This window comes from Muscardinus avellanarius (assembly GCF_963383645.1).
Source record: "Muscardinus avellanarius genome assembly, chromosome: 4".
NCBI classification, from domain to species: domain Eukaryota; kingdom Metazoa; phylum Chordata; class Mammalia; order Rodentia; family Gliridae; genus Muscardinus; species Muscardinus avellanarius.
Genome location: NC_137789.1, coordinates 24,651,170 through 24,939,527, shown reverse-complemented (window position 1 = coordinate 24,939,527; position 288,358 = coordinate 24,651,170). Strand labels below are relative to the sequence as shown.

Genomic DNA, 288,358 nt, shown 5'->3' with positions numbered 1-288,358 from the left:
ATGGAGAACAAGAGACAGAGGCCAGGATAAGTTAACAGAGTTCTTTATTCGCCGGTGAAGGCCCAGGGAGCAAAGCTCTGGATCTGAGTCCCGAAGACAGATTAGATATCGACATGAGACAGGTTTTGATTGGATCTAAATCAGGTAGGAGTAGCAATCCAAGGGCTCAGGTCAGGCTTCATCGCTGCTTCCTGAGCTAGATTTCTAGTATTCGCCTCCACGTGGCAGGGACTGGGCAGACCATCTTGGACTCCACACGATTGGGACTGGGTGGCACCATCTTGCTAGATTTAGCTGTCTTATTCTGTGGTCATAGCTGCAGGGAGAGGCCCTCCATTGTTGACCTTACAAGGCACCTTTGAAGAAAGCTTTATTCTCCTATCTTATTCCTAGGCTTTTAGCCAAGTGTGGCCTTCAAGGATATAGCTGGGTTCCTGCCTCAAAATGAGATACCAACATAATCACAATTTGTAAATTGTCCTATAATTTGATAGTATTTTCTCACTTATTACCATAATTAATTCTTAGAAAAATGCTCTTATCAATCCCCTTTTATCAGGGATAGCAGTCAAATGACTTTCCTGAGGACACCCCTCAGCCAGGGAGCAGAAAACTGCTTTGAGTCCAAGAAACCCCGTTCTGAACCCTTTGCTCTTTTCCAAGTGCAGTGATGTCAGAAAAGCAGAAAGAAGGTGCTATTGGAATTCAGAGGAGGAAACAGCATCAAAAACCAGAATGTTCTAAAAACCACATCACAGATAAGTTCTTCTCCGGGGCATCTGGCAGCAGCATCTCTAGTAACTGGTTTATCAAATAGTTCTGCAAGTTCAGCCAGCAGAGTCCTTCCCTAGAGTTGCTTCTTTGACACAGAAGAGGCCATTCATTGTGGTCTCACTATTGTCCTCAACAACTCAGGGCATCAAATTTATCTTTCTAATTGCAAAGATGCTAGGGTTGCCAGATCCCTGTACTGAAAATCAAAGAGATGTTCCAGGGAAGTATCCAATTTTTACCAGGAGACAAGAGAGAGAAGGAAAGAAGAGGCTCAAAGGCCATAGGGTAACTTTACCCCTCTCTAAACCAGAAAGTTGCAACATCAACACTTAACTTTTTCATTCAACAAATATTTATAAAGTCCCTAGTTTATGCAAGGCCCTGGGGTTTACAAAACTGAATGGGCTGTGTAAGGCACATGCATGCAACACAGCTGCCTACTTCGAGATTGTGTATTACACATCAGAGACATTTAGCTTTTCTAGACAATAGGAGAAGCCATTGACAAGCCATTGCAATTCAACATAACACTGTCTGTAACAGACTCTTGGCAATCTGAGCTCTAATAGTGTCATACAATCCAATCCCCAAACAAAACTTTGTTCTCAGGAATGTCCTGACCATGCACTTTGGGAATTCCTGCTTTGATGGAATTCCAAGCCCTTCGGGACCTCCTTGGGAGGCAGTGACAGCTATGTCAAATCTGTCCCTTCTTCCCTCCCCACTCCCCCCAAGCAGCTTTCTCTCAACCTTCTTAGAGAGATGTTAATAAATCCTTTTTTCTAAAAAACAAACCAAAACTAGCTATAGCCTCCCCCACTGCTGATAACAAAACCAAAGGCCATTTTTCTGGCACTTAGTCTTTCTGCCAGGAATGAATCCTATGCCAAGAGGACCTCCCACAGAGAGGAATGGAATAGAACTCCTTCATCCTCGTAATTTCCATCCTGTGGGTGAAATCTTTCTTGGTCTACAAGTCCCAGCAATTGGGCTGTGGAAAAAGTATTTTCATCGTTCAGAAGAGCCTGACATTTTGGTGATCTCCCTGCCTCTTTGGCATTTCCAGTTCTTCATTGTTCAATATGCAAAAGCAAAGAAGGTAAAAAAAAAAAATAGACAAACAAAAGTCACCTCTTATTATTGTCTTCATTTCCACCCGATCTATATAGTGTTCCTAAGGTGCCAGCATTCAGTGTAAGACCAATGGTAAGAGTAGTTCTTTTTTTTTTTTTTTTTTTTGTGGTACTAGGGGTGGAACCCAGAGGCTTTCTACCTCCAGGCTATACTCTGAGACCTTTTATTATTATTATTTTATTTGGAAACAGGGTCTCACTAAGTTGCTGAAAGCCTCACTAAGTAGCTGAGGCTGGCTTCGAACCCATGCGATCCTCTTGTCTCAGCCTCCCAAGTGTGGGGATTACAAGCGTGCACCACCACGCCCGGCGATAGTAAGAGTAGTTCTGAAAGGGAAGTTGATACCGCATTCCTAGTGTAGCACAAGCTTGCATTCAGAGACAGAACAAGATTTGATTGTGAGTGAAGAATCTGAATACTTTGGATGTTCAATTTTTCAACTTCCAAATGGTATTTGGATATATTTAAAACTATTATGCTAACTGATAACTACTATGAAACAGCTCATTCTGATAAGGGGAAAATAAAAGACAAACATGGTAGAAAAGTTTCCGTGAGAATTCCAAGTCTTGAGGCAGGATAAGTTTACCCAAGAGAGCCACAGAGACGCTCAAATCGCAAATGGCTGAACCCTGGGAGAACATCAAAAGATTGTTTCCAAAGATACGCTCCTCAGAACAAGAATCTTCCTAAACTCTCTGCCAAAAAGTGCTCCATGGTCACAGAAGCTTGGAATACATGACAGAAAATAGCTACGCTTGGAAATTCCCAAAGAAGATCATCGTAGCCGACTTTGAAAAATTCCATCTTAACCTGTTTAATTTTGTTGAACTCTTACCTTTTCAAAACTCACTCAACCATCGATGTTGAGTTATTTTTAAGGCATATATTAACATTTCATAAATGAGAAATGCCAGAGAAGAGGAAATAAATCCACCTGGAAAGAAGGATGGAGTTCCCAAATTGAACTAACGTCCTCAGCATGTAACTGGCTTAAGGGTACAGCGGTGTCGTTATTGCATGTACGTCAAGAGCCTGCCAGACCCAAGTAACAGTTATGCATTTTTCCTTTCCTAATTGGCATCCTAAGCCTTGGCACCTGGTCCTTAATCTGAATCATAAGACCCCACCTCCCTCCAATAAAGTGGCCTTATTGAAGCCACTTCTCTATTTTGCACACATACAATCCCAAGACATTTTTTAATATTCTTCCATGCCTGTAGCTCTTACCCCAGAGACTGGTGACCACTCCTCCAACCGTATTTCATAGAAACCAAATATTCAAGTAGCATGTAATAGCCCCTCCTCAGGTAGGGCACAGCCAATAAAAATATAACTTCCTGGGCAATCAGCAGCAATGTGAAGGTATCGGCCTTTGACACACAGCAGATGGAATACGGAGCTAGACAATGAAGACTTAAATGTAAACTGGGCTGAAAGAAGGGATGGAGATGCCTCTCCCCTGCTCTGGAACTGAGCCCCTTAAAATTTTTCTGCAGCTGGTCTCAGCAACCTGGCAGACTCTGTGAAAACTGTCACAGGGCCCGAGACACTGCTCTAGGGACACAACCTGGTCCAGGTTGTCACAGTCTGTTCTGCCAGCATGCTGAGGCCATGAGCTGAAATTTTCATGGGAACTTTTCTACCATGTTCGTCTTTTTTTAAGTCCATTCAAATACTATTTGGAAGTTGAATAGTTAGCCATCCAAATTATCCGAATGGATTTACTCATGACCAAATCATGTTCTGTCTTTGAATGTGAGTTGGTCACACCCTCGGCATCCAGAAGCCAAATGCACATCTTCTATTTCCGTGGCAATGTATAATTTTTAAGCAGTTCTTTCCTCGTTTCCTATGGGAATCTTTATTCTATAACTCATAATAGTGTGTGTGTGTGTGTGTGTGTGTGTGTGTGTGTGTGTGTGTGTGTTATGGAGGATTCAATACAAACACATTCTACCTCCAAGTGACAGGTCCATTTCTATTTTATTCTTTATTTATTATTATTATTATTATTATTATTATTATTATTATTATTAGTGGTACTGGGGTTCCTGGAAACCCTTCTCTGGGCTACACTCCCAGACCTATTTTATATTTTTATTTGGAAACAAGGTCTCTTAAGCCAGCAAGGTTGGCTTTGAACCTGCGTGATCCTCCTGTCTCCGCCTCCCATGCGCGGGGATTACAAGGATGCGCCACCACGCCCGGCTATTCTTTATTTTGAAACAGTCTCACTAAGTTGATGAGGGCCTGGCTAACAAGTAGCTGAGGCTGGCCATGAATTTATGATCCTCCTAACTGAACCTCCCAAGTACTGGGATTATAAATTTGTTCTACTATGTCCAGATTTCTACAACTTTGAAGAAACCATTTTTCTCTACTTTCTCTTCCAGAGAATGAGAGCCTATGGGCTACATCATAGCTAGGATTCCTTGTAGCTTTTTATTCATTCATTCATTCATTCATTCATTCCTCAGTAAAGGTTTCCTGAGTACTCCCTAGGTGCCAGGCACAGTGCTGGGCACCAAGTGGACACTGGTAGTCCTGATGATCAGGATCATTGACAAGATAAATTAAACAAAAAAAAACTGTCAAATAAAAATTGCTTTCAATAAAACAGTTGGAGCCGGTTATGATGGCACACGCTTATAATCCCAGTACTTGGGAAGCTGAGCTAGGAGGATCACGGTTCGCAGCCAGCCTCAGCTACTTAGTGAGGACCTCTGCAACTTTGTGAGACCCTGTTTCAAAATAAAAGAATAAAAAATAGGGCTGGGGGTGTAACTTAGAGGTAGAATGCCCTTGAGTTCCATCCCCAGTACCAAAATAAAATAAAATAGTTGGGAACTTTTTTTTATTGTGGTACTATGGATTGAACGAGGGGTGTTCTGCCTCTAAGTTACACCCCAGCTTTACTTTATTTTTTTTATTTTGAATCAGGGTCTCACCACTAAGTTGCTGAGAGTCTTGTTAAATTCTTGAAATTGGCCTTGAACCCTCAATCCTCCTGTCTCAGCCTCCCAAGGACTGGGATTAGAGCTCTGTGCCACCAAACCCAGCTACAACTTTTAAGAAGGAATAAAAGATATCTATAACTCCATAATGCTCCCAATGCCCACAGACAGTATGTAGAATGGGAACGAAAACTTGCCGAGATATTCAGAAGGCGCCTTCAGCCACCCAGCCAGCCGGGATTCCTGTGTCCGAAACTATCACTGTTCCCAGAGAGATAATTCACTGCTTTCAGCTCAACAGGCAGGAGACACAGCTTTTGAAGTTGTGCAGCTGTGAGCACTGTGATTTAAAACAGATAGAAAAGAAACAGAGAAAGAAAAAGGAAGCGAGAGAGAGCGCGAGAGAGAGATAGAGAGAGAATTGCCAGCTAACAACAACAACAACAAAACCTTCTCCAAAACCTTCTCCATCTACAATCTGGCTGGGCTTGACAGCCAGCTTGCAGATCTAGGGCCGAACGCAGGGGACCTCCCACCGAGAAAGAAGGCTGATTATTCCATTCTACATTTTTAAAACAGAGAAGTGGGGGAGGAGAGAACTTCTCGGAAGTGCAAATGAGGATTGAGTTGCAGGAAGGCACCACAGGCCCTCATCTCTGAGCAACAGGGAGTTTTGTTCTCTGCATGGAGAGGCCTTCTAACAAGTCAAGTTCACCACAGTTCACATTGCTGTGAACGCAAAGTCCCACGAGGACCCCATCTGGGACTTCCAGCACACCAGCTTTATCATCATTACAGCTGCTGGTAATTATTAGTAATAATAATAGATCAAATTTACATAGCCTGCCTCAACTCAAGATCCCAAGGCATAGGATGATACCTACAAATTCAGGTATGCATAGCAGCCCAGACACCCTACTTAGGGATGGCTTTCCCACCAATGCGATGCAGATGACATATGACAAGTTATCACCAGGCACTCCTACTTGGCAGCAGATCAGGATGGAAAACTAACGGGGTGAAATTCAGATATTAATCCCTGCCCAAACAGAGAAGAAGGAAGCCGGGTGTGGTGGTGTATGATTGTAATCCCAGCATTGGGAGGCTGAGACAGGAGGATTGCTGTTTATGGCCAGCCTCAGCTACTTAATGAGGCTCTTTGCAACTCAGTGAGACCCTGTTTCAAAATAAAGAATAAAAAAATAGGGCCAGGGTGTAGCTTGGAGGTAAAATGCCCCTGGGATCCATCCCCAGTACCTCAGAAAAGGAGGAGGAGGAGGAGGAGGAGGAGGAGGAGGAGGAGGAGGAGGAGGAGGAGGAGGAGGAGAACGACGACGATGACGACAACCCTGGAACTGATCCTTGAGAAAAAGTAAAGAGGATGATAGATACATGTCATCTGACATTTGTCAAAATCCACAGAACAAATGTGAGTATAAACTATGGATTTGGGGTGATAACGATGTATCAGTGTACGTTCATCTGCTATAACAAACACACCACTCTGATGCCAGATGCTGACACTGGGGGAGACTGTGCCTGTATGGAGGTGATGATATGTGGGAATTCGTTGTACTGTAAACTCCCGTTTCACTAAGAATCAAAAACCTCTCTAAAAAATAAAGTTTATTAAAAAAGAAAAAAAAATGCCGGGCATGGTGGCACATGCTTGTAATCTCCATGCTTGGGAGGCTGAGACAGGAGGATCGTGCAGGCTTGAAGCCAGCCTTGCTGGCTTAGGAGACCCTGTTTCCAAATAAATAAATTATATATATATATATATATATATATATATATATATATATATATATATATATAAAATAGGTCTGGGAGTGTAGCCCGGAGGTAGAAGTGTTTCCAGGAACCCTAGTTCAATGTAACTCAAGAGCATTCTGCTTTGTTCATAAAACCTTTCCTGAGAGTTTCTGGATTTCAGAAGTACATCCTGAGATTCAATTATGAGTTGGAGTAGTGGCAAAGTAGACCCTAGGAACAGATCAGGAGTTGGGAACTGGAGCTTGAAAGGGAAAGAAATATCAGGGTGTTTGGGGTAGTCAGTTAGTACCTGGGGCTCCATCAGGCCGGGAAGTAAGCGTCCTCCCTCAGGATTATTTCAATCAAGGGATGAGGAAGCTGCAGTCTTTGCATGCTACTAGTTCCTTCTTCTGAATCTCTCAAGAGACATCGACTCCCTACAACTTCTAACTTGTCCTACACACCAAGAGTATTTCTGCAGCCAGCAAAGAAGCAAAAAACCTTCCTGCCCAAACAGCCCCAGGTGTTCCCAGCAAGCAGCCTTCAGCACCCAGGTGGATCTCAGAGGGGTGTGACCCAGGCTCTGATGGAATCTACTCTCCTAATCAAGCACCAAACCAGATCATCTATCCTACAAAAGCCCTGCAAAAGAAAAACAGGCAGAAAGAATGAGATGTCATTAAAAAGCCATAAAGTATAAGTCCTCACTTACAGAAAGAAAAAATAAAAAGAAATGCCTAAAACTGTAGATACCCAAATAAAGCCTTAAATATCCTCGATTACGTAGTCATATCTATTGGTGAAGGTAAGCGTATTATTTATTTTAGTAATTAACAGAGACCTTTGGTAAATCATTAATCTCACACTGTGACTGCAGCCATGCTTGGCAGCGCAGCGCAGAGAAATCCTCACCGTGGAAATATGTGGATGAGTTGAAAGCTTTTCAGATTTCTAGGCGATATGAGAACGGTCATGGTGGTGCCTAATGAGACTGGTCTCACGATGTCATCTCGAAACGGCCATTTCCTCCAAGGGGGTACACAGTAATGTAAAACATGTTGTTTAAAGAACTACAGCAACCACAATAATACTAAGACTTTTCCCTTCCTTAATATTCTACTTAAATACATGCCAGTTACAAGCCATCCTGCCTTGTGATGTTCTGGGTTGACTTTTTTTTTTCTCCAGAGTTTTACATTGTCTGCTCTCTTGACTGTGCGTTGTGCATGGAAAAAATAAAGAAAAGGTTTTTGCTACTAAATGACACAAATATAAGGGATTTTTAAAAAGAGATTCATCCATGTAAAATATATATTGATTTTAAAGTATTAAGATGCTATCCATTAAACTTAAAGTATTAAGATTAAAGACAAGATCCAAGGTTGAATGTGTAAGGCAAAAAGGCATCCTGAAACAGCCCCGTTGGCTCTTTCAGAATCAAACTTTTCTATCCATTCTTCCCTCCCGAATCCACCTGATACATCTGTAAGACATGTTGATCAGAAAAGGAGACATGAAAAACAGATGCCATGTAAGAGATGGTGGCCCATGTTCAGTACCCTAAAGGAAAAGGGAGACTTGGTAATTAATGTGGAATTTGACTTTTCTTCATGCCATGAGACATACCTGGATTTCTTGTTCTTTTTTTTTTTTTTCTTTTCTTTTCTTTTAATTTGAAACAGAATCTTGCTAAATTGCTAAGAGTCTTATTGAGTTGCTGAGGCTAGCTTCAAACCTGCGATGCTCCTGTCTCAGTTTCCCAAGTACTGGGATTACAGGCATGGACCACCACGCCTGGCTTCATTTCTGAGTTTCTAAACTGTAGTTTGTACAAGTGCAGAAGCCTTCAGTGAAGAAATGCCTTCCAATAGGTTCCATCGTTTTGTACTCTCTTTTCCCCAATTTGATGAAATCATTTCCAATTTTGGTAGAGAACATTCTGCACTTAAATATGTGCACTGAGCCAAGTGTGGCAGTGTACTCCTATACTCCCCATATTTGGGAAATGGAGACAAGAGGAACACAGATTTGAGGCCAATCTCAGCACCTTAGCAAGGACCTCACCAACTTAATGAGACCCTGTTTCAAAATTTAAAGAATAAATAAAAGAGGCTAGGACATCGAATAAAAGGGCTCAGAGGTCGGATGGCCCCTGGGTTCAATCCCTAGTATCCCTAATACTTTAAATTTAATGGTTATAAAAAAACAAGAATAATAAGTGTCCACTACATTATGGGTTTGCCTTTTGATTTGGGTTTTCCTACTGTGGAGGCCAAGCATCCAATAGGAAATGAATAACCTTCTAAGAGCCTGTTTACAACCCTGTTTAAAAGGACACAGACAACCTCATGCCTATGCCATGTTTCTTTGAGAAGCATGAAAGTAGCCACTTCCTCTTTCTGGGTGATCTTCCTCACCGGCACGGAGCAGGGTACCAGCTCGTTAGGCAATCAGCAATGGAGAACTTTCTCCTGAGTCCACAACTTTCTGCAAGTCAGAGGTAAGGCCTTAGAGTAAATATATTAAACCTTTCATTTATTGACAGAACTTATTAGGTGCCTACTACAGGCCAGGCACAGTTCTTGGCATGAACAAGACAGGTCATGACTTCATGGTGTCTGCATGCTGCAAGCTCAGGCCCCGCAGGAACAGCCCCTCCTCTGTACTCCAGGACTGATGGGTGTCCCATCATGGAGTAGAAAGGCATCTTGGATCCTGGCATGATGGCTCAAGCCTGTAAGCCCAGTGCTTAGAAGGCTAAGATAGAAGGATCCCAGGTTTCAGACCAGCCTTAGCAACTTAGTGAGAACTTCAGAAACTTAGGGAGATCTTATTTCAAAATAAAAAAATAAAGTTTGGCTGGGCGTGGTGGCGCACGCTTGTAATCCCCGCACTTGGGAGGCGGAGACAGGAGGATCACACAGGTTTGAAGCCAGACTCCCTGTCTTAAGAGACCCTGTTTCCAAATTTTTTTTTAAAGTATAAAATAGGTCTGGGAGTGTAGCCCGGAGGTAGAAGGGTTTCCAGCAACCCCAGTACCACCCAAAAATAAATAAATAAATAAAGTTGGACATGATGACACACACCTGTAAACTCAGTCTATGGGAAGTGGAGGCAGGAGAATTATAAATTTGAGACCAGACTCAACAATATAGCAAAACTCTGCCTCAAAATAAAAATAAAGAAAAGCTGGGCCTGGTGGCTCATGCTTATAATCCCACTACTTGGGAAACTAAAACTGGAGGAGTGAAGGTTCAAGGACAAACTCAGCCAATAGTGAGAGTCTCATTAGCCTAGTGAGAACCTGTTTCAAAATTAAGGCCGGGTGTGGTGTGCATGCTTGTAATCCCCGTGCTTGGGAGGCAGAGACAGGAGGATCGCGCGGGTTCGAAGCCAGCCGCGCATGCTGGCTTAGGAGACCCTGTTTCCAAATAAAAATGTAAAAATAGGTCTGGGAGTGTAGCCCAGAGGTAGAAGGGCTTCCAGGAACCCCAGTACCACCAAAAAAAAAAAAAATTAAAATTAAATAAAGCTAGGGATTTGTAACTCAGAGATAGAATACCCCTGGTTCAGTTCCCTGTACCACTAAATAAATAAATAAATAAATAAATAAAGCTTCAAAATGATAAAAAAAACATTTCCATAGAAGGAAAAAAGAATTATTAAGCAAGCAGAAATCAAACAAGAATAAAAGGTTATGAAAAATGACCAATTATCTTTGAAAAATGAAAAATTATGGTCACTGAAGTAAAATCATATATCTAGATGAACAGATGAACTCTGGTCTGTTCCTGGCTGAAGAAAGAATTCATTCACTTGAAAGTCCTCTTAAGAAAGTCACACAGAACATGACAGAAAGTGACACTATTTTTTAAAAAAATAGACAGTGAAGAGACATTAAAAAAAGAGTAAGAACCTCCAATATCTAATTAATAAAAATCCACAAAGTAGAGAAGAACTGGCAAAGAAGCACTATTCAAAATATTTGCTGAGCATTTCAAAGTGAAAGAGAGATAAAAATTCTCACTGCAGCAATGAATCAGGAATACCTAGATATAAAGGATGAGGAAACAAAAGAACCAGAAAGAAGACAAACGCGGCACACGAAGGAGCAAGACAGAGACCTTCTGAGTTGTGGCCACAGATGGCAGGGACCGCATGGCGATGCCACACAGCACTGAGGGAAAATATGCATCACCTGGAATTTTATACCCAGTTAAACAACTCTCATTCAAAGGTTAATTTTTTCACAAGATTAATTTTTTCACAGAAATAAAAGCCCAAGAATGGTTATCACCACCCAAAGATATCTTCTAAAAGAAAAATTAAAGAGTGCACCTTAACAACAACAAAAAGATAAGCCCATAGGGAACACATGAAATGTAAGGAAAAAAAGAGTAAACAGGCGGGGTGCCGTGGTCCACATCTGTAATCCCAATACTTGAGAGGTTGAGACAGGAGGAGTGCAGGTTTGAGGCCAGCCTCAACAACTCAGCAAGACCCTGTTTCAAAATAAAAGGGGCTCCGTGGTAGAATGTGCCTGGGTTCAATTCCCAATGTAACAAGAACAAAAATCAGTGAATTGACACAAAAAGATCTGATAATATCAATGAATGAAACTAACAACCAGCCAGCAGTGAACAATAATTACTATCACTTGTTAATGAAAAAGCATAAAACTATAACTCAAAGCAAGCGTAGCAGCAAGGGTGATGTTCAGTGGTAATTACAATGGGCCAGGATTCTTAGAAGAGACTAAAATAAAGAACCATAGAATCATAAAGTATGCATGGAAAGGACTGGAAAGAAATACAATAAAATGTTAACATTGTTATCTCAGAGAAAAAAATAGGCTGAGTATTTTTCCCTTCTAATTCTCCTCTGCGTTAAATTTTATAAACCAAAATACATATTCCTTTTGTGGAGAGAATGTGAACCACCTGTGTAAGATCACCTCACATCTCCTCTTTCTTACCTTCCCCGAGCCCTACAGGGATGTCCATTCACTTAAAACAGAAGTGGCGACGTTGGCGATACCAGCACTGATGGCAGATGGCACGTAGACCTCCTTCAGGATATTCCGAGCCTCTGCATGGTTGTGCTTTACTGGTGTTTTTGTTCATGTTGCCGTAACACCAGACCACAGACTGAAAGCCCTGACAGAGAGTCACTTCTCACAGGTCTAGAACTGAGAAGTCCAAGATCAAGGGGGCTTGGATTCCATTCCCGGACAGGTCTCTTCTTACCTTGAGGAAGGCTACCTTCTCCTTCTGTCAGGTTCTCATTTGTCCTTTATCCAGTGTTCAGATGCAGAGAGAGACACAGAGACTGAAGACTCTCTTCTTTAAAACCCCTAGTCCCATTGGATTAGGACCCCAATTTATGATCTCATGTAATCTTAATTAAGTGCAAAACATCCTGTCACCAAATAACATTTCACTGTAGGTTAGACCTTGTAATGGCTTGGATTAAAATAGCCCCCTGCCCCTCATAAAAACGCAGTAGTAATATTGGAAGCAGGGCTTTGTTGCAAAGGAGGGTCCTGGGGGGGGGGGGGTTGGGGATTATATATGGTTCCTCCTCCCCTTGCTTGTTTCCGTCTCTCTCTTGCTTCCAGCCTCCAGCTTCCATGGTGGGAAAGCAAAGCCTGTTGCTGTCCCCTCTCCAGCTTCCTGCAGCCGCCATGCTCTGAGATCCGCATCCCCTGCCTCACATGGACTGAACCCCAAATTCTCAAGGAAACCATGAGTGAATAAATCTTCCTTCCTCTAAGTCACATGGCCAAGCCTACAATGTGGAACTTCTGAGGGGATAAATCCAGTTCACAGCACCAGTTACCCTGGAGCTATTTGCTAAGTTCCAGGCAGAAAGTACCAATCAAAGAATCTACACAGCAAGCCCTCAATGAGTCAATATAACTGGCCAAAATGTTTTTTAACGTTTATTTTATAGCCGAGCGTGGTGGCGCACGCTTGTAATCCCCTGAGGCTGAGACAGGAGGATCGCGCAGGTTCGAAGCCAGCCTCAGCTACATAGTGAGGCTCTCAGCAACTTAGCGAGACCCTGTTTCCAAATAAAATATAAAATAGGTGTGGGAGTGTAACCCGGAGGTAGAAGGCCTCTGGGTTCCATCCCCAGTACCACACAAAAAAAAATTGATTTTATGATTTTCAAGTGCTTATCTAAGATAAACTAACAAAGAACAAACTGCCGTGCAAAAGTAACACCGCACGACCCCACAGGAGTGAACACCAAGGACAATGGTTTCCCTGGTACATGCTACAAAAAGAAAGACTTGGACATGTCAGGCCATGATAAGTCCTTAAAAAGAAAGGAAAGCAGAGCGTTGGATGTCTTATCTGGTGACGTGGTCAGCGGAGGCCTGAAGCACAGACATTCAGACTGATTTTTTTTTTTTTTTTTGGTACAAAGGATTGAACTCAGGGGCATTCTGCCTCTGAGTCACACCCACAGCACTATTTTATTTTTTATTTTAAAACAGAATCCCACTAAGCTGCAGAGGGCCTTGCTAAGTTGCAGAGGCTAGCCACAAACCTGCAGTCCTCCTTCCTCAACCTCCGGAGTAATGAAATTACAAGCATGTGTCACCATCCCTGGGTGGTTCATATGGATTTTTTTTTTTTTTTTTTTTTTGGTACCAGGGATGGAACTCAGGGACATTCTCTCTCTGAACTACACCCCAGCCCTATTTTTATTCTTTATTTTGAAACAGGGTCTCACCGAGTTGTGAAGGGCCTCACTAAGTAGCTGAGTCTGTCTGCAAACCTTGATCCTCCTGTCTCAGCCTACCAAAAGCTGGGATTACAAGCGTGCACCACCATGCTAAGATCTCATATGGATTTTTGATGAAACACTTTTCCAGACAGGGGAAACAGCAGTCATGAAGGCTTGCTTAAGAAGGAGCAAGGATGCCGGGCGTGGTGGCGCACGCTTGTAATCCCGGCGCTTGGGAGGCGGAGACAGGAGGATCGCGCAGGTTCGAAGCCAGCCGCGCGCACTGGCTTAGGAGACCCTGTTTCCAAATAAAAATGTAAAAATAGGTCTGGGAGTGTAGCCCGGAAGTAGAAGGGCTTCCAGGAACCCCAGTACCACCACCAAAAAAAAAAAAAAAAAAAAAAAAACGGAGCAAAGATGAGCACATAGGACCAGGCCTTTCCAAGGACCTCAGCTTTGACGCTGAGTGATGTGGGAATCAGCGAGGAGGAATACCATCAACCTAAATGTCACATGCTCACTGTGACTCGGTGCTGAGAACAGACTCCCGTGGGGCTGGGTGGGAGCAGAGAGAGCAGAGAGACCAGCTAAGGGACCCTGAAATAGTCCAGGAGTGAGCGACGATGGCTTAGGCATGGGAGAAATAGCAGGAGTCTGTAGAGTGGCTGGATTTCAGATACATAGCCCTCTGCATCCATGGGTCTGACATCGATGGATTCAACCAGTCACAAAAAAACAATCAAAAGAATCACAACTGGACCTAGTATGCACATCTTTTCTTGTTATTATTTTTAAATATTAAATATCACAGCTATTTGCATAGTATTTACGTGGTATGAGCTATTATAATGAATCTAGAGATAATTTTAACTCTATCTGAGAATATGCATAGGTTCTCTGAAATCCTTGTGTCATTTTATAGATGGGATCTGAGTATTTGTGAATCTTGTATCTCCACATGGGGTCGAGTGGGAAGAGCCTGAGCCCATTTCCTGAAGATACCAAGGGAGAATGCATTCTGAAGGTAGAGGCATTTCTACCGACCACGTCACCTCTCCTGGGACATGATGCGTGTTCAGACACACCTCCCCAAGCCTCTTAGCAAGGCAGCCTCTTCTATGGACCTCTGAGATTCAGAAACTGGCTGCCCATAAAGTCATCCTTGGAGAAACAGCCAGAGGTAGGCTTGGGAAGAAAAGCTTTGGAGAGGTATAAACTTGGACTTGAAAAATATCATTGCTGAATGAAGAGACAGGCATTAAAAGCTGCCCCTAGCCTGGCGTGGTGGCGCACGCTTGTAATCCCAGCATTTGGGAGGCTGAGAACAGAGGATCGCAGTTTGTGGACAGCCTCAGCTACTTAGTGAGGCCCTCTGCAACTCAGACCCTGTTTCAAAATAAAGAATTAAAAAATTGGGCAGGGGGTGTAGCTCGGAAGTCAAATGACTCTGGGTTCCATCCCCAGACCCACACACACAAAAAAAAGCTGCCCCTAAGTCAGGCATAGTGACACGTGCCCGTAATCCCAGTACTTGGGAGGCTAAAACGGGAGGATCAAACCTTTGAGGCCAGCCTCAGTAATTTAGTGAGGTTCCTCAGCAACTTAGCGAGACTTTGTTTAGAAAGTAAAAAATTAAATAAGGCCGGGGAACACCCCTGGGTTCAACCTCGAGTATCAAAAAAAAAAAAAAAAGCTGCTGCCGGGCATGGTGGCACATGCTTGTAATCCTAGCATTCGGGGAGGCTGAGACAGGAGGACCGTGGTTCATGGCCAGCCTCGGCTACTTAGTGAAGCTCTTTGCCACACAGTGAGACCCTGTTTCAAAATAAAGAATAAAAAAAAAAAAATAGGGCTGGGGACCTAGCTTAGAGGTAGAATACCCCTGGGTCCATCCTCCAGTACCACAAAAATATAAAATAAATAAATAAATAAATAAATAAATAAATAAATAAATAAATAAATAAATAAATACATACCCCATCCCTTGAATTGCTTGTGTTGAAACCCATAAGGGTTCTGAAGGTGATCTCTGCTGCCTGGCGGGCCCCACCTAATCTTTTTCTATCCCTCAGCCCCACACCTGTATAATAAGCAGGTTCTTGCCAGAAGGAAGGCAAGAATTATGCAACTAAACACAATGCACTCTTTGAGAACTCCGCTCCTCACGGGGCTGTTCCGCAGGCCGCCCCGCACACATCTGCCTTACCGCGCCGACTCACGGCAGTAATTATTCTGGCAGTCGAGAAAAAACGTGTCGTAAATGGGTCCTATCTGGTTTGAGCCTCCGTGTTTCTTCTTCCTTAGTAAACACTGGGTAACTAAGGAAGGAAATCTTTTACTCCAGACCCTGAGCCAGACCTGGAGAGTCTGAGCCAAAGTTACAGTCTAAAGAAAAAAATAATAAACACACCATTATGTTGTATCTCTTGCATTTAAAAGCAAGTGCTGAAACGAATCAACTAGCCAACCAGTTTAGTATTCTGGGCTGGGGGCGGGAGAACTAAATACAAAGAGCCCTTCTAGATAACGGGGAGGGCACTTACTCTAGGTTGTTGGCAGGCTGCCATCCTGTGCACATTTCTACATTTTTAAACAGTTCTTGCCCAATGCTCTCCTTAATCCCATTAAATGAAAACTTTTCTTCTAGTTTTAAAATGAAATTTCCTGTATTTCCTGATAGGCTTCCAAGTCATTCTCCTTCCCTCGTGCTCCCTAGGTCCCCTGGTATTTCTATAAGAAGAGTGGCATTAGCCTCTTGGACAGATTCCAGTTGGCACAATATGCCCCCTGGGTTTTCCACTGGGCAGATTGTGCAGTAGTGTAGCTCCTGGCTGTGACCTTCCTCCCCCACCACGCGGGGGCACACTTCAGTCCTTTACCTTAACGAATAGAAGCGTGTCCTCCAAATTTCTTTACCCACCCCACACATTAGCACATTTGGGGCACACACCTTCAACGTGCATGTATTTACTTAGAAACTACACTCTTTGTGCATAACTTTATAAGACAGAACCGACAAGAGAAACTAAATAAGAATTATCATTGTCCCATGTTATACTTAATAATGGAACAAAACTAGCCGGGCGTGGTGGCGCACGCTTGTAATCCCAGCATCAGCATTCAGGAGGCTGAGACTAGAGGATCGCGGTTCGTGGTCAACCTCAGCTACTTAGGCCCTCTGCAACTCAGTGAGACCCGGTTTCAAAATAAAGAATAAAAATTGGGCAGGGGATGTAGCTCAGAGGTAGAATGCCCCTGGGTTCCATCCCCAGACCCACACACACAATAAAATAAAATAAAATAAATAAAATAAAATAAAAAACAAAGGAACAAAACTCATTTATTAAAAATATTTTAGTCGAGGCCCAAAGTGATGGCACATGCTTGTAATCACAGCATTTGGGAGGTTGAGACTGGAGGATCACGGTTCGCGGACGGACTCAGCTACTTAGTGAGGCCCTTTGCAACTCAGTGAGACCCGGTTTCAAAATAAAGAATAAAAATTGGGCAGGGGATGTAGCTCAGAGGTCGAATGCCCCTGGGTTCCATCCCCAGACCCACACACACAAAATAAAATAAAATAAAATAAAATAAAATAAAATAAAATAAAATAAAATACAAAGGAACAAAACTAATTTATTAAAAAATATTTTAGTCGAGGCCCAAAGTGATGGCACACGCTTGTAATCACAGCATTTGGGAGGTTGAGACTGGAGGATCACGGTTCGCGGACAGACTCAGCTACTTAGTGAGGCCCTTTGCAACTCAATGAGACCCTGTTTCAAAACTAGAGAATAAAAAAATAGGGCTGAGGGTGTAGAATTGGAGGTAGAATGCCTCTGGGTCCCACCCTGGTACTGCAAAAAAAATAGAAAAGTTAAAAAAATATTTTAATTCAAAGTGACTGAATATCTGGCATTACTTTTGAAAACCTTAATGGTACCCCAATTGGATGCCATTTTTAGTTCTGTTTATTGGGACACTCAGTCTTATTGGCATTCGGAATCGAAAAGGATGTCTTCCACAGATGCCGACTTCCCAGTAGAGGAGATGCTTCACCGGCTGCGCTTACAGTACCATGCTTATTTGTTAAGTATAAATTATGCAAAGGTTCTGGTTGAAATTTAACTGGTAAATTTCCATCTTCCCCCAACCTCTCATTTTTGCCTGAAAACTAATGGGAACACACTGTGCTTTAAATTTTTTTACAGATGGGCTAAAATTCACTGAAACTCTACCCTTTTGAGCAGGTTAGAAAATTCTGACTCCATGTTTTTTAGTGTGCAGACATAAAAGTTTTGGTAAACAAGACAGGTAATGATTTCTGGAGACAAAAACACATAAAAGTACAAGCTGGTTTCTTTTTTTTTTTTTTTTGTGGTACTGGGGATGGAACCCAGGGGCCCTCTACCTCTGGGCTACACTCCCAGACCTATTTTATATTTTATTTGGAGACAGGGTCTCTTAAGCCAGCTGAGGCTTCGAACCTGCACGATCCTCCTGTCTCAGCCTCCCAAGCGCAGGGATTACAAGCGTGCGCCACCACGCCCAGCTAGGTACAAGCTGGTTTCTAAATTCACATCTTTATGCTTCTTTTTCCATAGCAAAAGTTTTTTTTTTTTTTTGCTTAAAATAACCTTTCTGTTTAACTTTATTTTTTTTCAAAATATTGCATTTAAAAGGAGTAAAGAAGGAAGCAATTCAAATAAGGTTATGTCTGTATATGAATATATCACTACCGAGCTGGGCATGGTGGCCCACACACACCTGTATTCTCAGCACTTAGGAGGCTGAGACAGGAGGATCAGAGATTCAAAGCCAGCCTCAGCAACTTAGCAAGACCCTGTTTCAAAATAAAAGTTAAAAAAACTAAAAAGGGCTGGAAGTATAGCTCAGAGGTAGAATATCCCTGGGTTCAGTCTCCAGTACCATGCATACACATGCAATACACACACAAAGATATCACTACTGATCTCACTAAAATATGTATTAAGAGGAAGGAGGAGAACCGGGTGTGGTGGCACATGCTTGTAAGCCCAGCACTTTGAAGGCTGAGACAGGAGGATCACATGGGTTTGAAGCCAGCCTCAGCTACTTAGTGAGGCTCTCAGCGACTTAGTGAGACCCTGTTTCCAAATAAAGTATAAAATAGGTCTGGGAGGATAGCCATAAGGTAGAAAGCCTCTGGGTTCCACCCTCAGTACCAAAAAAAAAAAAAAAAAAAAAAAAAGGAAGGAGGAGGGAGTTGGGTAGGATGCGGAGAAAAATACACCAAGTCCTGGGTACATGTGTGTTATATCACTTAGAGTCTCATTCTGATATATAATTATAATGAGCCAATAGATGTATTTTTAAAACATTGCAATGTCCAATCTACACTAAAAGTAATGTGGAGAGATAAATAGATCACATTTATCTGATGGGGCAGTGCTTTGGTTTGCAAATGTGTCTTCTTCCAGACTCACAGTACAACATAATCCCCACTGTAGTGGTATTAAGAAGCAGAGCCTTAATGGAGTAATTAAAACATGAAGGTTCTGAACTAACATATGGATTAACACCCTTACAAACGCAGCTTCGGAGGGAGTTCACTCTCTTGTGCCCTTCTGTTTCACCACACACTGAACGTGCTGCCCCTTTGATGTGGGGTTTCCAACTTCCATAATGTGAGAAGTCAGTTTCTGTTCTTTATAAACTACCCAGTCAGGTATTTTGCTATAGCAGTGCAAATGGTCTAAGACAGATAAATACCTCTTCAAAAATATCTCTCAGAGCTGAGTGTGATGGTACACACTTGTAATTTCAACACTTGAGAAGTTGAGACAGGAGGATCACAGGTTCACAGTCAGCCTCAGGAACTTAGCAAGGTCCTATTCAGAGAGAGAGAGAGAGAGAGAGAGAGAGAGAGAGAAAGGACAGGAGAGGGGGAGGGAGGGAGGGAGAGAAAGAGAGAGAGAGAGAGAGAGAGAGAGAGAGAGAGAGAGAGAGAGAGAGAGAGAGAGAGGAGAGAGAATGAGAATAAATAGGACTGGGGATGTAGCTTGGTGGTAGAATGCCCATGAGTTACATCCCACTACAAAACAAAAATATCTCTCAGGAGCCGGGTATGGTGGCGCGCACTTGTAATCCCCACGCTTGGGAGGCTGAGACAGGAGGATCACACAGATTCGAAGCCAGCCGCACTGGCTTAAGAGACCCTGTTTCCAAATAAAAAAAAAGTATAAAAATAGGTCTGAGAGTGTAGCCTGGAAGTAGAAGGGATTTCAGGAACCCCAGTACCACCAAAATAAGATTCTCTCAGGTAATATCCTAGTGAGGAACATTTGAAACCACTTTGAGATACTTGTAAATATGTAAAAAAAAAAAAATTAGAGCAACTTGCCTTCAAGTTTAACAACTCAAGAAATTTATACTAAGATTGCTGTTGAAATTCTGTGTAGTACAAAATACAGACAATTGCTTTCTCAATACAAAAATGTTGAATCCCCTATGATGTTGTAATTTTCAGAGAAACAAAACCAAAACAGTGAAAGAGAGTAAAAGAAAGAGAGGAGTGTATTTGTTCCAAGGATTTCCCGCAACTAGGAGGCTGGCAAGTGTGAAGTTCACAGAGTAGGACGGCAGCCTGGAAACTCAGCAAGGGCTGATGCTGCTGATGTGAGTCTGAATTCCATAGGACAGCAGGTTAAAAACGCAATCTGGCTTTTTACTACAGAGTTTGGAGGCAGAGTTACTTCCGTCTTCCCTTAAGATTGTCAACTGACTGAATGAAACCCACCACATTAAGGAGCGTGTGATAGTTAGCACAGAATGTTCCCCGAAGAGCTCATGCCTTAATGCTAGGAGTTGATGCGATTAAGTCAGAATGGTTGTAATCACATCCGAAAGTAAATCCACTGTAATGGATTTGCTGGGTGGTAAGCCTGGTGCGTGAAGTGGGACTGGAGACGTGGGTCCCTGGAGTGTGGCCGCAGGAGTTAGGTTTGAGTCTTTCTTTGAATCCTCTTGCTGGCTCCAGCTCTCTCCTTTTCTCTGCTTCCTGCTACCCCACTCTGAGCTCTGTAGATCTGGCCTGACAGACTGAATTCTGAATTGTGGAATCCCTAAAAACCCTATAAAACTGTGATCAAGTAAATCTTCCTTTCTCTAAATTCTGTGGTCAGGTTTACTAGGATACAACAGCGAGAATGTTGACTGAGGTAGAGGCTAATACGCTTTACACAAAATCTAATAATTCAAATGGAAATCACATCTAAAACACCTTCACAGTAGCATCTAGAAATATCACATCTAAAACACCCACATACAAGACTGATGTATGACCAAGCAACTGGGCACCACAATCTAATCAAATTAATAGATAAGACACCACAATCTAATCAAATTAATAGATAAGATCAATCATGCATGTGTGCGGGTCCCTTCTAAAAGGAAATTTGTGTGTGCCTGTGTGTGTAACTATAAAATTTATATAATTTAAGTTGGCATATTAAAACTGATTGCATTCAATGCTCTGGAAACTAGTTAGGGCAGTGCTGTCAGTATCCACCGCTGTCAATATCCACACTAAGGAGTTCTCGGTCCCTCTGGAGAAGTCATGACAACTGTGTGTGACCCAGGAACCAAGACCGTGTGGCCTAAGCGCGCAGTGACAATCCAAGCACTAAATATAAGCAATGTCACTTTCTTAATTTTCTGATTAAAACTGTAAACAGAAATTGAAATATTTCTTTATGTATGTCCATTTGGAGTCCATTGGCCTGAAGCACTAGGAAACTATTAAAAAGAACTTTAGAATGCAAAACAATCTAAAATGTATTAATAATGCATATTTGTGGGGTAGAGTACTGCAACAAACTCAGTGGTGCTGGGGTATAGCTCGGGGACCTGTGTATTTGGTGGTGGTGGTGGTGGTGGTACTGCGGATTGAGCCCAGGGGCATTGCGTTTTACCTTCGAGCTACATTCCCATCCCTTCTTTTAAATTATTTTTTATTTCCAAACAAGGTCTCACTGAGTTACTGAGGCTGGGCTTAAACCTGTGATCCTCCTATCTCCGCTTCTCAAGTACTGGAATCACAGACACGCGCCACCACACCCAGCTGGGAACTGCTTTCTAACCATCGCCCCTGCTTTCCGTCGTAATGTACTGTAGGCATAGCCATCAGAGCTGCATCGCCACATGCTGAGAAGTCAACAAGAAGCAGGGACTGAATGTCCACTGAAGGCCAGGCACGGTGCCAAGAGTGCCTCCCCTCCACTCCAAAGGCCCGGACGTGAGCAGTTCCAAAGAACGTATAGGATTCTTGTCTCTTTAAAAGTACAAACCATTGCCATGAAAACAAGTAAATAATCTCCAACACAGAAGTCCATAAGATGGCAATCGTTTAATAAAAATATTTCTCGTGAAGAACACGGTGGCACATCATGTGATATTCGTCTCTGGATGACTGAGAAGAAAGATCATGGGCATGGGCAGTATAGCCATACACTGTCTCCAAATAAAAACGCTCATTTTTCCTACCTTCAGGGCAACAGAGAATGTATCCTGGACAACCATAGAAAACTTGGCTTCCAGTTTTAGTAAGTTACTAAATAATTTTTATATCTCAGCTCCTCTGAATATAAAGTGAGAGGTTTGAACTAGATGTTTTGTGGGGTCTCTTCCAGCTCCAGTGTTCTAGGATTCTGCCTGCACTTGGAACATTTTTCTTTCTAACCAAAGCTGGGGCATCTTCACATAGTCAAAAAGATGGGTGCCTTCAGTTCAAATTTGTGCTCTTCACTCACTCAATTAAGTTCATCAGCTTGATATGAAAAGAGCCAGGCCATAGCCAGACACGTATCCTAGTACTTGGGAGGCTGAGACAGGAAGATCAGAGGATTGAGGCTAGCACCAGCAAGATTCTCAGCAACCTAGTCAGCCCCTATTTCAAAATAAAAAAGAACTGAAGGCATAGCTCAGAGGTAAAATTCCCCTAGGTTCAATCTCCAGTATCATTAAAAAAAAAAAAAATAGATCCAGGCCAGCAATGCAAGCAGAACATATTTCTTTTTTTTTAATTTTTATTGGTGCATTATATACATACATCATATTGGGGTAAAAAAAAAAACTTGTGTGTACAGACATGCACACATCACTGATTTAACCCCTACCCAATTCCCACCCTATTCCCTCCTTGCCCCTCCCTCGCTTGCTCGGCTTAGTGGTTGACTTCGATATGTTTAAGTACGTTGTGTGTTTTAGTGATTTTCCTCTTCCCCCCTCCTTTCTCCTCCTTTAGGTTGTCTTGTAGAACATATTTCAAATTACTCCTGACCCCCAGGATCAATCCTATCTCAACCAACCTGAAGAAGGACAACAGCCAGATGGATGCACACTGTTTAGACTGCCAACAGATATGAGTGTGTCCATTCCATAAGAGGAAACAAAAAAACCTCAAAAGTTTCTTTAGTATCTTAAAGATGAAGTTACATCCCTGATTCAATTTGTTTTTAATAAAAATGTTCTCTAATGAGCAAGCTCATTTATCCCATGATGCACATGCCTTTTAACCTCTTTGCCATTATTTACAGAATAATGTAAAACTCTGTATACACAAGGATTCGTCCGGTCTCTGGGTTTAAGAATGGCAGCCCAGAGAAAACTCATAAAGTGAATAATCTGATAACATAGGAACTAAGATAAGATCCTTTCTCTTAGTCTACCTTGAGACAGTAGGACCACAGATTCAAGGACAGTCTTAGTATGTAGCAAGACTCTCAATAACCTAACCAGACCCTGTTTCAAAATAAAAAGTGGGCTGGTGTCGTAGCTTGGAGGTAGAATGCCCCAAACTCAATTCCCAGACACACACACACACACACACACACACACACACACACACACACACACTGCCAGTACAAAGAGCGAGCCTGATATACATATAAAATATGCAGAAGAGTGTCTGTAAAATTTGGACCCAGAAGAAAAGAAATCTAAACTTGAAACAGGTTGGCTGAAATTTTTAGAGGAATGGCCATGGTCTTTCACCAGATTCATAATGAGGAGGGATTAGAAATTTATATCAACCCTTCAGTTTTTCTTCTAATTGTATGTATGTGTGTTTACATATATGCATATCTATACATATATGCATGGTGGCAGGAAGTGAATGTTTCACAGACTTAAGCTTCATCAAATCAATTTTGTTGATAGATGCTCCCCTCCTCAAGGATGTTGATTTGTGTTTTTTATGCCACCACTGTTTTTTTTCTCTGCAGTGGCCCCTCTCCTGTGGCCTGGGCTTATGATCACTCCTCTTTCTGGGCTTTCTTCCTGCTGCTACCATTTTCTTCCTTGCTTCTCATATCCTGCCCAAAGTAGTGCTGAGGGAAGAATGAAAAAGATACAGCCATATACACACACACATGGTAAACTATATTTTCTATTACATGGCACAAAGTCCTGTATTAAAGAAGCCTTCCAAGTAATGTTATTGTAGATTCTCAGACTAGGTAGACATACCTAGCCAATATAATTCAAAATCTAAGACCCCCAAAAATTTAAACACACACTTCATGAAATAGCCAAAGCCAATAAACATATGAGAAGATATTCAACTTAACCCATGTTCAGGGAAAAAAGCTAATTAAGACCACAGAGATCATAAAGAGATAGGACAACACACTCTCCAGAATGGCTAAAATGAGAAACCCAACCACAGCCAGGGCTGCAAGAACAGGAAGCAGCTAGAATTGCAATATAAACTGACACAAACATGGAAAATGTTCTGTCACCCCTAATGAAGCCAAACATACATAGGTCTCCTGATCTAGTAACTCTCTCCTGGATATCATCCCTCCAAAGTCAAGTACACATGTTCACAAACACACACATGTAAAATGATGCTATTACAGTCAGATATAAAAGGTCCCCTGAAGAGGGCATTTGAGGTGATTAGGTCACAAGGGCTGTAATCTCGTTGTAATGGATTCACTGGGTGGTGACCTAGGCCAATGAGGCGCTGATGGAGAAGGTGGGTTCCTGGGGGATGTGGCCTTGCATATTGTGCTTGTGTCTTTGAATCCTCTCCCTCTCTCTCTCTCTCGCTCTCGCTCTTGCTCTCGCTCTTGCTCTCGCTCTCCCTCTCGCTCTCTCCCTCTCTCTCACTTACCACTAACATGCCCTGAGCTTCAGACCCTGTCCTCACGTGGACTGAACCCAGAATCTCCATAAAACTCTAAGCAAATAAATCTTCCTTCCTTTAAGTGATATAATCAGTTGCTTTTGGATTACAGCAGTGAAATGTTGACTGAGATAGGACTTTATAACCAATTCATTTGTAAGAAACATGGAAAGATTCCAAATATCCATAAAAAGTGGAAAAGGCAAACAAAATTGTGATGTAGTCATGTAGTGGGATACTACTCAGCAATAAAAAAATAAATAAAGCCCACTGATAAATAGAGTAACATGGATAAATCGCACAGACAAAATGCTGAGTAAAAATGTAGAAAAGATGCATGTATCACCCATGATTAATGTTTTCCTGTTTGGGTTACCTTGGTCTAGGTGGGCCACGTACCCCTGTCATTAAGAATCCCACCAGATGTTCACAGGTGGTGGCAAAAGGAGGGGTTCCCTGTTGGATTGTGACATGTAAAGGAAGGACTCCAAAAGAGAGTAATTAATCCTAACTTTGGACACAGAAAAGGCTTCAGAAGAGATGGTGGTGTGGCTAGACCTGAATGGGTAGAATTGAAAGTGGGGAAAGAAAATGAGATGTTCCAGGCAGTGAGCATAGGGAGAGAACAGGCGTGGAGTGAAACAGCACCGGCTGTCTTTCTTTAAGGAAAAAAGAGTAGCAGCATAGAATGATAAGGATTGTCGGTGGTAAGGTCAATCCAAGTAGTGGGGAGGACATTTGGATTGGGGACATAATTGTGGGCCTCAAATGCCACGAGTAGGTATTTTGGACTTGAGCATGCAGCTAGGCGTGACTGACAGAACACGGAATGAGACAGGGAAGCCAATAGACGAGTCTGAGAAAGGAGACGTCTACTTTAGCTCTACCAACCAGCTCCAAATAAAAAGCCATCCATCCTTAAACCAAATAGGACTCCTGAGTTTGCTGTGAAATAGGCACACTCATCCTACCCCGTGGAAGAGGACTAAGCCCATCCCAAGGCCAGTCTTCTGAGGTCATGCATCAAATCTGGCTCTGAAAGTGATATCTTCCATGCTAGCATTTGCCCACCATTCCAGACCCAAAGAAATGACCCATCCGTGCAAAATTATCCTCACAGAGTTAACATCGAACCAAGCTAAAGCCCCAGCTTCTAACACGCTCATTAATGATGGCTCTGTCGAGAAAATAAACAAAGATGCTTTTAGCAGTTCAGCCCAAAGGCTGCTCTGAAGCCAGGAGTTGTTTACATTGAGAAGAAAAGACTTTGCTACGGCAGTGCATTTGAGCAATTTCTCCCATTCAAAGTACGCCTTGTTCAGAGCTTCAGCCTGGGCTAATTAGCATGCTCCTTAATACGTGCCTTATAAAAAAATATTCAAAAGGTAGCAATTTTCTAGTATTGACCAAACTCTTTCTTCATGGGGAGGAAAAAAAAAAAACCCTGTAGAGTTCCAGCTTTAATAAAGCTCTAAAAATTATTTCTTTATGCTTCCAATAGCAAAGTTATAATAGAGTTATAATAGTAATTTGTTATCATACAGCTTTCTTCATATCAACAGAGTTAAAACCTACAATATTATTTCGGCTTAAGTTATGCTTTATAAGACCTACATTTTCGTATGTGAAGTGTGTCTTAGAAACTGTTCACTGAGCCCTGGGAGTTTAAGCAACAGACCCAGGATCACACAGCTAGTGAGAAAAGAGCCAAGATTTGGGGCCCCTGATTTCCCAGTGCTGGCCTGGCTCCCCTGCCACCATGGTTGCCCCACCCCATAGGCTGCACGTAGAGGTCAGCAGTGGTCGCCCAGTCACAGAGCCTGGGATAAAGATTGGTTAGCAGTGCCTGAGGCGGTGCTGGAAGCCACAAAGGTCATCTTTCATTTTTGCTTCTTTGGGCTTCTGCAGTCCTTGCTTCCAGATACCTGATACTTAGGTTCAGCCTTGGGATTCTCCATCATCACAGGTGCCTCCCATTAAAGCCTTTTCCTCGCTTGGTACATGGTTTGTTCTACATTCTCACCACTGTAATAAAAAACAACCCACCACACAACTTAGAGGAAAGAAAATTTATTTGCTCACAGTTTTGGAGATTTTAGGATTCAGTCCATGTGAGGCCAGGTCAACAGAACTCAGGGCACAGCAGTAAGAAGCAGAGAGGAAGAGAGTGTGGGCTCTACTCGCACATCAGGGAAGCCAGATGCCATGAGGGTCAAGAGCTAAGGTCACACCCCAGGAACCCACCTTTTACAGCAATGCCCTATTAGCCTTAGCTACCACCCAGTAAATCCATTACAGTAATTTACCTACTGATGAGATTACAATCCCCAGGACTTGGTCACATCAACTCTGATCATTAATACAGGAGCTCTTCAGGGGACGTTTTAACCATGACAGCGCCCAAGGAGGTTCCTCCTCCACAGTGACTGCAAAGTGGAACCAGGAACACTTAGTGGAGCCACATAAAGGTTCAGTCTCTCGTCCTCTCTCTTGCTTGAAGTCCTTACCTTCTTCAAGGACACAGTATTCTGTTCTCTTGTGCTTCCATTTCATCTAGGACTGAGTCTATTTTGGTTCACATTAGCCCATCACTGTTGATTTGACCATCTTCCTTAATAGAGAATTACCTTCCAGAGAGCAGTTTAAAAGACAAACACTTGCAGTTTCTCTTTTCTTCTTAGTTATCACCTTCCGGCTAGGCAAATAAGACACAAAACGACTACAGATAAATGAGGAGACCTCATAGCGAAAAGGGTGTAGGATCGGGAGCTGGGAAGGAGAATGAAAGAGAAATAGTTCAAATAATGCCATGTCCATATATGAAGGTATCCCTGACAATCTTACTAATATATATGGGCAGGGAGGGGAGCTGGGTAGACTCTGAAGGGAAACACACGAAGTGCTGTGTGCGCTTATTTTTATATCACTTTGAATCTCATGATGATATATAATTTCAATGCACCAATAAAAGCAATAAACAACAAAAGTAACTATAAATACAATTGCGCTTATTCACCATACTTGAGTTTACATATCATGGGTCCTATTTTATATTCTCTTTAGAAATCCTCTAGCATAGCTGGACATGGTGGCTCACGCTTGTAATTCCAGCATTCAAGAGGCTGAGATGCAAGGATCACAGTTTGCGGACAGCCTCAGCTTCTTAGTGAGGGCCTCTGCAACTTAGTGAGACCCTGTTTCAAAATAAAGAATAAAAAATAGGGCTGGGGGTGTAGCTTGGAGGTCAAATGCCCCTGGGTTCCATCCCCAGAGCAGAAAGAAAGAAAGAAAGAGAGAGAGAGAGAGAGAGAGAGAGAGAGAAAGAAAGAAAGAAAGAGAAAGAAAGAAATCCTGTAGCATAAAGCACACACCATTTAATGACCCAGAACCTCCACATCAGCAAAGAGAAAGGGAGAGGGTGAAAGAAAGCTGGCCAGAGAGAGGGAGTGGGATGAGAGATCAGGGACCGATGGCCAAGGCAGCAGAGACGGATGGCCAAGGAGGCTGGAGGTAGCCGGGAGCAGAAAACCAGGCCTGCCCAGACCAGCCCCACGGTCATCCTGCATACACAAACACAGCTGTGACTGCACATCTGTCCAGACAGTCCATTCACTCCAAGGATGTTGGTGAAGAATGGCAATTTTGCTATAGAAAAACTGATGGTGGGGGTGGGGGGGACAGAGATGGTGGGATTCAGGTCCCACATTCCAAACCCTTGGGGAAGCGTGCCTCCTCTCCCAAGTCCCACTACAGATGACTGTTCTGACTGTGACAGCTCTGGTCCTAGATATCTTTCCTCCCCTCTACAGCATTACGGGTAGACCCAAATCTTTCCAATCGTGTGTGCCAAGCCACACAAACACTTTACAGAGAGCCCTCAGGACCTGATCTGTCCCCCCTTGGAGGTCATAGGAGATTATAAACATCATTTACCCCTCCAGCTGACAGACAATAACTTAAGCAATTAGGGAAGAGGAACTAACCCCAGCATTTCTTTTTCTGTGGTGCTGGGGATGGAACCCAGGAGATTCTACCTCCGAGCTGCACCCCAGCCCTATTTTTTATTCTTTATTTTGAAACAAGGTCACACTGAGTTGCAAAGGGCCTCACCAAGTAGCTGAGGCTGTCCTCTATGAACTGAGATCCTCCTGTCTTAGCCTCCCAAATGCTGAGATTACAACTGTGCGTCACTACATCCAACATAACCCCAGCATTTTTAGGCATTTATTATGCATCAGCAACACCCTGGAATTTTGCACACGTCTTTTCTCCACAGCACAACAGATTCCTACCCTCAATGGAACAGTCACGGCCGAGGAAAGCTATTAGCCACATTCTCATTGCCCGGGCAGAATTTCCATCTCCACCCTTCTGCGAGACGGGGGCCATGACTAAAACCAGAAAGTAAGTAGCGTTCGTTTAAGGAATGGTGTTGACGTGATAAATATTAGAGCTTCATTGTGAGGGCTAGCCAGTTTAGGGTATCTTATGAGATTTTTGAGATGCTTTGGGACAGGCTTCCAATTAGATGTGAAATGTTGAACAAGAGAAAATAAAAGTGGGTGGGGAGCTGGACAGGAGGGAGCTGCTTTATCAAAACCTACCCCGTCACAAGGCCAGGAGAAGTTTTTGTGCCAGCTCCGAAGGGCAACTAATTCGCTCCACTTAAATGCTGTAGTTTGCCTGTGACTATCTCCACGTCAACATTTGGCGTAGCCCGGGAAACCGGGAGAAGGAGACACTGCAAGTTGGCTGAGCTGGCCGGGTGGATGGGGAGCTGGGAGGGTCCAGGGCCACAGACTGAGTGACCTAATTCACAGGAGACTCTGGAGGACAGGAATAAAGAGTGGGCTCTCTGGAAGCCTGGAAGAGCGCAAAGGGTATTTTATCAGGAAATAAATCAGAGGCCTGCACCATGACCATTTTTTTCCAGGCACATCTTGGTGACGAGGCGGGTGTGTATTCAGACCACAGGAATCTCCTGACCACAGCCGCCCTCTCGGCTCTTGGGGACTCCAGGCCCTTGGCTTTAGGAGACCCAGACAGCAGCCTGCTTGAGAGCCCGTGCGGGGCCCTTCGAGTGTGTGTGGTTTCTTTCATTTGTGTTCGTCTGTGGCGTTTTGTGTTTGTTTGTTTGTGTGGCCGGCCTCGTTCCGAGGCTGGTGGTTACGGGCCTTTCCTCCGTGTGAAGTGGCTGCCAAGCGGCCTGGTGTCTGTGCTCTGCATCAGTCCCTCTGGCCAGCGGCCAGGCCCGAGGTGGCGGCTGGAGCTGCTGCCGGCCTGGCTCGCAAAACACGTTCCAGTGGGCACCGGGAAGGCCAGAGAGACAGCAGCACTTAGGGCCAGGGACGCGACCAACCTGCTGAACAGTCCTGGGGGAGAGGCAAGTGTCTGTAGTAGAGCTGTCCAGGGAGGAAGCAAAAAGTACGAAGGCTAAAAGAAAATAGCAGAGACAGGGGAGGCCACTCTCTGGCTGGCAGTCGACGTGTCATTTTGTGCAGAAGTAATACACATTCTCATGTCAGGGATGGAAGCAGAGCCTGGTGTCCTGGTGCACATCTGTGAAAAGACAAAAGGAAGGCACAGAATCGCAAAGTCAGTTGGACATCTTCCCTTGTTGCGGCCCAAAGGTGTGTCCTCCCTCAAAAACCAGAAATAAACTCAAACACCCCACCTTCAGAGAAGTTGGAGTTATTTTTAAAAAGGCAGTCTTGAGCTTTGAAGCTATTTCAAAAGCCTAAGATATAATTTAGTTTCAGGGAGGGGGAGGGAGTTTTGAGAAAGGAAAAGATGTGAAAACACAGTTATAAAAAAAAATCACAAAAACAAAAATAAAGTCCTAGAATTAAATTTTGTGACCGAAATATAGGCCTTTGGGTCCTTCATCAATCACGGCTCTGTGTTGCTGTCTTGGTGAAGAGATTTCTGAATTTTATTTTGAATGGTATAATTTTCAGATTAAGGTCTTAAAAGAAGTCCAGACCCAGAGGAGGATAAAAAATGAAAACTACTCCACACAACTATTTTATCCTACAACCGAGAGTGTTGTACGCACACTAGATATGCCTAAATGAATATTTCTTAAAATTCTTCACCATTCCCATGCTCTGTGCTTTCTCTGTGCTCCAATAGCTGGGCCTGTCTGCATATCATTAGAGATAACATCAGGTCAACGCTTCAATTACCAAATCCCTGTTTTCAGAGACTTAACTCAGGTATAAACTGTGTTTGAGACTCAAAGTTGGAAGATAACATCTCAAACCAGCAGTTAATTCTTCAACATGTTTCCAAGGGCAAACATCTTTTAACTGCTTATTTTCTGATCCCAAAGTGCAAATAAACAGAAGGTCATACAGTGAAGTTATCTGCAGCATGTCCCCAACCAGGTGGGTCCTGACTAACTGGATCCTGAGAAGGCTGATCACAAAAGAGTGCTGCTTGTTAAATTGAACATTCTTCCTAGGGAAGAGCAGGAGGTTCAGGGGAACAGGGGAGCTACTATTATGATAACTCCTTAGAGTTTGTTTTTGGAGTGTTTTTGGTGGTGCAGTACTCGGGAGGCTGAGATAGGAAGATCTCAGGTTCAAGGACAGCCTCGGCAATATATAGCAAGACAATTTTAGCAACGTACAAAGATGCTGTTTCAAAACAACTACAAAAAATTTAAATAGGACTGGAGGTTTAGCTTAGAAGTAGAATGTCCCTGAGTTCAATCCCCAGTATCCACAAGAAGAAGAAAGAGAAAGAGTAAGAGGAGGAGGAGGAGGAGGAGGAGGAGGAGGAGGACGAGGACGAGGACGAGGACGAGAACGAGGACGACGAGGAGGAGAAGGGCAGGCAGCCTGAAAGAGAAAAGCAATCTCTTCTTTATTTCTCCTTCCCTAAAAGCTAGGTAAGATGTAATCACACTCATGTCTGAGGCTGTCAGATTTTTAGAAGCACAGAATTTAATATCACAAGCATGTACTGCCTTTGTGCTAGGTGTACGTGCTGGGGGTCACTAAAAGAGAAAAGACAAGGCCACTGGCTTCATGGTGTCAGGTTGAGGACACAGAACAAATAAAAAGATAACTAACTGCACAAGGTGGTATCAGCTAGATACTATTTTGGCAGGAGAAAGAACAGAAACATCCTTGAAGGCCAGGCTTGCTAAGTGGGATTGTCAACATGGACTTCAGAGCCTTACTATCTTGGACAATTGCCTTTTATCTCTCTGTGGCTCGGTTTCCCTATCTGTAAAATGGGGTTAAATATAACACTGGCTTTGTTGGATACCTAAAGAACTTGGGGCGGTGCTTGGCACATGGGAGGTGCTAAGTATGCAAATTGGGCAATTATTATTACAAGGAGGAGAGACATGGGGGTTTCCATGGGAAGAGATGAGAGGCCCAGCAACAACATCGCTCCAGTCCTTTAGTCTTCTTGGTCTCAATTTTCTCAGACCTGTTCCCCTAGAGTCCTCCTCCACCGCAGAGAGGGTGCTCCTATCACTACCACAGGTTTTCCCAGGATGCCTAAGGCAGGGTCCTTGAAGGTCCTCCTTTTGGCTGCTGCATTTGGAGAGATTCAGACCTGCTTGTGGAGGGCCACGTGGCTTGCAAACCACTCTAGCTCGACACAAATGTTTGCTGATTGCCTTCTTCATGACACACTCTAACCAAGGCACTTTCTCTCTGTGTTACCTCAGTTAATCTCCTCCATGACACTACAAGATGGGTTTACTACTCAGATTTAGATTTAAAAAGAAAAAGGCTCAGAAAGCTGTAGAAGTGATTTGCCCACAATTCCAAAGCCTCATTAGAACATCTTCAAAAAGCCCTTCCTCCTACACTACACAGCCTTGGCCCCTTGCTGCTTAAAGGGCTCTTTAGCTATTTCTCTTTCCAAAGGCCTTCTTGTTCTTAGTCTTTCAATATCTAATCAAACGAAAAGAAGACTCTTATAAAGAGAAGAAAAAGGTTGTGCATGCTGTGTGCACATGCATTGCATAGGTGGAAAGATGGATGGATACATGGATGGATGAACAAACCAATAAACTTTGTGCTGCTAGACTGCTCCCTAGCATTGAGGTTATTTTTTAATTTTTCTCTCTAGGACACTGAATTACAAAACAAACATGTAGAATTGCCTACTTGACTTAAAATGACTTACACAAATGGAGAGAATTATGACAGCTCATAAATTCTTAGTATTCAAGTACTTTTGTTTCGAGTTATTGGGGACTGACCCAGGGTCATTCTACCTCTGAACTACACCACCAGCTCTATTTTACTTTTTATTCTTAAACAGGGTCTCACTGAGTTGCAGAGGGCCACATTTGCTGAGACTGGCCTTGAACTTGTGATCCTCCTGTCTCAGCCTCCCAAGTACTAGTATTACAAACATGTACCACCACGCCCGGCTTGGTTTTTCTCCACATCCTTCACACACGGTCAGCTCACTAGTGGCATTTAATACATAACATTACATTGATTCAAACTGAATCAATCAGAAAAGGAAGCTGTGCACTTGAGGTTTCAAGGTTCCAGCCTGCTCTGGAACCTCCTTCTCGATGTTTTTTGCTGGCGGTTGTCCCTGTGCACATCTATATCTGGGGAGCCGGCTACTGGGTAAGTTATCCTTGCAAAGTGGTCCTTGCTCCTCAGTCGAATTCCATCACTGAATGAGTGCTAAGTGGCCACTGTGTGTCAGGCATTGCATTAGGAGCTTGGGATAGAAAGATGGACCAGCCAAGACTCCTGCCTAAAGCGCTGATGATCTGGTCCAGCTCCTAAGATGGGTTAAAGGGGTAAAAGTATACACAAAACAAAGAGAGGAAGGACCACCACCATAAAAGGAATGCCACGGAGAGCATTCGGGGTCAAAGAGGAGAGAGGCTGCACAATGAAGGGTGGGAGAGTCCCCGCTAGGGGAAAAGATGCCCTAGGAGAGCCTTGAAGGGAAGTTTTGAAAGAATGCACCCATTCTCTAAATTCTCCCTTTTTGGAAACACATCCACTGAAGTTATGTGCATATGTAAGATGACCAATGGCAAACTCAGTATCATGTATGGGGAAGGAGAGGGAGTCAGGAAGGTGGGGAGCTAATCAGCAAGTGCTGTGTGCACAGGTCTCAATCACTCCGAACCTCATTAGGATGTGAGACTGCAAAGCACCAATAAAATATTAAAATAAATAACTTCTCTCTTTAAAAAAAAAAAGAGTATTTTCTAGCCATTTTTCATTGGTAAAATTGCCCTTACTATCTTACTTCATCTTAAGTGACTATAACAGAATACTACAGACTAGGTGATTTATAAACACTAGAAGTCTGTTCAGCTCACAGTTCTCAGGGCCGAGAAGTCCTAGGTCAAGATGCCAGCCATGTCGTAAGATGGCAGAAGACAATCGGATCATCAGATGGCCAGGGGGCACGAGAGCTGCAGACTCTGACCTCTCGTCCTCTTCTTATAAAGAATCCTCCCTGCTAATCAGGGAGCCTCACCTTCACAGCCTCACCTAATCCTAACTCCCTCCTGAGGGGTCCACCACCAAATACCATCAACAAATGGAGATTAAGTTTCCATCTCATGAACTTTTGGAGGGCACATTTGAACCTCAGCACATACTTTGGAAAAAAAAATTAACCAGTATTTCCACATTTCTTTTCCAGGTCTTGTAGGCTCCAACTGAAATCCCAGAAGACGTTTTCTGCCAATTTTGACAGGTCTTTCATGGAACTGGTCTTCTTTGTGTTAAACTATAAAGATGCCGTAGACACTGAAATTGATACTTTCATATCATTGTTGAGTGTATTATATTAACACTGTCAGAGGACATAACTAGGAAGAACTCAGCATAGAAAGGAACATTTAGGAAAACAAAAGGGGACTTTTCATCATGTTCAAGGAAAAAAGAGAAACAGTGACAGCACAGGCTGCCAAGGGGAGAGATGCCATCCTCAGGTGATAGGAAGCATGAAACCCACAGTTACTGTTGTATATCTTCACCCTAAGAAGTGCATTGTAAATAGTGTGACCAAAATAGAGAGTTGGTTTTTGTTGTTGTTGTTGGTTTGGTTTGGTTTGGTCTTTATGGTGCTGGGGATTAAACCCAGAGGCATTCTACCCTCAAGCTATACCCCTAGACCTATTTTTATTTTTTATTTGGAAACAGGATCTCACTAAACTGCCAAGAACTTCACTAAATTGCTGAGGCTGACTTCAAACTTTTGATATCCCTGTCTCAGCCTCCCAAGTACTAGTATTACAGATAGGTACCACCGCGGCTGGCTAGAGAGTTTCTTAATAAAACAGAGACTGCTCTAATTCAAGCCTCCAAGCCCCTGACTTTTATGAGGAAACTAAAAGAACCTGTAGGTGAATGCTCTTGGGATTTTTGGAAAAAATAGTAATGGGGCCAGAAGTGGTGGTGCATGACTATAATCCTAATACTTGGGAGGCTGAAACAGAAGGATTGCAGGTTCCAGACCAGCCTCAGCAACTGAGTGAGGCCCTCCACAACTTAGCAAGACCCTGTTTCAAAATAAAAAATAAACCAGGCAGGGTGGCGCATGCCTGTAATCCTAGTATGAGGCTCATAGCTTCCAGACCAGCCTCAGAAACTTAGTGAAACTTTCAGGAACCTAACAAGACCTTAAAATAAAAATAAAAGGGCCTGGGAGTGTAGCTTGGAAATAGAATGTCCCTAGGTTCAAATCCCCAGTACCAATAAATATGTAAATCAGGCTAGGGGTGTTGCTCAGAAACAGAGGCCCCCTGAGTTCAATCCCAAGAGGAGGAAAAGGAGAAGGAGGAGAAAAGAAAATAGAAGTGGAGCCAAACCATAGGGAATTTGGTAAATGTTGTGCTTTTCAAAGAGTATGTACTAGAGTGCTCATGTTGAGACAAAGCTCTGTCCACCTGCCACAGTTCAGATCTACGCTGGTATGTCTAGTGAGGTGTTCCCATCAGGAAAACATATGGAATTAGAATCTTGTAGAAAATAGCTCACTGTAAGGGAAGAATAAGTCAGGCTGAGACCCCTGACCTGGTGAGAGTGCTGTGGTTGTTGGAGGGAATGGGTCCCCAGGTGTTTCGCCATCACTTGGACTTGGGAGGGAAATTGGCATTCCCGTACATTAACAGGAATGTGGACAGGAAGGTGGACAGGTACAAGATCAGTTTGGCATCTACCACCATTGGGAAAGCAGTGAGATCCAGGAAAAGTAGGCCTGAAGGATAGTTGTACGCTTCACTTGTTTCCATGAAGCCGCTCTCTGAGCTTAGGCTGCATGCCCTCAAAAGACAAGGATTCAAATTCTAAGCACCGAGGGGAATTCAGAAGTTCTTATTTTTTCCTAGCTTCCAAAATTTGTAAAGAATATCATGAAAATTCTAGTGGAATTAATCTGCTTCTTCTGTGTGTTCCAGATGTTTTCAATGGATCCTTCGCCATCTTTCCTTTGGATAGAATGCCCCAGCTCCACATTTATAGTTTCCTTCAAAAGTCCAGCACTGAGCAGAGATCCTGCTAATTATTTCTGCATGGTGTGTTGAGAGACATGAGCAACTGATCTGTAGAAGGAGGTATTTTGCTCCCTTTTGGAAAGCACGGCCATTTGGAAGTCTGCTTTCCCTCCTTCCCTTGTCCTAGAAAGAGCAGAAACTCAGTGGCACACAAGCTTTAAGTGGGACTGATATTTGTCAGATACGCCTTAATGCTGTGTCTGCTGCGTTTCTTTAAACTTAATACTTTTAAGTGGATGCAGCAAGAAGGTGCTAGCATTCAAGCTTTACCTACGGGGCTACATTTAATGGTCTTCAAGATACTTTCCAGTTCTGCAGTGTGTTTATTTTGAGAGCTTTATAACCTCCGATGAGATACGGAATCACCACCGAGGGATTCAGAGCCATTTATAAATTTGTGTTGGACATGACAGACCAAGGAATGTGGGGATTCTTATAGAAAAATAATGTGCAAGCAAATGGTGGGATTTTTTTTTCTTGAGGTTTATTAGGATGGGTCACGTCTTTAAAATATGCCTACCCTTTAACATAGCAGCACCACTTCAAGAAATAAATCCTAAGGAAATATTTAAGAGTGAGGTCAAGAAGTTTAGCACTAAAATGTTCACATAATGTTTTTTAAAATGATTTTTAGAAGCCAAAAAAGATTGAAATGCCGAATCAGTTGGGGGGGGGTGCATTCGATAAGCTCTGGTCATGTGTACTCTAGAATACTGTGCTGTCATCAAAGAGTAGGCAATAAATGTGTATTTACTGAGGTGAAAGAGCAGATTATAAAAGCAGTATTATGATATGATCCCATGTTTGTAGCAGACCCACCCATACACTGAAAAAAGACTCTTAACAGATTTATACCAAAACATTTACCATTCCAGATTATTGCTTCTAGGGATGGAGTAAGAGATTATTTCTATTTTCACCTCTTCATATTCCTTTTATAAACGTCTACAATGAATTAAAAGCTGTATTGCAAAATTAGTTTAAAATCCCCAAGTATGTATTAACGTGTATATTCGTTTCTGTGTTCCATAATTACTAAATGCCCATTACTCGTCAGGCCTTGTGACAGATGAAAAACTCTAAAACTGTGATTAACTACTTGATCTTCATAGTATCATATAAGCAAAATAAAGCCAGTTCAATGATGAAAGTCAACAAAAAATATCGAAAAGCTTATTTAGAGTGACATAATGACAGCCGGGCGTGGTGGCGCACGCTTATCATCCCAGCATTTGGGAGGCTGAGACTGGAGGATCGCAGTTCGTGGACAGCCTCAGCTCCTCAGTGAGGCCCTCTGCAACTCAGTGAGACCTGTTTCAAAATAAAGAATAAAAAAATAGGGAAGGGGGTATGGTTCGGAGGTAGAATGCCCCTGGGTTCCATCCCCAGACCCAAAAAGAAAGAAAAAAAGTAGAGTGAAATAATAAGCTCAGAACAGTAGCCAAGTTTTGTAACCTTAGATTCTCAAAGTTAAATCCCCCAAATAGAAGCTGCTTTTCTCTCAGTCCTCATTTATGTGCACCACCTGTGGGGACTGAAAGTTCTCTTGATATGAAAATACAAAGAAAACATTGGTCACAATATTCCACAGTTTCTTCCATTAAGAAGCATGGTCTATCTCCCCAGAGCTACCACTGGGGCTGGTATAGGACTTGATGGGGCCAATTTGAAGTCTAGCCTCAAGACACTGCAGCTTGCCTCTTTGGGAACTTTGAATCAGGAATCAACCCGAGCCAGCCTGCTAGAGAGTAAGTCTGCTTGAGAAGAAAGACTCAGTCATCCTATCATCAGCCGATGCCATTTGTTTTATTTATTTACTTTTATTGGTTCATTGTAGTCATACATCTTAATGGGGTACAAGATGGTAGAGGCATACATGCACACGTCACTCATTAGCCCTTCCCGAATTCCCACCCTATTCCCTCCCCCTCCTTCCTTCTCATGATTGGCTTACTGAATGACCTTGATGTGTTTATAAATGTACATTAGGGAATGTCCCTCTTCCTCCCTCCCACCCCCCTCAGTTAGGTCACCTTATTTGCTCACCTATTGTTTCTCCTTCTTCAACTAAATTTACTCCTCTGGCCCTTTTTCTCCTTAGCTTCTGCATGTTAGGGAGAGCATCCAATTTCTTATTTTTTGTGACTGACTAATCTCAGCATAATGTTCTCCAGTTCCATCCATTTCCCCACAAATAATGTCATTTTCTTCTTCCTTTTGGTGAGTAAAATTCCATTGTGTACAAATTCCCATAGTTTTGTAACCCATTCATCTATTAAGGGACATCTTGGCTCAGACACCACCATTTAAAAAAACAAACACAAATATAGCCCCCACTGTGCCCTACTACCTGACCAAAAATGAATGAGAAAGCCCAAGTGAGGTCAGCCAAGCCCAGGATAGATCAGAAAAACCACTGGGGCAGGCTTGGGGGAGGAATACAGTCCCAAATATGTCAACCCACAGAACTGGGGGCAAAATTAATATTGCTGATTGAAGCCACAACATTTGGAACAGCTTGTCACACAGCAAAAGCTAACTGATACATATTTCTGGGCTCAGCAAATCCTTTTCTTTGTCCAAAAGAGGAAAACAATGGGATAGATGAAGTACCCCACCTAAACTCACTCCATAGGTCAACCAGACTGGAAGAAGACCCAGGTTCTCCTGACCACTGTGCCAGTGTCCTACTTACAGACTACGTTTGTTTGTTTGTTTGTTTGTTTGTAGAACGAAAAAAGCTTAGCCCAGCACACATACACAAGTAGAATTGAAACTTTGCCGAGACACAGATAGTGAATGGCTTCAGGTCACCCTGAACTCCGGGTCTCCCTAACAGCTCAAGAGTTTGGCTGCACAAACCAAAAACAAAAAGGCAAAAATGCCACACTCTGTTCTACCTTGGTCCCAGTCAATGCCAGGATTGTTACAGACCACCTGGAATCTCAGAAGTGCCCACTGTTTTGCTCTCTCTCGCTCTGTTCTTTCTCCATTTCTCTTCCTTCCTACCCTCCCTTTCCTCCCTCCTCCCTTCCTCCTCTTCCTTCTCCAATCTCAAACTCTCTCTCCCAAAAGCCAGAGACGCCCCCAACCCACCCCTGCCTCTTTCTCTGTCTTTCCCCACCTCCTCTGTGCCTGGAAGAGTCAGACTGACAAGCTAATCAAAAACTGCGACCTAAGCCAAGCCTCGGGATGGCCCCAACAACTGCTCCTCACAGGCTGCGCTTCAAAGCGCTTAGTCCCAAACATTAGCCAACTAATCCTTGCATTCACCCCCTTTCCCCGCGTTAATTAGACCTCATTATTCACGAGTTACAGACCAGGAAAGGAAGCCAGGAGTGGGTGCAGGGCCCAGGCTCAGAGGCAGGAGCCTGGCCTCCTGGCACCGGGCAGCTGAGGCCAGCCCAGCCCGATGCCACAGGCTCCCCCTGCCGTGGGCCTGGGGCCAAGGGGCAGCTCCCGCACTCCCTCTTCCATTCGCCACAGGTGTGTTTTACCACAGCCTAACTAGCAGCTACTATTTATTCTCTGGGATTTTCTAAAAATGTGCCTTTGCAGCCCTTGAAGCCCGACACGTTCCCGGCATCGCTCTTTATTAAACCGAGCCGCAGAAATGTATTGGAAATCACGAGCATTCTGAAACATACTGAGTCCTTTATGGCTGAAATAATCTAATAGACAAGCTGTTGTTAATTTACAACCTTAATTTTCAGACACACTTCTTGAGTCAAAAGTACTTCCTGCTCTGTAATTCCTGTAGGGATACAGGTGGCCCGGGACTAAGTACACATCTACTGTACATTAAAATGTATTTCTTACTTAAACATTTCTGAAATCTCAAGTTTATGTCTAGACTATTTTAATCAGCTAAATGTCATAATAAGCCATATGTTGGTCTTGATCGGTTACATACACCAGCCTGACTCATAAAGTATCAAAAGGTGTTTCTAAAACGAAGTCTGTGTTTGTTTTACCAAGAAAATGGTACTTGCAGCCTATCATATCAGACAAGCTGGCAAGCAGAAAGGGACCTTACGTAACCGGTGGAAAAATGGGGTTTTCTCCCTCTTCCCCTTCATGAACTCCTTCAGTACCAAACTCACGCTTCAGTGTTTTGAAGCAATAAACTCAAGTTGATCTAAAATGTCACAACTATTCAAAAAGTAACCACACTTGAGCGAGCCAGGCGCTTGAGCAAGTCTTTCTGTCTCTGCTGCTCTTGTTTGTATAGAGGTTTCTGTTCTCAGTTCATCCCTACCTGGGGATGCACCTCGTGACCCCACAGAGAGCCACCACCACGTCGCATGAGCATAGGGACGGGGAAGGGAAGGAGCACGGCAGAATAAACAGTACCCAAACACTGGCCAAGCACTTGTCACAACTCAGGTGCCCTGTTCACACTCACGGCCTCACTCATAATCTAATCATCAAGAGAATCCAGGCACCTGCTTTCACAGAGCTGGCATTTTTAGTACAGGGAAAGATAGGGCACCAGTAGTCTTGGGAGTACATGATACTAACGGACATGAAAGGTCCGTAAAGGTTTTCACAAGGCTTTGACCTAATAAATAAGCCCACAAAGCTGGTCGGATAGAGCGTGAGTGTAGAGCTAGAAAATGGACATTAAGACAGAGAAGGGATGGGGAAGAGAGAGAGGAGAGGAGAGGGGAGGGGAGAGGAGGGAAGGGGAGAGGAGGGGAGGGGAGGGGAGGGGAGGGGAGGAAAAGTGAGAAAAAGAAGGAGGAGGCAGGCGTGGTGGGACACACATGTAATCCCAGTACTTGGGAGGCTGAGACAGGAGGATTACAGGTCTTAAGCCAGCCTCAGCAACTTAGTGAGGCCTTTAACAACTTAGCAAAACCCTCTATAAAATAGAGTTGGAAGTGTAGCTCAGAGGTAGAATATATCTGAATTCAATCCCTAGTACCCAAAAATGAAATAAAATAAAATATAGGGTGTTGCTCAGAGTAGAATGCACCTAGGTTCAATCTCCAGCACTACAAGAAGGATAAGTAGAAGGAGAGGGAGGAGGAGGAGGAAGAGGTGTAGGAGGAGGAGGAGGAGGAAGGAAGGTAGGAGAGGCAAGGCACAGAAAAGAACAGAAAGAAAGGAGATGGGGAGAGAAGATGACAAAGGAGACAGAAAAGGGAAGGAGGAGAGGGAGGAGAAATGGGGAGGGAAGAAAAGATGCCAGGGAAGAAAGAGACAAGAGAAGGAAAAGAATTCAAATCTGTTAACTTCACACTTTCAGGACAAGCTCGGAAGCATCAGAAAATGGCTACAGTACCTTTGCTCCCAATTCTAAGAAAGCATAATTGAAAGAGCACTTATTAATCAAATTGTAAAATACAAGCTTTTTTTTTTATCAATCTAAAGGGCCCTTAATCCAAACTCTGAAGAAAAAAAATACACAAAATGATACTTCAAGGGAAATTAAGTAAATGGGGTTTAATGGTGGCACCTGATAAAACTTTATGAACTGAGGATTATGAAAAAGAATTCTTCCACGTTGACTTTGCTTGGAGATATAAATGACCATAAAGCTTGTTGGTGCCAGGCAGAGACAAAAACAAGAAAACTCTATTTCCTGTGACACTACACAACCACACAGCTGCTGTTGGTTGGTTGGTATAATTCAATGAGAAGAAAACACACTGTGATAATAATTTTTGTTCTTAGTAGGCACTTTACTTTCCTTGTTTTAAATATACCTTGATTGAGGCTTGGCCATGGGACTTAATTTATCCAAAGGAATGTCAACAGAAGTGCTAAGAATCACTCCTGAGTAGACACTTGTACTTACCAAGATGGAGTTCTGTCCTTCTGAAAGCCTGAATGACCCCACAGCACTCTGCTGGCCTGCAGGCAGGAGAAGCAGAAGAAATGAAAGTTATTCCATTAAGTGTCTGAAATGGAGGGGGTGTTTGTAACTGTACTAAAACCAAACCCAGCCTAGATCTGTAAGAACCGGTGCTGGGGTTTCTTTTCATTTTCACCATCCTACTTTCTCTTGTCTCACCTCTGTGCTCAAAACTATCAATCTATCTCCTCTACAAATGTGTCCAGCAATCAAGGTACTATCAAATGTATATTTGTTGTATCTCAAAAATCGCTGCTTCCAAAATAGCCATCCCTAGAAAACAGTGAACCCACAGTAACTGTCAAGGTTTCTGCCACTCCTATTCAGGTAGCATGGGGAGATGGGGAGATGGGGAGAGGGGGTCTGTATGGTGTTACCTCCACAGAAAGCTGTAGAGAACATTGACTAAAAGCACATGTTACAACCAGTCGGTGTGGACTCAGTTCCTGGCTCTCCTGTTTATTATCTATAACCTTGGGTGCATAATGTGTTTGTGTTTCTTTCTCTCTCTCTCTCTCTCTCTCTCTCTCTCTCTCTCTCTCTCTCTCTCTCTCTCTCTCTCCCCCTCCCTTCCTATATTTCTTCATCTGTAAAATAGGAGGTCTTCATAAAGCTTTGCAGGACTCAAATGAGATGGAACAGGTAGACCAGATACAGTCCCTAGCAAGTTCTCAACAGCTTCATCTGTCTTTATAGGGACATTGGAATTCCCACAGGACTCTGTAGTGACTTCCCAGTGGCCCCATGGCGTACCCTGTACATTACTTCATGGCTGACATGCTAGCCTTTTCCCTTCTTTTTTCTTTTTTTTTTTTCTTTTTTTTTTTTTTTTTGTGTGTGTGTGTGGGTCTGGGGATAGAACCAAGGGGCATTTGACCTCCAAGCTACATCCCCTGCCCTATTTTTTTATTCTTTATTTTGAAATGGGATCTCACTAAGTTGCAGAGGGCCTCACTAAGTAGCTGAGGCTGTCCGCAAACTACGATTCTCTGGTCTCAGCCTCCCAAATGCTGGGATTACAAGTGTGCACCACCTCGCCCGGCTGCTAGCCTTTTTCAAAACCAGTCTAGGATGCTCACGCAACTTCCAACTCATTAGATAGTGCCCTAAAGAAAATCAAGTTGCCTCCCAAATCTTCTACCATTGCTTTTAGTGGAATTTCCAGAATCATTTCATTCTGCTACAACTGTGAGTACTGCCGATGCACTCCCACCTTCTGAGAACATGCACACACAAGACAAGCCGTGCTCAGGTATCTACCTGAGGACAGATTGCCCTGGAACCAGGACTGGGAGCAAGAAGGAACAGCCGGAGCGTGGGCACGCTGGACAGGACGTGCGGGACTGTCAGGTTCTGATCTGCAGGACTTGAAAAGACCACAGAGGTGAAAAGAATGTGCATGCATGATGCCTTTTCTGACTGATAAGCTGAAATAAAGATGTTAATGGCGTGCAGTGTCAGAAACCAAATCTGCATTTGCTCTGGGCGCACCAGGCTCAGCCTGCACTCAAGGCAAAACCACTTTCTAGGAGCTGTGCACACAGTGAAGGCTTGCACAAACCCTTCTCTCTCTGGGCGCCCCTTTTGGTGTTTTCCTTTTATCCTAACACTCCATAAATTTTCTAAGGACCTCTCATTTCTAATATATAACCATGTGTCGCTTAGTGAAAGGGATACATTTTGAAAAATGTGCTGCTAGGTGACTCTGTCATTGTGCAAACATCATAGAGCATACCCACACAAACTAAGCTATGAAATTACTAGGCGATATAATGTCACTTCTTCTGGAGCCCCCACCATATGTGTGATCTGTCATGGACCAAAAGGCTGTCGGATGGAGGATGGCTCTACCTCTGTATCTCACTCTGCTCAGGCTGTTGTAACAAAATGCCACAGACAGGGTGGCTTAAGTAACACACATTTATTTTTTTCATAGTTCTGTAGGCTGGACGTTAAGGCCAAGGCACAGACCAATACAGTTCCTGGTAAGAGACTATTCCTGGTCTGAAAGCAGCCATCTTCTCTCTGTGTTCTCAGGTATAGAGGGAGAGATGTTTCTCCTAGGAGGCGTGCACCTTCAAGACCTAATCCAATGCTAATTACCTCTAGAAGGCCCCATCTCCAAATACCATCATGTTGGGAGTTAGGGCTTCAACGTGTGGGTCCTGGGGAGACACAAACATTGATTCCATAATACTTTGTAAGGAGAGAAAACTTAAGTGGTAGGCTCATTCTGACCTTCGGGATGTGGGAAATCAGTTCTAAACAATCTATTTTAATGCTCTTTAAGAGGTACGTACCAAGCACCAACTCTATAAAAGGCGCTGTGCTATCAACCAAAGGAGAAAGAATAAGGAGATGGTGATTTCTGCACTCAAAGCAATTCACTGTTCAACCAAAATGGAGAGAAAAGTACAGAACAAAAATGAAGAATATGGTATGAAGGTATTTTTTAATTTAAACTTTAGAGATTCGACAAGGGAGTTGGAAGCTAGTGGACCGTGAAAGGTTGGGGAACAGCATCTGAGTTTGGTGAACTATAAACAGGTGTCTGGGTAGAATGGAGCTGTGCATAAAAAGACAGGATAGAAAAGCAGGCTGGGCTTGGGCCCTGGGTATCCTTAAAAGCCAGCCCAACTTTGGGGTTATCCCACATTCTACCTTACTCAGTAGAACGTAGCGCCTTGTCTTCAGAGCTTATGAAAAATGTTTTAACTCAAAGTACATTTTCCTACTAAATCCAGATACAGTCAAAGAACAAAACATCTGTTTCCCCTTCACATTGTTCAGAAGCAAATTTCAGTTTAATTTTATATTCAGAAGCTAGTTCTCTCCTAATGTAATATATATATGGACTCAAATGGTACATAAACCTATTTCTAAATAATTTTAACTTAAAAAATGTCTAACAAAGCCTCTTCTTAACCCCTAAGGCATTAAAAGTAAGTGAATTATTGGATATTTCTTCCATTTTCCTAGCTCTATGATAAAAGCTTGTCTGAAAGAATAAATATTAATGTAATGCTAATTTAACCTAACTGGTGAGGTCATTCTGAGTTAGTAAAATTTTGAATTACTCAATGTTTCATATTATCTTAATATTTTCCAGAACAATACAAATCATAGGTTAACAAAGAGTTTGTCAGGTAGGTATCTTAATGAACAGAAACAGATCATCATTGGTAATTGTGCCTTAATGAGTTCAATGTAAATTTATTCTGCTAAAATGGTTTAAAGAATGAATGGGAAAGTTGTTTATCCTTTAAATACAATCATTCATCCAATTTGCATGACGCACAAAGTGGAATGAGATGGTGTCGACACGCTGCCCTTTGGTAGCTCACAGTCGAATTTGAGCAAATACTGACACAGATTTAAAATGGTATAGGAAGAGTAAAATAAGAGTCTTATCAGGGCACCTACCAGACAGTCCCCCCTCACCTCCTTGTATTATTACTTTGTTTAGTAAACACTATTTGTAAGAACTAGAAGACAACACTATTTAATCTAAGATTTCATTCCACTCCCACTGGCTAGAACTAACAGCTTCCAAACACATAAGATCTCAACGTGTGTAATCATGTATGTAACTTTCTTCTAAAATCTTACTAAGGGAGCCGGGTGTGGTGGCGCACGCTTGTAATCCCTGCACTTGGGAGGCGGAGACAGGAGGATCGCGCAGGTTCGAAGCCAGCCATGCTGGCTTAAGAGACCCTGTTTCCAAATAAAAGTACAAAATAGGTCTGGGAGTGTAGACCGGACGTAGAAGGGCTTCCAGGAACCCCAGTACCACCAAAAAAAAAAAAAAATCTTACTAAGAGAAACATTTTCTTTTGCTTCAGGTTTCTTTCTTTGTTCTTTTCTTACTTGGAACATGAACTTTTGGAAAGTGTTGAAGTCATTATCTTTTTATACATTGCTGGGTCATGAGCTTCTTGATGACAAAGATTGCAGTCTTGATCTATTTTGATTTTCTAGAATCTCAAAGAAATTAATAGAAGTCAACAGAGAAAGGAAATGAGTGAGTGGTTACTTTAGGAAAGGTATATAGTGTGGTTTGGCACGGTTTTCTGACTTGACAATGAAAAGAAAACGATTTATATTCTGTAGAAAACAGGCTTTGAATTTTTAGCTCTTCCCAGGCCAGGGGGGGGAAAGCTTTGTCTAGAGAATGATCATTAGTTGAGGAAGTTTCATCTAGTAACTTGACAATCATAACCTTAACAGGTCCCCAGTACGGGGGTGCTGACCACACCATGTGTCTTATTCTCTGAGCTGCATTGCACAAAGGGCCTTGTTCACTTTACTAGTGAGGACAAAAGACACAGAGCAGCCACTGTGGAGCTTGGACTGTATTTGAGAGGTCTTTGCCTGGGTACATGGCCCCATAGGGACATTAAGAAGCCTAAACCTAAGCGCATATGCTACTTTTGTGCTTGTTTTTTGGGAAGGAGTCATCCTATGTTTGGATACCCAAAGTGGCCTGTGATATCTCCTCTCCCTGAAAAGTTAAGATATTTTATGTATTTCAGTCTCAACTTAGATTTAACGTTCAGTGAATGAATAAAGTCACAGCACTAAATCGACTATAAATCTGGTAATACTGTTGTAAAATTGAGTTTTCCACACTCCAACTCAATTTCCTCCAGATTTTCTCTTTAGAAAAGGAAATGAAAAGCAAAAAGACACAGAAACCAATTCCACCAAACTTTCAAGCATGTCCTATCAGACATTTCCATAGGTCAGAAAAAGTAGGAATTACAAACCCACTGTAACCATCTCTCTGCCCGGCCCAGCAGCGCTAGCCCAGGTCTCCATCTTTCGGTAGCACCATGGAGTTTACTCTCCAGCCCAGAAATCCCACTCCCAGCCCCACTCTGATTGCCCTTCTGTCTCTTTTATACCCTCTCCTCAAATGCAGTGTGATCCGTACTCAGCCCTTTACCTTCTGCTTCTCTCTTTTCTCACATCCCACCCTAGCTCCCATCCAGTCTCATCGCTTCAGTGCAAACCACCAACCAAGCAACTCCCCAGTCCGCAAAGTCGGCTCATGGCCTTTCTCTTAGGAGTGAGCAACACATTTTCAACTCACGCTGGGCATTTCCAATGGACATCCCACTTCTATTCCACATGCAGCACATCGCGACTCGACATCTTTCCTATTAAACTACCTCCCTTTATTACCTTTTTGCTCATCAGAATTACCATCAGTATTGAGATCATGCTTCAAAGCAAGAACAATTTGGTGTGACTCCTGTTTCACAATATTTGCCTTATTTACCCTTTCTTCCAATCCCTCGTGCATTCCTTTGAACTTAGAACTGCCTCATGACTTCCTCCTCCCAATCGCATCCAGTCTCTTGCATTTGAATACTCTTTTATCTTTGCTAATGTTTCCCCATACAACTGTTAAGATTTAGTTCAAGCCCCATTTCTTCTATGAGGGCTAAGATTGCTACAGTCCTATCTTTTTCTACCTAGTGAGCAAACTATTTGACATTTCCCATGAAAACTCAAAAAGGGTGGGACAAACTTTTATTGATGCATTGTAATTATACACCACAGTGAGGTTCAGAACGACACAAACACACATGCACATAGTGCCTGGTATGTTTCCCTCTGGATCCCAACCTGCTCCCCCCTCCCCAGTACATGTTAGTGAGATTGGTAGTGATACCTTCATACATGGACATAGCATTTTTTTGTGTGTATGTGGTACTGGGGTTCCTGGAAGCCCTTCTACCTCTGGGCTACACTCCCAGACCTATTTTTATATATTTTTTTATTTAGAAACAGAATCTATCTCTCTCTCTCTCTCTCTCTCTCTCTCTCTCTCTCTCTCTCTCTCTTTTTGGTGGTACTGAGGTTCCTGGAAGCCCTTCTACCTCCGGGCTACACTCCCAGACCTATTTTTATATATTTTTTTATTTAGAAACAGAATCTCTCTCTCTCTCTCTCTCTCTCTCTCTCTCTCTCTCTCTCTCTCTCTCTCTCTTTTTGGTGGTACTGAGGTTCCTGGAAGCCCTTCTACCTCCGGGCTACACTCCCAGACCTATTTTATTTATTTGGAAACAGGGTCTCTTAAGCCAGCAAGGCTGGCTCCAAACCAGCGCAATCCTCCAGTCTCCGCGTCCCAAGCGCAGGGATTACAAGTGTGCGCCTCCACGCCCGGCTGGACATAGCATCTTTTGAACGGTTTTCTTCGTCAGTTCTCCTTTGCCCTCCACAACCCTCTCCCCCAGCCACCTTCCACTATGCTGCTGGCCTCTCTCCTTTGTCTCCTATTTTTTCTCTGCCTTCCACATAGGAAAGAGAACATATGACCCTTGATTTGCTGAGACCGGCCCATCTCACCTAGCACATTATTCTCTAATTCCATCCATTTTCCCACAAATGAAATAATTTTGTTCTTTATGGCTAAGTAAAATTCCCTTGTGTGTATAAACCGTATTTTTGTTATCCATTCATCTATTGAGAGACACCTAGGATGGTCCCATGATTTGTGAATTGTGCTACCATCAACACGGATATGTATATGTCACTATAGTATTCCGGCTTTAATTCTGTTAGAACACACCAAGATTATATAGATGAGGAAAGTGAACTCAAAAAATGTTGTGCCCAAGATCATACCCACTGACGGTGACAGGGAGGTTCTGGAACCCAGGACTTTTTACCCTCAGTCCAGGTTACAATGGACAACACTGGGCTCTTGGTTCCTAGGAGGTAAAAATCATGCCTTTCAGCTTCCTTGCTCTATCCCAGCACATATTGGTGTGTAATAAATGTTCAATAATGAAAATAAGATAGAAGGAGAAAGATATTAGAAATAGAAAAGAAGGGAGAAAACAGGGATGCCCAGCTAACCTGAGAGAGCTCAGAGATCCATGCAGACCCTGGGCTGGCCAGCAGCCAGGCCCCTCCACCCCTGCCTGCACCTTCCCAAAAAGAGAAGAGAGAGAGCCTGGGTCACACCTGGAGACCACGGAACAACATCCTGTCCCGGCCTCCAAGTTGCCGCCTGCCTCCACCCAGCACTGAGGGCTTTCCCAAACCTCAGCCTCCGCTCACTCCCTGTGTGGTTAGTGACTCAGAATGGCTCCCGTTGTCCCAGGTATTATTTGTAAAGGGCTTTCTTGGAAGAGAAAATGTTTGGGACAGCTGGAAGAGGAGCTCCCAGATTCGAGCCACAAGGAGCCTTGTTGTGTGCTGAGAACACGACTTCTTACTCCCTCTCTCCCCTCGGCTGTGTTTATTTAAAGCTCACAGGGCCACCATGGAGGTGGGGACAGAGTCCTGGAACCACCATGAGGCAGGGCCAGCACTTACTGCCGGGACCGCAGCTGTCCTGGGCACAAGCCTTGGGCCGGGAACCAGGGAGTCCAGCCAGGACAGTGGGAACCAGTTGTTATTGTGTCTTTGGCCATCTTATAATTATTGTGTTTGCTGTTATGATTTCTGTCTTCTTTGCCATTTCTCTTAGTAAATCTGTTCCCACTTGTGTTTTCTACAGGGAGACTCTTAAAAACACACACACACATACAAACACATATCAAATATGCAAGGTATATATGTATAATGATATATATACATATACACATGCTAAGTATCAGTGATGATAGATATTACATTACATATGTATTACATATTATGTATTATATTATCATATATATTATTATGGTTGTGATATATACATATACACATTGTATTTATAGATATGATGTGTGTGTGTGTGTGTGTGTGTGTGTGTGTGTGTGTGTGTGTGTACAAAACACAGACTGCTGGTCTGAGTTCTCACAGACACTTCTGGAGTGCTGATGATGGTGATGTTTCCAGAGGCTGAAGCTCAGTAGGAAAGACTGCATTCATCAGCAAGACAGAGCCTCAAATAGACTACTTCCTCCCCCACCTGCCCTACTTACACAATAAGCTCCCCCTATTAAGTTTACTACTTCTGAGATCCTACAGGCAATGGGTGTCCAAATGCACTCAGAATCTTCCCCTCTAGAACAGAGCCAGGATTCTCTTCACACCGCCAGCCAAGGCTTGCACTACCACCCCACACGTCTCTGGACAGAGAGCAGATCAACAGAGGTCCCTGACTTACAAGATGCAGTCAGGTTAGTCCTTCCCTGTCAGACTCACTAACAGCGCGGTGTGTGTTTATAAAATCATCACCTGGTCTCCTTCCGGGGCATCTCTGTTTGCCAGTGGCAAACACTAGCGAGGCTTGGTTTTATTTTAATCTTTTTTTTTTTCTTTTTCTCCTCTTGTCCCCTCAAGAGAACCTCTGAAGGCAAGCAGGATTGAAGCTTTTAGAGTTAGGAAAATTGTCTTAATAATCACCATGGTGCACTTTCCAAATGAAGGGGAGAAAAAAGAAACATGTTTAGATCTCCAAAATGATACGATTCCACAGTGGTGAGCAGATATTCAATTAGAGCCAGGCTCTGCCTCAGCTTTTCCTAGTCAATTTAAAGCAAAATTCTGCTTTTTGGTTTTTACTCTACCAGTAGTTGGTGGGTATTTATAAAAAGAAAGACCTCAGTAATGATAGCTATTCAGTATTTGTAAACTTAGCTCCATTTTTTCTTTCTTGTAAAGATGAATAATGCAATGAACACATCTTTTTTTTTTAGTTCTTCCCTTGAAATAAAGTCCTAAGATCAAAATTTCTGAGTCAAAGGTTAGAAATATACATGTATACACACATCCATATATATATGTGTGTGTATGCGTGTATATGCTATGTGTGTGCGCCTATATACATATATTCTCACACAGTTTACTGAAAGAGTTGAACCCAATGGCAGCACCACCTTAGAGTATGTATTCATTAGTTTTTCCAGAAGGATGCCAGTTGGTATTAAATGGTATCTCAAGTGCAATGTATCGTTTTATTTTATCTTGTCTTGTCTTATTTTATTTGTACTGTGGATTGAATCCAGAAGCATTCTACCTCCAAGCTACACCCTCAGTCTTTTTTATTTTTGATTTTTAAAACAGGGTCTTGGTAGGTTGGTAAAAGTCTCGTATTGCTGAGGTGGTCCTCAAACTTGCAGTCCTCCTGTCTCAGCCTCCTAAGTACTGGAATTAGAGAACTTGGTGTACCACCACACCCAGCCAATTTATTGTGTTATAATCCTGTTTTATACCTATCTGATGGGAACAAATTTCCCACTGAGTGCCCTTCTTGTTCAAAGTTGTCTTTGGTCATAGGCTCCACTACTTTTCCAAATGAAACTTCAAAACAATTTTCAAGAGCCAGGCGTGGTGGTGCATGCTTGTAATCCCTATGCTTGGGGGGGCGGAGACAGGAGGATCGCGCAGGTTCAAAGCCAGCCTCTCTGGCTTAAGAGACCCTGTTTCCAAAAATTAAAATAAAAGTATAAAATAGGTCTAGGAGTGTAGCCTGGAGGTAGAAGGGCTTCCAGGAACCCCAGTACCACACATACACACAAAAAAAAAACCAATTTTCAATGATTTCTAGGACAAGAATTCTATAGTTAGTTAGAATTTTATATCTATGATCAAAATCATAAATCCACTGATTTGCCTTTAAAACTACCAGAACTAGCTGGGCGTGGTGGCGCATGCTTGTAATCCCAGCATTCGGGAGGCTGAGACAGAAGGATCGCAGTTCGCGGACAGACTCTGCTACTTAGTGAGGCCCTCCGCAACTTAGTGAGACCCTGGGTTCCATCCCCAGACCAGGAAAAAAAAAAAAAAACTAGCAGGACTATTGAATGGCCATGTTCCCACTCCAAAGCAGCTTCCAACTATTGGACCTTTTCTCTCCTTCTTTGCAATGCCTGCAGGGCCCTGGGGCTGGGCTCTGCCACCCACTGAGCCTGGACAGTAGAGTAGGGGAGATTGTTGCATGGCCCTATAGGCTTGATTTCTGAGCCCTCCTAGGGGCTCTCTACAATCTTACTGCCCCCTTCACTTCCCGTACAGAGACAGAGGGTCCGGGGTACACTTCAAGGGTCCTTGGAAGATGGTAACATCACTGGGTTTCCTGGTTCCTCAATCACCAGGGAGCAATTCAACCTGCCCCTATGCTATTGGACCATGATTGGGAAATAAAATCCTACTGTGTGAACCCACCTCAATGAGACCTGGGGATTGTTTGTTACAGCAGCTAACCTATTCTAATGCCATAGTCAGACTCCTTGCCTTCCAAGTTAAGGACATACACTCAATCAATGACTGTATCAGGGTGTTCCAGAGAAACAGAATAAGAAATAAAGAGACAGAGAGATTTATTTTAGTGACCTGAGTCACACAGTTGTGGGGCATGGTAAGTCTGAAATTTGTAGGGAAGGCCAGCAAGCTGTGATTCAAGCAAGTCTTGGATCTAAAATCCACAGAGCGCGCCCCAGGTGGGAAGCTCAGGCAGGTTTCTTTGTTGCAGCCTTGAGACAGAATTTCATCTGAGGGAAACCTCAGTCTTTGCTTCTAGGCCTTCAACTGATTAGATGAAACTCACCTATATTATAGAGAATTATCTGTTTAACTCAAGGCCTACTGATCACATCAAGAAATACAACTATAGCAACTTCTACACTGGTTTTTGACTACACGCCTGCACCACAGAGCCTAGCTAAGTTGAGACATAAAATTAATCATCCTGGAGAACAAAGTAGTAGCATTTAAAAATGAAATTAGAAATACCATAGTGTAATAAAAAGAATATTGGGCTTAAATACAGGGAGCTCTATTTAAATCACAAGTTCTTAGAGCTATGTGCCCTCAGTTTCTCTGAGGGGTAATATAACACATCGTGCAAGTTTGGGGTGGACGGTAACAGAGACCATGTTTGTAAAGCTCATAGCACAGTGCGTGGTGTGTGAACACAGCAGTTCCATTCTCCTGGATACAAAATGGAGCTGGCCCTTTCTTTCAGCAGGAGATTTGGAATGATAGCTTGGCTCCTGGTCCTCTACAATCCATTACTCAGTATACAGATGGTTTCCAGTTTAATACAGTTTGATGTGATTTTTTCACCTTTATGATGGAGAGAAAATGAAATGCATTCAGTAGAAACCATGCTTTAAATTTTAGTTCCCCCTCCCCAGCTAGTGATACACAGTGCCATCCTCCTCAAGATGCTAGAGAGCTACAGCTCACAGTCCTGCAGCCACGGGGGAGACACCTGGCACTTCACAGTGTGCAGTGTCGTTGAGCTATGACACCTGAGAACTCAGTGTATGGAATGCATCTTTAGCTTAGGATCTTTTCAACATGTGATGGACTTATCAGCATGTAACCCCATCAAAGGTCAAGGATTATCCTGCTGTGCTTAGTTTATTTAGGCTAGAAGGGCTACTTAATTATTACATATGGAATCATACCACTTGAGGAACAAAATATCTTCTTTCATGGGTAAATTACAGGGATGGTAGAATTAATGAGATCTTTAACTTGACCACTTTAGCAAAAAGATATATCATCCACATCTTACCCACTTTCCAGCTGTATTCATTTACTAGAACTGCCATGACAAAGCGGCTTAAACAATAGGAATTGACTTTCCTGCCCTTGTGTAAGCTGGACATGAGATCAAAGTGTCAGTAGGGTTGATGTCTTCCAAGACCTCACTCCATGGCTTGTAGAAGGCATCTTTTCCCTGTGTCTTCACATGGTCCTCTCCCTATGTGCATCTGTGTCTTTATTTCCTCTTCTTATAAAACAGCAGTCAGATTGAATGAAAGGCTCACTGCAATGACTTAATGTAACTTAATCACCCCTGCAAAACCCTTTCCTTGCTCTTGTGGCTTGGAGATGAAATATTTCCCCAAAGCCTCATGTGTGGAAGGCTTGGTTCCCAATGTACCAGTTCAGAAGTGGGGCTTTAGGGAAGTGATTGGATCACATAGCTCTGACATCATCAGTGAGTTAATAATCTGAAGGCATTGTTGGGAGCTGTGGGGCCTGAGACATAATTGAAAGACGCAGTCTTTGGGAGGCATGGTTTTAGGAACTATATCTTGCCCATAGCTTCTTTCATCACTCCTATCCTCCTCCTCCTCCTCCTCCTCCTCCTCCTCCTCCTCCTCCTCCTCCTCCTCCTTCTCCTCCTCCTCCTCCTCCTACTTCTCCTCCTCCTCCTCCTCCTCTTCCTCCTCCTCCTCCTCCTCCTTCTTCTTTTATCTATCTATCATCTATCTATCTATCTTTGTGGTGCTGGGGATTGAACCCAGGGGCATTCCACCTCTGAGCTACAACCCCAGCCCTATTTTTTATTCTTTATTTTGACACAATGTCTCAGTAAGTCACAGAAGGCCTAATTAAGTAGCTGAGGAAAATCTGTGATCCTCCTGCCTCAATCTCCCGAGTACTGGGATTACAAATGTGTGTTCTCTCTCTCTCTCTCTCTCTCTCTCTCTCTCTCTCTCTCTCTCTCTCTCTCTCTCTCTCTCTCTCAGCTTTCATTGTCATGAGCTGAGCAGCTTTCCACAGCCATGCCCTTTCATCATGATGTTCTCACCTCAGGCCCAAAGCACTGGAGCCAGCCAACCCTGGACTGAGCCCTCTGAAACCTTGAGCCTTTAACAACTCTTTCCTCCTTGAAGTCGTTTCTATCCTGTGTCTGTCACAGTATGAAAAGCTGACTCATACAATCACATTCTGAGGTCCTAGGTGGTTAGAACTTGAGACTCTGGATTTGGAGGTGGACACGATCTATCCCTTCATATTACCTAACTTATCAACCACCACTCTCACACAGTGACACACACAAACCAGACAAATAGAGTTCTCACCCCAGGGGTGCATTCAGGAATCTGACTGTGCCCATGCTATTTCTCACTCACACTACCAGAAATAAGGAAAGATTTGGACTGACAAATGGATGTGCACGCCAACTACCCTTTGTGATCAGTGGTCCACACTGCAGACTTAGCTTCACAGGGTGTAGACTTTGACCATGAACTGAGCCACACTGAAGTTGAATCTGCGACCTTGTTAGTAGGACTTGCTAGCAACTCACAAGTGGAAAGGGAGCATATTGCATAATAATCAAAGCAGATCACAGTATTTCTCTTAACCTGCTTATCTAGAAATAACAACCACATTTCAGTTTACTAGAAATAACCGATACCTCAATTAAGTGATCCAAGGACCTTGAACTATATCAATAATGAGTGTGCATCGCAAATGAAAGAACCATACGCATTTAATTATCACAAAAAGAAAAAGAAAAGGCATCCAAAGACTGTGCTAACAAAGAGGTAGACACTGCTCTGAATTTTGAACAGGTTTCTAAATCAAAAAAGGGCAGTAAATCATGTAACTTATCACTTAAAAATAACTGGGATTTAAGAAATGAAATTAGACAAGTGATTAATGCATCGGCTTCAGCCAGAGTTCCTCTGATAGTTGGAAGAAAATAAAAGCCAGCCAAGAAATAAACATTTCAAATTCAGGTGCTTTGCAATCTGTGCTCCAAATGTTTCCCCTGAGCTCGCGAAGAGGTGGCCTGCTTCGCATACACAGCAGCCAGATTGCTGGCGCCAGTCAGTTACCTTCAAAATAAGAGCATTGGCACTAAGAGGAGACGCCACCACAGCGATGGTCAAAAGTCCATTTGAGAGTAACAGTGGGTGTAGGGCAAATGGGATTAGGAGAACTCACTGGCTGAAGGAGAGAGGCCTTCAAGGTGCTAAGAGACACTGGGTTTGTTATTTTCACTTATGTTAGGAATCTAAGGATAGGGAGGGGTCTTCTGTATTGAAACTGAAAAACGCCAATGATTGAGCAAAAAATAGACATATATATATATGTGGGTGACAGAACAGTTCTGTATAAAGACAGAAAGAGAAGCACATGGTGGCGTAGGACACCGCCCTAGGAGCCGGGCTGCTGGGCTTTGAATCTTGGTTCTTAATAGCTGTGTAGCCTTGGGTACTTTATCCCTCTCTGTCTCAGTTTCTCTAGGAATGGAAATGATATGCACAGAATCCACCTCCCAGGACTGTTATATGGATTACACTAACCTATGTAAAGCAAGAACAGCAATTCTATAGAAATATACTGTAAATGACGTTGAAGTGTAAATTGCTCTAATTGTAGTATCAGTTTTTATTTTGTAATAAAGGTCCTTCGCTCCAAAAGGTTCTTTTTTGTTTGTTTGTTTGTTTGTTTGTTGGGTTTTTGTACTAGAGATTAAGCCCAGTGGCATTCTACCTCCAAGAAATAGCCCTTTTTATTTTTTAGTTTGAAACAGAATCTCACAAAATTGCCTAAGATCTCACTACACTACTGAGGCCGGCTTGGAAGCAGCTATCTTCCTGTCTCAACCTCCCAAGCACTGGGATTACATGTAGAATTTACAACACCTGGCCCCAAAAGAATCTTTAGTAACAATGTGTACACTACAGAGCCAAGGTGAGGAGATGGGGGAACAATAGAATTCACCTCCTGCAAAATTAAAGGGTTGCCAAAAAATTCAGTCATCAAGAAAATAATATTTCAAAGTAATGCTTAAAAACCAAGTAATATAGCCAGCCAGGCATGGTGGTGCACGCTTGTAATCTCGGTACTTGGGAGGCGGAGACAGGAGGATCATGGGTTCGCAACCACCCTAAGCTACTTAATGAGGGCCTCTGCAATGTAGTGAGACCCTGCTTCAAAATAAAGAATAAGCCAGGCGTGGTGGCGCACACTTGTAATCCTTGCACTTGGGAGGCTGAGACAGGAGGATCGCGCAGGTTCCAAGCCAGCCTCAGCTGGTTTAAGAGACCCTGTTTCCAAATAAAATATAAAATAGGTCTGGGAGTGTAGCCCGGAGGTAGAAGACCCCTGGGTTCCATCCCCAGTACCACAAAGCCTGGCATCCCCAGAGCCTCAAAGCCTGGCAGCTGGAAGAGACTTCAGAGCCAAATCTATGGACTCTGCGGAAACTGAATGAACATGGGCTTCCAAATGCCAGGGCCACAGGTCAGGTCCTGCTTCCACCCAGACCCCGACTCGGGAGTAGTCCCTTAATCTCTTATTGTTTCCCCATCTGTAAAGGGGACAATAATTCTCACTTCATAGGCAAACTCTGAAGATCAAGTGGGAGGATATGCACAGTGCGTTCAGGATGTGGGAGGTCCTCGATGAATATAATTCCCTTCCTGTCTTCTTGGGTCAATGTCTTAAAACATTTCTACTCAAGGAACTTCTTGCTGTTAGAAGAAAGCAGTGGCATTTCAGTACCAAGCAGCAAGTGTTGAAAAGAATCAAGATTTCTCTTTGGAGAAAGGCATGTTGCACCCATTAGTAGTAGATTCTCCCTCCTAATCACATTTCCTTTGAACAAATGTTAAAAGTCTTTGACATTCAACGAACATTAACCATTGACATAGGTGGTGGCCTGGGAGACCCCAGGAACAGAAGGTGGGCTGTGATTACTACTTGGCTATGTTTAATCTCTTTAGTAGGTCAATGAAATATACAGAGAATGGACAGTTAGTATTTTTTTTTCTTTTTGGACTTTTCCAATAAAGAGAAGGCACAACAGTTTCCTAACATAGGTTAACTGTCAAGAAAACTTTATAAAATAAGCCAGGCATGGTAGTATACACCTGTGATTCTAAGACTTGGAAGGCTGAGACAGGAGGATAGCAGGTTCAAGCAGCCTACTGAGGACCCGTTTCCAAGTAAAAAATAAAAAAATAACAGGAGGTCAGAGTATAGCTCAGAGGTAGAATGTCCCTAATCTACTCCTTGGTGCCAAAAAAAACCTTTATAAATCAAAATAATATCAGTAAAAATGGGATCAAGGGTTATGAAACCTTATAGCATTTTCCCCCAAAGATCATTAATACAATACACACTGAAAACAATCAGAAAGAACTAAACATATAAATCTCATATACATGCTACTCATTTCTCCTCAGTTTTCTTGTTGTTCCTTTTTAGTGCTTTTTTAATTTGATAATATTTAGAAGTTTCCCATCAAAAAATAAGAATGAAAATTAATTCCCCACTATTTACATAGCCTTGGCTGACATGTGAACAACAAAATAAAAATCAATGCTTCTTTCTTGAATACAGAAAGGTCTAAAAGTCCAACAGGAGTTTACCCTCAAGAATATTACAAGCCAGGCATGGTGGTGGCGCATGTTTGTAATCCCAGCATTTGGGAGGCTGAAACAAGAGGATCACGGTTCGTGGACAGCCTCAGCTACTAAATGAGGCCCTTTGCAAATCAGTGAAACCATGTTTCAAAATAAAGAATAAAAAATAGGGCAGGGGGTGTAGCTCAGAGGCAGAATGCCCCTGGGTTCCATCCCCAGTACTGCAAAAAATTTTAAAAAATTAAAAAAAAAAACAGTATTACAGATTCATCCATGTTTTTTACTCCAAAAGCTAGTCTTTAGGAGTTTCTTGCAGAACTTTGTAGACACCATTTCAACAGAAACTTCCTTTATTGACCGGAAATCCAAGATCGAGGAGGTGTTGGCAAGGCTTGCAGACTCTGCCCTACTGCCACCTCCTCAGGATTTCTCTCTGTGCCCACCCCTCAGCGGGCTCTGCCAGTGTTCTCATTTCTAATAAGACATCTATCAGGTTGAATCACATACTGGAGTTTCCAATACCACCAGAAGGACATAAAATAATACTTCCCCACACGCTTCCCAGCACTAGATAGATCAATCTTCTGCTGCTGTTAGTAGTAGTACTGGGGATTTAACCCAGGCTACACTCCCTGCCTTTTTTATTATTTTATTTTGAAACAGAGTCTCAGTAAAGTTGCAGAGTGTCTGGCTAAGTTGCTGAAGCTGACAAGCTGACCTTGAAAGTGTGATCGTCCTGTCTCAGCCTCCCAGACACAGGGATGGATTACAGGAGTGTGCCACCATGCCTGGCTAAGCTTTTAAATTTTTATTAGCCTCACCTTAACTGTGCCTAGTCACCTCTGTACGGGCCCTATTTCCAAATATGGCCACCTTCTGATGTGCTAGGGTGAGGCTTCCACAGAGGAATCTAGTGCCACCCATAACATAGGAGGAAAGGAAAGATGGCCAACTTCGTAATTGATTCCTGTCATCCTGTATGGGGCATATGAGGTGAAATATAAAGGGTGGTGGATGCACACACACACACACACACACACACACACACACACACACATCAAGCTTTTTAATTTTACAAACCAAAAATTAAAAATCAGTGTATCGTTCCAGTGAGTACCTAAGAATAAGTCTGAGCATATTAGAGAGTTGCTCAGAGCACAGCCTCCAAGACCAAGCTCTCGAATTCTGGCACTGACATGACTTAGTCAGGTGACCCTGGCCAAGTTGTCTGACTTCTCAGAACATCAGGGTCCCCCTCGGTTAAATGAGGTAGCCTTCAAAATTACCCACAGACGGGATTCTTAGAAGTGCATGAGTGAGCGATGTCCAGGCTAGAACAATGCTTGGAATGTAATAAGCTCCCAACTCATGTTGGCTTTTGTCACAGCTGTAAATATATATATAATACAGCTTTGCTGACCATTTGTGTAACTCCTTTTGTGAATGCCTTGTCTCCTTGGCCATCATTTACACCTCAAAGCCCTAACCCTCAGTGTGGCAGAATTTGGAGATGGGAAGTAGTTAAAGTTAAACGAGATCATAAGTATCCATCTGCCCTGATCCAACATGGTTAGTGTCCGCCGGGCGCAGTGGCACACACCTGTCATCCAGGCACTTGAGAGGCTGAGACAGGAGGATTGTAGGTTTGAGAATAACCTCATCAGCTAAGCAAGACTCTCAGTAACCTAGTGAGATGCTTTTTCAAAATAAAAAAATAAAATAGGACTGAGAGTGTAGCTCAGAGGTGGAATGTCCCTGGGTGTAATCCCCAGTACCACACACACACACACACACACACACACACAAGATCAGTGTCCTTATAACAACCAAAAAACTCCAACTGGAAAACGAGGGCATGTGGTACTGGCTTCTACTCAGGTCTCCTAAGTGGGAACTGGACTGAATGCAGCAAGAAAAACTGCAGTGACCACTAGACACAGAAGTATGAATCAGGCTTTACTTGAGATAGAAGTGTGAAGCTTATGTAGTCTAGATTTTTAAAAGCTTTGTATTGGTACATTGTTGTCATACATCTTAGTGGGGTACAAGATGGTGGAGGCATACATGCACACATCACCCATTTGGAATCTAGATTGAAGAAGGTATGTTATCTCAATCCTCAATATCAGCACTATTAAAGAATTTTATAATCTTCTCCAAAACTTGGGAAAGTGTCAGGGTGCCTTGCCTTTACTAGGAATTATTTTGTACATCTGCTCTATTAAATAAAAATATGGAGAGTATCAGATACCTCCTACCCTTATTCATTTTCACATCAAAACATTTGGTACCAAAATGCACTTTTTCAAATTTAAATCTAAAATTGCAAATGTAAAGCTGAGCAATTATAAGTAACAGATGCTGGAAGGTTTGCACTTTTTGCTTTCACCAGAAATATACGCACACATTGGATTGGAGTTTTTGGATATGATATGCAAACTAAGTTAGAGGCTAGAAATGAGCAATTGCTAATTTTAAGCCTATGCACACAAACTTTACAACTTGCATATATGGGGGAAACTGGGAAAACAGACACATAACAATTGCATTGTATTTTAACAGCCCCACTGAATAGGTGCAATGGTCCAAAGAGAAGACAACAGAGTGTCATGGCAGAGCTTGAACTTTAGGGCCGTGGTGCCATAGCTTCTAGCCCAGACCTGCAACTTCACCAGCTGTGTGACCTTGGTCAGGGTAATTGACTCTCTGGTACTCAATTTTCCCAGCTATAAAATAAAAATGATGTAACCTACCTTACTGAGTTGTGAGCATTCTGTAAGGGTCTAGAAAAGGCTCAGCCCATACCTGACACATTCTAAGAGTTCTGCCAATGACTATCTATGAGACTTTCTCTCAATATCTGAACCTTTTTATTTCTATTACCAGTCCAATTTTATATTCAACAACCAACTGCTAATTGGTCATCAAGGTCTAAGTGCCCAATAGAACCAATACAAGGTAAAAGAGAGGAATGAGACCCTAGAGAAACACACAGCCCACTTAAGGAGGCCACAGGATGCATATGAAACAGTATTAGGCAGTGACAATCAGAAGCCTATAAATGCTGTTGCAGCATCAGCCTGAAGGTGTTTGGACTAGAAAGAGAAGGACAGTGGCTTAAAATGGTCACCCATTGCCAGCTCTGCAGGATGTCCAGTGTTTACTGGTTGATATCATATCCCATGTTCACCAGCCACACAGCAGGACTGGCTCCTCATATTACAGTTAGATGTAGAATGTCTCTTAAAGAGCTCAAGTTTTAATGATCAGAGTTGATATAATTAAGTCATGAGAGTTGTAATGCCATCAGTGGATAGACTCCTTGTAATGGATTTACTGGGTGGTAATCTAGGCCGACGGCATGTGGCTAGAGAAGGTGGGTCACTGAGAATGTGGCCTCAGGGACTATAATGGTATCTCTGAATAGCCTTGCTTGTTTGCTCTCTTGCTTCCAGTCTCTACTATGTAAGAGCAGAAACTGTCTCTCTTCCTCTCTCTCCTTCCTGCCATCATCCCCTGAGCTCCACAAACCTGGCTTCACATGAGCTGAACCTCCAAAATTCCAAATTCTGTGAACAAATAAATCTCCTTTCCTCTATCTTGTGTGACCAGTCATTTGGGATTACAGCAGTGAGAATGTTGACCAAGAGACAGTGTAGTGTGCCAGGTGGTGTGGCGGAGGGGACTCGACCAGGTATGTCTTTATCTCTGAAGTTATTTTATGTGTGCATCCTGAAAGACAGGGGTTGGGAGTGTCTCTTCCCACCAACTACTTCAAAGATACTTTTGCCCCAACATTACCTCACAGCAACATCCCACACTCTACGCATGAGTCCCCCAGAGCCATGGTGAATTTCATGGGACAGGCCTGTGCTTGTCTTTGGTTCCTCATGGCTAGTAGTTCTCTCAGTCCCTGACCACCATGACTAAACAATTGTGTCAACACATGACTGAGTGGACTTTGTATATCCTCATTCGTATTAGAGTAGGACTGGTAGAAACAGAGGAAATAGAAGCGGGGCACAGTGGCGCACACCTGTAATCCCAGCACATGGGAGGCTGAAAACAGGAGGATCGCAAGCTTGGTAACAGCCTCAGTAATGTAGTGAGACTCCCATAAACCTGGTGAGATCCTGTTTCTAAACCAAGCCAAAAAAAAAAAAAAAAAAAAAAAAGGCTGGAGATAGAATGCCTATAGATTCAATCCTCAGTAAAACACTGGGAGAGGAAGGAGAAATAGAGTCCCAAAACTTTCTTTTGAGAAAATGTGGACACTACTAAATGTGCCTGTAGTCTATTATAATAAAATTTAGATTGGATCCCATATTATTTATTTTCTCCATGGTTCTAGTTTCTGGCCACAAATTGCAGAAAGCAAAAAAGCATTCAGCTGGAAACATGCTGTTCTGTTTTCAGAGAGAATCACAGGAGGGGAGAGGGTATTTCAGTTATCATTGCTACCAAACAGGCCACCTCAAAACTTAGTGCTTCAATATAAAACTTAATCTACTCTCACGTGGTTCTGTGGTTTCACTGGCCACAGTTGGGCAGCCCAGGCTTGGGGGTGCTCCTTCAGATACTGTGGTAGGATGCCTGGGACTAGAACCATCTAGAAGCTTGACATGGGGCCGCCTCTCCAAATGGCAGTTTCGCGAGTGCCTGGACCTCCCGTGTCCTTGGCATCTCCCCTGGTATCTCTATCCTATGGCTTCTCATCTCCCAGAGCTACACACCTGGTGGGGCCTCTCACAGCCTGGAAGTGAAGCTTGGTAGAGTGCCCCTGGATTCAATTCCAGCACAAGGCTTCAAGGAAAACTGGAGACCGACTGCATGGTGAGCAAGAGTAACCCCGCTTCCCTTTCCACATGGCTGCCCACTGAGCTGACAAGGCAGAGGAAGAGGAGGTGGACCAGAGGAGAGAATGCCTAAGCCACTCTGTTCCCAAGTGGAGCTGCTTGTGTGTTCCCAAGCGCGCGCACACACACACACACACACACACACACACACACACACACACACACACACACCACAGCGCCCCCTAGAGGTGACAGTGAGCAGAACATGGTTCTATTGTAACTGGGAAACCGGAGCTGGTGACCACCAGCTCCTCTACAAAGTCAAAGTAAGCCGGGCATGGTGGCACATGCTTGTAATCCCTGTGCTTGGGAGGCAGAGACAGGAGGATCTCGCAGGTTCGAAGCCAGCCGCACGCACTGGCTTAGAAGACCCTGTTTCCAAATAAAAATGTAAAAATAAATCTGGGAGTGTAGCCTGGAGGTAGAAGGGCTTCCAGGAACCCCAGTACCACCAAAAAAAAAAAAAAAAGTCAAAGTAAAAAGGACTAGGCTATTTATAACTTTAGTGGGGTGTCCTGGCCAAAAAAATATTGTATAAAGTACTACCAAAGGACATATTTTTTAGATACATAATTATTTTGGAGAAAAACAGAATTCACTAGGATGATTTTAAAACACAGTCCCTTGCCACTGTAAATTACAATTTGAGGGTGTTCATCTGTTGGCTTATTAAGTCAGACCCTTTCTTCTCTTCTTTGAACTACAGCTCTCAGTCTGTGATTAAACTTTGATGAGGTATTTGCTCTGTCTTCATAGTGGCTCAGAAAACCGGCCAACTGCAAGCAGAAATTTTTAGAAGTGACATATCTTTCAAAATCCCTTTTCAAAATTAAAAATAAAATAAAATTTTAAAATCTCTGTTTACATCAACAGAAAAGAATATATGTAAATTTCTCCCATTGCACTTATCAGGAACCTGAGTGACTGTTCACTCTGCGGGCTGCACAGCTTCTGATCAGCTTCTCTCAGAGTTCTTTTGGTCTCCTGCTCCTTGGCCAAGAGTAACTCAGGCAGAAAAATGTGCTTTCCCTGGGGTGCAGAGTATCAGCTTTCATCAAGTGACCAAAACCAGAATCCCCCAAGCCTGGTGGATCTGGAAATCAACCAAATGGCTACACTCTATCCACCCAGCACTTCTGGGTATGTAAAAATGTAAATATTTTATTTTATAGTTTATATGGGGTGTTTTATAGAGCAGAGCAATCAGAAAACCCTTTCCATGGCACCGCAACTCCACCATGCTCCAATGGCACTCAGCCCGGTCCTCTCTCCATCCCCCTTATCAGGATGAATGGCAGCTCCTGCACACAGGAGAGCATTTGACATTTCTCAGAGATAACCATGGCCAGAACTGGGTCACAAAAGCACATCTGTGGACGTGAAAGGCAGGTTTGAGAGCCTCCCTCACCTAAATTTATAAACTCCAGCTTAACAAATCCACATAGGGCCAGGTGTAGTGGTGCACATAAGCCATCCTAGTACTTAGGAGACTAAAATAGGAAGATCACAGGTTCAAGGACAGCCTTGGCAACTTAATACGACTCTCAGCAACCTAGCAAGACTCTGTTTCAAAATAAAAAATTAAAAGGGATGAGGGTGTAGCTCAAAGGTAGAATGTCCCTGGGTTCAACCTCCAACATCACTAAAAAGAAGGAAAAGGAAGAGGAAGAGGATGGAGAGGGGAGGGGGAAATGGAGATGAAGAAGAAGAAGAAGAAGAAGAAGAAGAAGAAGAAGAAGAAGAAGAAGAAGAAGAAGAAGGAGAAGGAGAAGGAGAAGGAGAAGGAGAAGGAGAAGGAGAAGGAGAAGGAGAAGGAGAAGGAGAAGGAGAAGGAGAAGGAGAAGGAGAGGGAGAGGGAGAGGGAGAAGGAGAAGGAGAAGGAGAAGGAGAAGAAGAAGAAGAACAACAACAACAACAACAACAACAACACAGAACAGAATTCATAGAAGGAGCCTCATACACTACAGGCTCAGTGCTGTTGGACTAAGTAAAATCTACCCCATGCCAGAAGAGCTCCTTACATACTTTATGTGTCATTTATCCTCACAGTGACTCACATGAGGTGGGCACTAAGAGTATTAATACAACAATATCAGTGAACCACCATGTAGTGTTTGCCACGTGCTGGCTGCCATCCAGAGGTTTCCTGTTATCCCATGACAGAAATATGCTATTCCATATCACTATGTGATGATGAATCTGAGGCCCAGAGAAGAATGAAGCAATATGCTCAAAATTTTAGTGCTAGTAAGTAGAGTTCAACTCTGGAACCTGTACTCAACTAGTATTCTACCCATTTCACAGTTGGAGAAACCAAGCAGAGAGAGGCTGTGGCCTATGTTCATGAACTGAGCATGTGAGCACACAAAATTTTACACCAAGAACACCAGAGCCCAGATTGTTGGGGGTTTTTTGTTTTTTGTTTTTGGGGATTTTATTTTTTGGTGTGTGTGTGTGTGTGTGTGTGTGTGTGTGTGTGTGTGTTACTAGGGATTGAGCACAGGGGCATTCTATCTCCAAGCTACCTACATCCCTAGCCTGATGTTTTTTATTCTTTATTTTAAAACAGGGTATCACTAACTTGCGGAGAGCCTCACTAAGTAGCTAAGGCTGGCAGCAAACCTGGATCCTTCTGTCTCTGTCTCCCAAGTACTAGATTACAAGCATCCACCACTACACTCAGTTCAGATTGTGTTGTTACTGATCCATGGAGAGACAGAAGAACCCAGCTCCCTGCAGCTCGGGAGTGATTCCTTGGGTTTTGCTTCTTGTATCATTACTGCCCCAGTTCTGTTGACCCCAGTGGTACCAAGCACAGTACTGTGAAAGAGAACTCCTCATTTCCATGAGGACAAATGAGGCATCGTCTCTGTTCTGTGATGTTCAAAGTATCCAAAAATAGATCCCTTCCAACATTCGAGGAATCATCCCCTCGATTTACAGCTTTGTCTCTTATAGATGTAGAAAGCTATGTTATACCAATAATCCATATCTCAAATGCCTTTCCCAGACTTTTCTTTAGAAAGGGAAGAGAAAATAAAGGTGTGTGAAGGAAGGAGAAAAGGTAGAAATAGAAAGGCATTCCAGACCTACCCAAGAATCCCAGCTTGAGCCTAAGCTCCGTCACCTCTGGGATTCAAGTACTTATAAACAGATATAATGAGCTGCAGCGGCTGGGCTGCCAGCAGGACATTTGCATAGGGGATGAGAAGCCTCCTGGGTAAACACTCACCCTAAGGGTAAAGAGGGTCTGCAGACAAACTTGGCCCAGTGACAAAGCCTTAGTCACAGGAAGACAGATGCAGGTCTGAGTAAAGCCCTGTGTCCTATCACTCACATTTGTTGTGTCCACCTGGGAGCTGAGAGGTGAGCTGTGAAGTAAGGGGCTACCCTGCCTCATTTAAGTGTTGACTTGCTACCTGTGTAATTCGGTATGATATAAGGTGAGAAAAGGTGGGGTGTCCCGTGTGGTGGTCTAGATCCCTGGGGCCCCATTCCTGCTATTGAGCAAGTGTCAAGTGAAAAGAACAAAGAGAGAAGGTTGCCCAGTGTGTGAGTCAGCTTTTCATCTTTAAAACCAAAAATACCTAACAAGAACAACTTAGGGCAGGAAAGATTTATATTGGCTCTCAGTTTCAGAAGTTCAGTCCACAGTTGATCAGCTCCAAGGCAGACACATTACGGCAGCAGAGACAATCTGCTCAGTTAACGGCAGCCTGAAAGCGGGGAAGATGGAAAGGGACCAGAGACAGATTTAATCCTCAAGGTCATCCACCTAGTGACCCACTTCCTTGAGCCTAGTTACCACCTAGTAATCCATCCAAATTACTAACTCATCAAGCAGATTCACCCAATGATGAGATCAGAGCTCCATCCTCCAATCTTTCCACTTTGCTGCACTATCTGAAACATAAGCTTTTAGGGTAACATTCGATATCCAAATCAGAGCACCCCACAAGGCTCGTGGACAAAGTATTGAAAAGACAGAGGCCACATCCCAAAGAGCCACCCTGAGGAGAATCAGGGTGCCCAGTTTACACGCTGCCAACAGTCAACATTGTAGGTGAGGCCTTCCTAGACCAGCCGGCCACCTGCCAGGCCATCTCCTGTGCATGTGCTCTTGATACAGCCTGGCAAGGATCGCCTTCCCCTGCCCAGGCCAGAGGAACCACCCTGATAACCACAGAACCGTGAACTAGGTGGACCGTTTGTTACTTTAAGCCACTAAATTTGCAGGAGAGTTTGTAGTTAAGCAAAAGCTAAATGATTAATATACAGCGGTATAGCACTAGACATTGTTGGGGTGGCACAGAAGGGATAAAAAATACTCTGACTTCCTTTATAAGTTTATTATTAAAAGAGTTCTTTTTTTTTTTTTTTTTGGTGCTACTTGAGAGTGAATCTCTGGGCTCTATCCCAACCCTTTTAAAAAAAAAAAAAAATAGGGTCTTACTAAGTTACTGAGACTGCCCTCGAACCTGTGATCCTATCTCAGCCTCCCAAGTAGTGGTAGCTTATTGGCACCACCACACCCAGTGGGAATGGAATCTTACATAAGTGGATGCGAGACATGAAGGACCAAAATGAGTTCTTCAGAGAGACACCAGTTTTACTATTGGGAGGATGGAGGATGATGGGGTTGAGCAGGTGACCTGAGGTAGGGCCCACTCAAGGTGGCAGCAGGCAGCCTCCAGGTGGTGGGAACACCCTGCCTAGAAGCTCAGAACGCTAGAATGGAAGGGTAGGAGAGGAAGAAGGCTGAGGCTGATTAATGGAGGAGCTATATTCGAATATGTGTAAAAGCATGAATGTAGCATGGTCAACCTGGACACTCAGTGTTGGGAGGAAGAAGGGGAAGCAGAGGGGGAGAGGGCACCAAGAACAGTCTGAATGTGTGTCATTTTCAATATGATCCACATTAAAAAAAAATAAAACCTTTTTGTGAACTGTTAAAAAAAGAAAGAAAAATTCCTCCCCACAACAACCTACCCTCCCCCCTCCCAGTAAACCCCTTGAGCTTAGACCTATTCTTATGTCCTTCAGCAGATGTCTGCTAGCTGGGAGTGGTGCACACGCTTGTGATCCCAGTACTTAGGCTGAGCCAGGAGGATTGGAGGTTCAAGACCAGCCTCAGCAACTTGTGAGTCCCTTTACAACTTAGACCCTGTTTCAAAATTAAGTGATAAAATAAGCTGGGAGAATTTTCTGGAGGCAAAATGCCCCTGGGTTCAATTTTCAGCACCACAAAGAGAGAGAGAGAGAGAGAGAGAGAGAGAGAGAGAGAGAGAGAGAGGGAGAAGAGGAGAGGAGAGGAGAGGAGAGGAGAGGAGAGGAGAGGAGAGGAGAGGAGAGGAGAGGAGAGGAGAGGAGAGAAGAGAAGAAAAAGACTTCTGCTGAAGCTTTAACCCTCAGTGCCTTGACATGTGGAGGTGAGGCCTTTGCATGGTGGTTGGTGACAGGTGATACTAATATGAGGGTGGTGTCCCCATGATGGGATTAGTGTCCTTGGCAGAACTGACATCAGAGCTGCCTGCTGCCTGCCAAAGGAGAAGGCACTGTCTACAAGCCAGGAATGGGGCCCTGGCTGTCAGCTTGATTGGGGATCTCTGGGCTCTGGGACTGTGTAAAAATAAATGTCTGTTGCTTAAGCCACGTGGTCTATGCTCGCTCTCCATCAGTATTAGGTGCTCTCCTCTCATTTCCTCTCTGCAAGCCCTTCCCATATTTTACAGTGACCCTCCCTTTCCTTGTCTATAGCTCACACCAGACTCTGATCTCTGTGAGAGCAGGGACCTAGTCTAATTTGCCTGCTTTCTTATCTCTGGTACCCAGCACAGTGGCACCTCGTTAAGTGCTCAATAAACAGTTGTTGAACAAGTGCTCCAAATCTGTCATTCCATGTGGCATCCCAAAGACTTCATGAAAATAAAACAGCCAACTCTGGACTTGGCTACAGAAATAACACACCCCTTTGCAATGTTTCCTGCTTCTCTGTTATTTCAATTAAAATAATTGATTTGGAAGCACCTCTTAATTTGATGTTTATAAAGAAAATAAATAGCTTGTAATCTAAACCAACTCACTAGTAGAGCACATTTTGTCTGATGACCCAGAACAACCAGACCTCAGATATTCCCAGGATTTTCCACACTCTCTGGAATACTTCCTATGTATTTGTTTGTTTATGCAACTTTTACAGAACCCCCACAGCATTTTAGAATATTCACTAACCTTTATATCAACCTCATCAGTCCCCCGCCTTTTTTTTTTAACATGATATAGTAGCTGAGGCTCATCAAGGCTATTGACTTGCTCAAAGTCATCACCTAAGCAGGACTGTCATCCCAGTACTTGGGAGGCTGAGAAAGGAAAATGGCAGGTTCAAAGCCAGCCTTAGCAGCTTAGCAGGACGCTGTTTCAAAATAAAAAATATAAAGGGTTAGAGGAGTAGCTCAAAGGTAGAACACCCCTGGGTTGAATCCCTAGTACCAGTACCCCCTCCAAAAAAAGTGTGAAAACTCAGTCTTGAGAGAACTTTGTGCAACTCAGACAACAGAATTGCTCGAGAAGTGCAGGCTGCGTGGCCCAAGTCTGGTCATATTTGAGAAACAAAGCACAGAGATGACTGATAATGATGATGGGATGAAATGAGAATAAAGCCATGTGTGCCATGCAACACGCCTGCCTCGGTTCTTGATGCACCGGGCTCTGTGCCAACCGCCCTCGTGGTCTACCCTGCCATCTCATTGTGATCTCATCTGAACAAGGAAGGGACTCTCAGTGGCCTCAACATCTTCAGGATGCCTCAATTTACTCTCCAGCTCTGACCCCCCTTTTGAGCTAGAGTCATTCATCCATCTGCCTCCCTGACATCCCGCATGTAGCTCATACAGACAACTCCAAATTCAGCACTTCCAAATGAAAGATCATGATTTCCTGCTCTGCTTCCAAAAAATCTTCCCCTCATTCATCTCAATAAAAGGGACTTTCATGCCTCCAAAGCCTACGAGTCATCTCGGATCACTCTTTCTCTCTCGTCGCCCCCCCCCCAACCTTTCTAGATGTACATCCAATTTGTCACCTCACCCCATCGGCACAGCCTCCAAAGACTGTCACGAGCTGGGCAATTTATATCCATTTCTCCAGTTGCTCTCCTAATCCCCACCACCGTTATCTTTCCCTGGACCACTATAAACAAGCCGAATGGGTCTCTCTGCTCCCATTCCTGCCTTCCCACGATCCGTTCTCCACTGAGCAGCCAGGGTAATATTTTAAAACAAAACTCAGATCATCTCTCTCTTCCTTGTGAAAAAAAAAATCCCAGTGGCTTCCCATGGCACTTAAAATCGAAACCCCTTGTTCTGCCTTTACATCATCTAAGGCTCCACATGGACCAACCACCTGCTTCTCTCTCAGGAACATTCCTCCCTCCTCACTAGCCCCAGCCACATCGGTCTCCTTTTTGAACCTCAGACACCTCAAGCTCTTTCCTGCTTCTGTTTTGTTTTGTTTTTTTTTAACTTGATGTTCCCTCTGCCTGGCATATGGACACCATCTCTCCCCAGCTCCTCAAGAAGCTAGCTCTTTTCTAGCCTTCCGGTTTTAATGTAAATGTTACCTGCTCTGACATGCCTTTCCCAGCCACTTTCATCGTGATGACATCCAAATTCACCTTCCACCACATCACTGCACTCAGTTCCTTCATGAAATTTCCATGCCATTGGCTGCAGCGAGGTTTGTGTGGCAACTCGGTGGCTTGTTGCCTCTCTTTCCCAGGAGGACAGAGGATGCAACTGTCTTCCCCATGGCTCTATCCTCAGTGCCCAGGACTGCCTGGAGTATGGTAGATACTCAATAAATAACTGTTAGATGAATGCATAGGCTAATCCATAGATTAATCAGTGATGGGCTCTGTGTTATTAAAACGAAATAAGAGCAAACAAAAAAATGCAAGTAACTGAAGATGGTAGAGTGACGTTTGAGGGTACACAGAGCTCTTAACTGCCTCTCTTTGGCTCTCACATGCAATATACACATGTACTGTGAATGCTCTCGTTTTCCAGATTTCTCTAAAAGGAAACTTGTATGAAAAGTATAGTATAATCTGAGGCTAGCTACTAAACATACTTGGAAGGCATTCAGCTCGATCTCTAGTCAGATATTAGTGAACTGTTAGAAATTCAGTGTTGACTGAGTCAAGAGTCGAGTGTATTCATTTCCTATGGCTTCTGTAACAAATATTTTCAACCTTGTAGCTTAAAACAAGGCACATTATTATCTAGTACTTCTGGAGGCCAGAAGTTTGGAAATGAATGTATAGGCTAAAACTTAGGTGTAACAGGGTCACATTCTTTTGGAGGTTACAGGGGAGAATCATTTTCTTGGCTTTTTAAGCTTCTAGAAGCCACTTGCACGTCTTGACTCCAAGGCTAGTCCCACATTGTCAAAGGACATCACTCAGACTACATTTCCCATCATCCCATGTCTTCTCTGACATTGACCCTCTTACCTCTCTCCTGTAAGAACCCTTGGGATTACCTGGGCTCACCCATATAATCAAGGATCATCTTCCCCTCTCAAGATCCTTAGTCTCACACACATAAAGTCCCTTTTGCTATATAGCGAAAATGCTTTGCATTCTCAAAAATTCATTGCAGATTCCAAAGAGCTATTGTTGATTGAATTATATCTGTCAATTTATCTCTATATTAGTGATTTCAACTGAGAAAATTTTTAAGTTTTTAAATATTTTAAGCTACCAACAGTAAACTCATCACATGATATATTAATAACATGGTTTATGAAAAGTAGCTGTATTTTCCAAACCAAAAATAAATGAACAGTGAAAAGATACATTCCTTTATATTTTTGCAAATCTCTTAAATGCCTGGCTAAACAACAAACAGCTAGATTCTCATCTACATTTTGTCTGTTGTGATATCACACACACACACACACACACACACACACACACACACACACGGAAAACTCCACTGTAAATCCATGAGAGAATAAGACTGAGACCTGGCTGGGTGGAACCTATAATCCCAGGACTTCAGGAAGCTAAGTCAGGAGGATTGCAAGTTCAAGGCCAGCCTAAGCAATTTAGTAAAATCTCATCTTAAAATAAAAAAACAAAAAGAGGTAGGGATGTAGCTTAGTGGTAGAGAGACCCTGGGTTCAATCACTTGATACTGCTAAATAAATAAATTAATTATTTTAAAAAAGATAAGGCCTCATGATCTCTAAAGAGACATCAGAGACCCTATTTAAAATTCACTGTTAGAGTCAGGTGGCGCACGCTTGTAATCCCCCAGCGCTTGGGAGGCTGAGACAGGAGGATCACACAGGTTTGGAGCCAGCCTCAGCTACTTAGTGAGGCTCTCAGCAATTTAGTGAGACCCTGTTTCCAAAAAGAATTGAAAATAGGTCTGGGAGTATAACCCGGAGGTAGAAAGCCTCTGGGTTCCACCCCCAGTACCACCAAAAAAATAAAATAAAATAAAATAAAATAAATAAAATCCACCAGGCATGGTGGCGCATGCTTGTAATCCCCGCACTTGGGAGGCGGAGACAGGAAGACTGCACAGTCGAAGCCAGCCTTGGAGGCTTAAGAGACACTCTTTCCAAATTAAAAAAATATATATAAAATAGGTCTGGGAGTGTAACCCGGAGAGATCTTGTTTCAAAATAAGGAACAAAAAATAGGGCTGGGGTTGTAGCTTGGAGGAAGAACACCCCTGAGTTCCATCCCCAGTACTGAAAAAAAAAAAAGCTATATAAAATCCACTGTTTTATTAACACAAACTGCCTATAACTTACTGTATGCACAACATGATTTTCCTCAAAACTTTCCCACTTTTACTGCTGAGCTTCTGCTTTTCCTTTAAGAATTAAATATTGCTTCTTCCAGGATGTCTTTCCTGAGCCCTGCAGGTAAGCTAGACGCCCTTCCTCCATCTCCCCATCACTCATTCTTTCTTGCTAGTTCAGTCTCACTCCACACACACTGCTGTCCTGTTACCCAGGATGGAATTCTCGGTCCAGGAGCCCATTCATCCATCTCACCATGAGCTACCCAATGATGAAAACCATGTCCTAGTCATCTCTGCAACCCCATAGAAATACTGTGCTGGAAATGTTAATTGAATGTAAAGTAATGAATCACCCTTCTGGCAATGAGAGCACCTGAGCATGCTCAGGAGCCCGGGATGAGGTGGGAGGCACCTGCTGTCATAGACTCTGCTTGTTTCTACCCTCACAGGCCCAACCTGCTCAGCCGACGGGATGTCTGGTTCCAGAGAATGTGATTGTCACTAAGCAGAAGAAATACCTGCGACCCACCAAGAAGCTTGGGTCTGCCAACCTTGCCAAGTGCTTGGTACTCCTCTGTGCATCACATGTGGAGGTCAGGGCTTTGTTCCCCATCTGCCTCGCAGCCTGGCTTAAAGAGGCAAGCAGAGAAACATAAACATCCAGTAATAAAGCAGTGTTACGGGAAGAATTACTCAATGGCACTGGTAAAAGCACGCTAGGACAGTGTGCTCAGGCCCATTGAGATAGATATAGGGACTGCCGAAATGGGAATTTGCAATGAGGCTGAGAAATTGGGCTCACTTCCAAAGACAGTGGGAAAGCAAGAATTTGTAGCCAAGGAGCAGGCAGGGGGCAGAGCATGGAAAATTACTAAGAGGAGACACCCAGGGTAAGGGGGATTCTGGCTAGACTGCCCTAACAGGATTGTACAGAAGGCAGTGCTGGGTGATCATACATCAACCAGGGTATGGGGAATCAGGAGGAATCTGAACACATATAGAGGGTGGGGATGCTTGCTAAACCAACCCAGCAGGATTCTTGCTAAAATTGGATTTTCCAAGGAAATGCACTGATGGGCCTGGGAAAAGGTTCAGGAGCCTGATTAACATTTAATTAAGGAAAGGAGATTTGTCAAGATTTAGTCACATGCTTGCAGTTGGAATGCACATGAAATCTCAATATAATTTTGTAGAAAATATCAATGAGCTTAATATCAACCCTAATAACTTGCCCTATATTTCCCCCAAAAGTGAAAGAGACAGGTAATGCTCTAGCTTTGATTTCCTGGTTCTCAGTGGCTCATGACTGGATCTCTCCCCATCAGAGAGCACCTCAATTGTGTCAGCCGCATGACTCAGATTCTACTAAGTCTGGTGTGATGGTGCACACCTGGAATCCCAGTACTTAGAAGACTGAGACACAGGGGTCATAGTTTTGTGGCCAGGCTCAGCAACTAATAAAACCATCAGCAACTTAGTGAGACTTTGTTTCAAAATAGAAATAGAACAGAGGGACCGAGAGGCCTGGAAGGCATTCTACTCAAAAGTAGAATGCCTCTGGGTTCACTTCCCAGTATCAAATAAATAAATAGAAATAAAAATTTCCTGCAAAGTCAAAATGAATGGAAGACATAGCCAGGCATGGTGGTGTATGCATGTGATCCCAGTACTTGGGAGGCTGACACAGAAGGATTAAAGGTTCACAGCCAGCCTCAGCTACTTAGTGAGGCCCTCCACAACATAGTGATACCCTGTTTCAAAATAAAGAATAAAAAATAGGGCTGGGGGTTTAGCTCAGATGTAGAGGTCCCCGGTTTCAATTCCCAGTTGAAAGAGAGAAGAGAGAAAGAGAGAAAGAAAGAAAGAAAGAAAGAAAGAGGGAGGGAGGGAGGGAAGACATAACAATGTCAGTCCCCACACAAAGAGGTAGCCTAAGTAAAATATCAGACTGAAAAACTTCACATGTACCTATTTGTCTGGAAAAACACCGAATAGGATGTGCACAGTATAACGTGCACATATTATGTAAGAGTTGGCAGAGCATCAGTGCCAGGTGGCAGCCATGTATATGTACCTTGAAAACCTCTAAATTCCAGGAGACTAGCTCACCAAGGGACCAGCTCTGAGACTCGCTGCTGCACTTGGGTGGAGACTCACCTGCCATGGGCAATGTTGGCAGCAGAGTCCTGCAAGACCCAGGACTCTTGTGATGACCAACATAGTTTCAAGGATCAACATTCCTGCCTGAACTTTCTTAGGCTGCACACTAGTCTGAGACATTTCCTTGACCTTCCTCCCCACTCTTCTTCACCTGCAGACACACATGTGCAGTGATCTGCCAACTGCCCTGAGCTGCTTCGGGTCCTGCCCTAGACAGGCATTTCTCTTAAGAATGTACTTGCCTATTCAATTCTGTCTGGGAGTCTGGTTCTTGGAGAATCTGAACACACCAGATAGTACCAGGCACCACATTTAAGAAATAATATCAAACTGGAAAATACAAGACCCAGATCTTTGTCCCAGCTCTATCCATTTCTTTCTTTGTCAACTTATTTCTGAAGGCTCATTTCCTCATCTGCCAATTCTCTGGATAAGGTGTCTCCAAGTTTTTTTCTGGATTCAACATCTTGAATTCTGTAGCTTCCATTCTGCCATTTATGAGTACAGTGTCTCCAAATAGGGCATGTCTCAGGTGAGTACATATATCTCAGGCAAAATATATTTTGATATACTGCTCTTAGCCTAGAAAAAGCTAAGGGGCGGTCAAGCTCTCAGAGTTAGGGTGCCCTTAGCCTGGGACCCCTAGAGAGATTAGTGAGTGGAAGATTCCTCTTGTGGTCCAGGTTGACGTATTAGACCCTCAGGGCCAGGAGCTCACCTTGAAGCCAGAGCCACAGTGTGCTACCCAGCTTGAAGAGATGCTACATACCTCACAAAGAGATGAGGTGTATCCCGTCCTAGGCCCTCACAGCTCTGCATCAGACTTCTCTCTAGTCTCTTATCCAGGCATCTCATAATGACCTTGGAGTCTGGGACATATTAAGTTAAAATCAGAGTTGGGCATGGTGATGCACACCCATAATCCCAGTACTTGGGAGACTGAGACAGGGGGATCACAGGTTCAAGAGCAGCCTTGGCAACTTAGAAGGGCCCTGTTTCAAAATAAAAAATAAAATAGGGCTAGGGATGTTGCTCAGAGGTAGAATGTCCCTGGGTTTAATCTCTAGTACCAAAAAAAATAATTAAAATCATTGCTGAGCTAAGTAAAGGCTATGTCTGCTGGGATTAGACATAGCCACTTGTGATGCAAAACCCAAATGCACAGTAGTGTGAACACTCTAGATTTTATTATCTCACAAAAATAAAAGGTCCACAGGGAGACAGTCCACAGCTGCCAGGGTGACTTCACAAAGTCAGCAAGGACCAGGGCTCTAGACTTCTTTTCACTCCACTATCTTGATCTAAGATGATTGCAAGGGTTATGGCCACCAAATCTGTGGCCAGGTCAAAAAATGAAGAGCAGAGGAACCATTTTCCATTGTTAGGCACACTTTTTTTTAACCAATACTTCCACTGTCTCTATTTCCTTGGCCAAAAGAGTCACATAGCTTTACTTAGCTGCAAAAAGGCTGGAGAACGTGCCTGGTCTTTGAGCTGGTGACAATCTACTCAGCCAGAAACCAGGCTTCCTATTTACAAGAGAAAAGGGGAAATGTATATTAGGAGGTAACTAGAAGTTCCTACCACAGACACAAATGGAAACAATACCACCTGAGGGAATGGAAGAACGAGGCTTCACAAGAAATGGGTGTGATTCAGTCATGGGGGTGATGGCTCACTCACTGTCTCTGGGGACAGAGTTTTTATCATAATGAAAAAAAGACGAAGAAGCAATACCTAAGAACAAAGACAAACAGGACTTATATTTGTATAAGATATGTAGCTAGCCCAAGAATTGTTATGTTGTTATGTCATGTTATGTTATGTTATATTATGTTATGTTATGTTATGTTATGTTATGTTATGTTATGTTATGTTAGTTTTGGTATAGGCACATCTTTGAAACGCTCTCTCTGGGAGTCAGGGTGGCGGGGGCGGGGGGCATGGATGAGGCAGGTGTGTGATGTGTGATGCTTGAGGTGTGCCCTGCTTCTCCACACACTCTTCCTAACAGTTCTACCCAACAGCAGCAGCACAGTGAGACGTTGCATCACCTACATGCCCTGGTCCTCCTGTTCTTCTCCTGAAAAATACAGACAGTGACAGCTAACACAATGGGTTGGAGGAAGATTAAAAATGTTGTTTGAGCTAGGCAGAGTGGTACATGCCTGTACTCCTAGTAACTTGAGAGGCTAAGACAGGAGGAACACAGGTGCAAGATACAAGACCAGCCTAGGCTACTTAGCTGAGATTCTCAGCAATCTAGGGAGATCCAATTTCAAAACAAAAAATTCTACAAGAATGGTGGCACATGCCTTGTAATCCATAGTGGTACTCTCAAGGCTGAGACAGGAGGACCATAGGTTCAAGGACAGCCTCAGCAAATAGCGAGACTCTCCTCCAACTAGCAAAACCCTACTGCAAAATAAAATCAAAATAGGGAAGGTGGCTTAGCAAGGAGGTAGACTGCCCCCTGGGTGTAATCTGGAGAGAGAGAGAAAGAGAGAGAGAGAGAGAGAGAGAGAGAGAGAGAGAGAGAGAGAGAGAGAGAGAGAGAGAGAGAGAGAGAAGAGAGAGAGAGAAAGAAGAAGAAGAAGAAGAAGAAGAAGAAGAAGAAGAAGAAGAAGGAGGAGGAGGAGGAGGAGGAGGAGGAGGAGGAGGAGGAGGAGGAGGAGGAGGAGGAGGGGAGGGGAGAGAAGAAAAGAGAATGGAAGAGAAGAGAAAGGAGGGGAAGGGAAGGGAAGGGAAAAGGGAAAAGGGGGAAGGAGAGGGGGGACGGGAGGAAAGGGGAGGGGAGGAGAGAGAAGAGAAGAGAAGAGAAGAGAAGATCAATAGGGTTAGGGGTAGAACTTGGAGGAGAATTCCCCTGGGTTCAAGCCCCAGTCCTACACAAAAATGTTTTAATTATGAGTTAAGTTGGCCAAACAAAAACAACTGCATGTGATTTGGAAGCACCGTGAAGTGACGGCCTCATCCCGCATACTTCTGATGTTGCTGTTGGCCAGCTTCTTGGTGCGGGCATGGGTCTCCCTGCAGGGCCAGTGGCAGAGGTCCTGATGTCCTGTGGCGACTTCCTGGGGGCAAGAGGCAGAGCAGAGGGCCCGCGCTCTACAGATGTGGCCCTGGAAGCGGTGCCTTGGTTCTGGAGGACATGGTCGCCATGGACTTCGCCCGGTCCCTGGATTACAACTGGGGCAGGATGTGCCTGGACCCACTTGCTGTGGCCGCTTCCTGATTCTCCGGCCTCACAGTTGGGGCAGAGGTGGCAGCTCCCCAAGTGGGCTGATTGCATGGCGCTGTTTTGGAGGTCACTCTGGAGAGCCCGGCCTGCTGCTCCAGCCATTCAAGGACTGGATCAGTGCCAAAGTCTTTTTCTGAATAAAATAAGGAGAGTAATATTTGTATTTGCTGCAGCTAAACCTCATCTGATAATACAAGACAGATAGACAGGAACATTAAGTGATTCACCCCGATTTCATCTCAGAGATGAATGAGTGGCCAGGTTCCTTCGACACCCAGTCTTCTGTGTTGTTTCGAATCTGCTCCCCTAAGTTTGTAGCAGAATCAAAGGAGAGAATGGCATTAAGACTGAAAAGGCCGAGCGTGGTGGTGCATGCCTGTACCTGGGCGGCGGAGTCAGGAGGAACAGGCTTAAGCCCAGCCTCAGCAACTTGATGAGGGGAGGGGAGCGGAGGCAACTGAGCGAGATCCTGTTTTGAAATAAAAAATTAAAAGGGCTGAGGGTGTATCTCAGAGTTAGAATGCCGCTGGGTTCAATCCTCAGTACCAAGGAAAGAGGAAGGAAGGAAGGAAGGAAGGAAGGAAGGAAGGAAGGAAAAAAGGAAGGAAGGAAGGAAGGAAGGAAGGAAGGAAGGAAGGAAGGAAAAGAGAGAAAGAAAGAAAAAGAGAAAGAAAGAGATAAAAAGAGGAAGAGAAAAGAAAGACCTTAGGTTTGGGACAAAGGATGGCGACCAATCTTATTTCCAAGTTCTGTCCTCTAAAATTCTTGACTAAGGAAGCATTCCTACACACACACACACACACACACACACACACACACACACACACACACACACAAAATACCAAATATAAACACACACACACACACACACACACACACACACACCATTAATCTTTTAATAGCAGAGCAAGGCCCTGATGCTCCCCTAAGACAGGGCTTCTAAGGCATGAAGACAGAGCATGAAGTTCGGGGCTCCTCCCGGCAATTCTCAGGAAGGTGCTAAGACCCCAGGCCACATGGGTGGGGCCGGCTGGCCACTCCCAGCAGCTCTCAAGAAGGACAGCAGTAGAACCTCATGAGGACTTGTCACCCGCCGGAAGAGGCAGAGACATCAGTCTCACTGATGCCCCAACCATCTGACAGCTCTTCCTCTTGGATGAGTAGAGAGAGCAAAGAAGGAGTCCTTCACCCTCTGTGGGCAGAGTTGAAAATTTGGGGAGAAGATACTGAGCGTTCTCCTTGGGGTCGGAAGGGGGCCTGATGGGTGGCTCTAGACCTCAGAGACTAAGATATCCGTACAACCAGAGGACACCAAAGAACTGTGTCCCGGAAGAACTTGGAGAGACGTTACCAGAAAGATGCAAGGGTGTGGCAGCCACCGTTGCTCCCTCTGCTATGCCGCTCAGCAAGCTTTCAGCCTCAGAGGCCTCACGTGGACTTGGCTGTGGCCTGGCCCAGACACACATGGCAGATGCACATCTCCCACAGATGGATGGGCGGGCTGGGCTCTGGGCCCTTCTAAAGGAAGCTGGTTAGAGATGGCATTCGTCTTACTCTGTTGAGTTTATTTTATCACAGACTCTCTGGGAAAAAGAAAAAAAAAGCAACATTGCAGTTTACCACGATAAAGTAAATATCATAAGATAAATGGTAATGCTGGGATAGAAACCACTTAGAGACTAGCACGGTCAGACGCAAACAGCTTCAAGACTATTAGCTGTTAAAGGTTGCGCCTTGTGTCGCCAAAAAGGAGTTTCCCCTAGATTTATTGTGCAATCTCGTGAAAGATTTATTGCCATCTTAATTTTTTTCCCCCTAAAGTTTTAACTTTAGGAACAGTCAGCCTGGAAATTTTTCTAAGTCATGGAGTAAGGAGTCCCTGGTTTTTAAGAAATGTTTTGTGGTACACATCTGTAATTTTAATGTCTTTATTAGGAATCTGATTATGACCAAATCATCTTCTACTGCCTCTCCCTCCCTGTCTCCTATCCCAGGAAACTGGCCTAGAGGAACCACAGGGTAAGCAGCTTCTGGGGGTACAGTGCAGGGAGAGCTGGCCAGAGCCAGCTGGATGGGAGCGGGTGGGCTGGGTCTCGGTCACCCCCAGCTCCCTTCTGGTGATCTGGGCCCGCTGCGCTTGGGGCAAAGTCTCAGCTGCTGCCAGGCAACCCTGTCCTCACAGCTTTCTGCCCCCAGCTCCAGGAAACACCCCGCCTGGGAGAGATTCTGTATTTATTCACAAATATTCATTCTGATCTTGGCCTGGTCCATGGAATATAAGCAGGGGTGACTTGCATCCCATCACACAGAGGTTTTTCCCATTCTTTCTTTTCTTCCCCTCTCCCTCCCTTCTCCTCCTCCTCCTCCTCTTCCTCCTCCTTCTTCTTCTCCCCCCCCCCCTTTCTTCTCTTTCTTCCTTTTATACTGATGATTGGATCCAGGGGATTCTGCCTCTGAGCTACACCTCAACCCTTTTTTTTCCCTCTCACTTTTCTTTTTCAGCACTGGAGATGGATCCCAGGGGCATTCTACCTCCAAGCTACACCCCCAGCCCTATTTTTTGTTCTTTATTTTTTGAAACAGGATCTCACTGAATTGCAGAGGGCTTTATTAAGTAGCTGAGGCTGTTCTCAAACTGCGATCCTCTTTTCTCAGCCTCCCAGATGCTGGGATTACAAGAGTGTGCCACCACACCCAGCTTGGTGTTTTTAATTTTTGAAATAGAGTCTTGTGTGATTGCTGAGGTTGACCTCCTGAGACTGCAGGAGATCCTCCAGTCTCAGCCTCCCAAGAGGCTGGGATTGCAAATGCACAGCAGTACCACCCTGGCTGGAGAGTGAGTTTTGTTTTTGTTTTTTTTTTGTTTTTGTTTGGTGGTACTGGAGTTCCTGGAAACCCTTCTACCTCTGGGCTACACTCCAGGACCTATTTTTTTATTTGGAAACAGGGTCTCTTAAGCCAGCAAGGCTGGCTTCAAACCAGCGAGATCCTCCTGTCTCTGCCTCCCAAGCACGGGGATTACAAGCGTGAGCCACCACGCCCAGCTGTTTTTTGTTGTTGTTGTTTTTTGTTTTTTGTTGTTTTTTGTTTTTTGTTTTTTTTTTGCAGTACTGAGAATGGAACCCAGGGGCGTTGATTGTACCTCCAAGCTACACCCTAGTCCTATTTTTTAGTCCTTTTTTTATTTTTGAAACATGGTCTCACCGAGTTGTGCAGAGCCTAGCTAAGTAATTGAGGCTGTCCTCTGCAAACCGCAATCCTCCTGTCTCAGCCTCCTAATGCTGGGATTACAAGCCTGCACCACGCTTCCGGCCTTGGAGAGGAAGTCTTGAATGCGTTCTCTCATGGTTTGTCTGCCCCTCTCCCTGCTGCCCTCTATCCTGAGAAGGGTGCATGGAAGGGAGAGGCCAGCTCTCTGGCCTTCCCCATCCCCTGTGAGCCCTGCACTTTTCCCAGGACCTGTGCTAGGCCACCCTCGCCCTCCCCTGCCTCCTTCACCTTCTCTCCTGTTGCCCGTCTCCCTCCCCAGCACCCAGACCCTCATCTTCCCACACAGCAGCCTCCTTTCCCGCCTGCATCTGTAATCATCAGCAAATGCCGAGCGTAGCTGGGTCTCCAAAGCCACTGGTCAACTGCAGGAGCTGAGGGCAACGGTGGCACTCTCAAGCCTGTGGAGTGTGGTGAAATAATGATGTTCAGGGTGAGAAGACTGCCCCGAAGGGCTTTCAGGGTCCGATGAGAAGCCGCCCTCTCTCCAACAGCTGGAAGGCAGCGAGCGCCAGAGGCCACCCTGGGGAGATGTGCGGTGGGAAGGGTGGTCCTCTGAGCTGCAGAGGGTTGTGCTAACTCTCCAGCTGCCTCATCAGTGGAGCTCATAAAGGTGACCTCGGAACCCAGCAGCAAGAGCTACAATGGAGGGACCAGCCTGGCTTCCCCTTACCCAGATTCCCCTACCACATCTGCAATGTCCCTTTTACCATGTAATTGAACATGTTCCCAGGTCCTGGGGCTTGATATGGACATATTTGGGGGGGGGTCATTATTCCATAGGGACAACTCTCATGGCTCCGGTCCTTAAATTCTCTTCTTAGACACTCCCTATCTCTGAGGCGTTCTCGCCAGTCTAGCACAGAAAGGCCTATCTTGTGGTAACCCATGCTCTTGCCCACCCTGCCTTCCTTACCCTGTTTTATGTATGTATTTGTGTATGTTAGCACTGGTATTGAACCCAGAGGCATTCGACCACTGAACTATACTCCTAGCTCTTTTTAGTTTTTGCTTTAAAACAGGGTCTTGCTAGGTTGCTCAGGGTCTTTTCTAAGTTGCTGAGGTCAGCTTCAAATCTGCAGTCCTCCTGTCTCAGCCTCCTTGAGCCATCATGTTTCAGGATGATAGCTGTGCACCACCATGCCTGACTCCTTGATGGATTGATTTTATCATTTAAAACATCCCTATCAGAAATACTGCCTTGCCGGACATGGTAATGCACGCTTGTAATCCCCACGCTTGGGGAAGACAGGAGGATCGTGCAGGTTCAAAGCAGGCCTCACTGGCTTAAGAGGCCCTGTTTCCAAATAAAAATATAAAATAGGTCTGGGAGTGTAGCCCAGAGAAGTGTCCATATCCAGTACCACCAAAAAGAAAAAGAAAAAAAAAGAAATACTGCCTTCGCTTCTGTATTACTTATGGCCTCCCTCCCCCATTAGAACAAAGGAGGCTCTCTGTAGACTCACATCATCCAAGCCTCGAATAGCACCTGACATTTAGTAGGTGTTCAATAAATATTTGTTAACTAAATCATCGATGAGACAGTGTTGAAGGTGAGACCTTTGAAGGCTAGGGGCAGTAGAGAGGGCCAGGTGCAGAGGGCTGAGCAGCAACACCAATCATACACAAGACAAGACAGCACAGAGACACCCAGAGATCCAGGCTCCGTCTGACCAGTAGCCGCTCCCCCATCCTCCAAACAGAACCCCAATTCTGAGCACATACATGCCACCCACACAGGCATGCACCCAGCCCTCCCTCTGCATTGCGCAGCACCACACAGGCGCCCACTGAGGCTGCGCTTCCCGGGTCCCCAGGCAGACATCGCCGTGGCCCCAGGAGGCTCTGCAGGAGATAGCTGAACTCTCCTCCCCATGTGGCCGTCTCTAGAGACAGGGCCTTCCAGAAGGTGATTAAGGTTAAATGAACTCATAAAGGGAAGACCTGAGTCCAATAAGAGCGGTGTCCTTAGAAGAAGAACAGATAGTAGAGCACTCTCTCTTCCTCCTCCTCCTCTTCTTCCTTCTCCTCCTCTTCCTCCTTTTCTTCCTCTTCCGCCTCCTCTTCCTCTCTCTCTTCCTGTTTCTCCTCTCCTCTCCTTGCCTCTTCTCTCTTTTTGAAAATGCACAAGGTAAGGGCAGCATGGGGACAAGCAAGAAAGTGGCCACCGAGAGGCCACCAAGAGAAGCCTCCCCTGATCCGGCCATGCGAGCCTTGATCCATGATTCGGGGTTTCCAGCCTTCACAACTTCAAGCACCTGCACTTCTATTGCCGAAGCCGCCCAGCCACAGGAGCACAAGCTGACTAATTCAGGTGGGTAATAGAACAAAAACGCCACAGCATTCTCTCCCTTCCTGCTTAACTCTGGCAGTGGCACCCGGCCCATGGCTTCTGGTCCTGCTGGACAGGCCTGCACAGTCTCAGCTTCTGCCCGATAAGCGAGGCCCAGCCTCGGGCAGTCATCCTAAAGCCCGTGCACGGGCTTACTGGCCCTCGGGTGGCCGCAGCATCCCTGGTCCACTCCTCAGCCATTCACTCCCCATGCACCCAATTCCTTAATCCCTGCATCCCTCCTTTCCAAGAACTCCCAGTGGCTGGGCAGAGAGGTTAAAGGGCATGCAGGATCAGGCCACCAAGTTCCCACCCCCCAAGAGCAAGTGTGAATCAGATCCAGGGCCAAGGAGGGGTCCGTACTGCAGCACTTTCAGCAGAATCAGGAACACCTTCAGGGCGCTGTGCTAGAGCCAGTCAAGGAAAGCGTCTACCTGCAGCCCCTCAGGGCAAAATGACTCTTGGGAGCTTCCTTTCTTGCGTGGCTTCTCCAACGCTGCGTAGACACAGTCTAAAACATTTTCCCCAAAAGAAATGGCAGCTGGAAGAAGGAGATAACAGAATGTAGGGAAGGTGGGAGCCGGCCCTCCCGCCCTCTTGGACCTGGATACTCCTGCTCCTATGTTGTCTAATCCTAAATTGTGGCTAATTCCTAAATTGTGTTGAAAGCACAATTTATGTGGTACAGCATTCTATAAAACATAGTGTCTCCACCTCTCACCCTTCCCTTTGCAAACCTGGATTCTCACCCTGAAAAGCTAAGAAGAGGCCAGGTGCAGTGGACCCCGCTTGGAATCCCAGTACTTGGAAGGCTGAGGCAGGAGGATCAGAGGTTCAAGGCCAGGGCGTGGTAACTTAGCGGGATCCTGACTTGAAAAGAATAGGGTTGGGGTGTAGCTCAGTGGTAGAGCACCTCTGGGTTCAATCTCCAGTACCGCAAAAATCAACAACAAAAAAAGTTAAAAGCTAAGAAGAGTAGGGGACAGTAGCAACTGAGAAAATTCAAACCAGAAACGCCCAGTCAGCACTTGGAATATAGAATTTATCGGTTCCATAGGAGGCAGCGCGTGTGTGCTCCCATGAGCACCAGCTGGCAACTGTAATGAAAAGGTCCAGCCTCTGGGTCTGGACCATCAATCACAGGAACAAGCAGAAGCCCTTTCATCCTGTGTCGCTCTTCAGCAGAACCTCTCTCTCTTTTAGTTTGTTTGCTTGTGCCCTGCCCCTCTTGTTCCTCTTTTCTCCTCCTCCTCCTCCTTCTCCTCCTCCTCCTCCTCCTCCTCCTTCTTTTTGTGGTACTGGGGATGAAACCAGGGGCATTCTACCCCCAAGCTACACCTCCAGCCCTGTTTTTATTCCTTATTTTGAAATAGGGTCTTACTAAGCTGCAATGAAGAAGCTGAGGCTGTCTGTGAACCACGATCCTCCTGTCTCAGCCTCTCAAATGCTGGGTTTACAAGCGTGCGCCACCACACCTGGCTCTTCTTTTTCTTTTTTAAGATTCTTGGAAGCATCTTTCTGCCAGCCATTCAGCGGCAGCTCAGGGCTGAGCAGCGGGTGCACAGTGAACCCCGGGCTTGGTGATGAGCGGCTTCTGCTCTCTCAAGAAAGAGCAGCTAAAATGCTCAACAGGAGTGCAGCCTGGGACCAAGGCTAATCTAATAAGAGCCATTCTTCAGGTGCACAGACGGGCAGAAACAGGATTGAACGCTTCATCACGCGGTACTGATCTCTTTTAAGTAATATTAGAAATGCAATTTTCTTCCAATAGAAGGCTGCTGAGATTTATACATATTGCTAATATATTTATGGTTGAAAAAGAAAAGACAGCAGCCTCCCACTGTGGCACTGGAACTAAATGCAAACAGACAACAGAGGAGCTCGAGGTGGGGCCTCCCCTGAGACTCTTCATGACAGGCGTCTGCAATTATCCTGCCCAGAGGGCCTGGCTGAGGTTAGGAGAAAGGAAACAGGTTTTAAAGACACTGAGTAGCTAAACTTTAAAAAAATCTATGGATGTTAGAAAAAGGCTCATGACTTGTGGTTTCTCTCACTTGGCACCAATGTGGACTACTGCGTGTATATTACTGGAAATTAAACCAAGGGTGTTCTACCTCTGAGCCATACCCTAAGCCCTATTTTATTTTATTTATTTATTTATTTTGAAACAGGATCTCACTGAGTTGCTGAAGGTCTTGCTAACTTGCTCAGGCTGGTCTCAAATCTGTGATCGTCTTGTCTCAGCCTCCCAAATACTGGTACTTACAAGCAAACGCCACCATGTCCTGCTCAACCTGGACTACTCTGTGCACACAGCCATCCTCTGTCATCTTTGCAGGACCCACACACTAAAAAGTGCCTGGGCCTGATGCTGGGAGGCAGCATGGGCTCAGGAGACTTCTGTGGTTAATCACCAGACGTTAAAGTGACATACTGAGTCCTTGAGATCACACACACGGGACTAGTTTTATAACCCATTTTGACTTTTCATCATTTTTTAACGCGGCAAGGAGAACTGGGACATCTCTTTGGCTCCCAGAGGCCCTGGGAAGTGAGGGGAATGTCATCAGTAAGGCCAGCATGCCCAGTGTCCTCCACAAAGCAGATAAACCCCACTTCACGGGTGTTTTATTTACAAAGTCTCAGTTGGATTCTCTTAGAGTGTATGCTTCCAGGTTGGGGGGAGAAGGAAATCACTTTTTTCCTGGAAAATTTGAAAACATTAAATCCGAAGAGAAAGAACAATAAGAAAAGAAGCAATCCTTTGTGAAACCCCTAGAAGTTATTACAATTAATTCATTTTCCTTTTTATTTTTGGTACTGGGGATGGAACCCAGGGGCATTCTACCTCCGAGCTATACCCCAAGCCCTATTTTTTATTCCTTATTTTGAAACAGGGTCTCACTAAGCTGCACAAGGAAGGCCTCGCTAAGTAGCTGACTCTGGCCGTGAACCTGCAGTCCTTCTGTCTCACTTGGCCTCCCAAGTACGGGGATTCCAAGCGTGCGCCACCACGCCTGACTCCCCAGGGGCATTCTATCCCCCAGCCCTTTCTTTTTAAAATGGAGTGAGTTTCTGAGAGTCTCACTAAGTTGCTGAAGCCAGCCTCAGCTTGCACCGCTGTGCCCCGCTGATGGCCCCAGAGGGCCTGACATTGTGTCAGGCATCCGCTCCACGTGAATGCTCCCCACCGCCTCTGTCTGTCTCCGTAGCCGATCCTGTTGCTCTTCTGCCCAGCACTCCTCTTAGCCCCAGCCTCACACTCATTCTGGCACATACTCTTCCTGTCCCTCTTCACTTGGATAAATCCTTCTTCTTCCAACCTTCCTCCCAAAACACCCTTCCTCCAGGAAGCCCTCTTCACTTTCCATAGTAAAGGCCCGCAGGATGGCCTCTTGTGTCTCTCCCCTCAGGACCCTCACAGCGGCAGGTCGCTGTGTGCTGATATAATTATTTACTTGATGCGTGTAACAAAATTCCAAGAAGCCAGCGCAGCAGTCTTGAAAATGTGTCCCTCAGCTGGGCATGACGGTGCACACCTGTAATCCCAATACTTAGGAGGCTGAGACAGAAGGATCACAGATTGGAGGCCAGCCTTAGCAGCTTATTTTAATAATAATAATAATAATAATAATAATAATAATATACTGGGCATGGTGGCACACACTTATAATCCCAGCATTCGGGAGGCTGAAACAGGAGAATTGTGGTTCGTGGACAGCCTCAGCTACTTAGTGAGGCCCTTTGCAACTCAGTGAGACCCTGCTTCAAAATAAAGAATAAAAGTCAGGCGTGGTGGTGCATGCTTATAATCCCAGAATTCGGGAGGATTGCGGTTCGCAGACAGCCTCAGCTAGTTAGTGAGGCCCTTTGCAACTCAGTGAGACCCTGTTTCCAAATAAAGAATAAAAAATTGGGCAGGGGGTGTAGCTTGGAGGTCAAATTTCTCTGGGTTACATCCCCAGACCTGAAAAAAAAAAGAAAAGAAATGAAAAGAAAAAAGAAAAAAAAAATAGGGCTAGGGGTGTAGCTCAGAGGTAGAGTGCCCCTGGGTTTCATCCTCAGTACTGCAATCAATCAATCAATCAATAAATAAATAAATAAATAGGGCTGGAGGTAGAACATCCCCAGTAGCAAAATCCCCAGTAGTTTCAATCCCCAGTAGCAAAAATAAATAAAGAAAAGCATCCCACTCATGTCTCTATGCAGGGAGGCGGAGTGACCGGTGGCCCCCGCTTGCTGGGCTCCAAGTACGTCCTGTGTTGTGCTGGCCATGGCGACCACAGAGACTCGGTCCCCTGCTCCAGCCCACTCCCCTTCCTGAGAACCTGGAGGTTCATGCTGAGCCTGCGTGCTCCCCGCTCTCCCCAGCGCCTGGCGTGAAGCCTGGTGTACAACAGGTGCCCAGTGACTGTAAAAGGAGCAAATCAATGCCTGCAGACATGGCCGGGACCACTGAGAGCCAGCTTCCTTCGGGAGCCGGCTCCACAGGTGTGCCTGTGGAATCCACGCCCCCGGTCTGCAGAGCCGCTGTGTGGCAAGGGTGACCCTGCTGACGGCTGGTAAAAGGTGCTCCATCAACCTAGCTACCTCTTGCTAAGCGCTCAGAACGTGTTAGGCGTTGACCACCATGCTTAGAAACATTGACTTACTCTCAAAGTAGCAATATGAGGTTAAGCTTTTGTTTAACAGACAGATGAGAAAACTGAAGCTTAGGAAATTAGGACCAAATTTTCCTGGGGTGACAAAACCTCCAAATCTTGGTAGCTTAGCATGATCGCATATCAAAATGAGTAGCGTTCCTGATATCTGACAGTCTCTTCTTCATTTAAGAAGGAAGCTAATAAGGCTTTTGAGCACGCAGCTGTGAGGTTTGGGAAGAGGGGAGGCCCAAACTGGTTTAGACATCATCTCCCAGGAGCCCAGACAGCAGATTTTCTGGAATTGAGATGCAGAGACCCGAGGTCGCACCCATAGGTCGCCCTGTGCTGAGATGCCCTTCCTCCCAGTTCAGGCTGACCACATTGGCGATTCTCAAGCACACTGCCCGGCCACTCGCTGACCCACTGCTGTTCCCAAGGAAGGCTGGCACTCGGCCCTTGCAAAGATGACAGCTTTTTATTACTTCCTGTAAATTTTTTTTTTTTTTTTGTACTGGGGATTGAATCCAGGGACATTCTGAACTGCCCTCCCAGCCCTATTTAATTTAATTTAATTTTTTATTTAATTTTTCTTTTAATTTTGTATCCTGAAACAGGGTCTCACTAAGTTGCAGAGGGCCCAATAAGTAGCTGAGTCTAGCTTCAAACTTGAGAACTTCCTGTCTCAGGTTCCTGAGTACTGGAATTTGGTCATCATCTTATCCCTGTGACTAACAGAATTTTCTGCTCTGGGCTTATTGTTTGAGTCAAGCAAATAGGAAAGTCATAGTTGATGATAGATAGATAGTAGATAGATTAGATAAGTAGATAGATGATAGAAGATGATAGATAGATAGATAGATAGATGGATAGATGTTAGATAGGTAGATTTTTTAAACTTTATTGTGGTACTGAGAATGGAACCCAGGGCCCTTCTACCTCCGGGGTATACTCCTAGACCTGTTTTATATTTTATTTAGAAACAAGAGTCTCACTAAGTTGCTGAGAGTCTAAGTAGCTGAGGCTGGCTTCAAACCTGAGCATTCCTTCTGTCTCAGCCTCCCAAGGATTACAAGCGTGCGCCACCACACCCAGTTTAGATACAGATTTTTTTTTTAATCTATGTCACGGCCAAGCGTGGTGGCGCACGCTTGTAATCCTCGCACTTGGCTTGGGAGGCAGAGACAGAAGGATCACGCAGGTTCGAAGCCAGCCGCGCTGGCTTAAGAAACCCTGTTTCCCAAATTAAAAAAATATAAAATAGGTCTGGGAGTGTAGCCCGGAGGTAGAAAGGCTTCCAGGAACCCCAGTACCACCAAAAAAAAAAAAAAAAAAAAAAAAAAATCTATGTCACCTTGGTATTGTAGCATATTCCTGTAATTCCAGCACCTGGGAGGCTGAGGCAGGAAGATCACAGGTTTCAGGCCATTCTCAGCAACTTAGTGAGACCCTCAGTAATTTAGAGAGATCTTATTTTAAAGAGAAAAAATAAAGGATGAGGGGGGAGGGTATGGCTTGGAGGTTGAATGCCCTTGGGTTCTCTCTAGTACCAAAAACAAACAAACAAAAACCTATATCCTCTGTTGGATAAACATTTAAATCATCTATTTTTTTTTATTATCCTCAATAACCAAGAAAATTTGATCAAGTCTTGCTTTTGGTGGTTTACTTTTGTTAAAAGCCCCAAAATGTAGCAAATTACAAAACTGACTCTCTCTCTCTGACTCTGTGTCTCTCTCTCTGTCTCTCTCTGTCTCTGTCTCTCTCTGTCTCTGTCTCTCTCTCTGTCTTTCTCTCTCTCAAATTCCCCAATACAAAATTAAGCCATAATATTAAATAAGCCTATAAGGTGTACCAACACTCCTTCTCTCTCCCCCTTTCTCCTACCAGTCTTGGAGACTTCACTGTCCCTTGCCACATGGCCAGCACTGTCCTAGACCAGAGAGGGGATGAGATTTTTTGCTCTAACTCTGTGACAAATGACCCCTCACCTAGGCTGAAATCCAGGTGGGTTCCGGGACACTTCTCCACTGAGACAACCTAACCTCGGATCCCAGAAGGAACAGAAACAACCAGCTTATGCAAGAGAGATGGCAGCTCGTCCCAGACAGGCTGCAGCCCTCCAGCTCGCGACTCTGGCGCTGCCAAAGTTCTTTCATCCGGAAGCAGCATCTGTTTTCCTGATTAGAGCCTCTCCCTTGCCAAAGCGGGTCCTCTCCCAGCAGGACCCTGGGTCCCCCCAGTACTTCTGAAGCTTAATTAGACTCCTGGGTCTGAGCAGTCCCAGCCGCCCTGAGAGGAAGGCTGTCTGTCCCTGGCGAGCGGGAGGCCTTGGTCCTGTTGCTGGGGCCCACCGGTTGTATTGGCCCGAGTCCTGCATCCAGCCGTCCAGCGAGCTGTGATCTGAGCCAATCTCATAACCACTGCGGTACCTCAGTTTCCCCACCCATAAAAGTCAGCCTTGGGACCTGGGGAGTCTTAATGAGCTCAGGGCCTTTCCTGGATAAATTACCCAGGTGCCGGAAACATCTGCAGCTGGAGGGGAATCTGCTGTATAAACAGAGAGGAGCGTTCTCATGCACAGGACGGAGCTCAGATACCAGGCTGACTCCATCCCGGGCCCCTCGTGTGCAGCTCGGCAAGCTGCATCTTCTCCTCTGCCCGCGACTCCTGGAGGGGACTTGCCTTTGCTTTACCATTCTCTGTGCTCCTTGGGACAAAGCGTTTTCTGTAAAAAGTGAAGAACCAGTGTTCCTTGCAGCACTCTGGCACCACTTTCCATTTAAGTCATGCAACAAATCTCTAATAAAAAATTTAAAAAAAAAACCACCCCAGAAGAATGAGCACTCCATACGGTCAAGGGAAAAGTCTATCTTAATCACGCCCATATCCCCAAAGTGTAGCGTGGTCCTAATTCATGCTAAAAGGAACTTGTTGAATGAATTGGTGAACACATAATACCCTAGAAAAATAATACTAATGCTTGGTTAGGGTTTTAGACTGCCTACAGAGCATCCCCCTACACACTGTCCTTAGTAGGTGAGTTTCTGAGGGCAGAAAATACTATGTCATTTCTGGGCAGGGTGACACACACCCCTAATCCCAGAACTTGAGAGGCTGACACAGGAGGACTACAGGTTTGAGGCCAGTCTCAGCAATTTAGCGAGATTCTCCACAACCTAGCAATACCCTGTTTCAAAATGAAAAGTCAAAAGGGCTGGGGTGGGGGTGTAGCTCAGAGGTGGAATGCCCTGGGTTCAATCCCCAGTCTCACACACACACATACACCACAAACACAAAAGAAAAAGAAGATAAAAAGAAAATACTATCACTTAGTAAACCAGATAATTAAGTTCAAAGACATCAGCTTGAAGCTGAACATGGTGGTGCACACCTGTAATTCCAGTACTTGGAAGACTGAGACAGGAGGATCACTTGCTGAAGGACAGCCTGGGCAGTACAGGAAGGCTGTCAGCAACCTGGTAAGACCCTGTTTCAAAACGAAACAAAAATTACTAAAACTAAGAAAGGCTGGGTGTAGCCTAAAGGCAGAATGCCCCTGGGTTGGATCACCAGTACTACACACACACACACACACACACACACACACAGAACCAACTTGACAGCAGCAGACCTGAAACCAGGGCATGGGTTTCCCAACTGAGTCATCTCACTTTTAAAACCTACAGCTTGGAGCTGGGCATGGTGGCACACGCTTGTAATCCCAGCACTTGGGAGGCTGAGACAGGAGGATCGCACAGGTTTGAAGCCAGCCTCAGCTACTTAGTGAGGCTCTCAGCCACTTAGTGAGGCTCTCAGCAACTTAGTGAGACAGAGCTTCCAAATAAAATAGAAAATAAGTCTGGGAGTGTAGCCCAGGGGTAGAAAGCCCCTGGGTTCCACCCTCAGTACCACCAAAAAAAAAAAAAAAAAAAAAAAAAAAAACAACAACAAAAACCTCACAGATTCCCTTTGTCTACTTTTAGGGCCACAAAAGTTCAACACAGGGGCCAATCCAGCCCAACTCCTGATTTTTTTATACATGGATTTATGGGAACACATACACCCATCCTTTACACATGGTCTAGGGCCACCTTTTCAGCCTGCACATTACTACAGCAGAGTTGAGTGGTTGCCATAGAGAGGATTCGGCCCTCAAAGCCTAAAATATTTACTACCTGGCCCCTTGCAGAAAAATGTTGGCTGACACCTGCCCTGTAGCCCCGTTCCTGTGGAATCCCATGCTGGTCCTGGGAGCCACTGCTAGAAACAGGGCTCTGTGGATCTGCTCTTCAGGTCCTGCAGCCCGACCATCACACGCCGCTTACTGAATGCTTGCTGCGTTAGTGCAAACAGCTTGGCCTGCGTCGTCTTATTAAATTCCCCCGGCAACCCTGCAAATCTGCATTAGTATACGCATTCATAATGTGATGATAAAATTGGCCAGAACCATATGATAGTGCTATGTTGTTGTTGTTTTTTCTATAAGTTCAGTATTGGCAATTTCACGTGAATCAAGCTAATGCTGTTCTCTCCATTTGAAAGAATTGGAGCAAGTGAAGGGGTCAGAGTGACTGGCCCCCTCACCCGCAGTTAACTAGTTAGAGTTTCAGATGCTAACCCGCTCAGCCTCCAGGGCACAGGTATGTGATAATCTGCTTCTTAAAACTTTACATTTCAATTTATGTGTTAATCTTGAAAAAAAAAAATCTAATGCTATTTAAGCAAGTCTTTCCCCAAACTTATTTGACCATAAAAGGTCCCCCCCTTCCAAGTAGTACTTATAAATATTCAAAACTAGTGTTCCTTGGAACAGACTTTGAGAAACATTTCTACTCCCTCCACCTCCATCAAACAGCCTGCAACACTTGGTAGGTACTGGGATCGTGTTCCCTGGCTGCAGCCCCCTCCGCCTCTCTGGAATGCCTACACAAATGCTCGGGATATGCCCAGATTGGAGATGCACTGTGCCTTACTCCGTGGGCAAATAGAACTCCATTTTCACTAAAAGAACCTGAACAGGCCATTCTATTGCTGCAGGCTAGTTCCATTTCCAGGAATAATGAGGCTGCATCCTTGTGTGGCCTGGATGTTTATTTCATACACTTTAACTATCCCACACCTCCCATTTGTGATGCAAATAAACTGCATCTTCCATCAAAATTGCTTACTCTCCAAGTACAAGTTCTTTGGATTTATGTGCCGAATCAGTTGCAGACTTTTTTCCAAGAGTGGTATCCAAAATCTGAGACTACTTTCTAGTTCTGGTCAATTAAGCAGTATGGTATATGCATGGCTGTGTGTGTGTGTGTGTGTGTGTGTGTGTGTGTGTGTGCGCGTGTGAATACATGAATGCATATCTACATATGTGTTTTCCTTTTTAAAAAATAAGAGAACAACTGCTTATATATTTAAAATTTACATTTAAAATTTAAAGTCACTCTGTAAATCCCCATTTATTACACATTTTCTTTAGGAGTAATGTAAGTCCATAACTTGTCATAAAAATCCTCTCCTGCTCCCTTCTAAAATATTAACTTTGGACGGAGGTTAGAAATCTATCATAACCAATGACAGACATCCATGCGCAAAAATAGCAAATCTTGAGTTTAATATTTTATTGCCATATTTTGAAACAACTGGCTAGGCAGCTGTTACTGTTATCTTCCAATTACTTCTCATTTTTTCGGAATTTTAAATGCAAGCTGTAACAAATTAAATCTAACTTTCTATATGCTCTTTAAAAAAAGACTATGTCAGAAAGCACTATAAAAATTGAAATGAAAGAAATATCAGCAAAAGGAAACAAAGACAAAAACTCTATTTCTGACATCTTCGTGATATGCAGATTTGCTGTCCCCTACTTGGTCCAGGTATTCTCTCTTCTGAATAGGCTCTTAGCACAACTGCAGTTTTCCAAAAATGCATGTCTCTCTACAATTTTATAAAGGTACTCAAGAGGAAATTCCTTCACAGAATGTTGAATATTTTGCATGTTTGGTGTAACACACTCTTTCAATGGTGCTCGAATACACAAGACATCTCTCAAAAGACTCAACAGATAATATTTTGTGGGGTATCAAACAAAATTTTATATGATTTTGTTAGAATATCAAGGCAGAGAAGAATGAATATTTTTTGCCAACATCAACATGCTTTTCATCATAAAGTATGGGACTTGTGTTTAGAAATTAATTTTTTACTAGAAAAAAACCCAGACTCTAACCTTCTTCGTTTTCATTTTTAATCTGATTCCTTGGCTCTAATTTGGAGGAGTTGAGGGTGAGTGTGAGCATAGGAATGGATTGCCACAATCTCTTTTCCTCCCACTGACAGGATTCAACAGATTTCAAAATAGAACTGGGGCTTCTCTCAGTGCACACCAGAGTGTGGAGTGTAAAGGCTTGCTGTGCTTCTTGACCTAGTTAGCATCTACGCCCCGTGCACCGGCCAGTGCGCGCTGCCCTCCGTGGTCAGCAGGTCCAGGAAGCCTGCATTGTCCGAGCCTCCTGGAAGGTGAACTCTCTGGACCCTGGACCTTCCTGGCCTTCCGCCTTCTTTCTTCCTCTTCTCCTTCCCTCCCTTCTCTCTCTTTTTTTTTTTTTTTTTTTTTTTTTTTTTTTTTTTTTGGTATTGGAGGTGGAACCCAGTGGCTTTCTACCTCCGGGCTATACTCCCAGACCTATTTTATATATTTTATATTTTATTTGGAAACAGTGTCTCACTAAGTTACTGAGAGCCTCACTAAGTAGCTGAGGCTGGCTTCGAGCCTGCGCGATCCTCCTGTCTCAGCCTCCCAAGCGCGGGGATTACAAGCGTGCGCCACCACACCCGGCCCTCCCTTCTCTTTTCTTGCCATCTCTCCCCTCATCCTTTTCTGTGACCTGACGTGTAACTATTCCTCTTGCTCTCTACACAGAGGTGGCTACTCTAACGAGATTTCTTGCATTGTCTCACAAATACCATCTGGTGACTAAAAACAAAATTCCAGACTTTATTTCAGGCTTGGTGTGTGTGTGTGTGTGTGTGTGTGTGTGTGTGTGTGTGTGTGTGTGACTGAGGATTGAACTTCAGGGGCATTTAATCTCTGAGCTACACCCCAGCCTGATTTTATTCATTTTGGTGCTGGGGATTGAACCCAGAGGCATTCTACCTCTGAGCTACATCCCATCTATTATTATTATTATTATTTATTTTTAAACAGGGCCTCACTAAGTAGTTGAGGCTGTCTGAGAACCTGGATCATCCTCTGTCAGCCTCCCAAGTACAGGGATTACAAGCTTGTGCCACCCATACCTGGTTTACTCTTTCTTTCTTTCTTTCTTTCTTTCTTTCTTTCTTTCTTTCTTTCTTTCTTTCTCTCTTTCTCTTTCTCTCTTTTCTTTCTTCTTCCTTTCTTTCTTTCTTTTTCTTTATTTCTGTAGTACTAGGATGGAACTCAGGAGCATTCAAACTCCAAGCTACACCCCCAGTCCTACTTTTTATTTTTTATTTTGAAACAGGGACTCACTAAGTTGCAAAGGGCCTCATTAAGTTGGTGAGGCTACCCATAAACTGATCTTCCTGTCTCAGCTTCCCAAATGGTGGGATTACAAGCATGTGCCACCGCCATGCCTGGCTTCAGACTTGATATTTTAAAAACTCCCCAGGCAAGATAGCCAATAGCCAATTCCAGAACCGCTGTCCTAGAGCACACCCAGAGCAGCAGCAGGACCTGGCAGGTGAAAACCCAGGGGCTGGTTAGGCTCTGCCCTTTAAGCCTTGCATTTACATTTCTAAATTTGCAGGTGAAGCTCCCCAGGCCAGCCAGGCCTTGCACTGGGAAGCACACACTGCCCTGGAGGCTGGACTGAGGCTTCCCTTTCATCCCAGGCTCAGCAGCGTCTGGCACTTTTGTTTGCTGAGAGTGTTCTCATGCAGTATGAATCAGAGGAAAGCTCATAATGATCACCGTTTTGAAAGTGCAAGTTTCTAATACTACCTTGTCCCATGCTGATAATCTATTTGCAAAGCTGAGCCAAATTAACTATGAGAGACTCAGAAGCACTGAACCAACAGGTTAGCCATCTTTCTCTCTAAATATTAATACTTAAGAATGAACAACTAGGGGCTGGGGGGGGGCGTTCTACCTTGGAGCTACCCCCTTAGCCCTTTTTATTAAATAAAAATTTTAGCCAGTAAGGTGGCACATGCTTGTAATCCCAGCATTTGGGAAGCTGAGACAGGAGGATCTCGGTTCACCGACAGCCTCAGCTACTTAGTGAGGCTCTTTGCAACTCAGCAAGACACTGTCTCAAAATATAGAATAAAAAATAGGGCTGGGGTAAACCTCAGAGGTAGAATAGCCCTGGGTTCCATCCCCAGTACCACAAAAAAACAAAAAATAAAAAAAATTTAAAACAGGGTCTTGTTATGGTTTGCCTAATACTGGTACAGTCTTGCTAAATTGCTGAGGCTAAACTTGAACCTGCACTCTTTCTGTCTCAGGCTCCCAAGTCCTAGGATTACCCAGGAGTGCACCACCAGGCCTGGCTCACTCAGTTCTTTTTAAGGAAGAGTGGGTGACAGTTCTATTGGTTGGTTGGTTGGCTGGCTGGTTGCCCAGCTGGTTTTTCTTCCTCAGGTAACAAGAGGCAAGCGTCTAGCACATTAAAGCATCAGAAGATAATTTTTTTGTCTAAGTGTGCTTATAAGTGGGGAACGATGATTTGCTGCTAACATGTTTAGAATTCATGGAGGCTTTGCATCACCAGCCGCTAATCACTTCTCAGCAGAGCCCCCAAATTGCTCCAGTCCGTGGATACAAGATGTGAGATTGTCATCTGAGATTTGCCACATCAGGGCTTCATCAACATGCAAAATCAACACCTTCCCTTTCTCCCTCTCCTACCCCAGATGATTTCTGAATTTCTGTACGTTTGTGAATTCACAGAAGCATGAACAGAATGACAGAAACATCACAAATGCAAATGTCTTTGTTCCCAACAAATTACTCCCGTTCTCTTTCTTTTCTAAGTTTGGGAGTGGGAGGGAATGGACTCAACACTACCACTGCAGAATCACCTGTAAGCTTAGAAGCCAGAGGCAAAAGTGACTTACTGGGTCTTCTTGGCCAAAAGCAGCTTTTAAAACACACACATACTCTCAAGTCTTTTTTTTTTTTTTTGCAATGATGACTGGTACTTTAGTAAAACTGACATCTGCATCTCTAAAGAAACACTTTACTGTCAAAAGAATGCAGCTTAATTTTGTTTGCTTGAAATGTTTTCATCTCAGACCAAATTTAGAATCCCCTGCCACCTGTTTCTACCACCAATCTCCAGCAAAGCAGCGAATGCTCACCTCTTCCATCCACGTCCCAGCTGGAACAGTCAAGGCAACCGGGAGACACAAGAGGATTTTAATTAGCTCCTAATTCTCGGCCCTTCTCGCGCACGCAAACATCGTGTTCAAAATGCTACAGAAAACACCTCATCTCCACGTTGCATCTGAGAGCATCTCACAGAGTATACAGGGAGCAACACTGGAGCTCTTGGGGAGATGCTGAGCCACAGAGGAACACAAAAGAAGGCTGAATGCCCCGGGCTCCTTTGTGAACCACTAGAGCTTCTACATTTCTAAGTGGGGACATACGTGGACCGTTTCCTGAGCCATTAGAATTGGGATGAAGGTATTCTAGCATCCACTAAGGTGCATTTCTTACACAGAAGCCATCTAACCTCATAATGATTTTGTAATCCAGGGCTGAGTAGCAGAGAAGAGACTGGAAGTAGCAGCAAGACACAGTGAAAGATGCCCTGTGCAGAGAGAGAGCCAGGTCTGGCCGTAAAATTCTATTAACATATTTGCAAAATAGTGTCCACTCTCCTACTGCCTGTCAAGCCTGCACTCTCTCAAGTCTGTTGAGGCCTAATAGCAAATAAGCTTTAGTGCATGCATAAGGCTTTTTGTTGTTGTTTTGCTTTCTTCTTTGAGGTTGAAAGGAACAGAAACCAACTCAAAGTTGCTGAAGAAAAAAAAAGGGCAGTGTTATTAAGACTCAAAAGCATGTCTGTGAGATCCAAGAGCAAGAATCTGAACAGGTCTCAGAAAGGGACTGGAAACAGAGGACCAAGTGTTAGGATCCAGAAAGCACCTTTTTCTGTGGCACTTTCTCTCTGTGACTCAGCCCTCAGTAACCAAGTCAGCACTTTCTCTTTGCAACTCAGCTTATGTGGCCTGTATGCAGGAAGTGGACAGACACTAAAACCCTTCCTTCTCGGTTCTTCTTTATCAGAAAAGGGTGACTGAAGCTGGATGCAGTGGTGCACGTCCGTAATCCCACCACTTAGAAGGCTGAGACAGAAGGATCTTAGTTTTGAGGCCATCCTTGGCAACTTAGTTCTAAAACTCTGTTTCAAAATAAAAATAAAAAAAAATAAAATAAAAAAAGGGCTGGGGGTGTAGCTAGGAGGTAGTATACCCCTGGGTTCAATCCCCAGTATAAAAAGGAAAAAATAAAATAAAAAAAGAGGATCACTGGGCAAGATGTTACCTCTGGTCTCTTTACCATAATAAGCACATGTGTTGGGTGCTCACCACTGGATTCTATGCTTATAGGGTGGGGGTGACTTAGGGTCAAATCTTACCCAGGATGGGTGGAGGAGGGGAGCGTGGTTCATCATTGAAGTGAAGATAGCACATGAGAAGCAAGGGATCTTGAAACCAGAAGGACATTTCTAGAGTCGTGGTGAGGAGGTGCATTGTTGTCATGTCCTGGTAAGAACTCAAGGGCACTCACTGGGCAAGACCTGGGTTGCGGTCCTGGTGACGCTGCCCCTAGACTGTGAGCTCCAGTTCACCACAGCCTGCTTGAGTTTGTTCTCATCCCTGAGTAGAAATTGGGTCTCATTCCCTCAGTCAGTGCTAACACTACCATCGGCTTCCTAATGCGCCTGTACTCCCTCACTCCAAATGAAAAAAAATGTATGAGCAAAGTGAAGTTATGCATTAATGAAGGAGACTGCTTTAAACAGCTCTTGCCAATACAACGTAACTTGTCTACTGAGTTTCCAAGAACCTGGCTGGGTCTTCTGCCTCCAGAATTGGGCCGCCCTTCAGCACATATGGAATATCAGAGACCACAGGCCGAAGCAAACCTCCCGTCCATTAAGAACAGACGAGGTATTTTATGTAGGCAGTACATGCATTTCGTATTTCCTTGGCCCATTGCCTCCCGAGAGTGCATTTCTGTTATAGTACAGTGGGCTAGAAGTGGAAATCATCAGCTGCAACTCCTCTCTGTATCTCATTAGAGGTCTAGTTTCCCCTTAATGCACATGAAGACCTTTCATTAGCAATAATGGGAGCTGCACGCTTCAAAGGGGAAAATAGACCCCGGCCATTGAGATCTAGGAGATGAGGTTATTGGGACACTTGCCTGCCTGATTAGAGAATTATGACATTCAGAGAGGCATGATTAGATCAGAGAATTAAAAACCTTTGTGACTATTTTTTTAAAGTAATTAATTTTAAAACCTCAAAATAAAGAAGAGTGGGAATCAAAACCAAAGAATCATAGGCAGATGGAAAGTAAGAATGAGTTAAGCAGGTGTAAGCCAAATGAAAAGATAAACAAAGGTGCGGAAAGATTACCCAGGGGATCTGGCAAAATAAGAACCATTTCCAGTACATACAAAATAAGACACTGGCAAGAGACTACGGTCCAAGAGAAGGCAAGGGCCATTGACCAGCGGAGACAGTAAACACCGCTGAGAAAGTTAAACAAGTCCTCTGCCTCCATGTCCACAAAGGAATATGGGAGATGCCAGAAAAGACTCTGTCCTGGAGAAGGGTTGATGAAAACAAGTACCACTGAAGGAAATGAAAGTGACATCTGAGTTTATGTTTAGAGGTTAACACTACTGCTGCAAACAATGAGAATTCTCCTACTGCAGTCAACCTTTTTCTGGGAGGAGGGGAGTGCTGGGTTGAACCCAGGTGCTTTCTACCTCCAAGCTACACCCCAGCCCTTTTATTTATTTTGCAGTACTGGAGATGGAACCCAGGGACATTCTACCTCTGAGCTACACCCCCAGCCCTATTTTTGTATTCTTTATTTTGGATCAGGGTCTGAGTTGCAAAGGGCCTAAGTAGCTGAGGCTGTCTTCGAACCGCGATCCTGTCTCAGCTTCCCAGGTTCTGGGATTCCAAGCGTGTGCCACCGTGCTGGGCTCCAGCCCTTTTTATTTTGAAGCAGGGTCTCTTGCTAACTCCAAACAGTCTTGAGCCCCCACCCCCACCCTGTCTCACCCTTCAAAGTATTGGGATTACAGCCTGCACCTCCACGCCTGTCCTGCAGTCAACTTTAACTGAGGGTATTTGGAAAGGAAGAAGTCCTTCAGTTTTGTTCAATTGTAAAAACAGTAATCTTTGACTTAAGAGAAAGTCATCTCTACAGAATATTGGAGATTTATACTTTTTAAATTAAAATGAAGGGTGGGGAAGGCACATGGAAAAAAAACCAAATGTGTGTATGAAACCTATTTAAAAAGACTTCCAGCAAACCCCAGAGCACCAAGGACTCAGTGCTGTGTCCCTAATCCTCTTAATGCATGAGGTCCAGGATTGTATTTAAGGCCCTGAGGCTGTATCTAATCTTGGACAAACTGCTGGCCATTAATTCAACAAGAGGATTGAAAACAGGACTATCTTCTAAGCAAATGCAACTGATCTCAACATCTAGTCTCATGGATTCAAACTGTGATTCTAATACCAACACATGGCATTTGAAGTGGCAGTTTAATAGCCTGAGAATGAGGATGCAGGAACACAAAGAACTGTCTGGGGTAAACACCTATAGAACAGCCCAAACTCCCCGCGCTGGGAGCACTGGCTCCTGGGAACCATTCGGGCATCCATGGCTATGGACCTAAAATTACCATTGCAGCTTCTGCAGTCACTCTGGGTCCTGCCAGCAAGCCTGGAGCCAAATGGCTTAAGGTGCATCCATTAAGGGAGTGTCCATTTATATAAAAAGAAGCCTCAAGGCGAGGGGTATTAGGCAGGAGCAGTTTGCTCCAGTTAACAGCAATTTCCCAGCAGCTCTGGCTCCTACCCTCACTGTCTCCAGCAGTTTGGAGATCCTTTTTCTAATCCATCTGAAGAGGTTGGAGTGTAATTTGGAAACCGTCCTCTAGTAAGCAGGTTCTAACTTTCACACTGCAGCACACCCAGGCTGTGGGATGTAGTAACCATGCGGGTTTTTCAACCCCAGTGGATATTAATAGACCTGGATCTCCATTCTTTCCCTCACTCATTTCTGCTAGCCACCGACACCCCCTCCATAGGTCCCTAGTAAGGGACTCTCAGATAGCTTCAAGGACCCCACCTTCCTCTCTGTGGGCATTTGCTAACGCCAATACGCTCAGGAACAGAATATGTGCCCCGCTTGTTTTTTGGTGGTACTAGGGGTGGAACCCAGGGGCTTTCTACCTCTGGGCTATACTCCCAGACCTATTTTATTCTTTATTTGGAAATAGGGTCTCTACTAAAGTTGCCTAGAGCCTCACTAAGTAGCTGAGGCTGGCTTCGAACCTATGTAATCCTCCTGTCTCAGCCTCCCAAGAGCTGGGATTACAAGCTTACGCCACCACGCCTGGCTCCTGCTTGTAACACCAAAGGTAACACCATGAGTGCTTGGCACATAGTAGGTACTTGGTAAATATTTGTTAAATGAAAAGAACTGTCATAGAAGATGCTCCGTGAGAAAGGATCCAGAAAGCGACAAATACTGTATTATTTAGTTGAGAAGTGTTTACTGCAAAAATGAGGCTTATAACTAAAATACTTTTTCTGATTTCCACACACTGGAGTCCAATGCCAGCAAGGTGAATCCAAAATAAGTTTCCTAAAGGATGTGACAAAATCATAGTGTGAACAGTACAGTAACATTTTAGAGGACACACTTTAAATATTTAGAAGCTAAACTCGCACCAAGCTCCATTAAGCAACATTAGATAACCACATCTAAATAAAAATTTAATTTTAAATTTACATTGATAATAAAATGAGCCGAGTGCAGGGATGCATGCCTATAATTCCAATACTGATACAGGAAGAGGTTCAAGGCCAGCTTCAATGAAACCCTGTTTCAAAATAAAATAGGACTGGGGGTCTAGCTTAGAGGTAGAATGCCCCCTAGTTCAGTAAATTTCCAGTACCACACACAAATAAATCAAAATAACAGAAATTAAAAACAGAATGTAGATATTTAACAGCCAGCCAGATATAGATGAGGAGAGAATAAGTAATTTGGAAGACATACAGGTGTCTTACACCTGTAATCCCAGCACTTCGGAGGCCCAGATAGGAGGACAGCCAGGTCCAGGGCAGCCTCAGCAGCCTAGTGAGACCGTTTCAAAATAAAAAATTAAAAGAGCTGGTAGATTCTCAGAGGTAGAATCTCCCGGGGTTCAATTACCAGTACACTTAAAAAAACAAAAAACAAAAAAGGGACAGAGCACTCCTCACAATACTCAGGTTATAGAATTAACCTAAGTGCCCATCAATGGGTCACTGGGTGGAGAAAATACAGAATATATACAATGGAATTAACACTCAGCTTTTAAAAAGGAACCTCATTTGTAAACAAAACAAATGGAATTAGAGCATATTATACAAAGTATAATAAAAGAGAAAGACAAATACCACACATTCTCACTTTTATTTGTAATCTGAAACAACTGAATTTATAGAAACAGAATGGTGGTTACCAGAATCTAAAAGAGTAAAAATAGGAAGATAAAAAGCAAGGGCACAAAAGCCTATCAGACCCGAGGAATAAGTATCTTTCTTTTTTAAAGAAAGAAGTTACACAGCATGGTGGATAGGGCTTATAATTAAGCACTATACATTTCAGTCACTGGGAGGGTGAGTTTCAAATGTTCTCATCATGAAAGATATCAAATGTTTGAGGGAACACATACGTTGGCTGGCTTAATCTGGTCATTTCACATATGAAAAATATCAGTTTGTATCCTATAATTATGCACACTTATAATTTGTCCATATTCATTATTAAAATAAATAAATATTTTAAAGTAAGGTATTTCAAGAGCAGGCTAAAAGGAATGCATTTTTAAGGTATTTTCAATGAAAATTAAGACTAGTGCTGTGTTTTCCAGTACTTTATAAGGCATTACCAATGATTATGGGGCTAGTGTCAAGTTTGTTTTACCTTCTTAGTTCTTAACAGTCAAGTTTCTATTAGATAACATGCTAGCTTGTCTTGTCTTTCTGTTCGTAGATAAGTGAATGACTTGTTAGACCTTGTTAGTCAGTTGATAAGTTTTTTTCTCATTTCAACTGGAGAAAATCACAAGTATTTAAAGAAGGTGAACCACATGCATTTGTTCCTGAAAAATGTCAGAACATAAACCTCAAGTCAAACGTTGACCAGAAGCTATTCTCAAGACTTACGGCGGCAATTTAATTTCCATTACTACGTTTTCCTAAAGTTTTTCTCACAATGATTCCTCAATCAAGGTATTATAAAACAAATCACACCTTTAAAAATGTTAATCAGAGTCATTCTGTTAATCTTACATTATGAGAAAAACAGCAATAAGAGACACAGCAATTCTGCTTCTGGGGTTTGCCCAAAAGATTCCTGATCAATATGTTGAAGAGATATCTGCCTACTCATGTTTACTGCAGCATTATTCCTTTTTATTTTGTTTTTTGATACTTTATGGGTGCTTTGTTTAACTTCAAAATCAAATTCAAAATCCAGGTAATTAGAATTCAGGGAAATGAACAATAAGGGTTTACAGTCCCCATGGGCAGAGCCATGGCTGGCTTTATCGCCATATTCCCTGAGCCTAACATGGTCACACTCAAATACGCAATGGCCACGAGTAGTGTTGCAGATCAGCAGAACCTTCCTCTTCTCCTTTTGCACTTTGTGGTGCTGGGGACTGAGGGTTTCCAATATGCCATGTGAGAGCTACACCACTGAATTATATACACCTCCAACCCCAGCTTCTGGCAGAGCCTTGTTTTATCTTTTGGAAATAAAATAAAAATAGGATAGATAAAAATACACGTAAAACTAAAGGAACAGTCAAGATTTTAATTTTTTATTACTGGCTAGAAAGACATTGCAGCCAAAGACAACAATGACATTAAGGCTTCCCCTTTGCTTTTTAATATGCAAAAACGTTTCTTCCAAGAGTTGTCCTGGCGTGATCTCAAGAGTCCACGTTAACTTCCTTTCTGGAAACTTCCTTTTCTTAATTGTTGTATTCCTGAAGAGCCTGGGCCATGAAGAGTTTGCCTAAGTTTTGGGCAGTGAACTCCTTGATGTTCTGGCAGTAAGTGTTAATCTGGCCTGTGTATTTGAGAGAGAGAGAGAGAGAGAGAGAGAGAGAGAGAGAGAGAGAGAGAGTTGTAACATTCCACAAACTGTAAAATGATCTAAATGATCTAGCATGTTAGTGCAGAAAGTCAGCATCATATAGAAATCACCAATATTTTGTTTCTAACCAAGAATTTGTAAAATAAAATCCAATTGTATTTTTCCATAAGAAATAATAAAGAATATAGTTTATTTTGGAAAGAAGCCATCTTGACTACATATAAAAGAAAAGAAAAACACAGCCCTACACATTTTCCAGAGATTATCAGCTGTAAATTATCTATCAATCAAAAGGTACTGATGATGCAGATCAGACCAACAGTGTACTAAGAGAATACAGAGAGCAGCACTGGCTCTCCTCCACAGCCAGAAAGGAGGCATTAACAAGACAAGACCACCGCCTGCGGAGCAGTGGGAACCGCCCAGTGAACAGGTAGAACAGCTTTCAGTCTGAGCTTTGGAAATGAACTTTTTAAGAGCTTTTCTTCCGAGACAAAAGCAGAGGCTTCTCCTGAGGGAGGGCCCATCACTGCCTTTTATGTCTTAAAACTAAATGTCCAATCTAATGCAACAAGCTACGCATTTCTTGAGAGTGTAAGCACTACAATTTTTTTAACCTGGTCTTAAAGAACATGAATGTGATACCAAAATTAACATCTAGCATAGGACACAAGACCATTACCACTTAAAGGTGATGTCAAATGCTAAGTGTCCTCTAAGTTCATCCAGAATTACACTGCACTGACGTTGAAATGAGTTAAAGGGCAACATTTTCTTCAGTTCGAAACTTAAAAGTACCAGAGCACATTACCAGAGTAGCAAATAAAAAGGGAATTGAACTACATGATCTTCTACATTATGACACTGTAAACATTTTTCCTTGAATTCCAGGAAAGATGACTTAAATAAAACCTTTCCATTTTACAAAGCTGATAATGCTATCTCAAAAATGTTTAGATACATACTGACTGAGGCACTGAAAGGACCTGAGAAAAAACAGACTACGAGATTCCTAAATTTCAGAAACTATAGCTGCGAGCCTCAAATCCATCCTTCATTGAAAGTATACCGACTCTACAGCTTTCAGGCCTACTTTTCTATTTTAAGTGCCTCACTGTCTCCTGCTTCCCAAAGAACAGAGGCCCAGCGTGCCTCGCGCTGGCTCACAGTACCTGCGATGAGCAGGGAATCCATCCTGGCAGGGGCCTGGGGTGGCTTGAAGAGCTTGGACAGGTCTTCCTCGGGAAGCGGGGGTTCTCCGCGACTCTGGCGCTGCATGTTCTCCTGCTGGCGGCGCTGCTGATACTACAAAATGATTTGGTTATTTTCCTGCATCTGAGGAGAAAAGAAGACCTCTCTCACCTAAAACACCAGCAAAACTCCATTGTTCTGAGTTCCAACTGGTTTCATAAATGGCAATATTTGGCTATTTACTTAAGAAGCTAAATATGGCAAGAGTGGAAGAAAATTTCTTTTTGTAAACTCTAGTGTCACTTTGCATTCTGATGGTCTGTGACGAATGATTAAAACAAAACAAGCTCTGGAAGTACCGGGGCTTGAAACTCAGGATTAGTGGATGAAAGGTAGTACTCTGGCATTAAGATGAGAGGTAAATGATTCATCGCATTTTAACACTAAGGAATGAGCAACGCTGGGTGATTCTTTTAGGTTTATCCCTAGAGACCTAAAGTAATAATAAAACTAATAATCTTATTGCTACTGTGCCCACTGATGCTACTATTCTTAACAGATGGTCATCTGTGCCTTAGCTCTGTAGCTAAGGAAGAATTCTAGTCAGATAATTCTTCAAATACTTTTGGGCCAGGTTGGGGGGGGGGGTCTGGGGATAGAACCCAGGGGCATTCTGTCTCTGAGCTACACCCCCAGCCCTACTGTATTATTATTATTGTTTTTAAATTTTGAAACAGGGTCTCACCAAGCTGTGGAGGGACTCACTAGGCTGGTAGCAAACTTGCTATTTTACTATCTCAGCCTCCCAAGTACTTGGATTATAAGCATGCACCATCATGTTCAAACTCTGGATTCCTATGATCCTCTGAAGAGAAGGTGGGGATACATAGATCACCTGTAAACTTATATATCAAACAACTAAGAACTAATACTTGTGAATGGTTCATAAGAGCAGTGGAAATAATTTCACACACAGCCTTTTAAAAAGTCAGGCTGGGCATGGTGGCGCACACTTGTAATCCCAATGCATGGGAAGCTGAGACAGGAGGATAGCACAGGTTCGAAGCCAGCCTCAGCTACTTAGTGAGGCTCTCGGCAACTTAGTGAGACCCTGTTTCCAAATAAAATATAAAAAATAGATCTGGGAGTATAGCTTGGAGGTAGAAAGCCTCTGGGTTCCAACCCCAGTACCACTAAATAAATAAATAAATAAATAAATAAATAAATAAATAAATAGTCAGGTAATGGGAAACCAAGGTAGGCTGGTAAAAGTTTAAAGTTCTTAGATCCCTATGAAAACCAAAGATAATGACAAAATTTTCCCCAAGAAGAGGAATAACTTGCTTTGCAGACTTTTTGTTTACTCATTATGAGGCAGGAGGGCAAGACAAAAGAGCAATTATGAATGATGCTAATAAGTATATGTAAACATCAAATGCAAAATTTTAAGACACTTGGAACTCTAAAAAGTATCGTTGATTTGTTTTCAGAATCAACTGTTTCATGAGTGACAAATATTCAATTTGACATCCTAAAAGAGTCTTTCACCTATAAGAAAATGAAATCAAGCTGAAGTGTCACCCCTTGCAATTTTAAAAATTTGTGACTATCATACGTCCAGTTAGGAAGATAAGAGATTTACAAAATTTTGGTTCCAGGGTGGCAAAAAATAAATTATTTTAAATTTTACTATATAAATGAACACTAATACAAATTTTTTTCAAATACAATATTCTTAAAACTATTTTGTCATACTTGAAATTTTATACATAAAAATACCCTGTTTAAGGTTCATTTTAATGAACACAAAGCAGTCAAATATAAATACCCCTTCCACAGATAGATTTTGGAATCAGTTTATCTAGAAATCAAAAAATAAGAACATTTCAGAGCAATAAAGTCCCCAAACTATCCCAGAAACTGTGAAAAACACATGGCCTTCAGGCAACACTAATAAAGATGTATGTATGTGCATATGAGAACATTCAGGTAATTCTAGGGTTTCTGTTGGTATTATACTATCTATTTCACAGCAGTTGGTCTATTATTTTCTATTAAAATTGCTTGCTCTTAATCACAATTGTTCGGTTTTTAAATGAACTGAAGACAGCTAAGTACGTTGCAATGAACCACCACCAAACCAATTACAGTCAGTAAAGAGACGAGCTGTGACACCGGGCTCTCTCTGCCTCTGGTTTCCCCAGTAATGTATCTCTTATTTGCATAACCTTGACATTAGACTCTGAACTTAACATACCAGCTCTCTAAGAAAGTCAGGCATTTTTAAGTACAACTTATAAATAATATGCTAGGAATATGTTATACAGAGTGTTTTAAAATACGATGGAGTTATAGCTAACAGTCAATGTTTCACGAAAGCTAATTTAGATCCTTTGTAAGAGGACTCTTAAAGCCTTCCACCTAGAAATGAGTGTGCTGTCCACAGTACCAACCTGATGCTTCTGCTGCTGCTGCTTACTGGTGTTCCTCATGTACGTGTTGTATTTGACTATGTCTTGGCTCATTTCATCCACTCTGTCCATCAGCAACTGCAGGTTCTTCCCCAAGTGATTGCTGAAATGGAAATCAATACACTGACACGTCGTCCTTAAGATATGGCTCTGTCACTGTTCTAAGCAGTTCTGAGATATTAACTAGATTGGCCTTTTGCAGAAGAGTGAGAGCACACATAGGCATAAAGCAAGGGTGGAGGAAAAAATCTAAGTCAGCTTGTTACTTAGCTTTCCATATCAAATTGTTTGAAATAGTTCAGTTTCTTACTATGAGAGCAAAGATATGCTAAGTACGAACTGTGTGTGTGTGTGTGTGTGTGTGTGTGTGTGTGTGTGTGCGCGCGCGCGCACGCGCGCGCGCGCGCTGGTACTGGGGGATGGAACCCAGGGGCATTCTACCTCTGACCTACACCCCTAGGCCTATTTTTCTTCTTTATTTTGAAACAGGGTCTCACTGAGTTGCAAAGGGCCTAAGTAGCTGAGGCTGTCTGCCAACTGTGATCCTCCTGTCTCAGCCTCCCAAGCACGAGGATTACAAGCGTGCACCACCACACCCCGCTGGCTTAAATTTTAAAACAATCACTCTGCTTCTATGCAGACAGACTGGAGAAGAGATTCCAAGAGCTCAGTTAAGTGTCTACTGTGGAGTGTTAGCAAGGATGTGGTGAAAATGAAATAGTCCTATGTTGATATAGAATATAAAATGATATCGCTGCTGTAGTATACTTTGGTAGTCCCCTCAAAAGCTAGTAAACCGAATCACCATGTGACCTAGCAATTCTACTCCTACATACATAGCCAAGAGAACTGAAAATATATGTGCATACAAAAATGCCCCCATGTATGTTAATAGCTACATTACTGGTAATAAAAAGTAGAAACAATCCAAATGTCTATCAAATAATAAGCAGATATACATATAATGGGATGATTACTGAGCCACGAAAACAATAAGGTACTGAAATCTATCACAACATGGAAGAGCCTAGAAAATGTCACACTGAGGAGAAATGCCCAACATAAAAGACCACTTATGGTAGAATCCTATCTTATCAACGAGAATAGGCGAATCCACTGACATAGTCGGTTGCTGCCAGAGGATGGGAGAATGAAAACTTACTATTAAAATGGGCACATAGCTTCTGCTGGGGTCATAAAAATACTCTACATCATTCTACAAAATACTCATTTTAGTATGATGGCATAGCATTGTGAGTATACTAAAACCACTGACCTGTACATTTGCTTAAAATGACACATTTTCTCTTTTTAACACCCCCCCCATCTGTATTCCAGTGAAATGGTGGCTTGCATTAGCATGACAGCAGTGAGACTGAAGGAAAAATGAGCAGAACTGAGTGGCACCCTGGAAACAAAACAGGAGAGTTTCGATAATGGGGCAGGAGAGAGGAATCAAGGGCTATATCCAGTTTTCTGGCTTGAGCAGTCAACTGGACGGTTCTTGTATTTACAGAAGAGATAATGACTGAAGAAGAAACAGCTTGGAAATACTGGAAATATTCACTTAAAATCAGAAAATTTGGGATCTTTCTTAAACAGTGCTAAGAGCATAGAACTGGTGTGTGTGTGTGTGTGTGTGTGTGTGTGTGTGTGTGTGTGTGTGTGTGTAAGTAAAAATTTACCTTTTAATCCCAGTCTGGCAGTTCCTAGATAACCTTTACCCAGAAACTGGATCTAATGATTTCACCTGTCTAGGAATCAAGTATTTCTTTAATATTTTTCACTCACTTTTAACTTTAAAACATTTATTCCTTCTTTGAAAACCAGGTAAGTATTTGCTTCTGCTTTCTAATTTCTTAATAGACTGACTTTAATAGACCCAGACTCATGTGGTTGGGCATGTGGTGTTAGATGATAAATTACAATGGGTTTCCCCCGCAGAGCTAACCAGCTCCAATCAACAGTCACATTGCTTTCCAAGTAACTTTAGTATTAAATGTAACAATACTATATTCCACATTCATTCTTTCAACATATACCAGCCCACCCTGACTCTGCCAGTCACTCTGCTAGATACTAAGAATTAAACTATGTGGGATATTGCTGCACTCAACACATTCTAGTGAGAAGAGAGGAAAGTAAATAGATGAAGCAACAGCGTATAAGTGCTGTAACAGACATACAACAGAAATATAAAGGATAGTGTGGTAGGACCAAGTGAAACCTTCCCAGATTATCTGACAACTAAATTCTGAGACTTTAAAAAGGAGCTAAGTTAGACAGACAAGGATGGTGGGAAGGAGTACCTCAGATACGGGGTATAAGCAGCACACCCAAAGACTCTAGCATAAAAAAAATGAAATGAGTTTATAAGTGCACAAAATTCAGTATCTGAGGAGAAGTGCAAGACTGGGAAAAAGTTTTGATGCTCGAGAGGCAGACAACAGTCATAGCATAGAGACTTCTGGAAGCTTGGACTATAACTTTGAATTCTATTCTAAGGACAATAGAAGCCAGCCAAAGATTTTAAACAAAGGAGTAATACAAGCATCCAATTTGCATTTAACACCATGATTACAATTTTGAAAGAGGAAAAGCATAAAAGTAGGAAGAGACTGTAAAAGTAATCAGGAAGAGAAGTAATAAGGCCTTGGCTTGAAGTAGGAAGTCATAGAAATAAGATGAAATCACCACAATAGCGTGCGGGGGGGGGGCAAGCTATTTGTCTTGACAAACACTGACATTTAGAGATGAGCAAAAGGGAGTTCACTGTGGAAAATAAGAACTTACCCACAAGAGTTGTAGTTTCACAGCCCTCAAAGAAAGAAAGAACTCCAGGAAGAAGCGATCAATAGTGCTAAGTGCTGATGAATCCAGTAATATAAGAAAGGCTTTTGTGACTTAGGTGGGAGCTCTAGCAATATAAAATGGACATACATTGCAAAAATATGGGGTAAGTAGTAAATGAGGAAATACAGTGATAGAAAATTTAATAAAAGTAGAGAGCTGGGCATGGTGGCAACACACCTGTAATCACAGCTTGGGGGAGGAGACAGAAAGATCAAAGGTTAGAGGACAGCCTAAACAAGTAGTGAGACTCATCAACCTAGAGAAACCCTATTTCAAAATAGGGCAGGGTAGTATAGCTTTTAGGTAGAGTACCCTTGAGTTCAATACCCAGTACCACAATCAATCAATCAATCAAAGAAGAAAATGTAGCAAAAAGTGAAAGAAGTTGAAAGTTAGGTAAAACTTCTTTTTCTTTTATAGCATGAGCTCAAAGGTGGTTTTTTTTTTTTTGAGGTGTTTAGGTTTACGATGACGTAGACTTGTGAGCTTAAATGTCCTTATTTTCAGGAGATGCATGCTAAAGTACTTAGGGATACTCATGCTTACAATTTATGAAAGTTTCAGAAAAGAAAGTATGTTTATATACTGACAGAGCAGGTGCAAACTGACATCATAAACAAACGGTGACTCTACGTACAAGGTTATGAGTGAGGTTCACTGTGTTACCCTTTCAATCTGTCAGAAGAGTTTAACATTTTAGAAAACTAATTAAAAAAAAAAACAACAGACCAATAGAGAGAAAGAACTAGAATAGAGAAGAACTGAAAACCTAAGAAGGGGAATTCAGGGAATAGGGGTCAACCGAGTAAGGCCTGCAGCAGAGTGGGACTGGCTGCAGAGGTCTGATTCTTCCATTTCACCAGTAAAAAAGCCGAGACCAAAGAGCTATAATAAAATAGAAAGGGCACTAGCTATATGATTAGTTACTAAAAAAGTTGCTCATGCCATTATATACCAAGGAAGAAAGAAAAAAAAAAAAAAGAAGAAACCAAGGAAACCAAGAAAGAAGAAAGCTCACCATCACTCCTGCGCTAGGAGGTGAGGGAGGGCAGTGACACTGGAAGACAATGCAGAGGTACCACCACGTGCAGAGAAGAGAGCTACTGTACAACGTTAGACACAGGTGAGGTGTTACAGAACTCAGCCCCACAAGCACGTCTAGTCTCATGTACTGGTAAGTGGTGCTAGAACACTGCCACAAGCAGACATGTGTCTTTAAAGGTCTTATAACATTTATATTACAGTAATGCTCTTCAGAAACACAAGCAACCAACATTAAAAATCTCACAGTACAAACCTAGAAGGGTACCAGGAAGTAACAATCATGAGTACTGCCTAGACACTGCATTCACAGAAGCCAGATACATTACCAAAAGTGATTCTGTGGGTATTTTTCCAGTTTTCAGTACCAGTTCAACTTAGCATACTGAAACAGGGAGTCACTATTGAGAGTTTCAGTTATATAGCCTTCTCTCTTATTGCCAAGGAAACAAAGAATTGAAAACAGATAACTTAAACAGATGTGAACCAAGACATAGAATGCTAAGTCAGCTTGAGCTACAATATCAATTATGCTTATTATCCTAAATGTAGGATGCTCATCATTAGTTTACATTTTTAAAAAGAGAAAATAAAAACAGAATTATTTGTCACATGTGAAAAACTGAAGGGATGTATTATATATTTTCTAATAAAGTCTGCTGTGAAATAATCATTACTAGAACTTCCAGCTAATAAAATTAAGATTTTTAAAAATAAAAGAGAACGTTGCTCTATTCATACTACTGAGAAAAAAATTTTTTATTCATAGCACAGAGAAAATTTATCAGGTAAATCAAAGAACTGGTACCCACATATGAGCCACAAAAGGTAATATCAGCAAAATGTTTAAGAACTGTGTAAAAATGATTTCTGATACAGTTTCTCTTATGAAAAGTTTTTATGCCAGGCCTGATGGCACACACTTGTAATCCTGGCATTCAGGCGGCGGAGACTGGAGGATCATGGTTCGCAGACAGCCTCGGTTACTTAGTGAGGTCCTTTGCAACTCAGTGAGACTCAGTTTCAAAAATAAAAGATAGGGCTGGGGGTGTAGCTCGGAGGTACTATGCCCCCTGGGTTCCATCCTTAATATCATCATAAAAAAAGAAAGTTTTTATGACAACTGACCTGATAAGCATGCTATTAATGCTAGAAATTAAATATTATGTTGTATACCCAGGTATATTCAGTTTACTTAAGTATAATCTAGCCTTTTCACATAAAAGCATGGAAGATAACTGTAATAAAATATATTTCTAGGTCTTAGTTGCTATGGCAAACAGAATGCTTTGGACAAACTGACATCAGAGACCAGCTTATTGATAATATGAGAGCTCACAAGGACTATACTTGTTTTGTGTGCTCAATAAAGAAAGCCCGGGGCAAAGGTGAAGACATGAATTATAAGCAAAAAACTTTCAAGCAGTAAATTTAAAAATCATTATATAACTATATGCTTATTACATGAAATTGTAACCCTGAACGCTAAAAAGGTTCTTACCTCAATGTTTTAAATATAGGTGTGCCAAGAATGTTTGTAAAAAGCAATAAAAATATGACCTTCTAAAACATACAAATTTAAAGACTATTATGAATATGTGTTTGTAGTCTAACAGTGCACTCTTTGGTGCCAAATTAGCCTTGTAACCTGGCTGTGTCATTTGGCGCTCCATTTACCATTCGGTTTCCTTCTCCTTCCCTGTCAAGATTTGATCTTTCTTTTTTTTTTGGGGGGGGGTACTGGGGATGGAACCCAGGGGCATTCTACCTCCGAGCTATACCCACCACCCACAGCCCTGTATTTTATTCTTTATTTTGAAACAGGGTCTCGCTGAGTTGCAAAGGGCCTCACTAAGTAGCTGAGGCTGTTTATGAACTGCAATCCTCCTGTTTCAGCCTCCCAAAATTGGGGTTACAAACGTGCGCCACCACACCCAGCTCTAGTCATCGTTCTGATGGGTCCATGCAATGGAAAGTAGCACTTCAAGCACAGCCTACCCAGGCCAGAGCACAGAGAACACTGTGGTCACTGGTCCTTCTGAGCTCATCTCATTTGTCTTATATTGGGTAAGTACAAGGCATGCCCCCCCAGGATAACTAGAAATCTGCTAATCAAACTTCTGCTTCAAACTGGTTGTTAAAAAAAAAACAAAAACAAAAACAAACAAAAAAAACACAGCTTGTTTCTTTCAGAAAAAAAAAACAAAAAAAAAAAACAAAAAAAAAAACACTGACTGATTATCTGCCTGCCCATTCTATTTTATATTACAGTCCTGCTGCTAGTCTCCTCCTACCACAAAAAAATCACTAACAAGGGCATAAGAGAAAGAATATAATGTGTGACTTTGCCCACATTTCTGCTAAGATAATGAGATTTGGGGCTGGGGGTGTAGTTAAGTGGTAAAGTGCTAGACCATCAGTTCAGTTCAGTCTCCGCACTGAAAAAATAAAAAGTTGGAGGGGCATTAATTTCATTAAAAAAAAAAAATCTGTTTTAGAATGCCTCAACATTTTAGCAATATAATATGTATTATTTCACTAACAGCAACAAGATAGTCTGTACAACAGTACAGACTATCATGTCACCACTGTCTAAGAGCAAAAGCCAGTATCAGTTTTAAAAATTCTCATTTGAATTGAATACTCAAATAACTGGAAGTTTACTATTGACAAAGTCTGCATCTGAACATGGGCAAGTGCAACCAATAAAGAAAGAAGCATTTCTATGCTGAGTGTAGTGGAAGACACCTGAAATCCCGGAGCTTGGCAGGCTGAAAGAAGAGGACTGCAGGTTCGAGGCTAGCCTCAGCAACCTAGCAAGACCCTCAGCAACTTAGGAAAATCCTGTTTTAAAATAAAGAATAAAATAGGTCTGAGGATGTGGCTTGGAGTAGAACACCCTGGGCTCAATCCCCAGGATGAAGGAAGGAACGGAGGGAGGGAGGGAGGGAGGGAGGGAGGGAGGGAGGGAGGGAGGGAGGAAGGAGGGGAGGGGAGGGGAGGGGAGGGGAGGGGAGGGGAGGGGAGGGGAGGGGAGGGGAGGGGGCCTTTCTGTCCCTGAATATCATAATAGTATACAGTAAATAAGGCTGAGCCAAATTAAAACAAAAACCTTCCTCCATCAGCACTGACCATATAAAGTACAAATGACAGAGCAAAGAAGGCCGCAGCGGTTCTTGTACACAAAGCAGTTAATATTCAAACAACATGTTTTGCTTTATCAGTTTAGTGGCTTTCTAGGATCTTAACAGGACCTGACAAACACTACATGTTATTACATACATCTTAGTCAACTCAAAACAGTCTTCAATAATTTTTCTTGTTTCTCAAGGATAAACTATGTACAAGAATCTTTTGCAAAAGGTGATTAAAAAGGCTACTTTTCATTAGACAGGGCCACTTACCTACTAGCAAGGCTGAGCAGTTCATGTTTATCTGCTACAGCTGACTTCTTCTCAAGCTCCCACATTAGGACATTGATCAGATGTGAATTTTTAATTACAATTGGTACTTCTTCAAACATGTGCTCAAAGGTGATATTTGCCTTTTTCAATCTGTGAAGTATATTAAAAATACTTTAGTCTGGTGGTCAGAAGTAAGTGTTAAATCAACTATTTCATATATATAGGCCCTCTTCAAGATCAGTTTCACCAGTATTCTTTAAGTGATTTGAGTATCATTTTTCAAAATAATCTAAATAAATCTGAACTATAAACAGAGGGGAAAAAATTGGCAAAAAAATTCTTTTTAATCAGGTATCCTTAAAATTTTATTTATACTAAAATGTAAATGTCCCAGTAAATTATGCTACATAATCTATAACAAAAATAGCTAGAAAAGAGAATATTCTATATTTTTTAGAAAACTTATTTTTAAAACATACTGAGCTAAAAAGGTTGGCAACTATTACAACAGTCACAAAAGACTCCACATACAATCATGCAGAACACTGCATAAACATAGTTTTTCACGGTTCAGCTGTGACTCCATACCCACCAATTGTTCATGAATTAGCTTTTCTTTTTAGAAACTGCGTACATTTATTTTTTAGGAGACAAATGGGAAACTCGAAGTCAATCGTCATACATAAAGTCAAAGCTCTGGTTTCATAAGAAGTAAAATTTCCACAATAGAAAATGGTACAATTTTAAATATTTACATTTTAAAATGTCAATATTACAATTCGATTAAGAAAGATCACAAAATATCTCCATCAATTGATTCTCTGCATAATCATCACCCAAAAAATTTCCAATAAGCCATATTCATTAAAGAATCAAGAATGTGGCTTATTCATCAAAGAACTCAGAATAACAAGACATGTACCTTACAGGCACTCTGACCCAGAGCTTATAGTCTGATAGCCGCTGACCACTCTTTCAATCTCCCTTTTCTATCACTTATCTTTTCAATATCATCTAATTAATTCCCACTCTAAGTGAATCACCCTTGGTGAGAACAGGAGATGAAACATTCCACAAAGACTAACTTAAACATGGAAGGGAGAAGTCAGGTGGCACTCGGCATGCAGAAGACTCCTACAGCCCACAAGGCAAAAGCACGACCACAGCACAACCAAGGAGCCAGGAAGTTTTAAAAGAAAATACCCAGTCCTTTACCATACACCTCATGGGCCCAAACACTTACGCTTCAGGGGAAAAATCCTTCTCTTTACAAACTTCCATCAGTTTAGGAGTCAGTCTGTATGCCTTCAGTGAGAGAGACCCTTGGGCGGTTTTTATGGGATCTCGAATAAGGAAAAGAGAAAGTAATTACTAAGATTTCTGTCACCACCACTGCCGAATGACACTGGTTCTAGGAATACTGTTACTTACAACATGATCTTTGCAAAATTAAGATTAAAATAAATAATCAGAAAACAACACGAGGCAGATTTAAGCCATTTACAATAAGCAATAAGCAAAAGTATAGGGATCTATCCTACTTAATAAGAACAGTAACTTCCTCCCCAAAATACAGATAGGAGATTCAAAATATGGTTAAGATATTTTGAAACCCATTCCTCAGCCAGAACCAGTTATCTTGTTGAAAATGAAATGTGACACAGTCTATACATCTTATATGATTATGAGGAAAATACTGATGAATACTAAACATGAAAATCCCTGCATGTACTTGTGTAGTTCTTTAATCAACTAATTTAAAATGAATAGTCATGCAAACAGAATTTATACAACCTAATAACCACTGTTCACATTTCTTAATTAGAGCAGATTGTAAAAACAAAACCACTAAGTCAAAGTGCTATCACAAAAGTATCTTTCTAGTTTCAGAGAAACAATTTTTGTCAAAACTAACTGTTTAAACGCTCCAAGAGTAAGGGAGCTTAGCGCTTGCCGCATGATAATGGCTCTGGCATGCCAATATTCGCCTAAAACCTGTGTTAACATTCATGTTGTCTGAAACTTAACACAGTGAAACTTTTAGCAATAGGTGATAAAATGAAAACCAAAATAGATTGAAACAAGTGGAAAATTCATCAAGGTCTGATGATGCAATGTTTCCAGCCAATATAAGTACACTTTAACAACTTGTTCTTTACTGTAATCCAATTGTTAACATACTGAAACAATTTTGGGGCAGCTCATAAGATTGATCGTATTCATTAGTATTTTTTCTGACAGATACTCAGGACGTTACATTTACTTCTCAGCTGGAAACTATATGCGAGTCTGCCAGATATGGCAAACTGTGAGTGTTTGGGGAGGGGGGAGGCTATAAAGCTGTTAAATTGCCTACAGTTCTGATACAGCACAGAACATCTGGTCTGGAGAGCTTGAGGAAACACCATTAAATAGGCCGAAAAGAAAAAAATCTTTGTGCTGAGAAACAGTCCAGGTTTTGTACGCTGCTGTCAGAGGTATAAAAAGCTTGGCGCACGGTGTTATGACTGGTCAGTCACGTACAGAGCCAGACACTCCAGCAACCGGGGTTTGTTAGACATCTGGTCTAGTTCCACCAGCCCCTCAATGAGGGAGGGGAGATGGAGGAATAAAAATGAAGCAGCTACTCCAGCATTCCAAAATGTACACATCAGGGCTCTGATAGCAAGAAAAATAAACAGAAAGAAGGAAACCCTGTCTAGACTTAGCTGCTGCTGAGGCTGCTGCAGAAACAGGGTTGGTATTTACTTGAGAAGGCCTGCCAGGCTGCTCTTAGAGGCAAAAGACAGAAAGCTAAAATAGTAGTAATAATATTAAGGAAAGAAATGAATAATAAAGGAACCTCCTACTAACCGTAAATGAGAACAACAGATTCTTCAATGGCATGCTGGTAACTGAACTGTGAATCCAGGAGGGCCCGGGTGACGAAAGAGCCATAGTATGTGGACTGGTACCAGCCCACGTGGAGATGGTCAATGTTTACATGGCGAAGGCTCCGCATCATTTCCATCTGATACTGAACTAGATGTCAGAGAGGAGAGTAAAAGAAAAATAAAACTATTTAATAATGCCACCCACATTAAAAATAAGCCTTGCTGGAAACAAATTTTATGTAACTATTTATTAGCCATCAGGAACAACAGGTTTCCAGATTTAAGAATCATTTGGCTCACATATAAAGAGAACAAAATTAAGCTTTCAAATAATTTCAAATCATTGGGGCTTTCCTTTACTGGTAAAGAAAAAAAATTCATATAAAAGGTATTAAAAACACAACATTAATGCCCTGTTCTCACAAGGAATTATTAAATGTGGCTTACACTCCTCTCTTTAAAAAGCTCCAAAAATAGTACATATTTAGGAAATTTTTTGTGCTAAAATTCTTGTTACTAAACTGATTGGTATAAGAAGTTTCACCTGGATTAATAAGTAAGAATATTAATTCTTTTCCTCAACACTGCTATTAGAACTGAGAAGTTAAAATCATGAAGAAAACTAAGGGGATTTTAATCAACTACCATGTTTTCTATATATGAACAGGATACAGGCTACTGCTCATTTAAAAAATTCAAGAATTCATTTTTGCCTTCTTCTGGTGCCCCCTGCTGCATATGCTAAAATTGAAAATGAATTTGTTTTTGTCCGTGTGCTCCTTTGTGCTAAATAACAGACACCATTTTTTTTTATTAAAATGAGTTATATTTCAATCATCATGTGCTTGCAATAAAAAGGTTTAATGACTTACTTTGGTTAAGTTAATGACTGTAATGTTTATCATTAATTTAAAGCAGTATTTCTAGAAGGAGGTATAAACTGACAATGTAATAAATGACACTGAGAAGCATTATAGCTCAATAATGCATAGCAAATCCACAGTGAAGGGAAGTTTTATAGTTAACATAATATTCAAACTATTGCTATCACAATGAATGCATGGTCACGTGGAGCAACCATATCTGCTTAATTCTGAACCTGATCCATTTATTTTAAAAACTCTTAGTGAAGTTTTCTGTTTGCCACTGCTTTGGTTACAGTGCTATGGTTTACAAAGTAAACAAGACTGCGGATCACAATGCATAGACAGCCTTCCTCAGATGCAGAGCCTGGTTTATCATCACTTGTTACTAGGCAGAGGAACTATAAATCTCTTATTCCAAGACAGCTATATTTCTCATGTTAAAAGACAGCAGCCGACTCATCAACTACTTAAAAATTATGCACTTTTTTGTATGTTTCTTTTGACATATAGAAAAACTAAGGAAAAAGATCCAAAGAAAGAAGTTCTTCTATAACTGTTGATGGAAGAACCAATTTTTAAACTCATAACAAACTACAACTGAGGTGGAAGCTGTACTACTGTCGAGACGAGACGTTCGACAGTGCAAGCAATGGTTTTGAAAAGTGTGCCCGTTCATTCATAAAAAGGAAAAGGGCATTAATATAAAGGCAGTTGACTAGCATTGTTTATCATCTTGCTTGTATTTAAAGAGTATGGGAGAGGGGTGATACAAGTACACCAGACATCATCTTATACTTATGTTTCTGCAGATTTATAAATAACATATGAAAGGAAAGCTTTATAACCTATGCTATATTCTAACTAATATTAAAAGTACCACAACCTTGAAAATCTATTTCATACACAATATGACAGCCTGAAACACTATAAAAATCACAATTTAAATCAATTATCTCAATATTTTATTTCTCTGGCATGTAAGAAAATCTCCTTTCTCTTCAGCAGTTTAATGGGTTCATAACAATCACATAAATTGGGAAGTGGGATAGAATGATTGCTGTGGTCTCTTTTTGTTTTAAAATATTCAAGAGTCTCTCAAATCAAAATAAAATAATTGATCAACAAATTTTAATCAAATTTAACTTACAAATAAAACTTCCAAATACTATAAATAAAACAGAAGTGAAAATTAAATTAGCTATTTATCTGAAAGGGAAAGAGAGAATGGGGAAAGATTACCAAACAACTGACAACACATAAAATTTTATAAAATGATTTCTTAAAAATTGGTACTTAGCCAAGTATGGTGCTGCATGCCTGTAATCTCAGTACCTGGGAGGCTGAAGCAGAAGAATAGCAGGTTTGAGGCCAGCCTCAGCAACTTTGCAAAACCTTGAGCAACTTAGACCCTATTTAAAAATAAAACCTAAAATAGGGCTGGGATATAGGTCAGAGGTAGGATGCTTCTGGTTTCTAAAGCCTGTAAAACACACACACACACACACACACACGCACGCAAGCACGCACGCACGCACGCACACACATACTTGCAAAACATGTACTGTGCAAGCCGGGTGTGGTGGAGCACGCTTGTAATCCCAGCATTTGGGAGGTTGAGACAGGAGGATCATGTTTCGGGAACAGCCTCAGCTACTTAGTGAGGCCCTGTGCAACTCAGTGAGACCCTGTTTCAAAATAAAGAATAAAAAAATAGGGTTGGGGGTGTAGCTTTTACATAGAATGCCCCTGGGTTCCATTCCCAGTCCCCCCCCCCACACACACACACAAAGTAGTATACAAGTAGGTATGTGACAAGGTTCTATTCTACCAAATGGCAATACTAGAAAGAAAAGAATCTGCAGATGGAAGTTCTCACGCCAGCCAACGTTCCCCAGTGGGGGTCAGCTGCTGTCCAGTTAGCCCATGATTCTTCTTAGATATTTAGTTTCCTCATCTCCAAAGGGATCTGAAAAGTTCATCCCAGTCAAAATGCTGGGACTCCATGCTATTCACTGGATATGCTAATTATAAATGATTTGTCTATTAGCTAAGCAGGACCTCTAGTATACAGTATGATTTAAAATCGATTCATTTCTCTGAAAATTATTCTGTAATCTTGCTAAGACTCCCCTCAAATAGCCTCAATAGGTAGATTTTATAGAAGCATTTCAGAATACACGAGGTTAAAAAACAAACCCCAAAATATGTAATCAACCTCCTAACTCTTTCTTATCCAGCACCTCACCTATTTTATGGCCCTCCAAAAAGGACAAGAATGAAAATGAAGCCGGTGTAGTGATGCCACTTGTAATCCCAGTACTTGGGAGGCAGAGACAGGAGGATCGTGGTTCAGGGACAGCCTTGGCTACTTAGTGAGGTCCTCCACAACTAAGAAAGGCCCTGTCTTAAAATAAAAAAATAAGAAATAGAGCTGAGGGTGTATGTAGCTCAAGGTAGAATGCCCCTGGGTTCAATCCCCAGTAAGTAAGTAAGTAAGGAAGGAAGGAAGGAAGGAAGGAAGGAAGGAAGGAAGGAAGGAAGGAGGGAGGAAAATAAAGTATTTCTCTAAATTGGAGAAGTGTTAGCAATCTGAAGCCTGTATGATGCAGCACAAGAGGCTCCTCAAAGTGTAAATAAATCCAGCTCCAATATATTGATTTCTACATAAGGGCTTTTATTTCACCTAAATATCTTAAATGAATATAAAATTAGAGGGTTAAGAGCAGCAACAGGCAACCTAACAAAACTGCTTTTAAAAATCTTCAACACACTGGAATTTCACCATTGCAAAATAAAATTTGTGTTGGGCCTATTCTTTGAAAAGTTTTAGGACACTATCTTGATTTGTATTTTCTGCCCTGATAGTAAGAATTTAAAAATAGTCACAAGCCAAACATGGTGGTGCATTCCAGGAATCCCAGTACTTGGGAGGCTGACCCACAGCTTCAGTACCTTAGCGAGATCCTCGTTCAAAAATAAAAAGTAAAAAGGGCTAGGGATATAGCTCAGTGGTGGAGTAACCCTGGATTCAATGTCTAGTACCACACACACATTTTTTAAAAAAGCAAATTAAACATATAAAAGGAGATATCACACAGAAGGAAGGACCCTAAAAGTGAGCCTTGAAAAGTTAGGGATGGGGTGCTAAAGCTCAAAAGTGAGCCTAGGTACACCAAAGCCCAGTCTAGAACATGACAGCAGTTGATTCCATTTTTAAGGAAAGCTATGTTGTTACTACATACTAGCTAAGGAGCAAGAGGTAAGACTCACAGTGAGCTGTGTGGACCAGTCTGTATCTGGAGACTCTCAGGTCTGTAGGTCGGTGTCTCACTCTAACCTTGACACAGATGTGTAGCCCTCATCGTCCTCCACTCACGGCTTTCCTTCCTCCTCCCATGTGACTTTTCAGAGTGTGAAACCAACCCCTGCAAAAAGTTTCCTGGTAAGCCTGGGTGGTGGCGCTCACTTGTAATCCCAGTATTTGGGAGGCTGAGACAGGACTGTGCAGGTCCAAAGCCAGCCTCAGCTACTTAGTGAGATACTGTTTCCAAATAAAACATAAAATAGTTCTGGGAGTATGGCTCAGAGGTAGAAAGCCCCTGGGTTCCACACATAGTACCACCCCCCCCCTTAAAGAAAATCATGGTAAAACTAAGTAGGGTTAGGAAGAACAGCAGACTGTCCCACTACCACACTCCTGGCAGTCACCATCAGCCAGGGCTGAGTGCCACACCAGCTGTCACCTACTGGCCCCTCTGGCCTGTGGCAATCCCAGGGGAAGCCCTTATTCCATGGATGCCTTAGTCTTTCTCCAGAGTTAGACTGGGGAGGTGAGCACAGGAGACCCCGCTTAGCTCCACACTGCGGTGTGGGAACAGGGTGCGGTGCCGGCGCCTTGCCGCAGCCCATGGCTCTGGCTCTTTGCGTCCTCCCATCCAGCCAGTACTCAATTTCCTGGCTGGAGTCTAAAAGGCATAAAAGCAGAGATAGGGTTTACTCCTGAACACAGGAAGGGTCGTACCTCAAAAGGAGAGGATCAAGGCCAAAGAAACAAAAAGAAGAAGAAAAATAAAAGTGGGGAGGCCTCCCTGATATAGAGTCCAAAAACCTTATTGCATATTAAAGCAGGTTAGTGAAGAAGCAGACATTCACTGGCAACTTTGGGGAGTTGGTCCAGAGTTAGATGCGCTCTGCTTTTGTTCTAAAATTATCATGTTTAACAAAAGCCAAAGCAGCAATTTCAACCAATGACACGCGCTTCTGAGTTAATGGTTAAATATCCTGGGGAATTCCCCAAAGATGAATGGCAAGGAGAAAATCCTTTTGGAGAGGGGACTACTTTTAAATTATGATATTATTCAACAAAAGGGCTTAGAACTGTGTAATGAGACGTTTAAGAAAGAACCGTTTAAGCATTTGCAGTTTAAAAAGCAAACACCCTACAACTGAAGAGAAGCAGCAAGCAGCCAGTGGATTACGAAGACAAACTGGTAGCTACCACTAAGTCAACTCAAATTACTAATACAAAAGCCACCCTTAGATGCAACTGAGGTGGGACTACAAACTTTGGAAGGATTATAAAAATGAGCTAAAGTTTATAAATCTCTTCAACCTCTTCAATTGTCTTAGTTGGCTAAGCCTCTCTCGAGCAAAGGGGAGCCTGGTTTAAAAACACTGAATAACTGTTCAAAGTTTGGCACCAGTATATTCACATTCACTTTTTCCAGATATCTGCTTTGCAAAACAGTCACATTTAAAGTGCCTAGAGCTAAAACTGTCTTCACTGAGGCAGACTGCCCAATAACTATTCTTTAAAAAAAAAAAAACATATTTGTTGGGCTTCTCTTGTTTTAACTTGAAATATGAAAACATTGAAAATAATATGCTGTCTTATATTTAAATGCCATATCTGGAGTTACACTGGCAATCAACCAAACTAGACTACTAGTCTGCTGGCTCCTGAAACTCACTGGGAGGATCAAATAGATTTGAAGCCTTTCAGTTCAGAATAATTAACCAGCATTCTTTTCAACCTTGATTTTTTTGCCTGCCATTAAAAAAAATCACCAATTTTTTTCATAATTTATATACATACATCATACATACATACATCATACATACATCATACATACATACATACTTCTCCCTGCAAAAGAGGAATGAAGAATTGTCCCTGCTGAAAAGAGTGGGGTAAGTTGAAAGTTGGAAAGTAAAGCTGTGGCATACTCAAAATTGAAAACTCCAGATCTGCCAGCAGATTAAGGGGGGGGGGGGCTCTACAGATGTGCTATTAAGAGAATTCTTAAAGACAAGGTAATCTAAATCTTAAAATCAAAGGCAAATTAAGAGCCAATGTCTTGCAATATTTTATCATATAAATCCACACTATTTAAAGATGTGTTATAATGTAACTACCTAAAAATTATGCATGGCCTGAAGGAAAAGGATGAAGCACAAGGTAAGAACCCAACAATGCGTGGACTCTTACCATGTCAGCATTCCTGCTCAGTGTCTACATCCGTCTAACTTTACTCCTCAGTTACTTAAACGAGCTTATCACGGTGATTGAAATCCTTATAAAAAAAGATGTTTGCTAGCTGAGCGCGGTGGCATATGCTTTTAACCCCAGCATGTGGGAGACTGAGACAGGAGAATCGCAATTTGCAACTCAGTGACACCTGTTTCAAAATAAAGAATAAAAAAATAGGGCTGGGGGTGTAGCTCAGAGGTACAATGCCACTGGTTTCAATCCCCAGTACTGCGGGGGGGGGGGACACGTTTACCACAGCTTTGACTTCAGATTCCAAACCCTAGCCAAAACACAATTTTTAAAGAACTTCGTCATGGCTTACTGGTGAAGTGCAGAGTAAAAGATTTCTGAATCAATAAGCATAGTACACTGATACAAGAGAAGTATATGACAAGTTTCTAGGTTTTCAGAAACCATAGCTTGTGCATGGCTGATCTCTAAATTAAGCAATACTTTAGCACTACCAGGGATTGAACCCAGGGGCCTCCAAGCTATACTATAGCCACTTTTTTAAAACATTTTTTTCTTCTTCTTTTTTTTTTTTTTTTTTTTTTTTTTTTTTTTTTTTTTGCTTTGAAACAGTGTTGCTAGGATGCTGAGGCTGTCCTCAAACCTGCGATCCACCTGTCTCAGCTTCCAAAGCACTGGGATTACTAGCACGCACCAGTAAGATTTTAAGTGATTAAAAAAACTATCAAAGAATCTTAAATGCCATAGTGATAATTATCACAAATATTCAATCAAGCTCCAAAAACATTGGTATTTTATGCTAACATTTGAAACTTGTGCCCAAACTGTGTGGTATCTAAATACTAGCTCAGATGGAAGATAACCCACCCAAATCCATCAAGTAAAGGAAGAGAGACCAGATCTAGTTCTAGGAAAGAAATAAATTCAGTCAAGAGATGCCTGGCTTAAAAAGCAAGCAAGCAAAACTGACAACTTTCCCTAAAACAGAGCAATGATTTCAACAAACTTAGGGAAGCGGAAGGCACAGAAATCTCCGCTCTGGCACCGGTGCTCCATCAGGCCTTTCCCAGCAGCACCCAGCGCGGGCCGCGGCAAGCACTCACAGGCGGTGACTGCGAAGGCTCTGCACCATTACTGAACAAGACCAACTTTACTCTGTGCTCTCCTTTTCACATCAGACTTGCTGCCAAGCCACACATACGTTTCAGGCAATGTTCAAAGCTGGTAGCAGATGTAGATTTAAGCAAACAGAATGTGCATTTGAAAGAAGAATTAAATAGCGTCTACACTGGGTACAGAGAATTATGGAATACAGGGATTTCTTCAAACTTTCACATTCTCTTCACCCAGTCTAAAGCATGTATTCACCCCTTGTTTCAATTAATACATCTGTTATTAATAGCACTTCCATGACTGCTCAAAAACTTTGGTAAAAGTTCAATTTTTCACAATAAAGTATCCAATATAAATTCTACTCTACCTAGAAATGATTCTATCCCATTTAAAAAGAAATAACAAATATATTGCCTTTGTCCTGGATGGTTATAATTTTTTCTTTCAAGAGTTTATTAATTCTAATAAAATAACTTCTTTTGGATGCTAAGCTGAGTATAAGAAATGGGAGGACAGTCATTCTATTTTATCTGTTAAAACTATTAAGAGCCTCGATGATTATTGGAAATCAGTTTTTCTGAAAGGTTTTAATGTTGTTTCAAAAAGTCATCCATGAAATATGCTCTATTCTTCACAGAAAAATAGCATGTACATCCTGTAACATATATTATCTTCTTAACCAAACTGCAAAACACAGCCAAGACCTCCCACTCCTTTGAGGTTATAAAAATTTAAAATACTTATGCATTTATGCTCTTGGTCACGAAAACACATACACATACATGTAAATGGATGACAGAAAACAAGAAGTTAATTCTATGTTATCTGACATTTGTTTACATAAACAAACCAAATTCACCTGGGCCAAGACAAGAATATAGACCCCTCACCATAAAGAACTGTCCTATAAAAAATAACTTCCTGAGCACTGCTGCTTCTTGCTTCAAGTAAAGACATGATGTGGTAAGAAACAAAATGAGAATCACTGGGTTTAGGTAAAAAACTTAGACTCTTTCATGAAGACAAGTAACATCTCTGTCACATTTTTAGCAGCGATACAGGAGGTACTAGATTAAAGCTGGCATAAAGCTAGGTGTGGAATATATTCAGGAAGAATAAAATGGTAAACATGTGACTGCTGTATTACAAAGAAACTATAATTACTAGAAGATTGTGTGAGTATGTATACTTGTGTTTATGTGTATACGCACATACATATAGAAACTGAATTTGGGCAGTCTATCTCCGAATTATCTGCCAACCCTATTTTATTTTTTATTTTGAACCTTTTTTATTTTAAACTTCCCCCATCTCAGCCCCAAGGAACTGGAACTATAGGTGTGCACCACCATGTCTGGCTTTGTGTCCATGTGTTCTCACCCACTACACTAGATTTGAAGTAGCCTGCATTAAATTATACAAAATGATCCCCGTGCTTGGGAGGCGGAGACAGGAGGATCATGCTGGTTCGGAGCCAGCCTTGCTGGCTTAAGAGACCCTGTTTCCACATAAAAAAAGTTAAAAAAAAAAAAAGGTCTGGGAGTATAGCCCATGGGAGTGTATCCCGGATGTAGAAGGGCTTTCAGGAACCCCAGTACCACCAAAAAATAAATAAATAAATAAATAAATTATACAAATGATCAGTCAGGACAAGAGAAAGTCTGTATTAGAATCCAGAAAGCAGCCGGGCGTGGTGGCGCATGCTTGTAATCCCCGCGCTTGGGAGGCAGAAACAGGAGGATCGTGTAGGTTCCAAGCCAAGCCGCGCTGGCTTAAGAGACCCTGTTTCCAAAAGAAAATATAAAAATAGGTCTGGGAGTGTAGCCCAGAGGTAGAAGGGCTTCCGGGAACTCCAGTGGCAAAAAAAATAAAATAAAATAAAATAAAATTAAAAAAAAAAAAAAAAAAAAGAATCCAGAAAGCAGGAACTGAAGGTGAGGCTGAGATTTGAACAAAGCGAGTCAGAAGAGATATTCTGATTAATATATACAAATTTGGCTCTGAGCATTCTGCCAATAAGCAACAAGGAAATGTGGTCATTCATCTTATCCAAAGGAGGAAGAGATCTCAAAACAGATCTTAAAACCAGTCACTTTCCCTACTATTGAGCCCTAAAATGATTTTTCATGAGAGGCCTCAATGAAAATTACTGTGCAATTTTTTAAGGAGCTGAAGATACTCTGTGATAAAAAAAAATTTATGTTTGATTTGCCTTTCTTGTAAGTCTGAGTTTTTAATGTAAAACAAAAAGAGAATGACCTCATGAGTACTTTTGAAAACACAGAAAACAGATTGTACAAGTTCTAAAAAAGAGACAAAAAGGACTACCAAAAATGTACTGTTTCATTCTACAATCTATCCATTTCTTCTTCTTTTTTTGCTAGCAATTTCAAACTCAAACTCAAAAAGAAAAAAGAAAAAGAAAAAAAAAGAATGTGAGGCACTAGTAGTGAACACTAAATATTCAAGAAAGCAAATATCACTTTTAGGAGAGTCTGTTTGCAGTCCACACACCAAGTGATGATCTACAGAATTCACTCATTCAGAAGCCATTTGCTGAATACCACCTGTACCACCAGGCTGATAAAGCTCCCGACCGTGACATCACCTAAAGGGTGCCCCTGCAGTACAGCTGTCCAATGAACCTGCGGTTGTTACCATTATTCTCTCTGGAGCTCAATTTCCTCACCTAGAAAATAATGGTTTCAACCTGAAAGAATATGCTGACAGACTTCGAGAACTGACCTCCAGCCCAGATGACTCTTTGCTGAGTGAGCATTTTTAAGGAAGATCTCACAGATACTCCCCACTATAATGGTACACACTGACTCATCAGCATCCCTTTAAAGTCTATGTATAATTCTATCATTCTCTTCTTCAGTGAGAGGACACTACTGAGTCAACCTGGACTGCTTCTCCCTCACTCAGCTCATATGGCCATCTTCTTTCTTAAAAAAAATTTTTGCCAAGGCCAAAATCATTTAGAACATCTCTAAAAATGTTTAATGGCATGGGAAAGTACTTGTGAGATACTAAGCCATATAAATCCCAATATGTAAACAACTTGGGTTGGTCCCTCTTCCTAAAAAGAAAGACTGGGAAGAAATATGCTAAAATTCTAATCATTCTCCAGGGAAAAAGATCATAAAAATTTTGTGCTTTATTTTTAACCACTATTTTTTCCACAAATTGTTCCATACATATAATGTTATAGAAATACACACATACACATTGACAGAATTTTTCTATTTCTGGCCAACTTGCCACATTTCCCACAATCCCCTAAAAACCTGGGCACCAGTACTCCTAGACCATTGGAAGCAGGTAACAGGACAAGACACAAGGCTATTCTGAATCTAAGCTGGTCTGAATAACTTCTTTACATCCATCATGTTCTAAATTACATTAGCTGTGTAACTCAGGACAAATTATCTCAATCTAGGTTTCCACTGTTACAAGAGGATGAGGAGGACAGTATCTACATCTCCCACAGCTATGTTAAGAGAATGAAGTGACTCAATAGGCTATCACCATCACCCACTACTCAGAAGTGCTAGCTTACGATCTTCAGCATATGGCATTTACTGGATCAAAGGCACTGTTTTTGAAAAACTGAGTTTGATTAATTCCACCACAAAGTGTTATTCAAACTCCTTATCATCTCCCTTTTGGGATTAGGGGTAAATCAGAAAAATGGGAAAGAAGAATGGAGAGTGTTATGTGTGATTACAAAAAAGAAATTCTGTAAATCTGTAACACTCATTTCATGAAACAGAGTTCATATGTACAAATATAAGTATGACCAAAATACAATCCACCCTGAGAAAGGACTGCAAAACGAAAAAATACTTCAAGATACTAAACTAAAGCTAATTATATTCAGTACAATAAAGAACAGATTCAATAAAGAGAGAGACAAGCTACAGAAATTAGATTTCAAGAAAAGGTAATCTTGGGTGTTCTATTATTATCATATATATAACAATATAATTGCATTGTATTATATAAGTTTCTATCTTTTGATTCCATTTATAACTCTTCCAAGGATGGGGATTAAATTCCCTATCTCATTCCCACAGGTGACTTTAAGAAAGAAGCTGCTGATAATGGGCTTGGAGCCGGGAAGGGTGAGCAGTAGTGCCAGCTTACTCAGAAAACAGGGTGCTATCCAGAAATACTGCCCAGCCAAGTGAAGTAACTGAACTCATCCAGATACAGCAAACAGCTTTATAATGTACTATTTATTGCACAGGGGGTCAGCCCACTCCTGAAACCTCAACCGTCCAAAGACAAGATCCCTTTACACACAAGATCCCTTCAAACACAAAAACATTTCAATTTAAAAATCAGTATTAAAGGTGCTACTTAAGAAGGAAGCACAAGGAATACAATTTTTAGGAGCATCCTTGACTGCAATCTAAAGACAGGAAGATGCAAAAATGGAAACTGAGAAGAGTTATAAAAAGATAGGTTAGGAAAGAAAATTTCTTATGGTTTAGTTAAATCGAAAAACAGGTATTTATCGTCACATATTCCATCCACCCCTTCTTGCCCCCATCTCGTTCTGTGTATGCTTCACTTCTTTCAAACGAGAATGATCATTCTCACAGAATCCACAAATCTTATGAAATGGTGGAGTTTTTACAGAGACCACTAAAAGCTATTAGTAAGATTTGTCTAATCAGCTGTCATTATGTAATCTGAAACTCATAAAAAATACTGTTCTGTGGAGGACTGCTTTGACTAAAGAAGAAGAAATAATGTATGGGGGAGCAAACATTATTAAAAGGCAAGACTATTGCTGTAGAGTGGGGAGGTCAACAAGAGCTGTGTACATGTATTTTTCTAACACTCTGTACCCCAGTAAGATGTAAAATTACAATGCACCCCCCAAAAAACACTACTATAGAAAGATGTTGGAAACTACAAAACAGACCAAACAATTGTCTTCCACAATTGAAAGGCAGGCTCCTGCCAGGTTTAAAAAAGAATTAGGTTCTGCCAGGTTTAAAAAAGAATTAGGTTCTATGGGTTACAATGACAAAAATAAACTATAAACAAACAAACAAATAAATAAATCCATTCCTCACTGCAGTGCCCACGAATACTGGTGAAGCAGCATATATTCCAAGGCATCTGAAAATGTGCTAAAGAAAGGTCAGACAATAGCCTCATGAGAAGCTAGATTTAATCAGTATATTTAAAAGTTTCAGGGACTTTTAAAACCAGGTAGTATCGCCTTAATAACAAAACCACCCTTTTTCTTCAAAGGATTTGTCTTTTCCTTGCCAAAAAAAAAAAAAAAAAAAAATTAGACTACTCAGCTAAGGGTGTTAAATGGTTTACATTCTTTCTCCTTATATTTGGGGGGAGAAAAGTCAGTAAATGTATGTTTATCCATGTCATAAATATTTATTCTGAGCTTTAATATACCAGAATTTTTAGGTACTTTCATGCTGAGGAAACCGAAGATAGAAAAGGTTCCCGCAGCTGCCATTCCAGCAAAGGGGAGCAAATCTGAAAATGAGAGGACATCCTGCATTCCTGGGTCTACTCAAATGCTTCCCGTTCCCTAAAGAAGACATATGGGTAATCCTCCAGCGTTCTCCAGGCCTTTAAAATGAACAGCCAGGAAATCAAACGTATTAGTCAAAGGCAGCTTCCTTCATGCCTCACAAAGCAATACAGCACAAGAGGATGGTTGCAGGCTGAGAAATCAAGAGACCTGCTCTGCAATCTTTTCTCTATTAAATACAATGAAACAAAATTGAAGAAACCCTTCAAGTAACCAAACCATCCTTTAAAACAGTTTGAAATCATCCAACTTTAACCTATTACCTCACTAATTTGCACAATTTTATGTTCTTATACATCAGTTAAAATATATTTAATTAAAAATTAAAGTGAACAAATAATTTGGGGAAAAAATCATCCAATTTTGAGCCAGGTGTGGTGGCGCACGCTTGTAATCCCAGTAACTTGGGAGGCTGAGACAGGAGGATGGCAGGTTCGAAGTCAGCCTCGGCAGCTTAGTGAGGATCTCAGCAACTTAGTGAGACCCTGTTTCCAAATAAAATATAAAATAGGTCTGGAGGTATAGCATGGAGGTAGAAGGCCCCTGGGTTCCATCTCCAGTACCAAAAAAAAAAAAAAAAAAAAAAAAAAAAATCCAATTTATCCTAACTGAAAAAAATGTCTTGGTTTATTTACCATGTTTTACATGGTAATGATGGTAACAGTAAATAATAGTGCAATGGTAGGTAATGCTTAGGTGGAGAGGTAAAGCAGGGATCACACACAGAAACATGCCACGGTGAAACTCCACATGTTTCTTTGCTAAGTTCTGAAATTCCAATCAATGTTTGCTACTGTACTTTCATGTGCTAATGTTCCACAGAAATAAGTGGAAAAAACCTGATTCACTAAAATTATAACCTAGAAATCCTCAAATGACCAGAAAATGAAAATAAGAGTGGCCAGTGGTCCGTAAGAGGAAGGACAAGACATGAATTTAAGTTTAAAAAGTGGCAAAGGAGCCGCAAGGGAGGCCAGGGCTCAGCACAGTGCAGAGCGGGCACGCGCACAAGGCCCTGGGCTCTACCCCCCACGGCCCCATCCCACCCCAATGACAGAGTTCTAGACTAAAGAGATGGGAACAAAGCATGTATGTGAGATCCCCACACGGAAAACAGGCCTCGTCAGGCTAACGTGGAGAGGAGGCCACTCAAAAGGTCTTACTAGATTTTCTTCCAAACACACATGTCTCAAACTCTTATCATTTACAGACCTTTAATGGACATACAGCACTCATGAAAACAACCACTTTCAAGAGTTATGTTATCCCAATACTGGTTACATAAATAAAAGTTTTAATAAAATTATCAACACTCTATAAAAAGCTGCTATGTATCAGTGACAGGGACGGTTCCTTTCCATCCCCAGGGTTTCAAGATACATCCTGGCTGGAGAAAGACAACTTGGATCACAGGCCCATATTGAGGAAGCTTATTTTTCCCACTCCATTCCACCAAATTGGAAATTCTTTACTCACACAGGTCACCAGCCAAAACATTATTTGGTCACTGTTAGGTGATCCCACATAAGAGAAAGAAATAAAGATTCCAAAATTATAAATATTTTATGTTAAATGCCTAAGAAACAAGTTAAAATTATCAAAGCTTAGTAAAGTGGGAACACTTTTCTAATACCAGTATTACAATATGTTTAAAACTGAGTTTTCACTCAGAAATAATACTGACAACTTTACTCAGGGCATAGTGTTGTTTAATTAAACCATTCTACTTTCGCAAATAATTTGAAAAAATGGGAATGGCTTTATTGGCATTAACTGTATAAAGATGGGGTAAAAATGTAATCTCTCAAGTCAAAAGATTCATACAGACATCTTTTACCTTACAGGCACTAAGAAAAAGTCTCTTATTCTCTTGCCATACAATTTTCACTCACCACACTAAAATAAATACTCAGATCAAAGTTTTAAATTTATTATTTTCACTGTTGACTTCCATACTGAATTAAAATTAGAAATCATGGTCAGGTGGGAGATGGGTTCTGAAGCAAATGAAGCTGTTTTCTATAAAAACAAAACTACTCTTGTCAACACTGACTTCATTTTCCATTCTAAATATCATAGCTCACCATACTATTACATAAAGCCTGTTCCCTTGAATCATGGACGTTCCATGATAAATAAAACACCCAGCACTTTTCTTTCATACAAGAATACATATACTTGGAAAGAACACTCTTGGGCAGACCAAGTGTGTGAGCCTAAGTATCTACTAATGTGTGCGTTTAGTGGTAAGTGATTTTGCATATTGTATGAGATTTGTATTATCCAACTGTCCTACTGTAAAATAGTTTCTCTGCTTTCTCTCCATAGTTATTATCATCAGCTTTGTAGCTCCTTTTACTAGGATCTGTGTAATAGTGGTACTCGTGCTTATCCATGTGAAAAGAAGGCTACTTTGAATGATATCTGGTAGTTGGGACTCACACTTGCCCTGTCCATCCTTAGAAGAAAGATTCATTATTTTTGGAAATAATCCTTTGGAAAATGTAAACTACATCTTATTTTATATTTGTCCTGAAAAAAACTCTTGACTTATAACAACAACAAAAAAAGTCACTGAAGCTTTTCTTTTTTTTTGGGGGGGGGGGGGAGCGAGTCTGGGGATGGAACCCAGAGGCATTTGACCTCTGACCTACATCCCCTGCCCTATTTGACCCCCTTTTTTTTTTTTGAAACAGGGTCTCAGTAAGCTGCAAAGGGCCTCACTAAGTAGCTGAGGCTGTCCGCGAACCACGATTCTCCAGTCTCAGCCTCCCGAATGCTGGGATTACAAGCGTGTGCCACCACGCCCGGCACTGAAGCTTATTTGTAACTCATGCAAACATTTTGATGACACTATGCCACCACTTGACAAAGTTTTATCAATAACCCAAAACTCAGCTGGGTGTGGCGGTGCACGTTTGTAATCCCTGCACTTGGGAGTCTGAGGCAGGAGGTTCATGCAGTTTCGAAGCCAGCCTCAGCTACTTAGTGAGGCTTTCAACAACTTAGTGAGACCCTGTTACCAAATAAAATATAAAAAATAGTTCTGGGAGTATAGCCCACAGGTAGAAGGCCCCTGGGTTTTATCCCCAGTACCACCACCACCCCCAAAAAAAAAATCTGGGGCCTACAGACAAGTGCCTCAAGAAACCAATAAAACCTATTTTGTGTTAGTGTAACTCCTATTCACACTCTTCTTTTTCAATTGCTTATGTAAATCATCACACTTATACATTCTCATTCCCAGCAGGTAAGATCTACTGTGATTTCTCACCATAGCTAATGACATTCGGGTGGGATATTGTAGGATGGTTCATAGCGCCCTGGCTTCTATCCTCAACAACAGAACAAACACCTCCCCTCAGGTCCTGACAGCCCAAAATGTTTCCAAACACTGCCCAATGTGCCCCAGACGACAAGTGCCAATTCTCCCTGGAACCACTGACTTAGACATGGGAGTTCTGTTTAACTATAATGTTTATTTTATTCTGAGACAAGTATTTGTTTTTATTTCTAGTAGTAAATAGATCTAATCAATTTCTTAGAAAGAACTATGAACACAAAAAATAAAAATATAAACCTAACAATTATGTAATTGGTGTAAAAATGTTAACCCAAATACCCTATTAATCTGAATATTACCCAACACACAATGACCAATTAGTATACATACAACCCTTAAAATAATCAAGAACACAAAATTCCTCTAGAAATATCATTATCTTATACTTCAGTATATAAAGTCTTTGTGAACATGATTGTTTCAGTGCGTTTTCCTCAGAAAACATCAAAATTGTTTAGAAAATAACAGTTTTTAAAATTTTTAACTGCCATTTTAAATAGTAGGCATTTACTGCCAACTGTGATATAGGCCAGGAAGGCAGGACTTTTAACAACAGATACATGTATAATTAAGATGTTGAAGTTGGTTGCCAATTATTGTAATTATGCCTTCTCATAATTTGTCTCTTAGTACAATACAATTTACTAATAATAACTGAAGAAAGCACAGAGGGAGGTAGACCACAAGTGTGAAAAAGTTCAGCAATACAGTACTAAACAACAAGCAAAAGGAAGGCTAGACATATGCTGCTCATCTTGTAGGTCTGGGCTTTTAAGTCCTTTCTCTGAAAATCTGCCCAACTCCCAAAGTCCAGGTTAAGTGTCTCTACTTTGATGAGGTTATTCCGCTATTTTATAATTGCCCTGTGCTGTCTACATTCTCCCAAATATATATAGTAGACCCTCAGCACCAATGATGATTGCCTAGTATCAGGGGATACTAGAGAACATGCTTACAAAAGAGAGAAGAGAGAGAGAGAGAGAGAGAGAGAGAGAGAGAGAGAGAGAGAGAGAGAGAGAGATTGAGATTAATCCTCTGCTAGCATTCCTTATGGCATTTAAAAGGAATAGTAACAAATTCATCCAAAGTTATTAAGAATACCAAAACATACAAATTTATCCAGTTATTTAGAATATAAAGGAAAGGAATAACAAACGCACTATAGTGGTCTCTATATTTAGAACAAATGAATCGACATTATAGAGCTGATTTTACCTATCTCTTTTCCAGAAAAAGGTAGTGCTTTAGACTAAGTTGAAATCCAGAATTCTGGTTCACTGGGCTTACTCAAATCAGCAGTGTTTAGCCAGGTATGGTGGCACACACCTCTTGCAATTCCAGTACTTGGAAATTGAGACAGGACCATCAAAGGTTCAGGGTCGTAGCAACTTAGGAAGAGCCTGTTTCAAACTAGAAAATAAAAGGGGCTGGGGGTGCAGCTCACAGGTAGACCCCTTTGAGTTCAGTCCCCAGTGACAAAAACAAAGGCAGTGCACAATCCAACATTATTTGTGATCAAATAAGTCTTAACTAAAACAACATAAAATCTTGTACATGAAAAATGTACAAGTTGAAGGAGAGTGCTAAAGATGTTGATGTGTGTTTACTGTAGGGTAACATATGTTCCAGTGTGAAGGGTTCCAGTTTATACTTGTCCTAATGTCAGGACGAAAGACATAGTTAAACTGCACTCTCATAATACAACTATAACCTTTAGCCACTACCCTTAAATGTTGGCACTAAAAACAGCTTTGCATCTATTACAAAAATAGCTATTCACCTATATGTCAATCAGCAAACCAGATACTTCCCATATTTCATATGAACGGTAGATATTAGTTCCCCCAACTGTTACGTCAGTGTAAGAGATAAGTCACAACCACAATTCAAGGCCAGATTTTCTTAACTGCCAAGCCAAGGTTCACTTCAATACGCCATATAAATGTTTATGTCCTGTGACTCGGATTCCTTTGATGAAAATCTAGAGTAAGGTTATAATTCACACTTGAAGAAAAAATTGTTTTCAAATGGCTATAAAAATTATTTATAGCTGGGCATGGTGGTGCATGATTATAATCTCAATACTTGGGAGGCTGAGGCAGGAGGACAGCAGTTTCACAAGCTACTTAGTGAGACCTTGTTCAAAATAAAGAACAAAAAGTAGAGCTGGAGGTGTAGCTTGGAGGTAGAATGCCCCTAGGTTCCATATTCCCAGTACCGGGGGGGGAAAAAAAAAAAAAATAGGGCTGAGGAGTTTAGTGGTAAGGGCATGCTTAGCATGTCCAAGGCTCTGATTTAAATCTCCAGCACACTCACACACACACAGAAACTGTGTGTGTGTGTGTGTGTGTGTGTGTGTGTGTATTAAATTATACCAGGGCATGGTGGCACACGCCCATAATTCTAATACTTGAGAGGCTGAGGCAGAAGGATCATAGGTTCAAGGACTGTCTCAGCAATTCGTGAGACTCATCAACCTAGTGAGACCCTGTTTCAAAATAAAAATAAAATAGGAAATAGGGCTGGGGGGTATATCTCTCAGAAGGTAGAATGCCCCTGGGTTTGATCTCCAGTGCCACACACAAACACAAAAATCCTTATGTCTAATGACAAGAAGATATTCAACAAACTGTGATATGTATTAATACCTTCAATAGTTTACAGTACAGCTTTAATAATGATAATGATTAGGATCATTCAATAACACAAGAATCTGTAATTTAATGTTAAATACACATAAAAGATAAAATACTCCAAAATTTAAAGGCATATTTTAAAATTTCAGAAGAAAATACACAAATAACCATCATGCTAAATATAAGATAGGATAATTTTTCTTGTTTTCTAAATTCTCTGAAATGTTGTAAATATTATTATTTAAAAAGCATATTTAAAAGTAATTAACAAAGGCTAAAAGTTCAGAGTGCATTCTGTTCTCTAATTCATAAGATACAGATAAGACAGAAAGAGAAGAGGCAAAAGAAAGACACAAGAATTTGAGGACTTCACCCACGGAGGCATTTCAAGGGTTAACCAGTGTTCCTCTGGACCTGCAGAGGGGCCAGGAGACACAAATTCACCTGTCAAAGGGGCATGTAGATCAAAGAGCGGGTAAGGAGGATGCATTCAATACAGAGCTGCCTATTATACCGAAGGATCAAGCTGCGCTATGGTTTCAGCAAAACTCAAAATTAAGCCGGGCGTGGTGGCGCACGCTTGTCATCCCAGCATTCGGGAGGCTGAGACAGGAGGATCAGAGTTCACGGACAGCCTCAGCTACTTAGTGAGGCCCTCTGCAACTCAGTGAGACCTTGTTTCAAAATAAAGAATAAAAAATTGAGCAGGGGGTGTAGCTCAGAGGTCAAATACCTCTGGGTTCCATCCCCAGACCCGCAAAAAATAAAAATAAAGATAAAAAACCTCAAAATTAAAATCGGTGAAGGCTGCTGAGTAAGAAAGCCCTGACAAGATGAGAAGACTGCTTCCTCAAGCACTTCACCAGGGCGAGGAGGCCTGGCAGAGAGAGACCATTAAGAAGTAAGTTAAGTTACACACCATGATGGACACGTCTAGTGTAGTTGGTTTTGCTGCCACCATCAAGTCCTTCCCCCCAGCATCTCTCTTGTGCTTGACTTTTACACAGACTAGGCAGTGTTACAGATACTCCCTGAAGACTTTCCATCTCCAGAGCAGACAAGCTCCAGCATCTAACAGAGCACTCACTTCTCAGGTCTGTCACCATTCAGAGGTAAGAGATGCAAACTTGAGTTAAATTACTCACAGTAGGTAAAAAGTCCTGATACTAAATCTACGTTCTCTGCATAATTAAAATGGGAGTTCATTAAGGATATATAGATTAATATATATATATATTAATTATATATTGAACAGCAAATGTTTGCTTTCTTGGTGGCAAAATTCTTACCTTCTAATTAATTGCTTTATTTATTTATTTATTTGCATTGGGGATTCAGGGCCATTCTACCTCTAAGCTACCCCTAGCCCTTTTTATTTTGAAACAGAGTCTGGCTAAGTTGCCAAGGCTGGCCTCAGCCCTGCAATCCTCTTCTCTCAGTCTCCTAAATTCTGGGATTATAGGGTTGGGCCATCATACCCAGCCAATTAATTACTTTTTGCTTCTATTCAACAACTTTATCAACAGAACACATAAAGTAAAATGTTTAATGTATGGTTTGCTATAGTTGTGACCCATGAACTTTTTCAGAGAACTCTCTTTAGATGATATAATCATCTGACACTAAATTAAGACTAGTCCATTGAGTGCCTGTCCAGAGAAAATCAAATGAACTCATAAATGTTAAAGGTCAAAAACATCGCAGAGAGCCATGTGTGGTGGCGCATTCCTGTAATCCCAGTACTTGGGAGGCTGAGTCAGAAGGATTGCAGTTTAAGAGACCAGCCACAGCAACTTAAAGAATTTATTTCAAAGCAAAAAATTAAGAAATAAAATAACCTTGGGCTGTAGCTCTCTGGTTTTGATCCCCAGAATCAAAATTTAATATCTCTCTCTCTCTCTCTCTCTCTCTCTCTCTCTCTCTCTCTCTCCCTCCCTCCCTCCCTCCCTCCCTCCCTCCCTCCCTCCCCCTCTCTCTCGCACACATACCTCAGAGTGTCTACCACCTACTAAACAATAACATTTTACAGGTAACACCATAAAATTAAATTGTCAATAGATATCTGCTTTTGTATCAGCAATAACAGTAAGTAAAGTCTATCACACACATAAACAATCACTTTTCATTGTTGCAATGCCCTATTATAGCAAATTTATTTCCCTACTATAGAGACTAGCCTATTTTTTTTGGGGGGGGTGGTACTGGGGTTCCTGAAAGCCCTTCTACCTCTGGGCTACACTCCCAGACCTATTTTTACATTTTTATTTGGAAACAGGGTCTCCTAAGCCAGTGTGCGTGGCTGGCTTCGAACCTGCGTGATCCTCCTGTCTCTGCCTCCCAAGAGCGGGGATTACAAGCGTGCGCCACCACGCCCGGCTGAGACTAGCCTATTTTATAAATGACTATTTACTCCAACTTTGAACTTCACCTGTAATATTAACCTGCTCAGGCTCTCATAACAATTATAGACTGTGTGGCTTGAACAATGGAAGTTTGTTGTTTTATAGTTCTGGCGCCTGGGAAGTCCAAGATGAAAGCTTTACCAATTAGGTTCTGGTAAGGGCCTACTGGTTTGCAGATGGCTGCCTTCTCACATGACAGGAATTACCAAGCTCTCTGGTGTCTCTTCTTTAAGGACACTAATCCTAAGAGACTATGGCCCGCAGCCTCATGACCCTAAGGACCTCTGCATACCATTGTACTGGAAGTTATGACTTCATGAATTTGGGGGTGAAGGGGAAGATAAACATTCAGCTTTTAACAATTTGTATTTAATATTTAGCAATTGTATGTGTGCATGGGGATGGAGGGCATAAATTAAATTTGTTATATAATTCAAAATGCTTTGAAGAAAAAACGACTGATATGCATAGAAAGGACTATATAAGAAAACAATCCCAAGCCGAGCAAAGTAAAAACAGAATTGCTGGTAATCATGAAGATACTGTTTTCTAAGTGCTTAAAAAGTCACAATAGCTCTTACAACCCAGGCAGGTTACATATGTTCGATTCTTTTTAATTTTACATCATTTGTAAAGCTACAAGAATGACTAACAGAGAATAAAAAGGGCTAGGAATATTAACTGAGTATAAAAACTATCACATTCTTTTTGCTAGACTACCCCTAAAGTGAAGACTTAAAATGAACACAATTTTTTATTTATTTGTTTACTTATTTATTATGGTGATATTGGGGATTGAACCCAGGGGCATTCTACCTCCCAGCTACACCTCCAGCCCTATTTTTAATTCTTCATTTACTAAGTTGCAGAGGGCCTCACTAAGTAGCTGAGGCTGTCCACGAACCGTGATCCTCCCGCCTCAGCCTCTCAAGTACCAGGATTGCAAGCGTATACCAACACACCCGGCTAAAATGAACACAATTTTAAAACAACGTTTCTCAAAGAACCAACATCATGATTCTTCATTTTCTTAACATAAACTTTAAAATTACTTTATAGCTAATCTATTCCTGTTATTCCAAAGAAGTAATGTGATGCACTTCTGCTTGCTACTACTGCGGTTTTTTAAAGCGACAGGCCTTAATAAAACTGCTAGGCCAGTATTGATGGAAGGAAAAACAAAAAATTTAAAATATCATGAAATCTTTTCCAAGCTTAGAATTATGGCCGGTACTAAAATTCAAAGATTGAAGGAAATAGATAAGAAAGTAATTCTTTTGAACTGTAAGGATACACTGTAGAAAATATGCATAGCATGAAAGCAACACAGCCTTTTACAGTGTTTATAAAGCAGCATCCTGCAGATGTTATGATTAAAAATACCCACAATTTGTTCAATTATAAAATGTTTAAATTGTTAAATTAACAAAAAACTCATTGTATTTAAAATTCTTCTTCTGAAGGGGTATGTAAATCATCAATGTGTTATTGTCAATAAAAAGTGCGACTTTACTATTTATCTCAGAGGTAGCTCCTGAAATATGTTTTTAAAGTTTTCAGATAGAATGTAAATACAACATCGGAAAAGTATTTAGAAACTGTGGCTAAAGCACAATTTTTCTGACATTATGCAAAATCATTCAGTCTTTCAGTTACGAGACTATGTCTTTCCCCTCTCATCTATTTAAAATAACCTTCAAACTCTAAATTTGTTATAGTGTTTGATTTTAAAAACTAAGATTTTGTCTTAAAGAGAAATGGAACATCTGGTGAAACATGTACCATGCCTTGCATTACATCTGCTAATATTAAGTATCCAGTGTGAGAGCGTCAATCTCCATGTTAAGCAATAAAAAAGCATAACAGAATAATGAGTATTAAGACACATGTTCTTCAGCCATACAGTACTTTTCTTTTTCTAAGCAATGTGCTAACAACTGGGCCTCATATAGTACTGTGGCAAAATATTTCTCCAAGTATACGCTTCAGTTCAAAAGGTGTAGCTGTTCGACTATCCTATCATGTGACTGCTGATTATATCGCTCCCCCCAAATATATCAACCAAGGCATTAATCAAGACAGGATGTGTGCTATTTCTTGTCTGTGATTCATCAATCTATTCTGCTTTGTTTCCAACTCACCGATAAAAAAAACTTGACTAGAAGAAATAGGAAAAGAAAGCTGAGAAAGTCCAGATGAGCAGAGGAGATGGCACTATTAACTCAAAAGGCACACCATGCTCAGCGGCTTTTCTCCCCCATTTATGTTTAACCTTCAATTTTGTGCTATAAACAGCAACACCAAAATTCTATGCTTACTGCAGTATAAATTGCCTTACATTTGTGACATTTTTAAAAGCCCCTACTGTGTCATGAAAGGTTCCCAAACAAGGAAAGATCTGCACAGCAGGAGAGGAATCCACTTATTTTCTGACAGCTGTGAAGGATCAGTCTCCTAGAGTAACAGAAATCAACTGCAAACTGAGAAGTGTTTAGAAATAAAATGTTTCCATCACCTCACACTATCAGCTACTTCCATTAGTACCAATAAGACAGACGCTGGATTTTACCCAGCATTTTAATACAATAAACTTTACTGACAGTAGAAAAGAGAATGCAATTACAGACTAATCCCACTATTAAACATAGGAAGTCATCAATGAAAAAAGGAACAAATACCTCTGCTCTTCCCTGCTGGACTAAGCAACTAATCACAAAACCCTTAGGGAACAGTTAAAAAAATTCAGGAGGCTTATTTTGGGTTCTATCTTCTGAATTAATTAAAACATTACTACCTAAAATATAAAAGCATTCACCATCCCATCAGGAATTGTCTGTACATCAAGTTCAAAGTCAATGATAAGCCCCAAGGAGTAAATTTTGTGTACTGTGGTGATTTTGTGAATATCTTGACTACCTGCTAATCAGAAAAGGTAATATACTCTATATATCCTAGAAAGTAAAAGATGAACTGAGTTTAAGTCATTCCCTAAAACAAAAACAGGAAAATATTAAGTTATTCAAAAGTTACTTTAGAGTTAATCCCAATCTAGTTCTAGATGAATTCAACCGGTATTTCCTGAGCACCTACGTCTTCCCAGATATTATGATAGAAGTTGTCAGTGGCCTTGAATTAAGACACAATCCTTGCCTTCAAGCAGTTCACAACAGGTAAGAAAGCCATATAAATAAACAATACTTGGGTACAATATTCAACAGATGTACAGAGTACAGAACTGATACAAAGGAGACTGTGGAGACATGGGCATTAGGAGAGTCTTTTGAAAGGAAACTGGTATCTGTGCTAGGTTTTGAAGGATGGCTAAAAGCCAGCAGAAAAAGGTCAGTATGCCAGCAGTGTTTTCTAGAGGAAACCACAGTACATCGTCACGAAAACATGAAAGAAAAAAAAAATCCTAAACTAAATTATGTATACGGAAGAAAGAACAAGAAATGAGGCTGGACAGGAAGGCTTGAGCACATCTCAAAGAAACATGGGCCAAGCTGGGCATGGGGGCTCACGCTTGTAATCCCTGCATTTGGGAGGCTGAGACTGGAGGATCACGGTTCACAGACAACCTCAGCTACTTAGTGAGGCCCTCTGCAACTCAGTGAGACGGTTTCAAAATAAAGAATAAAAAATAGGGCAGGAGGTGTAGCATAGAGGTTGACTGCCCCTGGATTCCATCCCCAGACCTGGGGGGATGGGGGGGGGTAGGGAGACTTGGACTTCACTGTGCAATCGAGGAGTGCCAGAGAAGTGCTTTTGGAGAGTGACACTCTGGAACTTGTTTAAGGTATCACTTTGATTGAACTAAAAAGAAAGACTTGGACAAGGAATCCTATTAAGAGACTTACTGCAATAATGCAAGTAAGAGATGATAATAAAAGCCTGCAGTTAGGAAATGTGGTGAGACTAAAAAGAGAGTTAACAAGAATATTGGAAGATGTTCAACAGTTTTACATATTTAAAGGGGCTAGTCCAAAAGTAAGTGGGCTATCAGGCAAACATGAGAATTCCAGGAGGTACTTTAGGGTAGAAACAATATTACAGAAATATATACTGCAAAACAAAGTTTGCACATTCCAGAAAATGACTACAAATCTACATCATTAATTGCCTCCAGCTTTTACTTCAAGAAAACAAGAAAATCACAAATAAATCATAAAATTTCCAAGTTAAAGCTGGGTGTGGTGGTAATCCCAGCATTTGGGAGGCCGAGACAGGAAGATCGTGGTTTGTGGCCAGCCTCAGCTATTTTGTGAGGCCCTTTGCAACTCAGTGAGATCCTGTTTCAAAATTCAAAAATAAAAAATAGGGCTGCTAGGGGTGTAGCTCAGAGGTAGAATGCTCTTGGGTTCCATTCCCAGTACCCCCCAAAAAAAAATCCAAGTTAATTTTTAAATTAAAAAATGGAAGTTTTTAAATATACAACTGATACGATTTATACCATACATTGTGTAACTACATTACCTTAGGACAAAATTAATGTACAACTAATTACAATTAATGACTTAGCTATATTATAAGGTTTATGAAGTGTCTATTTTTTTAAGCTAGAAGGACAAAACACTGAGAAATTTTTATAAGGTTTAAAACTATCATTTCCAAAATGATAAATGTTCATTTCTGAAATAATTTTCAATCTACTAAAATCACCTAACCAAACCAAAAAAACCCACTCCATTAATGTTTTCCAAGGTATCTATTCATACCGTGACTCATTTTAAAGATACTTAAAATAGTCACAAAGCAATCATTCATTTATATAAACAACATAAGATGCCTGAGACACCAATCTAGAATGAATCCTTTCTGACTACTGCCTGTATAATTATAATACAACCTAAGAATAAAATAAAGAGCCTTAGAAAGTTAATAGATATATTTTAACTATAGCTTTAACATAAAACTGTTACTGTCAATGCAAAGGAATAAAATATAAAAACAAATTTCATCTTAATAACCCATTCTAATTCACAATCCCCCTATTTATTTATTTAATTTATTTATTTAATTTCAGTACCGGGGATGGAATCCAGGGACATTCTACCTCCAAGCAACACCTCCAGCTCTATTTTTTATTTTGAAACAGGGTCTGAGTTGCAAAGGGACTCACTAAGTAGCTGAGGCTATCCGTGAACTGCAATCCTCCTTGCCTCCCAAATGCTGGGATTACAAGCATTCGCCACCATACCTGGCCCTATCTTTATGATATTCACATTACTGGGGGAAACTAAAGAAACATGCTTGGATTTCAAGGGAATTTTTTTTTAATTTTGTAATAAGCAACTACTGACAAACTTATCACAAGCTAGGCAGTAGTGAAATATAGAATATGCTCATATAATACCTATAAACAGAAGAATGCCTAATCTGCCTGGTATTTAATGCTTAGATAATAAAAGTGATAAAATGGCCAATTACATAGGGAAATTACATCATACAAATATTTTGACATGTACAGAGATTTTTGGGGGGATGCAACCCAGGGGCATTTGACCTCCGAGCTACACCCCCTGCCCTATTTTTTATTCTTTATTTTGAAACTGGGTCTCACTGAGTTGCAGAGGGCCTCATTAAGTAGCTGAGGCTATCCGCAAACCACGATCCTCCGGTCTCAGCGTCCCGAATGCTGGGATTACAAGTGTGCACTACCAGGCCTGGCTGTACAGAGCTTTTAAACAGCTAGAAAGTCCATAAGAAGTAGACAACCCAAATACCCACTCAGGGTAAAATGAAAGAATAAAATGCTATTTATTCATATAAAAGAACATAGAAATGAAAAATGAATGAACTAGAGAGGAGTCTTGTAAACATAATGCTGAATAAAAGATATACTGTCATTGCATTTTCAAAGTTCAAAAACAGACAAATCAAATTCATAATGCATGTAAACACAGCTGTTAAGACTAAAAAAGATTAAGCTTCATAAAAGTTAAAAATACTAGTTCGTTTTAAGGAGAAAACAAGAGGGTTGTGATCAAGCAGGAATACTCAGATATTCTATGGTAGTATTATGTTCTATTTCTTGACCAAAGTAACGGTTATGTAGTTATTCACTAAATTGTGCATTTGGCTTTATGATCTTTAATATCTTAATTTAAAAGAAATGTGCAGAGCCGGGCATGATGGCACACACTGGGAATCCCAGTACTTGAGAGGCTGAGATAAGAGGATTTGGGTTCCCAGCCAGCCTCAGTTACTTAGTGAAGCCATCTACAATGTAGTGAGACCCTGTTTCAAAATAAACAATAAAAAATGTGGCTGGGGTATAGCTCAGAAGTAGAATAGTCCTGGGTTCATTCCCCAGCACCACAAAAATAAATAAATAAATAAATAAATAAATAAATAAATAAATAAATAAGTGGCAGAGTTGCTTTAAGAAGACAAACTGGCAGTTGTTCAATTACATGTAGAGTAACCATATGATTCAGTGATCCTGTCCTAAGAAAGTACTCAAGAGAAATAAACATGATGTCCACACAACCTTATATACATGTTTACAGCCAAATGCCCACCAACTGAGGAATAAACAAAATGTAGTACATATATTTAATAGACTACTGCTGGGTCATAATAAGAAATGAAGTTATACTACAATATGGATGAACCTTTAACACATTATGCTTAGTGAAATAAGCTAGTCACAAGCCGGGTATGGTGGTGCACACTTGTAATCCCAGCATTCGGGAGGCTGAGACCAGAGGATCAGGGTTTGCGAACAGCCTCAGCTACTTAGTGAGGAGGCCCTGTGCAACTTAGTGAGACCCTGTTTCAAAATAAAGAATAAAAAACAGGGCAGGGGGTATAGCTCAGAGATGGAATGCCCTTGGGTTCCATCCCCAGACCCACAAAAAAGAAAGAAACCCGTCACAAAAAGATAAATATTGTAAGATTCCACTTAGAAAAGATAAAGTCATAGGGATACTTAGGAAAGACAAAGTCATGGAGACATAAAAATACATCTGGCTGGGTATGGTGGTGCATGCTTGTAATAGCAGTATTTGGGGGCTGAGACAGGAAGATTGGAAGGCTAGTGGCCAGCCTAGTGATACACTTTTTCAGAACAAAATAGGGCTGGAAGTATAGCTCAGAGGCAGAATGTCTCTGGGTTCCATCTCTAGTACACACACACACACACACACACACACACACACACACACACACACGATGTGAAGTTACTAGGAACTGGGAAGAAAAAGGGAATAATAAATTACTCTTTAGTAGGTACCAAGATTTTGTGGGGGATGATGAGGAAGTTTTGGAAATGGTGGTGATAACTGTACAAATATGCGAGTATAATTAATGCTTCTTAATTATACTTAAAAATTGCTAATAGTTTACCAGAATTGAAAAAATGTTTACTAAAAAGTAAATAAGAGCTGAGTTTGGTGGTACAAACTTGTAATTCTGGTACTTGGGAGGCTGAGACAGGAGGATCACAGGTTCACAGCCCACCCTCGGTCAACTTGTGAGGCTCTCCACAACGTAGTGACATCCTGTTTCAAAATAAAGAATAAGCCGGGCTTGTCGGTGCATGTGTATAAGCCCAGCATTTAAGAGGCTGAGACAGGAGCATCGTGGTTGGCAGACAGCCTCAGCTATTGAATGAGGAGGCCCTTTGCAACTCGGTGAGACCTTGTTTCAAAAAATGAAGAATACAAAATAGGGCTAGAGTTGTATCCCAGAGGTAGAATGTCCCTAGGTTCCACCCCCAGTAACTCCAAAAAATGGAAGGAAGGAAGGCAGGCAGGCAGGCAGGCAGGCAGGCAGGCAGGCATGCAGGCTAGGTGTATAGCTTGGAGGTAGAATGTCCTCTGGATTCCATCCCCAGTATCAAAAGAAAAGAAGGAAAGAAAATTACTGATGTACTACAACAGAGATGAGTCTTAAAATATGCTAAGTGAAAGAAGCAATCACAAAATATATATAATTTAGTTCATATGTAATGTACCAAGTGAAAAATCTATAGCAATAGAAAGTAGATTAGTGGTTGCTTAAAGCTAGAGGTGAGGTGAGGGGATAGGGAGTTAATAGTAAAGGCTAACAATGTATGTTTTGGAGGCACTGAAATGCTGTAAGATTAACATTAGAAATGGCTGCATATATCCATGAATATGTTAAAACTACTGAACTGTACACTTTAAATGAGTAAATTGCATAGTATGGAAATATCTCAATAGTTCTTTAAAAACAATGTGCAAAATATATCAATACAGGTGACAGCATTTTTTCTAAACTCACCTATTTAGTAATAATGTACATATGTGACTATAAATTTCTAAATTAAACATATCCATGAGTTGAATTCATAAACGGCTTTCATTCTTTCATCTAATTTATTACAAATGAACAAAAAACTAAGGCCAAAAATGTAACCATAATATAAAAGAGCCCAGTAATATGGGCTGTATCTGAGTTCATTAATGACAGCATTGATACCAACACACAGGGTCATCGAGAACTCTAGAATAAGGTACACATTAAAACACAAACGTAGCCAAAGGCGCCACATGCAGAAAAGGCAGATTTTCTGTATTCTAGTTAATCTATTATGGGTAAAATAAATGGCATATATATGTAAAATAAATAGTGCACGTGTGTGTGTCTATATATAACAAATACATATAACATAAACACATTCAAGAAGAACTAAGAGGGTCTGGCAACTGGTGGCTCGATAATACCTATCTGGCCCATACATGCCAATATCTATGTCAATAATAATCCTATCACTTTAATATCTGTTTAAGGTGATTTCTACTTTCACAACTATCACTAAAAACCAGTCATACTTATTTTTAAAGGAGACCAAGCCCCAGGTTCTTCTCTTTACTAGCTCTCCATTTATTCTTTTCTCTTTCCTCTATTTGACTATTTGTCTTAAGTGAAAGCAAAGAGCTGGTTTTAAGCAAACAATTTCTAATGGACTGCTAACAATAACTACAGAAGTCGCTTGTTCTATTGCTAAAAATATTATGGCAACAAAAAACAAGTGGATTGAAGGGACAATACAATTCAAAGAAAAACAGCCTTTCTCTTCCTGTATCCTTTAATCCTACCAATAATGACACGTGTTGGAAATAAAATAGAAAAAAGCCCATGAAGTTTTTAACTGAGCTGGGGCACTCAGTAAAGAAAGGGAGAGGGTCTACTGGATTACTAAGTCTTCCAGAATGCTATAACATTCCTTTGATTCTAACTACCATTTATAAGGTTCTACTTAGAAGCCACTCTTCTTACAATTCTCAGAGTGTAGAAGAAAAAGTCTAATATAATTAGATACATGAAATATTTAAAAATTAGTACTCTGTGTACTCATTTTAAATAAAATAAAAGCATAGAAAATGCTTTAAGTATATTTGTTAAATTAAGTAAACGAATAAGAAAACTATTATCCTTAACATATTAAATACTTAGATAAGCAAGCAAAATTTGAGCACAACTTGAACATATAGAATAGGTAAGTCCATACAAGTTTTCACCCAAATTAATGGTAAGTGTGTCTCCGAGAGAACACAGTCAACCCTAAGTCTTACGGTGCAGGTAAACTTTGTTGTAAGACCAAAGAGGCATTTTATAACCCAGCACAAACATAATTTACTACATTAAGTCTGATGGCAACTCCTACTGAGAACAAATGCACTTTCACTTTGTTTATGAGTAACAATCCATTTGTAGACTGTATCCACGACACGCACACATACTACACTTTGAAATACTTAACTGAGAGTGCTAAGAGGTGAATCCCAAGACCAAATGCCACCTTTTACTTTGATTCACTCCCCAAGCCCTACATGCCTAGTTGTTCTTTTCTTTGGAGGGCAGAGGTCTGTTCAAAAAGCCCAAGACATTCCAAGAAACTCTAAATATAAAGACTATTAAACTGCATGCCAGTATGAGTGGCATGATTAAATCTTATACTGTTCTGTTCTTCCCACCTGAGACATGAAAGACCTCTCTGGTGTATCCACACTGTATATGCTACCCTTCCACTTGCCATCTCAGTTACCAGACTGAATGTAGGAGCAATATATTGTTACAGTTACCCTATTATTTTTGTTGCTAATCTCTTAGCATACATAATACATAAATTGACCATCATAGAAATGGACATTTAAGAAAAAACAATATATACAGGGTTCAGTACTATCTATGTTTTCAGGCATCCACGGGGGGTCTTGAAATGTATTCTTCCCAAATAAGGAACTACTGCGCAAAAAATTTGGCAAGCACTGTAAAAGGTTCCCTAAATCCAATAAAAATTCACCACAAGCTGGGCCTGGTGGCACATGCTTGTAATCCTAGCATCTGAGAGGTAGAAACAGGAGTATGGCAGTTCAAGGACAGTCTCAGCTACTTAGTGAGGCCCTTCGCAACTCAGTGAGACCCTGTTTCAAAATAATCATAAAAAGTAGGGCTGGGGTGTAGCTTGGAGGCAGAATGTCCCTGGGCTCCATCCCCAGTACCTCAAAAAAAAAAAAAAAAAAAAAAAAGTTCACCACATTTTCAATACTATGACATAAACTAAAATTGAATGAAAAAAGTCATTTATAGAGACCCAAGATCCCTCTCAAAGCAAAAAAAGAAGAAAAAACTGATATAATAACTACCTAATGTATTAAATTTGACTACAAATAATTATTTAAGATCTAACCTAATAAGAATTTAGCTAAAACACTAAGAGAGTGCTTTGGTAAGATAAATGACTAAGACCTAATTAAAACAGGACTGCATGGCACAATTAAGGAACACTCAGGAAATGTATAACCTGTCCTTCAAAAAAGAAACCCCATTCCTGTCCCCTGCATTATATTCTCACTTTATATTGTGGTGTTATTTTTAAGTAGTGTGTTCAATAATAGCTATGTTTAATGAATCTATTCTCCAAACTAAAATACTAAAATAGTAATGTCAAGCAAGAAGTCAAACTAGAGTAGCAGTGGTTTGGGTACTTAATATGACGTGAGAAGGCAATTATAAAACCAAGTTTCAGACACATCCTCAACTGAACTGTCTGTCACCTGGGTGCCTGCACATAGGCGCCAGAAGGCACGCTGACCTTTCAACTAGGTCAAGCAGCAACCATTTAAAAAAACCCACTTCTTCCTCTAGCATATCTCTTTCTTACAAAATAGTCAGACTCTTGTTAGCACCAATTACAATTTCTGAGAAGTAAATAGTGTAATGACCACACACTATATAAGTTCAAATATAGATAACATTTTACAAAACCTCAGAGCAGATTTTCAATAATGAATCTGTTTCCACAAACTGCAATCCTAAAAATAGCCCAAATAAATACTTTTCTTTGTTCTCCAATAGGTTGATTTTTTTTTCTCAACTAGGACTGTTTAAACTTATAGCCAACAGTATTTTAATATCAGATTGAACACACCAAGGAAACACTGGGCCTTCAATCAATTTTTATAGTCCACTGAGAAGTTATCTTCTTAATTCCCAATTCTTTCTGACATGAAGCTTAGTTTTATCTTTATACCAATGCCATACTTTGTGCTTGCTTGCCTCTTTCTACTTAGGAATAAAATAGAAGTGATTTATATGCCATAAAAAACTTTCATGGGAAGGTTTCTTAAAAGTTCAAAATTTTCAATACTCAAAGTTAATGTCCAGAAAAGCATACAATTAAGCAGAACATTTATGCCTCATGAACACCAGGTGAGCTTTTAGCCATCTATGACAATGATGCAGGAATATATAAGGAAGACAAAGTTTTAAATGTGATTGTATCATGTAATCAAATCAGCCAAAGTAAAATAAAAAATAGTAACATATGTCTAGTTTGTGGGAAATTATACTTTTCACTTTAAAACTAGGCGTTATTTGAAAATTACAAAATTTTAGTAATTATTTATGTCTACAAGTAATAACTTAATAGAACAGCCTCCCTCAAGAATGAGTAGTACTATTTCTCAGAGCCCCTTTTATTTTTGTGTGGTACTGGGGATGGAACCCAGGGGCATTCTACCTCCAAGCGACACCCTCAGCCCTATTTTTTATATATTTTGAAACAGGGTCCCCACTGAGTTGCAAAGGGCCTCACTAAGAAGCCGAGGCTGGCTGTGAACCTTGATCCTCCTGTCTCAGCCTCCCAAATGCTGGGACTACAAGCATGCCCCAGCTGTTTTGATCACCTTTCAGATGGCACTACTCACATTATAATGAATTGAGAATCACAGAGTTACACTGATAAATGGATGCTGAATGCTCAGTAGGGCAGTCTGCCGGCTAATTCATTAACACTTCAAACTCAAAGTTGGGAAAAAGTATGTCTTGTAACTAACAAGATGTCAAACAGAGTAAGATGTGGTGATGCACTCCTATGTATTCACTTTACTTGGGAGGCTGTAACACAGGAGGATTGCTGGTTTCAGGCCAGCCTCAGCAATTTATTGAGACTCTTCTTCAAAATAAAAAATAGAAAGAAGTCCGGGCGTGGTGGCACACGCTTGTAATCTCCGCGCTTGGGAGGCGGAGACAGGAGGATCACGCAGGTTTGAAGCCAGCTAAGCTGGCTTAAGAGACCCTGTTTCCAAATATATATAATAGGTCTGGGAGTGTAGCCCGGAGGTGGAAGGGTTTCCAGGAACCCCAGTACCACAAATAAATAAATAAATAAATAAATAAATAAATAAATAAATAAATAAATAAATAAATAAATAGGGGTGTAGCTCAGAGGTAGAATGTTCCAGTGTTTGATCCCCAGTGTCCAAAAGGAGGGAAGGAGGGAGAGAAGGGAAGGGAAAGGGAGGAGGAGGGATCAATGTTAGGGAGATAGGCACATATAAGCAAAGGTGGGGGAATTAGGACATGCTTAACTGGAAGTGATAAAAGTTCAATCACTCCACCTCAGGTGTCAGAGAACACAGTCCATAAGCCATTTACTTCATAGCTCGATACCACCTTCCTAAAACTAAAAGGAATCAGGTGCAACTGGCATACGAACTCTGGAGCACGCACACAGCACTAAACCTGTGGGAAGTTTTCCAACATGGAGGACTCAGAGTAGACACACTAAGCAGTGGTGTGATATAGCAGTAATCACCCCAAATACCTAACACACAAGGAGAAAATTGCCAAACTAAATATAAAAACCCACCCTGTGAAAGATAGCTATTGTTTCCACTCCTGGAATGGTCGGCTCCACAATTCTCTGGGGTATATCAATCTATAATTTCCTAAGAAAGAGGGAATTACGCCGTCCACCTGTCAATATATGAATTAAACTGGGATTGTAAGAATGACCATATGTGGTCTAGACTCAAGCCACTGTCTCTATTCCCCAAAGGCACAATAAGGGGTGGAATAAAATTACAAACTTACTTTACTCCCATCACCAGGAAATTTCTAGCTGAGCCTATTCTCTTCACAATGAATTAGCTAATAATCCTTCCTCCCTGTGCTGCTGACCAAACTCAGCATCAGTCTACTGCTGGGTTACACCCCCAGCCCTTTTTATTTCCAGATAGGATTTTGATAACTGATCAGGGATGGCCTTGATTGCTGATCCTCCTGCCTCAGCCTCCAGAGTAGCTGGATACAGGCTTGCCCCACACCTTGCCTGGTGCGAGCTTGTTTTTTCTACATGGCCTAATCCTTTATTTGTTCCTATTAAATATTATCTTGTTTTAAAACCTTCTAAATTTCACCAGGCGTGGTGGCGCACACTTGTAATCTCCACGCTTGGATGGGCCAAGTGACATTCAGAGGCAAACCAATTAGAATCACTCCAGACTTCCCAAACCAAGTCATGAGAGCCAGAAGGGCTTGGAGTAACATATTCCAAACTCTGAAAGAAAACAACTTCCACCCAAAAATTTCCTACCCAGCAAAACTTTCTATCAAATTAGATGGAAAAATAAGAAGCTTCCATGACAAACAGAAACTGAAGGAATTTATGTCTTCAAAACCAGCACTAGAGAAAATACTCAGAGATTAACTACAAAGAAGAAATAGGTAACATTCACCAGAACCAGAGAAACAGGAGTTTCCATCCAACAGACAATTAAGATTGGTTATCTGTGGAGATTCATTCTTTATGTTAGTCTTTTACCTATCTCTAAATGGTATTGTTTGCCTTTATTGTTGTTAATTTTTAGGATTTCTAGTTGGAATATTAATATACCTTCAGATATAGCAATTGGAAATATTTTATCCCATTCTATTAGTAACTGTTAACTCTGTTTACATTGTCTTTGGATATACAATTTTTATTTTTTTATTTTTTAGGGAGTCTGTATACTCCTCTGTTGCCTGTGCCATTGAAATCATAACCAAGAAATCACTGCCAATTTCAATGTTGTGAGGTTTTATGACCCAGATTTTCTCCTAAAAGTTTATAGTCTTAAGATTTATATTTAGGTCTATTATCTATTTTGAGTTAATATTTGTATATGGGATTAGGTAAGGGTCCAATTTTATTCTTTTCCATGTAATTATTTTTTTTAACAATATTTAGTTAAAAGATTATCATTTCCACCACCAAATGTTCGTGGAAACCTTGTCAAAAATAACTTGACAATATAGGGAAGAATTTAGCTCTAGGCTTTTATTTAACTCCAATGGTTTATATATCTGCCTTTAGAATAGTACTACACTCTTTCAATTATTGTAGCTTTATATGGTTTGAAATCAGAAAATATATATCTTCTAGCTTTGTTCTTTTTCAAGATCGTTTTGGGTATCTAGAGTCCATATTCCATATTAGGATGGATTTTTTTCTGAAAAATAAATATATAAATATATGATAGTTTCACCTAAAAAAATAGAAAAAAAAATTCCCTGGTAAGAAAGAAAGTAAAAAGAAATACTGAAATGTTATCTTTAAGTCATCAAAAGCTTGGTATCAGACAAATGAAACTGTTATGAGAGATTGTCATTCTTAATTTTGGATAAATTGCTATAATACTAGATGTCAACCACTAAGCCAAGCATGGGAGGGAGGGATGGGGAGAGAATGGGGTGGGGATCGGGTGGGGGCTGACTGGGTAAAGTGTGCATGTATGTCTACAAAAGTATGTATCCTACCATGATGTATGAATACAGTGCACCAATAAAAAAAAAAAAAAAGAAAAAAAAAACAAAATAGGATTCTCAGAGGAACACGCCTGGGTTCCATCCCCTGCACCATACACAAAAAGGATAATATCAACACTGTCACGATCTCAAAAAGGTCTCATAAATGCTCACTGTCAACTGTATAAAAGACAAACATCTAACATGATCAAAGACTTTTAATATATCTACTATCTCTCAGTGCCTTTTTATGCCATAGCCTCAATTTAAAAGTATCTCCCTACCACAACCTGCTTTACCATATAATGTAAGATTATAAAGCACCAATAAGTGTTTTTAAATTACTGATTTAATATTCATCACATGGTTCAATTTAGTAGCTTGTCATGAGTAAAACACTAGGCATTTGACTCTTCTAAGTGCCAACAATTTTTTTCCTTTAGTCTCTAAAACTAATAATTAAAAGAACACATAGATACCCTGATTATTCTAAGGGTAGAGTTTGCTTGTTTGTTTGTTACTGGGAACTGAGCCCAGGCACATCCTACCAGAGCCACGCCCCTATGTTGTGTTTTGTTGTTGTTGTTCTGGTTTTTTTTTTAAGGGTCTCTTGCTGAGGCTGACCTTGAATCCTCTTTACTTTTAAACTACTACTACTTAGTAAACAAAACAAAACAAAATCCATAAGTCAAATGTTAAGGATGGCTCACTGTTATTGTTTCTAGTGGGTCAACCAACAATCTCTTTAAAAAAGAGATGAGGAAAGAAGAAAAAAAGGTTTATACGGTTTTTAAACGAGAAGGCATCCATAAGAAAACCTGGCATCTACTATGAAAGTTAAATTTAGTGTGGCTGGGGTTCAGAGAGTCCATTTATAATGCAATAGCTAGGCTAAACATAACATTGGTACTTTTAAACACCTTTTTTGAGAATTGGGAGGGAATTTTTCTATCACTGCTAATTTACTTACAAATTATATGCTTTCCCAAGTAAGTCCACTCTTCTAAATATAGTGTCATGAGCCAAACATTCAGCCAACGATCTTAATCTCACACACCACACACACACACACACACACACACACACACACACACACACACACACGTTCTTTGATACCCCCCCGCCACAAGAGATGTAATTTAAATTCCCTCCATGAGTGCAGCTTGATTTAGTGACTCACTTTTTCTTTTGTGTGTGTGTGGTACTAGAGATGTTCGGAACCCAGGGGCTTTCTACCTCCGGGGTACACTCCCAGACCTATTTTATTCCTTATTCGGAAATAGTCTCACTAAGTTGCTGAGAGCCTCACTAGGTAGCTGAGGCTGGCCTCGAACCTGTGCGATCCTCCTGTCTAAGTCTCCCAAGTGCTGGGATTACAATTGTGCACCACCGTGTCTGGCTAGTGACTCACTTTTAAGGAAAAGAATGTAGGAAAAGAAAAACAGGAAAACTTCAGGGAAGAAACCGGGAAGTCACTGCCTATACCGAGTAGACCAAAGTTGACATCATCAGTAAGACACAGTCAGATGATATACCCCAAGGGAAAAGGCACTTCAACTGTACTATTCCCCGAAATCCATAACCTCACTGTAGTTGTAAGAAAACATCAGACAGTAGACAATGTACAAAATAACTGACAAGTACCTCCCAAAATGTGTCAAATTTAGGAAAAGTAGGAAAAGACACAGACTGAAGGAGACTAGAGAGATATGATGTCTCAGTGTAACATGGTATCCTACACTGGATCCTTGAATGTAGAAAGATGGAATAGGAAAACAGAAATCTGGATTGATAAGGAATCTGTCATTTACTTAATGGTATTAAATCAATTCTAATTTCTTAGTTGACAAATATACCATGGGAATCTGAGGGAAGCCTATACAAGAACTCTACTATCTTCCTAACTTCTATAAATCTAAATTATTTGAGGATAAAAGCATTGTACATGTGTACCTGAGAAAGAACACATATACACCCTGGTAAGTACCACTGTGGGTTAAACATATGATGTATGAGAGGTTGTATCCAGGCCCTGCCTCAGGAATATGTGTGTGGGATCTGAGGATAAAATCTAAACTGATCTTTAAGTTCAAGAAAGAGATATTTAGCTGGGGTGGGGACATGAGAGAGAACAGGATAATCACTATCAAAACAAGATAGCCTTTGGCTTTTGCATAAACAAGTAGTTTACTATAACTGGCAGAAGAGAAAGAGGAATAGGATAATGTCCAATAAGGTCAGAGAGAAAACAGGAACTACCTGTATTCAGGACCCAGCTCAAAATCCCATACAGATTAGATCAACCTGTACTAAAGCAAAACTCTCCCCTGAAATCATTTCATGTACCAATTATTGGGCTATAACCACGTACCATGGGCATCCCTATTCTGAAGCTCCAATGGCTAAAAGTGCTCTGAAATCTGGAACTTGTGTGTGTGCTGAATGCTAGGGATCAAGCCTGGGACCTCATCCATGCTAGGCAAGCATTCTACCCCAAAAACTACATGCCCAGCCCCAAATTTCAAAACATTTGGAGTGTCATGTCATGCTCAAGAAAGTTTCAGGTTTTGAAACATTTCAGATCTTGGATTTATAGAGTGAAAATGAATATTCAACCTATATGTATGCAAATATCCCCAAATACAAAATTCTGAAACACTTCTGGTCCCAACTGTTTCAGAGAAGAAATAGCAATCTGGCTGGTGTGGTGGTGCATGTTTATAATCCCAGCATTTGGGGGGCTGAGACAGGAGGATCATGGTTCACGGACAGCCTCACTACTTAGTGAGGCTCTCTGCAACCCAGTGAGACCCTGTTTCAAAATAAAGAATAAAAAAATAGTGCTGGGGATGTAGCTTGTAGATAGAATGCCCCTGGGTCCCATCTCCAGTATCAGGAAGGAAGGAAGGAAGGAAAGAAGGAAGGAAGGAAGGAGAAGGGGGAGGGAGGGAGGGAGGGAGAGAGAGAGAGGGGGGGGAGACCAATCTATTTGTACTGCCTTGTGATAAGCTTGGCATAATAATTTAATTTTCTCTATTTAAATCTTACCTCCACAAGCCGGGCCTGGTGGTGCATGTTTATGATCCCAGCATTCAGGAGGCTGAGACCAGAGGACTGTGGTTTGCAGACAGCCTCAGCTACTTAATGAGGGCCTCCACAACTTAGTGAGACCCTGTTTCAAAATAAAGAATGAAAATATGGCTGGAGGTGTAGCTTGAAAGTAGAATGTCCCTGGGTTCCATCCCCAGACCAACAAAAAAATAAAATAAAAAAAAGCTCCATAAATAGAGTAAAATAGCAAGAACTAAGTTTCACAGAGCCCTGAAACTTAATCTTACTAGTTTCTACCTAGAGTACTTGGTGTAGTAGAGTTTCAATGGATGAATGATCCATAATATAAACTAATCATCAGAAATAAAGTGAAGAATAAGACAAGCGGGGCGTGGTGGCGCACCCTGTAATCCCAGCATTTGAGAACCTGAGACAGGGGAAAGCACACTTGTGTTGTTTGTGAAGGTTATATATAGTAGCCATGGATATACTTTCTGGGTGTAACCACCAATAAGCCTAATAACCAAGCTGGGTGTTTCCATAAATATTTGACATGTAAAGTGCAATACCTAGAAGAAAAATCCTTGGTTAAGTCACAGAATTATAAAGGAAATGCTGGCTATGGCTATCAATTCAACTAGATTACTAAAGGTGGCTTAAAACCCTTTGGTAGCCTCATGCAGCTAACTGAATAAAACCCAAATTCCTCTGAGGCTGAATGACATGGCCCCGTTTCTCATTTAGCAGGATTTAAATACATTAGTCTCGTGTGTGTGTGTGGGGGGGGTACTATGGTGCTACCTCCAGGCTACACTCTCAGACCTATTTTATATTTTATTTGGAAACAGAGTCTCATAAGTTGCAGCGAGCCTCACTATGTAGCTGAGTCCGGCTTCGAACATGTTGGATCCTCTCTTGGAAGCAGGCGCCACCACGCCTGGCTTCATTAGTCTTCTGTACATTCCTGAATCACATCAAGCTCATTTCCACCTCCATCCTCGGCACTTGGTCCTCCTCCTCTCTTGACTCTTCACACAGCTTGCTCATTCTCATCCTTCAGGCTTAAGCTAACTCTACCTCCAGGGACTCTCTCAACACCCCGTTTAAAGTACCTGTTTGCCTCTTACACAGTAAACAGCACAACCTCTAATGATTTTTTTTTTTGGTTAAACAGTCTAAAGTCTCCTCCACTTATTCATCATGCCATCCTTCTGTATATAAGGTTCCTGAGGTTAGCACCAGGTGACTATTAATTAATGAAGGAACTCAAGCCCTTTACTACTCAGTGAGACCCTGTTTCAAAATAAGGAATAAAAAATAGGGCTGGGGGTATAGTTCAGAGGTAGAATGTCCCTGGGTTCCATCCCCAGTTCCAACAAAAACTATCCTGGAGATTGGGCATAGCTTTCTAAGGAGTCCTATCCCATAAATGGGATATTCTGCTTGAAGAGTGGCATTAATCTTTTTTACTCTTATTTCTATTTTTAGTATATCTTAGTTCTGCTCTTTGGAGCTTAAAAATAAAAGTTAATCCTCTCTGTAGAAAAGAGCCTCCAAATTACCAGTTCTAATCTGTATTACATTAATTATCCCACACAATGTATGTACTTTTAAAGTAACCCACACAACTATGACTTCTGAATTTATTTTTTTGAAGATATAAAGGGTTTATTAAAAAGATAGAAATACAGAAGATAGTTACCACCTCATGTTATTTTTTAAAAGCCTTAAATACTTCCTATTCCCATTCTAGTAAAGCTGGTATTGTTATAAGAACTGCCCTGCTGGTTATCAATAGCTTACAACAACAATATTCATTTGCTCTGTAATACTAACATACCATATCACCAAAAAGTTGCTTTGCACAAAGTATTCAAGAGGAAGAAATAACAAAAGAAATTGTTTTTCTAGAATACATCAGATAATAATGTTATTTGATAAGCCATTAAAACATGAGGGTATCATACAACTCAATCTTTTGTCCTCTCCTATTCATCTTCTTATTCTTATTACTAATACCTATATTTCATTCAAGCCCTCATCATCCTTTTGCTATCCCTCCCTCAAGCCACAAAACATTGATTTTATATTAGCACATCTCTGCTGGAGGATCTAGAATGACTCTCAACTATTTTAAGTCTAAATGTCATTTTCAGGTGCTTGGTCTTCTGATCCTACCCCACCTACTTTTATTTCAGCCCATTCCCCAAGTTAAGGGAAGCTCTGCTCCAGCTGATAAATGCTATCACTCTGTGCTTGTACTGCATGCTGGTTCCCAAGGCTATGAGTTGTTCATTACTGAATCAATGACTCATATCTTTCTGCAACTCAAATACAATGCTGTTTTCCAAAAACAAGAAAGTAAGCTCATGTTAGCAATCTTTGAATACTTAAGATTTTTCCCTGCTTTTAGTAACTTTTGTCTTTGTCATATCAGGGAAATAAAGTGGCTGTTAAGTGTCAGTTCCATATATTCCTTTCACTACCAAGGGCCAATCGAAACCCTGCAACTACATCCATAAGTGCCTTCAACCCAGCTTAAATTATACTGGGATATGAAGACTTCAGGACAAAATTACAACAGCTTTAACAGAGTATTCAAATACCAAAACAGTGAAAATTGATGGGAACATGAATACATGTACAAGGTATTTTACATATAAACTTTAAAAATGGAACTAAATTGTTAATGACAATATCTTCAATTTAATTTAAATCTACCCAGTCTTCCCTTTACTAGTCAAAATGAATTTTTCCAAGCTGAAACACTCATTTAAATGCATAACAAAGATAGCATTAAATACCTAGAAAGACTATTTCTATCATAAAGAAAATCACTTAAAAGAAATTCTGTTGATTCTGATGACCAAAAATTAAATTCATCTACATTAGGCTAACTGAAGTTTAAAGATTTCAAGTTCAAAGGCAAGTAAGGCAAATTATCAAGCAAATTAAATTCTGTGATTAGTATAATACATTCATTATGGGTGAAGTAGTTAAAATTCTTTCCATGAACTTTTGAAGATGTTCATCAAAACCATTTAATACCAGCTGAAGGGAAACTGATAGCAGTAATACAGTCTCAAAACATGAAATATATATATTTTAAATGCATATATTTATATCAAACAATAATTAATTGAATTATACCAACCATCCTTACAGTATTCCACTACCATATGAAGCGTAATTATGATCCAAGCAAAAACTAAAGAGAAGCAAAGTTAGAGGAACTTGATACTCCACTGCTGAGCTTTCAAGCTTTTAATTTTATGTTTAACAAGTTTTCTTGTTCTAAAATTCTCTTAGCTGTTGAACTTGCACGTTCTCCAAATTTTAGCTTGGCCAGAATCTTTAAAAATATTTTTTTCAGCAAAAAATAAATTATCTAAATCTCAAAGATGACAAGAAACCTTAGCAATTTAAATACACAAGCCTTGAAATAATACTGTGATCAAAGTGTATCAAGCAGCCAAATAAAACCCAGGTGGCTGAGGCTTATCATATATGGTATTCATTACAATTGCACTATTTTATCTACTCTCTGGTGTCAACCAAAACTTTGTTTTTTTAATTTCTCTCAGTTATGGATCTGCTTGTTTGCTGATAAGACAACCCTTTGTCCAACAATTTTAAAAGGAGGGAGTGAGTCTCATTTTAAATGTTTTAGAAATGAAGCCATGGTTGGTAAAAACCACAGAAACCACAGAGGCTTTGTATTAACTAGCTATATAAGGTTATGTTAATTCCTAAGGAGGTACCAGATGACTAACAGTTAATACAGTTTTCTATGGGTTCATGTGTTTTATCAGAAAAGTAACCATATACACACAAAAAGAACTGTTTTTACAAATCCTTACAATTCAAATAAAAGATGTAATCACTGACAAAGCTATACGGGTTAGAAACTGTCAATCCCTCCTCTTTTACCTAACTTCTCCATCATGACTCTGTTGATTACAACTTTTAAGATTGTGATGCAATCTTCCCACGTATAGGTCTTGCTGCCTTTTCAGAGAGTACTTAAATATTTCTCAGAAAAACTGTTTTACAACATAATTTGTTTTCAAATGATTCCATTTTCGTAAAGTAAAAATGCTGGGATTATTAAGTCAACTTTCAACATTTGTTCATAACATTACAAGATTACATCAAAAAAATAAAAAGGAAACTAAAAAAACAGTAACATGATCATAGTTTTTCTTGCTAGATTTACTAGTCTGTCTCAAGCACAGGCACCATAACACCCAAAAGGTAAACTGTGAGAGTTGTTTGTACTGCAAACCTCCATCTTACAGTTAGATGTGCTGGTTTCAAAAGAAAGGCCCCCCATGCTCCGTGCTCCGTGAGTGGCACCCAGTGTCCACACAGACTCCTTACAGCTCACTGATCACTTTCTTTCCCGGTTCTCTTCTCTTTCATTCTGTTTGCCCAGATGGCAGAAACAGCAGATTGGAAGCATTGTATAACATACCACTTAACCATACTGTGTACTCAGTAAAGAAGGAAATTCACAAGACAGGCTACTTATCAGTATTGTCTGTTTAAATCATCTGCAAAGCCATTGTATTCTAGAAAGTCTTCCTGTGTTATCAGTCAGACGTTGGTTTCCCAAGTCAAATTACACCATCCATTCAAACTATTACTTTTGATTGCATTCAGTGGCATTTAATCATACAATTTTCCTTCCTTACCACACCAAGCTCAATTTATACTCTCAATTAGTTTCTCCATTCCATCTACCAAATACCAGAGGCTGTGCTGACTGTCCGTTTAAATGGGTTTAGAATGCCTGAATTGGCTGTGTATATTCAAGCAGCACTAATTTTCTATTTATCTAATGGTTAGGGCTCCCCTGTACTTATATTACTTATCTACAGTATATACAGAAACACCTGAAATTTTCTGAAATCAAGTGTTAAGTTCAACAGTCATTTGACTCCGGCTGTGTTGACAGTAAAGACCACATCACACCAAGTTGCAGTATTTAAGTAAATACATTACATCCAGTCACAATGACAGGCATATCTATCACTCCTTGACAGAGACCCTGAAAATACTGGAACTACTACAGCCCTCCTCGACTGCAGGTTACATTTTAGATAGGCATGTTAGGCTTTCTGTTTCTGGATATGCCAAAAGTTTAACCTTGGGCTTCTCTGGAACTCAGTTTTTCATCTGCTAAAAGAACTACTAAAGTCTTGGTGTGATTTATATTCTAAATGTAAACACTGAGGGCACAGAGACCCAAGATTACAATCAGTGATAGATTTGCAACTTTAGCAGCAACTCAGTCTAGATTTCCTTCCTTTGATGTCTTTCAGAAAGTTTGTAGGATATTTACGAATGCTTTTAGGAATATTCTCAACAAAGAGCTACAATGGTATATATGCACACATGCTTTTTCTTTAATTCACTACTTTTTTATTAATCAAGCTGCCTTTAAGAGGAGACAATTTGGAAAAAAAAAAATATGGATTCCGATAAAACATCCTCAGTCTGTTAGTCACACTAAAGATCTCCTGAAGGAGCAGAGAAGCAACCAAAGTATGGCTTATAATCTTACCATTGCATGTAATGTCCATACCATCCTATTTCTCATTTTATCACTAAAGAAAAAAGTTAGCATCCATTTAGGTATTATAGCACTAGTTTTGAGACTTTTCTAGTATTCAATCATTTCAATGTTTTCTTTTACCTATGTTTTCAGGGTAAGGTGGAGTGGTGGTAGAAGAGGAGAAATTAAAATTTGAGATTATAAGAAAAATACTTCACATTACCAGAAGTCTCTATGTATACTTACACCACTGGGAGTTGCTTTAATCAAAAATAAAAATAAGATAAAGTTCTCATGTGAAAATGTAAAACAGATGGCCCAATTTACATTTTTTTTTTTTTTTGGTGGTACTGGGAATGGAACCCAGGGACCTTCTACCTCCAGGCTATAATCCCAGACCTATTTTATATTTTATTTGGAGACAGGGTTTCTTAAACCAGCTGAGGCTGGCTTCAAACCTGCACCTGCACGATCCTCCTGTTTCAGGCTCCCCCCTGCAGGATCCTCCTGTCTCAGCTTCCCAGGCGCAGGGATTACAGGGATTACAAGCGTGCGCCACCACGCCCGGCCCAATTTACAAATTTTAAGAAAAAAAGATACGTTACAAAACAAATAGAACCATTTGAATAATCTGAAGATGTATAGATTTGTAGATACATATCTGTAGCCAGAGGCATTCTCCAACTACACAAAAATGAATTTTAAACAACTTCACCTACATAGTTACATAATATGCATTTACACCTGATTCACTAACAATGAACAGTAACAACTCTCATTATGCTTCAACAACTCTCACTATGCTTCAAATCAAACTAACTACTTATTTTACATTTATAAAAATATCTATAGTAGATATACAGTGTATATATATAATAGTATGTATATATACTATATACTATATATACTACTATATCTACTATATATCTACTATATATATACTACTATATATATACTATATATACTATATATATAGTAGATATACAGTATACATATATATATATAGTAGATATACAGTATATATAGTAGATATACAGGTAAGCAATGACCAGTGAAAGTACATGCAACATAGTTCCCACTCAAATATTTGTCTGATAAACCAAAATTTTAAAAATAAAAAAACCAGAGCCAGGCAAGCATGTAATGTGTGTAATCTTAGCTACTTGGAAAACCGAGGCTGGAGGACGACTCCAAGTTCAAAACCAGCCTGGGCAACTCAGCAAGGCCTTGTCTCAAAAGATTGAAAGGGCCAAAGATATAGTCAATGGAAGAGCAACTCTGGGTTCAATTCCTAGTAAAAAGGGGAAGGGAGGGGAGGGGAGCCAAGAAGCTGAAGTGAGTCCAGAGGAAGCCCTAGGCCAGGCTGACAACAGGCCTAGGTGGGGCTGGGGCTACTGTTGCCATGTAGCTGAGGCTAACATCAGGTAGAGTCCAAAGGACCCAGAGCCCTAGTCAGGGCTTGTGCTGCCAGACTCCAGCTGCCTGGGCTCTTGGCTGTGAGGTTAGTAAACTGCCACCCAAACACAGCTCTCCAAGGCCATGCCCATCCAACTCTATAAAGCAGAAACAAGATGGATATATTTCTGCAAAGACGACTGAAAAATTTTATGCTCCTCTCTCACCAATCAAGTAGGAGAGAAGAGTTGTCTGGCTATTAAAAGATGATGTCTGCAGGCTAGATGTTAGGGGGAAATAAATGAATGAGCAAACGGGTGAGGGAAGGAGATGTGAGGTTGCATTTTAAACTTCATTTTATATTGTTATCTAAGTCCAAATAAATATTGCCCTTGTTTTCTTTTTTTTTTTCTTTTTTTTTTTTTTTTTTTTTGTGGAACTGAGGGTGAAACCCAGAGGCTTTCTACCTCCAGGCTCTACTCCCAGAACTATTTTATACTTTATTTGGGAACAGGGTCTAAGTTGCTGAGAGCCTCACTAAGTAGCTGAGGCTGGCTTTGGACCTGTGCGATCCTCCTGTCTCAACCTCCCAAGCGCAGGGATTACAAGTGTGTGCCACCATGCCCAGCTTCCTTGTTTTCAATCATATCAAAAAACACCTAAAGTTTATTGAATAAGTTACTGCGCTTTTTTTTGGGGGGGTACTCTGAGTTTACACTCCCAGCCTTGTTTTATTTTTATTTTGAAACAGGATCTCACTAGGTTAATAAGAGTCTCACTACGTGCTGAGGTTGTCCTCAATCCTGCAATCCTCCTGTCTCAGCCTCCCAAGTACTGGGATTTCAAGTGTGCATCAGCATGCCCAGATAAAGTTGCTAATATTTTAAAGTCAGCAAGTAATGTTCATGGTGGAAAAGTGATAAATGTATAAAAACATAACAAATTCTAAAGCTGTGAAATTTACTTACAGAGATGAGTAAAATGCAAACACTGGCAATGACTACGATATCTCTTTAGAAAATGTGGCATTAGCATAAAATTGGATTGTAATTAATCCATAAAGGTATAAAACTTGTAGAGAAAACAATGCGTATAATTGAAGGAGTAAAACTAGTAGCACTTCTGGACAGAATAAGAGTAAGCTTGAACTTGTTGAAAAAATCTTGGAAAAACAGAAACAGCAAGGATCTCTGGTTACATAATGCAACTGTGGCTTTCTGACATTTTAATTAGTGTTAAATAGTTCATTTTTAATGGTCATTACCTTGAAGTCTAGTAATAAGTTCAAGTTTCTTTACCTAAAGTTATTGTGGGTCAAAACTAAGATAGTTTTGATTTAATTAAAATTTAAACCACTGGGAACAGTAATTTAGGGATTACATTTTTAGACTTGGGAAACTTAGGAATTTTAAATACTATTTAAGTACTGTATCCACCTGTAATTTTCAAATCTTACAGTATTACTTTAAGTCTACACAAAATTTGAACAGGTTTTACTTGGCACCTTTCCAAACCATAGCACTTGTGCTTTGGGGACCAAGGGAGAGAATAGTATAAAGGGCTTTAATTTCTTTAAGCAGAAAAATCTTTTACTTTGACCACATTTTCAATAGTGTATCCTTCCACACACAGGGCTTCTCAACTCATCCAAACAAAATTTTTTTAAAAACCTGAAATTTAAAATATAAAGTGAAAGCATTTTTGAACTTTTAAAATGAAACTAAGCTTTGCTCCTACTTTTGAATTTAAAATATTGAAATACCCAATATAAAAAGAAAAGACTTAAGTATACTGGAATTGAAGTTCCATATTTGTATTTCATTTCTCATATTCTAATCACTTTAATAAACTCAAACTTACAAAAGTTTACACATGGAAGTTAAAATTTCAACTAGCAAACCATAGGTGTTTTGAATGATCAAAATAATTCAACCAAGCAATAATCTAAAGATCACTGCCCTGAATAGTCACCAGTAAGATATTAAATAAAAATGGTTCAACATTTTCAAAATATCTTAACAATCAGTACCCAGAAGAATTACACAATTCATCATACAGATTTGCCCTATTTATTTGCATGCAGTGTTTCTAAAATGAAGTATTTAATACCTAATGTTTATTAAACATTAAGTACTTTAAATACATCTATCTGCACTGAGTCGAGTTTGCATCTATACACGACTCTACATGAATCCTTTTATTTATCAAAAGAGCACAAGTGTAAAAAACAACTTATGTAGCTAGATATTAAAGTAGTAGAAACATCTGAAAAACATTTAAGACATGTAATTGTTTCTGAAAAATAAAAAATGCAGAATCAGATTTACATGTTAGTTTGTTCTTTCTAGAGATTCCTGTTTCATTTATGAAGCCCCAGAAATATGAATAATTGGAGTACACTCACAAGATAGAACTTCGTTAACAGTTACGTAAAACAACTGAAATTCATCTACTAAATCAAACTTTACTTCTCCTGTGAAGTAATGACCAAGAAAGGATTCATGTTATCATTTTTTCCCTTCATTTCATACTTATATTCTCTTTCACCATTTATTTATACTTGTCTCTTCCACATAAAATCTCTCAAGGCAGTAACCAGGATTTGGTATCCTTCTATTTCTTCCACTGTCCACTCAATGTAATTTGCTGGATAAATGCTGATATGAATTACTATGGCCTAATATTTTCCTGACATGTTACATTTTCTCACTCCACTTAGTAATTTGAGGTCACTATGTAAAAATCCCTCTGTTCTCCAATAAGTTCTAAAACAGACCATAAAACTATATATATTTCTAATATTTCCACCCAAAAAAAAAACCTTAAAAAAAACTGCAGCAAAATAATTTCTTTCTTTAAATCTATTTGTTGAATAGCTTACAATCCCTGACCATTCACTCATACAGACAGGGATAAGACAAAATAATGAGCAGACATATCTTTCTACAAAATGTCCTGTTCTGTCCAAAAAATATGAAAAGCTTTCTCTGCCCTGACTCTACTCTTCCCTAAACTCAAAAGCAATACAGAGTCAAAAGAGTAGCCATCAGCTACGTCTGAAGCAGTTTCACACTAAATGTGGGCTTCAAGCAAACCAAAAATAAAGAGAAGGAAGCCAGTAATTAAACAGATTTTTTTTCCAGCATAAAATATGGCTTACTTACAGAGAGTACTGCAAATAATGTAACTACACAAACTTGCTCTCCAAACCAAAAAAATGACACTTACATTGTCAAAAGTTACTCTGGATACATCTTATTCTAATTACAATTTTGACAATTTCTATTTTAGCATTTAAAAACTTGGTTTAATATTCTATAGCACTACTTTCCCTTTAAAAGCTGGTAACAAAATGTTAAATAAAATCATCCATACTAGTATTTCTTATTCTAACATTAAACTTACTAAAAAAGAATGATGTTATCCTACAATTAACTAAAAGTTAAAATCTGTGTGTGTATATTCCTCTTCAATGTGTGCCCTCACTTCAGCACTCACACACTCGTGACACACACATGAATCCTGTCTAGGTAGAAACCATCTCAGTCCTTAACAGCACTGCAGCACGCTGGCCTTGATGCTTCATATACAAAGAACTCTATTTTATGAGCCATGGATCGACCTTTCTGACTAAAGCAAGCAAAAAAAAAAGGAAAAATTGTCCACCCCAAACATATGAAGTATGTATCTGGCTTTGATGTAAAAGAAAGTAAGCTTGTTATATCACCTGCCATATTAAATTGATGCAGTCTGCTGACAAACAAGACAGTCAATTACTGAATCTATGTTTAATTCAGTATACTTTATAATACATTTAAGGAATTCAGTTGTATAAAACAGTATCTGAATCTTACCTGATGAAAATATTTTTCCCTTTTAGCAACCCTCGGGTTGCATGTCTAAGAAAAAAATTAGTCTCCAGTTCTCCTAAGCTTGATAATAGTGCCCCCTAATGGGAATTTTAATATGAGTTTTTCTACTCACTTTAAAAACCATGTATTCTCTAAAATGAACAAGTTAACACTTTCAAAAAGAAAGAAAAAATTTCTATAACACAAAAGACATAAAAATTTATCAAAAGCCAGGTGCGGTTCGGTTGCAAATGCTTCTAATACCAATACTTGGGAGGCTGAGATAGGAGGATCGCAGATTCACCACCAGCCTCAGGTTCTCCACAACTTAGAAAGACCCTGTTTCAAATAAAGAATAAAAATAAGGGAGGGGTGTAGCCCCAAAGGTAGAATGTTCCTGAGTTCAATCTCCAATGCTAAATATATATATATATATATATATATATATATATATATATATATATATATATATATTTACTAAGATTTAAATCACTCAAAGAAGAGTGACTATATACAGAAAAAAAAAAATCACACAAATTGTGATTTTTAAAAAAAAGGGGGGGGTTTGAATCACTCTATCCCACGTAACCCAAGGCAGCACTATGCAAACAGTTCATCTCATAAGGAGCCTATCTTTCTCACTGCGTTTCTAATACTCAGGAAGATTTTCTAAGCTATTCAGTGCCACAGTTCCTGAACACAGCACTGAGATTCAGAGCCAAACTTCCTGATCTCATACTATTACCTTTCCACATGCCTAGTTACAAGTCTGCCACTATGAATTTAATGCCCTCTTCCCTACAATCTAGACAGTTCCTCTAAATATGAACAATTCAGTGTGGTTTGTTAAAAAAGAAAAACATAGTAATATTAAATAAAAAACTTCCTGATAGTTCCCACATTTGCCAGTGAAGTAAACACCCAATAATCAGTATTTTCATTTCACTACCCACAATACACTAAGCTGAGAATGATTTCAGAAGGAATAAACAAACAGGCATCTATTTCTGATGTAAAGAGAAGGAAAGACATCTATCAATCACAAGCAGTCAGACTTTCTTGTGTGGGGTTGGGGAGCGAATCCCATGGGCCTTCTACCTTCAAGCCAGATGCCCAACCATTTTAAAAAGTTATTTGAAACAGGATTGCATTAGGTTTCTGCAAATCTCTCTAAATTGCTGAGGCTAATCTCAAACCTGGGATTCTCCTGCCTCAGCCTCCCAAATATTGGAATTAAAGGTGTGTGGCACCACACCCAGCTGGGTATTCTTAAAAGAGCTAAAAGGTAAATATTTTAGAAGTACAAACCATACTGTCACTTGCCACAACTGTACCATACCTGCAGCAGAAATACAGCCACAGAAAACACAGAAATCAATAATTGGTATTCCAATAAAACTTTATTTATAAAAACCAGCCACAAAGACCATAGCTGGTCAATCCCTGACTTAAAATCTTTACTAAAATTTCATTTGTACCAGATTAAAAATCTTTACCTTATATTAAGCACCAAAACAAAAAGAAAAGTATACACCCACCAAAAAAGAAAACAAATCAAAACACATAATTACTAAAAAATATTTGATATTTTACTTGTATAAAGTGGTTAACAAAAAAAACTGGTTCTAAAGCATATATAAAGAAGAATGATGATTTAAAATAATCATAAGATAGGACTATTCTAAGATACGTCTATATAAGAAACTTTAGTTTTTAAATCTAAATTTTATTTTTTTTAAAACCTAGTGGGCCAGGCATGGTGGTGCATGCTTATAAACTCAGCATTTGGGAGGGTGAGACAGGAGGATCATGGTTCGTGGACAGCCTCAGCTATTTAGTGAGGCCCTTTGCAACTCAGTGAGAACCTGTTTCAAAATAAAGAATAAAAAAATAGGGCTAGGAGTGTAACTCAGAGGTACAATGGCCCCGGGTTCCATCCCCAGTACTGCAAAAAAAAAAAAAAAAAAAAAAAAAAAAAAAAAAAAAAAAAAAACCCCACAAACCTAATTGTGACTAATACACCTTAAGATAATAAGAGGGTTAGGTGGTGGAACCTAAAATTCAAGCCTATTACATAAGCTATGAAGAAATAAAGGGTTCTGTATTAAATTTCTGAATTAAATTTCATCCATAAGAAAAATAATAAATCTCATTAGTTCCTAAAAGCAAATCATGAAAAAAGATATATATTTTTTTGTTTTGCACAAAAAAAATAAATTTTAGATATGGAACCATGCTGCCCTACTTTCAATACCCTTTAATCTCTGGCAACATACTCCACTGGAAGTCTAAGAGCAGCACAGTATGAAGGAAAAGCCAGAGGATTTAGACCTGGCAGCCATAGGTTTCCATTCCTACCCCACTAATTCCTACTTAAATAACTTGGGACAAGTTATTTATCACATTAAGAAAAAATACCTAACCCAGAAAACAGGACTGATAAAAATCTTCATTGAGCCAGGTGTGGTGGTGAATGCTTGTAATCTAAGTACATGAAAGGAGCAGGTCTGAGGACAGACTCAGCAACTTACTGAGGCCCTTAGCAACTTAATGAGATCCTGTTTCCAAATAAAAAATAAAATAGAGCTGAGGATGTAGCTCAGAGGTAGAATGTCTCTATGTTCAGTCACCAGTGCCTAAAATAAAATAAAATAGAACGAAATCTTTAATTATAGTCAGGTGTGGTGGCTAATCCCAGTACTTGGGAGGCTAAGACAGGAGAATCACAGGTTCAAGGCCAACCTCAGCAACTTTAGCGAGATCCTATTTCAAAGTAAAGAATTAAAAAGAGTTGGAGGCATAGTTGAGTAGAGGAATACCCCTAGGTTCAATCTTCTGTTCCTCCGCCCCCCCAAAAAAACCTTCAACTGTATAGAGTAACAATTACAGGAAATGTACATACTGTAGACAAGATACACACTGCCTTATTTTTATTATTTTTAATGCTAAATTGAAGTATCTCCTTATTTCAAGGCTTAAAATATTTTTATGAGCTTCTTAAGAGTACATTTTGGATTGTTTTGTTTTTTGTGGTACTAGGGATGGAACCCCAGGGGCACTGTACCTCCAAGGTACACCCCCAGCCAGAGTTTTAATTCTTTATTTGAAACAGGGTCTCACTAAGTTACAAGGGCCTAAGTAGCTGAGTTTCCGAAAGGCAATCCTCCTGTCTCAGCCTCCCAAGATTACGAGCATGCACCACCACCACACCCAGGTCAGAGTAGATGTTAATTGGTCAATTACCTCAAACTTAACTGAGAAAACTATGTAACAAGTATATTCTTTTTTGTATTTCTACTCCCAAGTAACCAAACAAGTTACTTCAAGTGAAACTCTAAAGTGCCTTACTTGTAAACCAAAGAAACTATGTTAGTAATTGCTATGCAGCCCCCTCAAATATGTTGTCAAGTAAGGAAGAAGAGGTATCCTAATACCACCAGAATGAAATGGAGCAAAAGCTCACCGTAATCCTGTTGGATGTATAAATATACAGTGATTCCGATGGAAGCATGGCCAGTTTAAGAAAATAAATAAAAATGCATATTATACAAAGGCACAAAAATCTAAATATAAATACTTTGGTGACTAGAACAAAAGTTATATTAGTTTCTGGGCATTATTTTAATGAAAACTGATCTTTAGAAAATTACAATATGAAGATATTAATCTTAGCAGGAATATAGTTTGTATCCATGATAAATTCAAGGCACTATGAAGATGTTAAGTCAAATAAAATATTCATCAAAGCTAAAGTCATACTGAAAATGATGATCAGGAAATTAAGAACAGAGTTCATTTTACAAAAGTATGATCAAGAATACAATACTTACAAACAAACTTAACCACAAAGGCAAAAACCTTGTCAGTGCTACTCAAAATAATCTATATGCAATCCCTACCAAAATTCAATGATATTTTATTTTGTAGATTTAAAAAAAAAATCTATCCTAAAATATATATGGCATCTCAAAGAACTCTTAGTAGCCAAAACAATCTCAAATAAGAAGGCAAAAAATAGGAACTCTCACACTTTCTGATTTCAAAACATATTACAAAGCTTTAGTAATCCAGAAAGTATGGTACAGGAATAAAGACAAACATTTGAAGTGGTACACACTTGAAATTCTAGTACTTGTGACATAGGAACCAGTTAGAGAAATTCTAGAAATGAGCCATCATATATGGTGAAATGATCTTTAACAAGGGTGCCAAGAGTGCTCAAAGGGAAAGGACAGTGCCTTCAACAAATGGTGCAGGGAAAACTGAATATACATATGCAAATAAAGCTGAACACTTACCTTACACTATATTCAAAAGTTAATCAAAATGTATTAGACTGAGCCAAGCATGGTGGCACATGCTTGTAATCCCAGTGTTTGGGAGGCTGAGACAGAAGGATCACAGTTCGTGGACAGCCTCAGTTACTAATTAGTGAGGCCCTTTGCAACTCAGTGAGACGCTGTTTCAAAATAAAGAAAAGCCGGGCGTGGTGGCCCACACTTGTAATCCCCGCACTTGGGAAGAGGAGACAGGAGAATCGCATAGGTTCGAAGCCAGCCTTGCTGGCTTAAGAGACCCCCTTTCCAAGTAAAAAATATAAAAAAAGGTCTGGAAGTATAGCCCAGAGGTAGAAGGGTTCCATCCCAGTACCACCAAAAAAAAAAAAAAAAAAAAAGAATAAAAAATGGGTGTAGCTCAGAGATAGAATGCCCCTGGGTCCCTTCCCCAGTACTGCATAAAAAAGGAGGAAGGTAGACTTGAAATAACTAGAAGCTAAACTCCTAGAGCAAACAGGGGGAAGCTTCATATCAGATTTGACAACCATTTTCTCATAATGACACAAAAAGCACAGGCAACAAAAGCCAAAATAAACAAATGAGACTACATCAAACCTAAAAACTTGGACTTCTGGGAAGATGGCAACTGAAAAAAGCGGGGCTTAAGAGCCCCGCTAACAACCAATCTCCATTACCACAAAATCAGCGCCTTTCATAGCCAGAAAACACCATCACCAGAGAAACAAAAAAATCACCAGGCTCCAGAGAGAAAGCGGACTGAGAACAGAGCTCAGAGCCACAGAGGAGATACACCGGCCTCACACCCGAGGACGCGGCAGCAACGCCATACTGCCGGCGGCAGCAACATCATACTGCCAGCGGCAGCGGCGAATTCACCGGACAGCTACAGCAAGCCGAGGTGAGCCGCTGCGGAACAGCCAGGCGGGATTTCTCGGCGCAGGGAGCATCTAAAGCTCGCAGTGGCTGAGCTCAGCACACGCTGCAGGAACTCAGAGTGGAACTCAAAACCAGAGAAAAAAAAATACGCCAGCCTCACGGCCGAAGGCGTAGCAGCGGCGCCATATTGCCACCAGCGGCAGCAGCAGTGAATTCACCGAGTCCAGTAAAGCTACATCAGCGTACTCAAGAACAGTGAGTCAAATTGCGGGCCACAGAGGAGAAATCCCAGTACTGTACTCCCTGGGACTTGACCCAGTGGGGGAGTGGCGGTGGCAGAGATATCACACCATAGGAGAATGTGCAACCTAGCACCCCCCATAGTCTAAAGCAGCCTCTATCGACTCCCTGGGTCGGAGACTCTGTGATACAACCCAGTAAAGGAGTAGTGGGGTCCGAGATACTACTGACTTGAGATCCAGAGCACCTTAAGCAAAGTCATAGTGACCCAAGGGAAGAACCCAGAGAAGGCACAAACTTCCGAAATCATGGGAAAGAGGAATAACACTGGAGCAATGAATGCCCACAACCCCACAACATCAGAACCTGATAAAACAGAAAATCAGAGATTTCTAGAAGATCAAATCAGGAAAATAACTATAGAAATAATAGAGGTGCTTCGAAAAGAATTCAGAGAGAGCCAAAAAGAGATAAAGGATGCAATTAATGAAGTAAAGCCCTCAATTCAAAGCATGAACAACCGATTAGACCACATGGAGAACAGAATCTCGCTCTTAGAAGATGATCATTCCAAAAACGAACTCATAGTTTCTAATCTAGAAAAAAATATCCGACAGCAGGAATCTGACATTGAAGAAATATGGGCCCATTTTAAGAGAGCTAACCTAAGAATAATTGGAATAGAGGAGGTAAAAGAAGGTGAAACCAAAGGGATCAACAATCTCTTCAAGGAAGTAATAGCAGAAAATTTTCCAAACATAGAGCAAGAGGTTGATACACAGGTCAAGGAAACTTATAGAACTCCCTTTAGACATGATCGGAGAAGAGGATCCTCACGCCACATAATTGTCAAAATGACCAATGTGGAAGACAAGCAGAGAATCTTAAAGGCAACAAAAACAAAGGGCCAAGTGACATTCAGAGGCAAACCAATTAGAATCACCCCAGACTTCCCAATCCAAGTCATGAGAGCCAGAAGGGCTTGGAGTAACATATTCCAAACTCTGAAAGAAAACAACTTCCAGCCAAAAATTTCCTACCCAGCAAAACTTTCTATCAAATTAGATGGAGAAATAAGAAGCTTCCATGACAAACAGAAACTGAAGGAATTTATGTCTTCAAAACCAGTGCTAGAGAAAATACTCAAAGAGATTAACTACAAAGAAGAAATAGGTAACACACACCAGAACCAGAGAAACAAGAGTTTTCATCCAACAGACAACTAAGATTGGTTATCTGTGGAGATTCATTATTTATGTTAGTCTTTTACCTATCTCTAAATGGTATTCTTTGCCTTTATTGTTGTTAATTTTTAGGATTTCTAGTTGGAATATTAATATACCTTCAGATATAGCATTTGGAAATATTTTATCCAATTCTATTAGTAACTTTTAACTCTGTTTACATTGTCTTTGGATATACAATTTTTTTTACTTTTTAGGGAGTTTGTATACTCTTCTCTTGCCTGTGCCATTGAAATCATATCCAAGAAATCAGTGCCAATTTCAATGTTGTGAGGTTTTCTTTTAAAAGTTTATAGTATTAAGATTTATATTTAGGTCTTTTATCTATTTTGAGTTAATATTTGTATATGGGATTAGGTAAGGGTCCAATTTTATTCTTTTCCATGTAAATATTATTTTTCAACAATATTTAGTTAAAAGAATATTATTTCCACCACCAAATGTTCGTGGAAACCTTGTCAAAAATAACTTGACAATATAGGGAAGAATTTAGGTCTAGGCTTTTATTTAACTCCAATGGTTTATATTTCTGCCTTTAGAACAGTACTACACTGTTTCAATTATTGTAGCTTTATATGGTTTGAAATCAGAAAATATATATCTTCTAGCTTTGTTCTTTTTCAAGATCGTTTTGGGTATCTAGAGTCCATATTCCATATTAGGATAGATTTTTTTTTCTGAAAAATAAATATATAAATATATGATAGTTTCACCTAAAAAATAATAGAAAAAAAAATTCTCTGGTAAGAAAGAAAGCAAAAAGAAATACTGAAATGTTATCTTTAAGTCATCAAAAGCTTGGTATCAGACAAATGAAACTGTTATGTGAAATTATTATTTTTAATTTTGGATAAATTGCTATAATACTAGATGTCAACCACTAAGCCAAGCATGGGAAGGAGGGATGGGGAGAGAACGGGGTGGGGATCGGGTTGGGGCTGACTGGGCGATGTGTGCATGTATGTCTACAAAAGTTTGTATCCCACTATGATGTATGAATACAGTGCACCAATAAAAAAAATAAAAAATAAATAAAAAAAGAATAGTGATATAAGTAAAAGGAAGATTTTAAAAAATCGTATCTTAAATAATCCAAGGAAATATTAGAAAAATTTCTGACCAGTTAGAATTTCATAAATGTTAAAATAAAATATAATCTCTGAAAAGAAAAAAAAAAAAAAACCTAAAAACTTCTGCTCTTCAAGAAATAGTCAAGAGTAAAAAGACAACCTACAGAATAGGATAAAATCTATACTGCAAACCATTATCTGATAAGAGAATATAAAAAAAGATCTATAAAAGCCAGGCATGGTAGCATATGCATTTGAGAGGCTGAGACAGGAGGATTGCCATTCATGGACAGCCTCAGCTACTTAGTGGGACCTTTTACAACCCAGTGAGACCCTGTTTCAAAAATAAAGAATAAAAAATAGGGCTGGGGCTATAGTTCAGAGGTAGAATGTACCTGGATTCCATCTGCAGCTGCAAAAAAAAAAAAAAAGAAGAAAAAAAAAAGAACTCCAATTCAACAGCAAACACAATTTGTTGGGCAAAGGACTTGAAAAGACATTTCTCCAAAGAAGATAGAAATCACCAATATGTATGTACAAGAGGCCCTCCATATCCACATCTATGGATTTAGCCAATCTGAGAATGAAAATATCCTGGAATAAAGCGTTTCGTTACTGAACATGTACATACTTTTCTTTCTCTGTATTTTAAAAATAAAGAAAATACTACAGAAGTCTATTATACTGGGTATATGAGTAATCTAGAAATGACTTTAAGGTATACAGGAGAAAGTACATAGCTTACATGTAAATACGACCCATTTTATCAAAGGAACCTAAGCATCCATGAATTCTGGTATTCAGGGAGGTTCCTGAAACCAACACCCCACAGATAAGGAGGGACTGTAAATAAAAAGATATTTAATATCAGTATTTATTAGGAAGGTGCAAATAAAAATCACAAATCATCTAATACCAAGATAACTACAGAAAGAATGTTGAATATGTTGAGATATTCTTGTGTATGATTTGTTGGAATGTGAATCAATATGACTGCTATGAAAAGCACAATGGAAGTTCCTTTAAAATCCAACAAGAAGCCAGGATTGGTGATACACATTTGTAATCCCAGTACCTGGTAGGCTGAAACAGGATATCGAGGTTCGCAGCCAGCCTCAGCTACTTAGTGAGGCCCTCTGTACCTCAATGAGACCCTGTTTCAAAATAAAGAATAAACAATAGGTGTGGTGGTGTAGCTTAGAAGTAGAATTCCCCTGGGTTCCTTTCCCAGTGCCACAAAAAAAAAAAAAAAAAAAAAAGACTGGAGATACACCTTAATGATGGAGCATGTGCCTCGCATGCACAAGTCCCTAGGTTTAATTCTCAGCATAATAAACAAGACTCCCGTATGATTCAGCAATAGAAAACAAGATCTCAATGAGATGCCTGAATATCCATGTTCACTGCAGCGTTACAAGGGCCAAGAGGTGGAGACAACCTACATGTTCACCAATAGATGAAAGGCTAAAGTAAATGTGTGTGTGTGTGTGTGTGTGTGTGTGTGTGTGTGTGTGTATACAAACAATAGAAAATTCAACCCTAAGAAGAAATTGTTATATTCTATAATATAGATGAATCTTAAAGACATGATGCTAAATATAATAGCAAGTCATAAAAATGCCACTTATATGAGGTATCTACAGAAAACAGTGGTTGTCAGGGATCAGTGAAGAAAGGAGAGTTCTTCAGCAGATAAAAGAAATTCAATTTTATGAGATAAAAATGGTCTAGAAATCTAATACACACCATGTGTATGGTTAACACTTCATGATGAACACTTAAAAACAGTTAAAATGAGCCAGGCACAGTGGCACAAGCCTTGTAATTTCAGTATTCGGAAGGTTGAGGTAGGAGAATCACAGGTTCAAGGCCAGCACAAGGTAACAGTGAGATCCCTACTATATTACAAATTATAATCACAAACTCCAGATACAAAAAAGCCAAAGTAATGCTATAAATCCTCACTTCTGAAAATTTTTGTAATTTCTCTAAGAAACTCAGAAATTAAGTGATTCAGGCCAGCCTGGTAAATTGCCAATAACAAGTAATCAAAAGTTACATTGAGAACTCATTTATATCCATCTGTACCCACTGAAAAGAAACACCTGAGATGAACATCCGTACCTTCATCAAATTCAGCATCATCCTCCGTGTGCTGGGGGAAAGGAAAGCAGTTGGTGATTTCAAGTCGATCTTCTACAACCAGGCCTAAAAGCACCCCTTGAACAACCTCCGTTCCTTGTCCTTCTTCTTGATAGTGTTTGATTATCTTCAATACTACCTAAAAGAAAAGACAGGAGCTTAAAAAGCATCCTAGTTTATATTTCCCTTTTTATATGAAAAAGTAACTATACTAGATTATAAGATCACAAAGGTATATAACTAGACTAAATAAATGTCTAAAAATCCGTTTTCTTTAGCCTTCCATAAATACTAAAGCTCATGTAAAGTTCCTAAATACTTACCCCATTAACGAGATCACTAAACCAATGTTGATCACTGTTAAAATCAGAGTAACTGAGAGATGCCGTGAGACACATGTGCTTCTTATTGTAGACCTTCAAATCCTAAAACTGATCTCGAGAGCTGGTTTCTAAATATGCTAAAAATACTTTTTTTTTTTTTTTTTTGCAGTTCTGAGGATTGAATCCAGGGGCATTCTACCTCTGAGGTACAACCTCAGCCCTGTTTTATTCTTTTTTATTTTGAAACAGAGTCTAAGTTGCAAAGGGCCTCATTAAGTAGCTGAGGCTGACCTCAGACCTCAATCCTCCTGTCTCAGCCTCCCAAGTACTGGGATTACAAGCTTGCATGCTCCTAAAAGGAATACTAATAAATAGAATCAATCAGTTTCTAAAAAAGCCACCTCAAAATAATCTTATTTCCTTCGACAGAAAAATAAGTGATTAAATTATTCATATATTTTTAAATGAGTCTTGCAGCTCAAAGAGAGAAATTATCTCTCTCTTTTCAACATCACTTAAATGTTCTATTCAGTTCTCTACAATGACCAAAGGGAAAATCTACCAATAACAGTACTCAACTGAGAGATAGGGAGAGTGCAAGCGTTTGATTCTGTGCTGAATATCAACGTGAGTAAGAGTACATAGAAACAGGTAACTGTAAGCCATAAGGCTTAAAACCCTGTGATGAGGACTGAGTTCAATGAATTCAAATCTCTCTGTAGACAACAGGCATTCAAAAAGCGCCTTTCCAGGACTGAAGAGCTATCAGGTACTACAGGATTAATTTTACTTTGAAAGAAAGCCTAAGGACCATCAGTGTTCGTTTCAGGAAAGAACATTTCAAAAATTTGCCATATGTATATTTAAAACTTTATAGATTAGTGGTGTCTATTAAGTGAGACAGAACCAGTTCTTCTGTTCTTTGTCTCCCTCTTAAAATGTTCTCAAAAAGAGAATGTTTTACTCAACCTCACATCCTCAACATATAACACAGATAACAACACATAAAAGATACTCTAAATGTATTTTGCTCAAGGAATGAATGATAAACATTTACCAATCATTTACGTCGAGTACTTCACTAAGTGTCTTATATGCAGTGACTCATTTATCCTCACAACCACCCTATTAAATCAGTTATACAAGAAAACAGAAAGAAGCTGATATGGAATTATTATTAAATTCAAAAGGTGAGTATGACTTCTAAGTCCAAGGCACTTTTAACTTCTTCACAATAACAGGCAACTTCAGGTGCTCCGATCACGTTTGTAAAAATTAAGATGGTGCAGTATCAACAGCTCCAGTAGAAGTCCCTGTAACAGCTTCACGCAAGGAGTAAGAAAAGCTTACTCTAGGGCTACAAGGTCAGGCAGCAAAGGCTACGAAGGAATGGTACTGATGGTCAAACTTCTGTGCCCTGGTCAATGAAAGTAAAGTAGCAAAAACAAACTGACAGTAGGTTCAAAGCAAGCAGCTTTTAATCTTTAGCAACAAACCCCATTCCCATAAACCACAGGATAGAAATATGCTCCCATAAAAGCCCTGTCTTCAGTCATGCTCACTGTCTCATTCTCTCTCTCGCCCTAACCAACCATACGCCTCTGTCCACAAAACAATGTTAATGCATTATTAATTAATCCTGTTTATTGATGTCATGTTTCCACTTCTTACTTTTAAAATAGACACATGGAAAGTTAATTGTTCTTAAAAACAAAAACATACTCCCATAATATATTTTGTTTACAAGTGTCACAAATGACCACATATACTATGGAGTTCTATATCACCTTTTCTCAGTTTAACAAAATAATATGGAATACTTTTTCTGACAAAAGTGTGTTCCTGTACTGGGTACCTACCAGAGCCTTAAAATAAACTGATGCCTGAACCCACTACCAGAATGCAGAGTTAATTAATCTGGGCTGGGTTTCTATAATGTGTATTGAAGACATTGTTTCTTTCTGTTTTGTTTTTAGGTTCTAAAGGTACTATCCCACTTCATTCTAACTTCAAATGAAGTAATATGATCCATTCTTACTTTTTTTTTTTTTTTGCAGTACTGAGGATGGAACCCAGGGGCATTCTACCTCTGAGCTACACCTCCAGCCCTATTTTTTTTTTAATTCTTTATTTCTAAAACAGGGTCTCACTGAGTTGCAAAGGGCCTCACTAAGTAACTGAGGATGGCGATCCTCCCATCTCAACCTCCCAAATGCTGGAATTACAAGCATTTGCCACCACACCCCACTCTTTCTTGGTTTTTGGTTTAGTTGTAATGCCTCAGGGAATTGCAATGCACACTACTGATTAAACCACAAGTTTTCTTTGCTTTGTTTTAAGACTGTTGCAAAAAGTGAAGACACTGAGAAATACAGAAACGTGAATACTGTATTTATAAAAGAAAAGACATCACCTCTAACAAGGGAACTCAACCTCACTTGGAAAAATAGCAGCAGTACAGGAAAGAGGGAGAAAATTAACCAGCACCCTTATTAGAAGCATTAAGTTTTCTGTAGCACAGAATGTCTTAGGTTTAACCCCACATTTAAGACTTATGAACTACTACTGATGAGGTATAATTAATAGCAATGAGTCCTATGAATTAATATCAAATGAGGAATCTTCTATAAATTATGCTTCAAACGATAAAAGTAATTTGGCTAGCAATAATCTAAAGTACCAAATTCTTCTATACTTTCTGAGACTTTACCACATTCTGGATCTGAAAGTTTAACCTACTGATTTAACCTGCACATTAAGTATGGTTCTCTTCTCCAAATAGGTCAGGTGTTTCTAGAACCATCTGGTAGATTTCTGAGGTTTGTATGATCTCAAGTTGGGCAAGGAATTCCAACCTGCAAGACAATAAACATGTTTGGTCTGCTGAAATTATCATAATGGAATACCTTTATCCAACTTTTATTTAATATTTGGTACATACTATTTGAAAAAGCTTATAGACTCTTATATGATTGATAGGTTGGGTCTCCCCCTTCCCCCATGGGACCCTGCAGTTTTAACAGGAGGCGGAACCTCAGGAGCCAGAAGCGGAGATGACTTGAGAACCCAAGTGCCTCGAGACTCCAGAGGTTCCGAGACTACAGATGTCATGAGAAATCGGCATTACTATAAAATACCCTGACTTTCGCTCTGCCATGTGATTCTGCCGACCATGACCCTGCTTGACTGCATGGCTCTGCTGCTTGGTCATCAGTCCCTTCCCACATCGGTCCGAAGGTGCCAGGTTTGATTAAAGCAGCTCTTTTAATAACTTGGCTAGTGTTTACCGCCTTCACCACTCCCTAGCTCAATTTATTTTCTTTTTGTTTGTTTGTTTTTGGTGGTACTGGGGTTCCTGGAAACCCTTCTACCTCCAGGCTACACTCCCAGACCTATTTTTTATATTTTTATTTGGAAACAGGATCTCTAAAGCCAGCAAGGCTGGCTTTGAACCTGCACGATCCTCCTGTCTCCACCTCCCAAGAGTAGGGATTACAAGCATGCGCCACCACGCCTGGCATCCTTAGCTCAATTTCAGTGCACAATTGGAGCACAAAACTCGGAAGGACTTTTGTATTTTTTCCTCTTTTTTGAGCCCTGGACTCACAAACCTGCTAGCCGCTCACCTGCAAGGTCCCATGCTAGGCAGCGCGCAAGGCCACGGCCGCCCGCCACTTGGGTCCTGCGGACACTGCACACCCCACAGCTGCCTGGGCCACCCCACAGCCGCCTGGGCCCTGCTGCATGCCGCCCACCGCTGCTCAGGTGCTGCCCGCAGCCACCTGCACCGATTCATTCAGTGTTCCTGCACTGGGTAAGCTCCCTCCCCTTCCCTTGGTCAACAGGTTCCAGCTTTTTACCTCTCCAGACTTGGGTCTGCTACCGGTCCACTGGGACCAAAAACCCAAGCTCTTGGTGACCCACTGTCCTCCAGTCTACTAGGACCTCCCCCCAGAGAACCAGGTCGTCCTCTTATTTTGAGAAGGGAATGAAACGTCTTTCCTGATCTCTTAACCTGTTTCCAAACGTTGATCAGGATAACTGGGGATTCCTGTTTCCTGTTCTTTGTTTTGGCCCACGGACCAATTATGGGAAGTCAAACTTCCAAACTAGCAAAGGACTTATGCCCTGAGCACCTGTCTGGCCTCAATATAAGGGATAATGGGTCGCGGTGGCCCAAGAACAGTCAGCAACTTTTATAAGCAGTCTGGTACATGATCGAAAGTCCTTTATATCCAGGCTTTCTTTTTCTTGCACTCCCGTCCCTCCGACCGCTCTCCTCAGCCGCCATTTTCCTGTCAGCCAACAATTTGTGATGGCGTGTCACTACCTGGTGACATCACAGTTGCCATCTTGGTCACCATCTTGTCCCGCTCCACCATCAATTTTGCTGAGCCATAGGCACAGTCGCCATTTTCTGGCGACACGTGGGTACCAGCGTCTGACCCGGCTGGGTTGCAAGTGCCACTTTCTGAAGACCTTGATCAACAGGATCTCTCCTCACTACCCCAACCACCATCCTATTCAAGGACAGCCTCCCACTCTAACCCGCTCCTCCCCCTCTCGCCATTCTCCCTTAAGAGACCAACCCTTACCTCCCCCTCGCCCTCCCCACAGATTACTGTTCCCACTCCAGGGACCTCCCTTCTCCCTTGACCCCGCTTCAAAAGTTGGCCAGTGCAGAAGGTGTAGTCTGTTTCCATGTTTATTTATTCCTACCTGACCTGCTCAAATTGAAAGAAAACTAGGTTCTTTTTCTACCAACCCACGCAGTTTTATTAAAGAATTCCAATATAGTGTGCAAGCATATGATCTAATATGGCGGGATCTTCATGTTATTTTAGCCTCTGCTTTAACACCGGATAACGTGATCATATTGTAAAGGCTGCCCAGGAACTGGCCTACCAGGCTCATTTAACCAACCCAGTGCTCCGCAGCCATGGTTCCTTCTGAGGATACCCACTGGGATTATCAGCCAGCCCCTAACGTTTGGGGTGAGGGAATAAAAATGAGAGACCATATGTTATTACGCCTTCTTGATGGCATGTGGGATGCTTCCTGTAAAGAGGTTAATTACAATAAACTTAAGGAAATCACCCAAGGTCCAGATGAAAACCCAGCTGTTTTTCTTAATCGGCTCAGAAGGCTTTTACCCTCTATATCCGCTTAGATCCATCTACTGAGTCAAGATGTGTGGTGTTAGCAACTCATTTCATTGGGCAATCAGCCTCTGATATTCAAAAAAAATTAAGAAAGGCCAAGGACGGTCTTCAAACCCCTATCCAAGATTTGGTGAACATGGCATTTAAAATTTTTAATTCCAGAGAGGAACAGTCAGAAATGGAACATACATTCCAACTTCGCCAGAAGGCAGATTTGTAGGCAGGAGCCCTGGTAACTGCCCTGAGGTTGGCAGTGGAGGCTCAGCCCTCTGTAGTGCCACCTAGGGGTGGAGGACAGCAACGACAACTACCCCCAGGAGCCTGCCTCAAGTGAGGCAAGGCCACACTCACCAATCAGACCATGCCTGGTGTGTGGCCAGGAGGCCCACTGGAACAGTGCCCTTGGAAGAGCAGTTAGCCCAGGTACCTCAACACAGGGAGACCACCCTTCCAGATCAGCCCCCGCCACTGGCCCTACTCGGCCTCGCCGAAGACTGACGGCTTCCGGACTCCTCAACCTCGATCATCCTTGCCAGGCCAGGGTAATTCTCAAGGTAGCGGGTAAGCCAATCACCCATACACTACAGGCCCTCTTTTACAAAATTTTTCTGCCTGAGGCTCAAGCCGAAGAGGTCATTAGCCTAATACATAATTCCCTACACATGGGACCCACGGCGCTTAAACACTTCCTAAACCCCTTGTTTTATCCCACCACCCCCCCGGAAGAACTGATTAGTAAAGTCATCAGTGTCTCCTGTTCTACTTGCACTGCTGTTTCTCCCCAAGGAGGCCTTTGCCCCTCTTTTCCTACCCACCAAATGAAGACACTTGCCAGGACAGGACTGGCAAATTGATTTCACCCATATACTTTCTCACACAAAAAAACTAAAATATCTTTTTTACCATGGTCACACCCTAACAGGTTGGGTAGAGGCTTTTCCCTCAAAGGAGACAGCCAGCACAATGGACAATGTTCTATGCTCAGACATCATCCTTTGTTTTGGACTCCCTAATTCCTTACAGTCTGATAATGTACCAGCTTTTATTTCTCAGGTTACTCAACAGGTAGCACAAGCCCTGGGCATTTCTTGGAAGCTCCATATCCCATACTGACCGCTGTCATCAAGAAAGGCACCTCCTTAGGGAACATGCTGACCGGTATCTTTGCCAAGCTGGGACTGAAGAAGCAGATCCACACCAGGCAGTCAAGCCAGGGGATCAAGTCCTCCTCAGGTCACTTCAACCAAAACATATCCAACCACGGTAGACTGGACCTTTCTTTTTTCTTTTCTTTCTTTCCTTTTTTTTTTTTTTTTTTCGGTGGTACTGGGGTTCCTGGAAACCCTTCTACCTCCGGGCTACACTCCTAGACCTATCTTATACTTTTTTTAAATTTGGAAACAGGGTCTCTTAAGGCTGGCTTTGAACCCGCGTGATCCTCCTGTCTCCACCACCCAAGCTTGGGGATTACAAGCATGTGCCACCATGCCCGGCTAGACTGGATCCTTTTCAGTGATCCTCACCACACCTACTGCAGCCAAACTGCTGGGGGAACCCCAACTGGCATCACCTTACTCAGCTAAAAAGGGCTCTGTTACAACAGCCTCATGACAAATTCTCTTGTACAGTGTTGGGGCCCACTAAGCTCCATTTTTCTTGGCATACTTCTCTTTGATACTTTTATTTCAGCAGGTCCACTTGTTACATAGTATGGTGCTCTCCTTCTCTGGATGCCAGACAGCCATAAACACTCTAAAATCCATTACTAATGCTCCTAACCCAATAATATGTTTTCCATTTAACCAGACCAACCCATATTGCCTCTTCAAGTGGCTCTTGCATTTGCTCTGACCAGGTTAAGTGAGAATCTAAAAACACAATATTGACAGTCTACCTCATATCTGAAAGGATTCGAAAGGCCAGCAGCTGCTGGGCTCCTTCCTCTCCTGTTAAGGTCCAGTAACTGATGGGCTCCTTCCTTTCCCAATACCCATTATCACAATTTGCCTTTTAATAGCTCCTCATCTGTTAAAGTTTATTTGAACATGCATTACCAAGCTGTCCAGGGTAACCTCCAACTCCTGCTACAGCCACACTACCTGTCCACCTCCAAAGGACTCCACCTCTCCCAGCCAAGGGACCACCTACGACGTTCCCCTGACAACAGGAAACAGTTATGGACTCAGTCTTCACCCAGTAACACCAAAAGGCCAGAAAGATAGGTCGGGCACCCCTTCCCCCACAGGACCCCACAGCCAGGACAGGAGGCGGAACCCTGGAAATCAGAAGCAGAGATTACTGAGAATCCAGAGGTTGCAAGAGAATCGGCATTCCTATAAAATACCCTGACTTCCACTCCGCCTTGTGACTCTGCCGACCTACCGTGATCTTGCTTCAGCGCGTGGCTCTGCTGCTTGGTCATCGGTCCCTTCCCCCACAAGTGGCAGACCTCACCCCGAAGGTGCCAGGTTTGATTAACGCAGCTTTTTTGATAACTTGGCTGGTGTTTACCTCCTTCAGGACTCCCCAACTCAATTTCAAAGTTACAATACAGGTTTAATTAAAGCAGCATTTTTGGTAACTTGACTTGTGTTTACCTCCTTCACAACTCCCCAGCTCAATTTCAATGTTACAATAATCTCTAACAAACACAATATTATTTTTAAACTGTCTGATTTTAATAAATAAAATAAAAATTCAACTTTTCTACAAAGTTTAAAAAGCAACAAAGAACTTCCAAAAAAGAAATACTCTCAATAATAAGGACAAAGCCAGCTGTACTTGGGAGGCTGAGACAGGACTGCAGGTTTGAGGTCAGTCTTAGGAATTTGAATCCCTTAGCAACTTAGCAAGACCCTTTTTCAAAATTTAAATTTTTTAAAAAGAAAATGGGATAGCTGGGCATGGTGGTACATACTTGTAATCCTAGTACTTAAGAGGCTGAGACAGGAGGATTACATGTTCAAGGCCAGCCTCAGCAATTCAGTTAGACCCTATTTGAAAATTTTATAAAGGGCTGGAGATAGCTTGTAGGTAGAATACCCTAGGTTCAATCCCTTACATCAAAACTAAATATGTCTATGGCAAGATATAAATGCCAATCTAAAATATCAAATAAATTAGTTACATATGAAGTCAAAAGTCAACAAAATTAAGATGTGAAGAGTATAGAAGGACAGGTAAAATCTTCCAATCTCCTAAAAAGGATGACCTTATTAGCAAAATGTCTAAGACCTCCCTTCAAAAATTATATCAAAAATTTTCAATACATAACAAGGAACAGTTTAAATCTCATCAAAATACAGATTACACTTTTTATAAACTACCATTTTTATTGAGCATGATTCTACCAAAAATATTAACTACAAAACAAGGTGGATTTTTTTTCTGCACAGAATCACTACAGATCTTCAACTGCTTTCATTAATTCACTTTTTAGTTATCAACTCATTTTTCTGAGAGCGAATTATTCATCACTTGGTTCCCTATAAATATTTGCTGCTTTTTTAATTTTTAAAAATGAGTTTTTATTATCAAAAACTGATAGTCCATTAATTCATTTAAACATCTGCTGAGTGCCTACTAAAGGCCAGTCTAAATAAAAAAAAAAAAATCTTCACTTCATACAATTCATATTTTTAGAGAACCAAATCTCGGTTTCTCTTTGCTCTTCTGCTATGCCGGAGATGGACTCTAAGGGTGCTCTACCGCTAAGCTGTGCCTTTTTTTTTTTTTTTTTTTTTTTTTGGTGGTACTGGGGATGGAATCCAGAGGCTTTCTACCTCCGGGCTATACTCCCAGACCTATTTTTTTATATTTTATTTGGAAACAGGGTCTCACTAAGTTACTGAGAGCCTCACTAAGTAGCTGAGGCTGGTTTCGAACCTGTGCGATCCTCCTGTCTCAGCCTTCCAAGCGCAGGGATTACAAGCGTGCGCCATCACACCAGGCGATCTGTACCTTTTTTGAGATTGGGTGTCATTAAGTTGCCCAGTCTGGCCTTGAACTTGTGCAATTCTCCTGCCTCAGCCTCCTCAACTGCTGAGATTAATCTCACACACTCTGACACCAGATGTGGAGTTTCTCTACATCAAGCAATTCTTCAATGATCCAAACATAAGCTGACTGTCTAAAAATTCAATTCTGACACTACCTGGAGTTCATGTCAAATCCCAAAAGTGAAGGTCTCAGTCCTACAAGACTGCCCCCAACCCACCACTCAGATAAGAGTCACAAGTCCAGGCCTCTGGTACTTCTGAACCACTGGGTACAAATCAGGTATTCATCCAACAATCTCCTCGGGTTTAACCATTTGCTAGAATGGCTTACAGAACTCAGGGACAGGTTACTTAACTTTACTGGTTTATTATAAAGGCTACTGTAAAGGATACAAATGAGCAGTAAAATGAGTAAGTGCACAGTGCAACATATAAGGGGTGTAGTTTCCCTAGGCCTGCCACTCTACCAGCTCTTACAAGTATTCAGAACCCAAAGGTCATGAAAGCATACTGTCCAATATTTTTTAAGACCCCGAGCCCACTTTCCCCCTCCCAGAGGTCAGCAGAGCTCAAAGTCCAACCCTCTAATCACTTGGTCTTGGTAAACTAGCTTCATTCTAAATCACCTCATTAGCATAAACTCAGATGCAATGAAGGACCTCTTTATGAACAACAAAAGACACTCCTGTCACTCAAATCATAAGGGTTTTAGGAGTTCTGTGACAAAAACTGAAAACAGAGATCAAATGCATTCCATATCATACTACAGGACCCTTTAAAGTTAAAAATCATTGAAGACACCAAGGAACCTTTATGTCAATAATTATACATAAGAAATTCAAACTGAGAAATAGTAAAAATATTTATTAAAAATAAAAGTAAACACATTACATAACAGAAACTACCCACTGGTAAAAATTAACTTTTTCAAAACAAAAATAAGCAATCAGCAGTCAGACATTCTCCCATTTTTGTAAAAATCACATTTTCTAAATATAATCAAAATAACAGAATCACATTGTCTTACATTTTTGTAAACTATGTTAATGTTTGGCTTAATAGAAGACAGATGAATCACCGTATCTGCTTTTACATTCACTTTTTTTGTGTGTATGTGTGGTACTGGGGGTGGAATTCACGGACTTTTCTACCTCCAGGCTATACTCCCAGACCTATTTTATACTTTATTTGGAAATAAGATCTCACTAAGTTGCTGAGAGCCTCACTACATAGCTGAGGCTGCCTTCAAACCTGTGAGATCCTCCTGTCTCAGCCTCCCAAGCGCTGGGATTACAAGCATGAGCCATTGCACCTGGCTACATTCACTTTTATGACTATCACATATCATGAAGCATCTAGAACCTCCACTGGAGAAAGGAGAGTAAAGCTGACCAACAATGCTTATGTACTATTATGAAAATAGTTTTGACCTTGGACTCACTCAAAGATTGTCCATAATGCTCACTCTTTTAAAACTGCCATTCTAAAATGACAATAAAAAGCCGGGCATGGTGGTACATGCTTGTAATCCCACCATTTGTGAGGCTGAGACAGGGGGGTCGAGGTTCAAGGTCAGCTTCAGCAACTTAGTGAGGCCTTTTGCAATTTAGTGAGATCCTGTTTCAAAATAAAGAATTAAAAAAAATAGGGCTGGGGGTGTAGCTCAGAGGTAAAATGCCCTTGGGTTTAATCCCCGACACCCCCAAAAATAAAAATAAAATGGCAATAAGGAAAACTGGTGTGATTACAGACTGTAATCTGTGTATAGTATTAGAAGAGAAAGCCTTAACTTGGGGGGGAGGGGGCTCCATGAAAAGCGTCTTGGATAAAAGCTGGGAAGAGAACTGAAGAACAAGCAAAGCCTGGTAAAGGCCTGGGTGAAGACTTGACAGCAGTGGATTTTATATCTTTGAAATAAGATGCTGACATTTACTTTCAATAAAGGATACAAGCTACATTTTAGGGAAACAAAAAGGTCTAGAGATGGATGAATACCAGGGTAAAAGCCACACATTTGAATGCTTTTTCTAAAAGCACTACTAGATAGTAACATCTACTGGCAGATGCCATCATATCTTATCATTCCAAATTCAAGACTATCAATTTCATATACTTTTATTAATGAATTACTAAACACAATCTATTGATAAAATCCTTTCAGGAAAAACTTAGTGTGACTTTTCATTAGCAATATTTCTAAGACTGGGGTCAAGATTAATCTTGACCTAATAAAGATACTCCTATGAATCTAATACCCCAAATTTCTCTAATAAAGATAGGACTCTAAAGTTCAGACGCAAAATGATATATTTAAGAAATATATGTATGATTTTCAGGCCTAGCAATATAACAGTCTGAAGTACTTCAATTCCCTCTATTGCCACATACATGTAGAAATGTTGGACAAGCTGTGCTTTTTAAAAGCTTAAATGTGCCGGGCGTGGTGGCGTACGCTTGTAATCCCAGTACTTGAGAGGCTGAGACAGGAGGATCGCAGGTTCAAAGCCAGCCTCAGCAGCTAGTGAGGCTCTCAGCAACTTAGTGAGACCCTGTTTTCACATTAAATATAAAAATGGGTCTGGAGGCCGGGCGTGGTGGCACACGCTTGTAATCCCCGCGCTTGGGAGGCGGAGACAGGAGGATCGCGCAGGTTCGAAGCCAGCCGCGCGCGCTGGCTTAGGAGACCCTGTTTCTAAATAAAAATATAAAAATAGGTCTGGGAGTGTAGCCCAGAGGTAGAAGGGCTTCCAGGAACCCCAGTACCACCAAAAAAAAAAAAATGGGTCTGGCGGTGTGGCACTGAGGTAGAAGTGCCCTGGTTCCATCCCCAGTATAAATAAATAAATAAATAAATAAATAAAGTTTAAATGAAATGCAACCAGAGTATAAACCTCGTAAGTTAAGTGCAATGCCCAAAGGCAATGCAAATCCAACAAGATCCCCCAAAGTTGGAGGTTGAGTGTTAACACAACCTCTTCCTGGGTCAGAAGAGTCCTGAATTTGTCTTAGTCAGATTAAGTAAAACTGAAAACTTTCTAAACAGCTTAAACTCCATGAAAATTGTTGGTAGGAAGGTGGAAAGCAGCAATTACAGTAACTTACCATGATAAATATATATCATGGTGTGTACACACACAAACACCACATGAATAGCTATTCCTAATAATCTGTCCAAAATAAATAAAAACATCTACCTACAGAAATAGCTTCACAAATGTGAATAATATTTACAATAGCCAAAACCCAAAAGCAACCCAAATTGGGGAAATGCCAATGAATAAACAAATTGCAGTATTATCCAATTTATAAAAAATTTCTCAGCAAAGAAAAAAATATTAATATAACACATAACCAAGAGGAATCTCAAAAATATGAATGTAAAAAAAGTCAAACAGGCCAGGCGTGGTGGTGCACGCTTGTAATCCCAGCGCTTGGGAGGCTGGGACAGGAGGATTGCACAGGTTCAAAACCAGCCTCAGCTACTTAGTGAGGCTCTCAGCAACTTAGTGAGACCCTGTTTCCAAATAAAATATAAAATAGGTCTGGGAGTATAGCCCGGAGGTATATAAAAAAAAAAAAAAGCCCCCTGGGCTCCACCCCCAGCACCCCCCCAAAAAAAAGTCAAACAAAATGCTATGTATAATATGATTTATAGGAATGTCTAGAAAAGGGAAAATAATAGCAACAGAAAGCTGATAAGCAGCCACCTGGGACCAAGGTGGGGAGAGAGAGAAAGGCTGCACAAGGGCACCAGGAAACTCCTTAAATTGGTGGAATTTAAATTCATAGTGTGATGATCTATTGAAAAATTAACTAAAATGAGCCGGGCATGGAAGCACACTTATAATCCTAGCATTTGGGAATCTGAGACAGGAGGATCACGGTTCACAGCCAGCTTCAGCTACTTAGTGAGGCTCTTTGCAACTCAGTGAGACCCTGTTTCAAAAAAAAAAAAAAATAGGACTAGGGATTGTAGCTCAAAGGCAGAATACCTCTGGGTTCCATCCTCAGTACCGCCAAAAAAAAAAAAAAAAAAAATTAAAATTAACAAAAATGATAAGAAACATAAGTAGTCTTAAATTGCCAGAACTACACTACCTTTACCTGTCCTTTCAAAGCCGAGCTCACTGGAAATGTGGAAATGTTGAGGTTGCTACCTGTGCAGCATAGCGGCACGGCTAGAAGAAACAAACACTATTACTTTTTCATCTTTTTGGATGGCTCGCAGATTTTTTTAAAAATGCTGAAATGATTAAAACACTTTACCACAAAAGATAATTCTTAAATTAAGTAAATCTAATGATCACAATATTACTTCAGTGATTTTTTTAAAGTGTGTGGGGGGGTAGGACCCAGATGTGCTCTACCACTGAGCTACAGCCACAGCCCTTTTCATTTTTTGTTTTTTCAAAGAGTCGCTAGGTTACCAATGTTGGCCTCAAACTTAAGATTCTGCTGCCTCAGCCTCCCAAGTCACTGGGATTACAGGTGTGTGCCACCACTCCCAGCTCACAATACTACTACTTTAGATCTAGTAAATATTATACTGATTATAGGGAGAAGCTATTAGCTTTAAAAATTATGAAAATCATTTATAAGAGTGTTCTCCTAGCTATCAGTAATTAAAAAAAAACTACTTTCCCTCAGTCCATCACAGACTGATATATTAGTTAGACTAAAAATTAGAAAAATAAAATTATTTTTTGTCCCAGTATTGAGGATGAAACCCAGGGGCATTCTACCTTTGAACGACACCTCCAGCCCTATTTTTTATTCTTTATTTTGAAACAGGGTCCCACAGAGTTGAAAAGGGCCTCACTACTAAGTAGTAGCTGAGGCTGTCCTCGAACGGCGATCATCCTGTCTCAGCCTCCCAAAAAATAAAAATCTTAAGAGAAAGAAAAGACAAGCCCAAGGATTACAGACCTGGATATCACAACACTGTCAAAATACTATGAAAGTTTCTAATCCTAATCCTGTGCTTATCTGGCAGATCAATGTTCACAGCCATATCACATACTTTGAGTAGCAATGGCTTATAAAACCTTTGAAGCTAAGTAGGTAAAACCGAACACTTAATTTATGTCACAAATATGTGACAAATTAATATATAGTACACAAGGAGATATGAACTCTACTCTGTATGGCTCCCAAACCCATGGTTTAATCTATCTACCATAGCTTTTTTTTTTTTTTTTTTTTTCAGTACTGGGGATTGAACCCAGGGACATTCTATCTCCAAACTACATCCCCCAGCCTTATTCTTCATTATGAAACAGGGTCTATTATTCTTTATTGTGAAGCAGGGTCCCACTAAGTTGCAGGGGGCCTAAAAAGCTGAGGCTGGTCACAAACATGCAATCCTCCTCTCTCAGCTCCCAACTACTGAGATTACAAGCCTGAGCCATCGTGCCCAGCTAATATACCATATCTTGCTTCTTCTGTAGATGATAGGCATTCTTCTCCACTGGGGTTAAATCACTACTCCCTCAGCTCTGTCTTAAGACATTGTACTTTTAAGGAGTAAAAACAAATTTATTTCAGCAGCAGAGCACCTCTTTAAATTGTAAGCTAAAACAGTGAATTATTTACTCAGTGAGTAGGCCCAGCTGTAAGCTCAGCATTTAAGCTTTTACATGCCATTTTCTATTTGTTGTCTAGTACACAGTAATCCTAGAAACCTTAACATAATGTTCAACTGGGGGGGTGGGTCTTGAGTAAAAGTTAAAAAGCATAGTTATTGAGACTGGGCAGCAGAATACAAAAACCGGACCTTAGTGCCAACTGAGGCCTTAGACACAGGAATATAACTATCCTAGCTTCATCTTTCTCCTATACAGTAAATCACAATCTCTCTCTCAAGGCACTGTTACAAGGATTAAAAACTAATCCAACCAAAGTGTCTAGCACACATTGCTTAACTGATCCTCAGTAAATGTTAGCTACTGCTATAATTACTATTATGATGATAAACTAAACACTTTACCGATTCTCATTCACTCATCAATTCATCTGCCCATCCATTATATTTAGCTAATAAAATATGGCACTGACATCAATCTCTCCAAAATGGTTACAGTTCATTCCTTGATTTTGTTTTGGCCAGTAAGATGTAAATTATAACATTAAAAACTGATCAACAGAGCCAGTCGTGGTGGTGCCCACTTGTAATCCCAAGCATTTGGGAGGCTGAGACAGGAGGATTGCTCAGGTTCAAAGCCAGCCTCAGCTACTTAGTGAGGTCCTTTACAACTCAGTGAGACCCTGTTTCAAAAAAGAGAATAAAAAATAGGACTGGGGGTATAGCTCGGAGGTAGAATGTCCCTAGGTTCCACCCTAGACCCACAAAAAAAAAAAAAAAAGAAAAAGAAAAAGAAAAAGAAATAATGCAAGCTAGGCTCAGTGGCATACCAGGATCTTGGGAGGCTGAGATAGGAGAATCACAGGTTCCAAGCAGGCCTCAGCAACTTAAGAGACCTTCAGTAATTTAGCAAGACCCTATTTCAAAAGGAAAAATAAGGTCTGAGGGTTTCACTTAGAAGTAGAATGGCCCTGGGTTCAATCCTTGGTACCTCCCCCCTCCAAAAAGAGAAGAAGAGTGCAATTAAACTACTGATTTAAACATTGTGTGCGTGTGCGAGAGAGAGAGAGAGAGAGAGAGAGAGAGAGAGAGAGACTGATTTTCCTTTAAAAGATCTTTATCCTAAAATAAAGGGTTATGTCCAATCCAAGAGTTTCTTGTAAGTTTGAAATAAAAAGCAAAGCCCAAACTGTACCAGTTGCCAGCTAGTTGAAGAAGGGTCAGGCAGGATGCACAATTCCTACTTGGCTGTATTCCAGTTTTACAGCTTCTGGGAGGTAAGACCAACAGCCTGAATTTCTCACATCAATCACCGTCAAAGAACAGCTATTACTGTAGAGGAATTTTATTCTCAAAGAAACTGTAATGCCACAAAATCTCCCTTTAGCATATTCTGTAAGTCGATATCTAGACTTTCATTTGTTTCTGGCTTCTTTCACTGACTGATCTGTGAACTTGGCAGTTTTCTTATTTGGTTAAGCCTACATCATTTTTTTCTAGCGCTGAACAAAGAAAGTAGTTATAGCCAAAATGTATATTCAAAAAGCAAAAAACTACATTAGTCTTAAACTTAACACATTTTATGGCTCAAGTGGGAGAGGGATTTCATTTCATAACTGGTTGAGTCAAACAATAAATAGGATTCAAATCACTGCTGTTAAGTTTTGATGTAAAAGAAATTAATTTTAATAAGGGGAGGGAGATAGTTAGCCCTTGACACATGTGGGATTAGTTATAATGCTCCAATATACTTAATCAATATCACCTCTATATTTCAGTTTGAAAGGACCTACTTAATACTTTCTTGGATCTAATGCTCATGGTGGTCCATATTTTTAAAGTTTAATCAACAAATAATTCTGAGAAAAGGGAGAGGAGGAAAACACACCTTCAAAACAATTAAAAACTGGCACTTAAGTCATAAGGAAATACAATGATGCAATGAAATGTACAAATATACAATTGTAATTTAATGTTTACTGATAAGAATGTTTGTTTTATTTTACTTGATACTAGGGACTAAACCCAGGGCATTCTACCTCCAAGCTACCCACCCAGCCCTTTTTTTTCTTTTGAAAAGGAGTCTAAATTGCAATCCTCCTGTCTCAGCCCCCAAGTACTAGGATTAGAGAAGTGTACTACCACACCTGGATAGATCCTGCTTTATTAGCCAAACACACACACACACACACACACACACACACACACACACCTGCAAATTTTCCCACATGTAACTGAAAGAAAAAAATTTTAAAGTAAAATGAGTGATAAAAAGGCTTATCTGGAATAAAATTGCTTTCCTCTCTCATACAAAAAAAATTAAATCTGATATGAATCTACTTCCTAATGCATTTTCCCTTTATTATACTAGTACAAGAGCACTGACCACTGCTTAAATAGACAACCTTTACTTGATGTGGGAACACGTGGATTATCTTTGGTTTTGCCTCCTTAATGGGAGGCAGTGCTTGTAACACTGAAAAAGAGTAAATGACTTTCTCTGAGAAGGGGTGGCTAAAAGACAGAAATCCTATCTACTCCATTTTGTCATTTGATTTGTGAAGCATGTGCATGAATTAGTGTAATGGTTGTATTTAATTAAATAGGCTTAATGTAATAAAAGGGCTTTTCATTTTCCAATATAAAAAGTGTACTACAGTAAGTCCATAAGGTGATTATTCACTTTCCTGAGCAAGAAGTCTCTCAGAATAAAACTGAAGATTATGCATTTCTGCATAACAATGTAAAGTGGGGGTTTCCTCTCCAAAAAGTTAATACCTTGGTTTTAACTCTTTTATAAGCTACTAGTAAACCAGACTTGAAAAAAGTTTCTGTACAACCTCAGTTGGAGACTGAAAACAAGAAGACCTTAAATATCAGCCAATAAAGTTTGGTTTTATTTTGTGTGTAATGGTGATTTTCTGAAGCATCTTTGAGTTTTAGGGCTACAGCTGTACTGTAAGATAATTTGCTCAGTGGCATTGGGTATGATGGCCAAGTACAAAACAAAGCCTAAAAGACCAGCTACAAGACACTTTTGCAATAGTTGAGAAAGGAAGATAGTCACGAGTACAATTAGAAACACAATGTAAGTAGGCGATCTTAGGAGAACTCAAGGGAAACCTCCCTAAGGGATCAAACATGAAACCAGAGCTTGGGTGACTTAGGCCACAGTAGTACCACTAGTGAATAGGAAATACTTACTGAACTGAGTCACTATGACAATCATACTAACAGGCACACTTCAATTAATTTTAAAAATAAAGACTAAGCCGGGCGTGGTGACACATGCTTGTAATCCCAGAGCTTGGGAGGCAGAGATAAGAGACACAGGTTCTAAGCCAGCCTCATATACTTAGTGAGGCTTTCAGCAACTTAGTGAGACCATGTTTCCAAATATAGTATAAAATAGTTCTGGGAGTATGACCCGGAGGTAGAAAAGCCCCTGGGTTGCACCCCCAATAACTAACACACACACACACACACACACACACACACACACACACACACCACAAAAAGACAAAGACTTTAAGATTCAGTTTAACATTCAGTTTTCAATGGTGCCAAGAAACACACTCACACCCTCTGTAGATAGTAAACTATAGTATATGAGGATTCAGAAAAGCAATTTGGCGATGGGCTTAAAATAATTAAAAACATATATAACCTTTAACTCAATCACTTCAACTCTATCTCTTAGAACATAAAAAAACTTAATTCTCAAATGTTAATGATGCTACCTATTTTGTTATAAATTTTAAGCATTTTTCCTTGTAGATCTTTGATTACTTTAAGGATATTTTTATGATGGAGGTATACTATTTTCTTCTAAAAGTTATATTTTAGCACATTTATATTGTATCATAGGTAAATTTTTTTTTGCCACTTACATCAAAGGAAACTAGTTGAGATTAGGGATAAGAGAAGGCATAGAAAATAAGAGGGAAGAAATCTTATATAACCATCAAGATACAATGAATGCCTATGCCATTTAGGGTCTAGAAAAAAATAAAATCTTAAAATTTTAAGCCAAAATACAGCTGATGTTCAGACTCAAAGGGGGGAAATCCTATTTTTATAAAATACTGAGTTATTTTTCTGAATCCATTTTTATTTTCCTTGTGTGCTTGCTACCAATATTAACAAAAGCACAGCATACTACTCTGGCATATTTCAGTCCTTTCAGTTTTGATGAAATAAGTACATTTACCATCAAATAAATGGGTATGTCAATTACACTGCACTTTGCTACTTAATCTTCACTGGGTATAACCACTTCATAGCATGATCTTCTCTAAGTAGTATACAGAAAAAACATGCTCTTGTTTTCAGTCTCCAACTGAGTATATAATAGAAACTAAGGTAGACATGATAAAGTAAAAGTGAGAAAATCTGACCACACTTAAGAGACTTAAGTTTTGGAAAATGCATTTCCTAATACACAAACAAGAAATACTGTATTGTTTTGTGCACACCTTAATTTCTATTTCCCCCATTTTGACATTAAACATATCCGTGATCTAAGTGTATGAGTTTCCTCATTTGTAAAATGGTGATAGCAATGATTCCTATATCAGAACTGTTGCATGACTCTGATGCTATTATATGTATCTTTATTTATAATGGTTCCACTTACAATTTTTCAGCTTTTCAATGGTGTGAAAGTAGTGTAAAGCAAACTTCCAATTTCAATCTTTTCCTGGATTAGTAATATGTACAGAGATAGTTTCTCACAATGATGGGTAGCAGCAGGAAGCCCCCACTCCCAGCCAGGCAGCCAAGCCATCAAGAAGGTAAACAACGGTGGGGGGGGGGCACACCTGTAACCCCAGTAATTGGTAGAATGAGACAGGAGAATCACAGGTTCACTGACAGCCTCAGCTACTGAAAGGCCCTCCACAACTTAGTGAGACACTGTTTCAAAATAATAAGTGAATTAGGACTGGTGATGTAGCTAAGAAGAAGAAAGCCCCTGGGTTCAATCCCCAGTACCAAAAAAAATTTTTTTTAATTAAAAAAGGGGGGTAATAACCAATATGGTTCAGTGTGCTATGTTGCTAAACTAGAAGATTGAGTGAATTAAATGCAACTTTGACTTACCACATTTTTAACTTAGAATGAGTTAATCTGGAAGTAACCCCCTGAGTTAAAGGGGCATCTATATAAAGTAATTAGAAAGTTATCTGGCATGTACCATCTATGAAGTCCTTAAAATGTATGAAACATCTATAATAACAGAAAACAGAACAAATCAAAGATAGCAAGATATGACTTGAATTCAAGCTCTAGGATAATTTGCTTATCTTTAAAAAACCATTCAGAGTCTATGAGAGGGTGAATCATGTATATGATCCAGATACTAGTTTCATCAGCTCCCAGAAATACTAAGATAATGTATACCAAATGTCTTTTACAAAATATTATTTATAAGTAATAACATATTTTTGCCTAGTAAAAAAAACTAAGCAGTCAAGATGTCAGACTCCTTAACTCAATCCTCACACAAGAGTATACTTACTTCATTTAGAAATAATCTTAACAAGACTGCTTAACTGGTTTTTCATCCACAGCAAATAAAAAGCCAGAAATCAAAGGGACAAGAGGATACATAAATATAACAACAAGAAGCAACCAAGTAGAAAGAAAATGCTCAAGGCACCTAAATTCAAAGACAGGGTACATTTATTACAGAAATAAACATAAAAATATACCACGTGAATGTTGAGAACTGTGCAATATGGATCAACACTACCTTCTTAATGATAATACTAAGTTATGAAAACAGAATTCAATATTCTGACTAAAAAGGCAGAAAATTATGTAATATACTTCAGATGGTTTTATAATTAAAATGGCTAAATGTAAAAGTTTTATGCTTGAAAGGATTTTAAATTATCTAAATTAAAAATGTACAATTGTGAAGCTTATTTTCCACTGAAGCCAGAAAACTGAAACAAACAGCTAAGAAAAACATTAATTTGTTGTTAAAAAAAAATGAATAAAAAGCCAAGCCATGGTCTCCTTGAGACTAGGATTTCAGACAAGAGCTTCCATATCATGAAATTTAATAAACTATTACCTACTCTGTTATAGTTTCATATAGTGGTTCAAAAAAGGCTTTACAGTGATAAATATGCTAGTTTAGCATTAGCTCATTACAAGTCTGAATTATTCATCTCAGTTCACTTAAAAATTCCCCCAACATTTTACAATTAGATCTGAACACTATCAAGTAGGCCAGTGTAACACCTACTGGCCAGGTACAGTGGGTCAGGCCTTCAATCCTAGTAGGAGGTTAAGACATGAACAACACCGGCTCAAGGCCAGCCTCAGTAACCTAGCAAGACCTTATTTCAAAATTTAAAAGGATGGGAAGTATAGCTCTGAAGTAGAGTGCCTCTGGGTTCAATCCTCAGTAGCCCCACACACACACGTAACAAAGATACACCTACCCCTAAAGCTGTTGTGAGGATCAGATAGATAAATCTAGCCAAACATCCCTGCACACATCTTATATAAATTAACATTAGTGATTTTTCTTACAGATAAGAAATTGATCAATAATATGATTTAATAAGAGCAAATTCATAAAGTTGTGTTCTATCCTCAAATGCATACTCTTTTCTCACAAATATCCTATTAATTTCTACAAAGCATTTACAGTTTCCCCTAATGTCATTTTCAAAGAAACTTACAACAGGACCATGCTCATCAACGTACACTTGGAAATACAGCAGCACAGCCCTGACAGGGGTCTTGCTCTCAGGAAGCTGGTAGTCTGAGGAGAGACGCAACAAGCAAACAGGAGCTCCACTGAGAGGCATCTGAGCTGACAACTGAATGGCAATAAGTGAATGCCAGTAAGGTGTATGTGAACACAGGCTTTCCCACTGACTAATTACAAACTCTGCCTTATTTACAAAACTGCAGGAATGAGCCTGTGTGGTAAGTTAATAACATGTTAACACAATGTCAAAAGATAGACGACTTCTTACAAAAATGAGAGAACAAAATTTAGAAGGTAACATTTATTTTCTACAAAGCCAACCTATTTTTTTATTTTTAATTTTGAAACAAGGTTACTTTAAGTTGTTGAGGCTGGCCTCAAACCTGCCATCTTTGTACCTCAGCCTCCCAAGTACTGGGATTCCAGGTGTATGCCACCATGACAGGCAAAGCACAATTTTTACTGAAAATGGGTTTGAATATTAGGAAGATGGCAGATAGGATTGTTTTATACTTTAGTCTCCCTTTCAGTGAAAAAGAAAAAATACATTAACAGTAAACCATTATTTAACACATCCGATCACAGCCAAAATGAATGATCCAAACTGTTATGAATTATATAAAGTCCAAGGAAATAAAGAGATCTGTATGGAGTGAAACAAGGACTTCTCAAACATTAATATGCTATCGCTAACCTGACTCAGTAGGTCAGGAAAGGGTGTTAAGGGCTTGTGATACTTGCTGTCTGCAATACTAACAAACCCTCAGGGAAGGCTAATGCTCCTCTGCATCTTACTAATGTATGGACCACACTCGGAGAACAGGATGTAGTGAAAATAAAATGGGAAAGATTCAAACTGTTCTGGGGAACAAAACCATTCAAAGACCAGGCATGGTGGCACATGCTTGTAAACCCAGTATTTGGGAGGCTGAGACAGGAGGATCACAGGTTCACAGCCAACCTCAGGAACTTAGTGAAGCCCTCCACAACTTAGTAAGACCCTGTTTCAAAAATTAAAAATTAAAACAAAATAGGTCTGGTGGAGGTAACTCAGAGGTAGACCGCCCCCAGGTTCTATTACCAGTACCACACACACACAATAAAGTTCACAATAGTGATTCATATATAGCAGTAAGAAGAGGAAGAAGAGATGAAAAAGGAGCTTCAAATATTTCTAATGTTCTATTTCAAGTTGAATGATGGCTACCAATTGTTTATTTTGTGATTATTTAAATTACATAATACAGATAAAATCTGCCCTGTATGATACTTCGATAGTGTCTGCAGTTCTTTGCTAATACTGTCTTTGATCTTCTTTATAAACAATTCAGGAGAACTGATGGCGGTAGAATCTAATGGCAGTGGAGTTTCAGAAAAAAACAAAACAAAACTGTAAGGTTAGATGGTTCTTTTTTTTTTTTTTTTTTTTTTTTTTTTTTTGCAGTATTGGGGATAGAACCCAGGGGTTTTCTACCTCCAAGCTGCTGCATCCCCCAGCCCTATTTTTTATTCTTTATTTTGAATCCGGGTCTCACTGAGTTGCAAAGGGCCTCATTAAGTAGCTGAGGCTGTCAGAGAACCACGATCCTCCAGTCTCAGCCTCCGGAATGCTGGGATTACAAACGTGGGCCACCACACCTGGCTTAGATGGTTCTTCAATCGACTTCAAGAGGAAAAAAACAAGGGCTAAAAATGGAACACAGGGAGCTAAAAGAGGTAACTAAAACTTTTTTTTCTTTTTTCATTTTCTTTTTTTTGTAGTACTGGGGATGGAACCCAGAGGCTTTCTACCACCAGGCTACACTCCCAGACCCATTTTTATATTTTCTTTGGAAACAGGTTCTAAGTTGCTGAGAGCCTCGCTAAGTAGCTGAAGCTGGCTTCGAACCTGTGCAATCCTCCTGTCTCAGCCTCCCAAATACTGGGATTGCAAGTGAGCACCACCATGCCCGGCTAACTAAAACTTTTGATACAAGAAATGTTACAGATACGAAAGAATTGATGAAATAGAATTAAAGTCAGCAAAGAAAAACTGGTCTTAACCACTATTAATCTGCCAGAAACAAATGTGATCAAACATAAACTAAGTACAGTTAAGAATTAATCTCTGGGTCCATATGCCTATTTGTGGCTGAGAACAGTCCTGAGGATAGGGACTGTGTCTCTCTTCCCTACTACTATAGCTAGCATCTAACAGAGCTAGATCTGGAATATGATAAATAATCCATATATTAATTGTTAAACCAAGAATAGAAAACATGTAAGATACAGAGATTCAAATTAAATTATAACATAAAGTCAACTATGGTGGTACATGCCTGTAATCCCAATACTTGGAAGGCTGAGACAGTAAGATCACAAGTTTGGGGCTTGCCATAGCAACTTAACAAGGAGACCCTGAGCAACTTAGTGAGACCCTATTTCAAAATAATTAGAATAAAAAATAAAAGGACTCAAGGTGTAGTTCAGAGGTAGAATGTCCCTGGGTTCTATTTTCAGTATCAAATATGTATATATTTGGTAAATGTATATCTTAAAGCTTTTTTTAATTCTATTAAATCACATCTTTTGCTCATTATGTGACAAGGAGAAAAAGAGTTTCAAACATTAAAAAAAATTCCTAACAAAGGCAAAATAATAAACTACAGGATTTATTTAGGGAAAAGACATATAATCCTATGTGGCTGGAGTGTACAGTTCCAACAAACCTTGGAAAGACTAAGAAATAAACCTGAACATAAAAGCAAGAAAAAAAAAGAACATCATCTTGGTTGGCCTTGAATTCATTGGATAGTCCCTGAAAAAGTTGCTGAAGGAAGTTAATATCGAACTTCCATATTAAATGAATAGATGGCTGAGAAAAAAAAAAATCAGTACATTGTTAAAACAGTCATTAAGCCAGGTGTGATTGCGCACACCTATAATCCTCATACTTGGGAGGCTGAGACAGGTACCACAAGTTCAAGGACAGCCACAGTAATGCAGTGATACTCTCAACAACCAATTCCAAAACAACAAACAAAATAAGGCCTAGTGGTGTAGCTCAGAGGTAGAATGCCCCTAGGTTCAATTCCCAGAACCACAGATAATAGTCTAAAAGAAATCAGGGCTTCACCAAGGAATTGTACAAAAATAATGGACTCATATATTAATACATGTACTAAATGCCAGTAAATGGGTCCTGTGCTGGGGACAGCCTTTTTCCTCCCCTTAGCAGCTTACATGTTGGCAGAAAGACAAATAAGAAAACAAACAAGACCGTTTCCCCAGGCTGAAGAAAATACAAAGTAGTATGATGGGGAGAAGGTTTCTTTGATAAGGCTATTAGGCAAGGCTTTTCTCCAGATGGTGGCATTTAAGCTGAGAACGAGGGATCAAAAGTAGCAACCAAGGAGAAAGAAAGATTTGAGAATTTCAGGTGGAAAAATCAAGAAACTGACAAGTTACTGTGATTAGAACCTAGAAGAGTATACAGTTTAAAGAAAGAGGCAAAAATGGCAGAACCTTGAAGACCATGCATGGTAGAAAACTGGGATTTTATTCTAAATAGACAGGGTTGGTGGCATGTAAGTGGGGAGTAGCAGATAGATTTAATATTTTTTTGAAAGTGGTACCGATTGGATTTGTATTAGTAAAGAAGGAAAAAAGCAGGTTAATATGTAGGTTCTGTAACTTTGTTCACATGAGTGGCAGTCCATTTATAAAGGCAGGGTGAGCTGAGCTAAGAACAATGAGAGGATATATGATTACAGTGCACCAATAAAAAATAACAATGAGAGGGTGAAAAGAAGTAAATACTACTGTTTTGGACATAATAAATTTAAGATGCCCATGAGATATCCAAACAGTGATGTCAAACAAGGGCAATGTTTGGCAAAAGATAAAAACTCCACTTAGGAGGCTGAGACAGGAGGATTATGGTTCAAGGACCTCCGCTACATAGTGAAGCCCTTTGCAACTCTGAAACCCTGTTTCAAAATAAAGAATAAAAAATAGGGCTGGGGGTTTAGCTCAGAGACAGAATGACCCTGGGTCCATCCCTAGTACCAGAGAGAGAGAGAGGGAGAGAGAGAGAGAGAGAGACAGACAGACAGACAGACAGACACACTGAGAGAGATCCAAGAGTTATCAGAAAAATATATATATATTTTGTGGTACTGGGGATGAAACCCAGGGGCATTCTACCACCAAGCTACACCCCCAACTATTTTTTTTGGGGGGGTGGTACTGGGGGTGGATCCCAGAGGCTTTCTACCTCTGGGCTATGGGCTATACTCCCAGACCGTTTTAATGTTTTATTTGGAAACTGGGTCTTACTAAGTTGCTGAAAGCCTCACTAAGTAGCTGAGGCTGGCTTTGAACCTTTGTGATCCTCCTGTCTCAGCCTCCCAAGTGCAGGGATTACAAAGTATGCGCCACCACGCCCAGCTCCCAGCTCTATTTTTTATTTTGAAAGAATCTGTTTGAATTGCAAAGGGCCTCACTAAGTAGCTGAGGCTGTCCGCGAACCATGATCCTCCCGTCTGAGCCTCCCGAATGCTGGGATTACAAGCCTGTGCCACCACGCCCAGCCTAATAAACATTATATTTATTAATTAATCTCTGGTGAAGAGAATCCTGAACGCTAATCAATTGTGAGAGTCAACAAAAAATAAACTGTGAAGCCACAAATCAAAAAACAGCACCCAGGATACTTGCTGGTGCACTTTTATCATTGTCCCAGGTTAAGACAGTGCTCAGCACTTACAAGATGCCCTAAAATATTTGTTCAATAAATTACCTCCACCAAATAGATTTATGCCTTCTTCAACTTTAGAAACTATGCAATTCAAACAGTGTTTTTAGGTGTAGCAAATTCAGTAAGAAATAATAAATTCCTAAGAATTGACTTAAAACACTTCCCACTTAATATAAAGTGACTAACCTGAAACAAAAAAAAAAAATCAAAGTGAGAAGAGGATGCTTTTAAAGAGACAAGAACGCTCGTCAAGCTGAAACATCCTACAAAGGCACCTTGTTTAGAAATAGAAACAAAGTCCCACAGAATTCTAGATTTGCCTCTTCCCTCCTCGGTCCATTCCCTTACTCAAGATTTCCATAAACTGTCATAATACATGAATCCTAAGCACTAAATACAATTAAAGATATTCTCGATGGCATTTTTTATGCCATAAGGATGGAACACTACAAAAAAGTTCATTCCAATTATGTTTCTTCAGGTAAAACGCCAAACTACAGGAACGGGAGAGTCAAGTAAATCTCTTCCTGATAAGTTACAAATGCCAGGTGCCCAGTAGGAAAGCATTATAGTTTCCTTTACTCTAGGTTCTTAACTAGGTTCTTAAATCCGTCTCAACAACACCGCCAACTGCCTGCCCCCAGTAAGAGTCTTTTCCCTCACCAATCCCCCCTCCGAGATATCTCAAAACAAGACTAAGTTATCTGTCACACACACCCTTAAGCTTGGTCTCCTTTCTCGGCTCCCAACTCCCCCATCAGAAGACTAAAATGGCTGTAGTGTCTCTCGGACTAAAAAAAAAAAAAATTCGATAAAAGCGAAGGACCCTCGGGGAAAACCCAGTCCCGGCTTCACCAAGAGGGAGAGCAGCCAGGAAGAGCCTATAGAGGAACCTGGCAGGGCACCGCGCTCCCCACGTGGGCCCGGGGAGGCGGAACTCCACTCACCAAGCCGTCTATCTGCACTTGCTTCACGGCCGAATCTCCAGGGCCGCCTTTGCCTTTGCCTTTCCCCACCGCGCCGGTGGTGGAACCCGAAGAGGCGGCAGTAGAGCCGGTGCCTTCCTTGCGGGACGCCATCTTTCCAGCCAGACAGGAAGAAAGAGAAACGTGCGTGACCGGAAGCGGAAGTGCGAGTCTCGCGACGTTCTTGGCAGTGTGGAGATCGAGGGGCGGAGCCTGAAAGAGAGGCCGGAGGAGGGCCACGCCCCCTCTCCCGCGGAATTCTTTGCGCATGTGCACAGTTCCTGCTTCCCTTTCTCTCACAAGGCTGAGAAGAAAGTAGACCCTTTTAAATGTTGAATTACTTTCTATTAGGCGGGCCGCCATAATAACTCTATTGCATTTATCTAATATCTCCTTCTTTAAAAAAAAATCTTTCACCTCTTAATTTTTAAATTCCCATTTCTTTTTTGTGTGTTTGTGTATGTGTGTTACTGGAAACTGAACTCAGGGACATCCTACCTCTGAGCTACTCTACCAGCCCTATTTTGTTTTATTTTATTTTATTTTTTACTTTGAAACAGGATCTCACTAACTCTCACTAAATTGTTGAGGCTGATCGCGACCCTGCAATCCTGTCTCAGCCTCTAATGAACTGGGCATACAAGAGTTCACCACTATGCCCAGCTAAATTACCATTTTTATGAACTATCAAGGTCTGTACTAATTTAGAACAATTACACATACAAGAAAATCCAGGCGATGTTTCCTATCGTCATTCTGTTATTCAGCGGCAGCAGGTATTGCTTAGCTGTCTTAGGCAATTTTAGATGGCTGTCTCTAACCAGTTATACAGAAACTAATTAAAGCCTGGGAACTTGGATCAGAGGGGCCAGAACGACAGCCTTTTACATGAGAAATGTACAAAAGAAATTATGTAGTGCTGAAGGACGATGTAGACCATACTGCTTAAATGCAGACTTATAACACATAATTTTAAAATACACGTCTCAGGTGTCTAAAAGAATCGGTGACAGCTGTAGAAAGTCATTTTAGATTATTTATTTATTTTTGGCATTCGGAATGGAACCCAGAAGCATTTTACATCCTAACTAAACCCCCAGCCATTTTTATTTTTTATTTTGAAAATTGTTCTCACTAAATTGCTAAGGATGGCCTCAAACCTGTGATCCTCCTGTCTCAGCCTCCCAAGTACTGGAATTATAAGCTTGTACCACCATGCCCAGCTAGATGACTAATATAAAACATTCTGCTGTCGGGGTGGGATTACTTCTATAATCCCACTACTTGGGAGGCTGAGACAGGAGTATTACAGGTTCAAAACCAGCCTCAGCAACTTAGGCTATCAGCAACTTAGTGAGACCCTGTTTAAAATTTTTAAAAATAGGGCTGGAAATGTAGCTTGAAGCTACGTAGAATGCACCTGGGTTCAATCCCCAGTACCACAATAAATAAATAAATAATCTGCTGTACTTAAGAAAGATGAAGGAAGAATAAGTATATTTAAAACATTGATATGCCGGTCATGGTGGTGTACGCATGTAATCCCAGCATTCAGGAGGCTGAGACCAGAGGATTGAGGTTCACGGACAGCCTCAGCTACTTAGTGAGGCCCTCGCAATTTAGTGAGACCCTGTTTCAAAATAAAGAATAAAAATAGGGCAGGGGGTGTAGCTTGGAGGTCAAATTCCCCTGGGCTCCATCCCCAGACCTGAAAAAAAAAAAACAAAAACCATTGGTAATAAAAATCTTTTCTTCTCCTGAGTTTTCTAAGGCATTTTTAAAGATTAAAGCAAAAATTACAAAATTTGCCTACCGTAATTTTACCTGTATATAGAAGAAATATTTAAAGCAATTATCTTATAATCAGGAACACTTAGGGGCCATATACAGAGGTAGTTCCTACATGTCACTCACACTGGTAAAATAACAGTAAACTGGAATAAGCTATACTACCTAGAGAAGTCTAAAGCTTCACAGAAAGATACATTTTTAAATGTTGTAAGTAAATTAATATAAGATATTAAACCACATTTAAATAACTCTCAAGAATGCAAGAAAAAATAAAGAAATAAAAACATATAATAAAAATACAAGTGAAATGGCAGACCTAAGCTCAAACATATTGACAATTACATTAATGTAAATGTTCTTAATATACCAATTAAAAGATAACAGGTAGAATAAAAAAATATGACTTAACCCTGTCTATAAGGAACTCACTTTAAATATTATGACTTAATTGGGGGGGGGTCATAGTGCATGACTGTAATCCTAGTACTTGGGAGGCTGAGACAAGAGGGCCACAGGTTTGAGACCAGCCTCAACAATTTAGTGAGACCCTTCATAACTTAGACTTTTTTCAAAATTTATTTTTAAATTTTATTTATTTATTTATTTATTTTTGCGGGTCTGGGGATGGAACCCAGTGGCATTCGACCTCCGAGTTACACCCCCTGCCCTATTTTTTATTATTTATTTTGAAACCGGGTCTCGCTAAGTTGCAAAGGGCCTCACTAAGTAGCTGAGGCTGTCTGCGAACCGCGATCCTCTGGTCTCAGCCTCCCAAATGCTGGGATTACAAGTGTGCGCCACCACACCCGGCTTTTTTCAAAAATAGAATTGTTTTTAAAGTCTGGAAGTTTCACTCAGAGATAGAATGCTACTTGGTTCAATTCTGAGGACTGCAAAGAATAAATATCTTTTTTTTTTTTTTTTGCAGTATTGGGGATTGAATTCGACCTCCAAGCTACAGCTACAGCTACAGCCCTATGTTCTATTCTTTATTTTGAAACAGGGTCTCACTACGTTGCAGATGGCCTCACTAAGTAGCTGAGGCTGGCCATGAACCTGCAATCATCTTGTCTCAGCCTCCCAAGTACTGGGGTTACAAGCATGTGCCACCACACCCAGTAATAAATATGATGTAAGCACACTGAAAGTAAAATTATGGAAAAATATTTCAGGTAGTCATTAAACAAAAGAAAGCAAGACTGGCCTTATTAATATCAGATGCAGCAGAATTCAGAAAAGAGAGAATTACCAGAGACAGAGGGAGACAATAGATAATGATGAAATGGCAGGTCACCAAGAACACATAACAATCCCGAATGTGTCCACCCAGCAAGAGATTAGAATGTAGATGAAGAAAGAGCATAGAACAGAGTCGGCCAGCCCTCGTGTACACCAGGTCTGGCTCCTCCAGCATCACAGCTATGAAGAAAGTAGCTCAGTAGTTCCAGCTGGAGGCCTGGCTCAAACACCTGAAGGTCCCCAGGCAGCTGCAGACTTGAAACTGTTCTGTCTGCAGAATGCTCAACAGGATCCCCTGCTGACTGGAGTATCTTCAAGTACAAATCCCTTCAGACCCCAGAAAGTCTGTTCCTTTTTGTAGTCAAATGAATCTTTCAGAGTTCTCCCAACCCACTTTTCATGTTCCAGTGAATATTCAGGAGAGCTGAATTTGAAGCCAGCCTGTACAAGTGCTTCCCTTTAACACATGCCCTTTAACACATGCCCTTTAGCACATGCCCTTTAACACATGCCCTTTAACACATGCACCATAATATCTGAACTTCTACTTTAGTTGGTCCTTAACATCTACCTGTGAATTTTTATGCATTTATATTTCACCAGGGTAATTATTTTATATCCTGGCAGAAAGAAAAGACAAGGAACTGAAAGGACAAATAGACAAATCTGCAATTATAATCAGGGATTTTAACCCCCTTTTCTCAACAGTTGATAAAATAACTAGAGACAAAACTCAACAAGACAGCCAGGCGTGGTGGGCACGCTTGTAATCCCCGCACTTGGGAGGCTGAGACAGGAGGATCGCACGGGTTCCAAGCCAGTCTCAGCTATGTAGTGAGGCTCTTGGCAACTTGGTGAGACCCTGTTTCCAAGTAAAATATAAAATAGGTGTAGGAGTATAGCCCAGAGGTAGAAAGCTCCTGGGTTCCACCCCCAGTACCACCAAAAAAAAAAAAAAAAGAAAAGAAAAAGAAATGAAAAAAAAAAAAGAAACTCAACAAGACCATTAACCAAAAAGATCTTGTCAGTAGTTAAGAACACTCCAACTAGAGAACACAGTATTTTTCAAGTGTCACAGAACAGAGATATAATCCCGAGCCATAAAATTTCAACAAGTGTACATCTCAACAAATTTAAAAAATTTAATTGAAATCATTCAGAGTATGTTCACCAACCACAGTAGATTTGACCAAGAAACCAAACTATAGAAATAATTAGCCAGGCGTGGTGTCGCACGATTGTAATCCCAGCATTTGGGAGGCTGAGACCGGAGGTTCGTGGTTCTAGAACAACCTCTACTACTTAATGAGACCCCCTGCAACTTAGTGAGACTCTGTTTCAAAATAAAGAACAAAAATAGGGCTGGAGGTGTAGCTCGGAGGTAGAATGCCCCTGGAACCCATCCCCAGTACCGGAAAAAAAAAAAAAAAAAAAGAATTAAAAGTTTTCAAATATTAAGCCGGGCGTGGTGGCACATGCATGTAATCCCAGTATTTTGGGAAGTGGAGAGCAGAGAATCACAGTTCACAGACAGCCTCAGCTACTTATTGAGGCCCTTTGCAACTCAGTGAGACCCTGTTTCAAAATAAAGAATAAAAAACTAAGGATGGGGTGTCACTTAGAGGTAGAATATCCCTGGGTTCCATCCCCAGTACCGCAAAAAAAAAAAATGTTTTTCAAATATTTGAAAACTAGCCAGGCGTGGTGGCGAACGCTTGTAATCCCAGCATTCGGGAGGCTGAGACCGGAGGATCATGGTTTGCGGACAGCCTCAGCTACTTAGTGAGGCCCTCTGCAACTCAGTGAGACCCGGTTTCAAAATAAATTATAAAAAAATAGGGCAGGGGGTATATCTTGGAGGTTGAACGCTGCTGGGTTCCATCCCTAGACCCACAAAAAAATAAAAAATAAAAAATAAAAACAAATATTTGAAAACTAAACAATATACTTTAATAATTCATAGGTCACAGAGAAGGTCTCAAGAGAAATTAAAACACACATGCATCACTTTATTATTTTCTACATTATAGATTGTTCTAAGAAATCTTTAACTCAAGGTCACAAAGATAGTCACCTACAATAAAAAGTAAAATTTACACACTGGACTGGATGAATAGGAAAATAAAAATACCAAAACTCAGAGGGCATTAGCTACATTAGCGCAGAGAGAGAAGTTTGAAGCTAAATACCTGCTACAAAAAAGAAATACCTCAAAATTGATCATCTAAGTTTCTTTTTTAAGATCGTTAAGAAAAATAAGAACAAAGTAAACCTAAAGTACACAGAAAATAAAGGATTGAATGAAAATACTAAATAGATTCAGTCACCCAAAGACAGTTGGTTACACCATTAAGTTATATATCTGTACCCAATACGAGTCAGTTTTATATTGTAGACTCTAATTTCATTGTGGATATTCATTTTTGGAGGAAATAAATTCCATGTATTTCTGACAATATGTTCTTCATTCTCTCTGTTGCAGGAACAAAAGTTTTTAACATAATATTATATTTACTGGAAATATTTCAAATGTAGTCAAAGGGAAAAAAAAGATGTCAGCAGGAGCCTTCCAAACCAAGCCACAGGGCCTGGCCATGGTGACCACCACATTGGGACAGGGAGCAGAGAGTAGCCTGCCATTCCCCATGTTAAAAAAAAAACTGAAAAAATAAATAGACTGCCTAGTTTTTCTTGTGTGGCATAACAACTCTACCCACTAGAAAAACATAGCCCATTGAATGGGAGGCGGTGACCAGTCTGTGCCCTAGAACCAGCCACTATTAGAGCTGTTGCTTTTTCTTATTTGTCTATGACTTACTTAATTCTCTTTCAAGCCAATAAAGTAAAAGAATCAAGACACTAAAGATGAGCCAAAACATTTTTTTAAATATCACTTTATTCCTGTTCCATATTCAGATGAGCCAGAGGTTTTTCTAATTTTTAACTATTTATTTATTTATCCGTGGTACTGGGGATTGAACCCAGAAACATTCTACCTCTGAGCTACACCCTGGTTGTTTTTGTTTGTTTGTTTGTTTTTATGGTCTTGCTAAATTGCAGAAGACCTTGCTAAATTGCTGAGGCTGTCCTTTGGCCATGAGCCTGTAATCCTCCTGTCTTAGCTTCCCAACTACTGGGATTATAGACATGCACCATGCCTGGCCAAAGGATTTGTGTATATGTGTATGCCAGGGTTTGAACCCAGAGGCATTCTACATCTTAACTACACCCCCATCCTCATCCTATTTTTTTTAAACAGGGTCTCTTTTGCTTGATGAAAGCCTCACTACTTGCTGAGTCTCAGTACTATGAGAGTCTCACTACTACGCCCAGCAGTTCTTTTTTTTTTTTTTCTATAAATGTCTATTCCTACCCCCAGGTATAGTGGCACACACTTGGAATCCCAGGACTTAGAAGGCTGAGATGGAAGATCGCAGGTTCACCGCCACCTCAGCTACTTAGTGAGGTCATCTGCAATTTAATGAGCTCCTGTTAAAAAAGAAAAAAGAAAAAAATAGGGCTAGGGGTGTAGCTCAGAGGTAGAATGTCCCTGGGTTTGATCCCCAGTACTGTAAAACAATATAATAAAATATCTGTTCCTACTCAATTGTTACCTGCTTTCAGACCTCTGTGGAAGGCACAGCTCCTTTGAACATCTGCCGGTCTTGGGCCTGAGCTGAGTAGTGTATTCAATGACAGAGCAGAAAGACATGAAGCATTTCTGGTTCAGGGCTCCCAGCCAACTCTATAGGACCAACTGAGCATCTGTTCCTGGCTTAGTATAAAGGAACTGGGTAGAAAGCAATCTGACCCCTCTATTTCCTATTTTTCTCAGAAGAAACTGTATATTCATGGCTTACAACTGGGGTAGGAGATCCTCTCTGGTATCTACCAGAAAAAGAGGAAGCAACGAAACACCGTGATTGAGGGTTAACAAGAGACTGTATAAGGGTTGCGTATTTTTTAAAATCTCTTTTGTGCAATTATCTTCTAGGAAAGGGATGAAAAAATATTTTCTTCTTTCTTTTTTCTCTTCCTCTTCCTCCTCTAAGTCATCCTCTCTCTCCTCCTCCTTTGAGCTGAAGGATAAGAGCAACAGCTTATTACCTTCATCTGTTCCCTGGAGGATATAGTTTTAGGCAATGTAGCATTATGGCATCTTCCAAAACACTTGATAAGGCACTCCTTCCTTAGAAGTGGAAAATAACTGGGTATAGGGAGAATTAGGAACTCCACTCTCCATCACTACTCACTCCTGAGAAAGGATCAGAAACTCTCTGGGGCCTGGGTTTGGGCATGGTGGCGCACGCTTGTAATCCCAGCGCTCGGGAGGCTGAGACAGGAGGATCGCACAGGTTCAAAGGCAGCCTGAGCTACTTAGTGAGCCTCTCAGCAACTTAGTGAGACCCTGTTTCCAAATAAAAAAGTACAAAATAGATCTGAGAGTATAGCCCAGAGGTAGAAAAACTCCCGAGTTCCACCCCCAGTATCACAAACACACACACAAAAAGAAACTCTATGGGAATGGGAGTATAGAATATGGTACCATCATTATTAAAGAACTAGGTCTAAAATACGAAAATTAAACATAAGCAATGTCTTAAGAGGCAATTACTCAGTCACTGTTAGTCAATTTTCAGTGAATGTTACAAAATACCCGAGATCCTCAAAAGTTAAAAAGAAGAAAGGCCAGGTTGTGTGTGGGGGTGAGTGGTTGAAATCTTGGCTATTTGGAAGTCGTAGGCACAAAGACCATCCTAGGGAACTCAGCAAGACTCTTAACTCAAAATAAAACACAAGAGGGGCTAGGAAGATGGCTCAGTGGTAGAACACTGGCAGCATGTGTGAACTCCCCACACCCCAAAAGGGATCATGGTTTTAGAGGTTTCAATCCATGTTTGCTTGGACCTGTTGCTTTGTGCCCATGGCAACACACTGTATCATGACAAGAGAATGAGGTAGAGGAGAACTGTACACCTCTTGGTGGCCAAGAAGCAAGGAGAGGAAGGAAGAACGAGGGCCAATGTCCCATTCAAGGGCTCGCCCCAGTGACCTGCCTTCTTTCAGTAGGCTCAAACCCAGACTATTCCATCACCTCCCAGTATCCCCTGTAGCATCACAGGCTAGCCGCCAAACTTGTGACACATAGGCTTTTGTGGGGACACATCCAAACCATCACAAGCACATAAGTAAGGCAAACCTAAAGTTCTGGATTAAATCAGTACACTTCTCAGCCGGGCGTGGTGGCGCACGCTTGTCATCCCAGCATTCGGGAGGCTGAGACAGGAGGATCGCAGTTCGTGGACAGCCTCAGCTACTTAGTGAGGCCCTCTGCAACTCAGTGAGACCCTGTTTCAAAATAAAGAATAAAAAAATAACGCTGGGGTGTAGGTTGGAGGTAGAATGTCCCCGGGTTCCATCCCCAGTACTGCAAATATAAATAAATAAGTACACTTTTCATTTGGACAAAGAAAATCATTTGGCTTAAAACACTACTTTGCTTAATGTTTAAGTCAAGTGGGAAAGATGCCTTTGGGAAATCATTACAAGTAGGTAATAGCAACATTTCCTTCTGCATGTCAGTCTTTTCACTCTATTTTCAAGGATAAGAACATATAAAGACTGTGTTCAATATCCTTAAAGCAAAGTGTTATGAAGATATTATACACTATCATTTATAGCATACGCCTTGGACATATTTGCCTAGATCTGACAAACATTCCATCAAGAATGCTCTGGAGCATCTCAGGAGAAAGAAGCGAATGGGGAGGAAAATTAAGTACTGGATTAGCTAGCCAAATGCCAATAACAGTAGCCATAATGATACTAACATAGAGCTATGCATGGTGGTACGTGCCTATAATCCCAGTACTTGGGAAGTTAAGAGAGGAGATCACAGGGTCAGAGACAGCCTCAGCAACTTAGCAGCACCCTGTTTCAAAATAAAATTAAGCTGGGAGTAGAGCTCAAAAGTAGAAGGTCCCTGGATGCAATTCCCTGTACACAAAGGTGGTGCAGACCTCTAATCTCAGTACTTGGGAAGCTGAGACAAGGGGATGATAGTTTTGCAGTTAGCCTCAGCAACTCAGCAAGGCCTTTGGCAACTTAGCGAGACCCTTTTCAAAATAAAAAATGAGAGACAGGAAGATCGCAGTTCGTGGACAGCCTCAGCTACTTAGTGAGGCCTTCTGCAACTTAGTGAGACCCTGTTTCAAAATAAAGAATAAAAAATAGGGCTGGGAGTGTAGCTTGGAGGTACCATGCCTCTGGGTTCCATCCCAAGTACTGCTAAATAAGTAAGTAAATAGATAATAAATGATAGATAGATAGATAGATAGATAGATAGATAGATGGCTGAGTGTAGTTCAGAGGTAGACCCCTGGGTTCAATACACACACACACACACACACACACACACACACACACACACACACACTGCTTGCTTCAGGCTGTAAATAACCAAAAGCAATAAAACTATTTAAATAATAAAAGGCACTGTACTTTATCACATACCTGGGTGTCTATCGAAGGGCTTACCAGAAATAAAGCAGCATAAATATTCCAGTTTCACAACTATATGATTCTCCTGTCTTTTATACCATTTTTGTCCTGTCCAAAAACTGACTACCATTATAATCTCAAAATAGCTGCCAGGAGCAATTGATACAATACACTTTTTGCTTCTTTCTTGTCACAAAAACTTTTCCCCAACCATAGAAAAAGTCCTTTTCATTTTTGAGGGGATCACATAAAGTCATGTGCCTCCTTTTTGTGTCCAGATGTGGAATGAGTCTATGTGAGGTCATACTTTGAAGAGCTAAATGATTTGTTCAGTATTATGAAAGGAACAATAGGGAGGGTAGAGTCAGAGCCAATAAAAAGAAAATAATATCCATTTGTACATAAGACTCAGCATGTGGGCATTTTCTATATGTTTGCTAAAATAATAATTTTTAAAATGACATTTGGACCCCTATCCCAGTATTTTGATTAATGAGTTACTAACTACTATTACAAAGGGATCTTACACTGAAAAAATTTGAGACGATTCTGAGAGTAATTTTTATTTTGTAAAATACCATGTAATTAATACTTCATATTGGCACAATTCAGTTATAAACACTAGACTTTGAAATAATATTCTACTGGATTGTTGAAAGCACGTTTAATTTCTTGCCCATGGGAGTTCAGTTTCTGCCCTGGAGTCCTCCTGCTGCTTAAAAATATATGAGAAACCGTGAGTGAAAGAGGTGTCTTCGACATTTTGCTCAATATAAATAAATAGTGCTTTTAGAAAATCCCTTAAAAGTTCGACCTGACATCGTTTTCAATATTTGAACTTCTTTAAGTAACAGTAATAATATTTGCTTACCTAGAGTAATTTCACAAGGATTCATTAATCTTCTAGAATGCTCTGATAAGTTCAAATGAATGACTCCTTGTGGAATGAACTTCTCTACCAGTTTCCATTATGATTTAATTAAATTTCAAATGGCAGTTTGTCTTGCATCAAAGTACAACATTTTTCTCATGGTGATACTAACTTTTTGCTCTTCTCTATTGATTTTTTTGTTCTCACCACTTTAATGCCATTAAACATCTTGTAATAAAATGCCAACAGAGAGCCCTATTCAAATCCTGTATAGTGAGACACTGAATTCCTTTCAATTTACCCAACTTGACAGTATGCTCTACAATATTATCATTATTTTATCTTATTTTATTTTCATCTTATATTTATTTTTATTTTATTAGTATCATTCTCTGTGAGCATGATTTCATTCGAATAAACTATTATAGCCAACTTGCTAGTCTAATTTTAGGGTCATCACAAGAGTCATCCGATAGCTGATGGTGGGCACTCCCTGGATACTGTCTTGTTTAGAAATATCCTTGACAGAAAGGAATCCCTTGAAACCGTTTTCAAAGAGGCAGTTTTCTCCTTTGTCCTTTGATCTGAAGGAAGAGTTCACTGGCACCAGCAGGGCTAATAGAAATCGTTTTTGGTTTCTTTAGTTGACAACTGGGTGACACGAACATTTCTTTGACGGTCCTTGCCCCAGCATCCGGGGCTCTCATTTAACTGACTTTCTCAGTGGGAAATACATTCCACTGACAGCAAAGTCAAGTCAAATTGCTTATACTTTCAAAATTATCAAATGTCAAGATATTTTATATGGTCTGTAAAACAGATTTGCTTTAGTTTACTTTGAAAACATTACACCTTTTAGAGAAATCTTAAATGTTAGAATTCTGAGGCTGGGTGTGGTGGCGCACGCTTGTAATCCCCGCACTTGGGAGGCGGAGACAGGAGGATCGCACAGGTTCAAAGCCAGCCTCAGCTACTTGGTGAGGCTTTCAGCAACTTAGTGAGACCCTGTTTCCAAATAAAATATTAAAAAAAGGGTCTGGGAGTATAGCCCGGAGGTAAAAAGCCTCTGGGTTCCACCCCCAGTATCACCAGAAAAAGTTAGAATTTTGAGAAGGGCAATTGTATTGGTGAACATCAGCTAACTCAAACACGTCTGTCAGGTTTCTCTCATTTTATACAAGTAAGCTTTACAGAGCATGTGGTGTGTGTGTGTGTGTGTGTGTGTGTGTGTGTGTGTGTGTGTGTGTGTGTGTGTGTTTTACTGGGGATTGAACCCAGAGGAATCTACCTTTGAGTTATATCTCCAGTCCTTTTTAATTTTTGCTTAGAAACAGGGTCTCACTACTTGCTAAGGCTATCCTCAAATCTGTGATCCTTATGTCCCAGCCTCCCAAGTATTGGAATTACAGACAGGCACCACTGCACCCAGCTATACACATCCTTTTACTGTTCCACTTGTTATAACAGGCATGTGTTACTTCTCTTTTATTTTCTTTACTTTACTTTTCTTTTCTTTTCTTTTCTTTTCTTTTGGTGGTACTGGAGTGGAACCCAGGGGCTTTCTACCTCTGGGCTACACTCCCAGAACTATTTTATATTTTATTTGAAAACAGGGTCTCTTAAAGCAGCGAGACTGGCTTCGAACCTGTGTGATCCTCCTGTCTCAACCTCCCAAGTACAGGGATTAAAAGCATGCACCACCACGGCCGGCCCATGTATTGCTTTTTAAATTTTTTTAAAATTTTAATTAAAAAATTTTTTCTAATTTAAAAAAAAATTTAAATTACTTTTTAATATGGAAAATAAAAATTATTTTTTAAAATGTGACAGCCTCGCCGGGCGTGGTGGCGCACGCTTGTAATCCCCACGCTTGGGAGGCGGAGACAGGAGGATCCCGCAGGTTCGAAGCCAGCCGCCCGCGCTGGCTTAGGAGACCCTGTTTACAAATAAAAATGTAAAAATAGGTCTGGGAGTGTAGCCTGGAGGTAGAAGGGCTTCCAGGAACCCCAGTACCACCAAAATAAATAAATAAATAAATAAATAAAATGTGACAGCCTCTAGCGAGGAGTGGTGGCCGCACGTTTGTAATCCCCGCGCTTGGGAGGCGGAGACAGGAGGATTGCACAGGTTTGAAGCCAGCCTCGCTGCCTTAAGAGACCCTGTTTCCAAATAAAAATATAAAAAATAGGTGTCTAGGAGTGTAGCCCAGAGGTAGAAGGGTTTTCAGGAACCCCGTACCACCAAAAACAAAAAACAAAAAAAGTGAGTCTCTAGATCAAACCTTAATATTTGATATATTAAATAAAGAGCTTCATAGGACTTGAAGTCAATGAAGAACTCCATAGGACATCAATAATCCAATACAAAGCAGTTTGCCTCACTTGTTTTAAAATACATTATATAAGTTGGACATGGTAGCACATGCTTGTAATCCCTGTATTTGGGAGTTTGAGACAGGAGGATCACAGATTTAAGGACAGTCTCAGCAAGTAGTGAGAGTCTGTTTATAAACAAAAATTATAAAGGGTTGGGGGATGTAACTCAGAGGTAGAATGCCCCTGGGTTCAATCCCCAGTAACACACCACACACACACACACACACACACACACACACACACACACACACTTTATAGCCAGAGTGAGTTGGCACACACCTGTAATCCCAGTACTTGGGGGGTCTGAGACAGGAAGATCACAGGTCCAAGAATAGCCTCAGTAACTCAACAAGATCCTGTTTCAAAATAAAATTGTAACAGTGCTGGGATGTAGCTTGGATGTAGAATGCCCCTGAATTTAATCCCCAGTATCAAAAGAAAAAATTATTTAGCTAAATTATTTAAAGAGCATGCTAACTAGATAATTTAGGAAGAACATAGTATTCTTTTTGAGCTAATGGATGTTAACAAATACTTATAAATATTTAAATACCCACATAAGGCAGAATAACATCACAATAGATGTCTTAGATGAATTCTCTAATGCTTATGAAGTTAAACAAAACTATACTTACATGTATGGGATGAAATAAAATAACCATTGTGAATTGTATTTAATGTTTACCTATTTAATTCCATTTAGGCCATAAATCTTTCATGAAAAAGTTGAATTTGGGAGTTAGTCACACCTTTCAAGAATAAATCATTCTCAGGTCAACTTGCCTTCGTCAAAATTTCATGAAGAAAATCCTTCAGAATCATGTACAACATGTAAATTATATTTGATCCAGGCATAATAAAGAACATGAAGTGTACGAAAAAAATAAAAAAAATAAATTAAGCTTTTATGCACCTTAGCTAAAGGTGAGTGTCTATTTGGCATGGAAAATTTCCAGTGCAGTTATCTGGGGGAAAAGCTAACAGCTAGCAACGTTACAATATTATTATAGCTTATAATTCCAGTACTTGGGAGACTGAGACCAGAGAATCACAGGTTAGCAACCAGTCTCAGCAACTTTGTGAGGCCCTCTGCAACTTAGACTTTCTTTCAAAATAAAAATAAAATAGGGCTGGAGTGTAACTCAGAGACAAAATGCCTCTCGGTTCAATCTCTAGCATAAAAAAAGATATTATTGTTTCTCAAATATAAGGTCAATTTTTTTCAATTATTATTAAAGTTTTAATAATATTGTAATAATTTGAAAAATTGTTCTGGGAATTGAACCAAGGACCTTATACATAATAAGCAAGTATTCTGCCACTAGGCTATCTCCCCAGCCCTACTTATAATAATTTTGAAATTTCTGACTTAAAATATTCAAATAGTTCACTCACTAATGGCAATATTTGACTTCTGCCTTGGTTGTGGCCAAATATTGATTGCTAGGTCATTTGGCATCTGGACAAAAGTGTATTAAGTGGACAACTTAATAAAATATCAGACCGACTAAATAGTGGTGCTTTACCGCGAAAGGTTACTCAGAAACACTAATGAGCAATATGACGTGGGGGATTCTAATAAACGTCACCTCCTCTGAAGATACTGTACGCACGACCCATCTGTTAATTACTTAGTAAACGGGAATACTTAACACAAACAACAACTGATGCTGAGAGGTTGCTAAGGTCTACGATACAATTAAGATTTTTTGAGAGAAAAAGAGAGACCACATTCACATAGCTTTGATTATGGCTTATTGTTATCATTGTCTGATTTTATTATTATAATTTATAATCTCTTACTGTGACTAATTTAGAATTTAAACTTTATCATAGGTATAGGAAAGAACACAGTATATGTAGGGTTCAGGACTATCTATGCTTTCAGGCATCCCCTAGGAGCCCTGGCAGATGAAAAGTAGACTGATGTAGTCCTCCTCTCTCCCAGTGCTTCTTCTGAATCGAAAAAGGGCATTTATTTTATTATTTTATTTTATTTGGTGGCATTGGGGATTGAGCCCAGGGGCATTCTACCTCTGAGATACACCCTCAGCCCTACATTTTTATTTTGAAACAAGGTCTCAGTAGGTTGATGAGAATCTCATTACTTGCAGGGGCTGACCTCGAATCTGCAATCCTCCAGTCTCAGCCTCCCAAGTACCGGGATTACAGGCGAGCATCACCACTCCTGGCTTGGAAGAGACATTTTAAACAAGCATAGTAAGAGCTTTTTCTGTAGTCCTTGGATCACATTTTAAGAAACACTGCAGTGTTAGAAAACTTTTATTTATTTATTTATATTTTGTAGTACTGGGGATGGAACTCATGGGCATTCTACCTCTGAACTACACCTCCAGCCCTCTTTTATTTTGTTTTGAAACAAGTTCTCTCTAGGTTTTCAGCAACTTTTCAAACTTTATTTTAAACTTCATAATTAACATTATGGGATGTCCTTATGTTTTCATAATAATGGTAGGTGTGTAAATTGGAACCATCATATATATATATGTATATATATATATATATATATATATATATATAGAGAGAGAGAGAGAGAGAGAGAGAGATGGAGAGATGGAGAGAGAGAGAAGGAGAGAGAGAGAGAGATTGAAAAAATTATGCTGTCATTTAGCAAAACAAAACAACAAAGTAGAATGGGACACAAATGCCTAGTGCTATACCATATTTTTCTTTTTTCTTTCTTTTCTTTTTTCTTTCTTGGTACACCCAGGGGCATTCTATCTCCGAGTTTCCAAGCTATACCCCCAGCCCTTTTTTCTTTTTCTTTTGAAACAAGGTCTAGTTAGGTGGCCGAGGCTGATCTTGAATCTGTAATGCTTCTGTCTCAGCATCTCAAGTACTGGGATTACAAGTATGTGCCATCATCCCGGGCTCCGTTTTTCTTCTTACTGAAAAGTAGCTAAGGAGCTAGTAGATCAGTTTGTGAGCCCATTGAAGAAGAAGAAGGAGGAGGAGGAGGAGGAGGAGGAGGAGGAGGAGGAGGAGGAGGAGGAGGAGGAGGAGGTTTTAATTGTTTGACCAGGCTGGGGTTATATCATTTCTCTGACTCTGGTGAAAGTATATTAGGGGTGAGGAATTGGCATACAGGAATAAAGACAAGACTCAAATCAGAAAATAGAGAGCACTTAAGCTCAAGGAACGTGAATCCAAGTCTACAGTGATTTTTCATGGCTTCCACTTTTTAAATTTATTTCCAGCTAAATGAAAGCAGCCATCTAAGTGAAGTGCTGGGTCTCTGGTCAGGGCTAACGTTATAGAACTTAGTTCCAATTTCATAAACTTATATATTGAAATAAAACTCCAATGCAAACAACACATTTCAATCACATTGTAAATCATTTTGTTCTGTGATGGTTCTTTCAATCTTTAGCCAAAACTAGATCTGGGACAGATTCCAGAACAGGACAAAAATGCAAAATTCCATACTCCTTACTCTGATTATTTTTCCTTGAAGTGGATATTCGGCAGTTAGCCACTGGGGAACTTGAAATTTTCTGATTCAATCTCTTCATTAATCAAATTGACCAAGTAATTCCCAAAACTTCCATCAGCTTTGTACCTTCCTGTCATTAGCACATAGTTTTTCTATGTCAGAAGGTCTGGGCATAAAAGGTCCTTAAAATGGAACTAGGCTGCAAGCAGTTAGAAGGTGGAAGTCTCACTATACCCAGGTCTCTTGGGGAGCTGGCAAAGCCAGATTAATGGCAGAACCAGAACTTTGGTTCAGGGCTTAGGACTCCTAGGAAAAGACGCTCTTGAAAGTTCTTCCAAAACATCGAGTGATCTTAAGATGATCTCAAAATGAGAAGGAGAGACAAAAGAGTAAGACTCTTAACCCTAACAGTGGCTCCCAAGTGGAGCAAATTCCTATTGGGGTTCAGTAAGAAAAAATGTTACTCCAGGGAGGTGACCTGGGTTCCAGATACTAATGAATCGCGTAACCTTTTTTTATTGAGAAAGCAGCCGGTGCAAACTTCCAAATTCATAGCTGTTCAGTATTGGTTCCTTTCCTACCCTCACTTGGGTATTATAAAAACAATAATATCGGGTAAATCACTTAGAACCATTTCTGGAATATATTCAGGCTCAATATTACCACTGGCTATTTTGTGTGTGTGTGTGTGTGTGTGTGTGTGTGTGTGTGTGTGTGGTACTGGGGATGGAACCCAGGGGCCTTCTACCTCTGGGCTACACTCCCAGACCTATTTTATATTTTATTTGGAGACAGGGTCTCTTAAGCCAGCTGAGGCTGGCTTCGAACCTGCATGATCCTCCTGTCTCAGCCTCCCAAGCGCAGGGATTACAAGCGTGCGCCACCACGGCCGGCTATCACTGGCTATTTTTATACTGCCGGTCTTTTAGAAGTTTGCCATGCGCCAGGTAAGGAGCTACACATACCGGTACAATTTTTTTACTCTGACTGAAGATTGTGCACGCGCGCCCCTGCGCGGAATCGCGCCCTTATTGCTATTTCTGCGCAGGCGCAAGCCCCGCCCCGGGTACCACGCCCCTCGAGACTCCGCCCACGTGACTCTGCCCCTTGAAGCGCGGGCACGGAGATAGACGCGCGCGCTCCTCTGGGAGTGACGTAACCCTGGAGGCAGGCCTGGGGGGCGGGGGCGTTTACTTCCGGGGTCAAGGGCGCTTCATTTCCGGGAGACATCAGAGGTGTTGCAGATTGTCTAGGCTAGTGTTAAGATTGCGCTGTTGTTTTCAGGTGTGGTGGCCTCGGTCGGAGAAAGTCAGGCATGAAGATCACCAGGCAGAAACACGCCAAGAAGCACCTGGGCTTCTTTCGCAACAATTTCGGAGTCCGCGAGCCGTACCAGATCCTGCTGGACGGCACCTTCTGTCAGGCGGCGCTGCGGGGCCGCATCCAGCTGCGGGAGCAGCTGCCCCGCTACCTTATGGGGGAGACGCAGCTGTGCACCACCAGGTGGGCCCGGAGTGCCCGGGGAGGAGGCGCAGTGGGTGCGACGGGCGAGGCGGTCGCTGCTCTTGGGCCCCAGCGCGAGCACGCGAGGGGCAGACCGGCCCGCCCAGGAGTTGACACTTGAGTGGAGGCGCTTAGGAGACCCTCGCCCGTCTTCAGCGTGAGCCGAGTCTGCAGTGCCCGGCTAGTATCTCGTGTCCTTAGCCCGACGAATAAGAACTGGAGCTCGTAGTTAGGGAGACCTGGCTGCCAGTCTTGATCCCAGTCTTACTAGCTCTTTGGTTTCGGGCAAGTTATTTAACCTTTCTGAATTTCAGATTGCTCAGCTTCAGACTAGAGATCGCAACTATCTGTAAGGTTGCTGTAACGTCGTATAGGATATATTATACCAAGAGCACTCTTTATTTTTTATTTTTTATTTTTTGTGGTACTGGGGGTGGAACCCAGAGGCTTTCTACCTCCCGGCTATACTCCCAGACCCATTTTATATTTTATTTAGAAACAGGGTCTCACCAAGTTGCTGAGAGCCTCACTAAGTCGCTGAGGCTGGCTTCGAACCTGCGTGATCCTTCTGTCTCAGCCTCCCAAGCGCGGGGATTACAAGCCACCACGCCCGGCTTCCAAGAGCACTTTTTAGTATTCAAACCTATCTCTTTAGATGTTGGCTGTTATTTGCATAACATTCTAGTTTAAATCCAAAGTTTTCAAGCCTTATAATGGCCCTATGAGATGGCATCTTCGTTATCCAGGAAAATAAAAAGTCAAGATTAAGAGATTTGCCCATGACCGTTTGTTTAAGTTCCAAACACTACTCCAGCCACTGATGATACCTTGTTGTTTTTGACAAAATCCTAGCCCTAGTGGCCTGTGAAATGAGCTAGTTAACCTTGTCATTGGGTGTGTTTTTATTCCAGGTCAAATGTTTCCCCACTTCATCTAAGACTTAGAACCCTTGGGGGAAAACATTGTGCGGATGGCACGGAGGACAGAGGGAATATGGAAGGTTTTGTAGAGAAGATAAAGTTTGAGCCCATTCATTTGCTCAGTTCCATGGGGAAGAACTAGAGTGAGTGTGTGTGTGTGTGTGTGTGAATGGGGGTTCAACCCAGAGACATTTTACCTCCGAGTTAACACCCTAGCCTGATATTTCTTATTTGGAAAGACAGTCTCACTAAGTTGCTGAGGGCCTTGCTAAATTGTCGAGGCTGGCTTCGTACCAGCCATCCTCCTGTCTCAGCCTCCCAATTACTGAGTTAACAAGCATGTGCTACCATGCCCGGGGGAAGAACTATTTTGAAGAACCGAAAAGAATGACATTTTTTGTTTTGGTGACATCTTGAACAGATAGAGTTGTGGGATGCCTGGGGAAGAGGTTACAGTATAGAATACAATTGGATGGAAATGGTAGTAGGAAAAAGGCAAATTGAGCCGGGTGTGGTGGCGCACGCTTGTAATCCTAGCATTCAGGAGGCTGAGGCTGGAGGATCGCAGTTCGCAGACAGCCTCAGCTACTTAGTGAGGCCCTCAGCAACTTAGACTCTGTTTCAAAATAAAGAATAAAAAATAGGGCAGGGGTGTAGCTCAGAGGTTGAATGCCCCTGATTTCCATCCCCAGACCCGCAAAAGAAAAAAGAAAAAGGCAAATTAAGATTAGATTATGAAGAACTTGGTACGTTTACTGTACAATATTTACTTTAAAAAGAAAAAAAGAAAAAAAAAGCCAGGCTATGGTGTTGTACACCTCCCAGTATGGGGGAGGCTGTCAGAAGGAATGCAGGTTCCTGGCTAGCTTCAGCTACTTAGTGAAGCCCTCAATAACTTAGTGAGACCCTGTTTGAAAATAAAGAATAATATAGGACTGGAAGTGTAGAATGCACCTGGGTTCAATCTTCAGTACCACTTTAAAAAAAGGCAAAAAAAAAAAATTGCTACTACTACTTATGAGTAACCAGTTAAGGCATACTGTATCCTCCATCCAACTTTTAAACACATAGACAAACACAGCTTTTACTTTGTATACTGTGTCAGTAGTCGCCTTTTCCAAATAACACTGTTTCCTGAATACTTTTTATATTCAAAAAATTTCAAGGGCCAAGGGCCGGGCGTGGTGGTGCACACTTGTAATCCTTGCACTTGGGAGGTGGAGACAGGAGGATATCGCAGGTTCAAAGCCTCCCGCTGCCTTAAGAGACCCTGTTTCCAAATAAAAATATAAAATAGGTCTGGGAGTGTAGCCTGGAGGTAGAAGGAAGGGTTCCATCCCCAGTACCACCAAAAAAAAAAAAAAAAAAAAAGAATGCTGCATCAACTGGTTTACAGATATCCTAAAAATTTTCATCCCATTAGCCTTTAGTGCTGTCCCATGAGGCCTTTAGTAGCTTCTGCTCCTGAATTGTTTGCTTCTGGCTATAAGCAGTTTATCTATTTTTCCCCCCTGTACAGTGTGTATCTTGAACAGAAGTAGTTAGATCTAGAGGGTCAAAATTGAAGAGATTTTAGAGGTTTTTTTTGGTGGTACTGGGGGTGGAACCCAGAGGCTTTCTACCTCCGGGCTATACTCCCAGACCTATTTTATATTTTGTTTGGAAACAGGGTCTCACTAAGTTGCCGAGAACCTCACTAAGTAACTGAGGCTGCCTTCAAACCCGTGCGATCCTCCTGTCTCAGCCTCCTAAGTGTGGGGATTAAAAGCGTGCGCCACCACTCCCGGCGAGATTTAGAGTTATCGATGCAGTAAAACAGTAGAATTTTATCAGACTTGGGTTTTATTTTAGAAAAGATAACTTGAGCAGCATGAGGGTAAATTAGTGAGAGAGTGAAGACCATCAGACCTTTTTTTAGTTGTCCAGTCAAAAAATAGTGGGAGCCTGAAGCTGGAAGAAGAAAGGCAGGCACCCCAGATTTCTACAAGGAGACCACTGAGATAGGTAGGACTAAGCACTTATGGAATAGGGGTAGGAAGAAAGGGCCAAATGTGATTTCTCATTTCTATCCATAGGATCTGGGAAAATAATAATTTCAAAAAGATAGCAAGTCTTAGAGGAGAAATTTGGAGTCAAGAAAAGTAGTTTGATTTTAGATGTGGTGAATCAAAAGCTGATGGTAGGACATTGTCATTGTAAGAAATATTCAGTAGGTAGCCGGCAATACTTGATTATAGAACAGTTTAAAATCTTACTATAAAACAAAACAAAGCTGGACGTGGTGGTGCACATCTGTAATCCCAGGACCTGGGAAGCGGAGACAGGAGGATCTCAGGTTCAGGGACAGTTTCAGCAATATAGCGAGACTCAGCAACTTTTCAAGATCCTGTTTCAAAACAAAAAATAAAAAAGGGCTAAGGATGTAGTTTGGAGGTATAATGCCCTTGGGATCAATTCCCAGTGCCACACACAAAAACAAAACAAAACGAAACAAAAAAGCCATTGAAATGGATGAAATAATAAAAGGTATAAAGCAAAGAAGAATCTGGTAAGGGCCAGGGAGGATTGAAGAACTCTTTGGCTCAGTGGTTCTCGAATTTTTTTCTAAAATGGATGGGGAGAAATATCTGAGGATTTATTAAGATGTCAATACAGTTGGCTGTTCATATCCATGAGGTTCACATTTGTGGACTTAACTCACTGCAGATAGAAAATGTTTTTGAGGAAAAATTTTACATGTACTGAATGTGCAGACTTGTCATTACTTCCTAAACAATGTAACATAACTGTTTACATGGCACTTATATTGTATTAGGTATTACAAGTAATCTAGAAGTGGTTTAAAATATACAAAAGGATATATGTGGGCTATTTGCAGAGGTTGTGCCATTTTATATAAAAGACTTGAGCATTCCCAGATTTTGGTATCAGTGGGGGTTTTAGAACCAGCTTCTCAAAGATTTGAAGGGATGACTGGCTGTATTTGGCTCTTCTATAAGAAATATAAACTTTGGAATAAGTAAGAAGCTAGGAATTAATAAAATTTAGGATCATGTCATTCTGATTTGGGTGGTTTATACATGAGACTCAGAAACATTGGCTTATATTAATATGAAAATGCAAATTGAATTGTTTTTAAACAACCTAAAGACTTGAGGATTTTAACTTTTCTGAATTGAAAATATTTGAAAAGTATACCAATATATACTTGAAATAGAAGCTTATTACATTGTGGTTGAGATTTGTTTCAAACTAGTTGGATTTATGTCTCAGCTTTACCAAAGAGTCATTTGGACATGTCACATGAAATGTCTGTGAACAGGTTAGTAAGCTCCCTAACCTCATGGGTTATTTTGAGATTGTAGTGGCTGAGCATACAGTTCAGAGGCAGAGTACTTGGTTAGTATATGCAGGGACCTGGGTTTGAGCTCCAGCAGAAAGGGGGGGTGGTGGAGGAAGAGAGGAAGAGTAGAGGGGAGGAGGGAAGAGATGCTGCTTGGCATGTAACAAGTGTGCAGGACATTTAAGCATTCATATTATTCTTTCTACTTGGTGCATGTCTTTTTCCAAGTCTTTTAAAAGTCCCCAGCTACCGTATGATAAATTGAAACTGAAGTGATAAGAGTTTTACATTTAAAAAACTTGATTATTACATGCTGGGTGTGGTGGTGCATGCTTGTATTCTCAGTACTTGGAAGGCTGAGACAGGAAGATGATGCAGGTTTAAAGCCAGCCTCGGCTACTTAATGAGGCTCTCAGTATCTTTGTGAGACCCTGTTTCCAAATAAATTATAAATAGTTCTGGGAGTGTAGCCTGGAGGTAGAAAGCCCCTGGGTTCCACCCCCAGTGCCACAAAAGAAAGAGAGAGAGAGAGAGAGAGAGAGAGAGAAGAAAAAACTTGAGTATTGTGTTTTATAGCTGCTTTATGTAAACAAAAAGAATGTCTCTGTTGTAACTGTCAGCCATTAATAGCATGTTTGTTTTTATTTTTCTAGATGTGTATTAAAGGAGTTAGAAACATTGGGAAAGGACTTATATGGAGCAAAACTGATTGCACAGAAATGCCAGGTTCGAAACTGTCCCCATTTTAAGAGTTCAGTGAGTGGATCAGAATGTCTGCTATCCATGGTTGAAGAAGAAAATCCTCATCATTATTTTGTGGCAACACAGGTGATAATACTTTTTAAACTACAAGTTTTAACCCTATGTATATTGCATAGGGTGCTCTTTATAATGAGAAAAAAGTGATGTGTTTAGACTTTAAAAATGTAGGCTTTTAATTTGCAATCAATAAAAGCAATTGTCTTTTGAGAATAGAGAGAACCTTATGAATAATACTGAGTTCTTCATAGAGGCTGAAGTTCACTTTTTGAGAGTGAGGGAGGATGACATAGGGACCTGAAGACCTGCTTCAGGGCTCTTCAAGGGAGAGGAGTGGATCAAGGATGCTGCGTACCATGTTCAATACCTGCCTTCTCGTATTCCTGTAATTCTACTTATCAAAAAGTCATGATTTCTGTCCTTTAAAACTGTAGCACCAATATGGCGTGTTTTAGGCTTTTAAAGACAAAATGAGAAAAGAGAATTTGGGGGTTGATATTAAACTAGGAAATTCATATACATACGGATTTGCTTAAATTAGAATTAAAAACTTATATAGAGGTTAAGCTGAATGTAGAATCTGAGTCAACTAATGCCTACTTAATTTCTGTTTCTTCAACTTCTTTGTGCTTTTTATTTTTTACTATTTTGCACTGCTGAGAATTAACCCTAGGGCCTGGCGCCAGGCAGTTTCTTTACCACCAAGCTCCATACCCAGCCCATCTTTGCATATTCTTGACCTTTTTCAAAGTATATTTTAATAGTAGAAACAAGGGGAACCTTCCAACACATTTACCTTTGCATTAATCTGTAATTTGTGGCTGTAGAATATTGATAAATCTTGTTCATTACTGCTGCTACTTACACTGTTTGAACTTAATTTTTATGCTCTTCCTTTATCATAAGTGAGAAATGCTGATTTCAAAGATAAAATCTATGATATCTTATTTTTAACATAATCCTCATTAAGTTCTTAGAAATTTAAAGTACCTTAACTTAATTCACATATCTGAATTAAATAGTCCTATTTTTCTTTTAATAGGATCAGAATTTATCTGTGAAGGTAAAGAAGAAGCCTGGAGTTCCGCTTATGTTTATTATCCAGAACACTATAGTCTTGGACAAACCTTCTCCCAAAACAATTGCTTTTGTTAAAGCAATAGAGTCAGGTCAGCTTGTCTCAGTGCATGAGAAAGAAAGTATCAAGCACCTCAAAGAGGAACAGGGGTTAGTCAAAAACGCTGAACAGAGAAGAAGGAAGAAGCGCAAGAAAATAAGCGGCCCCAATCCTCTTAGCTGTTTGAAGAAAAAGAAAAAAGCCCAGGACACAAAATCGCCTGCATCTGAAAAGAAAAGGAAAAGAAAAAGAATTCGGAACAGATCTACCTCTAAAGAACTTTCTGAGAAGCAGCAGAATGCAGAAGGATAAGGAATAATTTCAATACCTTTAAAGACTTTCAGTTGAAAAAAAAATGAATTTACATTGTAACTGTACAAGTATTTACAATAAATACTAAACTTATTTTTGTAACTGAATTTTGACCATATGCTTTTGCTTAAAATTGCTTATTGAGATTAGGTGTGATAGAGTTCAGTGGTTTGGGAGTTGTGTTTCATTATAAAATTCTCATCTCTGTCTTCCCCTCTGTCACCCTTTAGTGTTATATGCAACTAGCTTTAAACATCAAACAGTTCTAAAAGGCATGTGACAATAAAGAGGCAGCACCTCTTAACAGAGGAACCGCCCCACCGCCCTTTTGCAGTACTGGGGATGGAATTCAGGGGCATTCTACCTCTGAGCTACACCCCCAGCCCTACTTTTTATTCTTTATCTTGAAACAGGGTCTCACTGAGTAGCTGAGAGCCTCAATAGCTGAGGCTGGCTTTGAACCTATGTGATCCTCCTGTCTCAGCCTCCCAAGCATTGGGATTACAAGCATGCACCACCACGCCCGGCTATCATAGATATTTTAATCTGTATCATGAATTTAGTATTTTCACCATTATAACCAGAGTTGACAAGTTTTTCAGCATTGTTCACTGCTGATCTAAATGGTATGCTATGGCCGGGCGTGGTGGCGCACGCTTGTAATCCCTGCGCTTGGGAGGCAGAGACAGGAGGATCGCGCAGGTTCGAAGCCAGCCGCGCGCGCTGGCTTAGGAGACCCTGTTTCCAAATATAAAATGTAAAAATAGGTCTGGGAGTGTAGCCTGGAGTTAGAAGGGCTTCCAGGAACCCCAGTACCACCACCAAAAAAAAAAAAAAAAAAAAAAATTCAAATGATGTGCTATGATTAAAGTCATTATACTATTATTCCTGACTTTAAAGGGCTCGTTTTCTTTTAGCATCCTTCTTAACCTTGCCACTTTCTCCCAATAACACTATAAAGATCTCACAGTATAACTTTTCATGTGGTCATACCTATCATCAGGTTCCCCCCCACCCCGATACTTACCTAGATTCCTCTGATGTCCTCCAGTGTGTGCAAAGGTTTTCTGCTGAGCACGAGCATGCCACTCAACAATCACTTAGGTATGTCTTGCCCTTATACAGAGAACTTTGTCACATTGATTTCCTACATCGTTTTATTTGATATTCTCTGTTGCTGTAGTGGCACATAGAGTGTGTAGGAAACATGTACTTTTGAATTTTTTTTTTGTCTTTGTTGTTGCAGGGCTGGGGGATTGCACCCAGAGCATAGCACGTGCTAGGTGAGTGCTCTACCCACCGAGCTACACCCTCAGCCCAATACGTATTTGCAGTAGCCGTGTGTCTCTACCATCTTTGTTGCACTGATAATCTAGCCAAATACAGGAGTCTTGGTTGAAAATCATTTTACTGTTTTCCTTAAGAACCTCTTAACTGTTTATAGGGTATTGGGGGAAAATCGCTATATTGTTTCTGAGTTCTCTGTTTTTCCAGTGGGATGATGATTTCCTTTTAAATGTAAAAGATAAATTCAAGAGCAAGAATATCAAAATAATATTCTACGATTGACTATGAATTTATTATTGAAGGTATCCAAATTAGTGTAAGGGTTAATTGAATTAGGAATTGTTTTGTTTGGTTTTCTTGGTTTTTGTGGTACTCGGGATTGAACCTAGAGGCATTCTACCTCTGAACTACATCACCAGGCTGATTTTATTTATTTGGAAACAGGGTCTTGCTAGTTTCTTGAGAGCCTCACTCAGTTGCACTATGCCCGGCTTCAATTAGGAAATGAATAACCAAACTTCACTCAGCCTCCCCACTTTGTAGCTGTTTTAATCATCCATAAGGCCAAAATTCAAATGCTTTTGCCCTGTAAGATTGATGCATTAAGTTCCCAGAAAAGTGAAATCGGATCCATAACTCCTAACACCTTGGAGCAGTGGTTCTTATTTTGTATCACTTGATTATTGTGATCAACTATGAAGTATATCATAAATAACTTTTTTTTTTTTTGCGGTACTGGGGAGGAACCCAGGGACATTCTACCTCCAAGCTATACCCCCAGCCCAATTTTTTTATTCTTTATTTTGAAACAGGGTTTCACTGAGTTGCAAAGGGCCTCATTAAGTAGCTGAGGCTGCCCTCAAACTGAGATCCTCCTGTCTCAGCCTCCCGAATGCTGGGATTACAAGCATGTGCCACCACACCCATCTTAATTTTAGGTATTCTTTTTTAAAAATTTATTTATACCTATTCATTGCTATCTGGTTGCCTATTCATAGTGTCTACAAGCTAGAACTGCAGAGCTGGAAAAAACCATGCAGTAGTTATTAAAATTATGAGGTATATTTAGTGTTTTAAACTTTCATTAGTCATTTAAATTTTTTTGGTAAAATTACCTAAAAGGATATTTTAACAAAATAATATCACATTCTGATACTAGAGTTCTTTATTGACTACTATTCTTATACTACCACTACTCTAATCTTTAATATTTTATCTGTAAACTGAGAGGAGCCATGAGACTACAATTCTTTTTTTTTTTTTTTTTTTTGGTGCTATGGATTGAACCCAGGGGCATCCTACCTCTGAACTATACCCCCTAGCCCTATTTTTTATTCTTTATGTTGAAGCTGGGTCTCACTAAGTTGTGGAGAACCTCTCTGAGTAGCTGAGGCTGGCTGCGAACCTGTGATCCACCTGTTTCAGCCTCCTAAGTACTGGAATTACAAGCGTGCGCAACCATACCTGTCTGGGAAAATGTTGATAAGTTCTGCTTTAGAGGGTAGCAATTAGCTTTGTTGTGGATAAAGTGGGACATAAATATTTTTGATCTTAGAATTTTTTGCAGTACCAGGGATGGAACTCAGGGGCATTCTACCCGAGCTACACCCCAGCCCTATTTTTTATTATTTATTTTGAAACAGGGTCTCACTGAGTTGCAGAGAGCCTCACTAGTAGCTGAGGCTAGCCCAGAAAGTGGATCCTCTTGTCTCAGCCTCCCAAATGCTGAGATTACAAATGTAGGCCACCACACCCGGCTAAGCTAAAAAAATTTGCTAGTCTAAAACAATGTTTCTGAGCCTGGCCTGAATCCCAGAAATTGGGAGGTTGACACAGGAGGACTGTGGTTCGCAGACAGCCTCAGCTATTTAGTGAAGCCCTTTGCAACTTAGTGAGACTGGGGAATGCTGGAGCCAGCCGGCAAAAGTACGGGTTCTGAAAAGAGGCGTGAGGATGAAGAATTCAACTCTAAAAATTTGATTCTCAGAATATTTAATTCTAACATGGGGAGAGGCGCCAGCCTACTATCTCTACTTGCCCACCCCTGTTCCTGGGTCAATATCTCTACTGGTTGATGACTACTCCTGGGTCAGTATTCTCTATTGGGCTGACAATGGGTTTATTTTTCTAGAGGTATTTATACAGTTACAGGTCAATCAATATCCTCATGCTACCACCACCAGAATACAATACAGACCAATCCAAAGCACATACATTACAGGTAGGTTAATCAGTACCCTCGTGCCATCACCACCTGATCTTCTCTCAAACCTTTTACTTTGAACTTTCCATAACCCCAAACCTTGTTGACTCTGGGTGAAGGACAGTCAGCTGAGTCAGAAATATTCTTTTAGGGGAAAACCTTAATGGCTTCCCGCAGGGGTATCGCTTGGAAGTAAAATGTCCCTGGGTTCCATCCCCAGTACTTCAAATAAATAAATAAATAAATAAATAAATAAATAAATAAATAAATAAATAAATTACAACAATTTTTCTAAAGACTGTTAAACATCCCAAAATAATTGCAGTTGTGTTTGGACAGGATTCTGTGTTCTCTACATTTGTACAATCTTATAGCTACTTCTTATTTTTACAAGTATATAAGTTAAAACTGAAGTAATTTCAGAACTTTTCAAACAGAAATTTCAAAGGTAAAAGATATTCCACCTTCTGTTTATGCAAAAAAGAGATCATATTTTATGTCTCTGCATCTAGGTAAAGCAAGAGGGCTGTGACTCTATAAATTTAATAGTTTTATATGTGTGAGTAGAATGGATAGTTTGAATTATTTAAATGTTTAAAATAAAATTTTATTGTACTATAAACTTTCCTTAGGAATTATTAGTTTAAATAAAGATTTTAAAAATAAAGATTACATACACACATTTAAAACTCAAAAGTCCTGGCCAACCACAATGCATCTTAATTTCTTTCCTATTTAACTAGTATGTGATGTTAACTTAGATCTCTATTCCTTAAATATTTGCATACATCTCTACCTTACTTAGAGGAACATGGCAGTTTTCCCCTAAAAGGGTATGAAATGATTACCCACATCTCAAAATCCAAGTTAAATAACTCTCCAAGACTCTATACCAACTTATCACATAACCTTTGTACACACCCATGTAAAGGTCTTAGCTGCTATTTTTCTCCTCTACAACTAGATTTCTACCCTTGGTTAATTTTACCACTTGGAAAATATGCCCATGACCAAAATGTCTTACATTAGTAGGAGGAGCTTAGGTTCAAACTAATCATGAATGAATTCAATAAATATTTTTTCACTACTTTCTACAAACCAGAAAATTTAGGTCTTAAGTGTACTAAAGGATTTTTGTGGTTGAGTAGAATATTTAAGGTTAGAGTTAAAAAGGAGGGAAATGGAAATTTTATTATATGCCTATAAGGCAATAGATACTTTATTTAATTCTAGAAATGATCTTATAAAACAGATAGGGTGATATTAGCAAGTATTAGACCAAAAAAAAAAAATACAAGTTTGTGATGCTTGGCACACTTCTATAATCCCAGCTACTTGGTAGAGTGAGGTAGGAGGATGTCAAGTTTAAGGAAACTTAGTGAGACTAGTTTCAAATAAAATGAAAGGGTTGAGTGGTAGAATGTCTAGTGTGTATGAGGCTGTGGATTTAATACCCGCCTCCACTCCCCAAAATCAATCTTTCTCTCTTGCTCTTCCTCTCACTCTTACACACACACACACACACACACACACACACACACACACACTTACTTATTATCTGTCTTTCATTGCTAGAGTCTCAGAATACCACATTTTTTTTGTGTGGTACTGGGGTTCCTGGAAGCCCTTCTACCTCCGGGCTACACTCCCAGACCTATTTTTACATTTTTTATTTAGAAACAGGGTCTCTTAAGCCAGCGCGCGTGGCTGGCTTCGAACCTGCATGATCCTCCTGTCTCTGCCTCCCAAGTGCGGGGATTACAAGTGTGCACCACCACGCCTGGCCACAGAATACCACATTTTAATTTGTTACTTTGACCCAATTACTAGTCACCCATCCACGGAGGGTTTGTGGTGGTAAGGTGGCAGGTAAATTGAGTTATAGGTCAAGTCTGAATTTAGTGGGCTTAGTAGGTTTGTGAGCCTACTCTGTTTTCCCCTAATTCCATACTATATAATTGTTAGACACACTTGGCAACTGGTTGTGTCTCCATATTGGCTCTTTCTCATGTACGGACTAAAGGTCATTAGGAGAGGGAAAAAATAAAAAAAATATTTTCTACCAGGATAGAATGCCAAAAGGTAGACATAATGGGAGGGATCATAGAGAGATTCCTACTGTCCTCACATGCTTGAATAGGGCAGAAGTGCTAGTTCTTATTACATTTCCATTTAATGCATCTATTGGGCCTGGGCAGAAAGCAGATGGATTAAAAACATGAATGGATGGTTTTAATATTACTCGGAGGTGATTCTTTGACAGTAGCTTTCCTAGGTGTAATATCTTTGCTGGAATAAGTCAGAACAGTTCCTGCCAACTGATACAGAAAATGCTCCTGACCCTTACCAATATGCAACCACCAAGAGAACTTAGCTTTTCCTTGACAGGGTCAATAGTTTACCTTCACAGTCTTGCCCCACGCACGTGAGAGCGTACTAGATCTCAATATAGTCCATAGAGATTTCAATAATCTTGACATTTTGCCCTACACCACACCGGCCTACTACACGAATGACATTACACAAATTGCATAGAATGAGCAGGAAGTAGCAGGCACTACATATGTTTCAGTCAAGCTTCATGAATGAACCTGAGAATGGAAGATAAGCCCTCTGAAAAGTCAGAGTCAGCCATCTCTGCTATCGATGCTCATTTTACAATGCTAGTTTGGAGACAACGCTCTGAAACATGAAGATTCTATCTTACAAGATTTAGCACAGTGTCCTCCAGATCTATCCAGGCTGCTGCAAATGAAATACATGCATTTTTTCCTTATGGCTGAGCTGAGCAACATTCCACTGTGCATATGTATTGTATCTTCTTTATCCTTTCATTAGTTAATGCACTTTTAGGTTGTTTTCATTTCTTAAGTATTGTGCAGAAATCACAGTAGTGCAGATTTCTCTTCAATATACTGATTTTATTTCCTTTGGCTGTATATCTTGTAGTGATAGACCATATGGTAGTTCAATTTCTGGTTTGTTGAGAAACCTCCCAACTGCTTTCCATAATGACCAACCTGTCTTTCTATACTCTGCCTTGTGATGCTGGAGCTGGCTCTGTGCAAGTCACAGTTCTTGGGTGTTAGCTACTTCCTGTTAACTAGTAAGGGGCTTGAGGGGGATGGAACCTGGAAGGGGGTAGAGGTGGAAAAGGTTTGTGCCTTCCCGATGCTTCCTGTGAACACTCTGTTTGTGGCTCTGTGAGTGTCACCTCTTCACTCTAGCAGCAGCATTTCTTACCAAGTGGTCTCTAAATCCATTTACAAAATTTGCTGAAGAAGCTTTATTATCTCATCCAACCTCCTCCCTTTCCAGCAGAGAAACAGGACCACTACTAACTGAGGGGAGACTGTTCCTCTGACGTTTGTCTGGGACTTGGTCCATGGGACCATCCTCTGAGCTGGAAGATACTGGCACCAGTGGATGAGGACCTATCTTTTCAGAGGTTTCAGCTCCAAAGTGTTCTTTATCCAAGTATGTAATTTGTAATGCTTCTAACCTCTTCCCTTTCCCACTTCATCTAAGTGCAGAAGTTCCTTCCAGCACTTGCTACCTCCAGAGTTTTTAGAACTATCTTTTTAGTTTTTTTTTAACTTGTTCAACAGCTTTACACACCTAATGAACATTTGTATGAAATTTTACTCACAAAATTGGTATTATTTTTCTCTTGACCATACCTTGATCTAATGCAAGGGTCCAATATGATCAATCCTGCTTTATGTATCCACTCTGGAGCTTGGGAAGGGTCAACTCTACACGAGTTATATAGAATAAGGTTGGGTAAGAGATGTTCAACCGAAGGGGAAAAAATGTGATACTATTGCCAAGAGAGAGAAAGAGGGATCAAGCAAAAGTCACAGCTAGGCATTAAGTTAATCTTTAAATATTTTTGTGCTTGTGATACTGGAGCTGGCTCTGTGCAAGCCATAGTTCTTGGGTGGCAGCTACTTCTTGTTAACCAGTAAGGGGCTCCAGGGGGATGGAACCTGGAAAGGGGTAGACGGTACATTATAGTCTCATATCATAGTGTAAATCATGTTGACCATCTTGCCTCACTGCACACAACTCCAGGGATGAACAGGAAAACAACCAAAGAACCTGAGCTAAGCAGCTGCAAATCATCGGAATTGTAAGCCATCAGTTTCTCCTCTGCAAATACCGTTTGCAACTTCCAGCAGTGTTGGCCAAACTCATAGCAATCTCCAGGGATCCAGAGTTGTGTTAAAAAAACACCATGGGTGAAGCCGCCATCCCTGCAGGGATGCCCCCAGAGCGGCTCCCTCAGGGACGTGCACAGCCGATAAACTCCCTGGGTTTGAAGCTTTGCAGTTCAACCCGGAGAAGATGGGTGTGGAGTCTGCTGTTGGACATAACAGAGGTTCAGACAGACTCAGGCTCTGCATCAGTTGAAAGTGAGGGGAGAGACCTATGCTCAAAATAAAATTTAACTAGTAGGATCTCCAAGATCACCACAGACAACCCAATTATGGTGAACGGGAAGAAGTCAGACCAGCTCAGCTCTAGCTGTGGAGAACAAACTCTTACATTGAGTTTGGTCTCAGAGGCATCTGCCACCTATGGAAGCAGGAAGAGACAGAGACTCCACATCTGTGGACAGTGTGGAGGGTGACCTGCACTTAACACTAGATCCAGCTCCATTGATAATGGCTATCTGCATAGGCTGGGAAAGACTCAGAGATTCAGGCTTGCATAAGGAAAGGTGCCATTGGTCCTTAGTATCTGTACAGAGAGAGAGAGTGCAAAGGCCCAGTCTGCTGAATATTCATATATTTGTAGAGTTGCATCAATTTGTTGTTGGTATTGTTTTGGTTTTTTGTTCTTTTTTGTGTGTGTGAGTATGTATGCCTGATTCTTTACTCTCTTCCCAATCCTTCCTCCAAGCTTCTTCCCTTGTACATACCTACTCTCTTCTCTCTATTTCTTTTCTTTTTTTATTGGTACATTGTATTATAACATCATAATGGGATAAAAATTGTGTAGACATACATTCACACATTGCCCAGTTAGGCCCTACCCAATCCCCATCCCATTCCCTCCCCATACCTCCTTCCCATGCTTGGCTTAGTGGATGACTTCAATATATTTAAGTACATCATGTGCTTTAGAGAGTTTCCTTCTCACCCACTTCCCCAGAGTTAGGTTGCCTTATTTGCTCCCCTATAGGATTTCCTTTTTAATCTAGAGTTCCTCCTATGACCCATCTCTCCTTAGCTTCATATATTAGGGAAAGCATCTGATTTCTTACTTTGTGTGACTGACCAATCTCATTTAGCATAATGTCCTCCAGTTCCATCCATTTCCCTGAAAATGATGTAATTGTGTTGCTTTTTATTGGCTGAGTAAAATTTCATTGTGAACATATCCCACAGTTTTGTAATCTATTCATTTTTTGATGGACATCTTGGCTGGTTCCATAGTTTGGCTATGGTGAATTGTGTATCTATGAATGTAGATATGCAAGCATTAGTTTGGTAGTTTGGTTTCCATTCTTTTGGGTAGATACCCAGAAGTGATATTGCTGGATTAAATGGTAAATTTGTTCCCATTCTTCTGAGGATTCTCCATACTGTTTTCCAAAGTGGTTGCACTAATTTGCAATCCCACCAACAATGTTTTAGAGTTCCCACTTCTCCACATCCTAGCCAACATTTGTTGTTGTTTGTGTTTTGAATAATTGCCATTCTAGTTGGAGTTAGGTGAAATCTCGGGGGTAGTTTTGATTTGCATCTCTCTGATTGCCAATGATGTTGAGCATATTTCATGCATTTATTGGTCATTTGAATTTCTTCTTTCATGAAGTAACTATTTAGTTTACTTGTCCATTTTTTGATTGGATTATTTGTTTTTTTTAGTGCTGAGTCTCTTGAGTTCTCTGTATATTATGGATATTAGTCTTCTATTGAAGGAGTAGGTGGCAAAATCTTCTCCCATTCTGTTGGCTCTTGACTGAGGTTTTTGACAGTTTCCTTTGATGAACAGAAGCTCTTCAGTTTCGTGTATTCCCGTGTATTGATTTGCCTTTTAGTTTCTTGTCCCTTTGGGGTCATGTTGAGAAAGTTTTTATCTGTGCCTTTGTGTTGCAGTGTTGGGCCTATGCCCTCTTCAAGGAGCCTCAAGATCTCTGGTCTAATTTCCAAATCTTTGATCCATCTTGAATTTACTCTTGTACAGGGTGAGAAAGTGAGATTTATTTCCATTTTTCTGCATATGGTTAACCAGTTTTGCCAACAACCACTTATTGAATGGACTATTTTTCTTCCAGTGTATGTTTTTGGCCCCTTTGTAAAAAATTAATTGGCTGTGTGTGGACTTGTTTCTGGGTCTGCTATTCTGCTCCATTGGTCTATATATCTATTTTTGTGCCAGTATCATGCTGTTTTTATTACAATGGCTTTGTAGTATAGTTTAAAGTCAGGTATTGTGATTCCTCCTGCATGTTTTTTTTTAAGATTAAAGAAGTTTATTAGAAAGATAGAAATACAGAAAATAGAAATACAGCCCCATGCCAAAATGGCATGTGGGGGTGACTTGAAATGAATACACCGCTTCCCGCATGGTTTTTGTCGCTAAGAACTACTTTTACTATTCTGGGATTTTTGTTGTTCCAAATAAATTTAAGGACTGATTTTTCTATGTCTGTGAGGAATGATCTTGGTAATTTAATGGGAATTGCACTGAATCTGTAGATCACTTTTGGAAGGATGGCCATTTTAGTGGTATTTATTCTGCCTATCCATGAACATGGCAGATCTTTCCATCTTCTAAGATATTCTTTGATTTCTTTTTTCAATGATTGACAATTTTCTTTGTAGAGGTCTTTTACCTCCTTGGTTAAGTTATTCCTAAGTATTTTATTTTATTTTATTTTGCAGGATTGTTCCTTTTACCAGTAAAAAATGACCTTCTTTATATCTTCTAATAAGCTTGGGCGTGAAGTCTAACTTATCTGATATCATAGTTACAATTCCTGTTTGTCTTTGAGTTCCATTTGCATGGATTACCTTGCTCTAGCCCTTTACCCTAGCTATCTTTACTTGTAAGGTGTAGTTCTTGCAAGCAGCATATAGATGGGTTTTGGTTTTTAATTTTTTTTTTTTTTTGGTGGTACTGGGGGTGGAACCCAGAGGCTTTCTACCTCTGGGCTATACTCCCAGACCTATTTTATATTTTATTTGGAAACAGAGTCTCACTAAGTTGTTGAGAGCATCACCCAGTAGCTGAGGCTGGCTTTAAACCTGTGTGATCCTCCTTTCTTAGCCTCCCAAGTGCAGGGATTGCAAGCATGCACCACCACACCTGGCTCGGTTTTTAATCTATTTTGCCACTTTATGTCTTTTTATTGGGGAATTGAGGCCATTTACATTCAGTATAATTTATGAGAGAGGATTTTTAATTCCTAACATGTTAAGATTTTACTTCTGTTTGAAATACTGTTTGTTCTTCTTTCCTTAGTTATCTGCTAATTGAATTTCTTTTTTCTCTGGTTCTGGTCTGTATTGTTTCTTCTTTGTAGTTAATCTCTTTGAGTATTTTCTCTAGTGCTAGTTTTGAAGACAGAACTCCTTCAGATTTTTATTTCCCCATCTAATTTGAGAGATAGTTTTGCTGGGTAGGAAATTTTTGGCTGCAAGTTGTTTTCTTTCAGAGTTTGAAATATGTTACTCCAGGCTCTTCTGGCTTTTGTGACTTGGTTTGGGAGGTTTGGAGTGATTCTAATTGGTTTCCCTCTGAATTTCAGTTTGTCTTTTGTTTTTTTGTTGCCTTTAAGATTCTCTCCTTAGCTTCTACATTGGTCATTTCGACTGTTATATGGTATGGGGAACCTTTTCTCTGATCTTGTCTAAAAGAGGTTCTATAAGTTTCCTGTACCTGTGTGTCGATCTCTTGCTCTATGTTTGGAAATTTTTCTGCTATTACTTCTTTGAAAAGATTGTTGAGTGACTTGGTTTCACCCTCTTTTCCCTCCTATATGCCAATTATTCTTAGGTTAGCTCTTTTAATATGGGCCCATATTTCTTCAATGTCCAATTCTTGCTGTCAAATTGTTTTTTCTATGTTATAAACTATATGTTCAGCCAGGCATGGTGGTGCATGCTTGTAATCCCCACGCTTGGGAGGAGGAGACAGGAGGATTGTGCAGGTTCAAAGCCAGCCTTGCTGGCTCAAGAGACCCTGTTTCCAAATAAAATATAAAATAGGTCTGGGAGTATAGTCCAGAGGTAGAAGGGTTTCCAGGAACCCCAGTACCACAAAAATAAAATAAAATAAAATAAACCTATATGTTCATATTTGGAGTGATCATCTTCTAAGAGCAAGATTCTACTCTCCATGTGGTCTAAGTGATTGTTTATAGTTTGAATAGATGCCTTTACTTCAGTGATTGCATCCTTCATTTATTTCAGACTCTCTAAATTCTTTTCAGAATTCCTGTATTATTTCTACAGTTACATTTCTGATTTGCCCTTCTGGAGATCTCTGCAATTCTGTGTTATTAGGTTCTGTAATTGTGGAGTTGTGGGAGCTCATTACTCCCTTGTTTTCCCTCCTTTTCATGATTTCAGAAGTTTGCCTCTGTTGCTTTTGATAGATTTCTCTCTGTCTCGAGGTGTCAGCTGGTATATCCAAGGGCAGTTTGTATTGTATTCAACACTGAAGGCTGAGGAAGGAGGGAAGTGCAGGAGTAAATGGAAGAATAGGGTAAAGTCTCATATAGGGCCAAATAGAATGAGAGTATAAGTTTGGTAAAGTAGTATATACTAGAGATTAGAGATAGTAAAAATGTAGTAGTATTCTAGTAACCAATGTAGGATTTCTGGTATAATGATAAGAAGTGGATTTGATACAAGACAAGGGAGAGATAAAAAGAAGAAAAACAGAGGAAAGGGATAGTGAGAAGAGAGTTGGTATGTACACAAGAAGAAGCTTGGGAGAGGGTTTAGGAAGAGGGTAATAAAAAACAGAAAAACAAACAAACAAACAAACCAGGCATACATACTCATACACACACACACACACACACACACACACACACACACACACACACACAAGAACGAAAAACCAAAACAACCTTAACAATGAATCAATGCCACTCTACAAATAAATGACTATTCAGCAGATAGGTCCGCTGCAGTCTCTGTCTGTGTACCAAGTGCCACTGCTACCTTTCCTGTTGTGAGTTTGGTTTTCTGAGTTTTTCTCAGTCTATGCAGATGGTCAATATCATTGGGGCTGGATTTAGTATTAAGTGCAGGCACCCTCCACGCTTTCCACAGATTTGAAGTCCTGGTCTCGCCCTGCTGCCATTGGTGGCTTATGCCTCTGAGACCAAACTCAATGTAGGAGTCTCTGTTCTCCACAGCTAGGGCTGGTCTGTTCTGACTTCTCCCCATTCACCATGACTGGGAGGTCTGTGGTGATCCCAGAGCTTCTATTAGTTGGGTATGGTGTTAAGCTAGACTTTCCTTCCATACTTTCTGCTGATCAAGGCCTGAGTTTGTCTGAGCTTCTGTTATATCCAACAACAGCTCCCACTCCCGCTTTCTCCAGGTTGTATTGGAAAGTCTCAGACCTGGGGTGTTTATCAGGGCTGCACGAGTCCCTAGGGGTGCCTGATGGGTGTTTTCCCATGGGAACCACAACCTCACTTACAGTGTTATTGAGCACTACTCTGGGTCTCTGGAAAGTGTGGTAATCTCTGCTGCCACTTCTCCTTCACTAGATTGAACCACAAGATCTCAGACACAGGGAGTTTATCGTGGCTACTTGAGTCCCTAGGGACAAGCACTGGAAGTTCTCCTGCGGGGACCACAGTTTCACTTATGATTTTAGTGCACGCTGGTCTGGATCTCTTGCGAGCATGGTGATCTTGGCTGCTCCTGGCATGATGTTGCCGCAGTGCCCTTGGCCACAAAAATAGTAGGTTTCTATTCTGGTGTTGAGCTCCACTTTGGATACCTGTAGGGCATGGTGGGCTGCTGGAAGCTGTAGCAGGTCTTTGTGTTGGAATGACTGATGATATACAACCTGTGGATCTGCAGCTGCTCAATTCAAATCCTTGTTTTCCTTTTCATCTCTAGAATGTGGTGCTGTGAGGGAAGACTGCACTGGTGTGGCACCTGCCATCACAAGGCAGGCATTTTTTTTTCTCTCTGGTCATCTTCTAATCTTCATTTTCTCTGTTCCTTGTGTTTATCATTTTTATTTCTCTACTGATAATATTTTTTGGCTTTGTAGAGCACTGTTTTTGAGGCAATGGAGATCGAGTGTCAATAGGACTGGTAAGCACTGCTTCTCTCAGTCACCATCTTCTCTTTTATCTTTTTTTCCTCTCTTCTTTTCTCTTCCTTGCCTTGTATTAAATCCACTTCATATCACTATACCAGAAACTCTACATTGGTTATTAGAATACTACTACATATTCACTATCCCTAATCTCTAGTATATACCACCTTACCAAACTCATATTCTCATTTTATTCCATCCTATCTGAGGCTTTACCCTATTTTTGCATTTACAACTTCGCTTCCCCCCTCACTCAACCTTCACTGTTGAATACAACACAACTTGCCCTTGGATATACCAGCCGACACCTAGAGACTGAGAGAAATCTATCAAAAGCAACAGATACAAACTTCTGAAATCATGAGAAGGAATAACAACAAGGGAGAAATGAGGTCCAATAACACCACAATAACAGAACCTGACAGAATCGCAGAGTTCTCCAGAAGGTCAAATCAGGAATGTAACTGTAGAAATAATACAGGACTTCCAAAAGGAATTTAGAGAGAGTCTGAAAGAAAGAAAGGATGCAATCATTGAGGCGAAGGTGTCCATTCAAACTATAAGCAATTGCTTAGACCACATGGGGAATAGAATCTCACTCCTAGAAGATGATCACTCTAAAACAAATGCATAGGATATAACTTAGAAAAAACAATTTGACAGCATGAATTGGACATTGAAGAAATATGGGCCCATTTTAAAAGAGCCAACCTAAGAATAACTGGCACCGAAGAGGGAATGAAAGGTGAAACCAAAGAGATCAATAATCTTTTCAAAGCAGTAATAGCAGAAAAATTTCCAAGCATAGAGCAAGAAGTTGATACACAGGTACAAAAACCTTATAGGACTCCCTTTAGAAAAGATCAGAGAAAAGGTTCCCCATGCCACATAATAGTCAAAGTCACCAATGTAAAAGCCAAGGAGAGAATCTTAAAGGCAACCAAAATAAAAGACCAAGTGACATTCAGAGGCAAACCACTTAGAATCATTCTAGACTTCCCAAACCAAGTCATGAAAACCAAGTCATTTAAAACTCTGAAAGAAAACAACTTGCAGCCAAAAATGTTTTACCCAGCAAAACTATCTCTTAAATTAGACAGGGAAATAAAAACTTTTCATGACAAACAGAAGCTGAAGAAATTTATGTCTTCCAAACCAGCACTAGAGAAAATACTCAATGAGATTAACGGCAAAGAAGAAATGAGTAATACACACCAGAAGCAGAGAAACAAGAATTTTCATTCAGCAAATAACTAAGCAAAGAAGAACAAACACTACCTCAAAGAGAAGTTAAATCTCAATATTTTAGGAATTAAAAATCATCTTTCAATAATCACACTGAACATAAATGGTCTCAATTCCTCAATAAAAAGACATAAGGTGGCAAAGTGGATTAAAAATCAGAATCCATCTATCTGCTGCCTGCAAGAAACATACCCTACAAGAAAAGATAGTAACAAACTTAAGGTAAAGGGCTGGAGCAAGGTAATCCATGCCAATGAAACTCAAAGACAAGCAAGAGTAGCAACTATGATATCAGTCAAGTTAGACTTCAAGCCCAAGCTTATTAGAATAGACAAAGCAGATTGCTTTTTTTGTTTGTTTGTTTGTTTTTTACTGGTAAAAGGAACATTTCAATAGATGCTGAAAAATCATTTGATAAAATCCAACATCCATTTATGCTAAAAGCATTGCAGAGAATCAGAATAGAAGGAACATACATCAACATTATAAAGGCAATCTACAATAGGCCCACAGCCAACATTATATTAAATGGAGAACAAGTTTGAGAATTTCCCCTAAAATAGGAATAAGACAAGGATGTCTATTATCACCACTTCTCTTCAGTACAGTACTTGAGACTCTAGCCACGGCAATAAGGCAAGAAAAGGAAATCAAAGGAGTACAAATAGGAAAAGAAAAACTCAAGCTTTCACTATTTGCAGATGATATGATACTAAGAAGACCCAACAAACTCAACCAAAGGCTTATAGAACTGATCAACAAATTCAGCAAAGTGTCTGGATACAAAATCAATCTTAAAAAATCAGAAGCTTTCCTGTATGTGAAGCATAAATCCACTGAAAAAGAAATTCAGATAACACTTCCACTCAGGATATCCCACAATAACAAATAACCCAATCAAAATTGGCCCAGTGAACTAAATAGGCACTTCATGAAAGAAGAAATTCAAATGGCCAATAAATGCACAAAAAAATGCCCAACATCATTAGCAATCAGAGAGATGCAAATCAAAAGCACCCTGAGATTTCACCTAACTCCAACTAGAATGGCAATCATTCAAAACACAGACAACAACAGATGCTGGTGAGGATGTGGAGAAGTGGGAATACCAATACACTGCTGGTGCGATTGCAAATTAGTGCAACCACTAATTCTCAGAAGAATGGGAACAAATTTACCAAATGATCCAGCAGTACCACTTCTGGGTATCTACCCAAAATAATGGAAACCAAACTACCAAATTAATGCATGCGAATCTGTGTTCACAGCTGCACAATTCACCATTTCCAAAAATATGGAACCAGCCAGGATGTCCATCAACAGAAGAATAGATTACAAATCTATGGGATATGTACACAATGGAATTCAACTCAGCCATAAAAACAACAAAATTACATCATTTAAAGTAAAATGGGTGGAATTGGAGGACATTATGCTAAGCACTAAGTGAGATTAGTCAGTCACAGAAAAGAAATCAGATGCTCTCTCTAATATGCGGAAGCTAGGGAAAAAATGGGTCATAGGAAGAACTCTAGAAAAAGAAGAAGATACTATAAATGGTGACCTTACTGAGAGGATGGGAGAGGGGAAGAGGGAATTTTCTAAGGCACATGATGTACTTTAACAGACATATCAATGTCAATCACTAAACCAAACATGAGAAGGAGGGAGGAGGAGGGAATGGGGCGGGAATTGGGTAAGGGCTAATTGGGTGATGTGCATACGTATGTCTCTACTATCTTGTACCCCATTAAGATATAGGACTGTAATGTACCAGTACAAAATTAAAAAAGACAAACCACAGATTTGGAAAAAAATTGCAAATAATATATATCTGATAAGGGATTTATATATAGAAGATGAAAGAACTATTAAAAATCAGTACCAAAGAAACTACCCAATTAAAAATGGGCAAAGATGTGAAGGAGACATTGCGCTAAAAATTTACAAATGGCTAATAAATACATGAAAAGATACTTAACATTACTAGCTAGTGGGGAAATGGAAATCATACCATGGTGAAATTCTGCTTCACGCCTAGTAGGATGGTTATAGTCAAACAGACAGAAAATAACAAGTGCTAGTGAAGAGGTGGGGAAACTGAAATGCTCATATATTGCTGTTGGGATTGTAAAATTGTGCAACTAGTTGAGCAAACAGCTAGCTTTTCCAAATAGTTTAACAAGAAATTACCACCTTATTCAGCAATTCCACTCTTAGGTATGTATCCAGAAGATATTAAAACAGATGTGCACATAAAACTTGTACATGAAATTTATAAGCTGGGCATAGTGGCATGCACCTGTAATTGCTGTACTTAGGAGGCTGAGACAGGAGAATTGCAGGTTCAAGGACAGCCTTAACAATGTAGTGAGGCTCTCAGCAACCAAGCAAGAGTGCTTTAAAATAAAAATATAAAAGGGCTGAGGTATAGCTTGGGGGTAGAATGTCTCTGAATTCATTCTCAAGTTACCCCCCACCCAAGAAAGAGAAATTCTTAAGAGCATTATTGAAACCTACAATGAGTAGAAACAAGCCAAACATCCATCAATAGATGAATGGATTAATAGAAGGTATTTACTGGGATATTATTTGGGAATAAAAAGAAATGATACAGACTATTAGACAGTTGAACCTTGAAAGCCTGTTGAATAAAAGAAACCTATCACAAAGGATCAAATATCATATGATTACAATTAAATGAAATGTCCAGAATAGGCAAATCTATTGACAGAAAGTAGATTAGGGGGTTGTTATGGGTGAAGAAAATGGGGTGGGTGGGGGAAGTAAAAGGTAGAGAGGTTTTTTTCTGGTAATGAAAAGATTCTAAAGTTGGTTATGATAACTAACGCACAGCAATGTGAGTACAATAAAAGCCATTGAGCTGGCCGTGGTGGTGCATGCCTGTAATCCCAGTGCTTAGGAGGCTGAGACAAGAGGATGACAGGTTCCAGGTCAGCCTCAACAGTTTAGTGAGACTGTTTCTTTTCTTTCTTTCTTTTTTTTGTGGTGTGGGGGAATTGAACCCAGGGGCATTCTATTTCTGAGCTATATTCCCCATCCTTATTTTATTTTTATTTTGAAACAGGGTCTTTCCAGGCTGATGACACTACTTTCTGAGGCTGTCCTTGAATTTGTAATCCTCCTGTCTCAGCCTCCCAGTACTAGGATTACAGGTGTGTACTATCATATCCAGCTCTGTAAGACCTCCTTTCAAAAACTTAAAATAATTTTTTTAAAAGGCCTAGGGTTTAGCTTAGAGGTAGGATGTCTCTGGGTTCAATACCCAGTACCCCCCTCCAAAGCCATTGAGTATTAGGTGAATTATATCTCAATAAAGTTGCTTAAAAAGTGTCATATAAAGCTGGGCATGGTGGTGCATGCTTATAATCCCAGCATTTTGGAGGCTGAGACAGGAGGATCATGGTTCGCGGTCAGCCTCAGATACTTACTGAGGTCCTTTGCAACTCAGTGAGACTCTGTTTCAAAATAAGAATTTAAAAAATAGGGCTGGGGGTGTAGCTTGGAGGTAGCATGCCCCTGGGTTCCATCCCCAGTACCACAAAACAGTGTTATATAATTGTCATATATGCAGGCATATTACACAATTTCATTTGTGAACTAGTCAAATAAGCAAATCGATTTAAGGAAATACACTTTTGTGCCTCTAAGAATTTTAGTGATAAAGCAGAAAGAAAATGCATACAACTGTTTTCAGTTTCTTTCAAAGGAAAAAAACCAGAAAAATTTATTGACAAGGTTTTGGGTGCAGACATTTTTCTTCTCTTTCTCCTCTGAATCATCCTCAGGTGGGTCTCTGCCAGCGTGCTCATGCTCAGAGCCACCACCGGATGCAGTCAGGAAGCTGCCATCTGTTCCCCTTTGTTGCCAAAATGTCATAGATTACCCACAGGTAGTAAATGCTGAAACAATAAATCTTCCAGATACTCATCATTTTGCAAGACTATTTTACAGTGATGTTTTGATCACCTTGGTGTGAAAATGATACTCCCATGGGATGAGATAGCTTGATCACCCAAATCGAACAGCAAATGTGAATGCTTTATATGGAGAGCAGCATAGCAGGGTGCAGCTTCGCCATCTGAAGGAATCAGGGTCAGAAAGCACAGGACAGGAAAGGGGATGTGGACCCACGCTTGTTACAAGCAGGTGCTGTCCCCATTCCGGGCCCCTCAGAAGGATGGAAAGCCAGCCCTGATCCTGACAGTTCTGAGGGCTTTCTGGTTTGTTTGTTTTATTTTATTTTTTATTTTTGCAGGTCTGGGGATGGAACCCAGGGGCATTCAATTTCCAAGCTACACCCCCTTCCCTATTTTTTATTCTTTATTTTGAAACATGGTCTTACTAAGTTGCAGAGGGCCTCACTAAATAGCTGAGGCTATCTGAACCGTGATCCACCAGTTTCAGCCTTCCAAATGCGAGGATTACAAGCATGCGCCACCACACCGGGCTGTTTGTTTTATTTTTAATTTTTTTTTTTACTGGGAATGAAATCCATGGGCAGTCTACTTTCAAGTAACACCCTTAGCCTGATTTTATTTATTTCTTTATTTAATTATTTATTTATTTGTTGCAGTACTGGGGATGGAATCCAGGGGCATTCTATTTCCAGGCTACATCTCCCAGCCCAATTTTTAACTCTTTATTCTGAAACAATGTCTCCCTGAGTTGCAAAGGACCTCACTAAGTAGCTGAAGCTGTCATGGAACCAGGATCCTCCTGTCTCAGCTCCCCAAATGTTGGGACTACACGCGCCACTGTGTCTGGCTATTCTTTTATTTTTTCACATTTTTAATTCTTTATTTTATTTTTTATTGGTACGCTATAGTTTTACATCACAATGTGGATCATATTGACAATGGCACACATTCACATAGCACTTGGTGCCCCTCCTTCCACCCCTCACCCCCACCTTCCCTCCCCCCTCCCCAAAATGAGTGTTCAGGTCAGCAATACTACATTCACACTTATATACATATTTGAATGTAGCTCCTCCATTAAGCAGCCTCAGCCGTCTTCTCCCCTCCCCTTCCTTTCTAGCTTTTCTGAGGTTTCCCCTCCATTATCTAGAGTCCCTCTGGTATCCCTAATACTCCCTAGTTTGGGCATATTAGAGAAAACATAAGTCCCTTCTCTTTCTGTGCTTGGCTGATCTCACTTAACATAATGCTCTCCAGGTCTTTCCATCTTCTTGCGAATGACATGATTTTGTTCTTTATTTCTGAGTAGAATTCCATTGTGTGTATTTCCCTTAATTTTGCAATACTCTGGTTTCTCTTCAGATCGTATAAATCTTTCTCCTTTTATATTTTTATTTTGAAACAGGGTCTCACTAAGTTGCTGAGGCTGGCTGGCCGTGAACCTGCGATCCTCCTATCTCAGCCTCCCAGGTACTGGGATTACAAGTGGGGGCCACCATGCTCGGCTTGAGTTATTAATGTCTCATCATTGTTCCCAGAAAGAATACATCTTAGACACCTGGAGCTGTCACCAGGATTTTCTTTGGTTAAATGTCAAAGCCGTTGTCTTATTTTACTGTTGCTTTGTAGTAATGCTCGAAGTCATTATGGCATGCCAGTGCTTCGTATGTGCTGAGTGAATGAATAAACGAACACCTCAAGCACAGATGAAATGACATATGTTACTGTCACTGGTGTTACAGGGCTGCCACCCTTCCTAACGCACAACTGTCAGGACCGTGGACTTACATTCTCATTCTATTTTGCGTCTAACCAAACAGAGGCGATCTAACTTTGTATGCCCAGTAACCCTATGCATTGTTTAAAAAGTTTTTTTTTTATTTTTCCTGGAGCACTTTGACATTTGGAAATAACCAGCAGTTAGGAAAAAGAACCTTAAATTTGAAGGAAAAGGAATAAGCATTGGAAATATGTTAGTAGGCAAAACATTGTATATTCCAACTGAAATATTGCGAACAACTTTTCCTCTAAAAATTACCTACTACCTTTATCATCACTCTAGTCTATGAGTTATTTTGATTGGGGGTAATCTGAAGTGTGTGTGTGTGTGTGTGTGTGTGTGTGTGTGTGTGTATACAATCTGTTACACTTAAAAGACTGATAACTTTTTTTGATAATTTTTTAGAATAAGTGTGGCTATCGTGCAAGAACGCCTGCTCCCTGACCTGCCCCTAGCAATTCTGAAACTGTTCTGATCATGGGTAAATCTAAGAGATCAGGACACTGTCTTTCCTTTTCCTTTGTATCTTTGTGAACAACAACAACACCCTGATGCTGTGACAGCTGTCATCTGGCCAGCATGTGGTCCATGTTCTTCCTACTGTCATTTCCCTCTGCTCAGATAAGCAGTCTGCCCCGGATCCTGGGAAGACAACACATAAGCTTCTCCCTTTACTTCTCACTGAATACAGAAAATACTGAGCGTCTCTGGATGTAATAGACTATCATTATGCATCTGGTTCCTACCATTTTTTTTTTGCTAGATGCATTCTTAAATCTAAGAAGGCCGTGTGTGTGTGTGTGTGTGTGTGTGTGTGTGTGTGTGTGTGTGTGATAAATCTGTAATCCTAGGATTTGGGAGGCTGAGACAGGAGAATCGTTCAAGGACAGCCTCAGCTACTCAGTGAGGCCCTTTGTAAGTCAGTAAGACCCTGTTTCAAAACAAAGAATAAAAAATAGGGCTGGGGTGTAGGTTGGAGGTAGAATGCCCCTGGGTTCCATCCCCAGTACAAAAAAAAAAAAAAAATCTCAGGAAGAAAAAAAAGGAAGTCAGAAGCCAGGTGTGGTGATACACACTTGTAGTCCCAGCATCTGGGAGGCTGAGACAGGAGGATTGCAGTTTGCAGACAGCCTCAGCTACTTAGTGAGGTCCTTTGCAACTCAGTGAGACCCTGTTTCAAAGTAAAGATTAAAAATAAAGTTGGAGCTGGGCGTGGTGGTGCACACTTGTAATCCCAGCATTCGGGAAGCTGAGACCTGGAGGATTGTGACCGCGGACAGCCTCTGCTGCTTAGTGAGGCCCTCTGCAACTCAGTGAGACCCGGTTTCAAAATAAAGAATAAAAAATAGGGAAGGGGGTGTAGCTCGGAGGTCAAAAGCCCCTGGGTTCCATCCCCAGACCTGAAAAAAAAAAAATATATATATAGTTGGGGCATAGCTCAAAGGTTTCATCCTCAGTACTGAAAAAAAAAGGAAGTCAGAAATAGGCATCAGTGTAAGCCAGGTGTGGTGTTGCACTCTTATAATACTAGTACTTGGGAGGTTGAAACAGGAGAATCACAGGTTCAAAGCCAGCCTCAACAACTTAGTGAGGCTCTCAGCAATCTAATGAGAATCTATCTCTAAATAAGGAATAAAATTGGGCTGAGGGTGTAGCTTGGAGGTAGAATGCCACTGAGTTCAATCCACAGTACTGAATCACCACTACTACCATCACCACCACCACCAACAACAAAAATTACCTCATAGTTTAGAAGGCTGTTTTAATGATCTAAGCATATAAACGTTCCCTCACCCCCATTTTCTCTCCCCAAGTCCTGCATGTTTTTGTCAGGGAGAATCTGGTAGTGAAGTCCTTTGCACCTCAGTGAGACCCTGTTTCAAAATAAAGAATAAAAAATAAAGCTGGAGTGTAGCTCAGAGGTAGAATGCCCCTGGGTTTCATCCCCAGTACTGAAAAAAACAAAAAGGAAATCAGAAATAGGCATCAGTGAAAGCCAGGCGTGGTGTTGCACTCTTGTAATACCAGTACTTAGGAGGCTGAAACAGGAGAATCACAGGTTCAAAGCCAGCCTCAGCAACTTAGCAAGGCTCTCAGCAATCTAATGATAACCTGTCTGACTCCAGACCCAGAGTCTGAGACCAGTCCCAGACAAACCAAAAGGTTTAGGCCTGAGGGAGGGGCCAAGCCATTCAGGAAAAACCCAGATAACATTACCAAAATAAAAGGAATGAGTGTTAGTCAAAATAGCTCCCTCTACCTATGTTTCGGGGTTGTTTGGTGGATGAAATAAAATACTATATGTAAAAGTTCTTTCTCAGCATCTGGCATATCAGTATTTAGTCAAGTATACAAATTATTTTTTCATGAAAGCAGCCCATTGTGGCACTCAGTATAATTAGATAAAGAAATATAACCTTTATGTTTCTGGATTTAATGTATAGGTCTATGATCTAGCTCAAATTAATTTTTGTCTAATGAGTGAATCAGGGGGTCAAATTTTATTTCATTTCATAGACATATCCAGTTGTTATAGCAGTTTTAAAACAATGACTTTACTAATTAAATTAACTTGGCTCCTATTTTCCTGTTTCGATTGCATGTTTCAGAAGGGCTTATTCTTTGTATTATGACACTTTGTGCCTGTATTAATTAGGATTTGGTTTAGTTCTGAATAATAGAGAGCCAAAGTAACAGTAGTCCAAACAAGAATATGAATTAAGTAATCCGGAATAACACACCATCCCAAAACTCACCAGCTTAAATCGATAATCCTTTAGGACTGTTGGCTGGATTTTTCGAATCTCAGTTCTCAGTTGTGGCACTGGAAGTAATGTGGCTTCGTACTGAAGATCTTGGTTTGACGGCCTCCTTCTTTCAGAGACTGGAGTGGGGGATACAGGGTAGGTAGATTAACAGGGCTGTTCTTTTTCTGGTAAAGGAAGAGACACAATACAGCAGGTAGAAATGCGGAGGTTTCCTAACGCCCAGGCTCAGAACCAGCACACTATTATTTCTACCCATGAAGCATTGGCACAGTTGAGCTCAGAATCCAAGGGTGTTGACAAGCTCTGTCCAAGGAAAGGATGGCATGGATAATTGGAGCTTTCATACATTGGTGGTAGGAATGCAAAATAGGACAGGTGCTTTGTAAAAAAAATTTTGGAGCTCCATGTAAACTAAATGCCCACTTACCATAAAACATGTTAATACCATCCCTAGGTATATATCCAAGATGAATACAGACACATGTCCACACAAAAAACTTGTATGTACATGTTTATATTAGCTTTATTCATAGTCACTAAAACCAAGGAACAAACAACTCTGTCATATCCTTGCAATGAAATAAGATTCAGCAACAGAAAAGAATAAATTAAGGCCGGGCGTGGTAATGCACACTTGTAACCCCAGCATTCGAGAGGCTGAGAAGAGGTTCGAGGTTTGCGGACAGCCTCAGCTACTTAGTAAAGCCCTTCAGAATTCAATGAGACTCTGTTTCAAAAATAAAATGACTAGGGCTGGGGGTGTAGCTTGGAGGTACAATGCTCTGGGTTCCATCCACAGTACCGAAAAAAAAAAAAAAAAGAATTACTGATACCGGTAAGGACATGGATGAATCTCAAAAGATGGGTATGGTGGTGCATGCCTGTAATTCCAATACTTGGTATGCTGAGGCAGGAATCACAGGTTCAAGGACAGTCTCAGCAACTTAGCCACCCTGTTTCAAAATATAAATTAAAAAAGTAAAGAATTGTGCAAAGGGAAAGAAGCCAGAATCAAAAGCTACAAACTACATGAGTTCATGATTTCATTTATATAACAAAGAGGAAAACCACAAGGACAGAGAAATAGATTAGTGGCTGCTCCCGGCGGAGAGGAAGGGTAGGGGGTTGATTATAAAAAGGCACAAGGGACATTTTTCAGTGTTGGAAGTGTTCTTTATCTTGATTATGATGATGGCTACAAAACTGTGTATGTTGCCAAATTTCATAGAACTGCTCACTGAAAATGAGTTTTATTGTGTATAAATTATACATCAATAACCTGACAAAATCCTCTGCCTTTTTATTCGACATTGCTATACTCCCCCCCCCCAATTTATACTTGAAGCTCAGAAGGAAAAACTGATTATGCTTTATTTATTTATTTTTTGGTGGTACTGGGGTTCCTGGAAGCCCTTCAACCTCCGGGCTACACTCCCAGACCTATTTTATATTTTTATTTGGAAACAGGGTCTCCTAAGCCAGCGCTGATTATGGTTTAAATTGATGGATGAAGCTAGGTGGGTGGTATTACATGCCTCTAATACCAGTACTTGGGAGGCTGAGGTAGGAGGATTGCAGGTTTGCAGCTAGATTCAGCACCTTAGTTGATGCCCTGTTTCAAAGTACAGTGCTTCTGGGTTCAATCCCAGTGCCAAATAAGTAAATAAATACCACTTTTCTTAAATAATATAGGGAGGTTGGTGTGATTTCTGCAAATAAAAATGTATGTAAAGCATGGAATTAAATCTAGCTTCAAAGAACTAATTACTTTTGCATTTTGCATTTTAGACTAATCTCTGCAATTGCACAGTGTGAACTAGAGAAACCTATTTGGGGGACTGCCTGACTCTCCGCATTGCATTATCTGATACTGACTTAGACAAGTCACAGTCCACTGGACAGCAAAGGGCTAGAAGAAATTGCTTTCATAATGCAGAATGACGTATTCTGGAACTATGAAAATGATATGAGAAAGTTCTGCAAGATCAGTTGTTCTGTTCTGGTAAAAGATTAATCACTGCTCTCTCACTGACTCAGGATGCAGCCCTTGGCTTTCATTACACCTCAGCTTACCAGGCTGGAGATGGGATAATGTAGCTGAAGGAGGGCTAAAGTACAGCAGTGGTGAGATTGAAACAGCTGGCTGCAGGAAAGAAGGCTCCAAGGATGGGCTGAGTGTGTGTGTGTGTGTGTGTGTGTGTGTGTGTGTGTGTGTGTGTGTGTGTTTGTGTGTGTTGGTCCAGGGTGTGGGGGGAGAATGTTATTGTTGGGATGGGACCAGCTCCATCCTGTAGATAATGGAGATCCATAGTAGGAACCAGAATTGATGCTATTTGCTTTTTGAATACATCACATTAGCAACACCGAAGATTGTGGAAGGTGTAGAATCTCAGAGAAGGTTCTCTGTTTTCAAATGTGACTTAAAAGGCGAGTTATCAGCTGTGTCATCTTATTAGTTCCATCCTCAGGCAGGGTTGTTAAATAAAGCTAGAAACATGGCCCAACAATTTGAGGGCCTAGAGCTGAGGATGCTGGCCAGTCCTTGTGAAGTGCTACTTCTGAGGCTGGGGTCACAGTGCGGGGGATTATGAATATATTTCTTATAGAGGTGTGATCAGGGAAGTGTGAAAGAGACCAGGCAAGAAAAATAATCACAAAGCATGTATCTATTATATGTTCCAAATTCCCACAGTAGGTGGAGTTTGGATTGGTATAAAATTGCATAAAATAAGGGGCTATGTTGTTGCAAAACTAATGACCAGGCTGGAATCCCAGAGTGCTCTTGCGTTTGGCGCCACCTGCTGGCCTATGCCTGTTCAGTCTTAATGTCTTCCCGCACAGTTCCTTAGCATCTAAAGGCTTTTATTTTCTGAAGTAAAAGAGAAACTAGGCAAATACTAAAGGAAGTGAAGAACAGTATGGTATCAAACTGGAACACCTTAATTCTGAGTCCTGTGTCAGCCTGGAATTTCCAGGAATTTTCTGGTTGGATGATGCTTGCTTCTTTGGTCTGTTTTTGTTTTAGTAATAGGAATTGAACTCAGGAGCATTCTACAAGTAAGCTATATTCTCAGAAATTTTTATTTTGAATAAGCATCTCATTAAATTGCTGAGTCTAGCTTTGAACCTGTAATCCTCCTGTCCCAGCCTCCCAAGTATTGGGTTTATAGGCATGTGCTACCATGCCTGGCTTTCTTTGGTCTATTATTGGAACATAGAGCCCGGGTCATGAAGATCCATCCTCTGACTTTTTGCTTTTTGCTGTCCAAAATGGAGAAGACATTCTACTTCTGGGCTTTCTCCTACTTTACCTTACCACCCAGAAGATATGAATAGCAGCTTGACACTTTTTGGGATGGGCAGAACACAGGATCGGATGACCATTTGCATTATATCTTAATTGGCATCTTCTGGTTTTCTATATCATGGGGATCATCTAGAGACCTTGTTTCAAAATAAAGAATAAAAAATAGCACTGGGGGTATATCTCAGAAGTAGAATGCCCCTGGGCTCTATCCCCAGTACCGCAAAAAAAAAAAAAAAAAAAAGGGAGGGGGGCAAAAAGTCTGCAAAATAAATCATAAAACAAATCATCTTGAGTATTTGCATGTCTCAGTATCTTGAATTTACATGTCTTCTCTATATAGATCAGCTTAGTTCCTGGCACTGAATATTACTGTTGTCACTCCACCTAAACTGTGAGCAGCTTCAGGGTGGGGGCCAGGCCTTATTGTTTTAATTTTTCCTCATTCTTTTTATTTTATTTTATTTTTTGGTGGTACCAGGGGTGGAACCCAGGGGCTTTTTACCTCTGGGATATACTCCCAGACCAATTTTATATTTTATTTGGAAACAGGGTCTCACTCAGTAGCTGAGGCTGGCTTCGAACCTGTGTGATCCTCCTGTCTCAGCCTCCCAAGCGCAGGGATTACAAGCGTGCGCCACCACACTCGGCTCCTCATTATTTCTTATCACAGTGCTTGAGCCTTGTCAGCACTTGTTCAATTAAACTGAAGTCTCATTCCAATGGCTACCATTAATTTTAGTAATGGAGTTAGAGGGATTATTTCAAAGGAAAACCTACCCACAATTCTTGGTAGCATCCATATAGACTCAATGGTAGATCACAGCACATTGTTTGATCATGATAATACTCATCAGTGATTTTCTCAACAGTGATTATAACAGATCGGCGCTGTCACACCAACTCTGACAAGAGCACGGGCTTTATTTTCAGTGAGCATTTTAGCTTCTAAAAGAGTAAAAGAGGCCAAGTGAACTCCTTTCTGATTTAGTCATTGGCTGCACAGTTAAAACTTAGATATTTGGTAACATTTTCACAGTGGTAGGTCAGGATGGTATATTGGTACTTTTTTTTTTTTGGTGATACTGGGGTTCCTGGAAAACCTTCTACCTCCGGGCTACACTCCCAGACCTATTTTATATTTTTTAATTTGGAAGCAGGGTCTCTTAAGCTAGCAAGGCTGGCTTCCATCTTCTCTGCCTCCCAAGCGCAGGGATTACAAGCGTGCTTGCGCCACCATGCCCAGCATGTTGGTACATTTTAAGAGTCAGTCTCTCTGAAAAAAAAATCCCTGCTTTCTAAGGTCATTCTCCTTGTAGCTTATTCCAGACAACCAATGAGTGATCACAGAATAAGGATCTGGGAAGAGAGGCTCGTAACCAGTTTTTGGTGGCTGTCGTGAGCAAATCCATCACCCTTTACTAGGTCAGTGCGGAGCGATGTGGGCCTGTGGCTGCTGTTTATGGAGCAGCTACTGCATAAGTTGTATTGACTAGGTCATACTTTGAACAGATGATAATTGAGCAGCCACTGTACTGGTTCTTGAAGAACAAAGAAAAATTTCTATTCTATGGGACTTGAGAGACAAGATGAGCCATGAACATGTATAACAGTAAATTATATTGTAAAAAGAGGCATCTAGGGCTATGAGGAAGATATAAATAGGCCAGGGTCAAAGCAATAAAGAGTGTGGAGGAGCTTGTCATATGAAATAGGGGAATATGAGTGGGCTGCGCTAGGAGGATGACATTCAAACAGGAATCTGAAGAAGCTGAGAAGGCCAGATGTGTGGATATCTAGGGTCAGGGTACCACAGGTAGAGGGAAGAGCCAGAGCAAGGACTGTGAGGATGAAGAGAGCAGGGCCTGCAAGATGGACTGTAGAAAGGTCAGCCAAATGGGGGAGACACAGAGGGAGAGAGGGGGGGAGGGAGAGGGAGAGGGAGAGGGTGAGGGAGTGGGAGAGGGAGAGAGATGGAAAGAATGAGCATCTCAGTTAACTGTAGACAGAAGGAGACACTGGGCGTGGTGGCTCATGCTGTAATCCCAGTACTTGGGAGGCTGAAACAGGAGGACTGTAGGGTCAATTTAGCAAGACCCTGTTACCAAATAAGAAATAAAGTTGGGCTAGGGGTATAACTAGGAGGTACAATGCCTCTGGGTTTGATCCCCAATGCCACAAAACAAAACAAAAGAAAACAGACCTAAGGAGAGCCACAGGATGGAGTGGTGGCTTTGGGAAGGGAGGAAGGACATCATGGGATACAGTGAGGATTCTGATTTCACTCAGCATGGAGCACGCTGCAGAGAGAGCAGAGGTGACATTTCTGACTTAGGAGCTGAAGTATCTCCTGGGCTCACGGCAGGAGCAGATTCTGGCTGGGGCAGAAGAGGATGCTGTGGGGATACAGGTTGGGAGGCCATCGCAGGCTGGCGGGGAGCTGGAGGTAGAGCTGCAAGTTTTGCTCACCAGCTGGACGGAAGGTTGCGTTAGTTAACTAGAGCAGGAATAAAACACTACTACCAAGTGAATGCTTCAAGACAACACAGCCTACTACCTCACCCTTGGAGGCTAGGAGTCTACAGTCAAGGAGTTGGAAGGGTTGTGTTCCCCTTGAGCTCCAAGGGGGCAGCCCTGCCTCTCCTCTTCCTACTCTTCTCTTTTTATAAAGACACCAGTCAAGCCAGGTGTGGTGGCACACACTTGTAATCCCAGCATTCGGGAGGCTGAGACTGGAGGATAGTGGTTTGCGGACAGCCTCAGCTACTTAGTGAGGCCTTCTGCAACTCAGTGAGACCAACCCTGTTTCAAAATAAAGAATTTAAAAATAGGGCAGGGGGTATAGTTCAGAGGTTGAATGCCCCTGAGTTCGATCCCCAGACCCGAAAAAAAAAAAAGACACCAGTCTTTATAAGAATATTAAGGGTACGCACACTGCAATATTACCCTCTCTCAACTAATTATACCTACAATGACCTTAATTTCAAACACAAGTGGTTTCTGACTGACGATGTTTCAAATTACAATTTTTTTTTTTACTTTATGGAGGTGCAAAGTTATAAGCATTCAGTAGCAACTGTACTTATTTTTTTGTATTGGGAATTGAACCCAGGGGCATTCTACCTATGAGCTACACCTTCCAACCCCCAGCCCTTGTTATTGCTTACTTCAAAACAGAGTCTTGCTAAGTTGCTGAGGCTGGCCTTGAACCTGCGATCCTCCTGTTTCAGCCTGCCAAGTACTGGGGACAGGCATGTACCACCACACCCAGCCAGCAACTGTACTTTGAATTTTGAATTTTGGTCTCTTCCGGGGTTAGTGATCTGTGGCACCACACCCTCTTGTGTTGGGCAGAGGCAGCGAGCTGGAGTTCTCAGTGGGCCATGCAACAGGAGGGTGAGTGGCTCATTCTGCTGTGTGCCGTGTTGCTAAGTGATGAGGTTCCGTAGGTCAGCTGTGTTGAATGTACTTGTTGATGTGTCCAACTTGCCAAGCGGTTATCAAGACATAGCTCCATAGTAAACCAAGGACCATCTTGAGGTTCTCGAGGTTGGGACTTCGACAGATCTTTTTTAGGGACATGGTCCAACAGGGTAAAAAGCTAAAGATGTCTGTAAGGCTTTGGACAGAAACACTTACCATCAGCCAAAATGTGAACGGCTGCAGATGGAGCAAATTTGGGGAAGAAAATCAAGATTTCAAAAGTATGCCAAGTCACCACCACATAGACAATCGGCTTATTGTCCCAGGCCGGAAAGGGAAGAAGAGGACTAAATTATTGCAAATTCTGGTGGATTACAGAGAAATAACCCAGAGAGTCACTGCTCTCATTAAAAATCACATATATTTTAAGAACCATTATTCAGCTTCCTGAAAAAAATCTTGAGTTATCTAAATTAACGAGAGGTTCTAAATATTGCTCTTTATGTTGGTAAGAACCTCCCCCCCCCCAAATTCACCTTTAGTACACAGATAGTTTAGGCACGGGGGAGGAAAATCTCTTTGGAAAATCTGTAAAATCTTTCTGAACTCTTTAAAAAGGCAGAGATAATTCTTGGGAGATGAATCTAAGTAAACACTTGCCTCGTTACGTAAATCAGTTGTGGGCACTCAAGTCACCATGATATTTCAGTTGAAAGTTACTAAGTGCTTCAAGCTTTGAAATTCTTTCCAAGAGATTCGTCTTTTCTTTGAACATCTTGGCAAATTCCTGTCTCTGGGATTATTTTGATTGTACAGACCGAAACCAGTTCAAAGTGACATAAACAAAGGGATGATTCTACTGGAAGCACACAAGAGTATCTCCAGCATCCTAGGGAAGGGAGAGAAGTTTGGGCGCACAAAGGCCAGAAACTGGGAACTGGAAATAAGCACCCAAGGCAGTAAATGTCACCAGCAACGTGGTTTTTGCTTAGGGTTTCAAGGGCTCTCGCCTCAGTGTTGGCTCTGTGATTTTGTGTCATTTGTCTCTTTCCAGATGGTCAGCGCATCTTCTCTGCTTGTCTGTGCCACCTTCCCTTTGTCCAGCAGCCCCCTTAGCCTCAGAGGTTTTTTGTTTTTTTGTGGTACTGGGGATGGAACCCAGGGGCATTCTACCTCCAAGCTATACCCCTTGCCCTATTTTTTAGTCTATTTTATTTTATTTGTGGTACTCGGAATGGAACCCAGGGGCATTCTACCTCCGAGCTACATACTCTGCTCTATTTTTTAGTCTTTTTTGTTCTTGAAAAAGGGTCTCACTGAGTTGCAAAGGGCATCACTAAGAAGCTGAGGCTGTCCACGAACCATGATCCTCAGGGCCTCCAGAATGCTGGGATTACAAGTGTGCTCCACCACGCCCAGCCCAACCTCAGAGTTTGTATTGTTATCTAAACAGCCAGGCCTGGTGGTATATTCCTGTAATCCCAGTACTTGGGTGGCGGAGACAGGAGATCGCAGGTTTAAGGACAGCCTCAGCAAGTGGTAAAATTCTCATTAGTCTAGGAAGATCTTGTTTTAAAATAAAAATAAAATATGGTTGGGGATAAAAATAAAATATAGTAGCTCAGAGGTAGAAGGCCTCAGAATTCAATCCCCAGTACAAAATAAAAAAAACAAATAGGCCCAGAGATGCCAGGCTCATATATCTGTTCTGTCCAGAGCCTGAAGTTGAGTTTTTGACTCTGGTTGCCTGGGTTCTGAAATCATCAGGGGACAGTGGTCAAATCCACTAGTGAAGCCAGTTTTTGAGCATCTTCTATGTGTCACCCGTTCTCATAGGTGGTAAGGGTATTTGCAGCTTCGAATCCAGAGGTATAGAGAAAGGAACGCGTGCTCCACTCTGTGTATGTACACGGAAGAGGCCAGTGTTAGAGGAGGATGGACAAGCATCTCAAAGAAGTGTCCTGTTTCAGAGTCTGCTAAATTTAGAGATGCTGCATCTGTCTGGGCTAAGCTAGACTTTGATTCTTTGGATTGCAATGTCTGTAAAAGGATTTATAGTCATTTTATGAAGGACAGCTCACACTCATCAGAGTTTCTATAAACTATGGTATACAACTTACTGATTGCTCTTTTACTAACATTTTTAGACGAAGATAATACTTGCTATGGTTTGAATGTTTGTGTCTTACCACCAGCTTCTAAATTCAGATATTGAAGCCTAATCACAAGTGTGATTGTATAAGGAAGTGGGCGTCTTGGGAGGTGATTAGGTGAAGAGGTCAGAGCTCTTGCAAATGGGATTTAAAAAGCTTCTACCATGTGAGGGTACAGCTAGAAGTCACCACCTAGAAACCAGGAAACAAGAACTCATTAGACATCAGACCTATAGGCACTTTGATTTTAGACTCTCCAGTTTCCAGAACTGTGAGAAATAAATCCATGCTGTTTATAAGCCACAAAGTTTACAGTATTTTGTTATAGGAGCATGAACGGACTAACACCGTATCCAAAGTCCAAGTGAAGAACTTTATAAATTGCTACTCATCCTTCTTCTTTTCTTCATTTATCTGGTTTTGGTTTCCAGGCAACACTGATAGGAAATGACCTTAAATTTGAAGACTACCATGATACATGTATTTGCTTTTCTTGCAGGATTACAGTCTAGAAAACACTCAAAAATTCACTTTTGAGGCTGAAGGATTACGGTTTGTGGACAGCCTTAGCTACTTAGTGAGGCCCTTTGCAACTCAGTGGGACCCTGTTTCAAAATAAAAAAGTAGGGCTGGGAATGTAGCTAGGAGGTAGAATGCCCCTGGGTTCTATCTCCAGTACCACACACAAAAAAATTCACTTTCTCCCTAAGAAATTATGACAGGTAGATTGCAAAGAAAATAAGCATAGATGTATTAAAAATTAAAAACAAAACACAACATATCTTCTATGGTCTTGATTATTCTAATTGTTTATATAATTTGGGAATTTCTCAGTGGCAGAACTAGATGCTTTTTGACATTCAATTTAATTGTAACATTCCCTAAAATCTAACAATGCAAAATATACAGAAAATAACTGAAATTTCAGTCTGTAATTATAACTGATTTAATAAACAAAGCAACGTCAACTCCAACATCCAAACACCGAATACCTTATGCAGTGCCTGGTAGGTAGACATTTAACATTTGATGGATGACAGTGTAATCAAAGGAGGATTGTTAAATATGTCATTTTGTGAGGTTGTTCTGGTAAGGTTGTCGTATTTCAAAACATAAAAGAAATGTTTTTCTTAAAAAAAGAAATTTGCTTTCAGAGCCCTTGCTAGTTTTGCAGATACTGCGTGTTGGCCCCCAGGGGGAGCTCTAGCCTTCTCTGTCAGTCTTGCTAGCTATCTCCTCCAGGGAGTCCAAAGAGAAGAATCGAGAAGAATCTGCAAAGGGCAGAGACATCGGTGGCGCATGTTCGTTGGAGTGGGGGTCTCTCTTATGACCATACAGCCATAGACTAGTCCAGGGCCGCTGCTATTTGGGACCATCTCTCTTAGGAAGGTTTCCAGTTGTTGGACTTTTGTCATCCATGTTAAATGGATTTAACATATGTTATCTGAATGCTTACCAGGTGCCAGGCTTAGCTTTAGGGGCTTGAAATATAGCAATAGACAAGTGACAAGAGATGACTATTTTATTTTATTTTGATCTTGAGAATTGAGCCCAGGGACATTCTACCTCTGAGCTACACCCCCCACAGCTTTAACTTTTTTTTTTTTTAATTTTCAAATAGGAGCCGGGTGTGGTGGTGCATGCTTGTAATCCCAGTACTTGGGAGGCTGAGACAGGGGATTCACAGGTTCGAGGCCAGCCTCAGCTACTTAGTGAGGCCCTTTACAACTTAGTGAGACCCTATTTCAAAATAAAGTATTAGAATGTGAGGGCGATCTGGCTGTGACATCTGTCACCCCATTGATCGTCAGGGTTGATTCAGCTGATCTGGCTGGTTAGGCAGATGTCCCCTTCCTCCCTCACTGCTCCATGTGTGTCCCTCCTCAAGCTGCGCGCTCGGTGGAAGAGGATGACCTTCCCCAATAGAGGAGGACTGGTCTTCGGTCAAGGGTATACAAGCGAGTAGCTGAGGTCCCCTGCTACAACCTCCAAACAAGCTCTCGAAATCCATTTGTAGGAGAACATAGGGCTAGGAGTGTAGCTCGGAGGTAGAATGCCCCCTGGGTTCAATCTCCAGTTCAAAAAAAAAATCTAAATAGGGTCTCCCTAAATCAGGACGAGCTATTCCTAAACCTGTGATTCTCCTATCTCAGCTCCCAAGTACTAGGATTATAGGCATGCATCACTGCACCCAGAAACTATTTCTTAAAGTATACACCATGGTGTATTTGACCAGCTCTCAGTCCTTAGAAATACAAGTCTAACCCCAGTAGGCTTGCCAAGTCCTCAGCCTCCTGGCAAGCTAAGGTGTTAGAGATTTCTAACAATTGTCACCATGGTAACATGAGTCCCTCTTCCTTCCTTCCTTTCTCCTGACTGGCCAGGAGGAGGGCATCTGAGCAGAAGAGTCCATCTATAGTAGGATACAGGGTGGCCTGGTCGGAGAGATGCATTCAACAGAGACTATGAATATAAACTTGGACCCATCAGTTTCTGTCTCCTTGGGATTTTCCCCCCTATGAAATCCTGTTAGTTTGGTGTAGCTTCCACAACATACCAGAGACTGAGTGGTTTAAACAACAGAAATTTCATTTTCTCACAGTTGTGGAATTTAGATGTCTGAGCTCAGTGTGTCAACCAGCAGTGCTGATTGCTTCTGAGACTTTGCTCTATAACTCGCAGTCCATCTTGTTTCTGTGTCTTCACAAGCTCTTCCCTCTGTGTGGGTCTTAATTTCTTCTTATGAAGACACTAGTCAAAATCAATTTGGACTTTCTTCCCTAAGCCTGTATTTTAACTTAATTATCCTTTTAAAGGTCCTATCTCCAAATATAGTCGCATTTTTAGGTACAAGGGTTAAAGCCTCACCATATGAATTTTGAGGAGACGCAACTCAGCCCACAGTAGTAGACACAAAGAGAATGGTTTAGTCATGATGGAAAAAAAAGTAGATACTCCATACAAAGTCAGTGCCATGAAGAAGCAGGAACTCCGAGCAGGCAGGGATGTAGAGGGATGAACATTTCAGTAGTATCTGCATAAAACAGATGTTAAAGGCATCAATTGAGTTAGTACATATAAAATACTTAGCATATTGGTGTGAACCAGGATTTTTTTTTAGCATACTGGGGATGGAAACCAGGGGCATTGTACCTATGAGCTATACTCCCAGCCCTAATTCTCAGTCTCTTTAGTTTTGAAGCAGGGTCTCACTGATTTGAGAACGACCTCGCCAAGTCGCTGAGGCAGTATGAGAACTGTGATCCTCTGCTTCCACCTCCCGAATGTTGGGATTACAATTGTGAGCCACCACACCCGGCCCAGGATTTTTGAGATATGACCCCAAAATCACAGGCAACAAAAGCAGAAGTAGGTATATGTTACAGTATCAAATATAAAAGCTTCTACAGAGTAGAGAGAACAACTTGACTCAAGGAATGGGGAAAAATATTTGCAAGACATAATGTGATATAAGGTATACACTATATAAGGAACTCAAAAACTTAATAGCAAGAAAAGAAATAACCCAATTGAAAAATAGGCAAGGGACTTGAATAGACATTTGTAAAAAGAAAACACACAAATGGTCAATAGGGACATAAAAATACTCAACATCACGAATCATGAGGGAAATTTAAATTAAAATCACAATAAAATACCACTTCAGGTCTTTTCGAATGGGTTTTATCAAAAAGGTGAAAAATAAGCATTGGTGAGCATGCAGAGAAAATGGAACTCTTAGGCATTATTGATCAGAGTACAACTCAGTAAGCCATCATGGAAAACTGTATCGAAGGACTTTTAGAAGCTAAAAATAGAAATACCAGTGATCCAATAATCCCACTTCTGGGTATATTTCCAAAGGAACTGAAATCAATATGTTGAGGGATAGCTGCACTCCCATGCTTATTGCAACACTATTCACAGTAGTGAAGACATGGAATCAAAGTAATTGTCCTTCAAAGGATGAGTAAATAAAGAAAAGTGGTATGCATATATATCTAGTGTATATTGTGTAAGTATATGCCATGCACATTCTGTACACACACAATAGAATATTACTTCATTCAAGAAAAGAAGGAAATTGTGCCATTCATGACAACATGGATGAAGTTGGGGGTAATTATGCTAAGTGAAATAAGCCAGGAACAGAAAGACAAGTACCATACAATCTTGTATATGGCATCTAAATGGGTTGATCACATAGAGGTAGGGATTGGGTGGTTTCCTGAAGCTTTGTTGGGGGTGGGATGAGGAAGGAGGCAATGAGGAGATATGGATCAAAGGGAACAGAGTTTCAGATAGACAGGAAGAATATATTTTTGAGGCATATTACAGAATAGGGTGATGCTAGTCAATAGTAATATATTTCAAAATAACTAGAAAGTACTTTTCACATGTCTCACAATAAGAAATGAGAAGAAAGCAAAGTAATTGCTACTCTAATTAGTTTGAGTTATCATTTTATATACACAGATATCAAAATAAAACATTAGATTCCATAAACATATAAGATTATAATTTGTTAATCAAAAATTGTATTATTGCCGGGCGTGGTGGCGCACACTTGTAATCCCCACGCTTGGGAGGCAGAGACAGGAGGATCGCGCTGGTTCAGAGCCAGCCTCGCTGGCTCAAGAGACCCTGTTTCCACATAAAAATGTTAAAAAATAGGTCTGGGAGTGTAGCCCATGGGAGTGTATCCCAGAGGTAGAAGGGCTTCCAGGAACCCCAGTACTACAAAAAAACAAAAACAAAAACAAAAAAACAACAAAAATTGTATTATTGCCAGGCATGGCACACACTCGTAATCCCAGCATTTGGGAGGCAGAGACTGGAGGACTGCATTTCGTGGACAGCCTTAGCTACTTAGCGAGGCACTTCGCAACTCAGTGAGACCCTATTACAAAAAAAAAAAAAAACTAATTAATAGGACTAGGGGTGTAGCTCGGAGGTAGACTGCCCCTGAATTCTATCCCCAGTACCACAAAAAATTGTATTATTATTAATAAAATTGTAGTGGTCCATTGAAACTAATTTGAAATTTCTTAGCACAGTGCTCAACATACATGGGCTGTTATTTTTCTTATTCTCTTAAAAAAAATGGAGGCCCAGAGAGCTCAAATTCTTCATTCACATTTAACCAGATATATGGTTTGAACTCAAATCTCAAAATCAAAGTGGCCTTGGAACCTGGGTAGGGTGAGGGACAGAGTAGACGCGCTGTGGCATGACAGAATCAGAATATTTAGAGGCCATCTACAAGATTTATACCTTCATTGCAGACATTCATTATCCTTGGAAGAGGAATCTGACTTTTGGAAATAGACCCAAGAAATTTATAATCAATTTGGGAGAATAAAGTGGGGGGAAAATGGATGGATCAGATAAATTAATATTGTTGTGTTCTCTTGTGTGCTTTTGAAACTTGTTCCAAAGATAACTTCAAATTTAGGGGAAATTTCAGTGTCAGCATTCTAGAAAAACTTCCCCTTTCCCAAGGTCCTACTTTGAAGGATAATTGTCACTTGATGGTTGCTCATGTATGTGTATCTGTACTCATTTTCTGAACTCCTCTATGCGTTGGGACTTAATGATGAATAAGATACAGTCTCCCTTCATGAAGTTTATGGTCCACTTGGGAAGGCATATAGGCAAATAGTGAGTTTTATTATATTGAGACTAGTGTGATTTTAAAACTCCTCTGACCATAAAATTCCTGATTGCATATTTTTTTTACCATCAATCTTAATTTTTTGGCACAAGATAAGAGGAATTATAAGTGAGCAAATGAATACATTTATCTATAAATAGTTTTTAAAAATGCATTCTGGCACTGGGCATAGTGGTGCATGCTTGCAATCCCAGCGCTTGGGAGGCTGAGACAGGAGGATCGCACAGGTTCGAAGCCAGCCTCAGCTACTTAGTGAGGCTCTCAGCAACTTAGTGAGACCCTGTTTCCAAATAAAATGTAAAAATAGGTCTGGGAGTATAGCCCGGAGGTAGAAAGCCCCTGGGTTCCATCCCAAGTATCACCAAAAAAAAAAAAAAAAAAAAAAAACCAAAAAAACATTCTTTCTGGGAGCTTTGGGAAAAGCTGGACAGGGAGGTAAACCAGGATTTGAGGTAATGGAATAAAAATGTGCACCAGAGACAGAGCTATTCAATGAATGTTTCTTAGATGAACCAAAGACATCGGAAGCATCAGTCCTGTGGCCTGTATCTGTCATGTTATGCCTTTAGAAGAGTTGACCATCCTATGTCCACTCATTATACAGTAGGCTGACTAAACTAATAAATGACTGTAGCATAAACTAACACATATAGGCCAAATAGATTTATGTTGCTCAATGCTAAAGCTTGGACAGAGGGATCAGTGTCCATTGCACTGGTTCTGTGCCTCCTGCTGCTGCATTCAGCCATCCCCAAGGACTCAGCACTATTAGTCCACAGTTTAAGGGGCTTAACACTTTCCTAGGTTACACACTCTGTATTTGCTTAGGATTAATTGCCCTTTAGTGATACTTTTATGAGTAATTTCTAGCCCTTCCTCATAAAGTCATAAAGACAGGAGCAAAATAGGAGCTGGGACATTCTTCCTCATTCTCAGACTGGTAAGCCTGGACATCACTGTAGCAAGCAGAGAGGTGCTTCTGGCTCTGGCCACTGTTTCTCCTGTGGTCCACGGAGCCCTGCATCAGCATCACTGGGAGCATCATCTGCTTAAATGCAGATTCCTGGGCCTCACTGAGACCAGTTCACTCATAATTTTGTAGAGATTCCTTGAATGAGCATTTTTTTATCATCATCATCATCATCAATCATCATTTGTGATACTGGAGATTGAACCGAGGGGCATGTTACCTCCTAGTTATACCCCTCAGCCCTATATTATTATTATTATTTATTGTTGTTATTTTTTTGTGGTACTGGGGGTGGAACCCAGAGGCTTGCTTTACTCCCAGACCTATTTGATATATATATTGGTGGTACTGGGGTTCCTGAAAGCCCTTCTACCTCCAGGCTACACTCCCAGACCTATTTTTACATTTTTATTTGGAAACAAGGTCTCCTAATATAGCCTGTGCAGCTGGCTTCGAAACCTGCGCGATCCTCCTGTCTCTGCCTCCCAAGCGTGGGGATTACAAGCGTGCGCCACCACGCCCGGCAACCTATTTGCTATTTTATTTGGAGACAGGGTCTCACTAAGTTGCTGAGAGCCTCACTATGTAGCTGAGGCTGGCTTTGAACCTGTGCGATCTTCCTGTCTCAGCCTCCCAAGCGTGGGGATTACAAGCGTGCGCCTCCACGCCCGGCCAGCCCTATATTATTTTGAAACATGATCTCACTAAATTCCTGAGGACCTCACTAAATTGCTGAGGCTGTCCTCAAAGCAGTGATCTTCTTGTCTCAGCCTCAGCCTCCCTAGTACTGGGATTACAGGCATAAGCCAGTCCACCTGGCTCAAATGTGCATTTTTTTTTTTTTTTTTTTTTGCGGGTCTGGGGATGGAACCCAGGGGCATTCAACCTCTGAGCTACACCCCCTGCCCTATTTTTTATTCTTTATTTTGAAACCGGGTCTCACTAAGTTGCAAAGGGCCTCACTAAGTAGTTGAGGCTGTCCGCAAACCGCAATCCTCTGGTCTCAGCGTCCAGAATGCTGGGATTACAAGCATGCGCCACCATGCCCGGCTTCAAATGTGCATTTTAAATATGTATTCAAGTGACTGTAATTCTCATGTATATTGAAAAAAATATTTTTATCTGTACTGCAGATTGAATTCAGGGGCATTCTACCTCTCAGCTACACCCACAGCTCTATTTTATTATTAATTTTTGAAATAGGATCTTGGTAGGTTGCCAAGAATTTCACTAAGTGGCCAAAGCTGAGCTTGAACCTGCAATTCTTTTGTCTCAGTCTCCCAAGTACGGAGATTACTGGTATGCACCACTGTGCCTGACCTACGCTGAGAATTAAAATGGTTTATGAAAGACAAAAATAATTTTTCTTTTTTTGTGTGTGTTTTTGTGTGTACTTGGGGTAAAACTCAGGGACAGTCTATCTCTCAGCTCTACCCCTAGCCCGATTTTGTTTTTTATTTGAAACAGGGTCTCACTAAGTTGCAAAGGGACTCACTGAGTTGTTGAGGCTGGCCATAAACCTGCTGTCCTCCTGTCTCAGCCTCCCAAGTACTGGGATTACAAGTGTGCGCCACCACACCAGGCAGCAATTACATTCTTATTCCTTCCCTCTGTGGATTCTTGATTTCTTGAGAGATGACAGACACTATGGGAGCCTGAGACAGGAGGATCGTGGTTCGAGCATAGCCTCAGCTACTACTTATTGAGGCCCTTTGCAACTCAGTGAGACCCTGTTTCAAAATAAAGAATCAAAACAGGGTTGGGGGTGAAGCTTGAAGATAAAATTCCCCTGGGTTCCATTCTCAGTATCGCAAAAAAAATTTTTTTTAATTGTTAAGTGATTTTTCTTAATGACTTACCTACAGAGGAGAGGCTGTGTGTGTGTGTGTGTGTGTGTGTGTGTGTGTGTGTGTGTGTGATGACTGAGGTGCCTGAAACGGTGACACCTCTAGTTCTTGAGGAAGACCAAACTGCCAGCTCTTGAGGCAATACTTTTGTTTGTAAGTTTCCCTTCTTTTTGGACATAAAACATTACATATTGTATTAGTAAAGCTTTTTATTATTGTGACCAAAATTCCTGACAATAACAACTTAGAGGAGAGGTTATTTGGCTCATGTATTCAGGGATTCAGTCTATGGCTGGCCAGCTCCAAGGCAGAAACATCATGGTGACAGGGCATCATGAGGACAGCTACTCAACTTGTGGCAGTGAGGAAGCAGAGAAAGGAAGACAGAGAAAGGGACCAGGGCCAGATATAGTCCCCAAGGCCACACCCCCAGTGACCTATCTCCCCTAGCCACAACCCACCTGTGTATAGTTACCACCCAGTAAATCCACTCAAATGATTAGTCCATCAAATAGATTAATTCACTAATGAGGTTAGAGCTTTTGTTCAATTATTTTACTTCTGCACATTTCTGCATTGCCAACACATGAGGTCTTCTAGGGGACATCTCATATCCAACCATAACGCATGTTTGTAGAAAATATCAAAATAAAGAAATGTGACTTGAAAAATAAAATATCTTAAGTGCCCTCAATAGGGGAGTGGCGGAATAAGACAGAGCGTCTCTCTCTCTTCTATCACACTCTATGCAACCATTAAGATTGAGGCAACGATATCAGTACTGCTACAGGAAGAACTTTAAGGAGTGTGAGGTTAAGAATAAGTGTCAGAACATTACTGTAGTGTTATTCACAGGGAGCCTCAGCTACTTAGTGAGGCCCTTTGCAACTCAGTGTGACCCTGTTTCAAAAAATACAGAATAACAAATTGGGCTGGGGGTATAGTTTGGAGGTAGAATGGCCCTGGATTCCATCCTGAGTACTGCAAATAAAATAAAAAATTAAAGTTGTTTTGACCTTTTAAAGTTCATTGCTTCATATATGAATTAGAGAATCTTCTCATCAATTTCTATTAAAAAAAGCTCTCTTGGAGTTTCAATGAAATTGTAGATGAATGGGAAGATTTGCTACTTCAACAATATTGGGCCACCTGACCCATAAGCACAATTTACTCTCCATTTGTTAGGTATTCTTTAATTTTCTCAGCACTATCTTTTTTTTTACAGTTCAGGGTTTTGGGAGGTTAGATATATCCCTAAAACATTTTATAGCTTTGATGCTATTGTAAGTAGTATTATTTTTAGAAATTTCAATTTCAACTTTGATTTGTTCATTGCTAGTGCATGTAAATACAATTGATTTATGTATATTGAATTTGTATCTGTAATATTTTTAGACCCACTTATTAGTTCTAGTAGCCTCTTTCCAATTTCATGGGATTTTCTACATAGTTGAACATGTTGTCTGTAATTAAGGCAATTTCATTTAATTTTCAACTTATATGCATACCCATGTTCAAACAAACAACTTTTGTTTGTTTGTTTTATTTTGCCTTATTACATTGGCTAAAATCTCCAGGAGAATTCTGAATAGAAGTGCTTAGAGTTGGAGCTGGGCGAGGTGGTGCACGCTTGTAATCCTAGCAGTCGAGAGGCTGAGACAGGAGGATCACGGTTCGCAGACAGCCTCAGCTACTTAGTGAGGCCCTTTGCAACTCAGTGAGACCCTGTTTCAAAATAAAAAATAAAAAATAGGGCTGGAGGTTCTATCCTAATTACAAAAAAAGTGCTTAGAGTGGGCTTTTTACCTGTTTCTTATCTTGGGGAGAAAAATCTGTCTTTTGTTATTAAGCATTATGTTAGTTCTAGGCTTCCCTTCCTTTCCTCTTCCCCTCTTCCTTCTTTCTTCTCTTCTCTCTTCTCTCTTCTCTCTCTCTCTCTTCTCTCTCTCTCTCTCTCTGTTTCTCTCTCTCTCTCTTCTCTCTTCTCTCTTCTCTCTTCTCTCTCTCTCTCTTTCTCTTTCATTTTTTTTGTGGTGCTGGGGATTAACCCCAGGGGCATTCTACCTCTGAGCTACAACTCCAGCATTATTTTATTTTTAAATTTAGAAACAGGGTCCCACTAATTGCTGAGGGTCTCACTAAGTTGCTGAGGCTGTCTTGAACCTGTGACTCCCCTGTATCAGTCTTTGAAGTACTGGGATTGCAGGTGTGTACCGTGTACCACCATGCTCAGCTTCTTTAAATATAGATGTTAGATGCTATATATTTTCTGGAGTTCTCAAGGCTGCTGCACCGTATCAGCCTGGGAATAGATCCACCATATAATCCGGCTATATCTCTCCTGGGTATTTGTCCAAATGGGTTGAAATCAGAGAACTACAGTAACATATGTATACCCATGTTCATAGCAGCATAATTCGTAATAGCCAAAATATGGAACCACCCTAGGTCTCCATCAACAGATGAATGGATTGCAAAATTGTAGGAAATACACACAATGGAATTCTACTCAGCTATACAGAAGAACAAAATCATATAATTCTCAAGAAGATGGAAAGCCCTGGAGAACATTATGTTTAGTGAGATCAGCCAAGCACAGAAAGAGAAGGGACTTATGTTTTCTCTAATATGCCCAAACTAGGTAGTTTTAGGGATACCAGAGGAACTCCAGACAATGGAGGAGAAACCTCACCAAAACTAGAATGGAAGGAAGGGAGAGGAAGAAGGCTGAGGTTGGTTAATAAAGGAGCTACATCCAAATGCATGTAAAAATATTAAGATAGCATGATTGACCTGGACACTCATTGTTGGGAGGGGGGAGGAGAAGGGGGGAGATGGCACCAAGCATAGTCTGAATGTATGCCATTTTTAATATGTTCCACATAAAAAATAAAAAAATTAAAAATACTGATCCTGAAAAAAATGAAAATAAATTTTCCTTAAATTTCCATCTCATATATTTTAATATGTTGTCTTTCATCTTAATTTATTTCAAAATACTTTCTAATTTCTTATTTGATTTTTTTTTTTTTTTTGCACATCTGGGGTTGGAACCCAGGGGCATTCGACCTCCAAGCTACACCCCCTGCCCTATTTTTTATTCTTCATTTTGAAACCGGGTCTCACTGAGTTGCAGAGGGCCTCACTAAGTAGCTGAGGCTGTCCACGAACAGCGATCCTCCAGGTCTCAGCCTCCCGAATGCTGGGATTACAAGCGTGCGCCACCACACCCGGCTTGATTTTTTTCTTTTTTTTTTTTTTTTGTGCTGCAGTATAATTACTTGGAAACAACTCAATAATTTTAGGTTTACTTACGTTTTGTTAGGTGAGACCAGCTCAGTGTTTGGTCTAAGGTTAATCCTGTTCCATTATTGAGGCAAAATTCCTTTAACTATTTACCCAATATTCTGTAAATTATGATGTCTCCATTCTGGCTGGTCAGAAGAGAACTACTTCTTAGCCTTGTTTGAATTCCATATGTTGCTCTTTATAATGCTTTTAGATGCTTCCTTTTATACTGGCTCTCAATAGTTCTCAGCTGGAACCAGGAGGAGTGCCTCCGGCAGATTTCCCAGAATCCCCCTCTGCAGCTCATACATCTCTGATGCTCTGTTTGGGAGCTGTTGCCATCTTATCCTCTCTGGTTTGCCACCTTATCTCTTCATCTCAAGCAGTTCTGTGGTCTCTGTCTGGGTTCCCCTGCCATGCTCTGTGGGAAGCCATTAAGGTTTTCCCCTAAAAGAATATTTCTGATTCAGCTGACTGTCCTTTGCCCATAGTCAACAAGGATTGGGATCATGAAAGTTCAAAGTAAAAGGTCTGGGAGAAGATCAGGTGGTGATGGCACGAGGGTACTGATTAACCTACCTGTAATGTATGTGCTTTGGGTTGGTCTTTATTGTAGTCTGGTGGTGATAGCACGAGGATATTGATTGACCTGTAACTGTATAAATACCTCTAGAGAAATAAACCCATAGTTGGTCCAGTAGGAAATATTGACCCAGGAGCAGGGGTCGGCCCAGTAGAGATATTGACCCAGGAGCAGGGGTTGGCCAGTAGAGATAGTAGGCTGGTGCCCCCACCACCACATTAGAATTAAAAAATTCTTAAGAGTTGAATTCTTCATCCTCACGCCTCTCTTCGGAACCCGTATTTTTGCCAGCTGGCTCCAGCAATGCTCTGCAGCCTGGAAACTCTCCCCAGGCAGCAAGACACAGCAATCCTTGGACTCATCTCATTTGTTTCTGCCTCTCAGGTAACGTCGTCTTTTGATGCTGATACCCACTATCTTGAAAACCATTCTTCACATACATTGTGTTGTTTATTAGTTATTACAGCTATGGGAGTAAGCCTAGTCCCTATTATTTCATCTTGGTTAGAAGCAGAAATTTCTCAAGTGTGGTCCTTTGAGATTTTAATCCTAAAATATTAGTGACCATTGGTAAGAAATGGCTGGAGGTAAGAGGTTACGCATGGCTTAGTTTTTTAAGAAGCAGGAGAAATGCATGAATATGCATAAGGTCAGTCTAAATGGGAATATTGGGTTATTTGGTTATGAATGAGTTCTCTTTGATGGTGGAAGTTGTAGGTCAAGATGAAACCATTTTTCCTATTGGTTTCATTCTAGGTGGAGCTATATGGAACAAAATTTCCTAGGGAGATATATTTTCCAGGTTTAAGATAATGGGTGTGTGTTTATCAGACTTTACCATTTTTGGAGTCATTGGTGTGGGATAATTATTATAATTTATGATAAGGGCAGCTATCAATTCTTTTCTAAAATTTTTTATTGGTGCGTTGTAGTCATACATCTTAATGGGATAAAAGATGGTGGAGACATACATGTACACATTGCCCAATTAGCTCTTATCCAGTTTCCACCCCATTCCCTCCCCATTCCTTCTTCCCATGCTTGGCTTAGTGATTGACTTTGATATGTTTGCTGCAGTACATCATGTACTTTAGAAAGTTTCCCTCTTTCCTTCTCCCATCCCCTCATTTGGGTCACCTTATTTGCTCCTCTATAGAATCTTCTTCTTCATCTAGAGTTCCTCCTCTTACCCATTTCTCCTTAGCTTTCACATTTTAGGGAAAGCATCTGATTTCTTATTTTTTTGTGTGTGTGACTGACTAATCTCACTTAGCATAATGTCCTCCAGTTCTCTGTAAATGATGTAATTGTGTTTTTCTTTATGGCTGAGTAAAATTCCATTGTGTATATATCCCACAATTTTGTAATCCATTCATCTGTTGATGGACATCTTGGCTGGTTCCATAGTTTGGCAATTGTGAATGCTATCACTTCTTGGGCACTTGATATGTGCAGGAAAGTTACACATATACACAGCTTATATAAGCACACAATAACCTCAATACATACATATTTTATTTTTACTTTCTAAATGATGCAGTGGACATTCAGATAGATAGATAAAATAACATATACTATCTCTCTCGGCTATTGAAAGTTACATATGGGATTTAAAACCAGATAAATAAGATTTCAGAGCCAAAATGTTATTGGCATGCTAAATGAACTTTAACCAGACCCTTAAGTAGTCTTCTGAGAAGATCTTAAAAATTCAAGAATTCAAAAAGTGATTTTATACTTTCAGCAAGTCTTGACGGGGAGGGGATGGAGCTGTCCTCAACCAGTATTGGCTTGGCTTGAATCAATAATGAAGTAGAATAAATAGGGGGGTTGAATAAGGCTTTCAAGCATCATGGATTCATTTGGAGGACCAGGGCCATGCCTGGATTTTGCCCTTTGAAATCTAAACTTGAGTTAAAACAGAGATTGACAGGTTTCCCCTAGAAGAAATCTCATGTTTACCCAAAGCCTGGGGGAGAGTTGGTCAAGATGTCATGTTGTTTCACTTTAACAAAGTTCTTTGAAGATAGAATCAAGAAAGTTGAATTTTTATTATCTTGGGTAAGAGTTGTAAGGTTCGGTTACTAAGGCTAGGAATCGATGTAATTGAATTCAACCAACATTTATTAAATGTGTTGTCTAGGCCAGGTGCCTTTTTAGGCTAGAAAATCAAAAAGGAATCAGACACTATTCCTATCTTAGAAGTCAGTCTATCTGGGGATATAGATGCATAAGCAAATGATTACAACAGTACGGGACAAATGTGCTAGAACAGATGTACATAGACAATGATGAGGGCTCAGAGGAGGGGCCGGGGATCCCAGCTTGAGAATGGGAATGTTAGCCCAGGACTTTTCAGCCCCATTTGGTTGCTTCATGAGCAGTGTTTGGAATTTCAGGACTTAATAGTATACTACGTTGCCCCAGGCACGTAGCAATCATGACCCCCCCCCACCCCATTCCTGGTGATTTCAGATGTAATTCCAGAGTCTCAGTACTGGGAATTCATTGAAAGTGGGGATTTCCAAGTGGGGTCATGACTTTGTTCTGTCTTCCCTCTGCTCTGTACTTTAATATGCCACTGGGCCTTTTGGTTTTCATCAAGAATTGATCTTGTAAATATACTTTGTTCAGCCACCTGTTAGATATTAATAGTAGAAACCAAGACATTTCCCAGGAGAATGATATGGTCAGAGTTTTACCAGTATAGGGTGACATTTTTCTGAAATATGTGTTGAAGTTAGACTACACTACAATTGTATTCTGCAGTCCTAGAAACCAACATTTAACCAAACTAAGTTAAAATGTCAAAAGTATTAAAATACATCTTCTCTTATAGCAAGCTGTACTAATTCCATCTTTAATATTTTTCTTATGAAAGCGACATGTTGATTGAGGGGAAGTATAGATATAATGACTGTATTAGTTTACCATTGTTGTAACAAACTAACACAGATTTAGTTGGCTTTAACAACACAAGTTTATTCCATTAAAGTTCTGGAAGTCAGAAGTCGATTCCACGGGACTAAAGCCAAGGTGTTCACAGGGCTGGTTCCTTCCAGAGACTCTAGAGGAAAAACCTGTTTCCTTGCCTTTTTTAGCTTCTAGTGGTCACCCACATTCCTTCATTTGTAACGTCCTTTCCCATCTTCAAATCACAGCACTCAAATTTTACTTCTGTTGTTACGTCCCCCTTCTCTCTAACTCCTCCTGTATCTCCCATATCGCCCATATAAGGACCAGTGTGATTATATTAGACCAATGCAGAAAATCCAGGATAACCTATTTTAATTCCTTAATTTAATTATACCAGCAAAGTCCCTTTTGCTATAAAAAGTGACATTCACAGGTTCTCAAGATTAGAACATGGAAATATCTGGGGACTCATTATTCAGTTACCCTGAATTCTTTTTTTTCCTTTGGGGTATTGTCCCTAGGACTCTTCAAAAATTTATATAATTCACATATGTAACTTATATCATTAAGATTACTCTATATATGTGCAGAATAGCATTGTGCTTTTTTTTTAAACTTAACCTTGTATTATTTGTCCATACCAGTATATTTTTTGAAATGCTTGTTAATAGCTGCATAATTCTTCTAGAGGGCTATATCATAGTTGGCTTAGCCATTGCATTATCATTTGTATGTGCTAGGGATCTTAGCTATAAGTAATAGAAATCTAGTTATAGCCAGGTAAGCAAAGAGAGGAAGGTATTGGTTTTGACAATTTGATGAAACATTAAACAAGGCTCTGCAGGATTCTGCAAGGCTTTAGGAGCCACAGAAACCAGGGATTTCAGTAGCACCAGGTCAGACTACATCTCCATGTCTTTTTTATTTTTTCTCTGAAGCCTAATGCCTCTATCCCCACACCTCATGATTTCATTCACTGCAGAGGGACCAGCTGACCCCAAACTCTCTGTTTAACAAGGTCAAACCAAACCCCTTAACAAGAAGCAAAATCCTCTTCTCCTCCTGGCCTGAATTTCATTGCAGTGAATCCAGTCACAGGACTTGGTGATTATAGTCCTTCCTACTCACAGCGTGGCCCACAGACCATCAGCATCAGCAACACCTGGAGGCTCATCAGAGAAGCATAACCCAGGATGACCGAGGTCATCTGCACCGTAACAAAACCAGGTGGATGCGCACCAGGGATGCTGGAGAAACACTGTTTTTTAGTAACTGCCTTATTTCTCTCCTTTGGCTTTTATGGGTGTTGACAAAGCCTGTGTCAACTGACCAGCAATCAAGGTTTATGGCAGCAGGAGGGACAGGTGAGAATGGTTCAATAAGACAGTGAAAGCAAGCAGCTCCTCAGGTGTTGAGAATCACATTCATGCCCACAGTCATCGTCTCTGCATGGCAGTTTCTTGCATTTCGAGCCGGCAAACCAGAGTAGATGAGACCTGCAACTGTGTCATCCATAAGCTGTCTAGAGCACCTGGGGAAAATGTGACCTTGCCAAATGAGTCTGGTGTCGGGCTCTGTCCCTGTCTGGCTCACCCCAGACAATCTGCTAATTTGTCCTCCCATATGTTTGTAATTACGGTAACACAATGGACTGACAAGGTGAAGCCGGCATAATGTGATGTCATTTTGTTGATTACCTGTGAGGCTCTGTTCCACTGTACATAAATCACCTGTAGGGACTTGCATCTGGGACCTCTGCGATGCTCATTCTATTCAGAAGCATATGGTTTCCATACTGATGCTAGCCAGGGAAATGTCCAACCTTGAGTAACACCTAGAAATAAAAAAACTACGATTGCAGAGGAAAAGAATGATTTTGAAATGGGTCACAGACATAATTAACATGAGTATAGATAGCAAGGCCTTTGGTACCAGGGATAACTGTACTTCCATAAAGTAAAAAAAAAAAAAAAAAAAAAAAAGGCATAGACTACTTACGTTGTGCCTCAGTGGAAATCTTGGAATCAGGATCTATCAGAAAAGATGGCTTTGACTGCCAATGGCAGAACCCATAATCCAACAAGATTAAATTACAAGGGAACTGATTGTCTCAACTAGCACCTGCCAGAGAGAGGGCTGCTATCGCCTCTGGGCCTTTGGGCTCCTGTCCATCTTTCTGAAGTTCTTTTGATTCTGCCCTCCTCTTTGGGTGGTGGTCTCATCTTTAGAGTGACTGCAGGATGGCTACAGGGGTTTGAGGCATCAATTCTCGGATGTCCTGGGCCCGAGTTTTACCCATGCCCATACCAGAAGCAAAGGGAACAGGTCCATCTGATTGGCTGAGACAAATAAAAACATATTCTCTGGACTTGAAGATGGAACTAGCTTTCCCATAGGATGAGGAATAAAATGAAAGTTAGGATTCTATTAGGAAAGGGGACAGGAGGTGTAGAGATGTGGGTTGGGTAGGCAAACAGTAGAGTCTGCTATGAGGAGCCAGCGCAGTATCTGGAGCAGGGAATTTGCAAGGTGTTGGTGTTCTGTGGCTCCAGAAAAGGATTTAAGAAGCAGCAGTCACCGGAACAACATTCTCCATAGTAACAAAAAGGTCTTCCAATGGCTTTTCTCGTACAAGAAATACAAATAGTACTAGAGTTGGAAATGACATCAGAGATACGACAAGGTGTTTCAGAAAATAGATCTCACTAATTTTTAAAAAATGAATTCTCTAGGTGAGAGGCAGAACTCTGGAATATTTCAAACCAAAGGTGTGGTGGGAAATGGAGAGGGTCAATTTAGGGGCATTTACAGAACAACAGGGAAGATCTTTGTTAGCAAGAAAATGTTCCGTGTCTTGATGTATTGATATCAATAAACTGGTTGTGATGTTGAACTGTGGTTTTATAAGATGTTACAATTGGAAGAAGCAGAGTGAAATGTAGCTGGTGTATTATTTCTTACATTTGCAAGTGAATCTAGAATGATCGCTAAGTCAAAAAGTTTAAAACATTGCATTGAAGTAGCATTTATCTTGATACCTGAAGTGTTTTCTGCATCCCTGAAGTTCTCGCCCATGTCCTCCCATTCCCATACAGTACTGCTTTCTGGTAAATTATCTTGGGGAAGATAAGATATCTTCCATAAGCCTTGGTTTCTTCATCTGCAAGTTGGGAATGACCAGCTCTTCCTAGGAGTTTTGCCAGGATTAAAGGAGAACACACGTAAAATCATTAGTCTAGGGCCTGTTACATAGTACGTTTGAGTTAAATACTAGTTATATGCTCATATCAGGACATGGTAACCAGGCCAGACGTGGTGGCGCACGCTTGTAATCCCAGCATTCAGGAGGCGGAGACTGGAAGATCGCGGTTCATGGACAGCCTCGGCTGCTTAGGGAGGCCCTTAGCAACTCAGTGAGACCCTGTTTCAAAAAATAAAAAGACTAAAAAATAGGGCTGGGGATGTAGCTCAGAGGAATAATGCCCCTGGGTTCCACCCACAGTACTCTCCCCCCAAAAAAAAACCCAAGACAAAACATGGTAACCAGAGTGTCCATGTAAATGTGTGTACACAAGGTCACAGGGCATAGGGGTAGAAAGAAGGTTCATTTTGTTTAATGACTATTTCTAGGTGATGGGGCCTGTGAGGGTCCTAAAAATACACTCGTACTCGTGGGGTGGCCTTGGGCAGTCTCACAGGGTCTTGTGCTTGGTTTAATGTTTTGCTGTCACCACCTTGAAATTCTTATTAATTCAACAAGGGGCTGTGTGTGTGCATGCAAGCACTCGTATTCTGTATCTCTCCACAAATTACATAGCTCGCCTTGCTCCGTCTCCTCTTCTCCCCCTCCCCCCCCCTTTTTTTTTGCTGTACTGGGGATTGAATCTAGGGTTTCACACATGCTAGGAAAGTGCTCTCCATTAAACTTCATCCCCAGTCCTTTTTTGACATCTTACTTTGAGACTTGCACTCCTGCCTCAGTTTCCCGAGTAGCTGGGATCACAGACCTGTGCCACAGTACCTGGCTCTGCCTTCTTTTAATCAAAGCCAATATATTAGGAGAGAGAGGCAGCTTGACAGAGTCCCTGTCTCCTCCCTGCGGGGAGACAGAGTGTCTGGTACCTCAGCACTGGGGCTGGCGGTTCACCTTGAGGAGCGGTGGTTCTGCTCTGGAAGCCGTCCTACCATAACCAGTTACCCCGAGGCCTCCTTATGCAGAGACGTTCCCCAGATCCCACCCAAATCACATTCATCCGCAGGTGGAAACCTCATTCGCTTTTTGAAGACATGGCCAGGAGCGGCCCAGACAGGGTTTTCCCTCCAATTTTGTGGATTTGAGTACCTTTGTTTGATCATTTTTCATTAGGTTGAAGGATTTTGTGGACGCCACTGGGGCTTTACTCAGCCTCAATGAAAAATAGTAACCCACGGGTCTTGAAGAAACAGAGGCAGCTCAAAAAGAAAAGTACTGGCAATCACTAAATTATCACTTTGGTGGTATTTTCAAATTGTCAAAACTGCCCTAAAGTCAGGGGAGGCATGCTTGGGGTTTTGCAGACAGTGTGGGGAGGAATTTCTCTGTCGAAAGGCAGAGGATATAGCCAGTAAAATGATCCACAGAGCAATATTGCCCTTGGAGCTGACACGCAGGAGTCCTATTTACCCAGGTGCAGTGCTCATGTGCAAAAGTGTCCGCTCTGCCGCGGGGCTCGGCCAAGAGGGCCAGGGGTGGCCAGGGCTGCCCGGTCTAACCTCAGGGAGGTCTGCACCTTGCCTGAGTCTGGGGGAGCCGGGAAGGGAGACTCTGGCACCTCGTGGTAAAAAGGATGTGCCCGCGCTAACAATGGAAAGAAATAAAAACCAAAGTCGCCCACAGCATAGGAGATCCAACCCGCCTCAGGAGCGATGAAAGTGAAAAGTCAGCTGGGCTCGCGCTGAGGCCCAGGCCATGGCAGTTCATAAATCAGTGAGTCTGGAACACGTTAAGTCCCAACAATAAAATTAGGAAGTTGCACCACTGTTGTTAAACCAGTATTATTGAAAAAAGAGTAATTGTTAACATGTGTGTGTCTCCCTGCTGCAGCTATCTTTTATTTGTTTCAAGAAAGGCTTGGCTTCTCCGGGGGAGCGTGTGGTGGACTGGTACATAATACGGGTTCACACCACTGGCTCTGTGAACGTGGGTGGGCTAGCTAGAATCTCCCAGCCTCGGGTTATGCATCCGTAAATTAGATTTAATAGTAACTGTCTATAGAGATGATGTGGTTTTCAAATAGTCTTGCAGCAACCTGGAGTAAGAAATATAACATTATGCTAAGTGAGATTAGTCAGTCACAAAAAGTAAGAAATCGAATGCTCTCCCTAATATGCGGAAGTTAGGGAGAAAAAGGGTCATAGGAGGAGCTCTAGACAAAAGAGGAGAAACCATAGATGAGCACATAAGGTGACCTAACTGAGGAGGACGGGACGGGGAAGAGGGAAATTCCCTGACGTACAAGATGTACATTCACACACATATCAAAGTCCATCACTAAGCCAACCACGAGAAGGAGGGAGGCAGAGGGAATGGGGTGGGAACTGGGGAAGGGCTAAATGAGTGATGTATGCACATGTGCCTCCACCATCTGGTACCCCGTTAAGATGTATGACTACAATGCACCAATAATATTTTTTAAATACCATTATGCAATATGCTGTACATGAGCATATATCCACACAGATCTAATTGAAACAAAACTTTCATTAAATAATACATCCTATGATAACATTGAATGCAATCTCATACATTCTTTTATTTTAGAAACACTGGCTATGACTCACTAAAGTGATTAGGTGAGGGGAGGCTAATCTGCCCATTTGAAAATGTAATGCACACACATAAACTGCTGCTAACAAAGCTGGTTAATAAATATGAAGCTGGTTCATATTTGGCTAATAAATATGAACTACCATCTATCTTCTTCCTTGGGCAGCCCAGCTTAACATTCACTACAATTTGTACTTAGGGATTCTATGACATTTTTATGTGATGTTTATGTAGTTTTCATAATCCAGTAAACCAAAGACATTGGGCTTTTCAAGATCAGTGCTGAGTTGATGAGAACGGATGGCAGCTATTAGTCACTAAAAAGTTTATATGATCCTGGGTCATATTTAGTTTATAATAAACTATCAGTAATCCAAGAAGCAAATTTATCTGTATAATTTGGCATTGAGGACTGGACCCAAGGTGTTCTATCTCTGAACTATACTTTAGATTTTTCTAATTTTTAAAATTTGAAACAGGGTCTCGCTAAATTTCTGAGGCTGGCCTCAAACCTGTGACCCCCATGTCTGAGGCCCCCAAATACTGAGATTATAGGTGTGAGCCACCATGTTTGGCTAAACAAACATTTTTATTTATTTTTTATTTTTTATTTTTTTGGTGGTACTGGGAGTGGAACCCAGAGGCTTTCTATCTCCGGGCTATACTCCCTGACCTTTTTAATATTTTATTTGGAAACAGGGTCTCACTAAGTTGCTGAAAGCCTCACTAAGTAGCTGAGGCTGGCTTTGAACCCATACGATCCTCCTGTCTTAGCCTCCCAAGCGCGGGGATTACAAGCGTGCGCCACCACGCCCGGCTAAACAAACTTTTTTTTTTTTTTGGTGGTACTGGGGTTCCTGGAAGCCCTTCTACCTCCGGGCTACACTCCCAGACCTATTTTATACTTTTTACTTGGAAACAGGTTCTCTTAAGCCAGCGCGGCTGACTTCGAACCTGCGCGATCCTCCTGTCTCTGCCTCCCAAGCGCGGGGATTACAAGCATGCGCCACCACGCCCGGCTAAACAAACATTTTAAAAGATTACTTATAGCTTAATTGTTGATGATGACATTTGTGTTTTCAATCCTGTCTGTTGATTAAAATAATTCAGGGATTTGTTGTTGTTGTTGTTATTGTTATACTGGGGATTGAACCCAAGGGCATTCTACCTCTGAGCTATAACACTAGCTCTATTTTGTTTTAGCTTGACACAGGGTGTCATTAAGTTGCTGAGGGCCTTGCTAAGTTACTGAGTCTGGCCTCTAACTTGTGCTTCATTTCAGCCTCCAAAGTATTGGGGTTTACAGGCATGTTATGCACTACCACGTCTGGCCTAATTTGGGGGATGTTTAAAAGATGGAAAATGCCATCTGATCCAAATGGTCTGTGTAGAGCTGGAAGAACATCAGTATTTTCCAAAATGACCTCAGGTTAATTCTGTGTGCAGTAAGGGTTACCAACCACTAGGTGGCAACATGCTACAACCAAGACATCAATGGATAAATAAAAGAAGCGGATATCATAATGTAGCAAGTATCTTTTGCCCCTCTCCCCAAACTGTAATCCCATTAAATATCACACATATGGAATCTCAGCTGGAAGACAGTTCTGGCAATTTGTTAGACTTGTTGCATGTATCCACCAGTTCTAGAATGGAATTTCCTTGAAAATATTCTCAACGCAGACTTCTTGTGATTCTGACTGGCTGGTTTCTGGGCTGGTGTGAGCTGTGGGGTCTAGCTGCATGGCATGCTGGCTTCCTGGGCAGCCTCGGGAGGGCAGAGACCGCTGTGCTGTCTCATTCTGCTACCAATGGCAGTTTCCAGTAGTGACTCCCTTCTCTTTGTCCCTCTCACTCTGGGTTCACTCCTCTGCTGTCATGCCCTTGTCCTGCAGATTATATTGCACTATATGGTATTCTCCTTCCAAGCTTGTCTCATGCACAGGCTGTGGGTCTTCTGAGCACACTTGGTGTTTTAGAGCCTTTATGATTCCCACACTTGCACAGGGCCTCAGTTGTAAGCACTCCGAAAATCTCGTGGCATGAATAAATGCATGACTTTGGTGCCCAGAGCAGGTCTGTGGCTGTCTGGGAGGCAATGTTTGGCATTATCATGTCTCCTGACCTGGTCCTGCTACCACTGCAGCCCCTTTGCTGGAAAGATGGGCTTCTTTTATTATAATGTCAAAGGGAAGGAAGTTGAGACCCAGTGTCTTATGCTCACAATTAAGAAACCATGAAGTGTAAACCCCTGTGCCATAGGGCCTGAAATTCCACGATGGATTTTTGGTTTCTGGGAAGCAGCAGCCTGCCAGCTGCCTCCTGTTTTGGAAGCCAACATGATACAATGGAGAAACCAGATCTCCTGAGAACTGGTCTTCCCTTGCACACTGCGCTCCCAGGCTGCAGCTGGAGTCGCTACTCCAGGGCTTGGGCCTCTGGCCATTGGCAATGATGACGATGTCATACACCAGAATGGTGAGGAAGCAGTTCAGGAAGCTTGGTGTTTCAACTCCATCAAGAAGGCTGGCTGATTTCTCCTGGAAGGGATGGATGAGTCTGAGTGATCGTGGTTCTAGTAGGAAAGTATAGGAGAGCGTAAGCTACAAACACCAAATGCATGCGTTTGATCTCTCTCCACTCTCAGGACATTTTTATGTGTCATACATTTTTTCTTTTCAGTTTGTTTTTATTTTTAAAGCTTTTTAAAACTTCTAATCATAAAGGCACTATATGCATGTATAGTGAGTATCAAAAGCGATATATATCAAATAAATATACGTCAAAAGGGTATATATTTATCAGATATCAAGAATACTAAAAAGTCTGTGGAAGACACTAGAAAAACAGTCATAATCTCATTCTCTAAAGAACCACCAGTGATGTTTTTGTGTGCATGTCTGCAATCTTTTTAAAAAATGTGTGTGTTCACATATATGTTTGTATATATAACAATATCATATTCAGCTTTATAGCCAAGTTTCTCATTTAAAAATATACTACAGAGATTGATACCTCAGTGGTAAAGCTCTTTCCAAGTTGGGTAAAGTCCCAGTTTCAATTTCTAATTTTTAAAATAAAATAAACAATAAATAATATCTTTTGGCTTTTTAACCATTATAATTTCTCTTAACCTTAAATAAACATAGTTTTTAACTCATCCAGCAATCTGCTACCAGGACTTATTTATAGTCTTTGCATCCATAGAAAGACACACATCTTTCTGGGCCAATCATATTCCTCTTTGTTTACAGAAATCGAATGTGCTCAGTGATGTGGATGGATTGAGCAGGTTTCCCGCATCCACAATCATGGTGATCCTAACACCCTCCTCACAGGAAGATGTAATGAATAAGAAAGTTCCCTGTAATGGCTATGAAATTGAGTTCTCTAGAGACCTTCAAGTGAGCAGGATTTCTGCCCTTTTAAGACCACACAACAAATCACAGCTATTTCCGATTCCCTCTGATAAAGAAATATGACTGAATAGCTATCCTGCAAAAGCATACATTTTTACATTTAAATTAGGCTTTCATATGTAAGCGGTTTTATTTATTTTTACGACACAGGCAACCAAAGTACCTTTTGGTCTCTTAGAATTTGGGTCGTTTTATGACGATATCTTCCAGCCTGGCTTGATTTGCTTTTGATGAGAGTTCCCTCTAAAAACACTATGTGAAGAGTAGGGTCAGGGTATGCTGACAGGAAAGAACATCTTGGAGGTTTGAGTGACTTATCTAATTTGTGCACTCATTCATTCCTCAAATACTATGCAGTCCCTTTTGCATGCTGTGGTAAGTGTTGGGGTACAGAGGTAAATGTTCATCTTTGAGCCCCAGGAGCTCACATTCCTGTAGAGCGAACAGATTTATCAATAAACTACGTTGCAATAGCTGTAATCATATAGCAAATATTTGTTGAACTCCTTCCATGTGTCAGAGACTCTTCAGGAGCTGAGGGTATAATTCTGCATGTCCAGCTGTATTTGGAACCAAAAAGATTATACACTAGTATTGAAGAGAAGGTACAGTTCAGTTGTTATGAGTGCAGATGTAAAGGCATTGAACTTTGTGTTTTAGAATGATTTTTTTTTTCAATGAGAATGAAGAAAATGGATTTTTTATTTTGGTGATGGGAAATAAACAGGAATATTGTCAGGGAGAAAGGTTAGGAGTCTTATCCAGTTATCTGAAAGAAAAATGATAAGCACTTGAACTAAAAACAGGGGTATGAATGATAGAGAAGAAGAAATGAATTGAAGAGAAATCTAGGAGAGAGAAAATATGGCTCTATAGGATAGGAATTGGAACATTAGATGAGAAGTACTAGAAGGGGTAGAATTTAGAATGATTGCTCGATTTCTGGTTTTAGTGACCTGAGTGGTCGATGCATGACAATACAATGGGACCTGTTGTAGTTTGGATCTGAAATGTCCCCCTGGAGGTTCGTGTATTAAAAGCATGTTCCCCAGTGTAGCAAGGCTCAGAAGCAGGACA

General features: G+C 40.8%; 2 protein-coding genes and 1 pseudogene across 7 annotated transcripts; 2 read left to right on the top strand and 1 right to left on the bottom strand.

Annotated features, from left to right (window-relative positions):
• Window positions 1–104,534: 104,534 nt before the first annotated feature.
• EIF3H (eukaryotic translation initiation factor 3 subunit H) lies at window positions 104,535–206,298 on the bottom strand (the record flags this gene model as incomplete). Of its 5 annotated transcripts, none has more annotated exons than XM_080694637.1 (8): window positions 104,535–104,632; window positions 105,832–105,964; window positions 108,304–108,424; window positions 115,620–115,769; window positions 116,863–116,962; window positions 118,473–118,640; window positions 178,673–178,829; window positions 206,167–206,298. In XM_080694637.1, 8 exons carry the CDS (start codon window positions 206,296–206,298, stop codon window positions 104,535–104,537), a joined length of 1,059 nt encoding a protein of 352 aa, XP_080550763.1. The 5 variants fall into 5 exon arrangements, with proteins under 5 accessions (XP_080550763.1, XP_080550764.1, XP_080550765.1 ...); XM_080694638.1 differs by having other exon boundaries at window positions 105,832–105,958; XM_080694639.1 differs by having other exon boundaries at window positions 105,832–105,955.
• A 624-nt stretch (window positions 206,299–206,922) lies between these two features.
• On the top strand, window positions 206,923–209,575 carry LOC308262272 (guanine nucleotide-binding protein G(I)/G(S)/G(O) subunit gamma-5-like; annotated as a pseudogene). The gene is made up of 2 exons: window positions 206,923–206,960; window positions 209,372–209,575. The product of its transcript is annotated as a guanine nucleotide-binding protein G(I)/G(S)/G(O) subunit gamma-5-like (transcript).
• Window positions 209,576–223,730: 14,155 nt separating this feature from the next.
• UTP23 (UTP23 small subunit processome component) lies at window positions 223,731–230,369 on the top strand (the record flags this gene model as incomplete). The annotated part of the gene is made up of 3 exons (XM_080695333.1): window positions 223,731–223,918; window positions 228,835–229,009; window positions 229,983–230,369. The coding sequence occupies 3 exons, from the start codon at window positions 223,731–223,733 to the stop codon at window positions 230,367–230,369; spliced, it is 750 nt and encodes a 249-aa protein (XP_080551459.1).
• Between the last annotated feature and the right edge of the window lie 57,989 nt (window positions 230,370–288,358).